This window comes from Bombina bombina, chromosome 2 (genome assembly GCF_027579735.1).
Source record: "Bombina bombina isolate aBomBom1 chromosome 2, aBomBom1.pri, whole genome shotgun sequence".
Classification (NCBI taxonomy): Eukaryota; Metazoa; Chordata; class Amphibia; order Anura; family Bombinatoridae; genus Bombina; species Bombina bombina.
In genome coordinates this window covers 368,466,753-368,755,110 of record NC_069500.1, presented here as the reverse complement: position 1 = coordinate 368,755,110, position 288,358 = coordinate 368,466,753, and the positions used below count along the sequence as shown (strand labels likewise).

General features: G+C 38.6%; 1 long non-coding RNA gene and 1 pseudogene across 1 annotated transcript; one reads left to right on the top strand and one right to left on the bottom strand.

The window, feature by feature from the left end:
• Positions 1–27,518: 27,518 nt before the first annotated feature.
• On the bottom strand, positions 27,519–29,327 carry LOC128646966 (zinc finger BED domain-containing protein 5-like; annotated as a pseudogene).
• A 28,562-nt stretch (positions 29,328–57,889) lies between these two features.
• LOC128647783 (uncharacterized) lies at positions 57,890–235,977 on the top strand. Its single transcript, XR_008400414.1, has 3 exons — positions 57,890–57,902; positions 235,616–235,696; positions 235,922–235,977. It is a non-coding gene; the product is annotated as an uncharacterized LOC128647783 (long non-coding RNA).
• Positions 235,978–288,358: the final 52,381 nt, after the last annotated feature.

Below are 288,358 nucleotides of genomic sequence, written 5' to 3'. Positions count from 1 at the left end.
ATTAGAATGAAGGAATCTAAGATGCACCTATGGATAGGCTAAGGATATGTATTCAAAATATTGACATTTATTCTCAACAATAAAACTAACAGACAAATATCGTTATAGATAATTCAAATACAATAAAACCATGGATCCATGTAGTTACTAACAATATAAAACATATAAACATATAATTAAAATTGGAATTAAAACGTATAATTAGTATTACAATAATCATGTTAGTCCATATGGCAAGGTAGTACTCCTAGTGGCATCAGATTGTTCCTTATTCCAATGTATAGGGATAGATGATAATGACTCACAGTGAATCCTTAAGAAATAATAGTGAACCCTTCTCAAAATTAGTGAAAGAGATAATGATTGAAAAAATAAAATGATGAGTTAAAAAAGATATGATGAGTGAATGTTTATAAAAAATAGAAAAAATAGAAAAATTAATAAAAAATGTTTATAAAAAAAAAAAACGAAATACAAAAAAAACAACAACAAAATACCAAAGTACGTAAAGTTAATATATATGTGCTTGGTGAAAAATGTGTTTGCAAACTTGTGGGAAAAAAAATAAAATATATATATTATATATATATATATATATATATATATATATATATATATATATATATATATATATATATAAGAGGAAATCATTGCTGTTAAGTGTTGTATTCCCTCTTGGTGATGAGTCTCCAAGTTATAATTGAATGTTTAGAAAAGTGTAATTGATGAAAAGATCCGGTTTGTATATATCCAAAGTTTAAGGTGCTTTAAGTACAAATCCTGTGAAATAAAAAATATACAACATAGTGCAATACTGCTAAAATGATATCCAAATAATCAGAATGAAGCTGACCATAAAGTGCCAACGTGTTTTGGGCCTTCCTTAGGCCTTTATCAAGACTATACTATGGTATATTGTGGTAGCTTACTATAGAGTTTTAGGTATCCAATCAATAACGCCGTTATTTTGGCGCCAAAAATGAGTTACTTTTGAACCGGAAGTGGTACCTTCTTGGTAGGTCCTTCCTGTTTAGTATCTGTTTACTTTTAACATTTTTACCTTCTTTCTCTTTATAGTCATATGGCTTGTTCCCTACTACAGTTAAGACAGATATTGTATATCACCCTTTCAAGGATCTTTACCTCCGTGCAAGAGATAAAGAAAAAACGGCAATCCAGTTACGTCACTTCCGGTATCGCCGATGGTGTTCCGTATCACTTCCAGCTTCGTTTTGTTACAGGAACCTGTCAAATCTGACAACTCTTATTTGGGCAAGTGATAATCTCAGTACTGTTCCTGACAGCTTATCAATAAAAAATAAAAAATAATGAGGGGGCGGAGCGAGCAGCCGAGCACAATAGCCGCACTTCACTGAGGCTCTGAATGCGGGCCGGGTACTAATGCCTTTAAACACGACTTAACGCTCAAGTAATAAGCCCATAATAACTACAAGATATTCCTAACACATACCAGATTGGGGACTCGATGGTTCTGCTCCTCACCGTGTACGCTGTCGCAGTGACCTCTCAGGCTTGCGGCCTTCACCGCAACAAGTGATACTCCTGAAACCCGGACCTAACAGTACATAGACCGGAACAAGCAGGATCAGGGTCAGTACTTGCTGCTCGCATTGGAAACTTCTCTCGCAGCTCATAACACTCTGCACTTCTAACGTCGCAGCTTGTGATCTCTCCCTGAGACCGGATCACGCTTTACAACACCCGGTAAGACCTACATGTTTTATCTTGCCCTAACCACAAATCATCTCCGGGGGGACACGCTTCCAACTCAACAACTCAGAAGCCACTTTAATACACTGACTGTGATGCATATGTGGGGCACGCAACTGCTATAATCCTCTAGCTGCTGCACTACTTTGAACACTAACGTACAGGAACATCACCTATATATAAAAACTCTTTTCCAGAAGGCTCCCTCCCCAACCTTAAAGCCACGTGGGGCAACATTAAATATCCCAAATTAGGGGACACATTAGAAGCTACTCGTATCTTTCATATACCTAAGCCATCCTAACTATTAACGTTGTGCTCACTGCTACATGCGCAGCTCCTTGTGCGTCAGATGGGAGAAGGTTACCCTGCACACCGCCATACCTCCATATGCGCTGTCTCACTAACGCACACAGTCACAGCCTAATAAAAGTTTCTGTACATTTCTCAATAAGTGGACATTCTTTTCAGGAGTATGGTTGGGGCCTAACCTACCCTTTTGAACATTAAACATCTGAGCCCCAGACCATTGACAGAAGCCACCCCTTCCTCAGTACTAATGATGTACACAGACTGTATGAATCTCATGGCTGCAGACAAATAACTTAAACACATGTGCTCCTAGCTCTGGGTCTTTGATCATTGTGCTCCTCACACACGTACCCCCGCTCCCTTTCCCGCCACACCACGGTGTGACGGGTCATACCCCATTTGCCCTTCACCGTGATCGCCCTGTGAGGGTAGAACCCCTAGGGGGTGCAGTGTGTGGCGACACTTTCAGTTAAATCAAGTGCCCCAACACCACTTCCAGGCACTATGTCACAAAGAAAGAACACTCATCAAGATAAACCGCAAAAGCTGCAACAATCTACCCAGCCTGCAGTTCATGCTTTCTTTAAGCAGACAGACCAGCCGTCCATGACCAAAACAACAGAGTCCATTTCGGACGCTATAGAAGAAGAGCAAGTCAATAGTTCGCCTACAATCATTGAAGCGGCACCTACAATTATGGCCCAAGAGGAGGACACACCAATAACATATAAAGCTATTGTAACCCTAATTGAACAGGTTAAGACATGCATCAAAGATGAATGCGCTGATCTGAAGAAAGAGATCAGCGATCTGAGCCACAGGGTTGACACTTTGGAAGAGCATGAGTTTGTGGTAGCACAAAAGCTAGCACACCTCTCTACGAGTCAAACTCAACAAGACCGTCATATTTCAGAACTCGAAGACAAAATTGACGATTTGGAAAATCGCACCAGAAGGGGAAACCTTCGCTTCAGGGGGATACCAGAGTCAGTATTAAACAATGATATACAAGACTTTCTCCAGGCTCTATTTGCAGACATACTTAGAGAAAACTCCCCTGAAAACCTAGACATTCCACTAGATAGAGCCCATAGAGCACTACGTCCGAAGCCCCCAGATGACTCCCCCCCAAGAGACATTGTGGTACATTTCCAAAATTACTGTCAAAAAGAGGAAATATATAATACTGCCAGGAAAAAACAAATTATACATTTCCAAGGTCATCGAATCCAAATCTACCAGGACCTATCACTCAGAACACTGCAGAAGAGGCGGGACTTTCAACCCCTAACATCACATCTCCGTTCACTTCACATCCCATACAGATGGGGATTTCCTACCTCAGTAATAGTGATGAAAAACGGGAAGAAGACGGAATGCTCTTCTCCCTCTGACATTCACAGATTCTGCAACATTTTAAAAATATCATCACCTGACACAACAAACCATCAATCGTCTCAAAGACCTCAAGATGGCTCAACAGGCTTCAAATCCCAACGGAGACCAGACCCAGACACCGACTCTAATCAGACCAAGAGAAGACAAATATCTTCCACCAACTCAGGCACTGTGGACTCAGGCTCCATCAGATGAGTAAATGCAATGTATTGTTTGCCTGTATATGCCTCTTTTTTTTTCTTTTCTTACTAGGCCCTGATCACCAGGCATGGGATGCCCATCACATATAGACTATGGTACTTTAACCACTTAAGGGCAATATATTCTGCTGGTATTGAGCTATGTTCCATATTAAGATAAGCTTCATTCTGTTATGTTATGTTATTCACAGAGTTTGATATGTTATAAATGTTCTGATATTTTACGTTTCCCTACAAGTGTTGACATACTGCTACTGAACTCTAAACTTGTCACTAGACATTATCTCTCCTCTATCACACATTTGACCATACCAACAGACCCAACCACCCCCCTCCCTAGGCCCTCAGCACTGATCATATACATATGGCTCTCATAGAGAGATTCCGCTATAGCTTTATCCACTCTCCATTACACAACCTGGGTCCTTGCTGAGGTTAAGTGGCGACACAATACATTGATTACCTAAGCGCCCGTGACTTGCAGACTTTAGACTCAACTCCAATAACTCAGACAGTATGTGTACATCTCACCATCTCTGAAAAATGAACACATCTCAACAGTATAAGAAATCCACACAACTCCCTTAACTAACCCCCATAACCCACTAGACAGAACACAGTGAAACTGAACAGGCCTTCTGAACCAAAGAGACACCATGGACCCAAGGGTACTATATTCTGTTTGTACTGAGCTATGCCTCATATTAAGATAAATTTTGTTGTGTTATGTTATGTTATTCACTGAGTTTGATATGTTATATCTGCACTGATGTTTTACATTTCCCTGCAAGCGTTGTCACATTGCTTCTGAACTCTTAACGTGTCACAAGACAATATCTCACCTCAACTACGCACTTAACCATACTAATAGCCCTACCCATCTCCCTCCTTAGGACCTCAAAACTGAACATATACATCAGGCCCTCACAGAGAGATCCCTCCTTAGATTTTATATAGTCTCCTGTACATAACCTGGGACTTTACTGAGGTCAAACGGCACCACGATACACTGACTACTTAAATGTACGTGACTTCACATCTTTTGACTCAATCCTAGTAACTTGGACAGCATGTATACACTCCAACATTTCTGAACAATGACTACACTTCAACTAACAGTATAGGGATCCCACATAACATCCTCTACCAATCCCCACACTCCACTAGACAGGACACAATAAAACTGACCGGGCTTCTTTGAACCAAGGCTATGTAGAGGGGCTATGAGTCCCTACTTACTAGAACAACGCCACTTAGAATTAGTCGACTTCCACATTACCTTACTCTACTCGGATACCCGGCCTGTAACGACGGCCCCTGAGATCAAAGTTACAGGTTACGAGCTGAGATTCTATTGCATAATTTTCTTCCCTCTCCCCTCAGCGCAAGACTTGTATTTTACATTAATGCTGATTGAATTAATACTGTCATAAATATTGTTATTTACTCTAATACTGTTTTTAAAGTCATAACTTCTCTCTTCTCCTTTCCCACCCTCACTGACCCCTACTGACTAACCTTCCTACTGATACTCCTCTTCTCCAACACTAACAGTAGGTACCCTCTCCCTCTTCTACTCAGTGTCCCATCTGGTCCCCACATACCGAGCAGTGGGATAGTGCTAGACACTTGACATTATGACGACCCCTATAGCACGCCATAAAGAAGAAACATTACACATAGCCACCCAAAATGTTAAGGGCTTCCTCTCAGCCGAAAAACGCTCTATAGCGTTCCATGATTTTTACAAACGAAAAATTGACGTCATTATGGTTCAGGAAACACACTTTAAGAAAAACCATGAACCTACTTTATCCAAAAGATATTTCGACCAACACTACTGTAGTTCTGGTACAAATAGGAAAAATGGGGTCAGCATTTCATTTAGACGCGGCTTCCCATTCGAACTACTACAGAAATATACAGACACTGAGGGTAGGATCCTAATTCTTGTTGGCCTATGTTACGGCACCCCGGTCACATTGGTAAACACCTATGCACCGAACAGACCCACCCCCAACTTCTTCAAACCCCTAGTTAACAAGATACTAGACCTAGCTAAGGGACCCATCATTGCAGGCGGAGATTTTAATTTTCCCATGAACCCAATACTAGACACCTCCAGTGGAAAATCCTATCTACGCAATAATACTCTCAACTCTAACTGCGCAGCCTTACGAACTATTAACTTATTTGACACCTGGCGAGTAGTACACACTAACAGAAGAGATTACACCTTCTTCTCGCATCCACAACACGTATTCCAGGTTAGATTACATACTGTGTGATCAGGCTCTGCTTTCTGCCCTTGTACACTCTAGAATCACACACACCTCTTGGTCTGATCACAGTATGGTATCTACAGAATTCAAATGGACTAGCAAACCACATACTACATTCAACTGGAGACTCAATGACCATATACTGACTAACCAAGCAACAGTCGATGACATTAAAAAACACTCGGTCGAATTTTTCGCCCTAAACAAACCTGAGGACACAACACCCGCGAACAATTGGGAGGCATATAAATGTTTTATAAGGGGGGTAATAATAAAACACACCGCCACACAACGCAAGATTCACAATGCCCAGTTCACTTCACTATCTGACGAATTAACTACCTGTGAAACCATTCTTAGGGTAGACCCATCCTCCGCGACCAAGCTCTCCAAATTAACTGACGCTAGAGAAGCCCTAAATAAATTTCTGATCCAAAAAGCCCACATGAGGGCGTTAACCTCCAAATCTAAGTTTTTCGTAGAAAGTAACAAAGCAGGTCGCCTACTGGCCAGGTCCCTTAAAAAACAAAGGCTCTCCAATTTCATTAAGACAATCCGCCACCCATCTGGTGAGGCAACCCACAAAAATGAAGAAATTATCAACTCATTTGCTTCATACTATAAGCAACTATATAATCTAGCAGACTCCACGCCACAAGATAAGAAAGAGAAAATAGAAACATACTTGAACACCGTCCTTACAACCTCTATCACAGAAGTCGACAAACAATTCTCCCATCACCCTAAAAAACATCAATTTAGTTATTAAGTCCTTGCCGAATGGCAAATCCCCAGGCCCAGACGGCCTCACATCCAAATTTTATCAGCTCCTACAAGAACACATAAACCCCCAGCTCCTGACACTCTTTAACGACATAGATCAAGGTGCTGTCCTGCCCAGCTCCCTCCTAGAAGCAGTAATCACGGTGATTCCAATGACTTGGTCAGCAACTATAGACCAATTTCCCTTATAAATATTGATATGAAAATATATGCCAAAATCTTAGCCAACCGCATGAATGAAATATTGTCCAGCATAGTCCATCCTGATCAGGTGGGCTTCATTAGGGGGAGAGAGGCGAAGGACAATACCACCAGATTACTTCACTCACTGCAACAAGCCCACCTTACCCGTTCGCCCCTAACCTTGCTTTCGACAGATGCTGAGAAGGCATTTGACAGGGTGGACTGGCAATTTATGTGGTCCACCCTGTCAAAGTTCGGCTTTTCCGAGCTCTTCATTTCCAGAATAAAGGCCTTTTATCACAACCCGAGCGCTAAGATTAAAATCAACAATAATATATCCCAGCCTTTCCCCATTTCCAATGGCACGCGTCAAGGGTGCCCGCTCTCACCTCTATTATTCGCTATTACAGTTGAAATACTGGCACTGCAAATTAGACACTGTCACCATATACAAGGCCTAAAATTCGGAGACACTACCTAAAAATGCCTCCTGTTCGCGGACGACGTGATTTTCACTTTACAATCCCCAACCACCTCCCTTCCCGCTCTCATACAAATCTTAGACGCATACAAGCAGGTTTCCAACTTCTCCATCAATATGGAGAAGTCGGGTCTATTGCCGATAAATCTAACCTCTCAAGAAATGCTATATATTACGCGACAAACAAAGTTCACATTATCAGATAAACTTAAATATCTAGGCTTGATAATCTCCAAAGATCCACACACACTCTTTCCAGATAACTTTATCAACCTCCAAACGAGCGTTAAATCCTCGCTAGAGAACTGGCATAGACAGGGACACTTATCATGGCTAGGGCGAATCAACACGGTGAAGATGATGATAGTCCCCAGATACTTATACTTGTTTCAGGCCCTCCCTCTGCCCTTACCGAAGCCCTTCCTCTTAACACAACAAAAATGATTAACTCCTTTATATGGTCATATAAACGCCCGAGGATAGCTCAGCACACCATGTATTTGAGTAAGGAAGATGGAGGCCTTGGTGTCCCCAATCTTACTAATTACTATAAAGCTGCACATTTAGCCAGAGTTATAGCTTGGAACCATGCCAACCCCTCGAAGCTATGGATACAGATGGAGGGCCATCTAGCGCAGGTTGACCCCATGAGAGACCTACCCTGGATTCCTAAAGAGTCCAGACCTCGCATTATACAAGACAATGACTATATCAAAACCACCCTAGATGTGTGGGATGACGTATTCACTCACACAAAGGGAATTTCTACCATACTTTCCCCCCTGACCCCCCTCCTTCGAAATCATCTCTTTCTCAAACACAACCTATACACTCATAACCCAACTAATAGACTCCATAGGTCCCTACCAATTTACTTAGTGACCGACACCTCGGGAGTCAAGGACAGACTTACCCTCAATGAAGAACTAGGCCCACCTTTCCACCGTTGGTACTCCTATCTACAGATCAGACATGCGATCAACCACTGCCCGCACAAAGAAATGATACTTAGACCCCTGACCACTTTCGAACAGTTATGTATCAACCCGAATATAAATAGAGCACACCTTTCTCTAGCGTATAAAATGCTCAGGGGCTCTTTCCCGGAAAAACCACCCACATATCTAACAAAGTGGGCAGTTGAACTCCAAAGTGATCTAAATACTGAGACCTGGAGGCAATGCTTTCGACACGCACACTCCACCTCTCTATCCTTGACCATATCTGAATTGAATTACAAAATACTAGCTCGGTGGTATCTAACCCCTCAACGCCTGAGGACCATATACCCCACTGCCTCCTCCAGCTGCTGGAGACGATGCGGGGAGGAGGGTACCCTTACCCACATATGGTGGTCGTGCCCCATTCTACACACCTTCTGGAACCAAGTAGAAGGACACATAGCCAATATTCTGGGTGTAGCTATCAAAATTTCCCCATCAATTATAATTCTTAATCTCATCCCCAAAATCGCTTGCGCTTACCGCAAGAAGCTACTTCTCTTAATGCTCTCCTGTGCTAAACGCTTAATCCCTAGGAAATGGAAGACATGTGAGATACCGACCATTGCCCAATGGAAATCTGAAGTAGATCATGTCCTCACGTTAGAAAGGATGCATTACTGTTATCTAGGTAAACAAGACATGATCTGCAATATTCAATTTATATGGGATCAGGGTTCTCATGATGACCACACTTAAACAGTTCATTCGACATCTTATACTTGAAACTTTTAAAAGCTACAACTATACCCCTTCCCGTGACTATAGAGAAGATAGACCAGATGGGACACTATCTCCCCTTCTATTCCCCCTTCTAACCCCCATTTCCCTAACCCGTGCCTACTTTCACCCTCTATATTCTTTTATATCTTCCAATGATATGTTGTGACTCACTTCTTCCTTCAAAAAAATCTCAAAAATATCTATGGAAATTGGATTAATCATTAACGATGACTGTCTTTATAGTGAACTGCTACGATGTTATTGTTAAGTAACTGAAAATATACATCTTGTTCGTTTTCAATGTACCAATTTTCAATAAAAATCATTTAAACAAAAAAATAAAAAATAATAAGGGAAAATCCATTATGTGATTGAAGTGTTCTAAGATCTGCTTACTGAAGATATTTTTACGCATCGACTTATTTCATTGCGCATCCACTTGTTATACTTATTAAAACATAACTGGTAACTATACACATAGGATCTAAGTTATCTGGGTCTAAAATTATATTCACATCATAACCTCTAATGTATAAGATCTGTGGTATCTATGGCCAATACATATCGATTTTGGATATTGTACAGTATAATTCTATTAACATGTCAAATCAATATGCTAAATGTATTGTTCTTAAAGGATCTTAACATTAGGTGTAGTAGCATTAAAAATGGTTCAGTAGAGGAAGCAGTGTACATTACACAAAAACATTGATGATCAAATGTATATAATACTCAAAATATCATATGTCACATCTACAATCTGGTTAATGGGACAAAAGGATGGAATTCTACATTTACTGATTGGTAAAGGATAATCTTCATTATTCACTAAATAGTGTATTCTAGAGGACTTGTAGTCTATGCATAAAGATAATATTAAAATAGATTAAAATTAGGTTAAAACCAATTATAATTAGATTAAACCAATGAAAAATTAGATTTAGACAAATCTATAAATTAGTTCAAAAGAATATGTGATGGATTAGACAGTTTGGGGGGGGGTCATATCTTCTTTTTCTATTCTAAACTAAGACTTTGCTAAATAATTATTTAAGTTAAAATCAACTGTGTAATGTTGGCCGATATTCTGCCTCACTTTATTAAAAGCAGAGGGAGATATATCTCCACATTTTGAGTTGAAGAAATGTTTGCCCATATATCTCAACTTTTCAGGCAAATAGGGATATTTTTAAAAATAAAAAGGGATAATAAAAACTAGAAAGTCCGTATACAGCCATATAGAGCTAGTATGATAATACAGGCAAAAATAGCTGGATATTTTACTTCATGAATCAGCGTGTTTAGGGTTATCTTAGATTGATTAAATGTGATGTCTTCCCTATTGTTAAGACCCCTAGGATATAGGCAATATAATTAAAAATCCATTTGGATTCTGCAGTCAATAGTTTATTTTCATAGTCCCCTCCTCTCCAATTCGGTGTCACTAACTGAATACCTATGTAGCTGAAATCTTTCTTATTTCCTGTGTGATGATTGGTAAAGTGTCTGTATAGTGGGGTTTCTATATTTTTGTGTTTGATCTGCAGTAAATGCTCTCTGATCCTATCCTTTAGGGGTCTGGAGGTCTGTCCTATATATTGTAGACCACAGCTACACTGTATCAGATATATCACCCCCTTACTGCTACATCTTATAAGATCCCTGATTAAGTACTCAACCTTAGTGTTGTGTGAAGTGAACTTTTTCGTTTTTGTTCCTCTTTCACATGCTTTACAACTCGGGCAAGGCTAAAAGCCTTTAATGTCTCTGCCATATACATCCCTAACCTTAGTTTATGTTTTCTTAGGTATACTTGGTGACAATATGTTCTTTAAATTGTCTGATTTATGATATATAAATTTTGGTAGTGCTGGTAACTTCTCTCCTATTATTTCATTGTCCTTCAAAATTGGCCAATGCTTCTCAACAATCCTTTCTACAATGTGTCTATTTTCACTGTATTCAGTTATGAAAGGGATAGTGAGTAGTTAGGTGTAGTAGCATTAAAAATCATTCAGTAGAGGAAGCAGTGTACATTACACAAAAAACATTGATGATCAAATGTATATAATACTCAAAATATCATATGCCACATCTACAATCTGGTTAATGGGACAAAAGGAAGGAATTCTACATTTATTGATTGGTAAAGGATAATCCTCATTATTCACTAAATAGTGTATTCTAGAGGACTTGTAGTCTATGCATAAAGATAATATTAAAATAGATTAAAATTAGGTTAAAACCAATTATAATTAGATTAAAACCAATGAAAATCAGATTTAGACAAATCTATAAATTAGTTAAAAAGAATATGTGATGGATTAGACAGTTGGGGGGGCCATATCTTCTTTTTCTATTCTAAACTAAGACTTAGCTATATCATTACTTAAGTTAAAATCAACTGTGTAATGTTGGGCAATATTCTGCCTCACTTTATTAAAAGCAGAGGGAGATATATCTCCACATTTTGAGTTGAAGAAATGTTTGTCCATATATCTCAACTTTTCAGGCAAATAGGGATATTTTTTAAAATAAAAAGGGATAATAAAAACTAGAAAGTCTGTATACAGCCATATAGAGCTAGTATGATAATACATGCAAAAATAGCTGGATATTTTACTTCATGAATCAGCGTGTTTAGGGTTATCTTAGATTGATTAAATGTGATAAGTCTTACCTAATGTTAAGACCCCTAGGATATAGGCAATCTAATTAAAAATCCATTTAGATTCTGCCATCAATAGTTTCTTTTCATAGTCCCCTCCTCTCCAATTTGGTGTCACTAACTGAATACCTATGTAGCTGAAATCTTTCTTATTTCCTTGGTGATGATTGGTAAAGTGTCTGTATAGTGGGGTTTCTATATTTTTGTGTTTGATCTGCAGTAAATGCTCTCTGATCCTATCCTTTAGGGGTCTGGAGGTCTGTCCTATATATTGTAGACCACAGCTACACTGTATCAGATATATCACCACCTTACTGCTACATCTTATAAGATCCCTGATTAAGTACTCAACTTTAGTGTTGTGTGAAGTGAACTTTTTCGTTTTTGTTCCTCTTTCACATGCTTTACAACTCGCGCAAGGGTAAAAGCCTTTAATGTCTCTGCCATATACATCCCTAACCTTAGTTTGTGTTTTCTTAGGTATACTTGGTGACAATATGTTCTTTAAATTGTCTGATTTATGATATATAAATTTTGGTTGTGCTGGTAACTTCTCTCCTATTATTTCATCGTCCTTCAAAATTGGCCAATGCTTCTCAACAATCCTTTCTACAATGTGTCTATTTTCACTGTATTCAGTTATGAAAGGGATAGTGAGTAGTTCATTATCGGGGTTAATCTTGACATTTTTGCATCTATATTTTAAAAGGTCTTTGCGATCCCTACACCTGACCTCCTCTATATCTCTCTCAAGGATTCATAGCCTCTTTCCAGAAATCTTTTCTTTAATATTGTGGCTGCTCTTCCCATTTTATGGAATTCAAGCAATTCTTTCTCAATCTTAGAAGTTGCCCTTTCGGTATATTTGACTTCCAATTCTTGTAATGGCAGCTGTCTTGGTGAATATAAGTGTTACAATCTACTTCTTTAAAGAACGTAGATGTTTCCAATTGTCCATTTTTTTACCTCAATTTTCAAATCTAAGAAGGTAATTTCTCTAGTACTAAGTACGTATGTGAACTTTAAATTATGACTATTGCCGTTCATAACTTTTATAGTGTGTTCTAAATCCTCTATGGAACCTTTCCATATTATGAGGATGTCATCTATATATCTGTAGTAGAGGACCAGGTCCGCACTAGCTGGGCATGAGTCCCAGAATATGAGTTCCCATCGTCCCATGTATAAATTTGCATAGCTAGGTGCAAACCTGGTCCCCATTGCTGTACCACATGTCTGTTTATAATATACCCCATTATTGTTAAAATAATTGTGAGTCAGAATATAACGTATACCATCCAAAATAAAATCTTTCTGTAGTTCGGGCATACTTGGATCATTCTTGAAAAAAAAAATCTACAGCCTCCAAACCTCCCTCATGAGGTATACTAGTATAGAGGGATGTCACGTCACATGTGGCTAGTATATAGTTATTGGCCCACTCTATATCTCCCAATATATTCAGTACTTGGGTCAAATCCCTCAGATAGGATGGTAGCTGTGTCACATATCTTTGGAGATTTTTATCGACATACTCAGACAGATTGCTCGACAATGAGCCAATCCCTGAAATGATTGATCTACCAGGAGTTTTTTTTTTAAGATTTGTGGATCTTAGGGAGATAATAAAACACCGGGGTTATTGGGTTTTTGATACGTATGTACTTGTATTCTTTTTCATTAAGTATCCCATTGGTTCTCACTTCACCCAAGACCCTATCTAATTCTTTTTTAAACCCATCAACTGGATTTTGTCTAAGTACTTCATGTCTGGATGTCAGATAAAATCCTATTGCATTCTTGGTCATAATCAACCTTATTCAAGACTAAAAAGCCCCCTCCTTTGTCAGCTGGTTTGATAACCAAATCATGATTCTTCTTGAGGGTCTTGATAGTCTGTAATTGTTCTTTAGAAAGATTATGTTTACGTCTGTTTAGTTTGTTATGACTAATATTCCTGATCTCATTACAAATCATTGTATCAAAAGTTTCTATGGCATTTTAATATGTTCCAATTCCTTGTTTAATTTCTTATATTTTTTGTTAGTAATATCTTCCCTAATCTTAGTCACCTTTCTAATCAAATTGTCTTTTCATTCCAGGAGGTCTTTAGTTTCTAATATTAGTCCATCTGGGCCTATAAGATTATCCTCATTGTTTTTAATCTCAATATCCACATTTAATAATATGGATTCCTTATAATCAATTATAGCTTGCATTAATTTTCTAGAAGTTTCTATTAGAATATTTGACCACTTGGTTATGAATTCTGGGTCCTCTAATTGGAATTTCACCTCTTGAATTAGCAATTTTTCTAAATTTCTAAATATAGAAGCATAGTCCATAGTTTCTACGCCATTGGTGTTCATGTTCGTGATAGAGTAATCTCTATTGTGATGTCCTGTCTCATGGATTTGGTTATGTCCATCTTATAGATATGTCAAAAGAGATTTCTATATAAGGAAGTCTATATATAAAACTTACTATATTAAATTGTGTGTAAATGAGTCTCTTATTGGTGATTATAGAAATGGAGTGATTGGCTGCTGTTCGAATTACTAGGACTACAACTAAGGATATAAACAAAATATCTCACAGCACTTTAACCACTAAAATTCCTTGTAGCTCCTTAGAGTAAGGCTATCTAGCTTATCCTGTGTATGTAGATTTGAATGAAGGAATCTAAGGAGCGCCTATGGATAGGCTAAGGATATGTATTCAAAATATTGACATTTATTCTCAACAATAAACCTAACAGACAAATATCGTTATAGATAATTCAAATACAATAAAACCATGGATCCATGTAGTTACTAACAATATAAAACATATAAACATATAATTAAAATTGGAATTAAAACGTATAATTAGTATTACAATAATCATGTTAGTCCATATGGCAAGGTAGTACTCCTAGTGGCATCAGATTGTTCCTTATTCCAATGTATAGGGATAGATGACAATGACTCACAGTGAATCATTAAGAAATAATAGTGAACCCTTCTTAAAATTAGTGAAAGAGATAGTGATTGAAAAAATAAAATGATGAGTGAATGTTTATAAAAAATAGAAAAAATGGAAAATTAATAAAAAATGTTTATAAAACAAAAACCGAAGTACAAAAAAACAACAGCAAAATACCATAAAGTTCATATATATATGTGCTTGGTGAAAAATGTGTTTGCAAACTTGTGGAAAAAAAAAAATAAATAAATAAAAAAAAAAAATATATATATATATATATATATAAAGAGGAAATAATTGCTGTTAAGTGTTGTATTCCTTCTTGGTGATGAGTCTCCACGTTATAACTGAATGTTTAGAAAAGTGTAATTGATTAAAAGATCCGGTTTGTATATATCCAAAGTTTAAGGTGCTTTAAGTACAAATCCTGTGAAATAAAAAAGATACAACATAGTGCAATACTGCTAAAATGATATCCAAATAATCAGAATGAAGCTTATCATAAAGTGTCAACACGTTTCGGCCCTTCCTTAGGCCTTTATCAAGATTATACTGTGGTATATGATGGTAGCTTACTATATAGTTTTAGGTATCCAATCAATAGCGCCGTTATTTTGGCGCCAAAAATGAGTTACTTTTGAACCGGAAGTGGTACCTTCTTGGTACTTCCTTCCTGTTTAGTATCTGTTTACATTTAACATTTTTACCTTCTTTCTCTTTATAGTCATATGGCTTGTTCCCTACTACAGTTAAGACAGATATTGTATATCACCCTTTCGAGGATCTTTACCTCCGTGCAAGAGAAAAAGAAAAACCGGCAAACCGGAAGTGACGTCATAACGAGTTACGTCACTTCCAGTATCGCCGATTGTGTTCCGTGTCACTTCCAGTTTTGTTTTGTTACAGGAACCTGTCAAATCTGACAACTCTTATTTGGGCAAGTGATAATCTCAGTACTGTTCCTGACAGCTTATCAATAAAAAATAAAAAATAATAAGGGAAAATCCATTATGTGATTGAAGTGTTCTAAGATCTGCTTACTGAAGATATTTTTACGCATCAATTTATTTCATTGCGCATCCACTTGTTATACTTATTAAAACATAACTGGTAACTATACACATAGGATCTGGGTCTAAAATGATATTCACATCATAACCTCTAATGTAAAAGATCTGTGGTATCTATGGCCCACACATATCGATTTCGGATATTGTACAGTATAATTCTATTAACATGTCAAATCAATATGCTAAATGTGTTATTCTTAAAGGATCTTAACATTAGGTGTAGTAGCATTAAAAATGTAATCAATCTAAGATAACCCTAAACATGCTGATTCATGAAGTAAAATATCCAGCTATTTTTGCATGTATTATCATACTAGCTCTCTATGGCCTAGATTTGGAGTTCGGCGGTAAATGGGCTGCTAACGCTCCGCGGGCTTTTTTCTGGCCGCACCATAAATTTAACTCTGGTATCGAGAGTTCAAACAAATGCTGCGTTAGGCTCCAAAAAAGGAGCGTAGAGCATTTTTACCGCAAATGCAACTCTCGATACCAGAGTTGCTTACGGACGCGGCCGGCCTCAAAAACGTGCTCGTGCACGATTCCCCCATAGGAAACAATGGGGCTGTTTGAGCTTAAAAAAAACCTAACACCTGCAAAAAAGCAGCGTTCAGCTCCTAACGCAGCCCCATTGTTTCCTATGGGGAAACACTTCCTACGTCTGCACCTAACACTCTAACATGTACCCCGAGTCTAAACACCCCTAGCCTTACACTTATTAACCCCTAATCTGCCGCCCCCGCTATCGCTGACCCCTGCATATTTTTTTAAACCCCTAATCTGCCGCTCCGTAAACCGCCGCAACCTACGTTATCCCTATGTACCCCTAATCTGCTACCCCTAACACCGCCGACCCCTATATTATATTTATTAACCCCTAATCTGCCCCCCTCAACGTCGCCGACACCTGCCTACACTTATTAACCCCTAATCTGCCGAGCGGACCTGAGCGCTACTATAATAAAGTTATTAACCCCTAATCCGCCTCACTAACCCTATCATAAATAGTATTAACCCCTAATCTGCCCTCCCTAACATCGCCGACACCTAACTTCAATTATTAACCCCTAATCTGCCGACCGGAGCTCACCGCTATTCTAATAAATGTATTAACCCCTAAAGCTAAGTCTAACCCTAACACTAACACCCCCCTAAGTTAAATATAATTTTTATCTAACGAAATAAATTAACTCTTATTAAATAAATGATTCCTATTTAAAGCTAAATACTTACCTGTAAAATACATCCTAATATAGCTACAATATAAATTATAATTATATTATAGCTATTTTAGGATTAATATTTATTTTACAGGCAACTTTGTAATTATTTTAACCAGGTACAATAGCTATTAAATAGTTAAGAACTATTTAATAGTTACCTATTTAAAATAATAACAAAATTACCTGTAAAATAAGTCCTAACCTAAGTTATAATTAAACCTAACACTACCCTATCAATAAAATAATTAAATAAACTACCTACAATTACCTACAATTAACCTAACACTACACTATCAATAAATTAATTAAACACAATTCCTACAAATAAATACAATTAAATAAACTAGCTAAAGTACAAAAAATAAAAAAGATCTAAGTTACAGAAAATAAAAAAATATTTACAAACATAATAAAAATATTACAACAATTTTAAACTAATTACACCTACTCTAAGCCCCCTAATAAAATAACAAAGCCCCCCAAAATAAAAAATTCCCTACCCTATTCTAAATTAAAAAAGTTACAAGCTCTTTTACCTTACCAGCCCTGAACAGGGCCCTTTGCGGGGCATGCCCCAAGAATTTCAGCTCTTTTGCCTGTAAAAAAAACACATACAATACCCCCCCCCAACATTACAACCCACCACCCACATACCCCTAATCTAACCCAAACCCCCCTTAAATAAACCTAACACTAAGCCTCTGAAGATCTTCCTACCTTGTCTTCACCATACCAGGTTCACCGATCCGTCCTGAAGAGCTCCTCCGATGTCCTGATCCAAGCCCAAGCGGGGGCTGAAGAGGTCCATGATCCGGTCAAAGTCTTCATCCAAGCGGGGCAGAAGAGGATCTTCCATCCGATTGAAGTCATCATCCAGGCGGCATCTTCGATCTTCTTCCATCCGGAGCGAAGCGGCAGGATCCTGAAGACATCCAGCGCGGAACATCCATCCGGACCGACGACTGAACGACGAATGACTGTTCCTTTAAGGGACGTCATCCAAGATGGCGTCCCTCGAATTCCGATTGGCTGATAGGATTCTATCAGCCAATCGGAATTAAGGTAGGAATATTCTGATTGGCTGATGGAATCAGCCAATCAGAATCTAGTTCAATCCGATTGGCCGATCCAATCAGCCAATCAGATTGAGCTCGCATTCTATTGGCTGATCGGAACAGCCAATAGAATGCGAGCTCAATCTGATTGGCTGATTGGATCAGCCAATCGGATTGAACTTGATTCTGATTGGCTGATTCCATCAGCCAATCAGAAAATTCCTACCTTAATTCCGATTGGCTGATAGAATCCTATCAGCCAATCGGAATTCGAGGGACGCCATCTTGGATGACGTCCCTTAAAGGAACAGTCATTCGTCGTTCAGTCGTCGGTCCGGATGGATGTTCCGCGCTGGATGTCTTCAGGATCCTGCCGCTTCGCTCCGGATGGAAGAAGATCGAAGATGCCGCCTGGATGATGACTTCAATCGGATGGAAGATCCTCTTCTGCCCCGCTTGGATGAAGACTTTGACCGGATCATGGACCTCTTCAGCCCCCGCTTGGGCTTGGATCAGGACATCGGAGGAGCTCTTCAGGACGGATCGGTGAACCTGGTATGGTGAAGACAAGGTAGGAAGATCTTCAGGGGCTTAGTGTTAGGTTTATTTAAGGGGGGTTTGGGTTAGATTAGGGGTATGTGGGTGGTGGGTTGTAATGTTGGGGGGGGGTGTTGTATGTGTTTTTTTTACAGGCAAAAGAGCTGAAATTCTTGGGGCATGCCCCGCAAAGGGCCCTGTTCAGGGCTGGTAAGGTAAAAGAGCTTGTAACTTTTTTAATTTAGAATAGGGTAGGGAATTTTTTATTTTGGGGTGCTTTGTTATTTTATTAGGGGGCTTAGAGTAGGTGTAATTAGTTTAAAATTGTTGTAATATTTTTATTATGTTTGTAAATATTTTTTTATTTTCTGTAACTTAGATCTTTTTTATTTTTTGTACTTTAGCTAGTTTATTTAATTGTATTTATTTGTAGGAATTGTGTTTAATTAATTTATTGATAGTGTAGTGTTAGGTTAATTGTAGGTAATTGTAGGTAGTTTATTTAATTATTTTATTGATAGGGTAGTGTTAGGTTTAATTATATCTTAGGTTAGGATTTATTTTACAGGTAAATTTGTTATTATTTTAACTAGGTAACTATTAAATAGTTCTTAACTATTTAATAGCTATTGTACCTGGTTAAAATAATAACAAAGTTGCCTGTAAAATAAATATTAATCCTAAAATAGCTATAATATAATTATAATTTATATTGTAGCTATATTAGGATTTATTTTACAGGTAAGTATTTAGCTTTAAATAGGAATCATTTATTTAATAAGAGTTAATTTATTTCGTTAGATTTAAATTATATTTAACTTAGGGGGGTGTTAGTGTTAGGGTTAGACTTAGCTTTAGGGGTTAATACATTTATTAGAATAGCGGTGAGCTCCGGTCGGCAGATTAGGGGTTAATAATTGAAGGTAGGTGTCGGCGATGTTAGGGAGGGCAGATTAGGGGTTAATACTATTTATGATAGGGTTAGTGAGGCGGGTTAGGGGTTAATAACTTTATTATAGTAGCGCTCAGGTCCGCTCGGCAGATTAGGGGTTAATAAGTGTAGGCAGGTGTCGGCGACGTTGAGGGGGGCAGATTAGGGGTTAATAAATATAATATAGGGGTCGGCGATGTTAGGGGCAGCAGATTAGGGGTACATAGGGATAACGTAGGTGGCGGCGATTTGCGGTCGGAAGATTAGGGGTTAATTATTTTAAGTAGCTGGCGGCGACGTTGTGGGGGGCAAGTTAGGGGTTAATAAATGTAATACAGGGGTCGGCGGGTTTGGGGGAAGCAGATTAGGGGTACATAAATATAACGTAGGTAGCGGTCGGCAGATTAGGGGTTAAAAATTTTAATCGAGTGGCGGCGGTGTGGGGGGAGCTCGGTTTAGGGGTACATAGGTAGTTTATGGGTGTTAGTGTACTTTAGGGTACAGTAGTTAAGAGCTTTATAAACCGGCGTTAGCCAGAAAGCTCTTAACTCCTGCTATTTTCAGGCGGCTGGAATTTTGTCGTTAGAGCTCTAACGCTCACTTCAGAAACGACTCTAAATACCAGCGTTAGAAAGATCCCATTGAAAAGATAGGCTACGCAAATGGCGTAGGGGGATCTGCGGTATGGAAAAGTCGCGGCTGAAAAGTGAGCGTTAGACCCTTTAATCACTGACTCCAAATACCAGCGGGCGGCCAAAACCAGCGTTAGGAGCCTCTAACGCTGGTTTTGACGGCTACCGCCGAACTCCAAATCTAGGCCTATGGCTGTATACGGACTTTCTAGTTTTTATTATCCCTATTTTATTTTTAAAATCCCTATTTGCCTGAAAAGTTGAGATATATGGACAAACATTTCTTCAACTCAAAAGGTGGAGATATATCTCCCTCTGCTTTTAATAAAGTGAGGCAGAATATTGCCCAGCATTACACAGTTGATTTTAACTTAAATAATGATTTAGCAAAGTCTTAGTTTAGAATAGAAAAAGAAGATATGACCCCCCCCAAAACTGTCTAATCCATCACATATTCTTTTTAACTAATTTATAGATTTGTCTAAATCTGATTTTCATTGGTTTTAATCTAATTATAATTGGTTTTAACCTAATTTTAATCTATTTTAATATTATCTTTATGCGTAGACTACAAGTCCTCTAGAATACACTATTTAGTGAATAATGAAGATTATCCTTTACCAATCAATAAATGTAGAATTCCGTCCTTTTGTCGCATTAACCAGATTGTAGATGTGACATATGATATTTTGAGTATTATATACATTTGATCATCAATGATTTTTGTGTAATGTACACTGCTTCCTCTACTGAACCATTTTTATTGCTACTACACCTAATGTTAAGATCCTTTAAGAATAATATATTTAGCATATTGATTTGACATGTTAATAGAATTATACTGTACAATATCCGAAATCGATATGTGTGGGCCATAGATTCCACAGATCTTATACATTAGAGGTTATGATGTGAATATAATTTTAGACCCAGATAACTTAGATCCTATGTATATAGTTACCAGTTATGTTTTAATAAGTATAACAAGTGGATGCGCAATGAAATAAGTCGATGTCTAAAAATATCTTCAGTAAGCAGATCTTAGAACACTTCAATCACATAATGGATTTTCCCTTAATATTTTCTATTTTTTATTGATAAGCTGTCAGGAACAGTACTGAGATTATCACTTGCCCAAATAAGAGTTGTCAGATTTGACAGGTTCCTGTAACAAAACCACACTGGAAGTGACACGGAACACAATCAGCGATACCGGAAGTGATGTAACTGGTTATGACGTCACTTCCAGTTTGCCGGTTTTTCTTTTTCTCTTGCACGGAGGTAAAGATCCTCGAAAGGGTGATATACAATATCTGTCTTAACTGTAGTAGGGAACAAGCCATATGACTATAAAGAGAAAGAAGGTAAAAATGTTAAATGTAAACAGATACTAAACAGGAAGGAAGTAGCAAGAAGGTACCACTTCCGGTTCAAAAGTAATTCATTTTTGGCACCAAAATAACGGCGCTATTGATTGGATACCTAAAACTATATGGTAAGTTACAACAATATACCATAGTATAGTCTTGATAAAGGCCTAAGGAAGGGCCTAAACGCATTGACACTTTATGGTCAGCTTCATTCTGATTATTTGGATATCATTTTAGCAGTATTGCACTATGTTGTATATTTTTTATTTCACAGGATTTGTACTTAAAGCACCTTAAACTTTGGATATATACAAAATGGATCTTTTAATCAATTACACTTTTCTAAACATTCAATTATAACTTGGAGACTCATCACCAAGAAGGAATACAACACTTAACAGCAATTATTTCGGTTTTTGTTTTATAAACATTTTTATTAATTTTTCTATTTTTTATAAACATTCACTCATCAAATATTTTTTCACTCATCATTTTATTTTTTCAATCATTATCTCTTTCACTAATTTTGAGAAGGTTTCACTATTATTTCTTAAGGATTCACTGTCAGTCATTGTCATCTATCCCTATACATTGTAATAAGGAACAATCTGATGCCACTAGGAGTACTACCTTGCCATATGGACTAACAGGATTATTGCAATACTAATTATACGTTTTAATTCCAATTTTAATTATATGTTTATATGTTTTATATTGTTAGTAACTACATGGATCCATGGTTTTATTGTATTTGAAATATCTATAACGATATTTGTCTGTTAGTTTTATTGTTGAGAATAAATGTCAATATTTTGAATACATATTCTTAGCCTATCTATAGGGTTGGATAGTCCGCCATTTATTATTATCGAGGCCCTGGGAGCAGTATATAAAGTCTGGATAAGGTTACAAAATGCGCCAGTTACACTGAAGCGTGTCATGGTGATATAGAGATGGTCCCATTCAATCCTATCAAAAGCTTTCTCGGTGTCTAACGCCAAAAGACAAGCATCTTGTAGAGCAGGTTGCTTTCTTGAGTGGGTGTTATACCAATAGTAAGAGGATATGGCCAGGGTTTTCCTTATATTCACCATGGAGGAATGTCCCGTGATGAATCCAGTTTGGTCAGGATGAACCAGGAAGGGGAGGACCAGTGCCAGTCTATCCACCATTATTTTTGTCAGTGATTTATAATCACTGTTGATCAGTGAAATTGGTCTATAGGAGGATGTGAGTGTAGGATTTCTGTCAGGTTTTGGTAAAACTGTGAATCGCATATTGGGCTGGGCGTTGCTCATTAGGTATTCTGAGTATAGGGATGCCAGTATGGGGCTAACCTCTTCACTTAGAAGTTTATAGTATTCAACAGGAAGCCCATCAGGGCCTGCCACCTTGCCCAGTTTAAGCTGTTTAATCTAGATAATTCTCGTGTACCTATTGGTGCATTTAAGACATCCCTCTGTTCATCAGTTATAGCAGGAGTTATAATTTCTTCCCGGAATTTGTTTTTATTTTCTACATCTATGTGTTGTTGAGAGTATAGCGATTGGTAATATTTAACAAATACCACCATAATTTCCTTTGTGTGTGTCACCGTATTGGATTGTGTTTGAATTGATGCTACATATGATCTAGGGTTGTGTGCCTTTACCAATCTAGCCATCTGCTTGCCTGCTTTGTTTCCATGTCTATAGAATCGGCCCTGTGTATGGATATTATATCTGTTGTCTTGTTGGATCAGATAGGTGTCCCTGATTTTCTTAAGGTCATAGTAGGTTTGTCTCGTGACATGAGAGGGGTTTAAAAGGTAATTATTATATGCCTCTGTTAGTCGCGACAAAAATTGCCAGTCTATTTTCTTGGATGTGGAGACAGAAAAAAGAGAGTGCCTCATGGTGTGATATCGTACATACAAGGTGTAAGAGCCAAAGGGGAACAGCAGGTGTTGAACAGGTACTCACAAGGAAGTTGGCACTAAAAATAAGTGCATACGAGCAGGCTGACCTTTTACAGCAGTCAGTACGCTGTGGGGTTTTGTCTTGTCAATGGTCCACCAAAACCGTGAGCAGGCTAGTCCTGGTAGCCGCACTAGTGGGAGCTTTCCCTGCAATCAGCGTATGCAGATCAGATCAGCGTGTGCAAATCAGATGGTCTATTCACTTTGGCTCCTGACTCGGCTCGTCTGACTACCAGCTCTGGTTTTGATTCCTGGCTTGTTATTTGACTTGTGGACTTTTTATTATTTTTTGCTATTAATAAAGGTGTGATTATTTTTGCACTTCTCATCTCAGTCTGATTCCTGGCACCCTGACAGGAAGGGCTAGACCCCCCGTGCTATTATGTAGACTTAATTTCCTTGGAGATATGCATACTTTTATTTGCTGCCATATCAATTTGGCCGTAATCTTATTAAAGAAGACAATGTGTGGCAGGTTCTGAATATGGTATAATAATTGTGGGAAGAGGATAGTTTTTACCAGTGCAATTCATGAACTAAACAGATCTGCCAGTCTCAAAAAATGCTTTATAAAGTTTTTGTATTACTTAAAGTAATAAGTAGGTCTTCTGCGAACAATGTCAATATCATCATATTTTGTCCAATCATAATGCCCGTTAGCTCCTGACGCAGGAGAATTGTGAAAAGCTCCAGTGAAATATTAAAAAGTAGGGGTGATAGATGGCATTCTTGCCTAGTGCTGTTTTTTATTGTGACACTATCGGTTAAATTGTTATTGATTCTCAAATTGGAGGTCGGATTGGAATAAAATAGCTGAATTAAATTTAAAAAATTCCTCCCATATCCAACCTGTGTGAGCACTGTAGATAGGTGATCCCAGTTTATTAAGTCGAATGCTTTTTTGACATCCACCGATTGTCTGGCTTCTTGTCCCATGTGTTGGCAGCAAATTTATCCATGGTATTGGCTTTTTTAAGTGAACTGTGTAAACACATTTGGTCTATTTCATGTAAGAAATAATTACCACTAGAATGATCCTTCATTGTCTAGACAAGGCTTTTGGTCTAGTCTAAGGAAATCCCATGTAGGCTTTGATTGATTAGGCCACAAACATATGAATTTGGCATAAAACGGGACAATTCAATAACCAGATTCTAACTCTTGTTCCTCCCTCCTAAAGATGACTGAACTTGGACAGAAACACAGAGTGGGAAGCAGACACTTTGGCTAAGTATTCTACCTTCTTTTCTTGGAGCTAACTGAAGAGCTCTGGAAAGCCAATGACATGAGGCATATTTGTGCAGTTACCAATCACCAGCTAGCTCGCATTACACTGCTGCTCCTGATCCTACCTAGGTTTATTTTCCAACAAAGGATACAAAGAGAACAAAACACATTTGATAACAAAAGTAGATTAGAAACTTTAATATTGGATGCTCTGTCTGAATAATGAAATGTTTATTTTGACTTTACTGTACTTTTAAGGTTCTTTCTTCTCACAGTCTAAATGTTGTTATGCATCTTATGCTAAATTGCAACTGGAGAGGTTTGCTGTATACACAACTCTGTTTATTAAACCTTTTTTGGTTTATCAATTTTAATGTATGTTTCAATTTTGTTATTATGGTAAAACCAAAAAAAAATATTTGCAATGCTTGTGGTTCTCTCATTTCTGATGTAATTGTGCTAATCCCTCAGCTTTTACACGTGTAAAAAATTGCATCTGTCTTATTGGCTGTGCATAGCATTTAAAAGCCTTAACGGGATGGAAAGGCCAAAACTGAAATATGCATGATCATATTTTAAAAATGCTTGAAGTAAAATGTATTAATGTTTTTCAGAGGCATATGCATGTACTGTATGCTGTGAGAGTCGAGCACCAGTATACAAATACCACGCCTTCTCAGAGAGTCAGTTGCTTGTAAGGCACAAATGACATAGTCACAGAAACGATACACTCCAATGCCAGCTCTTCGAGCAGGTGTTTTAATACTGGTGCTCGACCGTCAAGGATATCTGCGTATGCCACTGAAAAAACAGTAATATCTTTTACTAGAAACATTTTTGCAAATGGAAGTAAATTAATAAAAAATGCTTCTATTTCAAATTGAAATGCACCCATGCACATTTTAATTTTATAATACATATAGAGCTAGATTACGAGTGGAGTGCAAATGTTTGCGCGCAAGCTGTATCGGGTTTTCATGTTCGATTGTGTGCAGGTTAAATTACACTGGTATTAAAATGTTAAAAGTAAACGTGATTGCTTGAGAGCAATTCAAGTTAATGCTCGTCGGGTTAGCGTGTCCACTGAGCTGTGGTTAACAAAAAAGTCTCACAAAACACATAAAAAATACATTACAAAGTACAGTTACACTCATAATAACACCATCTAATGAAAAATATTTCTATATGTATTTATGAATAAATAGAACATATTCTGCTATGTGCAGAACATTGGAATGTGAAATATTCATATTTCCATGTCGGTTTAACGCACATGAGAAAATGCAATTGGGTTTGCGCGCGAGTTGGATGTTAGGTTTTTTGCACTTTTTTTTCTCCATTGACTTCTAAGGGGGAATAGGTTATCGCACGATCGATATTGTAAGTTCGGCTTTTAGCGCACGTTGGGTTAGCACAAAAGCGATAACTTTTTACTTTCAACTCATAATACCAGAGCAACCTGCCACACACAAAAAGTTTACTTTAAGCGCAATTAGCACTCTAGCGAAAGCACTTAATAGCGCTCCACTCATAATCTAGCCCATAATTAAATATATATTTATATTATTCTGCACTTCAAAATGATGTTTTTATAACATTTAGATGTGATCTATGTGACAGATAAGTGTTAAAAGTGTTTGAACAAAGGTGCTGAGTGGTAGTCTATCCTGCGTGTACTGTGATTTTATTTCATAGAACTGTTTTATCCCTAACAAGAGTGTTTTTCTTTGATCAATGAAGCAGCTAAATCTTTCTTTTTCCAATAAATATCATGTCTAACATAAGCATACACAGTAGAAACGAAGAAACTGAGAGATGTTTATTACATAACATTCTCATGACAAGAGCACTTAACATTGTCACAATTCAGTCAGATTCAGAACTAACGATAATGGCTTTAATGGCATATTCATACAAAATAAATATTACAGATAAAATTTATTAAGCACCGAAAAAATGCTCCTAAAAAGTCGCAATTATTTCCGCAATAGTTCACGTGTGAAGTAAAAAATGTCGCCAGTATTTGTCAAAATTTTAGAGACATTTATTGAGATTAATACAAGAATTAGGCATTTCCAGACAACTTTTTTCACATTAATTAAAGACTTGCGAATGATCATGAGTCAATTTGTTCGCACATATGAAAAGTTGTGACTTTATTGGTGATTTTATCATTTGTGAGCTTTTTTATGTCAACACACGTGAGAATTTATCTTATCACTTTGATACATTTTGCCCTTAGTTTAATTGCCAGTTAAAGTTTGTTAACTCTTAAACTGTCAAACAGTAAGATATTAATAATTTATGAAAGGACAGGTACAATACAGCAATCCAAACAGGTGCAACTTGTGTGCAATCCACCTCCTGGGGGCCGAATTATCTAGCTCCTTGTTTCTGAGCCGTTGTTATCACCAGAGGGGGAAACTCTGTGACGGCTCAGAGCCATCGTTAGCACTCAAGGGGTTAAACTTAAGTAAATAGGCTAAGAAAATGTTCCACTCTAAACCCTATTTGAAAGGAAAAGAAAACATTGAAAGTTTCCCTTAAAGCAGCGGTTCTCAATCTTTCTAGTGCCCTTTGATAAAATTTCCAAAGTTGTGGCGACCCCTAACAATATCGAATCAAATACAATATATGAATTCCGTTTATAAACTTTATTTATTTTTTATTCATTGTGTACTGAACTGTATTCACATTGTATAATCATGTGAAAATATTAAAACAAAGTGTAACAACGGTAACATAACAGTCTAAATTAGACACCACTAATTAAAAAAACCCCATACTTAAGCGTCATTGCGAAGGCTGGCATTGCTTCTTTTTCACCAGATCAGAAATTCTCGGGGCAGTCTTTGCAAGAGACAAGGAAGATCATCACCTGCATTAAGTCTACTTCTGTATTTAGACTTGATAATCAACAAGCTTGAAAAGCCTGTTTCACAAAGATATGTTGTTGGAATCGGAAGAAGAAGACGCAACACATTCTCAGACAGAACAGGATATGACTGCAAACACTTGATCCAGAACTCATTAACTGTCATTGAAGAGAAATAATTATTTGCTTCATCGCTGGTAATGAGACCAATGAACTCATCTTGTGCATTGTCAGGAACATTTTCAACTTTGACTGTGAATGGACTTCTAGAAAGTGCAAACGGGGTGTCAGGTAAATTTGGAAAGTATGATGAAATTTCGTCCACAAGCATTTGCAAGTGTTCCTTGATAGACATTTTCATTGTGATCCTTTTGTCAAGTTCAATGGCATTTTCTTCAAATAAATCAGATAAGTTGGGCAACATGTAAATCCTATTTTCATTCAATTTTTTTTGCCAAAGTTGAAGTTTCATTTGGAATGATCTGATCTTTTCAGACAAATTGAAGCATGTTGCATTTGGTCCTTGAAGTGATACATTTAACTTGTTCAAGATTGCAAAGATGTCAACCAAGCAAGTTATTTTCTGCAGTTCATTTTCATTGCTGAAAAGTGCTTCGAACTGCGATTTTGCTTTCTAAATTAAAAAACGTTTTGTAATTCATCACGTAGATCAAAAACACGTTTTATAACTTTTCCTCTTGATAACCATCTCACATCAGTGTGAAAAAACAGAACGTTATTGGATGCATCCAATTCATTACAAATTTTAGAAAATAGTCGATTGTTTAAAGCACTTGCTTTTACACAATTGACAGCACTTACAACACTTTTTATTACTTCTTGTAACTCTTGTGGCAGCGTCTTCGTTGCTAACATTTGTTGATGAATCATACAGTGAGTTCCGATGGCTTTTGGTGACTAATTCAATACCAAACATTGAAATTCAGACCAACATTCTTGCATAGCTGGAGCTCACCATCTCTGCAAACACCACAAACCTTTTTTCCAAGAGATCTCATGCTTTTCCAGAAATGAACCAAGTGTGTCAAATACATCACGCACAGTAGTTGTCATTTCAAGAGGTTTGCAAAAAAGAAACTCATCTTTAAGGTAGCCATCATTAATATAACTCACATAAACCTGTAATTTAGAACAGTTTGCAACATCTGTAGATTCATCCAGCTGGATGCTAAATACTCCAAGTGGAACAGATTTAATTTCCTGGATTACCTGATGAATAATATCAGCAGACATGTCATCTATTTTTCTGTTGACAGTGTCGTTAGATGAGGAAATTGCACTTAATTTTTTAACAAATTTGGCTCCAATCATAACTCGAACAATGTCTTTGACTGCTGGCAACAACAATTCCTCTGCAATGGTATGAGATTTCTTAGTTTTGGCGATTCTGAGAGCCACCAAATATGAAGCTTCAACAGCTGCTAGGTTTTGCTGGTTGTACTTGCCACCAGTATCAAGTCTACTTTTCTTGACACCATCAGCCTTGTTTTTAAAATACTGGGTATCATTGCCAGCAAAGCTTGGATGCTTGCTATCAAAATTATGTTTCAGTTTGTTGGGCTTCATAGATTCGGCCGATAGAATTTCATTACAAATGACAAATTGCGGTTTCTCAATTCCTGCTGCAACTATTGAAGTAAAACCATACTTTAAAAAAAATATTCACTATATTTTCTCTTCTTAGCTGTTTTCTCTCCATGATCCATTATCATTGGCTCACTAATAAAATGTATCTCTATGGCAGCCATAAAGCATAACGTTTATGCTTTAATATTTAGGATCTTGATCTTTATGGTTTAAAAAAGTACTTTGTAAGTCCCTGCAAGGGCATATGTTATGTAAGGTGTGTGGTTCGATATACTGTAATCATCAAACCGCGCCGTAATCATAACTTTCCTATTTTTATTTTTTTTATACATTTTTTATTGAGATATTTATCAGTAACAAATATTAATTGACGTCCAATAACAATCGAAATAGACCAGAAAAATAAAACTTTGATGTACATAATGCATACGATGAACTTACAAACATATGCAGTAAATAATACAAGGCACAGTAACAGGAATAGTATGTATAGACGCAGCATTATGAGATCACACTGCTACCCTAACCTTGTGCTTAGTTTCGTTAAAGTGAAGGTGTAATTCTATAAGGTCGCTCAATATATCAGACAGAATTACAACCTCTTCAGTTAAATGAGGGTGTGACTCTATACTGCTGTGCAATATGCCAGACATAATTACAACCTCTTCAGTTAAATGAGGGTGTGACTCTATACTGCTGTGCAATATGCCAGACATAATTACAACCTCTTCAGTTAAATGAGGGTGTGACTCTATACTGCTGTGCAATATGCCAGACACAATTATAACCTCTTCAGTTAAATGAGGGTATGACTCTATACTGCTGTGCAATATGCCAGACACAATTACAACCTGATCTAATTAGGAACTGAATATATAATGCATCAATAAGAGAGTATATGGACATGATATCTCTATTTTCTTTATATCATGTAGTTATGTGGTAACTATTAAACCAGCCACACTTGGACCGAATGTGCCGCTAAAATTATATTTACTGATAGTTACATAGGGGCCACATGAAATAGTTGGTAACTTAATCGTATGATGATGCTTAAGCTGTGGTTGCTTATAGCAGAGAAAGTAAAGAGGATGTGTCAGCGACACTGAGCATAGCTAAGCAACCATTGCAATATATATAGAAAATAAAGGATTTGAGCTGTGGAGGAGGTGCTAATTTGCAGCGTTTTGGATAGTTGAAGCATATAACCCCTTCTTAGTCACTCCCACCCCATGGCAGTCAACATCTCTTTTAGATTTCAGTTTGAGAGCCTTGCTCAGAAAACTAAGGACACTATAATTAAATACAATACTCCAGAACTCCCTTAAGCTGAAATATGGCTTTTCCCCAAATTAATGAGAATGTTTTTAGAGAGAGGGTGTACTCCCTTGTGTAGCTGGGGGTTAATTACCATACTTGCATGGGCTATTATATCCTCTGTATGAGATTCCTAAACAGGGAAGCCTGCTGCATGAGAAACAATAAGAGTGCACATTGTTTATATAACATTTACATGTACCCCCTAATAAATTGTTTATACAGTGTACCCAAAGTGAGCTATGCGATTGATGCTGGGAGACAAGACCTTTAACTAAACATCTGCATAGGCAGTCATCAATAATAAGTGAGGAGCTGAAAGGTAGAATGAAACAGTCCGCATATTTAAGGTATAAGTAAAAAATAAATATAAAAAATAATGTCCAGGATATTGTGGTTGTCTTTGGAAAGACCTTCATTAAAGCAGGGTATGTCAAGCTAGCAGTCCAGACTCATATTTATATTTCCAACCAAAAAGTTATCATGCACATATGGCTGTTAAGTACAACGCAACTGAATATAACAAAGTACAGTTACCCAATACCCTTTCGAGTTTTGCTTAAATTACTGCTGGGAAAATAAAAGTTACTATATTAAATAAAGATATGTGGTGGTGTACAAATTATTTCTCAAATTCCAACACACTCTAAACTGTGCTAGCTGTCCCAAATAATTTACAATACCAATTTAAAAGGAAGGATTGAACAGTAATATTAGTCAATCAAAGAGGGACACAGGCTGCACTTAGTTAATCAGAGGTTTTATTACTATATAACTCCAAACAACCAAAATCAGAACATCTACCCTCCCCCCTATTCCTCAAATGCGGTTGTACACCCAGTGAAATACACAGATATTCGAACAGGCTGGCCAGCTCACTACATCATATACTATCCTGTATCATTCTCACGTTCACCATATACAATGTATCAACTATTGAGTTTACAAAACACTTGAAACTGAGGGACGAAAAAATATATATGTATATCTCACAGTCCGTAAGTCTATTACCGGGCCCCAAAGTTGCAGCTGTTACAAACAAAGTGGATGTTCAATTTCCAGGTTCTTAAAGGGACTCTGTACCCAAAAATGTTCTTTTGTGATTCAGATAGAGAATGCAATTTTAAGCAACTTACTAATTTACTCCTATTATCAATTTGTCTTTGTTCTCTTGCTATCTTTATATGAAAAAGAAGACATTTAAGCTTTTTTCTTGGTTCAGCACTCTGGACAGCAGTTTTTGATTGGTGGATGAATTTATCCACCAATCAGCAAGGACAACCTAGGTTGTTCACCAAAAATGGGCCGGCATCTAAACTTACTTTCTTGCATTTCAAATAAAGATACCAAGAGAATAAAGAAGATTTGATAATAGGAGTAAATTAGAAAGTTGCTTAAAATTGCATGCTCTATCTGAATCATGAAAGAAAATTTTTGGGTACAGTGTCCCTTTAAGTGTATAAACACGCTCTGGTTCTGAACTCGATTTCCTTACACCAATACGATGTGACAGCTTTGTTACAAAGTTCATACTTGTTACTCCATACTGTGATTAAAACTCGTGAGTGATTCAGATTCGGTCTCTTGAGAGAAAAAACGCACAATGTACCCTGGCAGGACAGACCAAGCTGTCAACCGCAAGACTTAAAAGCCAAAACAAAAGACAATTTCCTCAGTACCTGTTTCACAATTGAATCGATGTGAGAGTCTTTATTGCTGCAGCTGGCTACTTCACTTGCTTACCGCCATGTAAAAGTTAACTGCGGAGCAGAAGGTACAAGGATGTCCTCGGGAGTAACCCCCTAGGTGTATCTTAGCCGCCTGGAGTCAGGATATTAGGTAAGTGCTTGAGGACGAGGTCGCATCAGTCCCTGTCAGAGAAAAACCTTACAAAAAACTTTAAGCTACCGGTCGTCAACAGAACTTTGGGAAGCTCTAAACATTGTGTCGGGTGGTCAGCCGCATCCACCCACGCTAGTGTTTGCATCCTCTCAGGGGTTCTCCTGGTCCCAGTAGCAAAAAGGGATATGTGTGTCATCCAAATCTCCAATTCTTTGACATCACATGGGAGCTTCCTGCTGCTTTATATATAATGGCTCCCATGGATCTGATGTGTGCCTAGGGATCTCCGCTAAACTGAGAAGAGACTGCGAGCAGCATTGCTGCGTGTCTTTCTCAAACATGGTCGTCATTTGCTTCTCCGGGTACATTTGCTCTTGAGGCTGGGCTTTCGTGAGGGATATAAGATGAGCAAAGTTATTGTCCATTTTCCAAGCCAGGACAACCAAGAGGGCTTGAATTTCATCATGCATAATACCATCCATAATGACACATAGTTACACCCCTGGTAGTGGCTTAGTAAGGTATCTGCTTTACCCGGCAGCCGGGGGGGGATAAGCTGATGTAAGAAAGGCCTCCGCCTTGCCTGCCCAAATGTCTTGAATAGTCGATCTGTAGATATAATCTCCATATGGTAGATATCGGTCTGTTCCACTGTACTTCATAAAGTCAGTTATCCAGTAAAAAGGAATCTGGATTTTATAGTGGAAAAGAGATAATCAGTATATTACTATTATAAGGCCTGGGGCTTTTGAGTTATGTGCCTGGACATGGCGGCTGCTAGGACACGCCCCCCCCATAACTTTCCTATTTTTAACTGTTTACAATACATTACATTATTACTGCGTAATGTATTGTTAATGTAAACAGTTAAAAATAGGAAAGTTACGAGAATTGAAACATTTGAGGAATGATTAAATTGTCTGCCAACATATGACAATTATAGTAAGAACCTACTAAATGACAAAAAAACTAATTTGTGATGGTTTTAGGTGACCCCTGGCAAATCGTCATTCAACCCCAGATTGGGTTGCGACCCACAGGTTGAGAACTGCTGCCTTAAAGGGACAGGCTAGTCAAAATAAAACTTTCATGATTCAGATAGGGCATGTGATTTTAAACAACTTTCCAATTTCCTTTTATCATCAAATCTGCTTTGTTATCTTGGTATTCTTTGTTGAAAGCTAAACCTAGGTAGGCTCATAAACTGATTTCTAAACTGCTGAACCGCCTCTTACTTCAGTGCATTTTTACAATTTTCCACAGTTAGACACTGATAGTTCATGTGTGTCATTTAGATACAATTGTGCTCACATCCGTGGAGTTATTTAAGGGTCAGCACTGATTGGCTAAAATGAAAGTCTGGCAAAAGTACTGAGATAAGGAGCAGTCTGCAGAGTCTTAGATACAAGTTAGGGATTATTTATCTTATTAAAACAATAACTATTTTCAAGTAGACTGTCCCTTTAAGAGAGTGTATCCCTTGGTTAAAAGAGTTTATGTTATAATGTTTTTGTTTTTTTAAATTACATGATGGGGATTGTTTTTACTTTAATGTTGTTAACCCCCTCTCCACCATTCAAATTTTCTTAACACCAATTTCTCCCAATTACAAGAAACTAAGGCCTAGACTTAGAGTTTTGCGTTAGCCGTCAAAACCAGCGTTAGAGGCTCCTAACGCTGGTTTTTACCGTCCGCTGGTATTTGGAGTCAGTCAGGAAAGGGTCTAACGCTCACTTTGCAGCCGCGACTTTTCCATACCGCAGATCCCCCTACGCCATTTGCGTATCCTATCTTTTCAATGGGATCTTTCTAACGCCAGTATTTAGAGTCTTGGCTGAAGTGAGCGTTAGAAATCTAACGACAAAACTCCAGCCGCAGAAAAAAGTCAGTAGTTAAGAGCTTTCTGGGCTAACGCCAGTTTATAAAGCTCTTAACTACTGTGCTCTAAAGTACACTAACACCCATAAACTACCTATGTACCCCTAAACCGAGGCCCCCCCACATCGCCGCCACTCTATTAAAAATTTTTAACCCCGAATCTGCCTCTCCGTACACCGCCGCCACCTACGTTATCCCTATGTACCCCTAATCTGCTGCCCCTGATATCGCCGACACCTACATAATATTTATTAACCCCTAATCTGCCGCCCCCAACGTCGCCGCCACCTACCTACACTTATTAACCCCTAATCTGCCGACCGGACCGCACCGCTAACTATAATAAATGTATTAACCCCTAATCCGCCTCACTCCCGCCTCAATAACCCTATAATAAATAGTATTAACCCCTAATCTGCCCTCTCTAACATCGCCGACACCTAACTTCAAGCATTAACCCCTAATCTGCTGACCGGAGCTCACCGCTACTCTAATAAATTTTTTAACCCCTAAAGCTAATTCTAACCCTAACACCCCCCTAAGTTAAATATAATTTTTATCTAACAAAATAAATTAACTCTTATTAAATAAATTATTCCTATTTAAAGCTGAATACTTACCTGTAAAATAAACCCTAATATAGCTACAATATAAATAATAATTATATTGTAGCTATTTTAGGATTAATATTTATTTTACAGGCAACTTTGTATTTATTTTAACCAGGTACAATAGCTATTAAATAGTTAATAACTATTTAATAGTTACCTAGTTAAAATAATTACAAAATTATCTGTAAAATAAATCCTAACCTAAGTTACAATTAAACCTAACACTACACTATCAATAAATTAAATAAAATACCTACAATTATCTACAATTAAACCTAACACTACACTATCAATAAATTAATTAAATACAATACCTACAAATAAATACAATTAAATAAACTAACTAAAGTACAAAAATAAAAAAGAACTAAGTTACAAAAAAATAAAAAAATATTTACAAACAGAAAAATATTACAACAATTTTAAACTAATTACACCTACTCTAAGCCCCCTAATAAAATAACAAAGACCCCCAAAATAAAAAAATGCCCTACCCTATTCTAAATTACAAACGTTCAAAGCTCTTTTACCTTACCAGCCCTGAAAAGGGCCCTTTGCGGGGCATGCCCCAAAGAATTCAGCTCTTTTGCCTGTAAAAAAAAACATACTATACCCCCCCCAACATTACAAACCACCACCCACATACCCCTAATCTAACCCAAACCCCCCTTAAATAAACCTAACACTAAGCCCCTGAAGATCTTCCTACCTTATCTTCACCACGCCGGGTTCACCGATCGATCCAGAAGAGCCTCCGATGTCTTGATCCAAGCCCAAGCGGGGACTGAAGATGTCCATGATTCGGCTGAAGTCAACATCCAAGCGGGAGCTGAAGAGGTCCATGATCTGGCTGAAGTCTTCTATCAAGCGGCATCTTCAATCTTCTTTCTTCCGGATCCATGTTCATCCCGCCGACGACTTCCCGATGAATGACGGTTCCTTTGAGGGACGTCATCCAAGATGGCGTCCCTCGAATTCCTATTGGCTGATAGGATTCTATCAGCCAATCGGAATTAAGGTAGGAAAATTCTGATTGGCTGATGGAATCAGCCAATCAGAATCAAGTTCAATCCGATTGGCTCATCCGATCAGCCAATCAGATTGAGCTTGCATTCTATTGGCTGATCGGAACAGCCAATAGAATGCGAGCTCAATCTGATTGGCTGATCGGATCAGCCAATCGGATTGAACTTGATTCTGATTGGCTGATTCCATCAGCCAATCAGAATTTTCCTACCTTAATTCCGATTGGCTGATAGAATCCTATCAGCCAATCGGAATTCGAGGGACGCCATCTTGGATGACGTCCCTTAAAGGAACCGTCATTCATCGGGAAGTCGTCGGTGAAGATGGATGTTCCGCATCGGCGGGATGAACATGGATCCAGAAGAAAGAAGATTGAAGATGCCGCTTGATAGAAGACTTCAGCCGGATCATGGACCTCTTCAGCTCCCGCTTGGATGAAGACTTCAGCCGAATCATGGACATCATCAGCCCCCGCTTGGGCTTGGATCAAGACATCGGAGGCTCTTCTGGATCGATCGGTGAACCCGGCGTGGTGAAGATAAGGTAGGAAGATCTTCAGGGGCTTAGTGTTAGGTTTATTTAAGGGGGGTTTGGGTTAGATTAGGGGTATGTGGGTGGTGGGTTGTAATGTTGGGGGGGGTATTGTATGGTTTTTTTTTACAGGCAAAAGAGCTGAATTCTTTGGGGCATGCCCCAGAAAGGGCCCTTTTCAGGGCTGGTAAGATAAAAGAGCTTTTCTATTTTAATTTTAGAAGAGGGTAGGGCATTTTTTTATTTTGGGGGTCTTTCTTATTTTATTAGGGGGCTTAGAGTAGGTGTAATTAGTTTAACATTGTTGTAATATTTTTCTAATGTTTGTACTTTAGTTAGTTTATTTCATTGTATTTATTTGTAGGTATTGTATTTAATTAATTTATTGATAGTGTAGTGTTAGGTTTAATTGTAGATAATTGTAGGTATTTTATTTAATTTATTTATTGATAGTGTAGTGTTAGGTTTAATTGTAACTTTTGGTAATTTTGTAATTATTTTAACTAGGTAACTATTAAATAATTATTAACTATTTAATAGCTATTGTACCTGGTTAAAATAATTACAAAGTTGCCTGTAAAATAAATATTAATCCTAAAATAGCTACAATATAATTATAATTCATATTGTAGCTATATTAGGGTTTATTTTACAGGTAAGTATTTAGCTTTAAATAGGAATAATTTATTTAATAAGAGTTAATTTATTTCGTTAGATTTAAATTATATTTAACTTAGGGGGGGTGTTAGTGTTAGGGTTAGACTTAGCTTTAGGGGTTAATAAATTTATTAGAGTAGCGGTGAGATCCGGTCGTCAGATTAGGGGTTAATTATTGTAGGTAGGTGGAGGCGACATTGGGGGCGGCAGATTAGGGGTTAATAAATATAATATAGGGATTGGCGGTGTTAGGGGCAGCAGATTAGGGGTACATAGGGATAACGTAGGTTGCGGCGGTGTACGGAGATTAGGGGTTAATAATAATATGCAGGGGCCAGCGATAGCGGGGGTGGCAGATTAGGGGTTAATAAGTGTAAGATTAGGGGTGTTTAGACTCGGGGTACATGTTAGGGTGTTAGGTGCAGACTTAGGAAGTGTTTCCCCATAGGAAACAATGGGGCTGCGTTAGGAGCTTAACGCTGCTTTTTTGCAGGTGTTAGGTTTTTTTTCAGCTCAAACAGCCCCACTGTTTTCTATGGGGGAATCGTGCACGAGCACGTTTTTTAAGCTGGCCGCGTCCGTAAGCACCGCTGGTATCGAGAGTTGCAGTAGCGGTAAATATGCTCTACGCTCCCTTTTTTGGAGCCTAACGCAGCCATTCTGTGAACTCTAAATACCAGCGGTATTTAAAAGGTGCGGGGGAAAAAAAGCACGCGTAGCTAACGCACCCCTTTGGCCGCAGAACTCTAAATCTAGCCGTAAGACATTATAGAATCTAAACCAAAAGAATACTTTGGCACATTAGATATGCATAACAATGATTGCTCTTGAAGTCTGTTGCAGCAGAAAAAAATGTATAAGAAAAGTTCATACAGTAAACTTTATATCTATGTCTGTTTTGCAGAGTGTCAGAGTGATAAGTAGATACTGGAAATTGTGTGAGTCACAATTACATAATGACGTAGAGGGTCTAGACACAATTCCATTGTAATCTTTTTTTTTTAGCTTATGGAATTAATTAGGCAGTGTTCCACTGTTTTACTCTAAATAAGAAATCATTATGCAGAATATCATATCACTTTTCTTTAAAATAGCAGCACATTTTTAAGTTCTCTGATTTATCTTGAGCAAACATATTTTCTCAGAAATTTTCTTATCACTAGAAACAAATTTCAACATTCCAAATGCAACAAGCAATACTACATTTACTAACAATCTTTTACATCCTGTTTATTGGCTGCTTATTGGCTTCTGTGTTTTTCAAGTTCAGAGCAATCACAATGCAAACGATAACACCATTTCCATAACGAGAAAATGTCTGTTCAGATCCGATAGAATGTAGTAAAAGTCCCCTATATAATGCATGAACAGAATTACATTTGGTGATTACAGTCCACCTGACCACAAGATATTGAATAAATATTGACAACAAAATGGAGGCAACCAATTCAACAGGCGAAGGGTTTTGATAAAGTCCCAAACTGGCCTCTTCAACAAGCTAGCGAGTATTCCAAGATGATTTGGAATACGCACTGAAATAGCCACATAAGCCATTTTAGATGTATAGCGCTGCAGGATCTGTTGGGGCTTTACAAATAAATTATATTAAAAATAATATTAATAATAATAATAATAATATATATATATATATATATATATATAAATATATGGTCTGGATTCATTAAACTTATATTTATTGTACAGTCCCTCTGTAGTGGACTGGACTTAAATTTTTATATGTATAAGCATTTAATACACATATTGAATATCACAAACCGCAAACGAGATCTGCAGGAAATGCAACAGAAATCAAGACCACAGCACCTACAAATGCTGTTTAGCAATAGCACTCTTTAAATGTTTGTTTTTATTTTATATTCATTTTCCTTATTCTAAGTTACAGTAATGTAATCTTCTTAAATTAGATTTCGATCTATTGGAAAAATAATGTTCCTCAGTTTTCTTCTTAATGTAGGATGGATATGTTGCAACATAGGAAAACAAGTTTTTCAATTATTGAAAATAATAAAGAAAAAAATGTTTTAAAATATTGTTTAAAATTTTAAAACATAATTGAGCAAACATGCACAGTAAACACATCATGCCCATGTACAAATAGCAATCAGAGTGTTTAACACTTATCAGAGACACCACTTCAACTGCAAAACATATACATTGATTCCATTAACCCCCTATGACAAACCAGACTCTTTTTTTAAGTGGCAGAGAAATCGAAATGGTGTCCACTTTAGTAAACAGTAAGGGCTTCTACCTCTGGCCAAATGCCCAGAGTGAATATAAAGTAATCCACCTAGTCATAGAGAGGGGCAACATTTTGGGCTAGATTACAAGTGAGGCGCAAACGGTTTTGCGCAAGCGATATTGTGTTTTCGTGAGCCTTTTTCATTCTGCTGATATTACAAGTAGAGTGAAATTATTTATGCTTCAATCCTTATCGTGATCTCAGAGCTGTAGTTAACTGGTTTCCTAAACAAAAAAGTTGCACAAAACACTTTGAAAATACATTACAAAGTACAATTACACTCATATTAACACTGTCTACTAAAAAAATATTTTAAAAAAAATATTGCACAAAAAGTTATAAGGGCTCAAAGATATGAGATCTTGGGTGTTAGAAAAAAAAAAGCAGGCAAATGGCTTTAACATAGAGATACATACAGACATACGTACATATATATTAATGTATTTATATGTGTATATATGTATTTACAATGTTCAAGACAAAGTCAGTATACAGACCAATATAGGGATAGGCACGGACCGAGGCTGTGCCGGACATTTTATAAAGTACAGGCATTAGTGAAGGACACCAAGGTACATTTCCAATTCAAAACTTCAAAAAACACTGGGGGATATTTATCAAAGCCTCAACTATTCTGCATTCGCCGGTACCAATACGCTCGCCTTACATCGCCTAACATCACGGGCGCTGACCTGAATACGCTCTCCATATTTATAAAAAAAGCCGGCAAAAAGCCACACACCAAGTACGGGGCGATGAGCATCGGACTGTTGTTAACTAACATTTATCGATCTCGCTGCTATTCAGCTTTTTACCAACTTTATTTATAACCTGTCACTAAATGCCGCACTATACTAAAATGTTTAAACCCTATCCCGCCGCTTCCTGGACCCCGCCGCCACTAAATAAAATTATTAACCCCTATCCCGCCGCTCCCGGACCCCACCACAACTAAATAAAGTTATTAACCCCTATCCCGCCACTCCTGGACCCCGCCGCAACCTAAATAAAGTTATTAACCCCTAAACCTCTGGCCTCCCATATCATTACCATTAACTAAACCTATTAACCCCTAAATCGCCAGCCTCCCACAAAGCCATGAACTAAATTAAGCTATTAACCCCTAAACCTAACAACCTGCTAACTTTACATTAAAATTACTACATCCCTATCTTAAAATAAATTTAAACTTACCTGTAGAATTAAAATAAACTATTTTTAAACTATTAATTAACCTACCCTAACTATTATACTACAATTACATTAAACTAGCAATTATTATTATTAAAAAAACCTAACCCTAAATTACGGAAAAAAAAACCCACAGTATCAAAAATTTTAAAAAAATTACACCTAATCTAATAGCCCTATCAAAATAAAAAAGCCCCCCAAAATAAAAATAAAAACTAGCCTATAATAAACTACTAATGGCCCTTAAAAGGGCCTTTTGCGGGGCATTGCCCCAAAGAAATCAGCTCTTTTACGTGTAAAAAAAAAATACAAACACCCCCCAACAGTAAAACCCACCACCCAACCAACCCTCCCAAATAAAAAATCTAAGCTCCCCATTGCCCTGAAAAGGGCATTTGTCTAGGCTATTAGATTAGGTGTAATTCGTTTTTATTTTTGATACTGTGTTTGTTTTTTTTGTAATTTAGTGTTTGTTTGTTTTTGTAACTTAGCGTTTATTTTTTTGGTAATTTAGTCATTTTTAATAGTAGATTTAATAAATTTTAGTAGGGTTAGGTTTTTTTAATATGTAATTTAGTTAATTTAATTGCTAGTTTAATGTAATTGTAGTATAATAGTTAGGGTAAGTTAATTAATAGTTTTAAAATAGTTTATTTTAATTCTACAGGTAAGTTTAAATTTACTTTAAGATAGGGATGTGGTAATTTTAATGTAAAGTTAGCAGGTTGTTAGGTTTAGGGGTTAATAGCTTAATTTAGTTTATGGCGATGTGGGGGGCTGGCGGTTTAGGGGTTAATAGGTTTAGTTAATGGTAATGATGTGGGATGCCAGGGGTTTAGGGGTTAATAACTTTATTTAGGATGCGGCGGGGTCAGGGAGCGGCGGGATAGGTGTTAATAATTTTATTTAGTTGCAGCAATGTCGGGGCGGCAGATTAGGGGTGTTTAGACTCGGGGCTTATGTTAGGGTGTTAGGTGTAAACGTTACTGGTTTTCTAACATAGAAATCAATGGGATATCTGGCAGCATCGAACATAAGCTTTCGCTGCTTTCAGACTCCCATTGTTTCCTATGGCATCCGCAGCCTCCAGGGTGGCGGGTTGAAAACCAGGTACGCTGGGCCAGAATAGCTGCGAGCAAACCGGTTAACTATTTGATAACTTTGAAAAAGTGTCAAATAGTGCAGAATGTGTATTCGGAACATCGATCTGTGTAGGATTGAGACCGGCGGATCGTATGTTACGTCACAGATTTCAACTTTTGCCGGTCTGTATGGTTTGATAACTAGATCGAATCAAGCATGCCACAATTACGCTGCGGAATTCCAGCGTATGTGCGGTTGACGGCTTAATAAATATCCCCCACTATCTTTACAGAGAGGGTAGTGGATACATGGTGGAATAGCCATCCAGCAGAAGTGGTAGAGACAGTGAAGTAGTTTAAACATGCATGGGATAGGCATTAAGTTATGCTAGATATAAGATAAGGCAAGGAACAATTAAAAGTATTCAGAAAATTGGGCATACTAGATAGGCCGAATGGTTCCTATCTGCCAACATATTCTATGTTTCTATAAGTCAGGAGAGCGACACTTGGACAGGCCTGGTCTAGTTCCACAAGTACAAATTAGTCATCTAATCAAACAAGTTTAAAATAACATTTATATAAAGACCGCTTGTGGTATTACCTTTTATTTATTTTTGGTTATATTGAGAGTCTGCAACATCTGACCAAACCCACCCACCTTGATGTTAACTGCATGATCATCATGGTTGGTTACTTAATTGGTTACGTAAGGTTTGTCAGAGTAGGCAGTGGTCTTCTACACACAGGCTGCAGCACAGATCAAGGAATTGGGATGGGTCACGACTCACGGTTAGTCGACTGCAGGCAGCTTGCTTCTTCCCTCACTTTCCCGCCACTAAGCATGGCGCTGTTTGGGTCAAGGAGGAGTGAGGACCAGCATTCATCTTTCTTACTCCTCCCTCCCCTCCACAAAATGGGTGGCGGACACTGCAAGGGCCAGTCACGGACACCAGTGTCCGTGTATGGACACCTTGCCTACCCCTGGACCAATATCGTCTTTTGCAAATCCTTGCAAATATCATCTGTTTGTCAGCAAAACTCCCTCCCTTTAAGAATATGAAAATGTACCTGCTGCCCGGTGCTGAGCACAAGCTGTCTGTATTCTAGGTACAAACGCTAAGGTGCAGAGGGGCTCCGTTGTCCTAACGGTGTGTATCCAAGCAGTCATGCTTGCCCCCTTCTCACCTACCCAGCGTGCAGCTTCCCAAAATTGCTCATGGGCGCTTACTATGACCTCATCATGGGTGGAGGAGTCGACATCAGGGAAAAATGACCCACAGTACAGAGGCGTGGAATCCAGCTGGATGATAGGTAGATTCAAAGAAAGGTGGTCCACTCCATAAAATATCCATAAACAATAACTTTTATTGTAACAGATAAAAAACAGCATACAGGAAGCTTCCAAGTTAGATCACAAAGTGGGCGCAGCACATAGGCTTACCCATTTCGACTGGTTGACATAATCATAAGCTATGATTACGGCAAGCAGACGAAATGTGTAAGCCTATGTGCTGCGCCAACTTTGTAAACTAACTTGGAAGCTTCCTGTATGCTGTTTTTTTATCTGCTACAATAAAAGTTATTTTTTATGGATATTTTATGGAGTGGACCACATTTCTTTGAATCTATATGTATTTACAGTCGTATATACATATATAAAAACATTAATATATATGTACACACATATAGACATATATAAGTGCATTAGAGCCCTTTGACATTAAGTAGATGAAAACATGATAAAACATATTTACGCAATATTCATATCTAAAGGGATAGAAAACCCTTTTTTTTTTCTTCTTCTATCATACTGCATGTTTAATTTAATACTACAATGCCATAGACATCAATTAATTGTAATATACGGTTCCAATATAATTTAACTTTTAAGATAAATACCTGGCCCAAGCCACCCCAGAATTGAGCAATAACCATCCAATAAGTGCGATCTTATGCACATATAAGCATTTCTAAAGATGGCCGCCTGCTCATGCGCAGTTTTAGCCGTTCACAGTAACGCTCAAGTAGTTCCAGGCTTGGCATTACTGTGTATGATCATGTCTATAGGACTAATGCTAAGGGGCAGTTACTTGCACAGCTCATCACTCCATTTTGGTTACGTTGCTGTGCTATTGATGCCGGAACAGCATTGTTAGTCAAAGCAGTGTTCCAGTACTGATCCGTTTGTGACAATTATTTAGGAGAATCCACTTAGATTTTTCACCATTTTTATTTTTTAATGTATGTATTTTCCTATTTAAAGAGTTTCATTCATTATTTTTCTAATATACAGTTGTGCTCATAAGTTTACATATCCTGGCAGAATTTATGATTTCTTTGCCATTTTTCAGAGAATATGAATGATAACGCAAAAACTTTTCTTTCACTCATGGTTAGTGTTTGGCTAAAGCCATTTATTATCAATCAACTGTGTTTACGCTTTTAAATTATAATGACAACAGAAACTACCCAAATGACCCTAATCAAAAGTTTACATACCCTGGTGATTTTAGCCTGATAACATGCACACAAGTTGACACAAAGGGGTTTGAATGGCTATTAAAGGTAACCATCCTCACCTGTGATCTGTTTGCTTGTAATTAGTGTGTGTGTGTGTGTATAAAAGGTCAATGAGTTTCTGGACTCCTGACAGACCCTTGCATCTTTCATCCAGTGCTGCACTGATGTTTCTGAATTCTGAGTCATGGGGAAAGAAAAAGAATTGTCAAAGGATCTGTGGGAAAAAGGTAGTTAAACTGTATAAAACAGGAAATGGATATAAAAAGATACCCTGCATTTCCCCTTGTTAGTGCATAGCATTATAACCTCACATCTCTCTTTTATACAAAGAAAAATTGGGCCGCAGAAAGGATCTTTTCAGGAACTGTACACAGGTCCAACTCATCATGTCTCCAAAAAGACTCACTAAGGCTGATAAGCTCATGAAATCTTTACCAAGTTCGACCCCCATAAGAGATTCCCTCTTCAAACTTACGGAATCTAAAGATAACAACACAAGCAGGAATCCACAATTAGCCTCCAGATCCTCATCCCCTACATCAGAACCAGAAGAAGATGATAATGAGGAACCTGTCCAGATAAGGAAAACACTTCTGGAATCTCTGCCGTCAAGTGCGTTCATGCATAAAAGAGGAAATTGCTAGTTTTTGCAAAGAAATTACAGAACTGGGTAATAAAGTGAACTTTATTGAAGAGTGGAGGCTAACCAAAATGAGATATCAGCCATGCAACAGATGCTAAAAGGCCAAGAATTTGCAATCATGCAACTACATGATAAACTCAAGGATTTTGAAAATAGGGAATGCAGATGCAATTTAAGATTAAGAGACATCCCAGAAACGGTTACCACAGTCTCTCTACCCACATATTTAACAGAATTGTTCTCATTCCTTAAAGGAGCAGAGTTTGAACCACCAATATCCCTGGATAGAGCTCATAGAGCTTTACGATCCAAGCCATCTGAAAATGAAAATCCGAGAGATGTCATCATTCGTTTTAAGGATTATAAACAAAAAGAAGAAGTATTGCAACACTCAAGAAAGCACAACATAATTAGATTCCAAGAGAAATCTATACAAATCTTCTCAGATTTAGCACTGTGTACACTTATGAGACGAAAAGAATTCCAGTTTCTGACCGCACATCTCAGATCCAAATCTGTAGCCCACAGATGGGGATTTCCATGCTCTATTATAGTAGTGCGAGATGGGCAAAGAGTAACGTGCAAAGATCCCGAAGATGCAGAAGATTTTTGTAACAGCCTCCAACTGGATCCCCCATTATCGAGTCAAACCACTTCAGGTTTGGACATTCACAAGCCACAAAGAGAAAAATGGCAGTATGTTCCACCCAAGAGGCACAAACCTCAGAGATCTCTCCCTGCTTCACACTCTCCAAGACTGTGAAGTAAAGACCCCAGCATACTGGGTTCACCTTCTGCTGTGATGATATGGAGAGTAATCTCATGATTATGGACTCTCATGGACATAACCCACACCAAGAAAGATATGTCATGGAACAGGTTCTATGTATTTATTCATTTTGTTGTTATGTTATTATAATGTTACCAAATTGAAAAAATTTACACTAATTATAACATATTTCTTTGCTACAATGCCCCCCTTTTGGGATATATCAGAGACCCTATGAGGTTATGCATCATCACATGAGCAGCTAGAGATCTGCCCTACCACTTCCAAGTGTAAATTTTAGTAACAAACCTCTGCCAAAAGGAACTTAGTCACCCAAGTTACCCCCCTTCCTGTGGGATCGGGGGGGGGGTGGAGCTAACTGCCAAGGCGACTTGAAGCACATTACAGGAGCTCCCGGATTTTATACTGATTATTGGGGTTTTCAAGTTCAAATTTGCAGTACATTTTTGATTTGTCATCCAGATCCCTAACTGAGGACACATATTGCAGTCTTGGAAGAACCAAGAGTACACTTTATATTTTTTATCCGGTTTGCTGTATGTATTGATCATAAGGCAACAGTAGCTGACACAGAGGACGCTGACCTTACTGAAGGGACCCTTCCCTAACGACAATGATGGTGGGAATACTCGAAGACAGACTATGTGACTTGCTGAGAGATCACTTTTTGGATCTACCCAAATTACTTATACAGTGGTCTGAGACAATTAATCTGTGACAGACATCCCAAGATGGCGCCGGGTCATGGCTGAATACTATTTCCCTAATGGAGCCATGTGATGAAAGGGCTGACAATCAGGGCTTGCTGACATATAACGAGAGTGCAAACAGCGCTATTGTACTGGAAATGTACCTACCAAGGCAACACAAGCAGTCCAGTCAGCACCACTGTCTAAAGTTCACACAGCCAGTCTACATGGAATTTGCAGAGCCATACCCCAAAACGGCAGTATGAAGTCAGCCCTGTCGGACGGAGATATGGGGACTGTAGCTAAGGGAATCACTATCTCCATATACCTACCCGCTATACTTGAAGTTAGTAAGAAGGACAGTCCTGACTCCGGGATATTGGTGATGGGAAAACTAAACATGACAACGGACTGGAGGGATCATTCCCAAGCTCCTAGGTTGGCCTTACCTTCAAAGCTGTCGCAAGAGAGTAATTTCTGGAACTGGGTGTCTATAAACTCAGGACTGCATGCCTTAACTAGCGCTCTTCAGATTGAGAGACAAGGTGTGGGTTGAGGTAGATATGAGAACTGGGACTAGTGTTCATAACTTTTGGGCAGTAATCCTGAACCCAAAAGAAACACTGTGAGCTATGTTTATTGTTTCCATCCCTACCAGCTTAAAACTTGGAGTAAGGCAATAAGCTACCATTCTCATGAGGACTTACTGTCTGAGTTTTTTAAGGATAGCTGCTGACTGCTCACAACTACCCGACATGTCATTTTACTCATAGGCGCTACCTTTACCTCCTAGTGCTTATAATGCCGTATATTCTATGTTACCCATATGTTCTTTAACTATGTTGTTATTTAAAGTTAAACCTGTTCTCTTTAATAGACTCTATATTGGGACTTACATTGACACATCTGTAATCTATAACATCTTAAGCTTACTGGATAACTTAAATTTCCAAACCTATGTCGCTGAGAGTTAAGTGTATTAATATTTAACAGAATACCAGTAGTGTCCTATACTTCTGCAAAATATATCTCATCCACATATGTGGAACTTTATTTCTGGCCCCAAGTCCTAGGGTTGGCTTACAGTATATGGTAATATATACACAAAATCACATAGTAATGCAGATGCCTACCCCGGTGTTGCTAATATATGCCCTCTACACTATAAGACTGAGCTATTACTATACCAATTGCTTAAGAACCAGCATCTACAAAAAATAGTAACTACACGCAAGTATATACCTTTAAAAGCTAAACTCATATTTACCTGTTGCAATTGCAATTAGCTCTTAGGAGGCAGCTGACTATAGTTTTTAACTCAGAAGAATTACTTTTAGCTTTGTAATTTATTCTCTAGGTTGATGACAGTTAGATGTATATCGAACTTTTGCAATTCTCATTGGCAGGACTTATTAAGTTGTATCTTGTCCTTCTGTTCTATTACTAACCAGCCCCTCTTTGATTCATGCTACTGTGCTGCCAGCGGCCAAGGCGGTAAAGCTTTTATACAGCTAGGGAGAGGTTTATTGAACAGGCTAGTCAACTTAAATATTGACTAAGCTGCCAGATTGTTGCATCTATAGTACATGCTATATGTATATATACTAAGCAGGAGTCAACGTAAGCAACTACACTGGCCTGTTTGGTAAGGCTGGTAGTTGCTATAGAGGAATAATATATATAAGATTATACCATTTGATTTCCGCCAAATTCTGAAATATAATAAGTGTTGCTAATCAATCTAATATTTAATTCTTCTCACTCGTTGACGAGTCTTAGCAGCCACTATTTGTTTTGTCTTTACCTGAGAGCAATTTTATTTTCTGTACTTCATCTGGGTACCCCGATATATAAAATTCTACAGGTTTCTCTATGCCCCTCACAAGCCTACCCTCCATACCAGATATAGGCTAATTTAAGTGGTAATACCCATCTAACAAGCCAAAATTGTCCAGCTCATGTCTAGTTATATATGTATTTGCAAGTAACTCCAATATACAAGATGTACCTTTATTATAACTTCAGCATAGTTCACTTACCTAGTAGACATTGCAGTGTTTTGTCATACCCCTATATTTCAATTCTTTGGGCTATACAGTTTGATGGTTTCCCATTTCAGTCGTTATTCCTGATTGATATTGTTTTTATTTTTTATTTTCTATGAGTGCATCTTAGAGCAACTAAAGTTATTTGCCGCTCTCCCTTTTACCTGTCATCAGATGTTCCTATATTCTCTCACCCCATGGCCTTATCCCATAATAGGAAATTTGCTATCACTTAGCTAAGATAACGATAGGGTCTTCAATGATTACCCCCTAACACTTATTTTTTGGGTCTTTGTTGGCTCCCCCCTTTCCCTTTTCTTCTTATACCATTGAGCTTACTCTGTAAGCAAAGGAAATTCTCCTGATCTAAGGGGTACATTTTCTCTAAGAACATTTAAACTGAGCAATTTCACCAAATATTACCCGTACCTCCCCACCCCACTTCTCTACACCTTTGAGCTTACTTTGTAAGCCACGGAAAATGAATCCTATAGAAATTCACCTTGGTTTTCATGTATATCTGTATGTTGTATTATCCACTATTATAACAATTTAATGATGTTCTTTTATATATGCTAATGTAATATGCAACTATACTCAACACTAATAAGGTCCATAATAGGCATACTCCTACTGGATATATTACCGAATCCCATTGATAATGTGACATACTATTTGTGTTTGTTAAACATTTTGGTACAGCAAGAAATATTTATGCAAATATTTTCAATAACTTGTTGACAACTATATTGGATGAATATTTGTGCACTGGTTGATATCTTGTATACACTCAGGTTTGATGATTATTTGTCTGTTTATGCAGAAAATTCTTTCAATAAAACAAGTTTGAAAAAAAACAACCTGTGGGATTGGGTTCTCACACTCAGAAAGGTTTTTTCCCAATGTTTATCTGTTATTTTATTTGTTCTTTTATTTGTTATTTCAATCATAATGTTATTTTTATGCCTTCCAAAAAAGATATATTTTGTTCAAATTATATTAATACTGTTGTTGTTATTTTATTGCTCACTTTTTGCTACTGACATACATGAAAGGGTGCACGGAGTCGCAGACACAATATTGACTCACGGGTCAGGGAACCTCTGGTCTAGATACCATAACCACCACTTTGACACATACAATGGATGACACCAACCCACAACTAGTCTCCTTCCTAACACAGAATGTTAAGGGGTTTAATTCCCCATCGAAGCGCCCTAGGGCAATGCAAGACTATAAACACAGTAAATGTAATAATGGCATGATCTGAATTCAGATATGGTCTGGAAGGGGTATATATATGGGATATCACTGTAAGAACTCAGCTGTATGGCCAAGAAGGGGTTTGCTCCTCATTCAGATACTGAAATATAGAGAGATCACATTACCAGGCCCTGTCTGCTAATTATGACCAGCTGGTGTGAGTGGAAATATATATAGAGACCCTTTAACCAGATGCTCTTCCCTCCCCCGACCGCATGGCAAGGCTGAAACCAAATACCTAGACGTGACAAAGAGGCTGGCATATGAGTGACCACATCATTGGGGGATGGATGAAAAATTTACAATAAAAGGAGCCAACATACTGTGGCTCACTCTCTCTCTTTTTCTTTGGGATCTTGCTCTGAGAACATCACGTGAGTAAACTGAAAACCTCTATTACAGCACACCACGCACACTCACATTAGGATGGGCAAATGTATTAGTGTAATGTTGATGTTTAGTTCAGTGCTGTGTATTTATAAGTGATCTGCATATGTGTAATTATATTTAATCTGCATATTGTAATTAATGTTTATTTAGCCTCATTGTAATAAAGTTTTGTATTGCTGGAATATGACTTGTGAGTTAATGTCCTTACAAGTAGTTTAATTAAGCTAGTGATTGTGTGTTAATATTTTATAGTGGGTATAATAATTCATAAGGTATTATTAAGAGGAATATTGGCATATCACTAAAGGGTATAGCAAACAGACACTAAGAAATATACACCTAGATTACGAGTTTTGTCGGTAAAGCCGTACGGTGCTAACACTTAGTTCCAGCTCACTGCTCACCTGCAAACAACGCTGGTATTACAGGTTTTTTCAACCCGGCGTTAGCCTATAAAAAGTGAGCGTAGAGCAAAATTTAGCTCCACATCTCACCTCAATACCAGCGCTGCTTATGGTAGCGGTGAGCTGGCTAAACGTGCTCATGCACGATTTCCCCATAGGAAACAATGGGGCTGAGCCGGCTGAAAAAAAACCTAACACCTGCAAAAAAGCAGCGTTCAGCTCCTAACACAGCCCCATTGTTTCCTATGGGGAAAGAACATTTACGTCTACACCTAACACCCTAACATGAACCCGGAGTCTAAACACCCCTAATCTTACACTTATTAACCCCTAATCTGCCGACCCCGACCAAATGAATAGAGCAATCTCAGATCATTCTTTAATAGCCATGTTAACAGAGATCAATTGTAACACTTTGGATGAGAACTGTCCCATGTGTGGTGTAAATGCAGAATATATTAATACTTTAGAAGAAAATGATGCAAGAGGCCAACTTATAGCTTCATTGAGACAGGGGCTTGCAAATTTAACCCCTGTTTCAGTATTAAATAAGGAGAATCCTTCTGTGTCTGAGGAAGATGGGGCACATGTTAATGGGGGAAGGGTGCTAAGTCCACATGTTGATGGCGGGAGGGTGCCTATTCCACACAGTGAGGAAAGATTTGATCACACACAAAATACAGAGAGAACACACATTCCCATACTAACCCCACAGATAACTAAGCCAAGAACATTAAATCCAGAACACCAAACAGATGCTTTATCACTAACACCCAGTTTAAGATCCAGGGGAAGAAATTTAACTCAATCACAAAATTTACTGTTCTCTACCACCTCTCCTGAAACATCATCCCTGGTATCAACTACTATTAAAAACCAAGACAGAGATAAAGTAATGAGACAACTGGTAAAGTTAAAACCTCTCTTTCCAGTGTATGATGTTAAAGCAGATGTATTTACTAACATGTCAAATTTTGAGTCTGCAATAAAACAATACATGCTTTCTCCTAAAGAAGCACGTATAATGTTAAAGATTTGGCTTTTTGAGGCAGAATTGCAGCTAGATTACAAACACCAGTTGCAAGCCCAGTTCATTTAAACACAGATTGGTTTAAGGAGGATAAATGGGGTTCAGATGGGGACAGATTAAAAGCAGTTTGTAAACTAGTCACAGGGAGAAGAGATTTAGACAGTCACTATCTTGCAGAAATGCAAGTAGCATTAAATGATGACCCATGGGTATTTGCAGCTAAATTTGATCAATTATATAGATTGACACACAGAATTTCACCAGAACAGACACCTCATGATATGTTGCAATATTTAATTAAAAAATTCACATATTTGGACTCTAGCATACAAATGATGGCTGAGGAAAAGAATACACTAGAGGGTGTGTTATCTATTATAGATAAGGCTAGGCAAAACATTCTAAAGGAAAGGAACACAGGGCAACACAGGATTGCTGTGGTAACCACGAATGAAGGGAAACAAAAATATTCAGAGGGTCCCTTTAAAGGTACTTGCCATTACTGCAATAAATATGGGCACAGACGAGTAGATTGCAGATTTTTAAAGAGAATTCAGAAGGAAACTGAGGGAAGGCAGGAAAGAGTACATCCCTCTGCACCTCCAAAAGAAAGCTATGACCAGAATTGGGTAGGGAAAAGTAACAAGATTAAGCCCCCAGATAAAACAGGACAGGAATACACCCCAAAGCTTAGGCCTGGTACTAATCTGTATGGCCCAGCGCTTGAGCCTTTGAGAGTGATGTGTGTGTGGAGAGGGGAAGTGGGATATCATGAAAATAATTATGAAAATAATTCTCTTCTGATATCCTGCTCTGACTGACTACCTCAGGCCCTGAATGACGTTGTCCCTATATGTAACACCTTTAGGGATCATTCAGGAAGTCCCTGTGTCTAAAGTGTGATTTGTAATACTGGTTTTGCTATTTGGGTCCAATCTCAACAATTAGCTCTTAAATTTATGCTACCATGATCATTCCCAGTACAGAGAGCAGAATTAGAAGCCATTTCTATGGCTTGCCACAGGTTTGACACACAAGACATTTGTATATACAGTGACAGTGCCTATGTGACCAGATCACTGACAGAGTACTTACCAATTTGGAATCTAAGGGGAATGATAGACTCAGCAGGCAAACCATTGTCACATGTTCCAGCCCTTAAGAAATTGGTAGATTGGGGAACACAGCACCCATTGCAGTCAGCTATTGTTAAAGTTAAGGCACACACACATTTCACAGATGAACATTCACAAGGGAATGCACATGTGGACATGTTAGCCAAACAGGCATCTTTAGATGGGGAACCATGGCAATCAGATGAGAATGACAGTGATACACAGGAAGCATGGAGAGAGCATGTTGCATCTAAAGATACAATGGCGCATATAGCAAATATTACAATGGTAGATCCAGAGGTACCTGATTTAAAAACAGAACAAGCTAAAGATCTTAACCTTTTCCCTCTGCCAGGAACAGCAAACACTGACAAATGGTTATTCAATTTGTAATGGGTTAATATGTTACTCCAATGCCACTGATCCACAGGCTAAATTGGTTTTTGTGGCCCCAAGTCATTTGCAGGGACCTATAACACAGCAAACACATTCTCTTCTTGGGCATATTGGCCAAAGTGCATTAGAGTACCATTTAAGGCAAAAATGTCATTGGCCAGATTTAGCAGAAACCTGTTTAAAATGTGTACAAGAGTGTTTCATTTGTGCTCAAATCAATCCACGTCCTAAAGGTCAGAGACCCATTCTCCAGAGAATACCAGTAGCGGATGGCCCCTGGAAAGCTATCCAAATTGTTTTTATAGGCCCACTTCCACTATCAAAGGGGGGTCTCAGGTATGCCCTAGTAATTGTAGATATTTTTTTTTTCAAAATGGGTTGAGGATATTCCACTTTGTTGTGATACTGCACAGGCTACTGCCAGAGCACTGTGGGAACATGTTTTCTCAAGACGGGGTTTTCCAACACTCATTGAATTAGACAGGGGTACACATTTTACAGGTCAGGTAATGCAAAATCTCTGTGCCCTACTGGGGTTACAGACAAGATTTCATGTACCATATCACCCAGAATCCTCTGGTATAGTTGAGCGCATGAATCGCACATTAAAAACAAAATTGTCCAAAATGCTTTCCCAGTATAGTAAATTATGGGTCAAACATCTTCCAGCAGTTCTAAAGGCTATTAGAGCTACACCATCAAATGCTACCAAGTGTTCTCCCTATGAGCTCATGACAGGGAGAAAGATGGCATTAGGCCACCCAGGTGAACCACAATTGTCTACCCCCTTGAGAGAATCTGTGTCTAGAGATCAATATCTCTCCCAAATTCAGGAGCAGTTGAGCTCACTGCTACTTTTTGCTGCCTCTAATATGACCCCAACAGATTGTAAATTTCCATCTACACCTCAAACACCTCTGTTTGAGAAGGGGGGATTGATCATGATTAAAAAAATTTCGCAAAAATTCTCCCTGGGATGCAAATTGGGAAGGCCCTTATAGAATTTTGGACAAATTGGGTAATACTGTGATTAAAATAGAAAGATCAACCCCTGGGAAAACCAGAAGGCAACCTGGTTACAAATGGGTCCATGTTGACCAATGTAAATCGTATAGAGGGACAGTTGTCCCAGATGTAGATATTTCTGCTAAGAACTGATATTCTCTTAATCTTTTTGACAGATTTCATTATGTGTAACCTGAGAGGAATAATCGCCACCAACCTATTTGTATTTGTGTGGGTGTTATTGCAAAAACTCAAAAAAATGAACTTTTAATCACCAACCTTGCAAGGAGTCATAGATGGAGTTCAAGCAACATCATCAGAGGATGGACAAGCTTCTGGAGTTCTCAAGACCTTAACAAAGATAGTTTGGGAAAAATGACTTTTAATGCGGGTGGGAGGATTGAAATATTTGCTGAAAAACATCAAGACAAACGATTCAAAAATGGAGATTTATCAAAGCGCCAAAACAGAGTAGGCTGGGTCGAGGATCAGTTCAACAATTACCAATGTTAGCAGTGAGACGAGATGAAATAAAAATAAAAATAAAGTTTAATATAACAATACAATAATAGTGTTAACAAATTGTTACAATTCAATTAAAATGGTTACACTCCAATAAAAACAACAATAATACATGGATCCATGTGTACACAAGATTAAAATGTTGAAGTTTTTAAAAAAAAATTTCAAATGGTTACAGATTGCGCTATACAAAGATTAGATGTATGCGAAAGATTGACCTTAGAGGTAGTGTCCGGTCGGCAAGTGGTACAATGAACAAGTATATGTTACGGGGGAAATCCCAGCTCACACCATAGGATTTACTTATGTGTTTATGTTTTGGGAATGAGTATATTAATAAAGGTGAATTAGATTCCTTGAAAAAATATGGTGAATTAAAACTGACTTCCTTGAAAAAATGTTGGTAGAAAACTGTGAATTCCTTGAAAGAATGTTGGTGGATTGAAACGTGAATACGTGTTAGGTCAAATAAAGCTTGAACCAAAGGTGAATAAAATAGTAATAAACAATAATAACAACGTGTGTGTAGTGAATGCAAATGGAGACTGTGATTGGTAAAAGGTATGTGCAGAGGTGAAACATAAATCAACGCAAATATAGCAAAAAGAAAAAGAAGAAACAACAACAGTGTAATAGGTGGTTACACTAATGAAAGCATATATATCCGTTGAAATTATGACACATACACAAAAATCCAAAAAAAGACTGCAGAAAGTTACTCCGCTAAACTGACAGCTGGGAACTGCTGAATAGTGTCTGTGTAAAAGTTTAAATGATGGTGATGCAATGAGATTGAGTTCAAACTCCGGAAAGAATAAACAAAAATTTCATTAGACGTTTATCCTAAACATGGGACCCATATCCAAAACAAAGATTTTTCGCAAAATGCTTTCTTTCTTTAGAAGAAGTTTGCCAAGTTAATAGGTCTCAATAATAGTCTGTAGTGGATGACCCTGACCTTTCAGGGAGAAAGAAAAAAATATATAGTGCAGAGGGTTTCTGTACCGTGAATATAATTAAAATACTTCTTACCAGTCAATGCGTTTCGGTCCTCACTGACCTTTATCAAGACTCGGGTGGGAGGATTGAAATATTTGCCGAAAAACATCAACACAATATAACTGGTTTTTGGAGGGTCAATCAGGGTAATTAAGTTGAATGGGAATGTAAGTGGGTGGCTTGGGGAAAATGGACTGTAGGTCTGGTGGAAGAAGGTATTTCTTTGTCTACAACATTTGCAAATCCTATTCACACTATAAATGGCAATAACTATAATATAACCAAGGTTATATTTGAACAACAAATTGGAGAAGGGATTAATTGGAGAGTTACAGCTTCCAACTTTGGTGGAGGGATTGAAGTATAGTTAAAAATAGATAAAAAAAAAAAAAGGAAACTACTTTTGCACCTTTGATCTATTCTATTTAATCACTACACCAAAGATGAAACATTATGACAATACTCCAATGTGTGAGGGGAAAAGGGTTGTTTCTAGCTGTCCATTTCAAATAAGTACAATCAAGCCAACTCCAGTATTGAGGGATGCCACATTCCAATTTATCACGTGGAAGATTAAAATAATAGATTGGCTAGTTTCAACACATTACCAAAATTGTTCCAGAATTATTGCCACTATGGAAAAAGCATTAGTTAGGTGGGCAGAAGGTATTAGGAGAAGGACTAGGAGGGATATTGTGGATACAGTTTTGGGAGGTGTGGAAACAGGGTTAAGGGTGGTAAATTCCATTGACATATCCAGCTTAAAAACAACCTTACAGTCTCAGGGATGTTAAATGCAAAAGGGATTCATACACAAGAAATTATAAACACCCTGGTAGAGACACTGACACAGACAGTAATTTAGGTTCAGGGTCCTGCCATTCAACATACAGAGGAAATACTGATAGGAGTAATTAGTAGGTTAAGGGAAGTATCCTGGGATTTTGTGTGTATTTCCATGCAAACAGAATTATCAACTGACTTTAAATGAATAGCACAGGCTATGGAAAATAACCATACACCTTTGGGAGGGTGGGAGCAGTCTGTTGTTAACAGTTTTGCATCAGAACACAAAGAATTATGGTTAAACAGATGGATAGGTTGCAGGGAAAAAAATGCAGTGCTACTTCACTTGTGCCCACTAGTGGTACCTATCAGAATGTTTATCATTTGTTTTCACTAGGAATACCTGTCACAGAAGAGTTCCCAAATTTTATATGGAATGGTTCCCATATGGAACAGGTAGATATTTCTGGCTGCATAAGGTTTCTTTATAAAGTTTTATGTCTACCCAACAAGGCAAGAATAATTTTTGATTCCTGTTGGCATAATCACTCATATTGCAATGGGTTTGTGGAGAAAGTTAATCCCCAATATATGATTTTTCCATTAGGACAAGGAAAGGTGTGTTTTGTTTCTTTGAAGCCTAAAGATGAGATGCATGAATGGTTTGAAAAGTGTAATTCAAAGGAACAAATCACACCAGGGATTTATTGTATTACTGGGTACCCTGTGAGGATAAGTTCACTACAGTTTAACTTCACTGTCCCACAGTTACTCACATATAATGCTACCTTGGTGGCTCCACTCATAACACCAATATTAGTAAATGATGCACCTTGGCAAAAATGGGTAACCTTATTGCAAAAAGATTCTGTGTTACTGGAACATCTTAAAAATTTTGGGGAACGTGTTCATGTAAATTTCTACCATCGGGAACAAGAATTACAAAGGATTGGATATACTTGTACAGATGTCAAGTTCTACCTGGTGGCAGAAATTAGCAAATTCCTTTTCGAAACAGTCATCATGGGGTTCTGCATTGGGAAATCTGTTCATACATCGATTTATAATCATATTATTTATTTCTATATTATGTATAATTATTCAAATTTGTATGTGTTGTTATTTAAAATCATTAATTGCACGTGTATATCACTTATATTATGGTATGCGAATGGAAGCATCCTTAGTACACTAATATAGCCATCACACATAGGTGGGGTTAGGAATCTTCCATCAGATTCACTCATATAAAACAACCATTGGAATGGAAGGGTATGGTAACCTCCATTGCCAAAAGGGGGGAATGTAATAATGGCATGATCTGAATTCAGATATGGTCTGGAAGGGGTATATATATGGGATATCACTGTAAGAACTCAGCTGTATGGCCAAGAAGGAGTTATAACTCCTCATTCAGATACTGGAATATAGAGAGATCACATTACCAGGCCCTCTCTGCTAATTATGACCAGCTGGTGTAAGTGGAAATATATATAGAGACCCTTTGACCAGATGCTCTTCCCTCCCCCGACGGCATGGCAAAGATGAAACCAAATACCTGGACATGACAAAAGAGGCTGGCATATGAGTGACCATAGCATTGGGGGGATGGATGAAAAATTTACAATAAAAGGAGCCAACATACTGTGGCTCATTCTCTCTCTTTTTCTTTGGGATCATGCTCTGAGAACATCACGTGAGTAAATTGAAAACCTCTATTACAGCACACCACGCACACTCACATTAGGATGGGCAAATGTATTAGTGTAATATTGATGTTTAGTTCAGTGCTGTGTATTTATAAGTGATCTGCATATGTGTAATTATATTTAATATGCATATTGTAATTAATGTTTATTTAGCCTCATTGTAATAAAGTTTTGTATTGCTGGAGTATGACTTGTGAGTTAATGTCCTTACAAGTAGTTTAATTAAGCTAGTGATTGTTTGTTAATATTTTATAGTGGGTATAATAATTCATAAGGGATTATTAAGAGAAATATTGGCATATCACTAAAGGGTATAGCAAATAGACACTAAGAAATATACGGCTAGATTACGAGTCTTGCATTATGAGCTGTGTGGTGCTAACGTGCAGCTTTTTCTCACCGCTCACTTACCTGCAGCGCTGGTATTACAGGTTTTTACAAACCCGGTGTTAAAAGGCAAGAAGTGAGCGCAGAGCAAAATTGAGCTCCATACCGCACTCCAATACCAACGCTGCTTAAGTCAGCGGTGAGCTGGTTGTACGTGCTTGTGCACGATTTCCCCATAGACATCAATGGGGAGAGCCGGCTGAAAAAAAGCCTAACACCTGCAAAAAAGCAGCGTAAATCTCAGTAACGCAGCCCCATTGATTCCTATGGGGAAACTAAAGTTACCTAACACCCTAACATGAACCTTGAGTCTAAACACCCCTAATCTTACACTTATTAACCCCTAATCTGCCGCCCCAACATCGCTGACACCTGCATTATATTATTAACCCCTAATCTGCCACTCCAGACATCGCCTCCACCTACATTATATTTATTAACCCCTAATCTGCTGCCCCCAACATTGCTGACACCTACATTATATTTATTAACCTTAATCTGCCGTCCCCAATGTCGCCGCAACCTACCTACACTTATTAACCTCTAATCTGATGCCCCAACGTCGCTGCCACTATTCTAAATTTATTAACCCCTAAACCTAAGTCTAAGTCTAACACCCCCTAACTTAAATAGAATTTAAATAAATCTAAATAAAATTCCTATCATTAACTAAATTATTCCTATTTAAAACTAAATACTTACTTATAAAATAAACCCTAAGCTAGCTACAATATAACTAACAGTTACATTGTAGCTAGCTTAGGGTTTATTTTTATTTTACAGGCAAGTTTGTATTTATGTTAACTAGGTAGAATAGTTACTAAATAGTTATTAACTATTTAATAACTACCTAGATAAACTAAATACAAATTTACCTGTAAAACAAAACCTAACCTAAGTTACACTAACACCTAACACTACACTACAATTACATAAATTCCCTAAATTAAATACAATTAGCTAAATTACAAAAAAAACAAAACATTAAATTACAGAAAATAAAAAGCAAATTACAAGATATTTAAACTAATTACACCTAATCTAAGAGCCCTATAAAAATAGAAAAGCCCCCCAAAATAAAAAAAAAAACCTAGCCTCAACTAAACTATCAATAGCCCTTAAAAGGGCCTTTTGCGTGGCATTGCCCCAAAGAAATTATCTCTTTTACCTGTAAAAAAAAATACCCCCACCCACACAACCAACCCCCCAAATAAAACCCTAACTAAAAATACCTAAGCTCCCCATTGCCCTGAAAAGGGCATTTGGATGGGCATTGTCCTTAAAAGGGCATTTAGCTCTATTGCTGCCCAAAGGCCTAACCTAAAAATAAAACCCACCTAATACACCCTTAAAAAAATCCTAACGCTAACCCCCAAAGATTCACTTACCAAGATAAGTCTTCATCCAAGCGGCAAGATGTCCTCAATGAAGCCGGCAGAAGTGGTCCTCCAGACGGGCAGAAGTGGCCCTCCAGATGGGCAGAAGTCTTCATCCAGACGGCATCTTCCATCTTCATCCTTCCGGCGCTGTCGGGTCCATCTTCAAGACATCCGGCGCGGAGCATCCTCTTCCAACGACGTCTTCTTCAGAATGAATGTACCTTTAAGTGACGTCATCCAAGATGGCGTCCTTTAGATTCCGATTGGCTGATAGAATTCTATCAGCCAATCGGAATTAAGGTAGAAAAAATCCTATTGGCTGATGCAATCAGACAATAGGATTGAACTTCAATCCTATTGGCTGATCCAATCAGCCAATAGGATTAAGCTTGCATTCCATTGGCTGATTGGAACAGCCAATAGAATGCGAGCTCAATCCTATTGGCTGATTGAACCAATCAGCCAATAGGATTTTTTAAACCTTAATTCCGATTGGCTGATAAAATTCTATCAGCCAATCGGAATCTAAGGGACGCCATCTTGGATGACGTCATTTAAATGAACCTTAATTCGTCGTTAGTCCGTCAGAAGAAGAGGATGCTCCGCGTCAGATGTCTTGAAGATGGACCTGCTCCGTGCTGGATGGATGAAGATAGAAGATGCTGTCTGGATGAAAACTTCTGCTATTAGTTATATTCTAGCTAGTTTAGGGTTTATTTTATAGGTAAGTATTTAGTTTTAAATAGGAATTATTTAGGTAATAATTGTAGGTTTTATTTATATTTATTTTAATTGTATTTAAGTTAGGGGGTGTTAGTGTTAGGGTTAGACTAAGGTTTAGGGGTTAATAAATTTAGTATAGTGGCGGCGACGTTGGGGACGGCAGATTAGGGGTTAATAAATGTAGGTAGGCGGCGGCGATGTTAGGGGCGGCAGATTAGGGGTTAATATTTTTATTTTAGTGTTTGTGATGCGGGAGTGCCTCGGTTTAGGGGTTAATAGGTAGTTTATGGGTGTTAGTGTACTTTTTAGCAGTTTAGTTATGAGTTTTATGCTACAGCTTTGTAGCGTAAAACTCAGACCTTTTTTTCTCCTCCCATTTACTTCCTGTGCAGCTGCAGCTCGACACGGCCAGAGCACTGAGAGATATCAGACACGGCCAGAGCACTGAGAGATATCAGGTATTAATGTAACTGGAGTGAATAAGGGAACCTTCTCCCTGAGCACAGACATTGGAGCCTGTTATCAGCATGAACTCATATGTGTTAGGGTGAGTCATTTTATCCGTGCAGCAAATTGCTGCGGAGTTCGAACCCTTTAAGGGATTTCATTGTGGATTGCAGTGAATTTTGGAGAGCGGTGTGGTCACGGTCAGACTAGGTGATTGGTTCCTAAGCCTCCACAGCATTGCATCGAAAACCCGCTGGAACACAGCAGACCCGGTATCTCGAGAGAGAAAGTTGTCTGGATGACTTTGTGACACTTCTCAAGTGTCTTGGATCCTGTGAGTATAACAATACTTAGATCAAAAAAGAGAGTTCAAATCCGTAGGGTGAAAATAGATAAAAAATACTTTATTGTAAACATCCATAGTTAAAACACGTTAGAAAAAAGCTAACAGGTTTTACGCTTTTCGGCAGGAGCCGTATTCATAAACCTGTTAGTACTATCGCTGCTACAGTTTAAAAAGCATGTTCTAAGAGGCCATTAGCTGGTGCAGACACACCTACCAATTTGATTAACTCATACCACACCAAAAATACACAATGTAAATGTGCTCATATGGGGATTGGTAATGTGTACACACAAACTCGCTATACATACAAGTTAAATAAACATGCATTAAGTAGAATGATAAGGAAAATAATAAAGGCATAATGGACAAATGATGGAGTGTAATAATTAATAATAGGAGATGTATATTGTTATTTGAAGCTTAAAGACAGAACAACATAATTGAATACAATATTTTCATAATACACTCTTGAAGCTAATCCTAGAATTATTTGATTTTCAAGGTTTGATCATCCTTAAAACTATTACCAATGTTTAGAATTTTATCAGAGGGGATTCAAATCTCTTATGGGGTATGGACCCAGAAAAAAGATGAGTAAAGTACTATTCGTTATATAAATATATAAATGGAAAATTTGATCAGTATCAACTGTAGTTTTAAAAGATGATCATTCATTTATAAAGAAATATACCATAGTAAAAAAATACATATACTCGAAAAATTAGGACAGTCACTTTAAATTCTCTGATATAACTAAAGAAGGAAAGGAAGTAAAATTCATTAACTGATATACTATAACCATAAATACTAGAAATAACTACAAACAAAGAGTGGTATAACAATCCTAATATAATATCACCATCAGTAACCTAAGTCGCCTTCAGTCAAGAAATGTTAAATGAATTATGTCCTTAAATATGCGATACGTGTGATGTATGTATTACTGTTTATTTTTAATGATTTATGATATTGTATTCTGAATTGAAACCATGGGGGATTTGCGTTATTATTTTCATAATCCAATAGACCTCTTGACGGGCTAAGAGCTGATCTCTGTCACCTCCCCTTGTGGGTAATGTTACTACCTCTATTGCTCGCCATTTAAAGCATGTAACATCCTTTTGATGGACTTCAAGGAAATGTCTTGATAACGCTGAGCAAGGTTTTTCGTATTTGATATAACCTAAATGCTCACGTATGCGGGTTCTGACATCCCGACTAGTCATGCCAACATACTGTCTTGAGTGATCTGTACACTCAATAAGGTATATGACATAGCTAGTTGAGCATTTAACACAACCTTTGGTGAGAAATGATTCACGTGATTGACAAGAGTAAAACAAAACTTGCGCTATAGGGGTTTATATGTCATTGATTATGCACTATGGTGGCTCCTTCTTTCTTATTTCCCTAACATCTGCAGATTTATCACCTTGAAACACCAGCAAGCGTTTTTGAAGGAGTTGCCTGCCACCTGATCTTGGATATCAAGATTTTGTTTTCACTTGTCACTTGGACATTATTATACAGTTGGAAATACCATTCCTGTATCAGCCTATTGGATTGTTTGTATATGCCCAATACCACTAGCACATATCCTGTTATTTGCTTATCACATTCAATATTGTAGTATTACTTATATGGTTGAAACACCTTTCCTGTTCCAGTCAATTGTATTGTTTGTATGTGCATAATACTTTTAGCACATTTATCTAATTATTTGTTTATCACATTTAATATTGAATATTTATTTATTATCACTTAATATTTACACAGTTTTGGTGCCCTGACTTTTGTATATACGTTTGTTATATATGATTTGTTTGTTAAAACTCATAACTACTGAATTTAAAATGCATTAGGAATCTTGGAGGTAGAGGGTGTACCGCTCAGTTTTTGGCCTCCCAGGACAAACTTGTAATATCAGCGCTATGCAAGTCCCATTGAAAAAAGACTTTACAAAATTCACGTGTTAATTTGCATTAAGGCCAAAGAAGTGTGCGGTACACCTATACCTGCAAGACTCGTAATACCAGGGGGGATAAAAAGCAGCGTTAGGACCTGTTAATGCTGCTTTTTATACTTACCGCAAAATTCGTAATCTAGCCGATAGAGTCTTAGATATCATTCATTTATTTCAGTAAATATGATATATTGTTGTTCCAAGAGACACATTTTTAAGAAATCCTCCATACCAAAATACTTTTCACCCCAGTACCCAACCCATTACCACAGCTGTCACCCTACTAAAAAGATAAATGGGGTCAGTATTTTAATTCACCATTCTATCCCCTTTCAATTAATAAAGATAGATATGGATAGAGAAGGCCGTTATCTAGGAGTAATGGGCCTCTTATATGGTAAACCTATTTCTATTATCAATATTTATGCACCAAATTCCTCCCAGAACACCTTTTTCCGTTCTATTACCAACTCGATCATCCAATTTCAAGCAGGCGCATTATTAGTAGCTGGAGATTTTAATATCCCATTAGACCCCCTTTTGGATAGTTCCAACCAAACTATAAAATTAAGACGTAAACTCCATAAAAGAATATGGCAAGACTTTGACCTACTAACCTTACATGATACATGGCGGCAACTTAAACTGACTAAGAGAGACTATACCTTCTTTTCCAACCCCAACAAATCATATTCACATTTGGACTATATTTTAGTAGACCATTTATTATTATAATTTTTACATTCTTCCTGTTTAATGCCCACTACTTGGTCCGACTACTCAGCAGTACACAACACATTTAAATCGCCTTCCAAACCATTCAAACCATTCCAATGGAAACTTGACGATACCCTGCTAGTAGATCCCCAAGTCCAACAACAAATAACTAAATGTATAACCAATCATTTCCAGGAAAATGATTCTCCAGATATCTCTTTAAGTACAAAATGGGAGGCTCACAAGTGTGTAATAAGGGGATAAATCATCAAAATCAAAGCACATAAGTCCAGAATAGCTAGACAACAACAACATGACCTAATACAGCTAATTAGCCAATTGGACCAGCTTCACAAACTTAACCCTCTAGATGACTCCATATTACAAAATCTGACTCAACATAGACATGAATTGAACACCCTATTAGACATTAAAGCACAAAAAAAACCTCCTTCTTCCTAAAACAAAAATTCCACACAGACGGCAACAAGCCAGGCAAACCCCTCGCTAGGGCTTTTAAGAAAAAGCAAAATGCAAACTATGTACACCACTTAACCCAACCAAATGGATCTCGGGTAGAAGACAACTTATCAATGGGAAAAATGTTTAGACAATACTTTGCCAACTTATACAACCTGTTCCCGATAGAGACATGGAAAACCATAAAACAAATGGTCAGAAGTATCTTGACATGTTACATGTCCATCAGATTACTCCAGACATGGAGGAAAATCTTATTAGACCAATAGAACCAGATGAGCTCAAAGAGGCCATCAAATCACTATCTCCTGGGAAAAGTCCAGGACCAGATGGCTTTTCTGGAACATACTATAAAACCTTCAAAGATTTACTTAGTCCATACCTACTAGCACTATTCCAGAATATAGACTATGACAATTCCGGCCAGCATACTAGAAGCACATATAAGTGTCATCCCAAAGCCATGTAAAATCCCAGACCAACCAGCTCATTTCAGGCCCATCTAATTGTTGAACGTAGACTTAAAATTATACTCAAAAATACTTGCCAATAAACTTAATGCTATATTGCCCAACATCATACATCAAGACCAGTCAAAATTTGTATGGGGAAGAGAGGCTAGGGACAACACTGTCAAAAGCTTACATGTAATCCATCACATTAACAAGAATCAGATACCCTCAGTTCTCCTGTCGACAGATGCCGGAAAGGCCTTTGACAGGTTGGACTGGACTTTTCTATCTCACGTTACAGAAATTTGGACTCCCGGATAAATTCCTTGCAAAAATCTTTGCCCTATATAACCTACCATCAGCCAAAATTTAAATAAATGGCACCCTCTCTAACCCCTTTCGTATTCTAAATGGAACAAGACAAGGCTGCCCCCTTTCCCCTTTACTCTTTGTTCTCTCCAAAGAAGTACTAGCTATATATATTAGACAACATCCCCATATTTATGGAATCACCTTAGCATCACAATCTTATAAACTAGCCTTGTTCGCCAACGATCTACTCTTATTCTTATCAAGCCCAATGACCTCTCTACCACCCACCATGGAAACTTTAGATTTATATGGGGAGCTTTCCAATTACTCTATCAACTTCAATAAATCAAAATTATTACCTTTACAATTAACCCAAAAAGACAAAATGCAACTCTCTCAAACTACTCCCTTTATAATCACCCCACTCAAATTAAAATACTTAGGCATTCAATTATCATCTGACCCTTCCCAATTATTTAAACTAAATTATGAAAAATGTATTCATCAATTTTACCAACTTACCAACAAATGGCTCCTTAAGCCAATTTCATGGCTGAGTAGAATTAGTGCAGTCAAAATGACCCTCCTCCCTAAAAAATTATATGTGTTCCAAACAGTACCTATACCATTACCAAAAACATTTATTCCACTTCTACAGAATACACTGATTTCCTACATATGGAACGTGAAACCCCCGAGAATCTCCAGAACAACATTATACTTACCCAAAAATCAGGGAGGCTTAGGTATCCCTGACTTTCAAGCATATAGATTTGCTTCCATTCTAACAAGAATTATTGACTGGTGCCACTATGGGAATCCCTACACCAAAGTGTGGATCAGGATTGAACAAGACTTAATTAAATTTCCCCAGAGTGGTAGTATTTGTTGGCTATCCTCACAGTCCCGACCACCTTTGACATGCCACTCTCTGATTATTAAAGAAACCTTAGACACCTGGGACTCTGTATTACATAAATATAGAGAAAATATATCAAATATCCCTTCCCCATTAACTGCCACTAGGGACGAGATATATCAATAAAGATGTCACAGATATAAACAAACTTATTCCTATATATCTGACCATTGAAGACTCTACTATCCTACCTATAGAACAAATACAAGATCTAGGTAAAAATATGTTCAAAACTTGGTACCCTTACCATCAACTAACACACTTCTTAGGACATCACAAATTGAAATCACATTTTGTTCGGTCACAAACTCCATTCGAAACACTATGCAGCACTCCAAACCAGCCCCAACACTCAATCTCTTTGGTTTATAAAATTTTACTATCACCACAACATCAAAAAAGCTCAGTGTACACCCAAAAATGGCAAGATTGCCTACCCTATCAATTAACACAATCTGACTGGAGTTCAATCTTCAACTCTATTTCCCACTCGTCACACTCACCAAAAATACTAGAAACCAATTACAAAATTCTCATGCAATGTTATCTTACTCGATTAAAACATATATTTCCTCAGGCATCAGATAAATGCTGGAGGGAGTGTGGCCACATAGGTTCACTTTACCCCATTTGGTGGGATTGCTCAAAGATTAGAGATTATTGGGAGAAAATTATACTGCTTATAAACTATATGTTTGAGTGCAATTGGCCTCTAGACCCACTGAAATTTCTGTTCAATATATTCCCTAAGCCTCCCTCGAAACAACATGCTGAATTATTCAATATTATTGTAAATAGTGCAAAACAACTTATTCCAAGACTTTGGAAACAAGAGAAAATCCCTTCCATACAAAATTGGCTCCAGCAAACATCAGCTAACCTATCCTTAGAACGATACTTTTATATGAATTTCAAGAGACTGTACATCTTTCACGACATAACTTTCTTGTGGGAATCGAAATCACAACCACCTCTGACTATAGTGTGACCAGGTAGGAGACTCTTCGTTCTTTCACTTGATTACACACCCATATACACTACCTCAAAAGTGTAATGCAATATGTATTACTCTGTGTTCTAGGTGAAATGTTGAATGATGACCTGTATCCTTTATGCAAAACAGAAAACATAGCAAAATGTGTCTTTGTCCTCTGTGTACCTGTAACAGTTTTGTCTATTTTTGAGATGAGCAATGTACAGCCTTTTATATTTCATGTATTGTAATTTGTCAATTCCCCTTTTATTTGAATAAAGAAGTTTTAAAACAAAATAATAAAAACATATATATATATATATTTTACAGGGAGCTTGCAACTTTAAAAAACAAACAAAAAAAACCCAACAACAATCTATGTGTCCTGCTTCCCTGGGAGATACGGTATTTGTAATTAGCATACTAAGCCACACATTGACATGTCTAAAAAGTTTAAAAATAAATAAGGACCATGTAAAGTCTGGTCAAAAAGAAAACTAGTATTTTTGGATGGTTGCTCACTAACAGGTAGATTATGCGCGTTAGAGGGTATTTAACAAACTCAACAAAAGTTGCGTTATTTTACCCTCCATAGCGTTGCCATTACAAGTTTTCAAACAGCCGGCTTGTGCATGGGATATGGTTGCGTTGAGCTCCATACCCCATAAAATACAAGCTCTGTTTTGATGTGCTCATGTACGCTTTCCCCATAGACATCAATGGGGAGAGCGGGTTAGAAAAAAACCTAACACCTGCGATCGTGGAATAAAAAGCTTCGTAACACAAACCCATTGATGTCTATGGGGAAAAAAAAATTACGTTTAAACCCAACACCCTAACATAAACCCCACACCTAAACACCCCTAATCTGCTGCCCCCGACATCGCCGACACCTACATAAATGTATTAACCCCTAATCTGCCGCTCCCGATATCGCTGCCACCGAAATAAATCTATTAACCCCTATTCCGCCGCTCCCTGACATCACCGCCACTAAATAAAGTTATTAACCCTTAAACCTCTGGCCTTCCTCATCACTACCACTAAATAAAACTATTAACCCCTAAACCGCCAGCCCCCCACATCGCAACAACCTAAATTAAACTATTAACCCCTAAACCTAACCCTAAATCTAACCGTAACACTAACCCTTACTGTAACCCTAACACCCCCTAACTTTAACATAATTAGAATAGAGCTAAATTAAAGTTACAATTATTAACTAAATAATACCTATTTAAAACTAAATGCAAACTTACCTGTGAAATAAAACCTAAGCTAGCTACAATATAACTAATAGTTATATTGTAGCTAGCTTAGGTTTGATTTTTATTTCACAGGTAACTTTGCATTTATTTTAATTAGGTAGACTAATTAGTGTATAGTTATTAACTATTTACTAACTACCTAGTTAAAATAAATACAAACTTACCTGTGAAATAAAACCTAAACTGACTTACACCAAAACCTACCATTACAAAAAAAATAATACCATTACAAAAAATAACAAACAAAATTAACCAAAACAATCAAAATTATTCCTATTCTAATACCCTTTTAAAAAAACACCTCAAAATAAAAAACCCTTATCTATAATAAACTACCAAGGGCCCTTAAAAGGTCCTTTTGTGGGCCCTTAAAATGGCCTTTTGTAGGGCATTGCCGTAAAGTTAACAGCTCTTTTGCTAAAAAAGAAAATCAAACACCCCCTCACAGTATACAAACCCCCACCCCCCCAAACCCACAAGATAAAAATAAAGTAAAACCTAATCTACCCATTGCCCTGACACAAAATAACAAACAAATTATCCAAAATAAGAACAATTATTCCTATTCTAATATCCATTTTTTTAAAAAAACACCCCAAAATAAAAGAAACCTATAATAAACTACCAATAGCCCTTAAAAATGTGGGCTGCTAAAATCCTATTGGCTGTTCAAATCAGCCAATAGGATGAGAGCTACTGAAATTCTATTGGCTATTCAAATCAGCCAATAGAATTTCAGTAGCTCTCATCCTATTGGCTGATTTGAACAGCCAATATGATTTTAGCAGCCCTAATTCCTATTGGCTGATTCAAATTTTCAGCCAATAGGAATGCAATGGTACCCCCAGTATAGAAGGGGTACCTTGCATTTCAATCCTCAGTGTGCGGCGGACGATCGAATTAAGAGGACCTCCACGTCAGATCGATGGACCTCCGCATGGACCTCCGCCTTGGACCTTCGTCTGGATCCGGCTTGGACCTTCGCCTCTGCGCATAGACTGCTCCGCTTTCCACAGGAATGAAGATGTCCCACGATGGATGAAGATGGAGCCGCCTGGATGAAGATGGAGCCGCCGGGATGAACATCCTTCAAGCGGGACTTCAGCAACTGTGAGTACCTAAAGAGGGGTTAGTGTTAGGTTCTTTTAAGGTTTTTTGGGTGGTTTTTTTTTTAGATTAGGGGTTGGGCATTTCTTAAAAGAGCTAAATGCCCTTTTAAGGGCAAGAAAAAGAGCTAAATGCTCTTTTAAGGGCAATGGCCATACAAATGCCATTTTCAGGGCAATGGGTAGATTATTTTTTTTAGGTAGGTTTTGTTTTATTTTTTGGGTTTGGCGGGGGTGGGGTGGGGGTTTGTAGTGTTAGTGGGTCTTTGTATTTTTGTTTACAAAAAGAGCTGATTTATTTAGGGCAATGCCCTACAAAAGGCCATTTTAAGTGCTATTGGTAGTTTATTATAGATTAGGTTTCTTTTATTTTGGGGTGTTTTTTTTTAAATGGGTATTAGAATAGGAATAATTGTTATTATTTTGGATAATTCGTTTGTTATTTTGTGTAAAAAAATGTTTCATTTTGAGGTGGGTTTTTCTTTTTAGAATAGACATTTTTTATTTTATTTTTTTTCCTTTATTTTTTTATTGAGACAAACAAGAGGTAAAATAATACAATACAAGCCCACGTGGGTATGCAAATATAAGTAACAAACTTAAAAGTGAACGAAAGTTCTTAGACAGTAATGTGATAAGTATTATCATTTAGTTAACGCATACATAATTTTATATTTGCCGGTGAGTATAGAAGTGGGATTTCTCATGTATGGGTATAGGGTCTCCTTTTTATGTTATAGGGAATATTATAAATATAAGTAAAGATACTAAGGACATTTTTTTATTTTTAATGGGCAGCAAAAGAGCTGAATGCCCTTTTAAGGGCAATGCCCATACAAATGCCCTTTCCAGGGCAATGGGTAGATTAGGTTTTACTTTATTTTTATTTTGGAAGTTTGGGGGATGGGGGTTTGTATACTGTTAGGTGGTGTTTGTTTTACTTTTATAGACAAAGAGCTGTTTTCTTTAGGGCAATGCCCTACAAAAGACCCTTTTAAGGGCCCTTGGTAGTTTATTATAGATTAGGGTTTTTATTTTTTTATTTTTTTTCTTAAAGGGTATTAGAATAGAATTAATTTTTATTGTTTTGGATAATTTCATTAGTTATTTTTTGCAATGGTAGGTTTTATTATTTTTTGTAATTTTAGTGTTTTTTATTTTTTGTAATGGTAGGTTTTAGTGTAAGGCAGCTTAGGTTTCATTTCACAGGTAAGTTTGTATTTATTTTAACTAGGTAGTTAGTAAATAGTTAATAACTATTTACTAACTAGTCTACCTAGTTAAAATAAATACAAACTTAACTGTGAAATAAAAATTAAACCTAAGCTAGCTACAATATAACTATTAGTTAGCTCTATTTTAATTGTTAAAGTTAGAGGGTGTTAGGGTTACGGTTGGGGTTGCGGTTAGGTTTAGGAGTTAATATAGTTTAATTTAGGTTGTTGCGATGTGGGGGGCTGGCGGTTAAGGGGTTGATAGTTTAATTTAGTGGAAGTGATGTGGGAGGCCAGAGGTTTAAGGGTTAATAACTTTATTTAGTGGCGGCGATGTGGGGGAGTGGCAGAATAGGGGTTAATAGATTTATTACAGTGTGGGCGATGTTGGGGTGCGGGGGAATAGGGGTTAATAACTTTAGTATATTAGCGGCGATGCCGTACATTGGCGGAATAGGGGTTAATAAATTGTATTAGTGGCGGCGATGTCGGGAGCGGTAGATTAGGGGTTAATAAATTTTAAATAGTGTTTGCGATGCAGGAGGGCCTCGGTTTAGGGGTTAATAGGTAGTTTATGGGTGTTAGTGTACTTTGTAACACTTTAGTTATGAGTTTTATGTAACAGTTTTGTTGCGTAAAACTCATAACTACTGCTCTCAGATGGGGGTACGGATTTTGTCGTCATAGAGTGTAACGCAAGCTTTTTAGCTTCACCGCAAAACTCGTAATGGCAGCGCTATGGAAATCCCATGCAAAAACGTCATTTTTTTGAGTGCGGGACTGACGTTGCGTTACAGGCTAAAAGGCTTGCGGTACAGCTATACCGACAAGACTTGTAATGGCTGCGTTGCTGTTTTAACGCTGAAATGGCCATTTTTTCAGCGTTAAAAGACGAACGCACAACTTATAATCTACCTGTAAGGAAATAATAAGTATTTGCAGATTCCCCTTCTCCCCTCGCCTCCCTAGCCTAGAAATGCACAAGTTTCATGGATCGTATAGGTAATAAATTAGCTGCTCACACAGACTTAATGGCAGATGAAAGTTTCACTCTCTGCTCTGTGAATTTAACCCTATACACTCTGCACAATTATTCACAGAGCAGAGAGTGAAACTTTCATCTGCCATTAAGTCTGCGTGAGCAGCTAATTTATTACCTATACAATCCATGGAGCTTGTGCATTTCTAGGCTAGGGAGACAAGGAAAGAAGGGGGATCTGCAAATACTTAATATTGCCTTAGTGAACAGACCTATGTGATAAATAACAGGGAACTGCTGGAGACTAAAAAACGTTTATCTTCTGAAATAATTTATCTTTATTTTAGCAAAAAACCAAAAAAAACCAACGATCTATGCAGCACAGTTTCAATATAAAAAAACAATCTTGTTTTGTTATACATTTTAGTATCCACATCATAATATGATTTCTTTATTTATAATACTTTGGATATTATGCCAGAAATACTTTTAACATTTGTGAAGATTGTTAATTATATGTTATACATGGCTGCATGAATTGTCAGTATTCTCAGTGGCACTGTGTAACAGCACTATCAGATGCTATTAGACCGCAAAGCAAAGCGCTGTCACTCAATTAGGAAATCTAGGGCGCGATCCGATATACGGCGCAGGTTTCGGCGCAACCGTCCGTAGTTTCAGCTCACAACTCGAGCTATCTCATATACGGCGTCGTCAGATGCTAAAGTGCCGTAAGTCTGACAAACCAGCGATGTCCAGAAATCTGCGTAAGTACAAATTTCTGGAGTCGCCAGTGACTTACGGCACTTTAGAAACTGCCGCCGCCGCATAAAAAAAACTGACTAAGTTATAAAATAACCCGTAACTAACACGCCTCCCAAACATAGCCTGACACGTATACCCCTCTATCCGCAATCCCCCCTCTCACTCCTAACAATAAATATATTAACCCCTAAACCGACGCTCCCGGACCCCGCCGCCAGCTACATTATCTATATTACCCCATAATCTGACCCCCCTACACCACCGCTAGCTACATTAACTATGTTACCCCCTAATATGATCCCCCTACACCGCCGCCACCTATTTAAACTATATTAACCCCTAATGTGAGCCCCCTACACCGCCGCCACCTATATTATATACACTACCCCCTAATCTGACCCCCTTACACCGCCGCCACCTATATTAAAATTATTAACCCCTAATCTAATCCCCCTATACCGCTGCCACCTATATTAAATTTATTAACCCCTAATCTAATCCCCCTATACCGCCGCCACCTATATTAAATTTATTAACCCCTAAAATACTAAAATTTCCCTACCACAAACCTAAGTCTAACCCTACAAATAGCCCTGAAAAGGGCTTTTTGCGTGGCATCGCCCCAAGGTAACCAGCTCTATTACCAGCCCTTAAAAGGGCCTTTTGCAGGGCATTGCTCCAAAGTAACCAGCTCTTTTACCAGCCCTTAAAAGGGCTTCTTGCGGGGCATTGTCACAAAGTAATCAGATCTTTTGCCTGTAATGTAATCTAATCCCCCTACACCGCCGCCACCTATAATAAATGTATTACCCCCTAATCTAATCCCCCTACACCGCCGCCACCTATAATAAATATATTAACCCCTAATCTAATCCCCCTACACCGCCGCCACCTATATTAACTATATTAACCCTAATTATATTAGGGTTAATATAGTTAATATAGTTATTATATTATATATATTAACTATATTAACCCTATCTAACTCTAACACCCCTAACTTAATTATTATTAAAATAAATCTAAATAATATTAATAATATTAACTAAATTATTCCTATTTAAAACTAAATACTTACCTATAAAATAAACCCTAAGATAGCTACAATATAATTCATAATTACATTGTAGCTATTTTAGGGTTTATATTTATTTTACAGTTAACTTGGTATTTATTTTAACTAGGTACAATAGCTATTAAATAGTTAATAACTATTTAATAGCTACCTAGTTAAAATAATTACCAATTGACGGGGACGGAGCTAGCCACAGCACTGAACAGACATGCAGACACTGAGCTCCTGGGCTAAAAAGTTTTCAAAAAGATTATAACCTGAGTTTAGCTGACCTAAGCTGTTCAAATTGTCGGCAAATATAAGCTACCATTTTATACTTATAGATTGGGTCTCATCTGAACTTTCAAGCAGCCAGGTTAAAGATATAAAACTATTTGCTTAGCTTGCCGCGAACGGACTTCCCGCCTACGCTTATAATATTGCAGCTGGCTCAAACCTGGAGGGTTGGGGATCAACTCCAAGACCATCGGACATCCTCTCATCGTTATTGAGCAATACTGGGTAAGGGACATCTGATACTGGGACTGGGTGCTCTTGCCTCTGTCTAGCTGCAGTGGTTCCTCATCTCCGGAGGGTCGGGGCCCTGCTCCGGAGATCCAGCTAGTGACTTTACTGTCCCTACCAGTTACCTACTTTCTAACCTCTGCATTGCTCCGGAGGGTCGGGGATCCGCTCCGGAGCATACATCCAATTACCTACTTACTCACCGGGAGGACGACGAGGGCTCTGGCAATCTGCCTGGTAAACTCGGACCGATCCTACCCGCCCGCATCCTGTCAGTGCGGGAGTCTTCAGAGAGCTGTTGACCCTGGTTACCATCTGGAAGTTCTGTCCCCGGCTGGATTCGACAGACCTTCGAATTATCAAGACATTTGGATTTCCCTGCCACGCAGCCCATCAGTGAAGGCGCGAACATCCGCCATCTTGGGCCTAAGGGCTCCACCGCAAGCAGCCTTGATCCAGATGAAGCACCCGGCTGCAAGGTGGTGCTTCCAGGCTTTACATCTGATCGGCTGGTGGCCTCCTGCATACCTCTCTAGTCCCACATAGCAAAACGGACAGAGAGGGAGCTTTTGGAGGTATCTGTAGCCTCTGTCACCCTTCAAGATCCTCTGAGCGATTTCACCCACGTGGAAGACTAAAGTATTGGCCTCCTACTGTATTGTGCCCATAAATATTTTTCTTTTGCCCACTCACACAACTAAACAGCCTTATAGTCTCCCTGAGACGCACTCCTCTCATCACTGGGGTAAGCCGTACCCCCCCCCACGGGACATAAAAGGTTTTATTACTTCATGCCCTACTGACATTACTGACATTACACTGTTTCCTTTATTGGGGGGCCCTGGGCTGAGTTTTCTGAACCTTGTGAGGGTATTATCACCTCTCAGTAAGAGGGGTGGTATTGCGGGGACATAATTGTTGACTTCCACTTGCCCAAAACAGCAGATTTGATGTAACCCCCCCCCCCTCAGGGATCAGCTTCACACCTAGTCTGTTAGTGACACAACCACCTAAGTCACAGGGTGGCTCTGCTGAGGCCTCGGACTGCTGTGCAAACTTCCTCAAATTTTACTCTGGCCCTCTGAAGTCACACTGACTGATCTTTGCTATAAGCCTTTAACACGGGTCCTAACAATAACGGCATAGCTGCTGAGGCAGCCGAGGCATATTTGAAAACAGGGGAATAGAAATCTCTGGGAAATAAGCTATGCGAGTGTTTTAGCAGAAAGCCATTCCAGAGAACTTGCACTGGTCACTACCTGAGGGACTTTGGTTTGTGGCCCCTTAGGGCTTTTGCAGTGTACCAGTTCACCTTTACATGCAGGAGTGTGAACATTGATAATTACAGACCATCAATGTGTTAACCTTGCCAAGTGGAAATAAGCCTATATAGTGCACTCTGACTTGCACTATAGTTGGGGAGACATGGTATCTCTCTTGGATCTCATAATATGCAAAATTAATAATAGTCCTTTGACATATGTATGGAGTGCATATTGTGGCTTCACGCACTGATTTGTCATCTTAAATGTGTACTCAAGGCTGCTGCGTCAGCAAAGTTGTCTTTGGGCCCTGAGCCCAAGGTGGAGTGTTATTTTATTTTATTATAGTGCCTTCCTGATAACATTGATTTTTTTCTTGCAGGTTTTTCTCTGTATAATATTACTCATAGGGCCATTAATACTAAAACTGGTTTAAGGGCTTCTCTATGTAAATGCAATCCTGTATTGTTTAACCTGCCATACCTTTAATTTCAGGCTCTGTGTCTACTCCATATTATTGGAGGAATATTTGACCTAAGCTGAGGTACACTTGAAATCATACCATACAATTCCTCCTTAGGTGCTAGGCGTGTCCTCTCCTCCCTTTCCCGCCAGGCTTTCGCTGGCGGGTCATACCCCTATTCCCTTCCCCGCATCGTTCTATGGTGACAACTTCCCTAGGAGAGGGCCGCATAAATACTAAATAATAAAGCTGGTTCTATCCAAGATCAGGAAATAAGTATAACTATTGTGCTTGTCTGAACAAACTAACCTAAGCTTCTCCTCAGAGGTCTGTATACTCTAAGGTCATAACTACTGAGGTTCACTTAGGCTATTATTGAATTGGTCTTTACTGTATACTCAGACCATTTAATTGATCTATTGTAATTGTGGGCCTTTAAGTGTAGCAACCAGTAGAATATTTCACCTACCAAGGAGGTTTTGCCCTGTCACTGCAGGTGGTGTACCATCCTACCCTGCCTAGGCAGGGACTCTGATTGAATATTTCAAGTGGGTGACCCCCAGTTGGCCCCCCCTTTCCGGTCCAGTTTGTCTGGGCTGGTCACTTCCCCCTCCCCTTTTCCCTTCCGCAAGGTCGTATCCTCTGTTCCCGGGCCAGAAAGGGACTTACCTCAAACTTAATCTTGGCTCTTACTCTGCGGCTTGGAGTGAGTTTGCCTTTGACCTGTGTCTGGGGGGGTCTCACTGACCCCCGCCCCCTGGTGGCGGCTTTCCCTTTAACAAACTGGGCTTGAGGACACTTAATCTCTGGCAGGGTGGCCGCCATGGAGGGGTAGGGGTCGGGGAGGCTCTCTGGGCCCCTCTTTATGTGCTGTTTAATGTGATTTTTTGCTCATGTTCTCATTTTTGTAACCACCTGTGAGTCCAATCACTGGTGCCTCCATCTCCTGACCTGTCCTGTGTCAGCACTTGCTCCATTGACTTTTTCTTTGCCACTAGTTCAAAATGCCTCCTACGGCCAGGTGAAACACAAAAACACCCGGATCGTTGAAGAAAACGGTGCTAGATCACTTCTCCTTACCACGTAAGAAGCTGGAAGATGACTCCAATGATGGTCTGAGTGGGTCAGAATCTCTGGGTGATGGCTCTCAGCATGAAGCTATGTTAAACCCCAGGTCCCAGCACTTCATTACTGAGGACACTCTTAAAAAGATGCTAGCTAGCCAGACCCGCTTCATCACGAAAGAAATTAAAAAAAAACATGCTGAGCTCAAAAAAGATATCTCGGAAATTGGAGAACGGGTGGACTCCTTGGAAAGGCGGCAAGATGATATCACCACAGACCAATCAAACCTTTTGGATTACTCTGAATCTCTGTCAGATCAGCTGAGTCAGCTAGAGTTTAAGCTGGCGACGTCGAAGATCGGGCACAAAGAAACAACATCAGATTTCGGGGTTTACCGGAAGATATTGCATCAGCAGACCTGCAAGGTTTTCTTCAGGAGCTCTTTGACAGTCTGTTGGGTCCCACGGAAGGTCTAACCACTACTATGGAAAGAGCGCACAGAGCACTACGCCCAAGGTCTGTCTCACAAGAAAAACCAAGAGACGTTATAGTCTGTTTTCACAGCTTCCTCTTCAAGGATAAGCTGATGCAGGCCGCCTTTCGCAAGCCTCAGATGCCAGAAAAATTTCAAGCCATTCAACTTCTTCCTGATTTGTCGGCCCACACCTTGCAATTCAGAAGGCAATACCAGCCAGTCACACTGGCCCTCAGAAAAGCTGGCATACGGTATAGATGGGGTTACCCGTCCAAGCTGCTGATCTCAAGGGACAATCAAACCCATATAATCTCCTCACTGGCCCAGGGCACCGCATTGCTGGCACAGTGGGGTCTCACCAAAGATGATACAATGGAACCCGCTCCCAGTAGGGTGAAATTGAGAGCCACGGCCCCTGAATGGACCGCTAAGGACCAGCGCTCCAAGAGACAAAAAACGCAGCAGACACAGGACTCTCAGGGTCTTCAAGACCCCTCTTCCTGAAAGCGAGGCATCATTGGTCAGTAACAACACTTATCAGTCATCATGCCTTAACGTAGGGTCTGCCCCTAAAGGGTGGCCTCACAGCTAATGAGGTACTTATCCTTTGTTGGACCCTTTGTGTCCCCGCTTGGACTATTATTAATGTTAATGTTATTATCTTTTTTTTATGGTAACTTAAGTTCATATTTGCACTGTCAGAGTTTATACATGCTTTCTAATATTTTATGAGGCTAACCCAGCACAGGTAATTTGCCTCTAATTGGGTATGCATGATACTACCTTCACTCTCTAGATAGTACATGCACTGTTTTATCACACTAAGCTATGATTGTTTGTACGCTTGTCTAGAATGGATGTTTTGTATTTTACTTAGGTTTGTTGTTGCTGTCCACACATACTCACCAATGTTCTCACAGGATTAATATATGTCTATACATTTACATGTTTTCCTTCCTCTGTGCATAGAGGGGGGCCGATGGCTTTGGCTCTCTCTCTGTATACTTCTTTCCTAGCTCCCCCCCCCACATAGGTAGCCCATGCCAGGGTTCCACTTAGGTGAACTATTTTCACCTCATTTTCTAATACAACACCTTAGAGCTGATTGCCTGTCCTAATCCCTAACTTCTTTTCTCCGTTTTCCATTCTGTTCCCCATCCCTAGGCCTGACTCGTGAGATGGCGCACTGTTTAAAAGTGCTCACACACAACGTAAGGGATATTAATTCCCCTTTTAAAAGGAGTCTTTTGTCCCGTGAACTCAAATTCCACAATCCAGATGTAGTTTTCCTGCAGGAGACTCACTGGCAGTCAGGTGCCCCTCAATATTTTAACTCTCGTTCCTACAAAGTCCTAGAACACTCACCCTTCTCCAAGAAGGCTAGAGGCATGGCCATTTTACTCCATAACAGGATCGCTTATGAGCAAATTCACGTACTTACTGACCCCCAAGCCAGATATACAATTCTGGTTTGCAGACTGGACCATGTTCTTCATACATTGGTCTCTATTTTAATTCCCGGCAACCTGCATGTCTCCGCACTATTCTACAGACACTTGATAAGATTAAGCAAGGGAGGGTCTTGATTGCGGGTGACTTTAACATGACATGGGAACCAAAACTTGACCGCAAGCAGCTAAACACTAGCAGTAAACATTCACAAGAGACAAATACTTCTGCCCAATGCAGGACAGTAATGACACAATACGGGTACTTTGACATCTGGAGAAGTCTACATCCTAATGACAGGGACTTTACCCATTACTCTCACCCCCACAAAACTTATTCCCGAATGGACTATATTTTCTGCCAGGCAGGATCCTTGGATTCAGTCTCTCATTCCAGCATCTCACTCAGCACCTGGTCAGACCATGATCTAGTAATGGCAGACTTATTCCCCTCAGACAAACTACCATCTAAATCCAATTGGTGCCTTCCTAGACACATATTGGCTGATATCCCATTCAGGGAAGAACTGAGACGGGACCTGGTTGAATTGCTGGTTTGTAACAACAACGGCCAGACCTCAGATTATATTCTCTGGGGCGCGATAAAGGCAACAGTCAGGGGACTTATTATCCGCAAACAGGGCCATTTGAGAAAGTTAGCAGGTCTTACTCTTGCACAGGCACACACGAAACTCAGATCCCTAGAATCCCTTAATCGCTCTTCCATCAGCTTAGACGTGGCAGCGCAAATCACTACAGTTAAGGAGCACATTAACCACTTAGAGTTACGCCGTACACAAAATAACCTCAGCAAATTAAAACATTTATACTACTACAAAGGTAATAGACCTGATACTATGCTTGCAAACAGACTCAGGCATAAATATAGCAATTCCCGCATCTCCCAGATTAACTATAACGGCAAACCGCATAAGAAACCCTCTCAAATTGGTGAATGTTTTGCTGATTTCTATTCCAAATGATATACTATTAAATACTCCGAGACTCCTACCCCCACTACTAGTCAAGATATCAGAAACTTTTTATTTTCAACTAACCTTCCCACGCTCACAAACGAGCAACAAGACTCACTTACAGCCCCTCTATCTTTGGTAGAGATTAAACAAACGATAAAAAAACTAAAACCCTTTAAGGCCCCGGGACCTGATGGTTTCTCTGCCCAGTTTTATAAGGTGTTTGCTAACGAACTATCCCCCTATTTGCAGAAGTTTTTTGCCTTAGCAAGTAAAGAGGGCTCCATGAGAGAGGAATTCTTAAAAGCTGCCATAATTACCCTGCCTAAACCCGAAAAAGACCCTTACTTCTGCGCAAGCTATAGGCCAATTTCTCTGATCAACGTGGACGTAAAAATATACTCTTATAGGCCCTGACCAAGTAGGGTTTATTCATAAGCGCGAGGGGCCTGACAATACAAGGTGGCTTGTTAATATTGTTTGTGAGTCTACCAGAATGCAGAGGCCTTTCTCGGTTATCTCTTTGGATGCAGAGAAGGCTTTTGATCGAGTCCGCTGTTCTTACTTGTTAGGGGCCTTGGTTTTCAGTCTGACCCCTTCAGTATCTCTAATGGCCCCAGGCAGGGGTGTCCCCTGTCTCCGCTGCTGTTTGCCCTGGCGGTTGAGCCCTTGGCTGCCCATATTCACGACGACGCATCCATTCCAGGGGTAGTGCTTTCAGGCACTTTGCAAAAAATAGCATTATTCGCGGATGACATCACAATTTTCACTGCAGATCCGGGTAGAGCCATTCCTCGACTATTGGATGTCTTAAAGACCTTTGGTGACTTTTCATTTTATAAATTGAACGCTCAAAAGATGGAGATATACTGGTGGGGCTATTCTCACAATTGTATTCACAGTTTAAAGGAACGCTACAAGTTTAAATGGTCACAGGAGCAGGTCACTCATCTGGGTGTGAAGATATCTAACAGTGCTTCACAAATGATTAAGGATAATTATGTCCCCCTGCTGTCAGAATTGAGGTCTTTAAAAAACACTTGGGATCAGAAGTCCATTTCATGGATGGGGCGTATTGCCTCTATTAAAATGTCTTTTCTTCCTAAGCTCACCTACTTGTTCAGGTGCCTCCCCATTAGAGTCCCCATGCAACTCTTACTGCAGTTCCAGAGTGAGATATCAAAGTTTATTTGGCGGGGGAAGACTCCCCGAATAGCCCAAAAAACCCTGAAATTCCCTATCCATCTAGGAGGTCTAGCATCTCCCTCTGTGGTAAAATATTACGAGGGTGCCATGCTTACCCACATCTCCCAATGGGGGGTACTTCAGTCTTGTGACAAATGACGTGAGATTGAACAGGCCTCCCTGCCCCACAATATCCTGCTTAGGGATGTAATTTGGACTCCTTCGCATAGCCGTTGAAGTCTAGGTATCAATAACCTGGTTATTACAGAATGCCTTCAGGTATGGGATAGGATCCAGCACCGCCAGCTAATCGCCCCCCCATCCCTCCCCTATCACTTCGGTGGCTGGTCTCCTTACTGGGCTGGCAGATACCCACCCGAATATATGGTCCAGACTGGGGATTAGGCAGGTCTCGGACTTCTGGTCCACTTCGCAGCCTGATGGATTCATAGACCTGACTCTCTTGGGTACCCCCACAGATATCCCTTCAGTCCTTCTTTTTGAGATTTTCAGGATTAAAAGTTTCTTGAGAAGCTGGGGTTTCCTCCCCACCACTTCTCGACAGCCCACCCCGTGGGAGTCAATTTGGAAGACGGGTCGCAGACTTGTCAGGCCACTATCGATCCACTATGGATTACTCAACGGTTCTTTTCCACCCGAAATCGCCCCGCATTTGCTGATTTGGGATGCTTTGTTGCACTCTCAAATCTCGGTAGACTCTTGGCAAAGGGCTATTCTTTTGACAAAGAAAACCCTTCATTGTATCACAATGTTTGAGACCTATTACAAGGTGGTTTCCCATTGGTACCTGGTCCCCTCTCGGCTGTCAAAGATGTACCCAGGAGTTTCACCCCTCTGCTGGAGGAATTGTGGTTTACAGGGCTCTATGCTCCACATTTCGTGGGAATGCCCTAAAATTCATCTCCTATGGTCTCAAGGATTTCGCTCCCTCACAGATTTCGGAATTAGAGTTCCGCCTGGCCTGGCTACTGTTACACCTAGGCCTACATGACTTACCCAAGCACCAAAGCATTTTCAGTATTTACTTACTAGCCTCTATTAAAACTAATTTGTCTAGGTTCTGGAAAAAAGACTCTCCCCCTTCGTGGAACGAGATAGTGAAAACCATGGCCTTCCTTTACATAATGGAAAAGACTATATACTATGACTTAAACAAACTGGACTTATTTGAACTTGCTTGGGCCGACTGGAAAGATAAGTTTGACACTTCCTGGTGCCCACCTGTCACGACCTAAAGCCTATTGCCTGTTACTCTCTGATCTGCTTGCATCTCACCCCCTCTATCCCTCTCCTCTTTCATGTTTCCCTTCCCCCCCCTCCCCCCTCCTCTCCCTCTGGATCATGTTCTGGTTTCAGGACACGTGATGTGTTGTATTGGTTACTTCATGGTCTCCCACTAGTATTCATTTTGATGTGAACTGTCATCTCTACACTAAGGGAGACCATCCTGTCTTATGATTTGCTTTTTCTTGTTGTTTTTCTTATTACTATATTATTTATCTACCTTGGGACCTCTGGTCCGATTCATAACTGTATATTTATGTTTGCTTTCGATGTATGCGATTGGGACCTGCGTGTCCCTCATTGTTACTTTCAAAAGTTTGAAAATTAATAAAAATCTTTAATAAAAAAAAAAAAATAATTACCAATTTACCTGTAAAATAAATCCTAACCTAAGTTACAAATACACCTACACTATCAATAAATTAATTAAATAAACTACAAATATCTAAACTAAAATACAATTAAATACACTACACTAAATTACAAAAAATAAAAAAAGATTACAAGATTTTTAAGCTAATTACACCTATTCTAAGCCCCCTAATAAAATAACACATCCCCAAAATAAAAAAATGTCCCTACCCTAATCTAAATTACAAAAGTAATCAGCTCTTTTACCTGTAAAAAAAAACAACAACCCCCCCATTACAACCCACCACCCACATACCCCTACTCTAACCCACCCAATCCCCCCTTAAAAAAACCTAAGTCTAACCCCCAAGTGCTCCTTACCTGTCTTGAAGACCGGTGGAGAAGGTCATGTTCCAGGTGGAGAAGTCTTCTTCCAGGCGGCGACCTCTTCTTCTTCCAGGATCCAGCCGGCGCGGAGCGGAGGAGTTGAAGACCGATGACCGCGGAGCTGAAGACCGTCCATCTGGAACTGAAGACCGGCGATGCTGGAACTGAAGATCGGCGACGCTGGAACTGAAGACCGCTGGAACTGAAGACCGGAACCGGAGCATGGAGGATCCTCTTCATACGATCGCTGCCGTACACTGAATAGGAATTCAAGGTACGCAATTAAAAATGCCGTCCCTTGAATTCCTATTGGCTGATTTGAGCCTTCAAATTCAAATCAGCCAATCGGATGTGAGCTACTTTAATTCTATTGGCTGATTTGAATAGCCAATAGAATAAGAGCTACTGAAATTCTATTGGCTATTCTAATCAGTTAGAGTAGGGGTATGTGGGTGGTGGGTTGTAATTGGGGGGGGTTGTTGTTTTTTACATGTAAAAGAGCTGATTACTTTGGGGCAATGCCCCACAAAAGGCCCTTTTAAGGGCTGGTAATAGAGCTGATTATTTTTGTAATTTAGATTAGGGTAGGGACATTTTTTTATTTTGGGGGGGGGGATCCTCTTCATACGATCGCTGCCGTACACTGAATAGGAATTCAAGGTACGCGATTAAAAATGCATAGGGACATTTTTTTATTTTGGGGGGCTTTGTTATTTTATTGGGGGGCTTAGAATAGGTGTAATTAGCTTAAAAATCTTGTAATCTTTTTTATTTTTTGTAATTTAGTTTAGTGTATTTAATTGTATTTTAGTTTAGATATTTGTAGTTTATTTAATTAATTTATTGATAGTGTAGGTGTATTTGTAACTTAGGTTAGGATTTATTTTACAGGTAAATTGGTAATTATTTTAACTAGGTAGGTATTAAATAGTTATTAACTATTTAATAGCTATTGTACCTAGTTAAAATAAATACCAAGTTACCTGTAAAATAAATATAAACCCTAAAATAGCTACAATGTAATTATGAATTATATTGTAGCTATCTTAGGGTTTATTTTATAGGTAAGTATTTAGTTTTAAATAGGAATAATTTAGTTAATATTATTAATATTATTTAGATTTATTTTAATAATAATTAAGTTAGGAGTGTTAGAGTTAGATAGGGTTAATATAGTTAATATATATAATATAATAACTATATTAACTATATTAACCCTAATATAATTAGGGTTAATATAGTTAATATAGGTGGCGGCGGTGTAGGGGGATTAGATTAGGGGGTTAATATATTTAATATAGGTGGCGGCGGTGTAGGGGGGGTCAGATTAGGGGTTAATATATTTAATATAGGTGGTGGCGGCGGTGTAGGGGGATCAGATTACATTACAGGCAAAAGAGCTGATTACTTTGTGACAATGCCCCACAATAAGCCCTTTTAAGGGCTGGTAAAAGAGCTGGTTACTTTGGGGCAATGCCACGCAAAAGGCCCTTTTCAGGGCTATTTGTAGGGTTAGACTTAGGTTTAGTGGTATGGAAATTTTAGTATTTTAGGGGTTAATTTAATATAGGTGGCGGCGGTATAGGGGGATTAGATTAGGGGTTAATAAATTTAATATAGGTGGCGGCGGTATAGGGGGATTAGATTAGGGGGTAATACATTTATTATAGGTGGCGGCGGTGTAGGGGGATTTAGATTACAGGCAAAAGAGCTGATTACTTTGTGACAATGCCCCGCAAAAAGCCTTTTTAAGGGCTGGTAAAAGAGCTGGTTACTTTGGGGCAATGCCCCGCAAAAGGCCCTTTTAAGGGCTGGTAGTAGAGCTGGTTACTTTGGGGCAATGCCACGCAAAAAGCCCTTTTCAGGGCTATTTTTAATTTAGTTTACGGTAGGGACATTTTAGTATTTTAGGGGGTAATACATTTATTATAAGTGGTGGCGGTGTAGGGGGATTAGATTAGGGGTTAATACATTTAATATAGGTGGTGGCAGTGTAGGGGGATTAGATTAGGGGGTAATATAGTTAAAATAGGTGGCGGCGGGGTAGGGGGCTCACATTAGGGGGTAATAATTTTAATATAGATGGCAGCGGTGTAGGGGGATTACATTAGGGGTTAATAATTTTAATGCAGGTGGCTACGGTGTAGGGGGCTCACATTAGGGGGTTAGACATTTAATGTAGGTGGCGGCAGGGTCTGGGAGCGGCGGTTTAGGTGTTAAACACTTTATTAGGGATTGCGGCGGGGGATCGCGGTTGACAGGTAGATAGACATTGTGCATGCGTTAGGTGTTAGGTTTTATTTTGCAGTTCGCGGTTGACAGGTAGATAGACATTGCGCATGCGTTAGGTGTTATTTTTTATTTTGAAGCTAGTTTAGGGAGTTACGGGGCTCCAATACACAGCGTAAGGCTTACTACGCCTGCGATTTGTGGCGAGGTGAAAATGGAGTAAGATTTCTCCATTTTCGCCACGTATGTCCTTACGCTGTATATTGGATACCAAACTGCGCTGGTTTGGTATACCTGTCTATGGGCCAAAACACTAAAGTCCGGAGGCAGAAATATACGAGCGTAACTTCTATGTTACGCCATATATGTGATACCAAACCAGCGCAAAATTTGGCGTCGCCGGCTTTTGCGGGCGACGATTTATATCGGATCGGGCCCCTAATGCCCATTGTGACACATTCTTGTCAATCAATTGACAAGACTACCTCCCATATTAGCAACGTAATAAAAATAGCCTACGCCCAGTATTTTGAGGGAATTCTACAGTGTGATACGGTTAATGAGGAAGTAAAATTTTATTGGTTGAAATGCAGAGACTGACAGACACCTGCCTTCTGGAATGGTGGATCGGACTCTGCAGCAGGGCACTATTTAAGCATAATAATGTGATGATTTTACTGTACTTATGAATATGCAAATTTTGTTTTTGACAACGCTGGGATGTTACTAATTTAGAAAGGTTTATTTAGGTATGGAATTTCAGTAGTTATTTTCTATACCTTTAATAAATATTTTAACTTTGTATTTACTTTAAATCTTTGACATTTGCTAATGCGAATATGCTATGTTGTTTGCTCAATCTTGGGTATTAGGTTTTTTTCCTTCATTGATTTCTATGGGAGAATACATGAACGCACAAGCAAAAACTTATGTTTTTCATGATATTCGGGTTACTGCTTGTGCAAAATAATTATTTTTGGAACTTGTAATATGAATGCAACGCGACTAGCGCAAAAAGCTTAACTGTAGCTGCGTTTTCACAATCGCGCCACTTGTAATCTAGCCCTTTCTATGTTATCTATGGTGGAAGGGTAGACACACAACAGTATTGCTCCAGTCCTCAGGAATGTTCTGTTGCAGAGAAGGTATTGTCTTTAAGGAGAGGGCCTAGCAACAAAAAAGCCTGAAATAGGGTCAGTAATGGCTCGCTAGGGTGTTTGACTAAGCACAGTAGCATGATGCTTTGCTATTGGGTCTAAAAATAACAAGGAAGCAAGTCCCTTTAAAGGACCAGTCAACACTGTAAATTTGCATAATCAGAAAATGTAAGATAACAAGACAATGCAATAGCATTTAGTCTGAACTTCAAATGAGTAGTAGATTTTTTTCTGACTATTTTAAAACTTATGTCTTTTTCCACTCCCCCTGTACCATGTGACAGCCATCAGCCAATCACAAATGCATACATGTACCATGTGACAGCAATCAGCCATTCACAAATGCATACACACTTATTCTTGCACATGCTCAGCAGGAGCTGGTGACTCAAAAAGTTAAAATATAAAAAGACTGTGCCCATTTAGTTAATGGAAGCAAATTTGAATTTTTTTTAAAATCGCATGCTCTATCTGAATAATGAAAGTTTAATTTTATTGAGTGTCCCTTTAAGTAGCTGTACTGGGAAGGTTTGGGTGTCTTTTGAATGGAGTCAGAGCAGGGGAAGTTGGACTTTGTATTAGCTCTGCCTGTGGGGTCAATTTATTAAAGTGCGAGCGGACATTATACAATGTAGCATATCATGTCCGCTGCACAACGATAAATGCCGACAGCGTATGCTGTCGGCATTTATCATTGCATCAGCAGTTTTTGTGAACTGCTGGTGCAATACCACCTCCTGCAGATTCGCGGCCAATCGGCCGCTAGCAGGGGGGTGTCAATCAACCCGATCGTATTCGATCGGGTTGATTTCTGTCCGCCGCCTCAAAGCAGGTGGACAGATTAAGGAGCAGCGATCTTTAGACCGCTGCTTCATGACTTCTGTTTCCGGCGAGCCTTCAGCCTGAGCTTGGTAAATTGACCCCTGTAAGTTTAGTTTATCAGAATCATTCCTTTTTTTTTATATAATATCATAAACTACTTTAAAAAAACAAAACTTAGAACATTACACATTATGGAGATGCTGCTCCTATTATCACTATAAGCACTCCAGGATTATTAGAAACATTTTTTTGGAATGACAATAGAAAGAAACAAATAAACAACAACAATTACATAAGCTACTTGATCAGCCTAAGGAAAGTAATATCAAGGCACAAATTGTATAGAGAATATTCCATTAACATACCGTGTTTCCAAATGATCTTGTAAGTCACCATGGAGTACCCCAAGTAATAAAAGAAGAAAAAATCTAATCTAATATGTTTAAGTTATTCAATCTGTTTGCAATATTTGTTAATAAGTATTACGATACTAGTCCCATGTGGTCATCATAACCTCAAAGTGTCTGTTTTATTGTTTTTCATGAAATGGTCTAATAGTTCTGATACCTTTGGCATCAATATAATGGGCTAAGTTGCAAGTGGCTTTTTTATACGCATCAGGTTGCACTCGTATTAGAAGTTGAAAGTAAAAAGTCAATGGAAATCAATGACCGATTTCAATGTTTTTCACACACAAAACCATGTAATTTTTATTGTAAATACATATTTCTCTCTATATAGATATGTAGGCATATATATGTATTTTACATGAACAGTATAATTTAATAATAAAAAATAAATTATATTTATATATCTAGATTGGGACACATTGACTGGGATATAAAAATTGGGACATAATGAATGCAAAGTAAAAAGAAACAGTAAGTGAAAAATATTTATTTAGGGTCACATCAGAGGAGATGAAGAAAATATTTATAGAGAGGTTACACTAGAAAATTGCTACCAGATAAATTAGAGGAAGTTAAAGCAATTGATAGAAAACAGTTGTTCAAGGCACATTATACACTAGATTTTTATTTGCATAAATGTTTTGTAGATGATTTATTTATATAGTCTATACAGCTTTTTATTAAAAAAAATGTATAGTTTTGCTTATTTTAAAATAACATTGCACTGATTTTCAGACGCCTAACCAAGCCCCAAAGTTTTAGGAGAATACTGATATATACCTACTCCAGCTTGCTCCTGTTTGTGTAAAGAGTCTTTTCATATGCAGAGGAAGGGGGGGGGGGCAGTGTCTGCTATTTCCCACCTTATGTGTCTGTTTCAGATAATTTTTTTAACAGAGCTAAACTGGCAGTGAGTTTTTTTAAAAGGTTTTATACTGGATTTTTAGATCAGTATCTGTGCATATTATTCTTTATAGTAGTGTCTATTACAGTTAAATGAAAATTGGTGTATACTGTCCCTTTAACTATTTAAAAAAAAAAAGAGTAAAGATAATCAAAAACATTCCATTTATTAGTAAATATAATATTATTAGTGGTAAAATTTCAGGTATATTTAAAAAACATTGCCATGTTTAAAAAAAAATAGCTATCCAGAAGCCCTGGGTGCTCTCCAGTTACTTTCTCTCTCCCGTGTGATATTTTTTTTTATCCTAGAGAGCTTTAATTCTTTCTTTGGAATGTATCTCTTATATTTCTGGGACTTCCAGGTTCCTCCCGTTTTCTTAGAAAATTCAGTGAGTTCCGCATCTGTGAAGTCTGCTCTATAATCTCTCTCCAAACTAGAGAATGTTTGATTATCTGGCCCATAGAAAGTTATAAAGCTCTCTAGGAAACTGACATTTTTCAGTTTTAATTAAATAGAAGAAATGCAAAGTGCAATGTAATTTTTAAAAGATACACATAAATATACAAAGTACGAGACTAATTTAACTGTGAAAGCATAATCTGAATTTGTAAAATCACAATTCTAAATATATTGCTGTGTACAAAATACAATACAAATAGAAAGTGAAAAGTTTAAATGCAATAAAAGTTAAAGGAACAGTCTACCATAGAATTGTTATTGTTTTAAAAGATAGATAATCCCTTTATTACCCATTACCCAGTTTTGCATAACCAACACAGTTATATTAATATACTTTTTACCTCTGTGATTACCTTGTATCTAGGAACCTTCTTCCAGCCCCCTGATCACATGACTGTGACTGTTTATTTTCTATTGTCTTAAATTTAGCATTGTTTTGTGCTAAATCTTAAATAACCCCCTGTGCCTGAACACAGTGTTATCTATATGGCCCACGTGTACTTTCTGTCTCTTTGTGTTGAAAAGAGATTTATAAAGCCTGTGATAAGAGGCAGCCCTCAAAGGCTTAGAAATTAGGATATGAGCCTACCTATGTTTAGTTTAAACTAAGAATACCAAGAGAAAAAAGCAAATTTGATGATAAAAGTAAAATGGAAAGTTGATTAAAATTAGAAGTCCTATCTGAATAATGAAAGTTTAATTTATACTAGACTGTCCCTTTAAAGGGGCATGATACCCAAATGTTGAAACACTTGAAAGTAATGCAGCAGAGCTGTAAAAAGCTGACTAGAAAATATCATCTGAATATCTCTATGTAAAAAAGAATGATATTTTACCTCAAAATTATTCACACCCCATTGTAAAGGACTTTAAACAGCCAATCAGTATGCCTTTCCTATGACCTGCAAGGGAGCGTGCGTCATGCAGACTCATGTTGTTTCCCTATTCAGGTTAAGGAAGTTTACTATGAAATCTCATGAGCTCACAGTAAAACAGTTCATGACTTCAGCACTGCTGATGCTAATTGACTGTTCATTTCTTCCTTCTTTTTTTTAAAAAAAAAGAAAATTTCAATAGGGATCTCACAGTGCTGGAGGATAGTTTAAGAATATCTCACCTGAACAGAGAGGTTTTAAATATATTAGAGAGAACAATGTAAAATGAACATTTTAGTAACTCTCTGTCACAGACACCAACTGGGAGCATTTTCGGATCTAAGTCTAGTTTACATCTATTTTTAAACAATTTAATACACTTCAGTAGGTAAAATTGATAATTGGGAACATAATAATGGGGAGAACACCATCCCTTTAATTTGGACCAGTGTGGGTTCTGGTGTATTGCTATTGCCAACATTTCTATAATACGTGCAAATAAATATGGAGACAGGGGTAGCCTTTGCTTGTGCCATTTGAAATAGGAAAAGACTTTGACAGAACACCGTTTATCTGAGTTGTAACATTGGGGTTTGAATACAGTGCAAAGATTCTTCCTAATGTTATATTGCTGAGACCCAGATGTAATAAAGTATTATGTAGAAATATCCAGCTAACATAGTCAAATGACTTTTCCGTGTCAGTAGTGAGGAGAACTAAAGGAATCCTCCTCTGTTGTGCATGTATAAAATGTAAGGCCCTTTGCTTTTGGTCTAGGTATGAAATCAACATGATCAAAATAGATTAGTTGAGGTAGTAGACAATTTAATTTGTTCGCAAAGAGCTTAGAATATATCTTTGTTTAAAAGAGAGGTCTATAATTGGTCTATAATTGTCAACATGGTCTTTAGGTTTATTTAGTTTATGTAATAAAGTTATATATGTTTCTAAGAAAGATTTAGAAAATTGGTGGGTATCACCAACACTATTAAAATAAGATAATTATTGGGGATCAATTAATTTTGTAACATGAAAAAATATTTTTAACTAAACCCATTAGTGCCAGGGGTTTTTCTTGTGGTTAGATCCTTATTCTTTCATAAATGGATTAGCTAAAGAGTCCTCTGATCTGAAGTGAGCTTCCGGATTTAAAGCTGTGAGTGGAATGTATATTATCTCTGCTATAGTTTCAGAAGGTGAAAATGATCTCCCTCCATCATCATTGATATGCAGTATATATGACTGGTTAACTCTTTTTTTACAAAAATATCTCCCTTGTTTATTAATGCCTTCATAATGGACCTTTTTAAGGTGGAATTTTTTACGTTTATATTCCTATCCTAATAATTCTGCAAATTATCTAAATTTTTTCCAACGATTATTAAAAGTTGTATTTCATTTGCCGATTGTTTATGGACTTTTTTTCCAATTTTAGAATTATTTTGTAACAAAAATATTTGTGGCCAATAATGTATTTCTCCCTAAATCTGCTCTTATGGCTATGGGATTACCTTGTACCATGTGTTCAGCATGACATCAGTTAATGTTTAACCTTTTGACATATGACATGTCTAAAAAATGTAAGTGTTGATTCTTTGTCAAGATGTCTTCTGGCTAAATTATTTTTTAGATGTCCTGATATGTTGGACACATGACTCCATTTCAGACAGTCTTTATCAAGAGAGAGGATAAGGCAAATAATCATAAAGGTAAAAATAACTAGATACATATTATACTGATTTTTATTTTTAAATGATTTATAAAAATGTAGTCTTCTTGAGATGAATTGATTACATGTGAAAATAAAATGTGGAAATATTTTGTACACATTTTCAGTAATATAAAGGAGTTTCTCATTAGTTATACTTCTTTTTCAAGTATAACATACATTTTAGAGTCAGGCACAGACCATAGGTCAGGTAAGATTGTCAGTCGAATGCAAGGTTCCAGATCTAACAAACAAGTCATAAAACTGTAATATAAACATGCCAAAATAAGATAAATTATAATTGCATACTAAAGAAATTAAAAAGTAAAGGCTGCTATTGATTTGCCTACATATGGAAGTTTTGACACTTTGCAGATATTCACTTCAAAACTAAAAAGTTCAATGAAATTTTAGGAATATAAAAATACCACTTGTATGTGTTATCTGCCCTTTCGGTCACTTGATAACCAATTTAAATAGTATACTTTAATATTGTCACAAGCTAAAATGTTTTACAATTGCCAGTTCAATACTTTTTCATGCAGATTCTACAACCACAGGAACCAAAATATAGATTTGGGCATTTTTAAACATATATTAAATGATCTTTGTTTAAAAATAAAATAAACTTGTTTGAAGAAAATCCATGACTGTTTTTGTTCCATATTCCCACATATGTTTTTATGTACTCTAATGTTTACAGACACCCGTTCTCAAGTTTCATTCGTCACAACCTCAGGATTGAGGCAACATAACGTTCTACTTGTACAATGCTGAAGAGCATGATGGAGAAAGGGACTTTTCCATAATATAAATGAAGAACCAGCTTTCTTGATAAAAGGCTGTTCAGTAGAACACTGTATTGTGCATTGCTAGCAAAAAAAGCACTATATATATATATATATATATATATATATATATATATATATATATATATATACAGGGAGTGCAGAATTATTAGGCAAATTAGTATTTTGACCACATCATCCTCTTTATGCATGTTGTCTTACTCCAAGCTGTATAGGCTCAAAAGCCTACTACCAATTAAGCATATTAGGTGATGTGCATCTCTGTAATGAGAAGGGGTGTGGTCTAATGACATCAACACCCTATATCAGGTGTGCATAATTATTAGGCAAATTCCTTTCGTTTGGCAAAATGGGTCAAAAGAAGGACTTGACAGGCTCAGAAAAGTAAAAAATAGTGAGATATCTTGCAGAGGGATGCAGCACTCTTAAAATTGCAAAGCTTCTGGAGCGTGATCATCGAACAATCAAGCGTTTCATTCAAAATAGTCAACAGGGTCGCAAGAAGAGTGTGGAAAAACCAAGGCGCAAAATAACTGCCCATGAACTGAGAAAAGTCAAGCGTGCAGCTGCCAAGATGCCACTTGCCACCAGTTTGGCCATATTTCAGAGCTGCAACATCACTGGAGTGCCCAAAAGCACAAGGTGTGCAATACTCAGAGACATGGCAAAGGTAAGAAAGGCTGAAAGACGACCACCACTGAACAAGACACACAAGCTGAAACGTCAAGACTGGGCCAAGAAATATCTCAAGACTGATTTTTCTAAGGTTTTATGGACTGATGAAATGAGAGTGAGTCTTGATGGGCCAGATGGATGGGCCCATGGCTGGATTGGTAAAGGGCAGAGAGCTCCAGTCCGACTCAGACGCCAGCAAGGTGGAGGTGGAGTACTGGTTTGGGCTGGTATCATCAAAGATGAGCTTGTGGGGCCTTTTCGGGTTGAGGATGGAGTCAAGCTCAACTCCCAGTCCTACTGCCAGTTTCTGGAAGACACCTTCTTCAAGCAGTGGTACAGGAAGAAGTCTGCATCCTTCAAGAAAAACATGATTTTCATGCAGGACAATGCTCCATCACACGCGTCCAAGTACTCCATAGCGTGGCTGCCAAGAAAGGGTATAAAAGAAGAAAATCTAATGACATGGCCTCCTTGTTCACCTGATCTGAACCCCATTGAGAACCTGTGGTCCATCATCAAATGTGAGATTTACAAGGAGGGAAAACAGTACACCTCTCTGAACAGTGTCTGGGAGGCTGTGGTTGCTGCTGCACGCAATGTTGATGGTAAACAGATTAAAACACTGACAGAATCCATGGATGGCAGGCTTTTGAGTGTCCTTGCAAAGAAAGGTGGCTATATTGGTCACTGATTTGTTTTTGTTTTGTTTTTGAATGTCAGAAATGTATATTTGTGAATGTTGAGATGTTATATTGGTTTCACTGGTAAAAATAAATAATTGAAATGGGTATATATTTGTTTTTTGTTAAGTTGCCTAATAATTATGCACAGTAATAGTCACCTGCACACACAGATATCCCCCTAAAATAGCTATAACTAAAAACAAACTAAAAACTACTTCCAAAACTATTCAGCTTTGATATTAATGAGTTTTTTGGGTTCATTGAGAACATGGTTGTTGTTCAATAATAAAATTAATCCTCAAAAATACAACTTGCCTAATAATTCTGCACTCCCTGTATATATATATAAATATAATTTGAGGAAATGGTAGTAGCACTCCTGGTAAAGCTGAGAGGCCCAAAATAGCCCACGGTGCCCTGGGTGCACTCAGAGAGGCCTACTTATCAAGCCGTCAACTTACTTGCATTCAACGGCACCAATACGCTCGCTTGACATCGCCTAACATCGCGGCCGCGGACCTGAATACGCTCTCCATATTTATATAAAAAGCTGTCAAAAAGCCATACACCAAGTACAGGGAGATGAGCAGCAGACTGTTGTTAACTGACAGTCATCGATCTCGCTGTTCTACGGCTTTTTCTTAGCTTTATTTGTATACTGTCACTAAACACAGTCACTATACTAAACTGTTTAACCCCTATCCCGCTACTCCAGGACCCCGCCGCAACTAAATAAACTTATTAACCCCTATTCTGCCGCTCCCTGACACAGCCGCAACTATCTAAATGTATTAACCCCTATCCCTCCACTCTTGGAGCCCACCGCAACTCTAATAAAGTTATTAACCCCTAAACCTCTGGCCTCCCACATCACTACCACTTACTAAAGCTATTAACCCCTAAACCGCCAGCCCCCCACATCGCCATAAACTAAATTAAACTATTAACCACAAAACCTAACAACCCGCTAACTTTATATTAAATATTAACTCATCCCTATCTTATAATAAATTTAAACTTACCTTTAGAATTACATTAAACTATATAAAACTATTAATTGACCTACCCTTACTATTATACTAAAATTACATTAAACTATATTAAACTATTAATTAATCTACCCTAACTATTATACTAAAATTACATTAAACTATATTAAACTAATAATTAACCTACCCTATTATCCTAAAATTACATTAAACTATATTAAACTATTAATTAATCTACCCTAACTGTTATACTAAAATTACATTAAACTACAAATTAAATTAACTATATTATATATTTAAACACCTAACCCTACTCAAATAATTTAAATCTACAATTACAAATTACAAAGTTACGAAAAACTAACAATAAACACAAAACATAATAAACACTAAGTTACAAAATAAAAAATAAATTATCAAATATTTAAACTAATTACACCTAATCTAAGAGCCCTATGAAAATAAAAAAAAACCTTACCTACAATAAACTACCAATGGCCCTTAAAAGGGCTTTTTGTGGGGCATTGCCCCAAAGAAATCAACTCTTTTACCTGTAAATAAAAAATACAAATACCCCCTCAAAAGTAAAACCTACCACCCACACAACCAACCCCCAAATAAAAACCTAACTAAAAAAACCTTAGCTCCCCATTGCCCTGAAAAGGGCATTTGGATGGGCAGTGCCCTTAAAAGGGCATTTAGCTCTATTGCTGCCCAAACCCTAATCTAAAACTAAAACCCACCCAATAAACCCTTAAAAAAACCTAACACTAACCCCCAAAGATCCACTTACAGTTTTGAAGAGCCGACATCCATCATCAACGAAGCCGGGAGAAGTTCTCATCGAAGCCGGCAGAAGTCTTCATCCAAGCGGCCAAAGTCTTCATCCAAGCCCACAGAAGTCTTTACCCAGATGGCATCTTCTATCTTCACCCATCCAGCGCGGAGCAGTTCCATCTTCAAGATATCCGACGCAGAGCATCCTCTTCTTACGATGTCTTCTTTGGAATGAAGGTTCCTTTAAATTACGTCATCCAAGATGGGGTCCCTTAGATTATTTGAGTAGGGTTAGGTGTTTAAATATATAATATAGTTAATTTAATTTGTAGTTTAATGTAATTTTAGTATAACAGTTGGTAGTTTATTGTAGGTTAGGGTTTTTTTATTTGGGGGGGCTTTTTTATTTTCATAGGGCTCTTAGATTAGGTGTAATTAGTTTAAACATTTGATCATTTATTTTTTATTTTGTGTAACTTAGTGTTTATTTTTTTTTGCAACTTAGTGTTTGTTATTTTTTGTAACTTAGTTGTTAGTTTTTGTAACTTTGTAATTTATAATTGTAGATTTAAATTATTTGAGTAGGGTTAGGTGTTTAAATATATAATATATAGTTAATTTAATTTGTAGTTTAATGTAAATTTAGTATAATAGTTTGGATAGATTAATTAATAGTTTAATATAGTTTAATGTAATTTTAGTATAATAGTTAGGGTAGATTAATTAATAGTTTAATATAGTTTAATTTAAATCTAAAGGTAAGTTTAAATTTATTATAAGATAGGGATAAGTTAATATTTAATATAAAGTTAGCGGGTTGTTAGGTTTAGGGGTTAATAGTTTAATTTAGTTTATGGCGATGTGTGAGGCTGGCGGTTTAGGGGTTAATAGGTTTAGTAAGTGCTAGCGATGTGGGAGGCCAGGGGTTTAGGGGTTAATAAAGTTATTTAGTTGCGGTGGACTCCGGAAGCAGCGGGATAGGGGTTAATAACTTTATGTAGGTGGCGGCGGTGTCAGGGAGTGGCGGAATATGGGTTAATAACTTTATGTAGGTGGTGTCGGTGTTGGGGTGGCAGATTAGGGGTTAATAACTTAATGTAGGTGGTGTCGGTGTTGGGGTGGCAGATTAGGGATTAATAACTTTATGTAGGTGGTGGCGGTGTAGGGGGTGGCAGATTAGGGGTGTTTAGACTCGAAGTACATATTAGGGTTTTAGGTGTAAAGATAACTTTTATTCTCCCATAGGAATCAATGGGATATCGGGCAGCAGTGAACATTAGCTTTTACTGCTTTCAGACTCCCATTGATTCCTATGGCATCCATGAAAAGCAGGTATGCTGGGCCGGAATAGTGGCGAGCGTACCTGGTAGGTATTTGCTAACTAGCAAAAGTTGTCATTGTCAAATTTCCATTCGGAACATCTGTAGTGATGTAAGCATCGATCTGTGTCGGACTGAGACCGGCGGATCATATGTTACGTCACAGATTTCAACTTTTGCTGGTCTGTAGGCTTTGATAACTAAGGGGAATGAAGCTCTCCACAATTACGCTGCGGAATTCCAGCGTATTTGCGGTTGACGGCTTGATAAGTAGGCCTCCAAGTGTAGATATAAAGCAGTTGAAGAAGGGGTCACTCACAGGGTCTTGTATCCAAAATACCAATGTATTTATTCAATACATTGGTATTTTGGATACAAGACCCTGTGAGTGACTCCTTCTTCAACTGTTTATATATATATATATATATATATATTATTTATATATATACATATATATTTATATATATAGTGGCAAGAAAAAGTATGTAAACCCTTATATTCTTATATACTTATATATTATATACTTCTTATATACTTATATATAAAGTGTGTGTATAAATAAAATATTTTTAGATCACATTGCAGCCCCCAAAATTTACTTTCTGCGCTGGCTCCTTGATATTTTAAATCATATTTGTCAAGCCCTGCCTGATATCTAATCACCCACTTAAAGGAACAGTCTACATGAAAATGTGTATTGTTTAAAAGGATAGATAATCCTTTTATTACCCATTCCCCAGTTTTGCATAACCAACACTGTGATATTCATGCACTTATTATCTTGTATCTAAGCCTTTGCAGACTGCCCCCTTATCTAAGTGCTTTTGACAGACATCCATTTTAGCCAGTCAGTGCTGACTCCTAAATAACTCCACGAGAGTGAGCACAATGTTATCTATTATTATAAACTTTATTTTCAATTGAAGGACACTGTAGAAAAACACATCAACATCAGATATGGTAACAGTTCCCAAAGGAAACAATACATTGAGTCTATATCTGTTACACATTGTCTCTTCCCATCAATGAGTGTCCGTAAGTTGCCATAAGGATTTGCTTCCTGACACCGTCAGGGAACAGCATCAGTTCATCCCTGAGTTGTCCTAACAGTACCTTCTTTTTTTTTTTTTTTTTATAATTCCCTTACCCTCCCAGTGGGCCATCCCACCCCCACTCTCCTAACCTCTACCCCACAACTATAAAAGTCAACGCAAATTGTGACTAATCACTTGCCAGACCTATGACATCCTCGAGGAACACCATCTGGCATGGTAATTACACATTTCACTTGTCCTGTAGCAAAAGGTGATAAACAATGAACAATTTGTTGTATCCTTACAAACGGTTTTAACAGTAACTAGACAATCCTGTAGCCACTCCCTCTCCCCCATCCGCAGTACCAGGACAGACCGCTGAGAGTGAAATTTAAATGTTATCTGTGTGTCTCCCATTTACCCCGTAGGTGCTCTTCCATCAAAAATACAGTGTTTTTCAAAGGGGACAATATTTGTGTTTGCATGGTGGTTTTCATGGTGCATATGTATGATTCCCATTTCCTCATAAAAGGCTTAGTTCTATTTTGCACGTCCCTCAAAGTGTCAGCTACCTCATATATTACCTGTTGTTGCATACTAGCCTTGAGTTGTGGAATCGTGGGTGGAGCAGGACCCAACCATCCCTGAAAGATCAGTTTCCTAGCCCGTAGAATGATATTTACTATCAATTTGCCCGCAGTGTTGGGTGCAAGTGTGGAGGTGTCAAGAAGTAGTATCAGTGCAGGGGAAGCCCTTACCTCAACCTGAAATGTGATTTTCATCCAATGTGTTACCCTCTCCTAGAATTGACGGATTTTAGGGCAATCCCATAGCATGTGTGGTAAGTTTGCATCCGGAGCCCTACATTTCTGGCAGAGACCCTTCGCGCCTGGCCTCCATTTTTAAAGATTACTGGTGGTATGTACGCATTTTGTAAAAGTCTGGTGTGTGATTCTCTGCTAACCGCCGATAGTGTCGCTCTTCTCGACTGTAGTATACTTCTCTTAATCTGATCTGTCATGATGTCAGTGTTTAGGGTGCCTGACCAACTGTCACTTATATGTTTGATTGTTGTTTCATTTGTGTGTTTCATGCAGATCCTATATATCGGGGTTATAGATGTTTCCCCTTGAGCGACCCCATGTAAGAGCCTGTTCATATCTAAGTTCTGGTCTGTGATCTCCTTGTGCTTAAGCAGGTCATTAACATAGTGTCTTGCCTGTAGGTATGCAAAATGGTGTTTGTGGGGTAGATCAAATTGCAACTGTATTTCCTGGAAAGATTTAACTTTCATATCTAAGGTGTTTATAAACTGTTGGATAGTGACCAGCCCCCTGGTTTTCCAGAAGGCAAACACCCCAGAGTCAAGACCCGCTGGGAATTCTGGGTTACCTTTCAAAGGCAGATATCTCGTGTAGTTATGATTGTAGCGGAGTTTCTTACATACTCTCCACCACGCTCGCAGGGAATGATATAATAGTGGGTAGTCTTTAATTAGTTTAAGTATGAGTGGAGGTGACATGTGAGGGATTGTCTGCAGTGACCACGGGACTATCACCTGTTCTTCCAGAACCGGCAAAGTAAAGTGTTGCTTTCCTGTCAGCCAGTCCAAGACATATTTCATCTGGGCTGTCTCACAGTACGTTTCCAAGTTCGGGACCGCCATTCCCCCTGAGCTAATGTCCGCTGTCATTCTACTGAATTTTATTTTATGTTTTTTTCCTGCCCACAAGAAGGTCAGCATGAATCTATTTATTACCTAGAGATCTGTTTTGTGGATAATTTCCGGGATCATTTGGAACAGGTACAAGAGTTTTGGGAACATGACCATTTTTATTAAAGCAATCCTACCCGACAGTGTGATCGGCAGTTTGTCCCACCTAAGCAACATGTCCTGAAGGTCTTTGATCATTGGTCTGCAGTTGAGATTGTACCATTCCCTAGGGTTTTTGGAGAGTTTTATTCCCAGATATTTGAATGAGTGTGTGATGAGTTTAAAGTTATATGGTAGATCGGTATGTGTGTGTTGGGGATGTAGCCAGATCAGTTCCGATTTGTCTGTGTTTATCCTGTAGCCTGAAACCCAACCGAAGTGTTGCATAATTTGCATGATAAGAGGGATATTTTTTTTTCTGGGTTTTGTATGTATTATATCATGTTGTCCGCAAAAAGGGATAGGTGACACTGGGTTCCCCCCACCCACAACCCCTCTGTTTCCGAATATATCTTGATGGCAAGGGGTTCGATGGCTATATCAAAGAGGAGGGGCGACAGCGGACATCCCTGCCTAGTGCCTCTACCCAGCTGGAAGGGGGGGAGGGGGTCCTGTTAATCAGGACTGATGCCCGGGTTTGGAGTATAGTGTTCTTACTGTGTGTGTGAATATTCCCTGGATCCCAAATTTGTCTAGAGTACGGAAAAGATGATCCCATAGGACCATGTCAAAGGCCTTTTCCACATCTATCATCAGGGCACATGCATCTGGGTTCTCCCCCCCATCCCCCCTATTCCAGAAATGGGTCAGTATAAATTGAAGTTTTTGCATGTTGAGTACTGAGGATCTCCCCTTTACAAAACCAGTTTGGTCTTGATGTATCAGAGTGGGTAGAATCAGTGCCAACCTATCCGCCAAGATTTTAGTGAGTATTTTGTAATCCTGGTTCATTAAAGATATCGGGCGGTACGATTGGGTAAGAAGCGGGTCTCTACCCTCCTTTGGGATTACCGTAATGTTAGCCTCCTTGAACCGATCTGACAATTCTCCCTCCCCATTCATAATTTTGTTGTATAGTGTTGTGAGTACCACAGCCCCCTCTCCCTTCAGCAATTTGTAATATTCCCCGGGGAGTCCATCAGGACCCGGGGTCTTGTCAAGAGGTAGTGCCTTAATAACCCTGATAGTCTTAGTCTCTGTGATAGGTGCGTTAAGCATGTTCAGATGTTCCGTTGTTATTTGGGGGCACTGTATGGATTCCCAAAAGGACATCCGGTGTGAGGTTATCTCAAACTTAATTGACTTTAGATTCTGGAACTCAATTGCAGAGAAAAAATGTTTAAATGTATCACTGTTTCAAATATGAGTTCACTATTGAGGAGTGAAATCCCAGCAAGAAAAGTGCAAATCAATATGATGGACAAATATCCCTATGAGGATTGATTCATATGTTCCTTAATTAAGAACACTGAAAACACATATGGTATGTGTAAAATAATAGCATAAACAGTTTATCGAATACTTCAATCAATATGTTGCAGACTGAAAACAGATACAAAGATACAGGGTGCTGAGAATGTCAATTCAGGAAATTAGTAATCCTTATAACTCCAATAGGATTTTATAACACAAAGTCTTACAGCACCTCTTAGTATGGTAACATTTAACTGAGGAGTTTCACTTTAAGCGGATTAGACTTGCTTGCAGTTATTCAACTAAGTATGGAATGATACTTTGTAAGAAAAGCAACAAAAGATACTTGCGGTTCAGTTTGGTTAATCCGCCCTCCGGTCAGCTGACAATGATAGCCGTTACTCCTGAACTGTACTTGCAAACAAAGCAGGGGGTGAGTATTGAGAAGTGAGCTGATCTGTGCGGCAAACTCTGGTCTGATGCTTTGAGGCTCTCTAAGCCTAATTAGCTGCAGCAGAGGGAGAAGTGGCAGTTTGCAGCTGCTGCTGCAGATACAGTGTTGATTCAGCACAAGTAATAGTGCAGGTGAGAAAGGTTTAGTGGAAATTAGGAAACTGTAGCGAAAAATTCACACTGACATCCTTTTCTGAAAACTGGCAAATAAATTCAGTAGTAGGTGAAAAAAGGTAAAGTCCACTTCCACTGAGAATAGATATAAACTTTAATTTGTAATCCAAATAGAGGCTTGCAATAGGAACACAAGCTGGGCTCAGGTAAAGGTAGATTTACACTACAAAATACTAAGCAAGGAGCCACAGGAAATGGTGGAACTTATAACCTAGGCAACCAATGAGAAAGTTCCTATGAAAATCCCTGCTTAAAGGCACAGTAACCCTGACATGACCCCTCAATTAAGGCAACTGTGCCACAGTTGTCGGTCCGGGTGCCTTCTGTGGAATAGAGTAACCAATCTAGGGGCATTCAGATTCGAAGCCGGTTCCCAAGAGTCTTCTTCAGAGGGATAACCCTTCCAGTGTACCAAATATTGTAATTCTCCCTTTTTATGTCTTGAATCCAGTAGGGAATGAACTTCAAACACATCCTGATCCAAGGTGAGAGGCAGTGGTGGTAATAGTGTTAGGGAACTTCTAGATGGTGTATATGGTTTTAGGAGTGAGACATGGAATGTAGGATGGATCTTCATAATGTCAGGCAATTTGAGTGTAACAGCATTGTCATTAATGACACGGACGATAGGATAAGGTCCAATGTATAAGCCGGCTAATTTCTTGCAAGGGATTTGTAATTTCAGGTTTTTGGTAGATAGCCATACAAGATCACCCACGGTGTAATGAGGAGGAGGCCTTCTTCGAAGGTCATAGTAATGTTTTTGAACCTGTTGAGCTTTCTCAATGTTCTCATGTATAATCTGGAAATTCTGCTGTAGAGAGTCATGGAGATCTTCCATCATGGGTGAATTCAAACCATCTGGAGAGGCAATTACGAAATCTGGATGGAAAGCATAGTTTGCGAAGAAGGGAGAATATTTCGTAGACGTATTCACAGCATTATTGTAGGCAAATTCGGCCATTGATAGGTATTTCACCCAATCAGTTTGGTTGTAAGAGCAATAGCAACGTAGAAATTGTTCAAGCCATTGGTTCAATCTTTCTGATTGACCGTTTGTTTGCGGGTGGAAAGAGGTGGTGAAACGGTGTTGCATATGAGTGAGTTCACATAGTTTGGTCCAGAAACGTGAGGTGAACTGAGTGCCTCTATCGGTGGTTATGATGGAAGGGAAACCATGGAGTCTAACTATGTTATCCAGAAAGAGCAGAGCTGTCTCAGAGGAAGTGGGGAATTTGTGAAAAGGTATGAAGTGTCCCATCTTGGTAAGTAAGTCGACTACAACTAAGATAGTGGTTTGATTGTTGGAATTGGGTAGTTCAACAATATAATCCATGGAGATGTGCTGCCATGGTCTAGTTGGAGCTGGTATAGGAATCAGTAGACCATAAGGAGGTCTTCTTTCTGGCTTGGATACAGAGCAAATCTGACAGGAACGAATGTAACTCTGAACAGAGTCCTTTTGCTTGGGCCACCAGAAGGACCTTGAAATTATTTCCAAGGTACGTCGTATGCCAGGATGTCCAGATAGCGGGGTATCATGATGGATCTGAATAATTGATATTCTCATAGGTTCAGGAACATAGATTTTTTGGTCATGATAGAATAAAGAATTCTTTTTTATCAAATTGTATGATGATATCATATCAGTGGTAAGTCCAATGAAATGATCATGAGGTATAATGGTAGTCTGTGTATCTAGTGGAGTAAGTCTTTCGGGTAGACGGGACAGGGCGTCTGCCTTGCCATTCCTTGAAGCTGGTCGGTATACTATGTTGAAATTAAAACGGGAGAAGAACAGACTCCATCGTACCTGTCTTGCAGATAAGGTTTTACTGGTTTGTAGGTATACTAGGTTCCTGTGGTCTGTTAAAATTAAGATTGGATATTTAGTGCCTTCAAGGAGATGCCTCCAGTTTTTCTAAGGCACGTTTTATCGCAAGGAGTTCCTTGTCTCCGATGGAATAGTTCCTTTCAGAGGAAGTCATCATTGAAGAGTAATATGAAACGGGATGAATAGGATCTTTGAGGGACTTTTGTTGGGATAAAACTGCCCCCAGAGCGAAATCCGAAGAATCAACCTCTAAGATATACTGCAAGGATGGATCGGGAAAGTTCAAGATAGGTGCAGAGGTGAAATTCGTCTTTAGTAAGTTGAAAGCAAGATATGCTTTTTCATTCCAAATATAAGGTACATTAGTGCTGGTCAAAGTTGTCAATGGTTTGCCTACTTTAGAAAAATCTTTAATAAATTTTCTGTAGTAGTTCGCAAACCCTAAGAATTTTTGTAGGTCTTTCCTGGATTTAGGAACTGTCCAGTTCTTTACTGCTTCAACCTTTTGTGTTTGCATAGTAACCCCAGTGGGAGAGAAGTCGTATCCAAGGAAAGAGACTTGATCTGTATGGAATAGACACTTTTCCAGTTTGGCATAAAGTTTATGTTCTCTAAGCCGGGATAATACCTTCCGGACATGTTTGATGTGTTCATTCAGATCTTTAGAATAAATTAGGATATCGTCTAGGTAGATTACTAAACAGACGTCGAGTAAATCCCTGAACACATCATTGATAAAGTGCTGAAAAGTAGCTGGTGCATTGCACAGTCCGAAAAGGCATTACAAGATACTCATATAGGCCGTACCTGGTTCTAAAAGCAGTTAACCATTCCTGGCCCTCCTTTATCCTCACCAAGTTATACGCTCCCCTGAGGTCAAGTTTAGTATAGATCTTTGCTTCAGATAGACGTTCAATCAACTCTGGGATCAGAGGGAGAGGATAACGGTTCTTGATTGTACGTTTATTCAGCTCCCGGTAGTCGATTATAGGTCTAAGTGTAGAGTCCTTGTTTCGGACAAAGAACATACCAGCGCCAGCAGGAGAGGTCGAAGTCCTGATGAAACCTTTTCTGAGGTTCTCTTCCAGATACTCTTTTAGATGAACTAATTCGGGTTGGCTCATAGGGTAGAGATGTCCGTATGGGATGGTAGAACCTGGTAGTAATTCGATCGGACAATCATACGGACGATGAGGTGGAAGATTTTCAGCCTCGGTTTTACTAAAAACATCAGCAAAGTCAGAGTAGTGTGATGGAATCTCAGGCACGTAAATTTCAGACTGTTGTTCAGTCTGAAGTATGCTATGGGTAGGCAAACAAGTCTGTGAACAGTAATCGGAATTGAACTGAATAGAGAAAGGGGACCATACAATCTGCGGGTTGTGTTGTTGTAACCACTTAATACAGAGAACCACAGGGAAAAGAGGAGAACTTAAAACCTTGAAAGAGATTAATTCAGTGTGACCATTAATGTTAACAGTGATAGGAACAGTTTGGTGTGTTATAGGACCTGTTTTGGGTGCGGAACCATCAATCATACGAATGGAGACAGGGTTATGCTTTAGAATAGTAGGTATTTTATTTGCTTTTACAACATGTTGGTCTATAAAACAACCATAAGCTCCAAGGTCGATTATAGCGTCAGTCGTCACTTGATCTTGCTCCCACTGTAAGGAGAGGGACAACATAGCGTAAGTATTCAAACGGCAAGATTGCACAGAGGAATTAATTTGTAAAAACTTACTTTTTTTAGTTTTCTGAAGTATGGGACAATCTTGTACTGAGTGGGATGGACTAGCACAATACATACAGAGATTTTTTATTTTCCTGCGATAGTGTTCTTCTGAAGTCAGAGGCCCTCTGACTGCACCTATTTCCATAGGAGTAGGAGTGGTTCTTGGTTGAGTAGTTGAAGGTATGGCTGGAATGTTATAACCCTTTGGACGCACATCTGTAGAAAATTTCTCTGATTTTCTTTCACGTAGTCTTCGGTCTAATTGTTGAGCAGTTTTCATGATGGCCTCCAGTGATTTTGGGAGCTCTATTCTAGCTAGCTCATCTTTTAATGCCTCCAAAAGACCTAAGCGAAACTGGTTACATAAGGCAATTTGACTCCATTGAGAGTCTACAGCATACAGCTTGAAATCGGTTATGTAGTCCTCAACAGGTCTTTTACCTTGTTTCAGGCTTCTCATAGATGTTTCGGCAGACATCTGGACATCGGTGTCATGAAAGAGTTCATCCATTGCATTGAAGAGATCTGTTAGAGTGGCTAATGCCGGATCATTATGCTCGCACAGATTATCTGCCCATGTGCGTGGCTCACCTCTCAGAAAAGAAATGGTACTGAGTACCTTGATTCTCTCAGTAGGGTAGCTACGAGGTCTTAAATTAAACAGAAGGTGGCAGGAATTTTTAGACTGTCTATAGTTTTTCCTGTTGCCGGAGAAAGGTTCTGGTAATGAAACCGATGGTTCAGAGGTTTGTAGTACCTGTGAGGGTTGTGGAGATATGGACTCCCTGTTAATTGTATACTATTTGTGGAAGCTCTGCTGGTTCCATGATGGGCTTAGTGTTATGTGAGGTTATCTCAAACTTAATTGACTTTAGATTCTGGAACTCAATTGCAGAGAAAAATGTTTAAATGTATCACTGTTTCAAATATGAGTTCACTATTGAGGAGTGAAATCCCAGCAAGAAAAGTGCAAATCAATATGATGGACAAATATCCCTATGAGGATTGATTCATATGTTCCTTAATTAAGAACACTGAAAACACATATGGTATGTGTAAAATAATAGCATAAACAGTTTATCGAATACTTCAATCAATATGTTGCAGACTGAAAACAGATACAAAGATACAGGGTGCTGAGAATGTCAATTCAGGAAATTAGTAATCCTTATAACTCCAATAGGATTTTATAACACAAAGTCTTACAGCACCTCTTAGTATGGTAACATTTAACTGAGGAGTTTCACTTTAAGCGGATTAGACTTGCTTGCAGTTATTCAACTAAGTATGGAAATGATACTTTGTAAGAAAAGCAACAAAAGATACTTGCGGTTCAGTTTGGTTAATCCGCCCTCCGGTCAGCTGACAATGATAGCCGTTACTCCTGAACTGTACTTGCAAACAAAGCAGGGGGTGAGTATTGAGAAGTGAGCTGATCTGTGCGGCAAACTCTGGTCTGATGCTTTGAGGCTCTGTAAGCTGAATTAGCTGCAGCAGAGGGAGAAGTGGCAGTTTGCAGCTGCTGCAGCAGAGGGAGAAGTGGCAGTTTGCAGCTGCTGCTGCAGATTCAGTGTTGATTCAGCACAAGTAATAGTGCAGGTGAGAAAGGTTTAGTGGAAATTAGGAAACTGTAGCGAAAAATTCACACTGACATCCTTTTCTGAAAACTGGCAAATAAATTCAGTAGTAGGTGGAAAAAAGGTAAAGTCCACTTCCACTGAGAATAGATATAAACTTTAATTTGTAATCCAAATAGAGACTTGCAATAGGAACACAAGCTGGGCTCAGGAAAAGGTAGATTTACACTACAAAATACTAAGCAAGGAGCCACAGGAAATGGTGGAACTTATAACCTAGGCAACCAATGAGAAAGTTCTACGCAAATCCCTGCTTAAAGGCACAGTAACCCTGACATCCGGTGAGTTTCGTCTATCTTCTGATCACTGTACAGAGATTGGTAGTAGTCTCTGAAGGCGGCTTGTATCCTAGGTGTGGTTGTGTGTATGGTGTCCCCCACCTTAATCGCGCTTATACACTTATTTGGTCTGGTGAGTTTGGTGAGCCTGGCCAAGAATTTTCCGGTCTTACCCCCAAATCTATCAAATTTAGCCTGTACTGATGTCATTTCTCTCACTGCATTTTGATGTAGCACAGTGTCCCTAACGGTCTTTGCCTCTACACAACTTTGTTTTTGTTAACTGGCTAGGATTCCGCAAATATTTGTTTCTCGCACTAATCACTCTCCTCAATTTCTTTGTCGTAGCTTACCTGCTGTGTATGCCGTTATAATACCCCTCATTACTGCCTTACTGGCCTCCCAGTATAAGAGAGTGTCTTGTCTGTGTGCAATGTTTAGGGTCTCATATGTCTTCCATTCCCCTATCAGTAAATGTTGGAAATTGACGTCACCATATAGGTAAGTCGGGAAAACCATCTACGTGGACCCTCGCTTGGGGGTGTGAAATTAAGTTTAAGGCTGATGGGTGCATGGTCTGATATTGTTGCTGTATCTATGTTTGTGTCCGTGATACTTGGTCCCAAGGTGTTAGTGATTAGAAAAAGGTCTATCCTAGAAAGTGTGTCTTTAGCCGTAGTGTTGCAGGTGTAATCACGGTCTTCTGGATGTCTATCCCTCCAGATGTCAGTCAAAGCTTGAATTTAGATAGAGTCAGAGAATCTCTCTTAGCATTATGGAAAGTTGATGCATGTCTTGTTGGTGCATTAGGGTCTCTAAACCTATCCGCTGGTGTTTGAGGTGCTATGTTGTAATAGTCCCCAAAAATCGTTGGGGAGTCGGCAAACCTCAGGACAGTGTTGCCAAAATCCTTCCAAAACTCTTGCTTGTTTGCATGCGGGCCATACACCTCTCCCAAAGTGATAGTTCTATTCTTATGTCTCAGCTTTATAAGTACATAGCGGCCTTCTGGATCTACCAATTGCTTGTCTATGGTGTAAGCTAGATTTCTTTCAAAAAGAATAGCCACTCCCCGAGCTCGCTTCCCCTCATATGTCATGTGGACTACCTCTCCCACCCATCCCTGTTTCAATTTCTGGTGTTCAACGCACAATAGATGTGTTTCTTCTAATATTGCTATATCAGCATGCTGGGTTTTTAGATATTGGAGGATAGCTTTTCTCTTTATGGGGGACGTTATGCCCCCCATGTTCCAGGACACTATTTTCATGTTGAGGTCCCCTACGTGTATGTCTAGTGTATTTGTTAGCTTGTAGTGAGCGGGGAGTGTATGCAATCTGTCCACAGCACCTACCGTTGGCTGGCTGGGGGAGAGAGAGCCGCCCCGTCAGAGCCCTTCAGATTACACCTCCACTCCGGCTTATGCTCTGAAAAAGTAAAATACAAGTGAGCGCAATTTACCTTTATGCCTTAGTCCCTGTTTCTGTGGCTGCTTGTGAAAGTTTAGCTAAAGATACTGTAAACTTATCCCTCTCAACACTCAGAAATGCAAACAATTTAACTATTCAACTTTACAAACTTCCCACAAGCCCCCCCCCCCAATTTAATGAAAAAGGATATATGGTCGGTGATTTATCAAGCACCCTGAGTTCTTAATGACCCTCCATTTGGTCAAGGTAGCCTCATTAAACTAGAATTCAAGTCACTAAGAACTTCTGAAAACCACCGATTCAAGTGTCTTCATCCTCTTTCTGCTGGGATCGGTGTGATTGTGCCATGTTTCGTTTATTCTGGTCCATAAACAGTGGTAGGTGCTTTGGTGTTTCGAATATCTTTGGGCCTTCTGCTGTTTGTAGTCGTAGTCTGGCTGGGTATAGAAGTGTCACAGATTCTCCTTTTGCTATCAAGTCCCTACAATAGGGTGAGAACTCCCTTCTATTTTTGGAGACTTCTGCGGAGCAATCTTGAAATATGTATATCTTCTTCCCCTCAAATTTTATGGGTGACATTTGCCTGTATGCACGAAGTATTAGCGTCTTGTCCTTGAAGTTTAGATAACGCACCATTATCTGTCTCGGAGCCTGGCCTGGCTCACCTTCATGTTGGGAGGTACCTATTCTGTGGGCCCTCTCCGCAATGCAAGGTATAGAAGAACTGGGAAGCTTGAGCAGCCCCGGGAGAACAGTCTCCGCAAAGTGTAGTAGCTCCTTAGGTGGGACTGATTCTGGAACACCCACTATCCTGAGATTGTTCCTCCTCGACCTGTTCTCCAGGTCGTCCAGTTTGGCTTGTAGTATCTTATTGTGTTTCTGAAGGCTAGAGATTGAAGTAGATGTTTCCCTAAGTCTTTCCTCCCCTTCCGCTGTTTTTTGCTTGATGCTGGTTAGTCTAGACGAAAAAGCTCTGAGATTGGTGGATAGGGTATCCATGCCTGTCTGGAGCTGCTCAATCTTGGGTAGAAATAGTGCAGAGAGCTGCGCCACAATAGGGTGTGTGTCCTGGGTTGTGCCTGTTGGGGTCTCTACAGATTGAGATCCCATCTCATGGGATTCTACTTGAGTCTTTTGATGCCTTTCTGAACTTTTTGCTTTCCTGCCATGGTATCAGTATTTTTGTTATATTGGGTATAATATTTTTGCATGCAAGCTGATCTGTAATTAGAAGCTTCCCTGGTAATCTGATGTGCAAAAAGGGTCTTAAATGGTGGTATGATTTGTGGGGGTTATTTGTGTTAGTACTTCTGGAGGGTCTGATTGGGGGGGGGGGGAGGTATCTGGCCTGTGTTTAGTGCTTCATAGCAGACGGCTAATCTCCAGGAAATCTATGCTGGAAGTGGCCTGTGATTCCACTTTATGCAAGGTTGAATGGTTCTACAGCACCTCTCTGGATTGGGAGTGCAGGGATCTATCAATCTGCTTTAAAGCTGTTTCAAGCAGCAAGGTCTGTCTCAAAGTCTCTATTATAGAATCTTGGTTCCTGATTTCCAATCCCCCTGGGGCCTGATAACGTTTGTGTAATTATCTATACAGCCCAATTCCAGCTATAGGTCTGAGGGTGAATCTGCTGGCTTGCCTTTATTTAACAGTTGTATCGTCTATTGGGGTTTTACTAGCCCTATCCAGGTGGCTCTAGGGTTGAATGCCGCAGTAAGTTTTTCCCCCGGGCTGCAAGATGGCGCTTTATCAAGGGCCTTTTGATAAAGCCGGAAACCCGGCGAAAACATGTCAAGGAGGAAGGGGGAGCTTATGGGAGCTTGTTGTAGTTTTTAATAGTCTATACATGCTGGCAATATTTCTTTAACTTGAACCCTTTATAATTTAACTGGTTTAACTGGTGATACAAATACTATGATGATATATAGTTTACTCGAGACTGCATCAAAGCAATAAATATAGCATTTGATATCTCGAGGAATTCATACTATTTAGTAAAGCATGTCACAAATGGCAGCGATCCGCATTACATTAACGCTACAGATTCGCTAGTACTCATTGTCAACTCATACAAAAGTTCTTGGCTAACATAGTTATTTAACTATTTATCAATCGAATAGAGGCTGCAATGAAGCAGCAGAGCAGAGGATTTTGTGGTCTTTCGCTATTGACACCGTATGTCAATGAGTGTTATAACTGGCAGCGTTTCACATTATCCAGACGCTGATAGACTCACAGGGAATTCAAATACTAAGGAGCTCTCTGTCGACTAAGTCTTCTCACTAAGTAATTTGAGGCTGCAAATCAGCAGCGAACATAGTATTAGGTATCCTCTGGTTTTGATACTTAATGTGAATAAGCGTTAGAATTGGCAGAGGTCCAAATTATACGAACGCTGCAAGGATGCAAATGTAATGTTCAATTTAAACTAGCCACGGGCTGCGCAATTTGTTTTACCAGCACTTCAGGGGCATGATATAACTATAGTTAATATATAATTCTTACATGGGCTCAATGTTAGCCCTCTAAGGTTAATTTAATTAATCTGCTTTACCTATTGCGCTTTATTAAAATCAATGATTAATTAGGGTCCACGAGTGGGTACAGTCAAGCAGTTCAATGCCCTGTATAAGTTAACACCAAGCACTTAAAACGCCTTTTTTTCACCTATATGTATTCTTTAATTAAGGATACCTACCAGCTATAATTAATTTAGTGGATATCCCAATCGTAGTAACAACATTATAACTAACGTACTATTATTACACAATCAAGGTGATTTATACCAACAGTAACCCTATGTAACATACATGAACTTACAAGTATGACATGTATTGTTTAACACATTATTTTACTTAATCACTGATTGCAGTACAATTACCGAAATGGTCTTGATACAGGCAGTATACTGTCAATATTTAGTATCAATTACTTTTCCCAAGTACAGTTAGTTGATTTATGAGTTCACCTGTAGTTGTTGGTTACTCTAATATTTAACCCCATGTACAGGGACATTTGATAAGACTCACAAAATCAAGTAATTTACTAGGGTGAATTGCGGAAACTCACTATTCTATCCACCTATTAGAGGGGAATTTTTCCCACTATTAACATAGGGTCCAAGTGTGCTTGACAACCATTATGGTGTTAACTCTAACAATTTGAACCACAATACATTATATGTAGTAAATCAGGTGTTACAATTTTTTTATATAATACTGCTTCTCCATTGCACCACTTTACCTATGCGTTTAACATACGAGATCATTATCACGAACTTCCTCTATGATGAATTATATCATATTAATTATGACGCATAAGAAGTGAATGAGAGCTGCTTTTGCAGAGAGTATACACTTCAATAAACTATACTCTCCTGACCCTATTTAATATTGAATAGTGACATACAACCCAAGCCGTTGGCTTCCTAATCTGCCATTAGACAGTATTACAATAATAGGTTCTTGTGTATATTATCCAGTCTTTGTACTGGGAATCCCAGACCAGCATTTTAGTTTTAACCACCCAGATTTTAATATTTCTAATAAAGATTTATGTTTTAATTTGTGTGATTCTTTTTCCTACTCCATATAATTGGGGGTCTTTTGAGTGCTTACTAAGTATCTTTTTGTAGTTAGTTTCTCTAGCTAACCAACCTGTAATGCATCATGTGAAATGTAGTTTTCTTTCCCTTTAAGTCACTCGTTTGACACCAATGAGCTACCATGTTTAAAATTATGTGCAGTAAACGAACAACTCTGTCTGCTTTACATATCACCACTGATATTTTATTTTTTACTGTGTTTTAATACTTAGGGCTCCATTTATCAAGCTGCATATGCAGCTTTGGAGGCCCTTCACGGCACACTCTTAGCTGGAAGGATTAAAATCACCCGTACACGTTCACCCATTGGGCTCGCGTGAGCAGGGGGTGGACGCTTGTACAATGTGGAAGCGAACCTTGTCCATTTGGGATTTTGATAAATGGGCCCTTAATGTGAACCTTACAAATGAGCTTCATGCAGGGAAGCATGCAACTAATATTCACGTAGCTAAACTAACAGGAATGGAGAAAACCTTAACAGCATTTCTCCAGGATTATTGTACAATTCATAATTTTGTGCTTTATTTACTCAAAAAAGGATTTATTAACCATTTATCTTTATTAATCTCCCATTTTCTTTATTTTGGAAAACCTCTGATTGAGGGTTTCCAAGAGAATTGCAGCTTATTGAATTAGCAATGCCTAAAATTGTAAACCTTCCTCATTTACATACAAGATTTAGACAGCTGGAACTCAGTTTTTAAATATAAATGTTTTTGCCAGGTTTGGAAATGAAAAACTGTATTTAGGAAAAACTTTGTTTTAAGGATGAAATGAGGTAAAATTATCATAGAAACTTTAACAAAATATTATGTCCTCAATATCAACATGTTTATTGATTACAGCAGATTCCTAAGACTTTCGGATTTTTGGTGGAAGACTCCAGGGCTAGATTACAAGTGGTGCACTATTGTTAGCACGGTGTGCGATATTACAATATTACGCCCGCGTTACTTTGAGCTCATATAACAACTTGAAAATAAACGCGGCCGCACGAGTGCAAACTAAGACCTCACGTTAAAGGGTTAGGGCTAATTTAAAAGTTGCATCAAACACCACATACATACATTAAAATATAAAGTGTTACACTTATAATGATTCATATACATATTAATAAAAAAAGTTGTAACTGTTCAAAAGTATTTGGTATATAACAAGATGTTTGAATTGAAAGGGCTATAATAATATATAATATATATATATATATATATATACATATATACATACATACATACATATACATATACATCCCCTCCAAATCCTTTCTATTCATTCCAGACAAATCAGTCCCTCCCTGCAACTACACTCTCAGTTTTTCCTTTCATAATGCAGTTTGCAAATTACACGCTCATCCCTCAACACTGGCATACTCAGCTGACACGCTACCTGTGATGGTCTGCAGCCTTTAATACTGTTGAACACCCTCTCTTGCTCAAAATTCTCCAATCCTTCTGCATTTCCGACATAGCCCTCTTGTGGTTCTCCTCGTATCTTTCTAACCATACCTATATTACATCCTCTATGGCACATCCTCTGTCTCTTTACCACTATTTACCAGGTTGCCACAAGGGTCTGTTCATAGTCTCATTTTCTTTTTAATCTGCACATCATCCTTAGGTTCCTTAATAAAGTTCCACTGGTTTCAGTATAATTTTTATGCTAGGGACACCTAAATCTACATCTCTGCACCAGACCTATCACCCTCCTTCCTAATTAACTTCCCTAACTGTCTTTCAGATATTTCATCCTGGATGTCTTCTTACTGCCTAACAATAAATATCTCTAAAATTGCTCTACTTACCCCCCAAATCTATAAAATTCGACACTTTCTGACACAAGACACAACAAAGGTTATTTTTTTTTTCAAATCCAAATTTATTAAAAATTGAAATAAAAGGAAAAAAGGTAAATAGAAAGAAATTCAAACAGCCATTGGAGATGCAGCTCCTGTTTTGTAGTAACCTCGTATCAACTGGATCGTAGGGTTTTTCCATTACAGTAGGAAAGAAATACAACACATCCAAGTTCCAAGAAAATCAAGGTACATTGTCTGAAAAAGTTACCATTTATTTTGAAGAAAATAATGTACAAATGTGTTAATCTCCATATTTTAAACTCTCCTTACAGCAAGAATATGATATTATTGCATAGGTTTTCAATTTTAATATTTTTCATGTAGTAATATTCTTCCATTCTTCCACACTCCAGCTATCCACATATCAGTATAAGGTATGTTACTACATTTCCATCTTTTGGTAATAAGAAATGTATACCTATTTGTCATAATCTAATAAAGTTTGGCTTGTATTGAATATTTGGTGGTTTATTAAAAATAAATAAATGGGTCTAATGGGCACTGTATATTAAGCACCTGTCCAATTTCTGCTACTGCAGACCTTCAAAACTTTGAATCTGGGGGCACCACCGCCACTCATCTACATGTCAGCATCAACATTTATTAGATTTTTAAGGGAATAATCTATGCAGTATTTTTCTACACAACTAAGATTTAAAGTCATTCTCATCATATACAACTTGCCTATTGCAACTCCATCCTCACTGGTCTCTATACTGCCCCCTTATACAATCATTAATGAAGGCCTCTGTCAGGCTGACCTTTCTTACAAATCACTCTTAAACTGCTGCATCTCTCTGCAAATCCCTCCATTGGCTTTCTCTAGCTGCCAGAATAAAAATAAAAAATCCTAATCTACAAGGCCCTCATTTACACCCTCATATATCTCTGCTGTTGTCTACAAGTTCTCTACCACACATCCCATTGCTGCCATCTACAGGACTTCTATATCAGTAGTTTCAAGTGTTCCTCAAAAAAAATCTGTTTTTCAGGGATGGATAAAATCTACACTAACCATTTTTAACCTCAGTTTCTCTTCTTCCACTATCAATTCCACTTTCACTCCTTTAAAACAAACCAGCTGTTCTGTCAAATCCCCTTCATGCAATATGATCTACAACAGTTATGAATTCACTGACAGGGCCCTCTTCCCATTCCTTCGGTCTGTTATTGCCTATTGTTATCATTGTATATTGCATCTTTGTTTAGAGCTCTGCAGAATCTGTTAAAGCTCTACAAATAAATGATAATAATATCAAAAAACTACTCTGAAACAGTGTTCAAGGTAGGAGAGTTCGTTTGAACTGCTGGGGGGTTGATATTTGGTCTCATGGGTGCTATGGGTCTTTGGGATGCTTTGTTTCTTGGGTGGGTTCTCAATTCTATGTATGGTGAAAGAGAACTGGGTGAATATTACAAGTATCTGTAAGAAAATAAAGCGCAACCGGATTCAAGTGTAGATGGTTAAAAATGAGCACCCTACCCTGCACATACAATGTTAAAAATCTTTATTGCACATCAATGAATCCCAACGGGTCTGCTATCAAGATGAAGGATAACACAAGGTAAAAATAATAATGATGATAAAGGTTAAAACGCACTATAGTGGCGGCGATGTCCGGAGCGGCAGATTAGGAGTTAATAATTTTATTTTAGTGTTTGCGATGCGGGAGGGCCTCGGTTTAGGAGTTAATAGGTAGTTTATGGTGTTAATATACTTTTTAGCACTTTAGTTATGAGTTTTATGGTAGAGCTTTGTAGTACAAAACTCATAACTAGTGATGTCGCAAACTGTTCGCCGGAGAACAGTTTCCCGGCGATCTTAGCTTGTTCGCGTTCGCCGCGGCAGGCGAACATATGCGATTTTCGATCCGCCCCCTATTCGTCATCATTGAGGAAACTTTGACCATGTATCACAGTTTGCAGACACATTTTGAGCCAATCAGCAGCAGACACTCCCTTCCAGACCCTCCCAGCTCCTGGGCAGCAGCCATTTAGATTCATTACGATCCTGCATTCTTAGTGAGAGGAGGTTTAGTGCTGCTGCTGATATTATAGGAAATAGATAGCTAGGCTAGTGTATTTAGTGTCCACTACAGTCCTGAAGGACTCATCTAATCTCTGCTGTAAGGACAGCACCCCAAAAAGCCATTTTTAGGGCTAGAACTTCAGCCCAAAAAGCCCTTTTTAGGGCGTAGAACTTCAGTCGTTTTTTTTTTTTTACTTTTATTGGCATTTGCCTGCCTGTCAGCCTGTGTTTGAGGCTCACAGCATATACTGTGATTAGTGCCACCACTGATATCTGCTTAACATTAGTGTAAATTTAAAAAAAAAAAAAAAACTTTTACATCATTTTGCTAGAGTAATCTAATTTCATTTTCTATCAGGCCTGTGTGTCAGGCCCACATCATATACTGTGATTAATTCTTCTGTGCCACCACTGATATCTGCTTAACATTAGTGTAAATGTAAAAAAAAAAAACTTTTACATCATTTTGCTAGTGTAATCTAATTTCATTTCTATCAGGCCTGTGTGTCAGGCCCACATCATATACTGTGATTAATTCTTCTGTGCCACCACTGATATCTGGTTAACATTAGTGTAAATTTAAAAAAAAAAAAACGTTTACATCATTTTGCTAGTGTAATCTAATTTCATTTTCCATCAGGCCTGTGTGTCAGGCCCACATCATATACTGTGATTAATTCTTCTGTGCCACCACTGATATCTGGTTAACATTAGTGTAAATTTAAAAAAAAAAAACTTTTACATCATTTTGCTAGTGTAAACTAATTTCATTTTCCATCAGGCCTGTGTGTCAGGCCCACATCATATACTGTGATTAATTCTTCTGTGCCACCACTGATATCTGGTTAACATTAGTGTAAATTTAAAAAAAAAAAAACTTTTACATCATTTTGCTAGTATAATCTAATTTCATTTTCCATCAGGCCTGTGTGTCAGGCTCACATCATATACTGTCATTAATAGCTCTGTTTTCCACCAACTTATATCTGGTGTAACATCAGTGTATTTTTTTTTTAAAAAAACTTTTACATCAGTCTTCTAGTGTTTTTTAATTTTAGTTGCCAGGCCAGTCTGCCACTAGTGCCAGCCTGGTGTGTCAGGCTGGCCAGCATATACTGTGCCTACTTCCATCCTCAGTGCCACCACTCCTATCTGTTGTAACATTAGTGTAACTTTAAATAAAAAAATTTTTTACATCAGTCTGCTAGTGTGTGCCAGGCCCACTTTCCAACTAGTGCCACGAATCATATTTTTTATAACAGTAGTGTAAATATTTAAAATGAAACTTTTTTGACTGTGAATCATCAGGTCTGCTAGTGTAATCTAATTGCAGTGGCCTGCCTGCCAGCGGTGTGTGCCAGGCCCACTTGCCAACTAGTGCCACCAATCATATTTGTTATAACAGTATTGTAAATATTTAAAATAAAAACTTTGACTGTGAATCATTAGTCTGCTAATGCAATTGAATTGCAGTTGCCTGCCTGCCAGCGTGTGTGCAGGCCCACTTGCCAACTAGTGCCACCTATCATATTTGTTATAACAGTATTGTAAATATTTAAAATAAAAACTTTGACTGTGAAATCATTAGTCTGCTAGTGCAATTGAATTGCAGTTTCCTGCCTGCCAGCGTGTGTGCCAGGCCCACTTGCCAACTAGTGCCACCAATCATATTTGTTATAACAATATTGTAAATATTTTAAAAAAACTTTTTTGACTGTGAAACATCAGTCAGCTAGTGTAATCTAATTGCAGTTGCCTGCCTCCCAGTGTGTGTGCCAGGCCCACTTGCCAACTAGTGCCACCAATCATATTTGTTATAACAGTAGTGTAAATATTTTATTTAAAAACTTTGACTGTGAATCATCAGTCTGCTAGTGTAATCTAATTGAAGTTGCCTGCCTGCCAGCGTGTGTTGCCAGGCCCACTTGCCAACTAGTGCCACCAATCATATTTTGTTATAACAGTAGTGTAAATATTTAAAATAAAAACTTTTTTAACTGTGAATCATCAGTCTGCTAGTGCAATTGAATTGCAGTTGCCTGCCAGCGTGTGTGCCAGTCCCACTTGCCAACTAGTGCCACCAATCATATTTGTTATAACAGTATTGTAAATATTTTTTAAAAAAAACTTTTTTGACTGTGAAACATCAGTCAGCTAGTGTAATCTATTTGCAGTTGCCTGACTCCCAGCGTGTGTGCCAGGCCCACTTGCCAACTAGTGCCACCAATCATATTTGTTATAACAGTAGTGTAAATATTTAAAAAAAGAAAAATTTGGACAGTGAAACATTAGTCTGCTAGTGTAATCTAATTGAAGTTGCCTGACTGCCTGCCAGCGTGTGTGCCAGGCCCACTTGCCAACTTGTGCCACCAATCATATTTGTTAGAACAGTAGTGTAAATATTTAAAATAAAAACTTTTTGACTGTGAATCATCAGTCTGCTAGTGCAATTGAATTGCAGTTGCCTGTCTGCCAGCGTGTGTGCCAGGGCCCACTTGCCAACTAGTGCCACCAATCATATTTGTTATAACAGTTGTGTAAATATTTAAAATAAAACTTTTTTGACTGTGAATCATCAGTCTGCTAGTGCAATTGAATTGCAGTTGCCTCGCTGCCAGCATGTGTGCCAGGCCCACTTGCCAACTAGTGCCACCAATCATATTTGTTATAACAGTATTGTAAATATTTTTTTAAAAAAAACCTTTTGACTGTGAAACATCAGTCTGCTTTTTTGTGTCAGGCTCACAGCGAACACTGTGCACACTTGCCCAGTGCCACCACTCATAATTTGTTTAATAGTATTGTAAGTGTACATTTAAAAAAAAAAATGACAGGCAGAGGCAGGCCACCCCGCAGGTGCCGTCATGGGTCGTGGTGCTGTGATTCCCTTAGACCCTACAACTATGCACAGTGTTCAGGGGCCAGGTGCCATGGACGTGAAAAGTTCTGAGGAGGACCTAGTTGAATGGCTAACACAGGACACCCAATCTTCTACAGCTTCCGCTCCTAGTCCTAACCTTGACGCACCATCCACCGCCAGCTTAGCTTCGGGCACCTCTCAAGTGGACCAGTGCCACTCGCGCGCCTGCCACCACCACCAACACTAGCACCACAGCCGCTTCCCTTGATCTGTCAGAGGAGTTATTGACACATCAGTTGGAAGAAATGAGTGATGCGCAACCATCATTGACAGAGGATGTAGATAACAGTGATATGTCTTAGTCAGGCAGCATTACAGACATGGACGTACGGTGTGATGATGATGATGATGATGATGATGTTGTACCCGCTGCTGCTTCCTTTGTTGATTTGTCAGATACAAGTGAAGCGGTTGATGATGATGTGTCCATGGAGACAGAGGAGGAGGAGGAGGAGATGAGTTGGAAGCAGGGGGAGGTCATCGCAAGGAGATAGTGGCACAGTCAGACAGCATGCATCGGCACCTGGGGTCAGCCAGACAGCACGCCAATCAACGCATGCTGTTGCCACCACCAGAATGCCGTCATCACAGAGCTCAGCAGTGTGGTATTTTTTGTGTGTGTCTGCCTCTGACAACAGCGATGCCATTTGCAACCTGTGCCAAAAGAAACTGAGTCGTGGGAAGTCCAACACCCACCTAGGTACAACTGAATTGCGAAGGCACATGGTCTCACATCACAAACGCTGATGGGAAGAACACATGAGTAGAAGCAGCACACAAACTCAAAGCGCCCATCCTCCTCCTTGTCCAGCATCTTCAGCCACATCAACCACTGCTGTCCTCCTTGCCCCCCTCTCAACCATCCTCCACTCAGTCTCTCTTACGTAGCAGTTCCTGGTCATCTGCCCACAGTCAGGTGTCTGTCAAGGACATGTTTTGAGTGTAAGAAGCCAATTTCCCAAAGTCACCCCCTTGCCCGGCGGTCTGACAGCTGGCTTGTCTGAACTCTTAGCCTGCCAGCTTTTACCATACAAGCTGGTGGAGTCTGAGGAGTTCAAAAATTTTTTTTGCTATTGGGACACCAATAGCATATTTTGATCTATGTAATTGGTATCTATCAAATGTATATTACATCTATTGATCTATGTAATCTATGTATCTATCTATCAAATCTATCCGATCTCGTGGTTGTGCAAATGGACTGTTTGCGTTAAACGGGGAGTTTGGTCTGTCACTGTGAAGCGGGGGCGTAACCCTTACACTACCTGATCGATACAACATCATACCTGATGTTTTAAAGCACGTTATTCAAAACAATTTAGGAATGTTAGGTGATTTAGGCCCTTTATGGTTAAAACCAGACTCCTGCATCAGCTATGTAATTTTCCGTGGGAGTTTTGCCATGGATCCCCCTCCGCATACCACAGTCCCAGGTGTTAGTTCCCTTGAACAACTTTTCCATCACTATTGTGGCAGAAAGAGTCCTTGTAGGTTTTAAAGTTCGCCTGCCTATTGAAGTCAATGGCGGTTTGCGTGGTTTGCCCGTTCGCGAACAGTAGCGGAAGTTCGAGTCCGCCGTTCGTGAACCGAAATTTTAAGGATCGCGACATCACTACTCATAACTACTGACTTTCAGTTTACGGTATCAATCTTGGCGTTATAGGCTGTATCGCTAACTTTTTGGCCTCCTAGGCAGACTCGTAATACCGGCCTATAGAAGTCCAATTGAAAAAGGAGTTTTTGAAAGCTGCGATAATTATGTTGCGTTACGGCTAAAAAAGTGTGCGGTGCCCCTAAACTTGCAAGACTCGTAATAGCAGCGGTAGTGAAAAAGCAGCGTTATGAGCTTTAACGCTGCTTTTTCACCCATACCGCAAAACTCGTAATCTAGATAACTATTTGTATCAGCAGTGTCTAGCACTATTTGCATCAGGGAGTTCCCTGCACTATTTGTATCAGCAGTGCCTAACACTATTTGTACCAGTAGTATCTAGCACTATTTGCATCAGTAGTGTCTAGCACTATTTGTACCAGCAGTGTCTAATAATATTTGTGACAGCAGAGTCTAGCACTATTTGTACCAGTAGTGTCTAGCACTATTTGTGCCAGTAGAGTCTAACACAATTGGTACCAGTAGTCTCTAATGCTATTTGTGGCCAGCAGTGTCTGCACTATTTGTAACAGCAGTGCCAAACACTATTTGTAGTGCCTAGAATTATTTGTGCCAGTGGTGTCTAGCACTATTGGTACCAGTAGTGTCTAGCACTATTTTCTGCCAGCAGTGCCTAGCACTATTTGTGCCAGTAGTGTCTAACATAGTTTATATCAATAGTGTCTAGCACTATTTGTAACAGCAGCAGTGTCTAGCACTATTTCTACCAGTAGTGTCTAACACTATTTGTATCAGTAGTGTCTAGCACTATTTGTACTAGTAGTGTCTAGCACTATTTGTACCAGTAGTGTTTAGCACTATTTGTACCAGTAGTGTTGAGCACTCTTTATACCAGTAGTGTCGAGCACTCTTTGTATAAGTAGTGTCTAGCACTATTTATACCAGTAGTGTCTAGCACTATTTGTACCAGTAGTGTTGAGCACTCTTTGTACCAGTAGTGTCTAGCACTCTTTGTACCAGTAGTGTCTAGCACTATTTGTATCAGTAGTGTCTAGCACTATTTGTACTAGTAGTGTCTAGCACTATTTGTACCAGTAGTGTCTAGCACTATATTGTACCAGTAGTGTTGAGCACTCTTTATACCAGTAGTGTCTAGCACTATTTGTACCAGTAGTGTCTAGCACTATTTGTACCAGTAGTGTCTAGCACTATTTGTACCAGTAGTGTCTAGCACTATTTGTACCAGTAGTGTCTATCACTCTTTATACCAGTAGTGTCTAGCACTATTGTACCAGTAGTGTCTTGAACTATTTATTCCAGCAGTGTCGAGCACTATTTGTACCAGTAGTGTCGAGCACTATTTGTACCAGTAGTGTCGAGCACTATTTTGTACCAGTAGTGTCGAGCACTATTTGTACCAGTAGTGTCTAGCACTATTTGTACCAGTAGTGTCTATCACTCTTTGTACCAGTAGTGTCTAGCACTATTTGTACCAGTAGTGTCTAGAACTATTTATTCCAGCAGTGTCTGATCACTATTTGTACCAGTAGTGTCAAGCACTATTTGTACCAGTAGTGTCGAGCACTATTTGTACCAGTAGTGTCTAGAACTATTTATTCCAGCAGTGTCGAGCACTATTTGTTACCAGTAGTGTCGAGCACTATTTGTACCAGTAGTGTCGAGCACTATTTGTACCAGTAGTGTCTAGCACTATTTCTACCAGCAGTGTCCTAGCACTATTTCTACCAGCAGTGTCTAGCACTATTTCTACCAGCAGTGTCTAGCACTCTTTGTACCAGCAGTGTCTAGCACTCTTTGTACCAGTAGTGTCCAGCACTCTTTGTACCAGTAGTGTCCAGCACTCTTTGTACCATTAGTGTCTAGAACTTTTCATACCAGTAGTGTCTAGCACTTTTTATACCTGTAGTGTCTAGCACTATTTGTACCTGTAGTGTCTAGCACTTTTGTACCTGTAGTGTCTAGCACTTTTTGTACCTGTAGTGTCGAGCACTATTTGTACCAGTAGTGTCGAGCACTCTTTGTACCAGTAGTGTCGAGCACTCTTTGTACCAGTAGTGTCTAGCACTCTTTGTACCAGCCGTGTCTAGCACTATTTGTACCAGCAGTTGTCTAGCACTATTTGTACCAGCAGTGTCTAGCACTATTTCTACCAGCAGTGTCTAGCACTCTTGTACCAGCAGTGTCTAGCACTCTTTGTACCAGTAGTGTCCTAGTACTCTTTGTACCAGTAGTGTCCAGCACTTTTTATACAGTAGTGTCCAGCACTTTTTTATACCAGTAGTGTCTAGCACTTTTCATACCAGTAGTGTCTAGCACTTTTATACCTGTAGTGTCTAGCACTATTTGTACCTGTAGTGCCTAGCACTTTTTGTACCTGTAGTGTCCTAGCACTTTTGTACCAGTAGTGTCTAGCACTATTTGTACCAGTAGTGTCTAGCACCATTTGTACCAGTAGTGTCTAGCACTATTTATACCAGTAGTGTCTAGCACCATTTGTACCAGTGAACTATTAAAGCATCCACAAGGAACAGGATTATATGTGGCAATATTACTATTGATTTTATTAATCTAAATTCATATTGCGTTCAGTGCAAAGGTAAATTGTTTACAACTGACAATTCCCATTTAGTTGACATTGTCAGAGCCACTTGTATTATACTGAAGTATTTTTCAAGCCATTTTTCTTCTCTGGTGTTGTTCTACCAAATGCAGAATCAGGAGATTACATTAACGGTGATCTGAAAAACCTAACTCTGAAATTGATATTGAAGTAAGATCCTCAGGGACCATTCAGCTGCATCAGTAGTAGCAATAGAGATGTTGTCTTAATAAAATCTGGTATTAGCTGGCCAGAACAATACTAAAAAAAAAAGATCACATTAAAAACTGCTACTGCCAAAAGCTCTTATTGGAACATTCAACGTTCCAAGCCAGAAGAAGCCGATAACAAATAAATGATATATCTTACAGCGGAACACAGTGTTGTAGCAATTGAAACTTTACTCAACAGTTTTGTCTAATGACAGCCCTCTCTTTTTCTAAAAAAGTTAAGTACTTGCACATGTTGAGTTTTGTGCCAGGCCTCCTCTTGGAATGCAAAGTCCTTTTTTCCCACCTGAAAGTTTTTATATATATATACTAGTGCAGTCTGTCAAAGTCAACACAAATCATCATAAAAAAATTAAATTCTATAATTACTAACATTTTAATTTTAAATCAATAATACAATTGTATTTTTTAGTTTACTTTGTATTAAGTTTAAAGAATATATAAAACATTACATTATAACAAAACATATTGGACGATACTTACTAAGTAGAGCCGCCATCGATATATAGCTCCTGGCATTGTCTCGTCTAATGGGTTTAGCTAGCTCCCTGTAGTGGATTTTGGCTCCTTCAACAAAGAGAGAATGAAGCAAATTTGATAACAGAATGATATTGAAAAGTTGTTTAAAATTGCATGCTCTGAATAATGAAAGAAAAATTGGGGATTTCATGTCCATTTATTGATGTCTTCGAGCACAATCCAAAGACGCTAAGACCTAAGGGAGCATTATTGTTAATGGCATAGCACAGAACTACGTGAAGAATTCCTTAAAATGATGGTAGATCCTAGCATTTGTGAAACGCTAGGATTTTACCAGTTGCGCAAATAAAGGAGACTTTCAGTCATGGGGGCCTATCTATCAAGCTCTGTATGAAGCTTGAAGCCCCGTGTTTTCTGGCTAACCTTCAGGCTCGCTAGAAACACCAGTTATGAAGCAGCTGTCTAAAGACCGCTGCTCCATTACCTGTCCACCTGCTCTGAGGAGGCGGACAGACATCGTCGCAATTCAACCCGATCGAATATGATCGGGTTGATTGACACCCCCCTGCTAGCGGCCGTGAATCTGCAGGGGGCGGCATTGCACCAGCAGTTCACAAGAACTGCTGGTGCAATGCTGAATGCGGAGAGCGTATTGCTCTCTGCATTCAGCAAGGTCTGTCGGACATGATCCGCAATGTCGGATCATGTCCGACAGGCCTTTCATAAATAGGCCCCATGAAGTCTAAAATGCTTCATGCTGAAAGTTCCTTTATTTGTCTGAAGTGTTCGCCACACTGAACTCCTCAGGTAGCCCATGGCAGAACTTTATTTTGCTGAGGTGACATTTCTACCTCTTAGCCAATAACCTTGCGGCCCAGCTGGCGCCAAGCGGGCAAAAGCTGTCAAAACTCCCCAATTGGAAAAGACCGGGGAGATTGAAATTCTTCACCTGAGGAGGTGGAGAACAGGGCTGGGAAGCAGCGGTCTGATGAGAACGGCTTGTTAAATTGTGACTGCCGATTCTCTTTTGCAAACCTGCAGTCTAGCCCTGGCAACTGGTAATGCAGAACAGAAAGGCTGCTTGGCTTTTTCTACACCTTTTTGCTTATAGCCATCCATTGTTTGTTTCAATCATTAGGCCCTTTATTTGTTTGTTTTTTTACTATCTGTGTTCAGGAATTTGTGTAAGTTTAGCCTGATTATATTGTGTATTGCATATAGCTTCCAATCTTGTGCTAAAGGTTTCTATTAAGGGGACAGTAAAGTCAAAACTAACATTTTATGAGTCAGACAGCGCATACGATTTTAAACAACTTTCCAATTTACTATTATCTAATTTGTTTTGTTCTCTTGGTATCCTTTGTCAAAAAGCATACCTACATAGCCTCAAGCTCAGAAATGCTCCACTGGGAACTAACTGCAGATTGGTGGCTGCACATTTATGCCTCTTGTCATTAGCTCACCAGATGTGTTCAGCTAACTTCCAGTAGTTCATTACTGTTCCTTCAACAAAAGGACACCAAGAGAATGAAGCTAATTTGATAATAGAAGTAAATTGGAAAGTTGTTTAGAACTAAATGTTCTATCTGAATTCTGAAAGTAAAATATGTGGGTTTCCTTCTTGGCAAAAATACATAATTGAATCTGTCCTTTGCATAATGTACAGGTGTTGATAATGTTATTTGTTATTGATAAGCATCACAAATCATATCCCAAACTGTATGTAAAGTGTCATTTACAGATCACTACCCAGCATTCAACATCTTAGTGAGCTAGGTTCAAGAGCCCTTGAAGACCTTTGAATATTTGTCATCATCATCAAAGCACATGCTAAATTGTCATAAACTTTCTCAACATGCAAGACTTCTATTGGTAAAAAGAAAAGGCACAGGGCAAGAAGGTGTATTATTTTTTCATGTGTCCCTGCAAAAGTTATTATATAGTTTAATTTTAAAAATGTGTATTAAAAGAGATAGTCTAGTCAAAATAAACACTCATGATTCAGATAGGGCATGCAATTTTAAACATCTTTCCAATTAACTTTTATCATCAACTTTGCTTTGTTCTCTTGGCATTCTTTGTTGAAAAACTAAACATAGATAGGCTCATATACAAATGTCTAAGTCTTATGTCAGTGCATTTTGACAGTTTTTTCACAGCTAGACAGCATCTAGTTTCATGTGTGCCATATAAATAACATTGTGCTCACTCACATCAAGGTATTTATGAGTCAGCCCTGATTAGCTAAAACAGGCCGGACTGGGTCCAAAAAAAGGACTGGGCATTTTAGGACAAAGAGGCCCACTCCCCCCCTCCACTCACCATTTCTTATTTAACTGTATAACAAACATGGCAAGTATAATACTTGTTTAAGTGACAAAAACATTTTAACTTTCCAAGTCACTGTATTTTGTCAACTGATTGTTATGAAAAAAATAAAGTAAAATATAAAAAAAAAACACAAAACCAAAATAAAGTGCTAGTTTTTAATGAAAAACACATTAAAGTACTCATTGGTAACACAAGGAACATTCAGTAAACTCTAAGTTCACTCTGAAACATGGCAGACTCAGAATCTATAAAACTGGTTGTAGCTAGCTAGCCTAATTCAACAAAATACACATTACTTAGAGAAGAGATCCACAATAATCATCCAAAGCAGCAAGAAGCAATTTAATCATTATACTATACATACTGATTACTGATGGCAGATTGAGACAGACTCAGAATCTATAAAACTGGTTGTAGCTAGCCTAATTCAACAAAATAAAGTTTATTTTGTTGAATTAGGCAAGCTACAACCAGTTTTATAGATTATGAGTTTGCCATCAGATCAGTAATCACTGACTAATAGTATGTATACTGACAGTGACTGAATTGCTTATTGCTGCCTTGGATGATCAATTCATTGATCTCTTCAAGAGATTAATGATGATCATCCAAGGCAGCAATAAACAATTGAATTATTATGAGTCATACTGATATTCTGATAATCACTCAGATAAGATTAGGGATTACTGTGCGAGCAATATGTTTATTTAGCCAAACATGATGACCTCATGTGCTGCTCAGTCTGTGTAGATTGAATCTCTGTAGACAGTCACTCACTGTCTTCACTAGACTCACTCACTTACTGGTAGTGCTGCTGTGTCACGGTCACTGTCCGTGTCTCTCTGCTGCTGCAGCCTGAGGAGCCTGCTTGTGGTTGCTTCTTTTCCCGACCGCCACCCCACCCAGAGGAGGTTGTGCAGTGCCGGTGTGTGACATGGCATTTTGTCGTCCCAGCCGCGGAGAAATAACACTGTCACCTGGGCCGGCCTGCTACCAAAAAGTCATCTGGGATTGGGCTCATTCTCTCCTCCCCCTACTACATCTGACTGATAGTCTGTGTCACGTGGACACAGCACGCGGCAGCATTAATGTGCCACTCTGAGTCCTGTGTGTAACCTCCGACCAGGTAGTATTATATGGCAAATTGGCATTGGTAATGTAGCACTAGCATATTATTATTATTAAACACATCCACGATAATACATAAACACTATTTTAGTAAACATAAATCATAGTATTATTTAGTAATTCATCATTACAATAATAATTAACACATAATTTCACAACAAAATTTATAAATAATTTAATAAAATAATGTGGTCACGGTGGGCGGGGATAAATACTGCACGGCCTACCGGGCATTTGCCCGGTATGCCCACTGTCGTGGGCTAAAATGCAAGTCTGTGAAAAGAACTGAGATAAGAGGACAGTCTGCAGAGACTTAGATACAAGGTAATCACAGAGGTTATGCAAAACTGGTGGATGGGTAATAAAGGGATTATATATATTTTTAAACAATAAACATTTTCAAGTAGACTTTCCCTTTAACTAAGAGCCTAAACCCAGGGTTAGTAAGTGCATATATCCAGGAACCTTCTTTTGTATTTAAACAAATTAAATACAATAACACTTTTTTTGTGGCAGATTTTAAAGTTTAATTTATTTCCCTGTTGCCTTTATCACATAATTGTCAGCCAACCACAGACTCATAAGTATGTGAGCTGTGAACTCTAGCACAAGCTTAGTACAAACTGGTGCCCCAGAAATTGTGCACGTAAAGACAGTGCACACTTATCCAGGAATGAGCAGCTGTCCTTTTTCATGCAAAGGCTTCTGTCACCAACTAAACAGTAGCTACTACCAAGTGTATGAGGTGTGATGAATCTGAAAAGTGATGAATACTTAATGATTTCTCCCTGCCACTTTCACAGTAGTTCTTTCGTAGGCCCAGAAGGCATCAGTGTTTGCAGCAATGTAATATTGTTAAAAGCATTGTTGCAAACACTGCTGCCATATAATTCTCAAGATACAGGCAAGCTCCTCAGCCTACCTACCTATGTATGTTTTGTAACTTTTTTTTTAATTGCCTGCTCTATCTGAGTAATGGAAGTTTAAGTTAGCATTTACGTCAGTATGTAACTAAATATTCCTCTAGCAAATTTCTTTACTGTTCTGTGGATTTTTTTATATGTAGGTGGACTTCTATAGGTGGATGAGCTGTCGATAAAGGTTCTCGCTTGTATCTAACACTTAATCATTCAAAAACCGATGAACAATTTTTACAGTTATATAACTGAGCAGTATAATAAACAAATACTTATAAAGTTATCCAGCTAAGACTCACAGTCCGGTAAAGTGGAACTAAGCAGCCATCCTTCCTCGCTATATAATGACTATTTTTAAGGGTTTGAAATAAGATTAAGGTCTATCTGTGCAAACAGTCTCATTGAACACAGGTGGATTCCACAAATATTTTTGTATTCATTTTTGCATTTATACCAAAATTTTAAATATAATTTTTAAGAGAGTTTGACAGAATGTTCTAAATATCTTTGAAGATATATGTATTTTTTTAAACATTAAAAAATCTGTGCGTAGGCAGTACTTTTTGACTGCACCACCATGCTTAAAAAAATTGTAAAATCGCCTCTGCCATTGGCATGCCTAACTAATTAAAAAATGTATTTGATTTACTTCTAGAAGAAATCTATGATAAAGATGCAGAGCAGTAGATTGTTAAAGGGACATGGAACCCAAATGTTATTTCAGGATTCAGAGCGTACAGTTTTATACAACTTTCCAGTTTTACTTCTATTATCAAATTTATATCATATTATTCTCCTGCTTTGTTGAAAATCAGGTATGTAGGGTTCAGGAGCATGCACGTGTCTTGAGCACTATATAGCAGCAGTTTGCAAGACTGCTTTTAAAAATGTTATACACTGTGCAAACACTGCTGCCATCTAGTGCTCAAAACTTTCTTGCAAAACTGCTTCTTTATAGTTCTCTAGACACATACACGCTACCATACCTAGGTGTCCTCCTCAATAAACAATACTACAAGAAAATAAAGTAAAAATAGAGGAAAATTGGTATATTTAACTTTTTTTATTATGTATTCTCTACCTGAATTATAAAGGAAAATTTAGGGCATAATTTTCTTTTGATCTTGGAAGGATGCATGTACTATACCACAAGTTAATTAATTAATTAATTAATTAATTAAGTGTCAATAACTTCAGAAGTTTAGTTCTGACTGTTTTTTTTCAGAATAAAACTAAACTAAAATAAAGGACAGTCACATATCCTTATGATTTATAGGTCTGACTAGTGAGCACCTCACTTATGACAATGCGGTACACATCTTTGTTCAGTATTAAACACAGTTAATTTAACCATAGTTTTAACATTCCTGTCAAAATACAGCATTCCCAAGCCTGAGAATTTCCCACCACCCCACCCCTGAAAAAAATATATTGTCCCATCTCAATTGGAGTATTATACCCAACCCAATTCCCAACTAATAAAGCAGTCTCTGTGCTAATTGATTCAGCTCAGTTTCTCCAGATGCATTGCCAGAGACTTCTCAGTTGTGCACCCACAATAGTCCCACAGTATTTGATTCTTATTGATATTTCTTGAATTAGAAGGAATGTGTTCCTGGCAGAGAGAAACACAATCTCTACATCTACACAATGCCAAAAGCTCATTTCTTCTTCTTCAAGGCAAATAAAGCTCTACTGTTTTTAAGTGTTATAGGTTTGGCATGAGTAATGTGGCTAGTGATGAAGCACAAATTACTTTTGCCATGCATAAGTGTTGGTTCAGTACAAGAGACGGCTCAGGAACATTAGCCCTAGTAATTAAAGAGAGGTCAGAACCTAGCAAACCTCACTAGGTAGCTCATTTTACAATAGATTGCCCCAGGACTTTTCTGCCCCATAATATTGCAGTATTAAACAAAGCATATTTTTGTAGGAATTGTTTTGCTCTTCTTAAATCATTGTTTATAAAGATATTGACCATAAAATCACCATATCTAACTTTTTTTTATCTCAGCTATAAACAAAATGGGGTCTTTAAAGATCAATTACTGTTGAAATGTCTTCACCAAAAATATTACCAATCAAAGAATAAAGGGGAACCAGGGCTACAACTGTAGTTTCAATTATGAAATATTAGTATTATTATATTTTAATTGTACATTCTTCTGAAAAGTTTTATTAATCCCACCCCAAACATTAACTCGAACCTTATTGTTAAAGGGACACTGCACTCAAAATTTTCGTTCGTGATTCAGATTGAGCATGAAATTTTAAACAACTTTCTAATTTACTCCTATTATCAAATTTTCTTCATTCTCTTGGTATCTTTATTTGAAATGCAAGAATGTAAGTTTAGATGCCGGCCCATTTTTGGTGAACAACCTGGGTTGTCCTTGCTGATTGGTGGATAAATTCATCCACCAATAAAAAGTGCTGTCCAGAGTACTGAAACCAAAAAAAGCTTAGATGCCTTCTTTTTCAAATAATGATAGCAAGAGAACGAAGAAAAATTGATAATAGGAGTAAATTAGAAAGTTGCTTAAAATTGCATGCTCTTTCTGACAAAAGAAAAAATTTGGGTTCAGTGTCCCTTTAACTCTAACCTTATGTCATACTTTAGTCTGTGCCAGCTTGGTGCTAACAATATAAATCTTGCAATATTTTAACCATGACTTTATGATTGGCACTTGAACAGCATTCTGATATTCAGCAATTTAAAGGAAGCTGTATTGACCATTCTCAATGATCCCAGTTAAATAATAGTGTGTATATAATGCTTTCAGTGTCTTAAAGGACATACTAGTTTTTAATGTTTTAATAGGACCGAAAATGGGCTAATCATTTTAAAAAAAATGAAATAAATTGCAATATTTGAAACTGGACCTAAGCAGTACTAATAAGTAAATAAATATATAAATTCCTCCAACTGTGGATTTATTTAATATTCTTTTGAATGTGATTCTGGTGTGAGGTTAGCTGGTTAAAGAGATTTAGGGCAGCCAACAGGAGCAAAGCAAGGTAAAGACTGAGGAGGAAGCATGGAGGTGCAGACAAATATAAGTTTACTTACTGGAACAGCAGAGCTACTATGGGAAACTAAAATCTGCGACAGAGAAAACAAAAACTATAAAAATAAACCTTACATTAATGTGTGAAGTATCAGCATGACACTATACATCAGCCACAGCAGCACGTGTCACTTATTTGCTAGGGACAAGTTCCCTCTCACCCTGCACTAGACAATGCTGCATGGAGAGGGGCGTGTGTGCACTCACTTTATTCTTCCCACTGACACCTTTCTACAAAGCACTGTTCCCCTAACAAATTTCAGTTAGTTGATCTTAGGGCCACAGCAGAAAGAGCAGGGCTAAGGGGACCAGCAGACTGGATGCTGTCTACCCAAGGCTGCATGGATACAGTGTGAGATGAGTCACACAGCCTCAAGACTGAAGAGAGCAGTGTATGCAGCTGCACAGATGCTCAAATCCTCATGTGCCTGCCGCTCCAGCTTTCTGCTGCATGCGTCTACAGTCAGCCCTACCCCAGAAACAATCCCCACAACCAGAGCAGTTACCTGGTAACAGTGGTAACCCCAGTAGGACCTTTTCTGATGCAGTGGGAATGGCTGGATGCCGAGTTAGGGCTTTGCATTCAGTGCTGCACAGTGCACACCTAAAACAGCACATGGCACTAGCTTGGCATGTCACATGACACCGGCACGATCTGGCACAGTTTTTAAAAAAATATAATATATAAGCAGAGTACTTTTGACTGTGACAGTATTAGGACTGAATGTGTGTGTTCCCCATGTCACATCAGCAGTCGGGTATGACCATTTAAAAAACATTTTTTTTTTTAGGACTCTTGGGCCCCTCAACAGAGACTGGGCCCTGGGCAGCTGCCCCTTTTGCCCTGTGTTAAAGACGGTCCTGAGTATAGGTAATGCAATAAGAGCTACATTAAGTTATTATTATTGTGAGCATAATAAGAAGTAAACACATTACCATTTTAATCTAAACATTTCCTTACACTGTGAAGGCATATTATATTTTTCATTTCATTTAAGCAAAACATCACCACTACACACATGGGAACCCTGTAGAATGAAGTCAAAGGCACTGCACAAGGATTGGAGCTGTATAAAGATCCAATGCATGTGAGTACACATTAGGCATAATACAGAGGTGTAATTAGAACTCACTGAGCCCCAGGGCACCCCTTACAAAGCATAGCTAATGAGAAGGCGTGGTGTCACTTCAAACCCCATCCCCAATGTGTTCCTGCCCACAAATCACTTGTGTGTCTCAGATGTAATTTCTGGAAACACCACTGCTCTACTGCTCTGAAAATGTTCCCTATAGGAATTAGTCAGTGAATGTTTTTTCATTAAAGGGACAGTCTACACCAAAATTATTAGTGTTTTTTTTTAAAAAAAAAGATAATGCCTTTACTACCCATTCCCCAGCTTTGCACAACCAACATTGTTATATTAACCCCTTAATGACCGGACCATTTTTCAATTTTCTTACCCTTAATGACAATGGCTATTTTTACATTTCTGCAGGTGTTTGTGTTTAGCTGTAATTTCCCTCTTACTCATTTACTGTACCCACACATATTATATACCGTTTTCTCACCATTAAATGGACTTTCTAAAGATACCATTATTTTCATCATGTCTTATAATTTACTAAAAAAAAAATAATAAAATATGAGGAAAAAATGGAAAAAAACACACTTTTTCTAACTTTGACCCCCAAAATCTGTTACACATCTACAATCACCAAAAAACACCCATGCTAAATAGTTTCTAATTTTGTCCTGAGTTTAGAAATACCCAATGTTTACACGTTCTTTGCTTTTTTGCAAGTTATGGGGCAATAAATACAAGTAGCACTTCGCTATTTCCAAACACTTTTTTTCAAAATTAGCGCTAGTTACATTGGAACCCTGATATCTGTCAGGAATACCTGAATATCCCTTGACATGTATATATTTTTTTTTAGAAGACAACCCAAAGTATTGATCTAGGCCCATTTTGGTATATTTCATGCCACCATTTCACCGCCAAATGCGATCAAAAAAAAAAAAAGTTCACTTTTTCACAAAATTTGTCACAAACTTTAGGTTTCCCACTGAAATTATTTACAAACAGCTTCTGCAATTATGGCACAAATGGTTGTAAATGCTTCTCTTGGGATCCCCTTTTTTCAGAAATAGCAGACTTATATGGCTTTGGGGTTGCTTTTTGGTAATTAGAAGGCCGCTAAATGCCACTGCGCACCGCAAGTGTTTTATGCCCAGGAGTGAAGGGGTTAATTAGGGAGCTTGTAGGGTTAATTTTAGCTTTAGTGTAGTGTAGTAGACAACCCCAAGTAATGATCTAGGCCCATTTTGGTATATTTTATGCCACCATTTCACCGCCAAATGCGAGCAAATAAAAAAAAAAACGTAACATTTTTCACAATTTTAGGTTTCTCACTGAAAGTTATTTACAAACAGCTTGTGCAATTATGGCAGAAATTGTTGTAAAAGCTTCTCTGGGATCCCCTTTGTTCAGGAAATAGCAGACTTATATGGCTTTGGCGTTGCTTTTTGGTAATTAGAAGGCCGCTAAATGCTGCTGCGCACCACACGTTAATTATGCCCAGCAGTGAAGGGGTTAAATTAGGTAGCTTGTAGGGAGCTTGCAGGGTTAATTTTAGAGATCAGCCTCAGACCTGACACATCCCACCCCCTGATCCCTCCCAAACAGCTCTCTTCCCTCCCCCCACCCCACAATTGTTCCCGCCATCTTAAGTACTGGCAGAAAGTCTGCCAGTACTAAATAAAAGAGGTTTTGTTTTTTTTTTAAATAAAAATAATAAAGTATTTTAGCTGTGATGGACCCCTGCCTTAGCCCCAACCTCCCTGATCCCCCCTCCAGCTCTCTAACCCTCTCCCCTACCTAATTACCGCTATCTTGGGTACTGGCAGCTGTCTGCCAAGTACCCAGTTTGGCCCCAAAAACCCCCCAAAAAGTATTTTTATTTTATTTTTACTTAAAAATCTATTTCTGTAGTGTAGCAGCCCCCCACAATAACCCCCCCCCCCCCCCCCCTCCCAGATCCTTTATATTTTTTTTTAAAAAAAATCCCTTTTTTTTCCCCTTTCTGCCCTCATTCATTGGTGTCAGTGTGGCTAATGGGTGCACGTGGCACGTGCGCCCCGTGCACACGCACATGCACGCTCACATGCACACGCGTACATCGTGCACAGCGCACGTGCATCGTGCACGCGCATCGTGCACACCGGCGGACACTGGCACTATCGCTACCGGTGCAGAGAGGGCCACAGAGTGGCTCTCTCTGCATCGGAGGCTTGTAAAGTGGTATTGCAGGATGCCTCCATATCGAGGCATCACTGCAATACCCTCAGAGCTGCTGGAAGCATTTGTGATTGCTTCCAGCACTCTGTTTGACAACTGACGTACCAGGTACGTCCATTGTCATTAACTGCTTGTTAATGCATGACGTACCTGGTACGTCAGTTGTCATTAAGGGGTTAATATACTTTATAACATTTAAACCTCTAAATGTCTGCATGTTTATAAGTCACTATAGACAGCCTCTTATCACCTGCTTTTATTAGCTTTTCACAACAAGATACTGCTAATTCATGTGGGCCATATAGATAACATTGTTCTCTCTCCCATGGAGTTGTGCAGGACACAGCACTAATAGGTTAAAATGCAAGTCAATAGATAATAAATAGCCATGTAATAAGGGGACTGTCAGAAGAGGCTTAGATACAAGGTAATCACAGAGGTAAAAAGTATATTAATATAACTGTGTTGGCTGTGCAAAACTGGGGAATGGGTAATAAAGGGATTATATATCTTTTTAAACAATAACAATTTTGGAGTAGACTGTCCCTTTAACAACAAAAATTACAAAAGACCCCGTGAGCAAATATTGGGACAAAATTAAAGATTTTTTTCGTGTGATGAACGATTCACTCAAAACATTTTTTTTGTCTGTGCACATGTCTAATAAGTGAGCATGTGTCCACAAACATCAATAGACATATTACTTGCAACTTGATGTTTAGAAATCTGGAACATTTTAGAATGGGCCAGGCACTCTGAGCTGAGGGCACTGCTGAGATCAAACTGATAAGAAACATTTTCAGTGAAGTTAAGTTAAAAGCCTTGCAGACATGTGTGCATAAACTTTGAGGCATGTTGAGAGACACACACTTCTAGGAAGTTATCTTTTGAGTTGTGTTTTGTTCTTAAGGTTTCGACTTTAATTCTTAGAACAAAGTCAGTCTGTCATTGTGCATTTATATGAAAAAGATGTAGGATAAAATTTATAACCACAAAAACATCTGTATAGATCTTCGCGGCATATTATTTTTGTGTTCCAGAATTTTACATCATGACAGTCTGACAATGCAGGAATTGTGTGTTATTCAATAAGTCTGACACCTACCAATGTGTAGTAGGATTCTGATTGTTGCGCTTTAGAATTAATTGTAAATTGGCACAAAGGTTTAGGGAATTATTTTATATTAGATACAGAACACATCTTGTCAGCAGAACACTCGGTATAAAAAGACAGGATTACTAACAGCCTTGTGCATTGGTTTTTGGCTGCTGATCACTGTCTAATTCTTTTGATTAAAAACAGCATAAACTAGGAGTAGCAAACAGATCTATTTGTCTATAGTACATGAGAAAAAGTATTGCCAAACTCAAGCAACTGACTACTATCCCCCTGACCTGAATTTGCTTAACTCTTAATTACATTTTTATAATGGCCGACATCTGACTCAATTTTGTTAATATCTGTGGTGGAAGGATCAGGTCTGATCAGTGACTGGCTAAATGACTGCTCTCTATGTTAAAAATAAAATCTTTGAAATATATAATATTTTGAATACTGGAAATGCCATAGCTATAAGACTATGGATTCAGCAAAGCAGAAACATAAAATTTGGATATATTATTTTATACTATTTTACCATTGTGTTAAAGGGACATAAAACCCTATTTTTTCTTTCATGATTCAGATACAGCATGCAATTATAAATTAACTTTCCAATGTATTTCTATTATCTACTTTGTTTCATTCTCTTTATGGCGAGATTACATATGCGGTGCAGGCTTCAGTGGTAACTGCTGAAACCCGCGTTGCCTGTAATTTCCCCTTGCACATTGGGGAATCACATAAACCCCGCCGGCAGTTCATAAAGTGCCGTAAGTCGGATAAGCTGTCGATGTCCAGAATTGTGCGTAAATACAAATTTCTGGAGTCACCAGTGACTTACGGCACCTTAAAAACTGCCAGCGCCTAAGAAAATAAAAAAAAGAAGTTAAATCTCCCGTAAAAGTCTAACCAGGCCTCCCAAAAATAAACCCGACACTACGTAAAAACCCCTATATCTGCAATCCCCCCACATCGCAACTAATAATAAATATATTAACCACTAAACCGACAACCCCCACAATGCAATATGCCTAATTAAAATATTAACCCCTTATCCACCATTCAGCCACATTGCAATCTCCCTAATATACGTATTAACCCCTAACCCACCATTCACCCACATCACAATTAACCTAATTAAACTATTAACCCCTAATCCGCCATCAACCCACATCACAATTAACCTAATAAATCTATAACCCCTAAACCTCCATTAATCTACATCGCAATTAACCTAATTAAATCTATTAATCCCTAAACCACCAAACCCCCACAGCGCAATCAACCTATTTAAATTACTAAAACCCCTAACCTAACACCCCCCTAAATTAACCACAATTACCTTAATTAAAAAATATGAAATTACAATTAAATAAAAAACTACTTTTAAAATAAAAAAACTAAGTTGAAATGAATCTAAAATAAAAAAAAAATTAAAAATAACATTACATAAAATAATAAACCAAATTATCAAAAATAAAAAAATTAAACCTAATCCCTATGAAAATTAAAAAGCCCCCCCAAATAAAAACACCCCCGTAATCTAAACTAAACTACCAATAGCCCTTAAAAGGGCCTTTTGTAAGGCAATTGCCCTAAGTTAAACAGCTCTTTTACCTTAAAAAATACTAAGTCCCCCCTCTAACAGTAAAAACCACCCCACGCACCAAACCTGAAGCCTCCTAATACTTGGTTTACACATCTGTATTCAAACTGCTACATTTTATTTGGGAAAATATAAACCATTTATTATATATTTGAAATGCTAACTTAGGCCCAATTTCGATCTAACTCCTCCCATCTGGCACTTCCATGTTATTCACAGGGTGATGTATAGAGCAGTCCCACCCGCTCTATACGTATGTCTGAAGCGCGCACTCCGTGGAGCCCTTACTATGCGCATGCGTTAAAATCCTATATACTTACTCGGTGCATGAGTTCGAAAACCGATATACTTACTATGCGCAAGCGTTAAAATTGGATATACTTACCCTGCGCATACATTAAAATGCGATATCCTCAAAACGCAACATAGTATTCAATGAATGAATCGATTAATTGAGTAATATTCTTTCAGCGCAAGCAGCAGAATCATATTGATCTCCGCATCTTGCAAATAGAAATTTTGCAGTGTAAGTATAAAAGCTTTATTTGAAATCGGATTTTAGACTTCATTTCTATGATTATAAATTTCTAACATTAAGATTGATGAATAAAATGTGGCAATATAATATAAATAACAAATAAATAATAACACCTCTGTGCTCTACGTATAAATATATGCCCATTTTTGGTATTCGCAAATGACAGATTCCGTATCAGTTGAAGACCGATACTTGCAAGCAATCGCTCGGTTACTCAATTTGTAATTGTGTGCCATAGAGCATGCGCGGCATGGCCGAGCATCGCTCAGAACCAGGAGATTATCTTCTAACGCATGCACAGAAGAAGCACATGACGTTTTAAAAAAGGGTTTGAATGACCTGGGGGGGTGGGGGGGAAAACAGGATTGGCAATCGTTGTTGTCAATCATTCTCAAGAAGAGGGAGAAAATGGCGGGCAGAGGAAGCAAGGCACTACAATGAAGATAAAAAGGTATTTTTTAGGTTTTAAAAGTACTAACAGTAAAAACAATGAATTAAAGTCCCCCTAGAATTGTATTCATTGAGCTTATGGCATTAACGGCTATAGTTGAGTTTACATTCACTTTAAAATGGATTTAAGCTCTTTTTCAGTGCTCAAAATCCCTAATCTAAAAAATTTAAATCCTAACTCTAAGCCCCAAATATGTACTATTTGAAGTCTGGCGGAGAAGGTCCTCTTCCAGGCGTCGTGAAGTCTTCTTGGAACTGGCGACATCTACCATCTTCATCCAGGACCAAGCCGCCACGGAGCGCAGCACCTGCGACTGCGGAACTGAAAGACCGGCGACCGCTGAGCCATGAGCGTGGATGATCCTCTTCACAGATTAGGGAGTTTGGGCACTGAAAAAGAGATGAATGCCCTTTTAAGGGCAGTAAAAGAGCTGAATGCCCTTTTAAGGGCAATGCCCATTTAAATGCCTCGTTAGGGGCAATGGGTAGTTTAGGGATTTTTAGTGTTAGGTTTTTTTATTTTGGGGGGTTTTGTGGGTGGGGGGGGTTTTACTGTTAGAGGGGGGGGACTGTTTAATTTAGAGCAGTGCCCTACAAAAAGCCATTTTAAGGGCTATTGGTAGTTTAGAATTAGATTAGAGGGTGTTTTTATTTTGGGGGGGCTTTTTTATTTTCATAGGGATTAGTTTTTTTTATTTTTGATAATTTGGTTTATTATTTTCTGTAATGTTAGACTTTGTGTGGCGCGGTGAACATAGAGTAAAATTTTTCAATTTCGAAGCGTAAGTCCTTGCACTGAAATATGTGATACCGATTTGCAACGCGGTTCTATGTTAGCTTATGGAAGTAAAAATTGCGGGCGACGGGTGTAATATACGCACCGTTTTTAATTGCGGCGCCGTATATGTGATAGCAAAACCACATGAAAACCGGCATTGCCGACTTTTGCAAGGTGACACCGCATATGTAATCTTGACCTATATCTTTTGTTGAAAAATATACCTATTTTGCCTCTTGTCATTGGCTGTTAGCAAGCTCCCAGTAGTGCATTGCTGCTCCTTCATCAAAGGATACCAAAAGAATGAAGCAAAATTGATAATAAAAGTAAATTGGAAAGTTGTTTAAAATTGTAGGATATATTTGAATTGTGAAAGAAAAATTTTGGGTTTCACGTCCCTTTAATAAATTGCCTTTATAATGGAGACGCATATAGCTGTCTTAAGGTTTTTCTGATGTCCAGTATTAACTTCTACCACACAGTACACTACTATTGTTGTTGCTGTTTGTTTATTTATTTTTCTAAGGCATTGCTATATCCATAGGTGGATAAACAAGGAAACCACACATAATATAACAGAGTTTCGTCCTTGAGATACCAGAAAAATTCAAGCAAGGACCTGGCTCAGCATCTGGCAGCTTCATCGGTGATGCCAAGTTGACCCTTCTACAGTCCAAAGAAGCTTGATCAGGAATGGTCTTTGTGGAAGGGAAGCAGCCAAGAAACCACTTTTTTGGAAAGAGAACAGGGTGAAAAGGCTAAGATATGTTAAAGTTCATAAAGATTGGAATGACGATTAGTGGAAGAATATTATGGAGTGATGAATCCAAGTTTTAATTTCCTTGTTCCAATTGTCGCCAATATGTGAGAAGAAGAGTTGGACAGAGATAGAAGAATGAGTGCTTGTGGCCTTCAGCAGGGTGTAGGGTCTGTCCTGGTTTAGGGCTGCATTTCTGCTTGTGGTGTTGGCGATATGGAGGCCGAATTATCAAGCCTTCAACTATGCTGCATTTGACGGCACCAATACGCTCGCCTAACATCGCGGCCGTGGACCTGAATATGCTTTCCTTTTTTATAAAAAAAGCTGTCAAAAAGCTGCGCACCAAGTACGGGGCGATAAGCAGCAGTCTGTTGTTAACTAGCAGTCATCGATCTCACTGCTATTCGGCTTTTTCCCAACTTTATTTATACCCCTGTCACTAAACACCGCCACTATACTAAAATGTTTAAACCCCTATCCTGCCGCTTCCCGGACCCGCTGCAACTAAATACAGTTATTAACCCCCATCCCGCTGCTCCAGGAGCTCACCGCAACTCTAATAAAGTTATTAACCCCTATCCCTCCACTCCCGGAGCCCACCGCAACTCTAATAAAGTTATTAACCCCTATCCTTGCGCTCCCAGAGCCCTCCGCAACTCTAATAAAGTTATTAACTCTTATCCCGCTGCTCCCGGACCCCTCCGCAACTAAATAAATATATTAACCCCTAAACCTCTGGCCTCCCACATCACTACCACTTACTAAACCTATTAACCCCTAAACCACCAGCCCCCCACATCGCCATAAAATAAATTAAGCTATTAACCCCTAAACCTAACAACCCGCTAACTTTACATTAAATATTAACTCATCCCTATCCTTATAATAAATTTAAAACTTACCTTTAGAATTAAAATAAACTATATTAAACTACTAATTAGCCTACCCTTATTATCCTACAATTACATTAAACTAGATTAAACTAATAATTACCTACCCTAACTATTATACTAAAATTACATTAAACTAAAAATTAAATTAACTATATTACATCTCTAAAAACCTAACCCTACTCAAGATATTTTAATCTACTATTAAAAATTACTAAGTTACAAAAAATAACAACTAAGTTACACCAAATAAAAAACACTATGTTACAGAAAATAATAAACACTAAGTTACACAAAATAAAAAATAAATGATCAAATATTTAAACTAATTACACCTAATCTAATAGCCCTATAAAAATAAAAAAGCCCCCCCCAAAATTAAAAAAAACCCTAGCCTACACTAAACTACCAATGGCCCTTAAAATGGCCTTTTGCGGGCATTGCCCAAAGAAATCAGCTCTTTTACCTGTTAAAAAAAATACAAATACCCTGTTAAAAAAAATACAAATACCCCCCCAACCAACACCCCCCAAATAAAAACCTATCTAAAAAACCTAAGCTCCCCATTACCCTGAAAAGGGCATTTGTATGGGCATTGCTCTTAAAAGGGCATTCAGCTCTTTTACTGCCCAAAGTCCCTAACCTAAAATTAAAACCCACCCAATAACCTTTAAAAAAACCTAACATTAACCCCCGAAGATCCACTTACAGTTTCGAATACCGGACATCCATCTTCATCCAAGCGGCAGAAGTCCTCAGCGAAGCCGGCAGAAGTCTTCATCCAAGTGGGGCAGAAGTCTTCATCCAGACGGCATCTTCTATCTTCATCCATCCGCGCAGAGCAGCTCCATCTTCAAGACATCCGGCGCGAAGCATCCTCTTCTTACAACGTCTCTTGAAGAATAAAGTTTCCTTTAAAATGATGTCATCCAAGATGGCGTCTCTTACATTCCGATTGGCTGATAGAATTCTATCAGCCAATTGGAATTAAAGGGGAAAAATCCTATTGGCTGTTGCAATCAGCCAATAGGATTGAGCTTTCATCCTATGGCTGATAGAATCATGCCAATAGGATTGAGCTCGCATTCTATTGGCTGATTGGACTAGCCAATAGAATGCAAGCTCAATCCTATTGGCTGATTGGATCAGCCAATAGGATAAAGCTCATTCCTATTTGCGTGATTGCAACAAGCCAATATGATTTTTTCCCCCTTTAATTCCGATTGGCTGATAGAATTCTATCAGCCATCGGAATGTAAGAGTTGCCATCTTGGATGACGTCATTTAAAGGAAACTTTCATTCTTCATGACACGTCGTAAGAAGAGGATGCTCCGCACCGGATGTCTTGAAGATGGAGCCGCTCCGCACCGGTTGGATGAAGATAGAAGATGCCGTCTGGATGAAGACTTCTGCCCGCTTGGATGAAGACTTCTGCCGGCTTCGCTGAGGACTTCTGGCCGCTTGGATGAGTATGGATGTCCGGTCTTCGAAAACTGTAAGTGGATCTTCGGGGTTAGTGTTAGGTTGTTTTAAGGGTTTATTGGGTGGTTTTTAATTTTAGGTTAGGGACTTTCGGCAGTAAAAGAGCTGAATGCCCTTTAAGGGCAATGCCCATACAAATGCCCTCTTCAGGGCAATGGGGAGCTTAGGTTTTTTAGATAGGTTTTTATTTGGGGGTGGTTGGTTGGGGGGGGTATTTGTATTTTTTTTAACAGGTAAAAGAGCTGATTTCTTTGGGGCACTGCCCCGCAAAAGGCCCTTTTAAGGGCCATTGGTAGTTTAGTGTAGGTTTAGGGTTTTTTTTTTTTTATTTTATTTTGATAGGTCTATTAGATTAGATATAATTAGTTTAAATATTTGATAATTTATTTTTTATTTTGTGTAACTTAGTTGTTATTTTTTTGTAACTTAGTAATTTTTAATAGTACATTTAAATAACTTGAGTAGGGTTAGGTTTTAGAAATGTAATATAGTTAATTTAATTTTTAGTTTATTGTAATTTAGTATAATAGGGGTAGCTTAATTAATAGTTTTAATATAGTTTAATGTAATTGTAGGATAATAGGGTTATTAGTATTTTAATATAGTTTATTTTAATTTATTTTTGAGTTAATATTTAATGTAAAGTTAGCGGGTTGTTAGGTTTAGGGGTTAATAGCTTAATTTAGTTTATGGCGATGTAGGGTGCTGGCGATTTAGGGGTTAATAGGTTTAGTAAGTGGTAGTGATGTAGGCGGCCAGGGGTTTAGGGGTTAATACATTTATTTAGTTGCGGAGGGGTCCGGGAGCGGCGGGATAGGGGTTAATAACTTTATTAGAGTTGCGGTGGGCTCCAGGAGCAGAGGGATAGGGGTTAATATATTTATTTAGTTGCAGTGGGCTCCGGATGCGGCGGGATAGGGGTCAATATATTTATTTCGCTGTGGTGGTGTCGGGGAGTGGCGGGATAGGGGTTAATAACATTATGTAGGTGGCGGCGATGTCGGGGCAGCAGATTAGGGGTGTTTGGACTCGGGGTACATGTTAGGGTGTTAGGTGTAAACCTAATTTGTTTTCTACTATAGAAATCAATGGCATATCTGGCAGCATAGAACATTATCTTTCGCTGCTTTCAGACTCCCATTGATTCCTATGGCATCCGCGGCCTCCGGGGTGGCGGATTGAAAAACCAGGTATGCTGGGCCAAAATAGTAGCGAGCGTACCTGTTAGACGTTTGATAAATGGCAAAAGTTGTCAGATAGTGCCGAATTTGTATTCGGATCATCTGTAATGACGTAAGCATCGATCTGTGTCGGATTGAGACCGGCGGATCGTATTTTACGTAACAAATTTCAACTTTTGCCGGTCTGTAGGCTTTGATAAATGGGTCAAATCAGGCTCGCCACAATTACGCTGCGGAATTCCAGCTTATTGTGGTTGAAGGCTTGATAAATATCCCTCATTGTCTGGATTAATGGGATTATGAATGCTAAAAAGTATAGACAGGTTTTAATTCATCATGCATTCCTTCTGGAAAGAGTCTGATTGGGAATGGATTTTATTTTTCTGCATGATAACAATCTCAAGCACACTGCTAATGCAGTCGAATCATATTTGGAGAGAAAAACATCTTATAAAACACTGACAGTCATGGACTGACTTTCAAAGAGTCGAGACCTGAATATTATAGAGGCAGTATGGGATCAACCCAACACACGCAAGAAAGCCTCCATCTAGCAATGTTAGCACGCGAGTGTAAGCACTCCACTCATAATCTAGCCCAGAATAAGTAATTGTTTGAATAACAGCATGGAGGACATACCATTGCATATATCTGCTTTGCAACATATTGGTTCACTAATACATGTAGATGGTTTAAATAATATTAAAATGATCTAACAGATATAAACAGTGATACGCTTAAAGCAATATTTGTCTTGAAAAAGGGCCCCTTAGGGGTCCAAACATAGTAGATTTTATTACTTTTACTTTCAAATGTGTTATTTTTTCAGCCTGTAGGGCTCCCCACCTGCAGAGAAAACTGGAGCAGCCACTATTTTTGGCAGTTAAAATATTATTAATATTATACTCTATTTATGAAGCGCCAACATATTCCGCGGCGCTGTTCATGGATACAATTCATTTATATAAAGCAATATAAGACTTGTAAGAGACAGGACAAAATTTACAAACACATACAGGAGAGATTGAGGGGCCCTATTCCTGTGGGAATTTACAATCTAGAAGAAAAATAGCCCCTATTTTTGCTTAGCTACTACATAACATATGTTTTAGAATTGGTTCTGTCTCATATTTATACCTCTTTACTTTACTGGTTGCTCTTCTCTGTTGTATAGTTTGTTGTAGAATTCTAAAGCATTGCAATAAATTATATTATTATAAATTATATTTTAAAGGGCTTTTGTGCACCAAAATTCATCATTCCTTTTGCTTTAATTAGTACATTATCTGGGGGTGGTAACAGAGCTTCAGACTAGGACCCTCCTCCCCTCTGCACTAGTTTTGTTTAGTCTGTTATGTATTTGTATCATACTACAAATCTTTGTCATTGTATACCCCTACCCTTGTACCCAGCGCTATGGAATTTTGTGGTCCCTTTACAAATAAATGATAACAATAATAATCCATGAACTAGTTACATATATACCACAGTTGTCAGCCCTTACATTTATTTAAAATTAAAATTAGATTACTGGAATAAAATTCAAAACTTTGCCAACTTTTTTTGCCTGTGAATAGGTTTAAGAATTGTATCTATTTCTTTTATTACATAACAATAGCATATTTTATAGAATAGTCCCTTATATGTCCTGTAGCAGACTTGTGTCCTTTAGTTATCATGAATCAGCAATCTAGTCCAGTCATGATTTAATGGTGATTAAGGACAGAAAATCAGAGAATCTTGTATATGTGCCTGTCTTGTTTTGTATCATAACACAAACTGATGTAAAAAGTCAGAAGACATATTGGCACTTGTCAAACAATAGTATATTTCTAGCTGAAACATTGCTCATTTGACCTTTGCCTTTATATGATTGTGTATAGTTTTCATTCACTGAAATAAAGTTTTGTGTCCCTTAATGTAAAAAGGTTGGTCACCCCTTGCATGCAGAGATTTAATTATCCTATTCATTAACTGATTTTGTATAAACTGAATACAGTTATTGTCTAGGCAGTTAGCAGATGTGTCTGCATCTATGTCACTCACTAGCGGACAAACCCAGTAATATAGTGAGATATACTGAGGTTTTAAGCTTGTTATAAAATGATGTGCCAATGATAATATGAAATCCTGAACCCTTAACTAGCTTTGTTAATTCAGTATATAGAGCTATTGGATTCACTACAAGCCAACTTGTCTCTGGACCTTACAGCACTGAAGAGCTTATTAGAGTTGGCTGAGAAAGTGGACACCTGCTTAGTACACTGTATATGTCCAAGAAAATGCACAGCTCTAAGCATTACTAAGCTGACTGACTCCCCCCTGCAATGTTGGATGCAACTCAGACAGTAGCAAGACACAGTGGACAATGAGAAGATCCTATCAATCATGTCTGTAGATGATCCAGGCTAATTTACACAATGCTTTTTTTTTAACTTGATGCTTATGAAAATACAGACACTTTCCTTTAAGGAAAAATAAATAATGTTTTTATAACCCTATCTTAGTGTGCTACTGGGGGTTAATGGCATCCTTAGACTAAGGCAGGTTTTTATTTTATTACAGCTGATCAGATGTCATACTGTCCACCTCACTGACTAAGAGGAGAGGGTGCACGTGAATTCCTGCTACAGCAGCTTCACAAAGTCAAATGCATCTCATACCCTCTAAAGATGCCTCTAAGGTTGTTAGATTCTATTGCTAAATTACAGATTTTCTTGTTTTTGGTCTTATTGTAGCACAAGGGTTTCTAGGCTTGAGTGATGTTTGGCCACAATTTATTAATGAGCAGAATCACTACTTTTTTCTTTTGCAATAAACTAACATGCTGGCTACATTTAGAACATTTCTAAAATGCCTTATAATGTTGTTTGCTACAATTGTTTTTCAATAGACAAACTCCTCTCAACATTTGCTAATTTAGAGAAGCCAATCCAATCACAGTCATTATGTTAGCAAACTCTTCACTGTTCTGGCCGTTCATATCTTTTCATTTCTGTTGAAGCTCATATGGGACAGATAGGTGGGCCTCCCAAAGTTACATCAGTAGTAAGCCATAATAATAATAATATACATGATAATGTATAATGATTTTGAAGAAAGATAGATAGATATATAGATAGATAGATGTACCTGCAGTAATAAAAGGCTCACCTGCATTAGGATTGTTCACATTCTGCACAGGCCTATGTATAGACAGGCTGCTTTGGGCCCCCTAGCAACTTGGGTCCTGGTGCCACTGCACCTGCTGCACCAATGGTAGTTCTGCACATGCTGTCATGTACCCTTACAGTTCCCAGAGTTGGAAAACTTAATTAATTTCCTCTTTGAGAACTACTGTTATTATTATCTACCGTGTGAACATTTGTGTTTTTAGCTAAAACCCTGTTTAAATGTTTTGGGGGTTTTTCAAATATCAAAGTGTGTTGCAGTGACATAATTGCTCTCTGTCTTTGCATGTGAGGAAGATTCAGCTCAGTTTACACCCAGGGGTAGATTTAACAAGGGCCAGCCTTCAGCCTCGCTGGAAACAGCAGTTATGAAGCAGCGGTCTAATGTTAGGTTAATTTATAGTTTTAAGCTTAGTTGTTTTTTTTTCCCCCACATGCAAGTGTGAATAATACATCTGAGAATCATGTATCTAGATGTGAAACATTATACTTGGGTTGTATAATATCAAGCAGTCAGATACAAACATTTATATCTTTTGTAGCTGGCTATTAATTAATTCAGAAATAATGCTGTAACAAGAGGACCTGTTAATATGTGGGATGTCAGATTATGAATGATTAAAGCTATCTAGCTAATACTCTATCTGTATTTATAAATTCCTTGCTTGCACAGTCAACTTTAGCACAGCTGTTCAGTGTAATAGGATTATGTCTGCTTAAAATCTCATGATATTAATATTTAGTATAGGTGTGTGAATAACACCTCTGAGAATCATGTATCTAATATGAAACATTGTACTTGGTTTGTATAATATCAAGCAGTTAGATACAAACAATATTTTTTGCAGCTGGCTATTAATACATTCAGAAATAATTCTGAGGACCTGTTAATATGTTTGGATGTCAGATTGCGAGATTAAAGCTAATAAGCCAATACTCTATTCTGTAATTATAAAGTCCTTTCTTGCACAGTTAACTTTAGCACAGCTATTTAGTGCAATAAATTTTGTCTGCTTAAGGCCCCTTCTATAGCAGGGGCTAGATTAACATTTAACTGACTTGTTTCACTAACATAGCACAACATCTAATCTCAGAATATAACACATATTTACAAGCTATTGGCAATCAACAGTTATCATAGAGTAAGTGGTTAAAAAAAATGAGAGTATGAACTCTCTGAGGCCTGACACATGTCTCACTCACGCTTCCTCAGAGGGATTACACGCCAGCTGTTTGGTAAATCTCTTTACTGGTTCATAAGTCATAAAAAGTGGTTGTGTGCACATATAGTTGAAGAGGTAGGTCACATAAATAAAAATAAAGTGAAGTGGATGTGAAGTATATAAAAAACTTCGGCAGATTACGAGTTTTGCGTTAGAAGCTATGCGGTGCTAACGAGCAGTTTTTTATTACCGCTCACTTACCTACAGCAGCTGGTATTATGGGTTTTTTACAAACCCTGCGTAAAAAGGCAAGAAGTGGGTGTTGAGCAAAATTGTGCTCCTTACCGCACTCCAATACCAGCACTGCTTATGTCAGCGGTGAGCTGGTTGTACGTGCTTGTGCACGATTTCCCCCATAGGAATCAACGGGGAGAGCCGGTTGAGAAAAAGTCTAACAAACTAAAACTCAGTAACGCAGCCCCATTGATTCCTATGGGAAATAAAAATGTATGTTTACACCTAACACCCTAACATGAACCCCGAGTCTAACACCCCTAATCTTACACTTATTAACCCCTAATCTGCCACTCTGACATCGCCGTCACGACCTTCATTATACTTATTAACCCCCTAATCTGCCCGCTCCAGACACCGCCGCCACTTACATTATATGTATTAACCCCTAATCTGCTGCTCCCAACATCGCCGACACCTACATTATATTTATTATGAGTGCTGCCTCTTTGTTCACATTGGTTATCCAGGGGGAGGCTTGGTCCCCACTTTGTGCCTGCACCTTTCTGTGACTCCAATAGCTCCGTGTTACACCTTTGAACTCATTTGCGTGTGCATCTTACAGCACCGGAAGTCTGCATCTGGCGTCTGTATCACTCACTCACCCGGCAGGTTCGCCTGAAGCTACGCCGCCACCCCTACATTATATTTATTAACCCCTAATCTGCCGCCCCCAATGTCGCCGCCACTATAATAAACATATTAACCCCTAAACTGCCGCACTCTCCGCCTCGCAAACATTAGTTAAATATTATTAACCCCTAATCTGCCGTCCTAACATTGCCGCCACCTATCTACATTTATTAACCCCTAATCTGCCGCCCCCAACGTCGCCGCCACTATACTAAATGTATTAACACCTAAACCTAAGTCTAACCCTAACCCTAACCCCCCCCTAACTTAAATATAATTACAATAAATCTAAATAAAAAATAATATTATTACCTAAATAAATGCAATCAGCCAATAGGATTGAAGTTCAATCCTATTGGCTGATCCAATCAGCCAATAGGATTGAGCTCGCATTCTATTGGCTGTTCCAATCAGCCAATAGAATGCAAGCTCAATCCTATTGGCTGATTGCATCAGCCAATAGGATTTTATCTACCTTAATTCCGATTGGCTGATAGAATTCTATCTTCCATCTTGGATCACATCACTTAAAAGAACCTTCATTCGTCGGGTAGTCGTCGGAAGAAGAGGATGCTCTGCGTCGGATGTCTTGAAGATGGAGCCGCTCCGTGTCGATGGATGAAGATAGAAGATGCCGTCTGGATGAAGACTTCTGCCCGTCTGGAGGACCACTTCGCCCGGCTTGGATGAAGACTTCTCCCGGCTTCGTTGAGGGACTTCGGCCCGGTTGGATGAAGGGTTCTGCCGCTTCCTTGAGGATGGGATGTCCGTCTTCAGAACTCGATCTTCAGGGGGTTAGTGTTAGGTTTTTTTAAGGGTGTATTGGGTGGGGTTTATTTTTAGATTAGGGGTTTAGGGCCGAAAAAAAGCTAACTGCCCTTTTAAGGGCAATGCCCATCCAAATGCCCTTTTTTCATGGCAATGGGGAGCTTAGGTTTTTTTAGTTAGTATTTTATTTGGGGGGTTGGTTTGTGTGGGTGGTGAGTTTTACTGTTGGGGGGATGTTTGTATTTTTTTTACAGGTAAAAGAGCTGATTACTTTGGGGGCAATGCCAGCAAAAGGCCCTTTTAAGGGTTATTGATAGTTTAGTTTAGGGCTAGGGTTTTTTTTATTTTGGGGGGGGCTTTTTTATTTTGATAGGGCTATTAGATTAGGTGTAATTAGTTTAAAGATCTGTAATGTGTTTTTTTATTTTCTGTAATTTAGTGTTTTTGTTTTTTTGTAATTTAGCTAATTTAATATAATGTATTTAATTGTTTTTAATTTATTTAATTATATTTATTAATTTAATTGTAGTGTAGTGTTAGGTGTTATTGTAACTTAGGTTAGGTTTTATTTTACAGGTACTTTTGTATTTATTTTAGCTAGGTAGTTATTAAATAGTTAATAACTGTTTAGTAACTATTCTACCTAGTTAAAATAAATACAAATTTGCCTGTAAAATAAAAATAAACCCTCAGCTAGCTACAATGTAACTATTAGTTATATTGTAGCTAGCTTAGGGTTTATTTTACAGTTAAGTAATTAATTTTAAATAGGAATTAGTTAGGTAATGATAGTAATTTTATTTAGATTTATTTAAATTATATTTAAGTTAGGGGGTGTTAGGGTTAGACTTAGGTTTAAGGGTTAATAACTTAAGTATAGTGGCAGCGACGATGGGGCGGCAGATTAGGGGTTAATAAGTGTAGGTAGGTTGTGACGACATTGGGGGCGGCATATTAGGGGTTAATAAAAATAATGTAGGTCTCGGCGATGTTGGGGGTAGCAGATTAGGGGTTAATAATATTTAACTAGTGTTTGCGAGGCGGGAGTGCGGCGGTTTAGGGGTTAATATGTTTATTATAGTGGCGGCGATATCCGGATGGGCAGATTAGGGGTTAAAAATTTAATTTTAGTGTTTTCGATGCGGGAGGGCCTCGGTTTAGGGGTTAATAGGTAGTTTATGGGTGTTAGTGTACTTTTTAGCACTTTAGTTATGAGTTTTATGTTACGGTGTTGTACCATAAAACTCTTAACTACTGACTTTAAAATGCGTTAGGGATCTTGGAGGTAGAGGGTGTATCGCTCACTTTTTGGCCTCCCAAGACAGACTTGTAATACCAGCGCTATGGAAGTCCCATAGAAAAAAGACTTTACAAAGTTTACGTAAGTCGTTTTGCGGTAAGGCCAAAGAAGTGTGCGGTGCCCCTAAACCTGCAAGACTCGTAATCGGTAGCGAAAAAGCAGCGTTAGGACCTGTTAATGCTGCTTTTTCAGCCTAACACACAACTCGAAATCTAGCCATTAGTGATGGAGTTTCACAAATGAGTTGCCTTATTAAATATTGTGTATTATTGCTTACTAACGGCTAGATTTAGAGTTCTGCGGCCAAAGGGGTGCGTTAGCTACGCATGCTTTTTTTCCCCCCGCACCTTTTAAATACCGCTGGTATTTAGAGTTCACAGAAGGGCTGCGTTAGGCTCCAAAAAGGGAGCATATAGCATAATTTACCCGCCACTGCAACTCTCAATACCAGCGGTTGCTTACGGACGCGGCCAGCTTAAAAAACGTGCTCGTGCACGATTCCCCCATAGGAAACAATGGGGCCGTTTGAGCTGAAAAAAAGTCTAACACCTGCAAAAAAGCAGCGTTCAGCTCCTAACGCAGCCCCATTGTTTCCTATGGGGAAACACTTCCTAAGTCTGCACCTAACACCCTAACATGTACCCCGAGTCTAAACAACCCTAACCTTACACTTATTAACCCCTAATCTGCTGCCCCCCGCTATCGCTGACCCCTGCATATTATTATTAACCCCTAATCTGCCGCTCCGTACACCGCCGCAACCTACGTTATCCTATGTACCCCTAATCTGCTGCCCCTAACACACCGCCGACCCCTATATTATATTGATTAACCCCTAATCTGCCGTCCCCAACGTCGCCGCCACCTACCTACAATTATTAACCCCTAATCTGCCGACCGGACCTCACCGCTACTATAATAAAGTTATTAACCCCTAATCCGCCTCACTCCCGCCTCAATAACCCTATAATAAATAGTATTAACCCCTAATCTGCCCTCCCTAACATCACCGACACCTAACTTAAAGTATTAACCCCTAATCTGCCGACCGGACCTCGCCGCTACTCTAATAAATGTATTAACCCCTAAAGCTAAGTCTAACCCTAACACTAACACCCCCCTAAGTTAAATATAATTTTTATCTAACAAAATAAATTAACTCTTATTAAATAAATTATTCCTATTTAAAGCTAAATACTTACCTGTAAAATAAACCCTAATATAGCTACAATATAAATAATAATTATATTGTAGATATTTTAGGATTAATATTTATTTTATAGGCAACTTTATATTTATTTTAACCAGGTACAATAGCTATTAAATAGTTAATAACTATTTCATAGCTACCTAGTTAAAATAATTAAAAAATTACCTGTAAAATAAAATCCTAACCTAAGTTACAATTAATCCTAACACTACACTATCAATAAATTAATTAAATAAAATACCTACAATTATCTACAATTAAACCCAACACTACACTATCAATAAATTAATTACATACAAATACCTACAATTAAATACAAATAAAATACACTAACTAAAGTACAAAAAATAAAAAAAGAACTGTTTACAAAAAATAAAAAAATAATTTACAAACATTAGAAAAATATTACAAGAATTTTAAGCTAATTACACTTACTCTAAGCCCCCTAATAAAATAACAAAGCCCCCAAAATAAAAAAAATGCCCTACCCTATTCTAAAATAAAAATAGAAAAGCTCTTTTACCTTACCAGCCCTTAAAAGGGCCTTTGCGGGGCATGCCCCAAAGAATTCTGCTCTTTTGCCTGTAAAAAAAAACATACAATACCCCCCCCCAAGATTACAACTCACCAGCCACATACCCCTAATCTAACCCAAACCCCCCTTAAATAAACCTAACACTAAGCCCCTGAAGATCTTCCTACCTTGTCTTCACCACGCCTGGGTATCACCGATTCGTCCAGAGGAGGCTCCGAAGTCTTCATCCAAGCCCAAGCAGGGGCTGAAGAGATCCATCATCGGGGCTTAAGGAGTCCATCATCCAGCTGAAGAGTCCATCATCGGGCTGAAAAGGTCCATCATCGGGCTGAAGAGATCCATCATCCGGCTGAAGAGGTCCATCATCAGGCTGAAGAGATCCATCATCGGGCTGAAGAGGTCCATCATCGGGCTGAAGTCTTGATCCAAGCGGGGGCTGAAGAGGTCCATCATCCGGCTGAAGTCTTCTATCAAGCGGCATCTTCAATCTTCTTTCTTCCGGATCCATCTTCATCCCGCCGACGCGGAACATCCATCCTGGCCGACGACTTCCCGACGAATGACGGTTCCTTTAAATGACATCATCCAAGATGGCGTCCCTCGAATTCCGATTGGCTGATGGGATTCTATCAGCCAATCGGAATTAAGGTAGGGAAAATTCTGATTGGCTGATGGAATCAGCCAATCAGATTGAGCTCGCATTCTATTGGCTGTTCTGATCAGCCAATAGAATGCGAGCTCAATCTGATTGGCTGATTGGATCAGCCAATCGGATTGACGTTGAATCTGATTTGTTGATTCCATCAGCCAATCAGAATTTTCCTACCTTAATTCCGATTGGCTGATAGAATCCTATCAGCCAATCGGAATTCGAGGGACGCCATCTTGGATGACGTCATTTAAAGGAACCGTCATTCATCGGGAAGTCGTCGGCCAGGATGGATGTTCCCCGTCGGCGGGATGAAGATGGATCCGGAAGAAAGAAGATTGAAGATGCCGCTTGATAGAAGACTTTTGCCGGATGATGGATCTCTTCAGCCCGATGATGGACCTCTTCAGCCGGATGATGGATCTCTTCAGCCCGATGATGGACATCTTCAGCCGGATGATGGATCTCTTCAGCCCTATGATGGACCTCATCAGCCCCCGCTTGGGCTTGGATGAAGACTTCGGAGCCTCCTCTGGATGGATCGGTGATACCCGGCATGGTGAAGACAAGGTAGGAAGATCTTCAGGGGCTTAGTGTTAGGTTTATTTAAGGGGGGTTTGGGTTAGATTAGGGGTATGTGGGTGGTGGGTTGTTATGTTGGGGGGGTATTGTATGGTTTTTATTACAGGCAAAAGAGCAGAATTCTTTGGGGCATGCCCCGCAAAAGGCCCTTTTAAGGGCTGGTAAGGTAAAAGAGCTTTTCTATTTGTATTTTAGAATAGGGTAGGGCATTTTTTTTATTTTGGGGGGCTTTGTTATTTTATTAGGGGGCTTAGAGTAGGTGTAATTAGCTTAAAATTCTTGTAATATTTTTCTAATGTTTGTAAATTATTTTTTTATTTTTTGTAACTTAGTTCTTTTTTTATTTTTTGTACTTTAGTTAGTGTATTTATTTGTATTTAATTGTAGATAGTTGTATGTAATTAATTTATTGATAGTGTAGTGTTAGGTTTAATTGTAGATAATTGTAGGTATTTTATTTAATTAATTTATTGATAGTGTAGTGTTAGGTTTAATTGTAACTTAGGTTAGGATTTATTTTACAGGTAATTTTTTAATTATTTTAGCTAGGTAGCTATGAAATAGTTATTAACTATTTAATAGCTATTGTACCTGGTTAAAATAAATATAAAGTTGCCTGTAAAATAAATATTAATCCTAAAATAGCTACAATATAATTATTATTTATATTGTAGCTATATTAGGGTTTATTTTACAGGTAAGTATTTAGCTTTAAATAGGAATAATTTATTTAATAAGAGTTAATTTATTTCGTTAGATAAAAATTATATTTAACTTAGGGGGGTGTTAGTGTTAGGGTTAGACTTAGCTTTAGGGGTTAATACATTTATTAGAGTAGCGGCGAGGTCCGGTCGGCAGATTAGGGGTTAATACTTGAAGTTAGGTGTCCATGATGTTAAGGAGGGCAGATTAGGAGTTAATTAACATAAATAATTATTTAAAGACTAAAGGGACAGTCAAGTCCAAAAAAACTTCCATGTTTCAAATAGGGCATGTAATTTTAAACAACTTTCCAATTTACTTTTATCACCAATTTTGCTTTGTTATCTTGGTATTCTTAGTTGAAAGCTAAACCTAGGAGGTTCATATGCTAATTTCTTAGACCTTGAAGGCCGTCTCTAATCTAAATGCCTTTTGATAGTTTTTCACCACTAGAGTGCATTAGTTCACATGTTTCCTATAGATAATATTGAGCTCATGCATGTGAATTTACTATGGAGACAGCTCTGATTGGCTAAAATCCAAGTCTGTCAAAAGAACTGAAATAAGGGGGCAGTCTGCTGAGGCTTAGATACAAGGTAATTACAGAGGTAAAACATGTATAATTATAACTGTGTTGGTTATGCAAGACTGGGGAATTGGTATTTAAGGGATTATCTTTTAAAACAACAAAAATTCTGGTGTTGACTGTCCCTTAAGTGAAAAGTGCCTAGGAAAGGGATGAAGGACTTAATCACACATTATTAAAGGACCAGTAAACACAATAGATTTTCATAATCAACAAATGCAAGATAACAAGAAAATACAATAGCATTTGCTCTGAATTTCAAATGAGTAGTAGATTCTTTTCTAACACATTTCAAAGTTATGCATATTTCCACTCCCCCTGTACCATGTGATAGCAATCAGCCAATCACAAATGCATATACGTATAGTCTGAGTTCTTGCACATGCTCAGTAGGAGCTGGTGACTCAAAAAAGTGTAAATATAAAAGACTGTGCACATTTTTTTTAATGGAAGTAAATTGGAAATTTGTTTAAAATTACATGCTGTATCTGAATCATCAAAACTTAATAAAACCTGAGTGTCCCTTTAAGTAAGTAGTAATGAGCTGCGGTCAATGTGCAGAATTGAATATATTTGGTTGTGATGTAATATAATTATAGGTATACAAAGTAATTGTTACATTCATTGAGTCCTTTTGGTTGTATGGAGTCTAATAGATATATCCATCTGCATTCTGGCTTTAAAAGTGCTTCTTCCAGATTTCCTTCTCTTATGCCCAGAGAGATTTTCTGTATCACAGCATATTTCAAGTCAGTAATTCCACTTTTGTGAATTTTTAGAAAATGTTGTGCCACTGATGTGATAGTTTTACCTTTGTATACATCCTTTGTGGCATTTTTTATATTATTGGCATGCTCCAAAATTCTTACCCTGGCTTTGCGGGTTGTCATGCCTACTTAAACTTTCTTGCATGAACAAAAAAGAACATTGATCACTCCTGTCGACCGATATGTATAGTGTTGTTCTAATTTATACATTTTGCCTGTTTTGCCAGTGATTTGTTTGATTTTAGTTACATTTGTACATGCTGAACATGAACCACATGGATACATTCCTGGGTCTTTTGGTGTTTTCTTTGGGATATGAATGTAGTGCTTTGAGCCAACTGATCTTTTAGATTTCTGGGTCTTTTGTACCCTGTGGTTATTTTATGCCCTACCATAGGTGCATGTGTGGTATCATTTTGTAGTATGTGCCAATTTGTATTCATAATCCCAATTGCCTGTTTCATTTGGGGATTGTATGTGGTAATTAATCTCGGACATATTTCTTCTTGATTTTTGGCTTTAGGTTTTAATAAGTTGTTTCTATCTTGTTTAAAAAGCTGCCATTCTGGCTGATTTCACTGATTGTTTACTATATCCTCTTTGCATTTGTCTTTCCATCATTTCAGTGCTTTCTTGCAAATATGTTTGTACATTGGAGCAATTTCTTCGCAGTCTTCTGAATTCCCCTTGGGGTATTGCTTTGAGTTTACTTGGAGGGTGGGCACTGGTATGGTGCAATAGGGTATTTGTAGATGTTTCTTTTCAATACATTTGTGTACCTATGCTGCCATCTTCATTTTTTCTGATGGTAAGATTATCATTAATATTAAGTATTTGTATGAATTTTTCCAATTCTGTTTTTGTGTCTTCCCATAGGAAGAGCACATCATCAATATATCTGACCCACAGGGTATTTACTGTGTATATTGATCAATTTCCCCAGTAAATACATTAAAGGATTCCCAAAATCCAAAGAACAGATTCACATATGTGGGCGCACATGCTGTCCCCATGGCTGTTCCTTGGACTTGGAGATAATATCGATCCTTAAATGTAATTACGTTGTGTGTTAATACAAATTTTAGCATTTGCAGAATAAAGGCATTATGTTGTTGGTTGTTATTGGTATTGGTGGATAAAAAATAACTGATTGCTTTTAAACCATCATTATGGCGAAAGCTGGTATACAGTGATTCATCATCCATAGTTACTAGCCAGGTTGTGTCTGTTACTTTGAGATCTCGTAGTATTTGTAACACTTCCATTGTGTCACTAATATAAGAAGGTAACATAGTTAGGTATTCTCTTAGAGGCCCATTTATCAAGCTCTGTTTGGAGCTTGAAGGGCCCTGTTTCTGGCGAGTCTTCAGACTCGCCAAAAACAGCAGTTATGAAGCAGCGGTCTAAAGAACGCTGCTCCATAACCCTGTCCGCCTGCTCTGAGCAGGCGGACAGGAATTGCCGCAATTCAACCCGATCAAATACAATCGGGTTGATTGATACCTCCCTGCTGGCGGCCTATTGGCCACGAGTCAGCAGGGGGCGGCGTTGCACCAGCAGCTCTTGTGAGCTGCTGGTGCAATGCTGAATACGGAGAGTGTATTGCTCTCCGCATTAAGCGAGGACTTGCCGACCTGATCCGCACTGTCGGATCAGGTCCGCAAGACCTTTCATAATTCGGCCTCTTAGTCTCAAATCTATGTATTTACTGGCTAGTTCGGTTTTCACAGTCTCTAAATAATTATTTATGTTAATTACTTAACACTTTACTATGCAAGTATGCACACTTAGTGAGCAATAATAAACAATATTTAATAAGGCAACACATTTGTGACACTCCATCACTAACGGCTAAATCACGAGTCTTGTCGGTAAGGCTGTGCGGTGCTAGCGCTCCTTTTTTTCTTACCGCTCCCTTTAAACAATGCTGGTATTACGAGTTTTATTTAAGCCGGCGTCACCCTCAGAAAAGTGAACGTTGAGCGAAAATTTAGCTCCACATCTCACCTCGATACCAGCGTTGCTTACGGTAGCGGTAAACTGGCAAAACGTGCTCGTGCACGATTTCCCCATAGGAAACAATGGGGCTGAGCTGGCTGAAAAAAAACTAACGCCTGCAAAAAAGCAGCGTTCAGCTCCTAACGCAGCCCCATTGTTTCCTATGGGAAAATAAAAGTTATGTCTGCACCTAACACCCTAACATGAACCCCGAGTCTAAACACCTCTAATCTTACACTTATTAACCCCTAATCTGCCGCCCCCGACATCGTCGCCACCTGCATTATACTATTAACCCCTAATCTGCCGCTCCGGACACCGCCGACACCTACATTATACTTATAAACCCCTAATCTGCTGCCCCCAACATCGCCGACACCTACATTATATTTATTAACCACTAATCTGCCCCCCCCACGTCGCCGCAACTATATTAAATTTATTAACCCCTAATCTGCCGCCGCCAACGTCGCCGCCACTATAATAAATTTATTAACCCCTAAACCTAAGTCTAACCCTAACACCCCCCTAATTTAAATATAATTTAAATAAATCTAAATAAAATAACTACAATTAAATAAATTATTCCTATTTAAAACTAAATACTTACCTATAAAATAAATCATAAGATAGCTACAATATAACAAATAGTTACATTGTAGCTAGCTTATGATTTATTTTTATTTTACAGGCAACTTTGTATTTATTTTAACTAGGTACAATAGTTATTAAATAGTTATTAACTATTTAATAGCTACCTAGTTAAAATAAGTACAAAATTACCTGTAAAATAAATCCTTACCTAAGTTACAATTACACCTAACATTACACTATCATTAAATAAATTACCTAAACTACCTACAATTAATTACAATTAAATTCAATAAACTAAATTAAAAAAACAAACAAACACTAAATTACTGAAAATAAAAAATGAATTACAAGAATTTTAAACTAATTACACCTAATCTAATCCCCCTATAATAAAATAAAAAAGCCCCCCAAAATAATAAAATTTCCCTACCTTCTACTAAATTACAAATAGCCCTTAAAAGGGCCTTTTGCGAGGCATTTCCCCAAAGTAATCAGCTCTTTTACGTGTAGAAGAAAAATACAATACCCCCCAACATTAAAACCCACCACCCACACACCCCTACTCTAAAACCCACCCAATCCCCCCTTAATAAAACCTAACACTACCCCCTTGAAGATCACCCTACCTTGAGCCGTCTTCACCCAGCCGGGCACAAGTGGTCATCCGATCCGGCCAGAAGTCTTCATCTGATGGGGCAGAAGAGGACATCCAGACCGGCAGAAGTCTTCATCCTATCCGGGCAGAAGAGGACATCCGGACCGGCAGAATGCTTCATCCAAGCGGCATCTTCTATCTTCTTCCATCCGGCGAGGAGCGACTCCATCTTGAAGACATCCAGGGCGGAGCATCCTTCCAGCACGACGGACTAACGACGAATAAATATTCCTTTAAATTACGTCATCCAAGATGGCGTCCCTCGAATTCCGATTGGCTGATAGGATTCTATCAGCCAATCGGAATTAAAATAGGAAAAATCCGATTGGTTGATTTAATCAGCCAATCGGATTGAAGTTTAATCCGATTGGCTGATTGGATCAGCCAATAGAATGCAAGGTCAATTAATTTAGTTTATTGAATTTAATTGTAATTAATTGTAGGTAGTTTAGGTAATTTATTTAATGATAGTGTAGTGTTAGGTGTAATTGTAACTTAGGTTAGGATTTATTTTACAGGTAATTTTGTACTTATTTTAGCTAAGTAGTTATTAAATAGTTAATAACTATTTAATAACTATTGTACCTAGTTAAAATAAATACAAAGTTGCATGTGAAATAAATATAAATCCTAAGCTAGCTACAATGTAACTCTTAGTTATATTGTAGCTATCTTAGGGTTTATTTTATCGGTAAGTATCTAGTTTTAAATAGGATTAATTTATTTAATTATGTTAAATTTATTTTGTTAAATTTAAATTATATTTAAGTTAGGGGGGGTTAGGGTTAGGTTTAGACTTAGGTTTAGGGGTTAATACCTTTAATATAGTAGCGGCAACGTTGGGGGTGGCAGATTAGGGGTTAATAAATGTAAGTAGGTGTCAGCGATGTTAGGGCAGGCAGATTAGGGGTTAATAAAATGTAACTAGTGTTTGCGAGGCGGGAGTGAGGCGGTTTAGGGGTTAATACATTTATTAAAGTGGTGGCGATGTCTGGTCGGCAGATTAAGGTTAAATCATTTTATTATAAGTGTTTGCGATGTGGGGGGGCCTTGGTTTAGGGGTTAATAGGAAGTTTATGGGTGTTAGTGTACTTTGTAGCACTTTAGTTAAGAGTTTTATGTTCCGGCCTTAGCCCATAAAACTCTTAACTACTGACTTTTAAATGCGGTAGAAGTCTTGCCAGGAGAGGGTCTACCAATCACTTCTTCTAAGACTCGTAATACCAGCATTAGGCAAATCCCATTAAAAAGATAGGATACGCAATTGACGTAAGGGGATTTGCGGTAGCCTCGAGTCGCGGAAGAAAAGTGAGCGGTAGACCCTTTCCTGCCTGACTCCTAATACCAGCGGGCCTTGAAAAGCAGCCTTGGGACCTCTCAACGCTGCTTTTTAAGGCTAACGCCAAACTCGTAATCTAGGCGTATGTTTTTTATATACTTCACATCCACTTCACTTTATTTTTATTTATGTGACCTACCTCTTCAACTATATGTGCACACAACCACTCTTTTAATATAACACACTTTTAAGTAACAAATTCATAGAAACTGACTTTCACATAATATTTGGAAACATTTATTTCTGCACCCTTAAAATCTACACATACTAATGTGAACTAAATTAAACTACTTTCCTCTTCAAAACAGCACTGGTATCTATTGCCCTAGAAATTTATAAACCACCCACTTAACCCTAGAGAAATACTAACTTTATTAGACACCATGCCCCTATGATACTCTATTAAAATATGTCAGAAATGGTATACACAGTGTTCTGCGTAATCTTGCTTCTATCTTTAAAACATCTGTCATTATTGTCATGCTACTGATGTATTCAATACCTTTATTACAAATACAAACCTGTAATAAACAGATTGAAAACCCTGCATATGGTCCTATTACCAAACAATATCTCTGTGGTATAATACAAAATACACACAACAAGTGAAAGTATGTACAATAAGAAAATTTAGAACTTATTCTTCAGCAGTAACATAAAGTACTTCCTGATAAAGTAACATATATCATCTTAACCCACATACATAAGTTCGCAAAGTAACATATATTATTGCAACCAACATGCATAAGTTCGCAACATGTAACAGTGTATAGCATATGGCTTCAAATGAAAAATGTATCCCCATTGGATGCCTAGACATGATTGACATGCAATCCTACCAATCAAGATCAAGATAATTCCTCATAATCATCCAATCCCACACAAGGTGGGACTTATGAACCAGTAAATAGATTTACCAAACAGCCGGCGTGTAACCCCTCTGATAGGGTTGCCACCTCAGCCATGGTTTCGTGGACACTTATGAGTTACACATGCCACAGGGTGTGCAAGGAGGAACATGCATTGTGTTTCTGGACAGCACTATTTATATTCCTCCCTGCACACCCTGCAGCATGTGTAATTTATAAGTGTTCTGTATTTTAAGGGACGGGTGGCAACCCTACCCTCTGAAGAAGCGTGAGTGAAACACGTGTTAGGGGTCTGGCTTCAGAGAGTTCATACTCTCATTTTTTAACCGCTTACTCTCTATGATAACTGTTAATTGCCAATAGCTTGTAAATGTGTGTTATATTCTGAGATCAGACTTTGTACTATGTTAGTGAAACAAGTCAGTTAAACGTTAATCTAGCCCCCGCTATAGAAGGGGCTTAAGCAGACAGAATCTATTGCACTAAATAGCTGTGCTAAAGTTAACTGTGCAAGCAAGGACTTTATAATTACAGATAGAGTATTAGTTTATTAGCTTTAATCTCGCAATCTGACATCCAACGTATCAACAGGTCCTCTTGTTACAGAATTATTTCTGAATTTATTAATAGCCGGCTGCAAAAAATATTGTTTGTATCTAACTGCTTGATATTATACATACCAAGTACAATGTTTCATATTTAGATACATGACACTCAGAGGTATTATTCACATACCAATGCTATATATTGATATTAAGGGGGCTAGTTATCAAGCCGTCTACTTTTCTGGCTTCGCCGGCCCAATACGTCCGCCTAAGCTCGCCGCAGACCTGAAAAAAATACGCTTAAGTTATCAAATAAAGCTGTCAAAAAGCCGCGGGGCGATGAGCAGCGGACTGTGACAGTTATCACTCATCCGATCTCGCTGCCCTTCGGCTTTTTCCCAGCTTTATTGCTAGCCTGTCACTTAAGCACTCACACTAAACTACACTGTTCTATCCCTATACCGGCGCCCCCGGAGCCCCCCGCAACTAAATAAAGTTACTAACCCCTAAACCGCCGCTCCTAGACCCTGCCGCAACTCTTATAAATGTATTAACCCCTAAACCGCCGCTCCTAGACCCTGCCGCAACTCTTATAAATGTATTAACCCCTAAACCGCCGCTCCTAGACCCTGCCGCAACTCTTATAAATGTATTAACCCCTAAACCGCCGCTCCTAGACCCCGCCGCAACTCTTATAAATGTATTAACCCCTAAACCGCCGCTCCCGGACACCGCTGCCACCTACATTATACCTAGTAACCCCTAATCTGCCCCCCCTACACCGTCGCCACCTATAATAAATTTATTAACCCCTATCCTGCCCCCCACTACGCCGCCGCCACTGTAATAAAATGATTAACCCCTAAACCTAAGTCTAACACTAACCCTAACACCCCCCTAACTTAAATATTAATTAAATAAATCTAAATAAATTAACTCTTATTAACTAAATGAATCCTATTTAAAACTAAATACTTACCTTTAAAATAAACCCTAATATAGCTACAATATAAATAATAATTATATTCTAGCTATCATAGGATTTATATTTATTTTACAGGTAACTTTCAATTTATTTTAACCAGGTACAATAGCTATTAAATAGTTATTAACTATTTAATAGCTTACCTAGCTAAAATAAAGAGAAATGTACCTGTGAAATAAATCCTAACCTAAGTTACAATTACACCTAACACTACACTATACTTAAATAATAATAATAAATTATTCCTATTTAAAAATAAATACTTACCTGTAAAATAAACCCTAATATAGCTACAATGTAATTAATAATTATATTATAATCCTATCAGCCAATCGGAATTGAGGGGACGCCATCTTGGATGACGTCCCTTAAAGGAGCCGTCATTCGTCGTAGTCCGTCGGTGAAGAAGGTGGTTCCGCGTCGGCGGAAGGAAGATTCAAGACCCGGCTTGGAAGATGACTTCGCCCGGATAGAAGACCTCTTCAGCGCCTCTTTGAAGATGACATCGGCCGGATCGAAGACTTCTTCAGCGCCGCATGGATGATGACTTCATCGGATGGAAGATTTCTTCAGCGCCGCTTGGAGGATTAACTTCTTCCGCTCCGGATGTCCTCTTCAGTTCCATCGGTGGCTCGGCTGAGTGAAGACGACTCAAGGTAGGATGATCTTCAGGGGATTAGTGTTAGGTTTTTGTAAGGGGGGTTTGGGTTAGATTAGGGGTATGTGGGTGGTGGGTTTTAATGTTGGGGGGGGTTGTATTTTTCTTTTACAGGCAAAAGAGCTGAACTTTTTGGGGCATGCCCCCACAAATGGCCCTTTTAAGGGCTGGTAAGGTAAAAGAGCTTTGAAATTTATTTAATTTAGAATAGGGTAGGGATTTTTTTTATTTTGGGGGGGTTTGTTATTTTATTAGGGGGCTTAGATTAGGTGTAAGTAGCTTAAAATTGTTGTAATATTTTTAACATGTTTGTAACTTAATTTTTTATTTTTTGTAACTTAGCTTTTTTTATTTTTTGTACTTTAGTTAGTTTATGTAATTGTATTTAATTGTAGTTATTTGTAGGTAGTTTATTTAGTTAATTTAATGATAGTGTAGTATTAGGTTTAATTGTAACTTAGGTTAGGATTTATTTTACAGGTAATTTTGTAATTATTTTAGCTAGGTAGTTATTAAATAGTTAATAACTATTTAATAACTATTCTAACTAGCTAAAATAAATACAAAGTTACCTGTAAAATAAAAATAAATCCTAAGATAGCTAGAATATAATTATTATTTATATTGTAGCTATATTAGGGTTTATTTTAAAGGTAAGTATTTAGTTTTAAATAGGATTCATTTAGTTAATAAGAGTTAATTTATTTAGATTTATTTAATTAATATTTAAGTTAGGGGGGCGTTAGGGTTAGTGTTAGACTTAGGTTTAGGGGTTAATCATTTTATTACAGTGGCGGCGGCGTAGTGGGGGGCAGGATAGGGGTTAATACATTTATTATAGGTGGCGACGGTGTAGGGGGGCAGGATAGGGGTTAATACATTTATTATAGTTGTGGTGGGCTCCGGGAGCGGCGGTTTAGGGGGTAATAACTTTATGTAGTTGCGGCGGTGTAGGGGGGGTCAGATTAGCGGTGTTTAGACTCGGGGTACATGTTAGGGTGTTAGGTGTAGACAGCTCCCATAGGAATGAATGGGATGTCTGGCAGCAGCGAACTTGTACTTTCGCTATGGTCAGACTCCCATTGATTCCTATGGGATCCGCCGCCTCCAGGCTGGCGCTTTGAAAACCAGGTACGCTGGGCCGTAAAAGTGCCGAGCGTACCTGCTAGTTTTTTGATAACTAGCAAAAGTAGTGAGATTGTGCCGCACTTGTGTGCGGAACATCTGGAGTGACGTAAGAATCGATCTGTGTCGGACTGAGTCCGGCGGATCGAAGTTTACGTCACAAAATTCTACTTTTGCTGGTCTCGAGCCTTTGATAACTAAGGCGAATCAGCCTCGCCACAAATACGCTGCGGAATACGCAGCGTATTTGAGGTTGACGGCTTGATAACTAGGCCCCTGAGAGAGTTCAAACAGACAGAATCTATTACATTGAACAGCTATGCTAAAGGTAACTGTGCAAGCAAGGACTTTATAATTACAGATAGAGTATTAGCTAGATAGCGTTAATCTCATAACCTGACATTCCACATATTAACAGGTCCTCTTGTTACAGAATTATTTTTTTATTTATTAATAGCCGGCTACAAAATATATTGTTTATATCTGACTGCTTGATATTATACAAACCAAGTACAATTTTTCATATCTAGATACATGATTCTCAGAGGTGTTATTCACACACCTATACTAAATATTAATATCTAGAGATTTTAAGCAGACATAATCTATTACACTGAACAGCAGTGCTAAAGTTGACTGTGCAAGCAAGGACTTTATAATTACAGAGAGAGTATTAGCTAGATAGCTTTAATCTCATAATCTGACATCCCACATATTAACAGGTCCTCTTGTTACAGCATTATTTCTGAATTTATTAATAGCCAGCTACAAAAGATATAAATGTTTGTATCCGACTGCTTGATATTATACAAACCAAGTATAATGTTTCACATCTAGATACATGATTCTCAGAGGTATTATTCACACATCTATGCTATATATTGATATCTTAAAAGTTTAAGTTTTTTTAAACGTGTATGATTGAATAGTTAAAACAATAAAGATAAAGAGGCCCATTTATCAAGCTCCAAATGGAGCTTTAGGGCCCGTGTGGCTCGCCAGAAACAGCAATTATGAAGCAGCGGTCTAAAGACTGCTGCTCCATAATCCTGTACGCCTGCTCAGAGCAGGCGGACAGAGATCGCCACAATTCAACCCGATCAAGTACAATCAGGTTGATTGACACCTCCCTGCTGGCGGCCGCGAATCTGCAGGGGGCGGCGTTGCACCAGCAGCTCACAAGAGCTGCTGGTGCAATGCTGAATACGGAGAGCGTATTGCTCTACACATTCAGCGAGGTCTGTCGGAACTGATCTGCATTGTCTGATCAGGTCCGACAGACCTTTGTTAAATATGGTTACAAATCGTTCCTGTATTATTCAGTGAGAATTTTTCCTAAATAATTGCAGGGGTAAAGCACTCTTTTTTGTTATAGACTTTGTAACTCATTTATCTATGTTTATGTTAGGGTGTTGGGTTTTTACATAACTTTCTTTTCCCCAAAGACATCAATGGGGTTGCGTTATAGCGAGCGCCATTCCGCAATCATAGGTGTTAGTTTTTTTCTAACACTTTCTCTCCATTAAAGGGACACTGAACCCAAATTTTTTCTTTTGTGATTCAGATAGAGCATGACATTTTAAGCAACTATCTAATTTACTACCATTATCAATTTTTCTTCGTTCTCTTCCTATCTTTATATAAAAAAGAAGGCATCTGAGCTTTTTTCTTGGTTCAGAACTCTGGACAGCAGTTTTTGATTGGTGGATGAATTTATCCACCAATCAGCAAGGACAACCTAGGTTGTTCACCAAAAATGGGCCGGCATTCTTGCATTTCAAATAAAGATTCTAAGAGAATGAAGAAAATTTAATAATAGGAGTAAATTAGAAAGTTGCTTAAAATGTCATGCTCTATCTGAATCACGAAAGAAAAAATTTGGGTTCAGTGTCCCTTTAATGTCTATTGGGGAAAACGTGCACGAGCACTACAAGTCAGGCCTTTTGTGCGGTATGGAGCTTATCGCACCACAAAATACGTTTTTTTTTTAAACTTGTAATGGCAGCGATATGGAGAGTGTGATACCGCTAACTTTTTTTGCGTTATTTACGCAACGGGTTTAGCGCACAACATCTTGGTGATTATGAGATATGTTCACAGTTAGCAGATCTGCTTTTCTCATATTTGTGGTGCTACAAATATGGATGCACCGTGTAGCAAATTAAATACTGTATTTAGAGTTTAGAGTTGTTCATTATTGCACATAGCACGCAAATTGTTTAGGAACAGTGACATATAAGAAAAGAAGAAAATAAATTGATTAATATGCATTTGAACATTTTAATTTGCAAGTTTAACTTTTGAAAGGTTTACATTTTTAAATCGCCTTTAATGCTCCTTTAAGGGTTTTTATTAGTTTACCTATCATATTTTATTCTCACTACAGCCAAAATGGGTGTATTATGGGCACATATATTCATTGTATGATTTATTTTACATTTTCATATATATATTCTACTAATACTAATATGTGTACAGTGTCGTAAAAATAAATAGTTTTAGTACCAGGAGCATGGGCGCATTATGGCATAGGCCAAAAAGGCACGGGCTAAGAGCGACAGATTAGAGGGGGCGACACTTTCTGCAGGCTCTGTGGAGAGCGGCAGAGTAGGGGGCTTGAATTAAACAACCATAGGGTAAAACAATGAGCCGGGATTGCTGGGAGGCACAGCGACACTCACTTTACTTGTTTGTCTACACTGTCTGTCCCTTTATTAGTGCCAGGTGGATCGCTGCAGCTGGGGGAATAGATCAGCTTGCCACAACTCAATGGCTCAGTATGTGCAGTCTTGCTGGTGCTGCTTGCCTGGCAAAGCCCAGTGATTGTCCACTAGCTCAGGCTTCTACTCATACAGTAAAAAAAAAAATCCGCTTAGAGAACGCCCCTTAGAACTTATACAGGGCGCTCTCTAAGGGATTTTTTTTTTTACTGTCTGTGTCTTTATTAGTGGAAAAATCAAAACGCTACAGCTATGCACAGGCAGTCAAAGCATTCTGTGCTGCCGCACTGTGGAAGAAAACGTCCAGCCCCTACGAGTCAGAAGAACCAACTGCTCAGAGCAGACCTGCTTCTCCTGTACATTGCACCAGCCCACGGCCCAGTACTTGGGGGGGAGAGTGGGATGCGCGGTCACTCTGGAGCTAAGAAGGCTTGGCTGGGAGACTCACAAATGCTGAGGATGAAAGGAAGACCTTGAGGAGGTTATGAGGCATATAACTGAGGAGAGACCTATCCTGCAGATCTACAGCCAAATAAGCAGCAAGTATTTTTCTTTCCTGGGGGCTTACATTTCATTGCTCATAAGGTCTGTGCTTTACCAAATATACTTGCTGCCAATGAGATGCAAAAGATAATTGTGACTCATCATTTCATGAAGATAGTATCCTTCCCCAAAATAGTATATTTACCATGTGTGTGTGTAAGGAGGGGTGGTGTTACCATATCTCAGTGAGCTGCACCCTGGACTAATAGCTTAAAAAGTTGATTTTCCCCCCAAAAAAATTACTTTAGAAATGCCACAGAAAAAAAGAAAAAGATCCCCAAAAAATCATGTTATACCCTGACAAAAAATAATAAAAAAAAAAGCTAAAAAAGGCCTAAAACCTGGGGTGGGAGGGGTGGAGGGGGCAGCACAAAACCTAAATACGCCACTGACCAGGAGTCTTTTTAAACACTCTAACATAGACTAAGTCCTTCTGAAATAGTATCTACATCCAGGTTATTTATAAAAATCCTGTTTTGCGGGGGGCGGAGCCAGCCATCGGCAAGAATGGCTGTGCAAAGCTAATGCTCCGCTTTTTCAAACTCTTCCCGAGCACATAAAAGCACCTATACCAGCAGTAATTCAACGAAAATAGACCCTACCTGCCCAGGATGTAGCGGAGATCCAGCAGATGCCTCCTTATTAACGCTACCTGCAGATTACGAGACCCAGCGCGGCACCCCAAGCGAGTTGCGGAGCAGATCCTGAGGCCTCAGATCCCGCGCCCAACAGATACAGCATCGCCGCCGGAATGAGCCGCATACCGGAGTAAGTCAGCTCAGAGAACGCACACGAAACTGCTCAGCAGACCCTCCTAATACCTACACCAGCTCAGATTGCCATGACAGTTTGGCGGGTCTGTACCTCCTCCGGTTGCGGTAATCACATAGCCTAGGGGTAACATCCTCAAGATAGGTAGTGGACTAGAGCGCTCTGCACCCTATACGAAACCGGAAGATTTGCTAAGAGCTCTGATGGCCTGCAAATAACAGGCCCAAGGCAAATTGAAAAGTCCCTTAGTTTCAAGCTAATCACCTTGTAACGCTGTGCTGCTAAGAAACGCCACAGGCCTGCAACTGAGTGACTAAAAATGGCGACGCCTGCACAGCTTGTAAGAGACGCTGCAATCTAGAAATAACCAGCCTATATCTTACTGGTTATACACTTCAGTGTAAGCTTCTTACAGAGAAAAGCTTTATTGATCACACAATCGCTCCTGTCCACAACTAACCCCACAGTGTATTTTGGCCGCATTGGGATCCCCATATCTGCATATGACACTACAGCATTAAATAGCAGACAGGGAATAAAAACCGCCGTACTAGTCAGATCTGAGCTTCAACCTCCAAGTCTCTGACAGGGAGTGCTTAATCAGCACTAAATTGCATATAACTACAGAAATAATCACGGACACTGTCCAAAACAAATTTATGTGAATACACAACTAATAAAGTTAGTAATATTTTTGGCACATCTCCCACCGCTATACTAAGTCATACATCCAATATAAGCAAGCCAAAATGGCCTCAAGAAAACCGCCTATGCATGATAAAGCTGTCAGGAAACAGACAAAGTCAGCAACTAAATTAAACAATTTTTTCAAAGTACGGGATGTCTCAGAAAATACCCCGTCTCCCTCACAGGAGCCAGATAACGCACATTCCGATACTGAGTCCTCAGATACAGGGTACTCGACTAAGGAACCTCTCACAAGAGCCGATATAGAAAATCTCCCAACTAAAGCTGACTTCGCCTCTCTCATCACACAAGTCGGTAAAATGATTACTGACGGCCTCAAAGAGGTGAAGAAAGATATTTCTGAGCTTGGAGAGAGAATGCTCCACCTAGAAGAAGATCTAGAGCACGTCCAACAAGACTCAGACCTCCACAGCAGAGCATTGGAAACTCAAGATGTATTAATTCAACAAATGCAGGTCCATCTAGAAGACCTCGACAATAGAGGACGGCGAAACAACATCAGAATTAGGGGTGTAACAGAGAAAATCACAACAACACAACTCCCGCAGTACCTGCAGAACTTATTCCAATTCCTCCTCCAAACACATGAACCCCCCAACATTCCTGTCGAGAGAGCACACAGAGCCCTCAGGCCGAAACCCCCTGAGGATAAACCTCCTAGAGACATTATACTGAAACTCCAAGTTTTTAACGATAAAGAAAGATTAATGGAGGCCTCGAGAAAGAAAAGGCAAATATCCTATGACGGAGACAACATACAAATATACGCTGACTTAAGTAATATCACTCTAAATAGAAGGCGAGAAGCCAGATATCTGACGCTACACTTGCAAGACCTGAAGATCCCATATAGATGGGGGTTCCCATTCTGTTTAAAAGTAATTAAAGGCACAACCACAGCCATCTACAGAACCCCAGATGACATATCCGAATTCTGCAAGTTACTAAATATCCCTGAACCTACACTACCCAGGCTGGAAATCCAACCATCACAGCACCAAAATAACCTCACTAGAGGTCCAAAACCGCAGAGAGACTCTTGGATCAAAGTCAACAGAAAGCGGTCTCAACCATCCCCTTGTGTCTCTGTTGCGGACTTTAACCAGACCTGAAGTTGCTTCATAGCCGTAATATTGACGAAGGCCCATACACCTCACTGGACCTTAATTGGTGGCCTACTTCTTCCTTGTTAGATTATTGTTCCCTCTTTTAACCACCTTTATTTTTAGGCTGTATCCACACCCAGGGACTTCGCCATTGTGAGTATGCCGTCTGTTGATACATGTTTAGCCAGGAAGCTGGCTCCGTTTATTTTCATCTATCTTAGCTCTTTAAAAACTGTGTAAATTTTTTTTTTCTTTTTTTTTCTTGTTATAATTGCACTAATGAGCAACACTGCTGTTTTTACATGTTGGAAGAGGCTGATACTCCCATGTTCGCAGTATTAGGTGAACGGGGTAGTATCCCCCTAGTTAAGATATATTGTAAATGTCAATATACAATTGTTGTTGTTGTTATGACTATTTTTTATGTTGAAGTTTCCATCATCAATCTGTTTGAATTTGCAGAATTACAGGCCCACCTGACTATCCAGTTTATCAATGTACACCTAACCTTATCCCTTCTATCACTAGAGTACCCAATTTACACTAAGACCTTATTCAGACACCATGTCAGACACTAGACATATACACATTATTTCTCAGAACGCTAGGGGTTTAAATTCACCAACAAAGAGATCTATAGCCCTTAATTGGTTTTCTAGACATAAGGGAGGAGTAATATTCGTCCAAGAAACCCACTTCAAACGCATGGCTGAACCCAAATTCTCATCCAAACAATACCCCACAGGATACTTTTGCTCACATGCTCATAAAAAGAAATGTGGAGTAGGAATTCTCATTAACAAACACTTACAATTGCAAAATGTCACCTCACACCTAGATACGGAAGGGAGATACATAATAATCGTTGGCGACCTCTACAATAAGCCAATTACATTGGCCAATGTGTATGCCCCAAATAGAGGCCAAGCCAAATTCTTTAAAACATTTACAAGCAAACTCCTGGAGGTTTCAAGAGGTACCACAATTCTGGCAGGAGACTTCAATACATCACTAAATCCCAAAATAGATTGTTCCCTAGCCAAAAGCTACTTGCCAAACTCCACAATTAAATCAATAACTCAGTGCCTAAGACTCGCCTCTATGCTTGATGTCTGGAGAATACAACACCCAACCCAAAAAACGTACTCCTTCTACTCCAACCCAAATAAATCACACTCTCGTCTAGATTACATTTGCTTAGATCAGTATAGTCTAGCACTTGCGAAAGATTCCAATATCACACCGACCCCCTGGTCAGACCATTCTGCGACCTCCTTAGCACTAGAATGGCCAAATAAACCATTGCGTGATCACTGCTGGAGACTGGACAACACTCTCCTTTTACAACCCGAAATACCTGACAAAATCACACGTACTCTTACAGAGTACTTTAGATTTAATCAAACCCCACATTCCACCCCCTCCGTGATATGGGAAGCTCATAAAGCTGTTATAAGAGGGGAACTTATCAAACAGAAGGCCCACCTAAAAAAGCTATATAACCAGGAATACCTTCAGTTGTCACATAAACTTAAGGAAGCGGAAGCAAAACACATGGAAGACCCAGAAACGCTAGATAACTTTGAAAATCTCACAACAGCTAGAAGGGAACTAAATAACTTATTAAACAAAGAAACGCTCAAGAAGGCGTACTATCTGAAGAAGTTATATTTCACTGAAGGCAATAGATCAGGCCCATTATTAGCTAGAGCCCTAAAAAAACGTACCCTTACATACCATGTCCACAAAATACTAGATGAGGCAAATAAAGAAATTTACGATTGCAAGGGAATTGCTGATTCTTTTAGTAATTACTACAAAGCACTATATAACCTCCCATCTAGTGTAGACCCAAATGTTGGAGTTAAGATAAGGAAATATATTAAGGAAGCACATCTCACGACACTTCCCGAAGCAATTGCCACTGCCATGAGCAACCCCATAACGGACCACGAAGTAGCCCTAGCCATTAAACACCTACCAACCCAGAAAAGCCCAGGCCCCGATGGACTCACAAATATGTACTATAAAAGGTTCCAACAATCCCTAATCCCCCACTTAACAAACCTTTATAACTCACTTGACGATACAAATCATTTCTCTCCCCTGCTCTTGGAAGCCCATGTCACAGTTATCCATAAAGAGGGAAAACCAGAAACAGACCCAGGTAGCTACAGACCTATCTCCCTCCTTAATGGGGACATAAAACTCTATGCAAAAATTCTGGCGTCACGAATCAACTCAGTATTGCCCTCACTACTACACCTAGACCAGGCTGGCTTTGTTCCGCGCAGGGAGGCCAGGGATAATACAATAAGAACAACACGCTTAATTGAATATGCGACCACCCACAACATCCCAATGTCCCTGGTCTCCACTGACGCGGAAAAGGCATTTGATAGGGTGGCTTGGCCCTTTCTTAGAGAAACTTTAAGGGGTTTTGGGTTTGGAGACACCATGATTGGTAGAATTTTCCAACTTTACATACATCCCTCAGCTAGAGTAAGAGTAAACGGAGTACTCTCACAGGGGTTTCCAATTAGCAATGGAACGAGACAGGGTTGTCCACTCTCCCCAATCCTGTTTGTGCTGGTGATGGAAGTCCTGGCCTCCCACATACGTAATAACCCCCACATCACAGGGATACAAATAGGACCTAATCAATATAAATTATCTATGTTTGCAGATGATATCTTGTTAACTCTAACCTCCCCTGCACGCTCATTACCAGCCCTTCTTGCCGAATTTGACCGATTCGGCTCCCTGTCAAACTTTTTAATCAACCAGCAAAAGTCTATGATAATGAATATATCCATGCCACAAAAAGACGCCCAGATCCTCAAAGCTTTATGCCCATATAATATACAGCAAATAAAATTGAAATACCTAGGGATTTATTTAACACCCAAAGTTACACACCTGTTCGAGGCCAACTATAAAACATTGCAATCTACTATCTCGCACATCCTGAAGAATTGGAAAGATAAGCCCCTATCATGGTGGGGTAGGATTCAAGCACTAAAAATGTCTATCCTTCCAAAGATCCTATACGTTCTCCAAACAATCCCCATTTCCCTCCCTAAACTATTCCTTACACACCTCCAGAGAAATATACACACCTTTATTTGGGGTAAATCCAGACCACGAATTAATGCGACTACCATGCACAGGCCAGTGGGAGAGGGAGGCCTGGGAGTACCGAAAATAGAATCCTACTACTACGCAACAGTACTGCAACATATACTAGACTGGCACCTGAAAAATGACGATAAGGCGTGGGTGTCGTTGGACTCCCAAATTATTAAAGCCCCTAAGCCAGGCTCCATATGCTGGATTAATAAAAGTCTCAGACCTACAATATGTCACACATCCTTTTTCTACAAACATATATTTGAAACATGGGATTCTCTAGTTCAGAAACACCCGCGGCTCTCTTCACCATACTCCCCCCTCACACCAATCTCACGAAACATGGAACTTATAGGAGGTTATGAACCCCTGCAAAATACAAGAGTCACATGGGAACTACCAGATTCGGTGCCAATTATTAGTTTATTAGATAACCAAACACTTAAGCCCAAACAGAGTATGACAACCATAATGAATGGTGTCTTTACCTCATGGTTAAAATACAGTCAACTTTCACATTTCCTACACAGTGTACATTACCGTAAAGATCTGATAAGATCCCCTACCAAATTCGAACACCTATGCCTTACGACAACACCTGTTAATGGAACGCTCTCCATTGCCAAGAAAGTGCTGGAGAGTGCCACACAATCCCATCTACCGACATACACATCACACTGGCAACGGGACCTAGATATTCAACTAGACGAGGAAGCTTGGAAAAAAATATTTCTTAACACCTCTAAGTCCTCAACATCCACAAAACTAATAGAAATGAATTTCAAAATTTTAACGAGATGGTATCTTACACCTCATAGACTCCATAAAATTTATCCGGTCTCCACACCACTATGCTGGAGGGGGTGCAACGGAAAGGGTACCATGGCACATATATGGTGGCATTGCCCCAAGATAGTTCCATTCTGGAATATAGTTGAACACCTGCTGAGTGAAATAGTCGGTTCAGAATACACATTAACACCTATCATAGCACTATTAAACTACCCCTCGAATTGTAGGTGCAAAATTAGACACAATCTTATACAAATTTGCCTGAATAGTGCTCGGGCGCTAATAGCTTTAAATTGGAAATCAGCACATATCCCAACGAAACAACAGTGGCTCGCGAGAATTGCTGAGACCCTACCTCTAGAACAGTATGGCTATTTTAAGAGACACCAGTTGTCTATGTTCCTGGGTATGAAATTCTATTGGGACTCCATAAAAAAATAGGTACAATCGTGCGGTGTAACGAGCAATCCCACATACTTTTCTTCCCTGTCCTATCACTAAATGAAACTAGAGTGATTATAGCCCCTACTCTGCTTCAATACTGTATACACTACATGAATACTCATATGTCAGGTGGCCCTGGTATTGTAACCCATACTATTTACTGGAAACAAATGTTTTTTATAAGGTTTATTAAGTTTAATATTGTTCTTTGTTTTGTTGTGGTTCTATCTCTAAATGCGACAATGGTGCAAATAAAGATACCGACCTACGACTGCAATATATAGGTACTTACTAATTTGAACGTAAAGATGAGTAGAACTATTAAGAGACTCTAATACAAAAACACTGGTGGCTTTATAGTTATAATTGTATAAGAGACTTTCCTTTCCCACCAAATAGTGTACCCTGTGCAAAGTACGTACATAATTTTGCACCATTATGTCAAAATTTTTCTATCACTGTCAAAATCTTTCTATCACTGTTATCATTGTATTGAAAACCAATAAAAAATTATTTGGAAAAAAAAAAAAAAAAATCCTGTTTTGCTCAGATGCTCAGTTCCACTTTTCAACAAGCTGTGCCCAAACTCCCTATCAAGATCCGCCTACTTGCAGCCTAACTTAATCCTTAGTATGATGTTATTCTGCCCCTCAGGGGCGCGATCCGATAAAGTTTGTGGCGCAAGCGAGGGAACCCCCACCGCCCGTAGTTTCAAATCGCAACTCGAGCTATCCCATATACGGTGCCGTCAGAGGCTAAAGTGCCGTAAGTCTGACAAACCAGCGATGCCCAGAAATCTGCGTAAGTACAAATTTCTGGAGTCGCCAGTGACTTACGGCACTTTAGAAACTGCCAGCGCCTACAAAACCTGACTAAGTTATAAAATCACCCGTACTGTCTAACACGCCTCCCAAACATAGCCCGACACGTCTAACCCTCTATCCGCTATCCCCCCTCACTATCCTAACAATAAAAAATGTATTAACCCCTAAACCACCGCTCCCGGACCCCGCCGCCACCTAATAAAGTTATTAACCCCTAAACCGCCGCTCACGGACCCCGCCGCCAGCTATATTAAATCTATAACCCCCTAAATGTGAGCCCCTACCCCGCCACCATCTACCTTACCTACCCCCTAAAGTGAGCCCCTACCCCGCCGCCATCTACCTTACCTACCCCCTAAAGTGAGCCCCTTACACCGCCGCCATCTACCTTACCTACCCCCTAAAGTGAGCCCCTTACACCGCCGCCATCTACCTTACCTACCCCCTAAAGTGAGCTCCTACCCCGCCGCCATCTATTTTAAAAATATTAACCCCTAATTTAATCCCCCTACACCGCCACCACCTATATTAAACACATTAACCCCTAATCTAATCCCCCTACACCGCCGCCACCTATATTAAACACATTACAATAACTAGGTAAATGACATCATCCAAGATGGCGTCCGTCAAATTCCGATTGGCTGATAGGATTCTATCAGCCAATCGGAATTAAGGTAGAAAAATCTGATTGGCTGATTGAATCAGCCAATCAGATTCAAGTTCAATCCGATTGGCTGATTGGTTCAGCCAATCAGATTGAACTTGAATCTGATTGTCTGATTCAATCAGCCAATCAGATTTTTCTACCTTAATTCCGATTGGCTGATAGAATCCTATCAGCCAATCGGAATTCGACGGACGCCATCTTGGATGACGTCATTTAAAGGTACCTTATTCCTCGTTCAGTCGTCGTGCCGGATGGATGCTCCGTGTCAGAGGAGCGAAGAAAGAAGATTGAAGATGCCGCTTTGCTTGAAGACATCGCCGGATGGAAGATGACTTCTCTGCCGCTTGCTTGAAGACATCGCCCGGATCGGATGAAGAGCTCTGCCCGGCTGGGTGAATACAAGGTAGGGAGATCTTCAGGGGGGTAGTGTTAGGTTTTTTTAAGGGGGGTTTGGGTGGGTGTTATTGTGTTTTTTTTACAGGCAAAAGAGCTGTTTTCTTTGGGGCATGCCCTTTTAAGGGCTGGTAAGGTAAAAGAGCTGTTAACTTTTTTTAATTTAGAATAGGGTAGAGACATTTTTTTATTTTGGGGGGCTTTATTATTTTATTAGGGGGCTTAGAATAGGTGTAATTAGCTTAAAAATCTTGTAATCTTTTTTTATTTTTTGTAATTTAGTGTTTGTTTTTTTGTAATTTAGTTTAGTTTATTTAATTGTATTTTAGTTTAGATATTTGTAGTTTATTTAATATATTGATAGTGTAGTGGTAGGTGTATTTGTAACTTAGGTTATGATTTATTTTACAGGTAAATTGGTAATTATTTTAACTAGGTAGCTATTAAATAGTTATTAACTATTTAATAGCTATTGTACCTAGTTAAAATAAATACCAAGTTACCTGTAAAATAAATATAAACCCTAAAATAGCTACAATGTAATTATTAATTACATTGTAGCTATCTTAGGGTTTATTTTATAGGTAAGTCTTTAGATTTAAATAGGAATATTTTAATTAATAATGTTAATATTAATTAGATTTATTTTAATAAGAATTTAGTTAGGGATGTTAGAGTTAGATAGGGTTAGTATACTTAATATATATATAATAACAATATTAACTATATTAACCCTAATATAATTAGAGTTAATATAGTTAATATATATAATATAATAACTATATTAACTATATTAACCCTAATATAATTAGGGTTAATATAGTTAATATAGCTGGCGGCGGTGTAGGGGGATTAGATTAGGGGTTAATCTATTTAATATAGCTGGCAGCGGTGTAGGGGGATTAAATTAGGGGTTAGTAATTTTAATATAGATGGCGGTGGGGTAGGAGCTCACATTAGGGGGTAGTTAATGTAGGTGGTGGCGGTGTAAGGGGCTCACATTAGGGGGTAGGTAATATAGATGGCGGCAGTGTAAGGGGCTCACAGGGGGTAGGTAATGTAGATGGCGGCGGTGTAAGGGGCTCACATTAGGGGGTAGGTAATGTAGATGGCGGCGGTGTAAGGGGCTCACATTAGGGGGTAGGTAATGTAGATGGCGGCGGTGTAAGGGGCTCACATTAGGGGGTATGTAATGTAGCTGGCGACGGTGTAGGGGGATCACATTAGGGGGTTATACTTTTAATGTAGGTGGCGGCGGGGTCCGGGAGCGGCGGTTTAGGGGTTAAATACTTTATTAGGGATTGCGGCAGGGGATCGCGGTTGACAGGTAGATAGACATTGCGCATGCGCTAGGTGTTAGGTTTTATTTAACAGTTCGCGGTTGACAGGTAGATAGACATTGCGCATGCGTTAGGTGTTAGGTTTTATTTAGCAGGTAGTTTAGGGAGTTACGGGGCTCCAATAGACAGCCTAAGGCTTACTACGGCTGCATTTTGTGGCTAGGTGAAAATGGAGTAAGATTTCTCCATTTTCGCCACTTAAGACCTTACGCTGTATATTGGATACCAAACTGCACGGGTTTGGTATACCTGCCTATGGCCCAAAAAACTACGGGCGAAGGCAGAAATATACGAGCGTAACTTCTAGGTTACGCCGTATATAGGATACCAAACCCGCGCAAAATTCAGCGTCGCCGGCTTTTGCGGGCGATGCTGCATATCGGATCGGGCCCCAGATCCCTCTGTCTAAGCCACCAGCTTACCCATCCTAAACATTTTGCAAGGTATTGGACTGACCTTTTGGATGAGGCTGATATATTAGTAAAAAAAATGTTCCTTTGTGATAGTCACAAGGAAGATAATAAGGCATAGGAATCTACAGACATTTTTCAGAGGTAGGGGCAAAAAAAATTAATTAAAATACTGTCTTTTAATCAAGAGAGTCCCCCTGACAAGTTGACATTGTCAAAAGTCAAACATGCACATTGTAGCCAATATAGCTTGTAATGTGATTTTTTTTTATCAGATTTATCAGATCTACATCTAATGAGACAATTGGCAAAACTTTAGATCCTCAGTTTCCTATTTAACCTTATATGGAAAAAATTGTGTGGCATCTTGCTTGCATTAAATAATTGATTTTTACCTCTTATATGCAAGTTTGCCAATATTTTGACTACATTGCACTCATCACTCCCCAATAATATTTTGGCTCCATTTTCCCCACACAAAAAGTGCTTTTTTATTTTTACACCCAAAGTAACCTGTCTCGTTCTGAAATATCCAGGAAATACGCGCAGGTTTGCTGAAAATGAAACCTCTTCATAAGTAGTCAAGCAACATTGAGCCTTTAAAGAAAAATAAAAAGCAATGATTTTGTGGTTTAAAATAAGTCAAAAAGAATCTTTGTCTTCTCTAATTTCCTGGAATTTGAGAACTTCCCCTCAGGCACTCAGCAGAAAAACAACAAAATATCTCTTAAGATATAAAACGAAGTATTTGCAAACTATGTATAAAAAATCATCAGACTGAATTTAAAAACATTTTTCTCCAGCCTGACCTGTTCACGGTCTTCAGTAAATAGTATGAGCATAAACAATAACTCAGCATTTATTTAACTTCTGAATACTGAACACAATTTCACTATGTAACATTTTACTTTTAGGCATTAAGCAAAACAGTTGCATATTTATGTTTAGACCACATTTAGCAGTCATGGAACTTATGTTGCATAAAAGAGGCTTATTGTGTTCAGAAATGTACCCACAAGTTTAAAAGCTGTTTTGTAGGCCATGCTGTGTATATATTTACATCTCCCTCCCTAGGCCATATGCTGGTTGGCCTTGGATCTAGAAAAAAAACTGTGCTTATGTTTATTGGGTAGTCAGTCAAGGAGGGAGGACACAGACAGTCTAGTATAAAGTAAACTTTCATTATTCATAGGACTTTTAATTTTAATCAACATTCCAATTTACTTTTATCATCAAATTTGCTTTTTTCTCTTGGTATTCTTAGTTTAAACTAAACATAGGTAGGCTCATATGCTAATCTCTAAGCCTTTGAGGGCTGCCTCTTATCACATACTTTTTAAATCTCTTTTCAACACAAAGAGACAGAAAGTACACGTGGGCCATATAGATAACACTGTGTTCAGGCACAGGGGATTATTTAAGATTTAGCACAAAACAATGCTAAATTTAAGACAATAGATAATAAACAGTCACAGTCATGTGATCAGGGGGCTGGAAGAAGGTTCCTAGATACAAGGTAATCACAGAGGTAAAAAATATATTAATATAACTGTGTTGGTTATGCAAAACTGGGGAATGGGTAATAAAGGGATTATCTATCTTTTAAAACAATAACAATTCTATGGTAGACTGTCCCTTTAAATGTGAAGTCCAAATAGAAGCCTAGAGTAGTCTTGTATAATTCATATATAGGGGTAGTGTCGGGCGCTGTAGTCAATCATATCCACCGCACATCGTTGTCGCCATTTATCATTGCACAAGCATTTCTGGTGAAATGCTTCTGCAATGTCCCTTCTGCACATTCGCGGCCAATCAGCCGCTAGCAGGGGGTGTCAATCATCCCAATCGTATTCCACCTCAGAGGTGGCGGATAAATTAACGCTGATTCTTAACTTTTGTTTCTGGTGAGCCTGAAGGCTCGTGCGGAAACAGCTGCATCCGCAGCATAATAAATCTACCCCTTAGCGTGTAAAGAGTTTATCCTGATCATCCATGGCACGCTTCACCCTAATGAAACTAAAGAGCAATGTCTTTATTTTTTTATTTACTGCCACCTATCCCTTACCTAGTTTACATCAAGGTTTAAATATGAGAAATTATTGATAATAAATGCTATCCTGTGAAGGTACCATGTCTACTCTGTCACTAATAGCAGTGTCCTTCAAATGCCTTCCCTCTTCCAATATGCATATTATTGTTTATTTGTATTATTATTATTAGTAGTAGTAGTTGTGATATAGTTGCCAAGTGACCATTAAAGGGACATTCAAGTAAAAATAAACTTTTATAATTCAGATAGCAGTTGTAAGACACTTTCCAATTTAGTTCCATTATCTTTTTATATTCACACTTTCTAGGGAACAAGATCCTACTGAGCATTTGCACAAGCTCACAAGGTCTACAAATACTAGCCTGTGATTGGCTGATGTCTTTCACATGATACAGGGGGGTCGGAAAATGGAAGAAAAAATGCATTTGTCAGAAAAAAATCTACTGCTTATTTGAAAAAAAAATGGGCCTCCAAAGCAGCATTTGCTGCTTCATAAATGGAGCCCATTGTCTTTTTATAATGCACCTGTTTATTATGCAATTCTACTGTATTGAGTTGTCCTTTAAAGGAACTGGACAGCCTGGTATATCAAAACACTGTCCAGTAAAAACATGTCAAATAAAATTGAACACTCAAATGTGCATTTTTAAAATCTCTTGTTATATCAGCTTTTTGAGGGTCACATGGAGACCAAAGTCTTTTGTCATTTGCCATGCTGTGTGCAATGGACCGCTGCTTGCTACAGTTGTTCTTAAATGCCATGCAGTTCCATATCTCCCAACATTTCAAAATCCAAAAGAGGGTCGTAGTCCCCACCCCACTGAGCAAAAGTGTTATATGTGGTGGGTAGGAGCAGGGATGGGGTCTTGGGGTGGGCTTAAAAAGTGGCAGAACATAACACACATGAAGTTTTTAAAAAAAAAAAAAAAGTATAAGCACTCTGATAACTGACTTTCGTTACTTGGGGGACACTTTCTGGTTGCCAAGGTAATCACCAAGCCTCCTTCCCCAGTCTGCAACCGGTAATGTGTGCAGACTTTGCTTGAAGCAAACATTTTAACTGACAGCAGAATGAATATTCCTAACAAATTAAAGCTGCTACTTTTTTCTTATGTTTGTACATGATACTCCCGAGGTTTAGCAGGTATTAATTGCTTTGTGTAAAAAAAAAAAAAAAGGCATTTAGAGCAGTATATAAATCCCACAAAAACTTTAACCCTGTATACAACTTTCAGATAATTTACTTATGCCGTCAAATGGTTCAGAGACCACTACAGATCACTCTGCCAAAAAATAGCTGAGCAGATAGCTGACACATTGCCCTGGCTGCTGCTGCTGCTGCTGTGCTAGCCCCCTCCCAAATGCCCCACCTCCGCCCCCAAATCCACACCGACACGTCCCCCTCACCGCTACACACAGTGATCTGAGTTTTTTCTACTTTTAGTTATGGCAACGGTTTGATATCAGCCTGCTCCTTGCCCCCTCACCTTCCTGCCTGGGTATTAAGACCGCCTCTCTAACATGCAGGATTAGAAGCAATGCCTGCTTTATGTGACATAATAATGGAGACTGGGTGCGGTCATTCCACACACTGCAGGGATAGTGCTAGGAGTATGTGGCAAAAACCCATCGTACAACTGTAAAGCAGTAAATTGTATATAAACAGCCTGGGATTAAGGGGAGATAAATCTCTAGCGATGTTAAAGATCCGACTCTGAGGGGCCGATTTAACAAAGTGCGAGTGGACATGTTCGCCGCACATCGATAAATGCAGACAGCATACGCTGTCGCCATTTATCATTGCAGAGCAGGGGGTGTTAATGAACCCAATCATATACAATTGGGCGGATTGATATCCGCCACCTCAGAGGAGTCGTACGAGTTAAGGGGCAGCGGTCTTGAGACAACTGCTTCTTAACTCCTGTTTCCGGCGAGCCTAAAGGCTTGTGCGGAAACAGTTACATTCAGGGCCATTCAGCCCTTGTTAAATCGGCCCCTGAGTCTGAACTTCTCTCAAATCTTACGCGTGGCCAGAGTAGTCCTGACCACCGTCCTCAGAAAGAAAAAAAAATGCCATATGAGTAAAAATTCCATACTTTTAGGGGGATTTTTATCAAAGGTCTGGCAGACCTGATCCAACAGTGCGGATTAGGTCCGCCAGACCTCGCTGAATGTGGAGAGCAATACCCTCTCCGTATTCAGCATTGCACCAGCAGTTCTTGTGAGCTTGATCTGGTTGATTTACACCGATGTCTGTCCGCCTGCTCAGAGTAGGAAGACAGGGTTATGGAGCAGCGGTCTTTATAACGCTGCTTCATAACTGCTGTTTCTGACGAGCCTGCAGGCTCGCCAGAAACACGGGCCCTCAAGCTCCATCCGGAGCTTGATAAATGGGCCCCTTAGGGTCAAAGACAACAGATAAAGCCTATATTTGAGTTGCAAATAATTTTGATTGATCTGATAAAAATGTTTTAATTTTGTGATATCTATAGTGACTGTCCAATAATTGTAAACAAATGTTAAACTCAAATATTTTCTGTCATGCATGTAAAAGAGCATTAGCTCAAAATGTTAAAATATTTTTGTGTTAGAATATAACATCTATAAAACATATATACATATAGAGACGGACACACCCACCGCCATTAAGATATATTTCAAAATACTCAATTTTAGATAAAACAAAAAAAATGCATTTAATTACTTATACCAGAGCTGCCATTTCCCCATCTAATAGGGCAATATATTTTTCGGAATTCTTTCACCAGGCCAAACTACAGATATGAATTCTATTAATTTACCAACATTATTGTGATCTGCCAAAGGAGCTTGTGTATATTTTAAATTCTTTAGCTGTATACAATTTAGTGGGGCTTTACAAATAAACATTACTAATACTACTACTGCTACTACTACTAATAATAATACACGCACACAAAGACAGAGTTATTATGAATGGACTAAGGATATATTGGTTATTTATGGTGGGAAGTAAATAGGTTAGTCATTATATTATATTGTTGTTCGGGGGGGGGGGGGGATCTGAATTAATTGCTTTGGATTTGGACAGCCAGGTTAGGTTATTGATGGGGATTTGGAACAGTACAATTAGGACATTTTTCAGTGGTTAGGTTTGTTTGTGTAGGGGAGTCAGATAAGAAGTAGCTCAATCATGCCAAAGGCTCCAACACTGAGCATCATTTAATTTTGAGCTTCTGCAATGAATTTGATGCACCTTTCAGAAGTTTAAAAACAGCTAAACCAGCCTACATATAGGAGAGAGGTCATAATAGGCAAACATAATATTAAGCAACATCCATCTCCAGTTGAGCACTTCTCTTATGGATTTTAGTCTCCCTAAGAGTAATAGGCAACCAGATCTGAAGCACTTTCTCACTGTGCTAAGAGGGAAATAGCTGCACCTCAACTGACAAGGCCTATATAGGCCGAAATGTATGTCTGGGGTTAGCTGTCCATTCCTTTATTTAGATCCTGGTTTCTCAACAGCCGGGCCGTGGCCCAGTACCGGGCCGTGATAGCCCTGCTGGTGGGCCCTGACCTGTCATGCCCCCACTGCACACAAGGGGCAGACTGAGACCAATCAAGGCCCCAGAAAAACTGTCTCACACTGACCCAAATGTATTCAAATTTATGCAAATTAACATGGTAGCCTCCCTGCCCTAACCCCAACAGGCCCATCAACCTCCAGAGCCAGGACCCCCAACATTAAGGGCCAAAGAAAGGGCCCCCAACCTCCAGGGCCAGACCTCACACTCCATGGCCCTCACAGCGACAGAACCTCGGCAGGACCCCTACACTCCAGGGCCCCCACTAAACCCACACTGAACTGCTTAGTTACTGATAGGACAAATCCCTGTATATATATATATAAAATAAAACTACCGGGCCCTGGACATGTCCAGCTAAAATTTACCGGGCCTTGAGGTCACTTTGGTTGAGAACCACTGATTTAGATGACAATTGTCTGGTATTTCAGGGCTGCACTGTGCTTTTGGATGGGGTCAGACTAATATACTTCAGGAAAGTTCTCTACTGTGGAAAGCACAGATTTGTCAGAAAGAAGCTGTACCCTGGGACGATACCATCCCAAATGGTGGGCTATTAAGCACTATCCATCCCCAATTGAGCACATTGTCAGGGTGCCAGGAATCAGACTGACACGAGAAGTGCAAAAATAATAACACCTTTATTACTAACAAAAAAATAACAAAAAGTCCACAAGTCAAATAACAAGCCAGGAGTCAAAACCAGAGCTGGTAGTCAGACGAGACGAGTCAGGAGCCAAAGCGAATAGACGAGCCGGAATCAGGAACAAGGAAAACAGCAGAGTCAGGAACAAGCCAGGGATCAGGAACCAGGAAGGACGTCAGACAGCCAGGTAATACACAGGAACTCTCACAAACAGGTCTGAGACAACGCAAAGGCAAAGCATACTGAATAGAGGCCCTTTAAATAATAAGTGATGACATCACAATTCTGAGACAGCATCCTGTCTCACACAGATGATGCACACCAGTCTGGCCATAAAAGGAAGTGCAGGAAATGAGCAGCATCCCCCACAATGCACCATAGTCAGCAAGAGAGGTGAGTAAAATGGCTGCCAACAGCACATGGCAAACAAAACAGGGAAAAAAACCTGACAGTACCCTCCCCTCAATGACCCCTCCCCCACGGGAGGACAAAAGGTTTATTGGGGAAACCGGCATGGAAGGCATGGAGGAGGGCGGGAGCATGAACATCAGAGGAGGGAACCAAAGAACGCTCCTCTGGACCATAGCCCCTCCAGTGAACCAAATACTGTACACGGCCCCTGGAATTACGAGAGTCAATAATGCTGCTGACCTCATATTCCTCATGGTTGTCAACAAAGATAGGATGGGGATGAGGCAACACAGTGGTAAACCGATTACAAACCAATGGTTTCAAGAGGGAGACATGAAAAACATTGGAGATGCGCATTGCAGGAGGAAGGTCAAGAGCGTAGGCCACAGGATTGACCCGTCGGAGTATTCGAAAAGGACCAACATAATGGGGAGCCAGTTTATTGGAAGGCACACGAAGGTTCAAGTTGCGGGAGGACAGCCAAACTCTCTCACCAACCTGGTAGGAAGGCACGAGCAGACGCCTACGATCAGCCTGGAACTTTTGGCGCTGCATAGAATGATGAAGGCAATCCTGAATCTGCACCCACGTGGAATGGAGTTGCCGGAGATGCTCCTCCAAAGCTGGAATACCCTGAGACATGAATGAATCAGGCAACAAGGATGGTTGAAACCCATAATTCATGTAAAGCAAGCAATATCAGCCAGCACCTGGGTCACTTGCATGCCACGTAGGGGTACCACCAAACCCTACTAATCAAATAAAATAAAATCCAAAGGATGTGGCAGCAATAGGTGAAGTCAAATGGTTTTATTTAAGCACACAGTGACGTTTCGGGAACATCTTCCCTTAATCATGAATACTTAAGGGAAGATGTTCCCGAAACGTTGCTGTGTTTGCTGTGCTTAAATAAAACCATTTGACTTCACCTATTGCTGCCACATCCTTTGGATTTTATTTGAAACCCATAATTTGCCATGAACGGGGATAACTTGGAAGAAGCATTAATAGCACTATTACGAGCAAACTCTGCCCGAGGTAACAGTTCAGACCAATTATTGTGGTGATCTGAGACATAGCAACGGAGGAACTGTTCCAGAGCTTAGACCGTTCCACAGCCCCATTGGATTGAGGGTGATATGCCGAGGAGAAGGAAAGCTGGATCCCCATTTGAGCACAAAAGGAACGCCAAGATCTGGAGACAAACTGGCTACCCCGGTCCGACACTATCTCCTTGGGTAACCCATGTAAACGGAAGACCTCCCGGGCAAAAATTGAAGCAAGCTCCTGAGCGGTAGGCAACTTCATCAAGGGAATGCAATGTGACATTTTAGAAAAACGGTCAACTTCCATAAGGATAACAGTATTGCCATTGGAAACAGGGAGCTCGACAATGAAGTCCATGGAAAGATGTGTCCAAGGATGCTCACCATTAGCAATAGGTTGAAGAAGACCCACAGGAAGACGTTGAGGAGTCTTATTCTGTGCACAAACTGAGCAGGAGGCAACATACGCAGCAACGTCAGAACGAAGACCTGGCCACCAGAATTGTCGAGTGACAGACCAAATCATTTGGTTCTTGCCTGAGTGACTTGCGGCTTCATGATAGTGGTAAGTGTGCAAAGGTTTAGTTTGAAGATTCTCAGGAACAAAACACTTACCACTAGGTTTCTCAGGAGGTGCATTGGTTTGTGCAGCCAGGATCTCCTCCCCCAAGGGAGAAGTCAAATTAGTACGTATGGTAGCTAAAATATGGTCAGGAGGTATAACAGGAGTAGGTATAGACTCCTCCTTGGACAGAGGCGAAAATTGTTGAGAGAGGGCATCAGCCCTAACATTCTTACTACCAGGCAGGTAGGAGACCACATAATTAAACAGAGACAAAAATAGCGCCCATCTGGCCTGTCGGGGCGAGAAACGTTTTGCTTCAGATAGATAAGTTAAATTCTTGTGGTCAGTAAGAATGAGCAGTGGCACGCTAGTACCCTCGAGAAGATGCCTCCATTCCTTGAGTGCCAAAATTATAGCCAGTAATTCCCTGTCGCCAATTTCATAATTGCAATCCACTGGAGACAATTTCTTAGAGAAGAAACCACACGGATGCAAGGAACCGTCAGGCGTAGGACATTGAGACAAGAGGGCACCTACTCCAGTCTCAGACGCATCGACCTCAAGAATGAAAGGCAGGACAGGGTTAGGATGAGCCAGAACTGGAGTGGCAGCAAAGGCAGTCTTAAGACTATCAAAGGCCTTAATGGCAGTAGGTGACCAAAGGAGTGGATCATTCTCTTTACGGGTCATGTCTGTGATAGGTTTGACCAAGGAAGAAAAGTTTTTAATAAACTTTCTATAGTAATTGGCGAACCCCAAAAAACGTTGAATAGACCGAAGAACAACTGGGCGAGGCCACTGCAGAACTGCAGATAAATTGTCAGGATCCATGGGGAACCCTGCAACGGAGATAACATAATCTAAAAAGGTTACTTGAGTCTGATGGAACTCACATTTCTCGAGTTTACAAAACAGGCCGTTCTCACGTAGTCTCTGAAGAACCCGTGTAACATCAGAATGATGAGCCTCAAGTGTGGGTGAGTGTATGAGGATGTCGTCTAAGTACACCACAACACACTGTTGAAACATATCTCATAGGACATCATTAATAAATTCCTGGAAAACAGCAGGAGCATTACATAGGCCAAAGGGCATTACCAGATACTCATAATGCCCGCTCCTGGTGTTAAATGCTGTTTTCCGTTCGTGGCCCTCCTTGATCCTAATGAGATTGTACGCTCCTCTCAAATCAAGTTTAGTAAAGACCGTAGCTCCCTTGAGGCGATCAAAGAGTTCCGTAATGAGCGGAATAGGGTAAGCATTCTTAATGGTAAGACGATTAATACCCCTATAATCAATGCATGGTTCTAACTAGCCACCCTTTTTCTTCACAAAGAAGAAGCCAGCCCCTGCAGGAGAGCAGGATTTGCAGATGATCCCCCTCGACAGAGCATCGGCAACATACCCCTCTGTAGCACAATTTTCTGCAACAGACAGAGGGTAAACCCGGCCCAGAGGAGGAATGGCTCCGGGTTGCAGGTCTATGGCACAATCGTAAGACCAGTAAGTAGGCAACGTACCGGCATGCACCTTGTCAAAAACGTCTAGGAACTCTTGGTACTCCTCTGGCAATTGAGATACCGAAGAAGTGCAGAAGACTTTAACTAGTTCCCAAAGACAAGTGGAAATACATTGCAGGGACCACGACAAAATTTTGGACCTGTGCCAGTCGAGACTGGGATTGTGCTTTTGGAGCCAGGGATAACCCAGAACAACTGGAAAATGTGGAGAGTTTATCACCTGGAACTGAAGGGTTTCAAAATGGAGAGCCCCAATAGCCATGGACAACGAAGCAGTTTCGTAACGAGTGCGGGCTGAAGGGGCCTGCCATCAATGGCCTCAATAGCAAGTGGAACAGACAGAGGCAAAACAGGAATGGAGTGCTTTGATACAAAAGCACTGTCAATGAAATAGCCCGCAGCACCGGAGTCAACAAGAGCCTGGGCGACTATGGAGTCCACCCAGGAAAGGATAATCGTGACCAAAGGTTTCTCCTTAACCCCTTAATGACCATAATGTACCCTGTATGTCACTGGTCGTTAAGGGTTTTTTCAGGACATAATAGCACAAGTCTAGCAAGAACACGCTATTAATGCCCTCCCTCCAGCAGGCTTTGTGGAATAGAGCAGTCTCAACGCTGGTGGCAAGACCGCACTATAAAAAAATCAAGTCCCACAAAAAGACCAGTGACATACAGGGTACGTCGCTGGTCCTTAAGAGGCTTTAAGCGGTTCCGGGGACGAGGATAAACCACCCAATGTCTGCCCCTGACAGGACCTTAGGTGTGAGCGTTTCCCGGCCATGTAGGACAAGACTTCAAAAGGTGGCCCTGTAACCCACAATAGAGGCAGAGTCCCTCCCTCCTCCTAAAGGCCCTCTCCACTGCGGAGAGACACGTGAATCCCAACTGCATTGGCTCAGCAGTACCTGGTGACTCGGGACCAGGATGCATGGGAGGAGAGGGAGGCATGGGTGGGAATGAACACATAGGAGACAACAGATCAGGAGGCTTCCGCAAGCGCACCTTGAAAGAGGGCCTCTCTCTGAGTCTGATGTCAATTAGGATCAAAAAAGACACCAATGCCTCGAGATCCTCTGGTAAATCTCTGGCAGCAACTTTGTCTTTAATCGCATCAGAGAGCCTATGAAAGAAGGCGGCAACAAGGGCTTCATTGTTCCAAACAACCTCTGTGGCAAGCGTACGGAACTCAATAGCATACTGAGGAACAGATCGTGTACCTTGCTGAATGGACGTGAGTCGTTTAGCAGCAGAGGAGGAGTGAGCCAGAACATCAAATACCCTTCGAAAGGAGGCCACAAATTCAGGGTAATTTGATATCACAGGTTTATTAGTCTCCCACAAGGGATTAGGCCAGGCAAGAGCTGTGTCAGAGAGTAACGAGAGGAGAAATCCCACCTTAGCTCTGTCAGAGGGAAACACCTAAGGTAACATCTCAAAGTAAATGTCCACCTGGTTCAAAAACCCTCTGCACTGAATAGGATCACCTCCATATCGCTGAGGTAGAGGTACAGAACCGGACATGCTCCTGGTAGGACTAGGTGCAGCAGCGGAAACAGGAGCAGCCATAACTTGTGGGACACTTTGGTCCAATTGTGCAGTGCGAGTCAGCAGGGTTTGCAGGGCTAGTGCAAATTGATCCAAGTGGTGATCCTGTTCATCCATCCTGGAAATGATGGCAGGTAAAGGTGGATTATTAGCACCATCAGGATTCATGGCCTTTGTGTAATGTCAGGGTGCCAGGAATCAGACTGAGACGAGAAGTGCAAAAATAATCACACCTTTATTAATAACAAAAAAATAATAAAAAGTCCACAAGTCAAATAACAAGCCAGGAGTCAAAACCAGAGCTGGTAGTCAGACAAGCCGAGTTAGGAGCCAAAGCTAATAGTCAGACGAGCCGGAATCAGGAACAAGGAAAACAGCAGAGTCAGAAACAAGCCAGGGATCAGGAACCAGGAAGGACGTCAGACAGCCAGGTAATACACAGGAACTCTCACAAACAGGTCTGAGACAATGCAAAGGCAAAGCATACTGAACAGAGGCCCTTTAAATAATAAGTTATGACATCACAATTCTGAGACTGCATCCTGTCTCACACAGATGATGCACACCAGTCTGGCCATAAATGGAAGTGCAGGAAATGAGCAGCATCCCCCACAATGCGCCATAGTCAGCAAGAGAGGTGAGTAAAATGGCTGCCAGCAGCACATGGCAAACAAAACAGGGAAAAAACCCTGACACACATTTCGTATGTATCATAGCATTACTGCTATTATGTTATATTCAGGACTCATTATTAGTTAGTTAAAAGGATCCCATAAATGGCTCAGCTCTGCAGAATTCTTCTCTTTCCGTAGCTGGATTTATTAGATAAAAATGGCAACACACTAATATATGTTTACATCAAAATATTTGTGTGTTCTATTTTCCTAATAAATCGGGCACTGCAAAGGGACAAATAACACATATATTTAGGCTTTGTTTAACCAGTAACTAGTAACAAATCACTATTGCTCTCCTATGTCTAGAAACGCAGACTTCACATTGGAAAAACTCACTGAATTCTCTAAGAAGAAGGGTAGATCCTGGAAGTCCCAGAAAATGATGAAGCTCTCTGGGACAGAGACGTTCACAGGGGAGAGTGAGGTTAACATGAGAGCATCTGGCACTGATATCAACTATCAGTTTACAGCAAATGCAAATTAAACAAAAATGTTTTAACACAGTTTGACTTGCATTTGCTTCCAGTTTAGTATGCAGTGCTTTTCAGCCAGTCAAATAAGAGTTGTCATGATTTTTCCGTTCATCGCCGTGTCACCGCGACTCCCGGATCTTCTCAGTGTGGATGACGTCACGTTGCTTAGCAACGTGACGCATCCTCTGACACACCTCTCTGATTTCGTCACCGCTCCTGCCTTTAAACCCCGGCGGGAGATCTTACTCGGGGCCCGTTTGTTTGATTCCCCTGGCGTCTGTGAGTACTTGTATCTGTTGCTATTTTTGTGTACCGACTACTGCCTGCCTGACCTAGCTTTTGCCTTACCCCTGCTACTGTTGTTTGGATACCGACTACTGCCTGCCTGACCAAGCTTTTGCCTTAACCCTGCTACTGTTGTTTGGATACCGACTACTGCCTGCCTGACCTAGCTTTTGCCTTAACCCTGCTTCTGATGTTTGGATACCGTCTTCTACCTGCCTGACCTTGCTTATGCCTTATCCCTCAAATCTTCTCTTGGATATATTTTCCTTTTACAAGTTGCAAAAGAGAACTTTGTCTTTTTGTTTGTTACAAGTCTGCCTAAAGGGACATTTACTTTTACAAGCTGCAAAAGAGAACTTTGTCTTTTTGTGTGTTACAAGCCTGCTTAAAGGGACATTTACTTTTATAAGCTGCAAAAGAGAACTTTGTCTTTTTGTTTGTTACAAGCCTGTTTAAAGGGACATTTACTTTTACAAGCTGCAAAAGAGAACTTTGTTACAAGCCTGCTTAAAGGGACATTTACTTTTACAAGCTGCAAATAAGAGCATTATCTTTATATATTATTAACCTGCTTAAAGGGACGTTTTCACTTTTGTGGCTTCCCAGCGTACTGGAACAATTATTATTTTTTGAAACCAATCTTGTCTGTTTCCTGAGTGGGTCACGTCCTGGTTATTTCTCAGTGTGCTAGCGTGTGTTTTACTATTCACGCTAGCAGTTGGGTTGCACCCCGGACTGATTCCCAAACGGCTGACATTACAAACGGGCCATAAATGGACCCCACTGAATTATCCATGGCCGTGGCCCACCAGGGACAGTTACTGGGATCTCATGCCACTCACTTGCAATCCCTGGACACTAAACTTGATCAAATAACTGCTTTATTACAAAATGTGGTTGCTACTACACCTCCCAATCCCAATCCCAATCCTAATCCTAATGAGGCATTACCTCCTTCGATTTCTAACAACCAGTCTCAGGTACAACTGAGTCCCAGGATACCTCTTCCAGATAAATATGATGGGAATCCTGAAGAATGTAGGGGCTTTCTGAATCAGTGCCGTCTCCATTTCCGAAATAGCCCTACTCTTTTTGCTACTCCCTCTTCTAGAATCACATTTCTTATATCCTTAATGAAAGGAAAAGCTCTGGCTTGGGTATCACCTTTGCTAGAAAAGAATGACCCTATACTTCTGGATGTTGATACATTTCTCTCTGTGTTTTCAAATGTATTTGATAAACCTGGAAGGTCATCCGCTGCTGAAGCTACTCTCTTGGATTTGCGTCAAGGTAGTCAACCAGTTTCTCAATACGCTATTGAGTTCCGCACCCTTGCCTCTGAAACTACTTGGAATCAGGGAGCTCTTAGAGCCGCTTTTCGTAAAGGACTTTCTGAGCGTCTCAAGGATGAATTGGTGTATCGGGAGCTTCCAGAATCCTTGGAAGCCTTAATAATCTTTGTATTAGTCTCGACGCCAGATTTCGTGAACGCCAACAAGAAAAGGATAGAACACAGAGGTCATCAACTCGAACTTCTTTTCGTTTGGCTCCTCGTTTTTCTAATCCAGTCACTCCTGCCTCTCCTACTCCTGATCAGGCTGAACCCATGGAAGTGGGAAGTATAAAATTAACAGAGACTGAACGCTTGAGAAGACGTTCTCTTGGCTTGTGTTTGTACTGTGGCCTTAAAGGGCATTTATTAAGGGATTGTCCTACCAGGCCAGTAAAAGCCAGGGCTTAACTCTAGTCCAGGGAACTGAGTTAAGCCAAAAAAGTAGTCATTCCCTATGCAAGAAACTCTTTGTTCCAGTAACCCTTCAAACTGGACATAGTAAGATTCATACCCAAGCTCTTATCAACTCTGGTGCTGGAGGAGTGTTCATTGACTCCACATTCGTCTCTACTCACTCTATACCCTTACTAAAGAAAGAGTATTCAATTTCAGTCTCTACGGTCAGTGGAGATCCTTTGGGTTCCGGATACATTCAGTTTGCTACTCAACCTTTACTTCTCACTGTAGGAATACTTCATTCCGAGACAATTTGTTTCGATGTCATTCCCACTCCTCAATTTCCCATTATCTTGGGACTACCCTGGCTCCAAGTACATAATCCTACTTTTTCTTGGACTTTTGGCGAACTCACCTCCTGGGGATCTACATGCCTGACTAAATGTCTTCAAAAGATCACCAAGTTACCACTCACTATTGCTCTCACAATCGAAACTCCCGACTCTCTACCTATGCCTTATCATGACTTTGTGGATGTTTTCTCCAAAAAGGAAGCTGAACGTCTTCCTCCTCACCGCCCTTTCGATTGCCCCATTGATCTCCTTCCTGGGGCTACCTATCCTCGAGGCAAGACATATCCACTTTCTAAACCTGAAAACGTGGCTTTGGAAGAATATATTAAACACAATCTGGCTAGAGGATTTATCCGACCCTCCTCTTCCCCTGTAGGGGCTGGTTTCTTTTTTGTAGGAAAGAAGGATGGTGGATTACGACCCTGTATTGATTACAGAGGATTAAATCAGATTACCATCAAGAACAGTTATCCTCTACCCCTTATTCCTGAACTTTTTACTTATCTTCAGGGAGCCACCATATTTACTAAACTTGATCTACGTGGTGCATACAATCTTATCCGTATACACCAAGGAGATGAATGGAAGACTGCTTTTAACACTCGATTTGGGCATTACGAATATCTGGTCATGCCTTTTGGGCTATGCAATGCTCCGGCGGTTTTTCAACATTTTGTGAACGAGATCTTTCGTGATTTTTTGAATATCTTTGTCATCATATACCTTGACGATATCTTGATTTTTTCTCAAAATCACCAAGATCATGTGCACCACGTCAGGAAAGTACTTCAACGTTTAAGAGATTACCATCTGTTTGCTAAACTGGAGAAATGTTCTTTCCATCAAAAATCCATACCCTTTCTGGGTTATGTAATATCGGCATCTGGATTTGAAATGGATCCTACTAAACTTTCTGCCATCTTGGATTGGCCTAGACCTGATTCTCTGAAGGCTTTGCAACGTTTTCTGGGCTTCGCCAACTATTACAGGAAGTTCATCAAGAATTTTGCTACTATTACTTCTCCCCTTACTTCTCTCACCAGAAAGGGGCAAAATTGCAAAAAATGGCCTCCTGAGGCTATAGAGGCTTTTGAGTCTCTCAAAGAAGCTTTTTCTTCTGCACCTATTCTCCGTCACCCAAATCCAGATTTTCAGTTTATCCTGGAAGTTGATGCTTCCTCTGTTGCTGCTGGAGTTGTTCTTTCTCAACGAATACCGGAGACTGGAATGATTCATCCTGTTGGATTTTTCTCTAAAAAATTCACTCCTTCTGAATTTAACTATGACGTAGGCAATAAAGAGTTGCTTGCCATTAAAATGGCCTTGGACGAATGGAGGCATTGGCTGGAGGGTACTTCTTTGCCGTTTACCATACTCACTGATCATAAAAACCTTCTTTATCTCCAAACGGCCAAACAATTGAATTCCAGGCAAGCACGCTGGTCGTTATTCTTCTCCCGGTTTCACTATAATTTATCTTACATACCTGGTTCAAAAAATATTAAGGCAGACGCCCTTTCCAGACAATTTCAAGATACCCCAATTCCTGAGTCTGGTACCATTCTCCAACCTCATGAAGTCATAGCCCAGCTAACAACTTCTTGGTTACAAGAATTACAGTCTGCTCAACGGAATCTTCCTTTGTCCTGTAAACCTCCTGATGGTTTACTCTTTGTTCCTGAACGCCTTCGTTCCAAGATTCTATTTTGGGCTCATGATAGTCCCCTTTCTGGACATCCTGGCATCAGTATCACCACTCGAAATCTCAAACAGCATGTCTGGTGGCCTACTCTCTCTCAAGATGTTAAAGATTACGTCTCAGTATGCACACAATGTGCCATAAATAAGACTCCTCGCCAACTTCCTTCAGGGTTGCTCCAACCGTTGCCCATACCTCATCAGCCTTGGACGCATATATCCATGGACTTTATTACCGACCTTCCTTTGTCAGCTGGAAACAACACTATTTGGGTGGTGGTCGACAGGTTCACTAAGACTGCTCATTTTGTTCCCTTACCAGGATTACCGTCTGCCAAAAGACTTTCTGAACTTTTTATTTTGCATATTGTAAGAATCCATGGATTTCCTCTGGATATTGTTTCAGATAGAGGGGTACAGTTCGTTTCCCGATTTTGGAGATCACTTTGTAAACACTTTGGAACTTCAATATCCCTGTCTACTTCTCATCATCCACAATCTAACGGCCAGACTGAATGGGTAAACCAGTGTCTTGAAACATATCTTAGACATTATGTGGATCATTTTCACTCTAACTGGACTTCTTACCTTCCTTTAGCTGAATTGGCTCATAACGCCCGGTATAATTCCTCCCTTCAGACATCTCCTTTTCATGCGGCTTACGGATTTCAGCCCAGAACATTTCCTTTGCATACGTCTTCCACAGTGAATCCTGCTTCTGATCTTTCTGCCCGAAGATTAACCCGACATTGGCGGAGAATACATCGTATCCTTTCTGTAGCTTCTAAACGTTACAAGTTCTTTTCAGATCTTCGACGGAAGAAGGCTCCCAAGTATCGTCCTGGCGATAAAGTTTGGATTTCCTCTCGTTTTCTTCGCCTGAAACAACCTTCTACCAAACTGGGACCACGATACGTGGGTCCTTTCCGAATACTGGGTCAAGTGTGTTCCACTGCTTACCGGGTGGCTTTACCCAAGACTCTCAAAGTCCATCCGGTATTCTAAACCTCTTTCTAAACCTCCACCTCTTTTTGTCCATGGACACCCTGAGTTTGAGATCAGCCATATTCTGGATTCCAAGCTCCGTGGCAAGAAATTGTATTATCTCATTCATTGGAAAGGTTATCCAGTCACGGAACGATCCTGGGAGCCAGCTCATCAAGTAAATGCTCCTACTTTAATAAAGGCCTTCCACAAGTCTCATCCCGCTAGGCCTGGTCCTGTCCCCTGGAGGGGTCCTTGAGGAGGGGGGTGCTGTCATGATTTTTCCGTTCATCGTCGTGTCACCGCGGCTCCCGGATCTTCTCAGTGTGGATGACGTCACGTTGCTTAGCAACGTGACGCATCCTCTGACACACCTCTCTGATTTCGTCACCGCTCCTGCCTTTAAACCCCGGCGGGAGATCTTACTCGGGGCCCGTTTATTTGATTCCCCTGGCGTCTGTGAGTACTTGTATCTGTTGCTATTTTTGTGTACCGACTACTGCCTGCCTGACCTAGCTTTTGCCTTACCCCTGCTACTGTTGTTTGGATACCGACTACTGCCTGCCTGACCAAACTTTTGCCTTAACCCTGCTACTGTTGTTTGGATACCGACTACTGCCTGCCTGACCTAGCTTTTGCCTTAACCCTGCTTCTGATGTTTGGATACCGTCTTCTACCTGCCTGACCTTGCTTATGCCTTATCCCTCAAATCTTCTCTTGGATATATTTTCCTTTTACAAGTTGCAAAAGAGAACTTTGTCTTTTTGTTTGTTACAAGTCTGCCTAAAGGGACATTTACTTTTACAAGCTGCAAAAGAGAACTTTATCTTTTTGTTTGTTACAAGCCTGCTTAAAGGGACATTTACTTTTATAAGCTGCAAAAGAGAACTTTGTCTTTTTGTTTGTTACAAGCCTGTTTAAAGGGACATTTACTTTTACAAGCTGCAAAAGAGAACTTTGTTACAAGCCTGCTTAAAGGGACATTTACTTTTACAAGCTGCAAATAAGAGCATTATCTTTATATATTATTAACCTGCTTAAAGGGACGTTTTCACTTTTGTGGCTTCCCAGCGTACTGGAACAATTATTATTTTTTGAAACCAATCTTGTCTGTTTCCTGAGTGGGTCCTGGTTATTTCTCAGTGTGCTAGCGTGTGTTTTACTATTCACGCTAGCAGTTGGGTTGCACCCCGGACTGATTCCCAAACGGCTGACAAGAGTATTGTAAATTTTAAGCAAACTTCAACTTCATACAGCTTGTGAGTTAACTCCACAAGACCTAAAGATGTAAAATGCTTAGTCCCCTTTTCCGCCCATTTTCTGAAACTGTCAGGTTATTTCAAATAGGAAAAATACAAAGTGTAATGCAATTTGTATAAAATATACAGAAATATAGAGAGTATAATCCAAATTCAAAGCACAATCACATACATCTCAACATCTGCTGGATGATTTCCAGAATGCGGGAGGTTAAAAGCTTGTTGCCAAATTTCCACCATTAATGTGTGAGCAGGGTCGCACATGGGAGGGGTAGGGTTACTGTCTGAGGGGAACGGTTAAAGGTGGTTGGTTAAAGGGCTTGGGCAGAGCTTGATTAGTCCCTTAAAACCGTACACCTTGGGGCTGCGGACAGGTAGCGGGTCAAACCCATGGCAATAGTGCAGGATTGCAGGAAGGTTAGGAGGTGACCGTGTTCAGTCAGATTTCATACAAATTAGGTTCTGAGCGTTGTGCTTCTCACCTGTTCTTACGACTCATAGGCACAATACATTTGCAGCGTATTATCACAGTGTCTCTGGTCGGTGGTTACCGTCCGCTTCCAAAGTATCCTAGAAAGTAATATCCTTGCAGCACCACTCCCTACATGAGTGGTACTGCGAGGATATTACTTTCTGTGATAATACGCTGCAAATGTATTGCACCTATGACTTGTGAGAACAGGTGAGAGGCACATCACTCAGAGCCTGATAGAGGCAAGTCTAGAGTTAGTGAGGCCCGCAAGTCGAGGGTGGTTAGTGATCCGTGCTCTATTTAATTTACAGTCTAGTAAACTTGATCTCTAGGCGGACCACTGTTCATTAAGCCCACTCAGTGTCCAACTTTAAGGGAGGTGGGGGATATTCTGCAGAGTCCCTGTTTTATTTTGACAAACTGTCATGTTACATTTACACTGGATTAAAGAGACTGTATACATTTATCATTCCGTGTAACTGGGGTTGTTACTTTTGGATACTAAGAGGCCTACTTATCAAGCCGTCAACTTTGCTGCATTTGACGGCACCAATACGCTCGCCTGACATCGCCTAACATCGCTGCTGTGGACCTGAATACGCTCTCTATATTTAACAAAAAAACTGTCAAAAAGCCACGCAGTAAGTACGGGGCGATGAGCAGCGGACTGTTGTTAACTAACAGTCATCGATCTCGCTGCTATTCAGCTTTTTCACAGCTTTATTTGTATACTGTCACTAAACACCGCCACTATACTAAACTGTTTAACCCCTATCCCACCGCTCCCCTACCCTGCCGCAACTAAATAAAGTTATTAACCCCTATCCTGCCGCTCCCGGAGCCCACCGCCATTCTAATAAAGTTATTAACTCCTATACCGGAGCCCCCCGCCACCTACATTATGTTTTTAACCCCTAATATGCCGTCCCCTACACTGCCGCCACCTACATTATGTTCTTAACCCCTAATCTGCCGCCCCCTACACCGCCACCACCTACATTATGTTATTAACCCTCACGGAGCCCACCACAACTAAATAAAGTTATTAACCCCTAAACCGCCAGCCCCCCACTTCGCCATAAACTAAATTAACCTATTAACCCCTAAAACTAACAACCCGCTAACTGTACATTAAATATTAACTCATCCCTATCTTATAATGCATTTAAACTTACCGTTAGATTTAAATTAAACTATATTAAACTACTAATTAACCTAACCTAACTATTAGACTAAATTACATTAAACTATATTAAACTAATAATTAACCTAAAATAAAGGAAAAGGACCTAGGAGCGCCAAATAAAGTCAGAGGAAATTAAATAAATTCTATAAATTATGCCACCGTCTGTTAGTATAGAGTTCTATGTATCATAAAGGATAACAAGTAAATGGGTGGATAAATAACGCTATTATATATACAAAAGGCTGATACCAATATCCCTATTGATATCTATACAAATATAAATTATGTATAAAAATACAAATGTGAAACTATTTGTATATAAATATAAATGTAAAACAATTTTATTATATTACAATATTACAATAACAACTTAATAGTTAAAATCATGGATCCATGTTACAGTACATATAGATTATATAAAACACAATAATAAAAAGATATAAAACAGATATGTATAAAATGCAGATTGAAATAAATGTAGCTGGAATTGGGTACAATAATGTGCAAATTTGCATAAGAAATACTCCAAATATAAGGTGTCTAACTGTGATGACAAAAAAATGAAAAAGAAGGGGGGCCCCTCAAAAAACAAACGAGTGGAAGTGATCCAAAAAATGTGTAAAATTGTCCATACAAAAGTGTGAGAAAAAATGAAAATGAAAAAATGAAAAAATGGAAAAAATGAATGTGAATACGTGTCCGTGAAAAAAAGGGTCAATATGAAACAAAGTCAGTGATATAAAGTTCCAAAATGAAAATGTGTGTGTGTGGATGAATCTTCCTTGAGTCTCCTCAGATGAAGGTTCCAAATAATATGGATATGGTGGGTAGAGGGATGTCCGGTAAAACCTGGAGTGTGATCCCTATATCCAACCTATAAAAGAAATACACAATAGTGCAATATTGCTGACAAATAACATATATTAAAGGATAAAAGCTCACCAATTCTGCCAACGCGTTTCGGCCCAAAACTGGGCCTTTTTCAAGACTATAGGTGGTGTGTGATGGTGGCTCTATTTAAGAATATTACTGACCAATCACTAATGTCAGTGTTTTGGCGCTTGTTTTTGGCGCCAAATATCAACCCGGAAGGAGATGTGGATGTAAAATATTGAATAAGCCTACTAACGTTGCTAAATATGGTATTGTACAATGGATACCTAAAGGAATTATGTTTCGATCTCCATTGTTTGCGGTTAGTGATAATGAGATTGCTTTTAGCGTTTCTACTATTCGATGTCACCGGAAGTGCCTAGAATGTACCTAGCTTAGGTTCTCTATCCGGTTCCGCTCTGTGTTTTAGTTCCGGTAGGTCTATGATCACTTCCGGTGTAGGTATTTGGCGGTATGGGTCACATGGCCTTATTTGGCGGGTATTTTTTGTGAAATGGCCAATTACAAGAATTGTGCCATTATTTCGCAAGAAGTATATGATGAAATATCGGAAAGGATCTGAAAGTTTTAGTATATAATACTACTCAATGGCACATGGGAATACAAAATCAAATAAAAAAATCAAATAGTTGTCCATAAAATAAAAAATGACTATGGTAAAAAGACGCTGGTACATGTTTATGAGAAAATAAACTTAAAGATTCTCATGATTTGAAACACAAGGTAAAAAACAATAAAAAATGATTCAAAAATACAAAAAATACAACTAATAATAAAAAATGATAATAAAAAATGTGTGAAACATCGGCATAAATATTATTTTGGATACTCATAACGCTCAAGTTAACGTTTAAAAGGGGTTGTAAAATATATAAGATGTATAAAATTCATAAAATTCCTTAAAATATATAATAGAGCAATGCAATATGTTAAGAGACTGTTCCATAAATGTGGAAAATAAGAAGTGTATTCCTAAAAGTCCCTCACATGGTGTAAATAAATTAAAATACAATTATTTTGGGGACTGGCTAAAAGGATTAGATTGCATAGAGACATTGTGGGAAAGAGTCGAGATTCTGGATTTATGTAAGTGGAGATAGAGTCAGAACTATTGCACCTACGGGATGTCTATCCGTATTTAATAAATTCCTTGGGAGAATCAGAGATAACTGTACATCTAGCTAGTATGAAAATACATGCTATGTGGTTATGTGTTCCCCCAAATAAACTATTTCTCAGAATTCTTCATTTTAGGCTTAATAGGTGTGACAGATCTTCCCTGTTGTTTAAACCCCTAGGGTATAGGCAGTCCATATTAAAAATCCATCTGGACTCTGATATTAATAGTCCTTTTTCTGAATCTCCACCCCTGCAGTTGGGTGTGACTAATTGGATGCCGATATAGCTAAAATCTTTTTGTTTGGCCTGATGTTTAGTTAAAAAATGTCTATATAGTGCTGTTTCGGTGTTTTTGTGTTTGATCTTTAATAAGTGCTCCCTGATCCGGTCTTTCAGGGTTCTGGATGTTTGTCCTATATATTGGAAACCGCAACTGCACCATATCATATAGATTACTCCTTTACTGCTACATTTTATAAAGTCCTTGATTTTGTATTTGACCTTCGTATTAAACGAGGTGAATTCTTTTGTTTTCACTCCCCTCTGACAGGCCTTACAGCTAACACATGGGTAAAAGCCTTTAACTTCTCTACCATACACATCTCTTGTGTTGGTCATCGTGTTTCTGGGTATGCTTGGAGAGAGTCTGTTTTTCAGGTTGTTTGTCTTTCTGTATATAAATATTGGGCGGGGTGTTAATTTATCCCCAATAATATCATCATTTCTTAGTAGCGGCCAGTGTTTCTCTACAATCTTCTCCACAATATGCCTGTTTTCGCTGTATTCCATAATAAAAGGGATGTTTAATTGGTCTCCATCTAGACTATTGTAGACTTTTTTTGGTTTGTATGATAGGAGATCCTTCCTATTTCTCTGTCTCACTTCTTCTATGTCGTCTTCGAGGGCTCCTTCTTCGTATCCCCGTTCCAGGAATTTATTTTTCAAGATGAGAACTTGCTCTTCCCATTTCTTGGGGTCTGAGCAATTTTTCTTTAGTCTCAACATTTGTCCTTTCGGTATGTTGGACTTCCATCTCTTAAGGTGACAGCTGTCTTTGTGAATGTAGTTGTTACAGTCTACTTCTTTGAAGAATGTAGACGTTTCCAATTTGCCGTTCTTAATCTCAATCTTTAGGTCTAAGTATGTGATCTCATGTTTACTGTATTCATGGGTAAACCTAAGATTATGCATATTGGTATTCATTATTTGGATGGTGTACTCTAGATCATCTATTGAGCCTTTCCAAATCATAATGATGTCATCAATGTATCTGTTATAGAGGACCAGGTCCGCGCTCGCTGGGCATGAGTCCCAGAAGATGCGTTCCCAGTGACCCATGTACAAATTCGCGTAACTGGGCGCGAACCTGGTCCCCATAGCTGTCCCACATACTTGTCTATAATAGATTCCTCTATTGTTGAAATAGTTGTGGGTTAAGATGTATTGTATCCCATCAATGATGAAATCTTTCTGTAATTCTGGTAGCTTCGGATCTTTATCGAGAAAAAAGTTGACTGCCTCTATACCACCTTTGTGCGGTATACAGGTGTGCAGGGAGGTAACATCACATGTTACTAGTGTGTAGTTTTCTTCCCACTCTATGCCTTCCAGAATGTTAATTATTTGGGTGGAGTCTCTCACATATGAAGGTAGCTGTACCACATATTTCTGTAATTGTCTATCCACGTACTCGGATAAATTACTGGACAGACCGCCAATGCCCGATATAATCGGTCGGCCTGGCGGTTTCGTAAGTGATTTGTGGACTTTAGGGAGATAGTAAAACACCGGTGTAATAGGGTGTTTGATGTTCATATATCTGAATTCTTTGTCGTTCAATATTCCAATCTCCCTTGCCCCGTTCAAAATTTCGTCCAATTCTTTCTTGAAATCATCTATGGGATTCCCTTTAAGTATTTCGTATGTTTGTCTGTCTGACAAAATTCTGTCGCACTCTTGGTCATAATCCACCTTGTTGAGGATAACAATTCCCCCACCTTTATCCGCAGGTTTAATGACGAGGTCATGGTTATTTTCGAGGGTTTTGATGGTGTTGAATTGTTCCTTCGAGAGGTTGTGCTTGTGTTTGTTCAATCTGCTTTGTTTCAGGTCTCTGATCTCATTACATACTACCGTGTCAAAGGTTTCGATAGCGTTACCTTTGCTGGTAACCGGAAAAAAGGAAGATTTTGGTTTTAGGTCTGTATGCCGGTAGATCCCTTCGTTCATCGTTGTATTGTTTTGATACGATCTGTTTTGCACGGACATGTGCATTTCCAGTGGAGACTTCATAAAATGTCTCTTTAATGTCAGTTTTCTGACAAATTCCTTGGCATTTACAAATGTATCGAATTTGTTCAGGCCCTTGGAAGGGGCAAAGGATAGCCCATAACTCAGTACTGATGATTCTTTTTCTGTCAGTTCTTTCAAACTCAGATTGAATATTCCTTTATTCGGGGGATTGGCGATATTAGTCGGAGGGGTTATTCTTTTATTTATTTTTCTTCCCCCTCTCTTGCCTCTGTGAGTAATCTTTTTTCTGTGGGAGTTTGAAATTCTTCTGGACAGGAATTTTTTCTTTTGGTTGAGGTTCTCTCCAGTTCTTTGGTTGTTTGTAGTGGTTTCCCTAAAAAAGAATGCCCTGATGTGGAAGCTCTGTGTTGTTCATTCCTATCATGGATAGGGGTGTTCTGGTTTGTATATCGTTCCCTTTGTTCATTGGGGGGCTTTACTTTAGGTGCATCTAGGTTCCTTTTGGACTCTGATTGGTTGTTATAGTTATGTGCATTACGATGTTGGGGGTAATTGGGTGGGTGATCCCAATACCCTCTTCTATCATTATGATCGTAATGTCTCTGTTGTCTATCTGGTCTCCAATTGCTATATTGCTCTCTTTCATAGTTATCATTATACCATCTATTTTCTCTTGTTTGACGGTTGTGATAAGTGGGTTCTTGTCTTCTATCATTATAGTGAGATGTACCCATAGTGTTGAACCCCCTATTGACAAATTGTCCATCTCTGGCCATCTTGTTATGATATTGTCCCCTATTGGATTGTGATCTGTTGGGTGTGTATCCCCAGTTGGGTCTATTGTTATTCTCCCAAGGTCTGCCCTGTCTATACGGCCGGTAATTCTGATTTGGGGTCCCATAATCATCTCTGAGATGGGGATTTTGGTTCCATCTATTAGATCTCGGTGTATGATTATAGTTCCAATATGTATTATATTGTGGGCGTTCTTCTCTAAAATGGGTTCTTTGTTCTCTATTGTCTATTCTTGGTGTTTGTCCCAATTGGGGTCTCCTATTTCTATGGTGGACTATTGTCCATTCCCCCTCATTCTCAGGATTTTGATTTTCAATATTTGGAGTGTTAACGATCTCTACTGGTTGTTGGTTCGTCTGATTTTCTATATTCTTAATGAGTTCAAGTTCTCTATTGAGTTTTTTAGATTTCTTACTGGTAATGTCCTCCCTTATTTTCATTACCTTCCTTGTAAGACTCTCTTTCCTGTCTAAAAGATCTTTGGATTCTATTATTAATCCATCCGGGCCAATTAAATTATCCTCAGTGTTCTTGATTTCTATGTCGACTTTCAACAATATGGCTTCTCTATGATCTATAATGGTCTGCATTAATTTCTTAGAACATTCTATTAATGCCTCAGACCATTTATTTAGGAATTCTGGGTCCTCTGACTGAAAAGCACAATCTTTCCTGATTACTAGTCCCTTAGGTATGATGTTAAACTCTAAGCATTTCTTTAAAAAAAGGATCTCCGCTTTGTACTTAACTTCTTGTATTAATAATTTCTCTAAATTCTTAAAGATGGTAGCATAGTCTAAATGTTCGTGCGTGTTATCCTCTGAGTGTGTAATAGAGTAATTGATATCTAATGTTATTTCTTGTCTAATGGATTTAGTGACATCCATTACTTGGTGAATATATATAACAGTAGTGCAATAGTTAAGACTTAAGTAAAGCTGCTGGTCGATTGCTAGGAATAAAAACAATGTCAAGATACTATATCTCACAGCGCTTATAAGTGTTCCTACTAGCTCCTGGGTGCAAAAGGGTACCTAGCCAACCCTTAAACGTGGATCTAAAATAAAGGAAAAGGACCTAGGAGCGCCAAATAAAGGCAGAGGAAATTAAATAAATTCTATAAATTATGCCACCGTCTGTTAGTATAGAGTTCTATGTATCATAAAGGATAACAAGTAAATGGGTGGATAAATAACGCTATTATATATACAAAAGGCTGATACCAATATCCCTATTGATATCTATACAAATATAAATTATGTATAAAAATACAAATGTGAAACTATTTGTATATAAATATAAATGTAAAACAATTTATTACAATAACAACTTAATAGTTAAAATCATGGATCCATGTTACAGTACATATAGATTATATAAAACACAATAATAAAAAGATATAAAACAGATATGTATAAAATGCAGATTGAAATAAATGTAGCTGGAATTGGGTACAATAATGTGCAAATTTGCATAAGAAATACTCCAAATATAAGGTGTCTAACTGTGATGACAAAAAAATGAAAAAGAAGGGGGGCCCCTCAAAAAACAAACGAGTGGAAGTGATCCAAAAAATGTGTAAAATTGTCCATACAAAAGTGTGAGAAAAAATGAAAATGAAAAAATGAAAAAATGGAAAAAATGAATGTGAATACGTGTCCGTGAAAAAAAGGGTCAATATGAAACAAAGTCAGTGATATAAAGTTCCAAAATGAAAATGTGTGTGTGTGGATGAATCTTCCTTGAGTCTCCTCAGATGAAGGTTCCAAATAATATGGATATGGTGGGTAGAGGGATGTCCGGTAAAACCTGGAGTGTGATCCCTATATCCAACCTATAAAAGAAAAAGAAAGGGTAGGTCTTGTAAGGGCGCTAATAGCTGAAGATACTTATGTGAAATAATTTATATTATCTGTGATAAATAAGAAAATAGGAACAGTATCTAAAAAAACAAGGGATTTATTTGGTTACAATATGGTTGGAAAAAATAGAGACGTCTCTAGTACAATTCAATAAAAGACAATAATGGAATATAGCATAAAAAATGATAAAAAGTTGTACTGCTTAGTACTTCATGAGAAATTTAGATTAATGTTTAATAGTGTAGTCACGAAGAAAATTCTGTTGGAGTGTGACTAAACAGTTAGCCAAGATTTCTCGTGAGTTATTAAGTTTGTATACAGTTACATATAAAATTATATTTAAAATACCAATGTCGGCTTGATAAGACTTCTGCAAAGGCTGTATATTGCCCAAAAAATTAAAATGGAGCCTAAAGAGGAGCTGTGCATAGGAGGAAAATTATATCGGGTTATGCTCTAGCTCGGATTGAGTCAATCCTTATATCTGTGTTCTCAGCGAACTAATTGACATGTCCATACGTATGAACCAAGAGAAATGTCCAGTAATATTATACTGCTAGTAGTGTAGGATTACAGTTCGCAATCTTTAATGCAGATGGTACCTTATAGTAAGCTTTAAACAGCAGCAGGGAATCCTGTGCGTCCTGCGGCTCAGTTCCTCCGACAGTGTCCTCGTGTTGTTGGCGTCTGACGTCACACCCGATGTGCGGGGGCTTGTCTTGCGTCTGCCAATCACTGCTTAGACAGTTGTGAGTATCCAAAATGCCTTTTTACGTCCGATATTGTGTATTCACAATTCTTCTTCTATCAGATACCTGTACTTATTTAGGCACCGATCAGCAAAGAAGTATCCGTTGTGAGTAAGTTCACCTGCACTTAGTGCTGTTAGCACGCAGGTTCCGATGAAATCTCTCCTCAGTGTCCTCTGTTGATAGTCAACCCGGGTTGGTTCAAACAGCTGATAAAATAATGGAGTCAAGAAAACAGTCCTCAGCTTCTACGCGTTTCACTCCCTCCAGGAGCTTTATCAAGAATGATTTGGACTGCTAGACTCCTCTCTTTAATAGGTGTATCCTGATTCCCATTGGTTCATAGTAATCCCATAGTTAAGGTGGTATAATTTCTTTGTAGTTAAGGTGGTATAATTTCTTTGCACTTGCTCCTAATACATTGCTCCATTCTATTGTTGATCATGAATCAGTTAATCATATATACCAAACATATTAAAATCCTGAAAGAGCCATAAACCATTTTTCATTAAGACCAATAAAGGAAATGTAGTTAAAATAGACCAAATGTCTTTAGGTTGAATCCGAATACCTAAAGGGGACAGGTTATGGGGAAATTAGAATAATTATGTTTGTCATGCATCAAATTATATATATATATATATTCCCTAATCGAGAAGAAATGGTGAAATGTCCAGTTCTGAATTTAGACCTTTGGGGAATAGCGTGTCAAATTTAAAGATATACTCTGCCTCTTTTAGAAGTAGTTTTTTCTGTATGTCCCCACCTCTCCAGTGTTTTTCTACTTTGTATATACCCCAATAAGATAGATCTTTTGTATTGCCCTTATGCATGGTTTTGAAATGTTTATACAAATGTGTGTCCTCTATTCCATTCTCTATATTATTGAGATGTTCCCTGATTCTATCTCTCAGAGTTCTCTTAGTTTCTCCGAAATAAAAAAGGTTGCAAGTGCATTTTAAGACATAAATAATTCCTTTATGTGAGCATCTTATGAGTTCTTTAATTAGTATGGTGCTATTTGGACCTAACTGAATCATATTGGATTTACTGCTGTGCTTACATGACTTACATGTGTGACATGGAAAGAAACCTGTTAACTTCTGTCCATGAAGATTTTTTTGTACTAATTTATTATTTTTGGTTTTTTTTAGTTCACTGGGTGCAAGGGCTGATTTTAAATTACTAGCTTTTTTGAAAACAAAACTGGGGTTGTCTGTTACTTTCTCTCCCAAAATGTTATCTTCCTTAATGAGATGCCAGTGTTTTTTTATAATTTTTTTCACCACATTATGATCAACGTGGTAATCAGTTATGAAAGGAATTTTTATTATATTTTCGTCTGTATTTGTTTTTTCTTTGTATATTAGCAATGATTCTCTATTGGTATTTTTTGCCCTTTCTAATGCTTTTTTGGTATGCATTGTGTTATAGCCTCTTGAGTTGAATCTTTCAATTAGTGTTCCTGCCTGGTCTTCAAAATCTGCCAACCTAGAGCAATTTTTTCGGACTCTTAGACACTGTCCTAATGGTATGTTGTCTTTCCAGGCATCCAGGTGACAACTTTTGGCATGCAGATAATTGTTACAATCAACTTGTTTGAAATATGTTTTTGTCTCTAACTTGTTGCCCAGTGCCATAATTTCCAAATCCAGGAAAGTGATTGTCTCTTTGCTTTGGTTATGTGTAAAATGCAAACCTAGATTATTTTGATTCATTTTTTCAAACTTTTGGATTAGATCGGTTTCTTGCCCTTTCCAAATTAATATAAGGTCATCAATGTACCTTTTGTAGAGTACAAGGTTTGCACCATAGCCGCCGGGTCCAAAGAAATTTTCTTCCCATAGACCCATAAAAAGATTGGCGTAGCTAGGTGCAAACCTTGTACCCATGGCAGTTCCTTCTATTTGGAGATAAAACTTGTTATTAAAAGAGAAATAGTTGTTTTCTAGAATGAATTTAATGCTACTCAAAATGAATTCCTTATGTATTTCTGGCATGTCTGTGTCTTTTGTTAGATAGTGGTTGATTGCCTCCATACCTTGTTTGTGATCTATCACTGTGTACAGTGACGTTACATCACAGGTGGCTAAATACATATCATCTTCCCATTGGAAAGTATTTAAGATGTTAAGTACTTGGGTAGAATCCCTCAAATAGGAATCTAAATTTGTTACATATTTTTGCAGATAGCCATCTACATATCTTGAAAGATTGGAGGAGATAGAGTCAATCCCTGATATGATGGGCCTACCAGGGGGATCAATTAGGCTCTTATGAATTTTTGGTAGAAAGTAAAAGATCGGTATTCGTGGATTTTGAGGGGTTAAAAATTGGAATTCTTTTTCATTTAGTATACCTGATCTTTTACCCTCTACCAATAATTTATTCAGTGTTTGTACATATTTATTTGTGGGATTGAGGTCCAATTTTTTATATGTTGTGGTGTTATCTAAGATTCTATGTGCTTCAATGAGATATTTTGTGGTGTCCATCACGACTATACCACCGCCCTTATCTGCAGATTTTATAGTTATATCTTTATTGTTCTGTAGGTTATTTATGATGGCTTTTTCTTTCAGGCTTAGATTAAACTTTTTTGGTTGTTGGGGATTACATCTTTTGATGTCTTTAAGAACTAATTTTTCAAAGGTATCTAGATAATTCCCTTTTGATTGTATGGGGTTAAATTTAGATTTGGGTTTCAGATTAGAGTGATTGATTTTAACGGGTGTTTGTGTATTTAACTGTCTTTCTATAGAGTTTTTTAAGAAATGTCTTTTTAAGGTGAGATTTCTCACAAATTTCTTTACATGTATAAAAGTATTAAATTTGTTGATTCTAGCTGTAGGTGCATATGTTAGACCTAGGTTCAGAACTTTTTCTTCCTCTTTATTTAAGGGAGTACTACTTAAGTTGTATATTCCTTGCTGGTGATTAGTTATCTCCCTCTTTTTGCTACTTTTTCTGGATAATCCCCTTCCTCTCTTTCCTCTAAACCCCTTTTTCTTCTGGGATTTATTGCTGTTTCTAGCTGAAAAAGGTCTCTTGAGGTGCCCTCTTTCAGAGGGCTTTTCTCTAAAAAAAAGTGGGGAATCATTGTGTATTTGATTTTCTCTTCTTTGATCTAAGTCTCTTAGAGGTTCAAACCTATTATATGTCGGAGTTCTCCAAGAGTCCCATTGTCTGTTTTCCCTCCTATATGTTCTTGGATACTCCCACTCATGGGGTTTTTCATTATGTGACCTAAAATGGGTGTTATTGGTCCTATTGTGTGGATAATATTGTTCTCTAGTTCTATCCCATGATTGTTGATTATAATAATGATCTCTATTATAGTTTGATGGTCTTTCATTTTGATATGCATTCCTATTATATGTATTTTGATACCTATTATTCTCATAATGTTGATACGTGTTATGTTGTCTTTTGTTTCTGTAAGTATTTGAGTGTGAATGATAATTGGTATGGGTCTTAGATGTATCAGGATTATCTTCAATAGTTTCTTCAATTTGTTGAATTTGACTATTGTTTATGTCCCTTTCCATTTTTCCCCATTTTGTTCTTAGCAAATCTTTATTCAAGTTATTTAGTTTATCCATTATTACTTTTTGTCTTTCTTTATATTCATTTTCGTTTTTCCTGTCCTTTAGTTTCTCTTTAATTTCTAAAATATTTTTCTCAATCAGTGAAAGTGTTTCTTTTCTAGATCTTTTCAGAATCTCTATTAGTGTGTTGGAGGCTTTAGTTAGTGTGTCTTTCCATTCTGTTTGTAAGGTGTCGCTTAAAGTGAAAGTGCAATTTTTCTTTAGGAGTAATCCTTTAGGTATAATGCCTTTTTTTGTGTATCTATTTAGGAAAACTAACTCCATTTGTTGTTTTAATTCTTTTGTGAGTTCATGTTCTAGATTTTGCATTAGGTCAGATATTTTATCTGTACTAATTGGATTTAGGGGGATATTTTCCTCTCTCATGTCTAGAAAGATTTTATCCCTAAAGTCAAAAATATCCTCCATATTTAGTTAAGTGGTGTAAAACGAAAAACCTGCTGCGACTATTTATGTGAAGGAAAATAGTGATGTGAAAGATTGTGGAAAAATAGTGCGCTGGTATATAGAGTATCAGACCGCTTACAGTGTTTTAGATCCTTCAATCTAAAAATAGTGTATAGTGAAAGAAAGGGTAGGTCTTGTAAGGGCGCTAATAGCTGAAGATACTTATGTGAAATAATTTATATTATCTGTGATAAATAAGAAAATAGGAACAGTATCTAAAAAAACAAGGGATTTATTTGGTTACAATATGGTTGGAAAAAATAGAGACGTCTCTAGTACAATTCAATAAAAGACAATAATGGAATATAGCATAAAAAATGATAAAAAGTTGTACTGCTTAGTACTTCATGAGAAATTTAGATTAATGTTTAATAGTGTAGTCACGAAGAAAATTCTGTTGGAGTGTGACTAAACAGTTAGCCAAGATTTCTCGTGAGTTATTAAGTTTGTATACAGTTACATATAAAATTATATTTAAAATACCAATGTCGGCTTGATAAGACTTCTGCAAAGGCTGTATATTGCCCAAAAAATTAAAATGGAGCCTAAAGAGGAGCTGTGCATAGGAGGAAAATTATATCGGGTTATGCTCTAGCTCGGATTGAGTCAATCCTTATATCTGTGTTCTCAGCGAACTAATTGACATGTCCATACGTATGAACCAAGAGAAATGTCCAGTAATATTATACTGCTAGTAGTGTAGGATTACAGTTCGCAATCTTTAATGCAGATGGTACCTTATAGTAAGCTTTAAACAGCAGCAGGGAATCCTGTGCGTCCTGCGGCTCAGTTCCTCCGACAGTGTCCTCGTGTTGTTGGCGTCTGACGTCACACCCGATGTGCGGGGGCTTGTCTTGCGTCTGCCAATCACTGCTTAGACAGTTGTGAGTATCCAAAATGCCTTTTTACGTCCGATATTGTGTATTCACAATACTTCTTCTATCAGATACCTGTACTTATTTAGGCACCGATCAGCAAAGAAGTATCCGTTGTGAGTAAGTTCACCTGCACTTAGTGCTGTTAGCACGCAGGTTCCGATGAAATCTCTCCTCAGTGTCCTCTGTTGATAGTCAACCCGGGTTGGTTCAAACAGCTGATAAAATAATGGAGTCAAGAAAACAGTCCTCAGCTTCTACGCGTTTCACTCCCTCCAGGAGCTTTATCAAGAATGATTTGGACTGCTAGACTCCTCTCTTTAATAGGTGTATCCTGATTCCCAGCTGATTTTTCAGCTAGAAACAGCAATAAATCCCAGAAGAAAAAGGGGTTTAGAGGAAAGAGAGGAAGGGGATTATCCAGAAAAAGTAGCAAAAAGAGGGAGATAACTAATCACCAGCAAGGAATATACAACTTAAGTAGTACTCCCTTAAATAAAGAGGAAGAAAAAGTTCTGAACCTAGGTCTAACATATGCACCTACAGCTAGAATCAACAAATTTAATACTTTTATACATGTAAAGAAATTTGTGAGAAATCTCACCTTAAAAAGACATTTCTTAAAAAACCCTATAGAAAGACAGTTAAATACACAAACACCCGTTAAAATCAATCACTCTAATCTGAAACCCAAATCTAAATTTAACCCCATACAATCAAAAGGGAATTATCTAGATACCTTTGAAAAATTAGTTCTTAAAGACATCAAAAGATGTAATCCCCAACAACCAAAAAAGTTTAATCTAAGCCTGAAAGAAAAAGCCATCATAAATAACCTACAGAACAATAAAGATATAACTATAAAATCTGCAGATAAGGGCGGTGGTATAGTCGTGATGGACACCACAAAATATCTCATTGAAGCACATAGAATCTTAGATAACACCACAACATATAAAAAATTGGACCTCAATCCCACAAATAAATATGTACAAACACTGAATAAATTATTGGTAGAGGGTAAAAGATCAGGTATACTAAATGAAAAAGAATTCCAATTTTTAACCCCTCAAAATCCACGAATACCGATCTTTTACTTTCTACCAAAAATTCATAAGAGCCTAATTGATCCCCCTGGTAGGCCCATCATATCAGGGATTGACTCTATCTCCTCCAATCTTTCAAGATATGTAGATGGCTATCTGCAAAAATTTAGATTCCTATTTGAGGGATTTTACCCAAGTACTTAACATCTTAAATACTTTCCAATGGGAAGATGATATGTATTTAGCCACCTGTGATGTAACGTCACTGTACACAGTGATAGATCACAAATTTAGATTCCTATTTGAGGGATTCTACCCAAGTACTTAACATCTTAAATACTTTCCAATGGGAAGATGATATGTATTTAGCCACCTGTGATGTAACGTCACTGTACACAGTGATAGATCACAAACAAGGTATGGAGGCAATCAACCACTATCTAACAAAAGACACAGACATGCCAGAAATACATAAGGAATTCATTTTGAGTAGCATTAAATTCATTCTAGAAAACAACTATTTCTCTTTTAATAACAAGTTTTATCTCCAAATAGAAGGAACTGCCATGGGTACAAGGTTTGCACCTAGCTACGCCAATCTTTTTATGGGTCTATGGGAAGAAAATTTCTTTGGACCCGGCGGCTATGGTGCAAACCTTGTACTCTACAAAAGGTACATTGATGACCTTATATTAATTTGGAAAGGGCAAGAAACCGATCTAATCCAAATGTTTGAAAAAATGAATCAAAATAATCTAGGTTTGCATTTTACACATAACCAAAGCAAAGAGACAATCACTTTCCTGGATTTGGAAATTATGGCACTGGGCAACAAGTTAGAGACAAAAACATATTTCAAACAAGTTGATTGTAACAATTATCTGCATGCCAAAAGTTGTCACCTGGATGCCTGGAAAGACAACATACCATTAGGACAGTGTCTAAGAGTCCGAAAAAATTGCTCTAGGTTGGCAGATTTTGAAGACCAGGCAGGAACACTAATTGAAAGATTCAACTCAAGAGGCTATAACACAATGCATACCAAAAAAGCATTAGAAAGGGCAAAAAATACCAATAGAGAATCATTGCTAATATACAAAGAAAAAACAAATACAGACGAAAATATAATAAAAATTCCTTTCATAACTGATTACCACGTTGATCATAATGTGGTGAAAAAAATTATAAAAAAACACTGGCATCTCATTAAGGAAGATAACATTTTGGGAGAGAAAGTAACAGACAACCCCAGTTTTGTTTTCAAAAAAGCTAGTAATTTAAAATCAGCCCTTGCACCCAGTGAACTAAAAAAAACCAAAAATAATAAATTAGTACAAAAAAATCTTCATGGACAGAAGTTAACAGGTTTCTTTCCATGTCACACATGTAAGTCATGTAAGCACAGCAGTAAATCCAATATGATTCAGTTAGGTCCAAATAGCACCATACTAATTAAAGAACTCATAAGATGCTCACATAAAGGAATTATTTATGTCTTAAAATGCACTTGCAACCTTTTTTATTTCGGAGAAACTAAGAGAACTCTGAGAGATAGAATCAGGGAACATCTCAATAATATAGAGAATGGAATAGAGGACACACATTTGTATAAACATTTCAAAACCATGCATAAGGGCAATACAAAAGATCTATCTTATTGGGGTATATACAAAGTAGAAAAACACTGGAGAGGTGGGGACATACAGAAAAAACTACTTCTAAAAGAGGCAGAGTATATCTTTAAATTTGACACGCTATTCCCCAAAGGTCTAAATTCAGAACTGGACATTTCACCATTTCTTCTCGATTAGGGAATATATATATATATATATATATAATTTGATGCATGACAAACATAATTATTCTAATTTCCCCATAACCTGTCCCCTTTAGGTATTCGGATTCAACCTGAAGACATTTGGTCTATTTTAACTACATTTCCTTTATTGGTCTTAATGAAAAATGGTTTATGGCTCTTTCAGGATTTTAATATGTTTGGTATATATGATTAACTGATCCATGATCAACAATAGAATGGAGCAATGTATTAGGAGCAAGTGCAAAGAAATTATACCACCTTAACTACAAAGAAATTATACCACCTTAACTATGGGATTACTATGAACCAATGGGAATCAGGATACACCTATTAAAGAGAGGAGTCTAGCAGTCCAAATCATTCTTGATAAAGCTCCTGGAGGGAGTGAAACGCGTAGAAGCTGAGGACTGTTTTCTTGACTCCATTATTTTATCAGCTGTTTGAACCAACCCGGGTTGACTATCAACAGAGGACACTGAGGAGAGATTTCATCGGAACCTGCGTGCTAACAGCACTAAGTGCAGGTGAACTTACTCACAACGGATACTTCTTTGCTGATCGGTGCCTAAATAAGTACAGGTATCTGATAGAAGAAGAATTGTGAATACACAATATCGGACGTAAAAAGGCATTTTGGATACTCACAACTGTCTAAGCAGTGATTGGCAGATGCAAGACAAGCCCCCGCACATCGGGTGTGACGTCAGACGCCAACAACACGAGGACACTGTCGGAGGAACTGAGCCGCAGGACGCACAGGATTCCCTGCTGCTGTTTAAAGCTTACTATAAGGTACCATCTGCATTAAAGATTGCGAACTGTAATCCTACACTACTAGCAGTATAATATTACTGGACATTTCTCTTGGTTCATACGTATGGACATGTCAATTAGTTAGCTGAGAACACAGATATAAGGATTGACTCAATCCGAGCTAGAGCATAACCCGATATAATTTTCCTCCTATGCACAGCTCCTCTTTAGGCTCCATTTTAATTTTTTGGGCAATATACAGCCTTTGCAGAAGTCTTATCAAGCCGACATTGGTATTTTAAATATAATTTTATATGTAACTGTATACAAACTTAATAACTCACGAGAAATCTTGGCTAACTGTTTAGTCACACTCCAACAGAATTTTCTTCGTGACTACACTATTAAACATTAATCTAAATTTCTCATGAAGTACTAAGCAGTACAACTTTTTATCATTTTTTATGCTATATTCCATTATTGTCTTTTATTGAATTGTACTAGAGACGTCTCTATTTTTTCCAACCATATTGTAACCAAATAAATCCCTTGTTTTTTTAGATACTGTTCCTATTTTCTTATTTATCACAGATAATATAAATTATTTCACATAAGTATCTTCAGCTATTAGCGCCCTTACAAGACCTACCCTTTCTTTCACTATACACTATTTTTAGATTGAAGGATCTAAAACACTGTAAGCGGTCTGATACTCTATATACCAGCGCACTATTTTTCCACAATCTTTCACATCACTATAAAAGAAATACACAATAGTGCAATATTGCTGACAAATAACATATATTAAAGGATAAAAGCTCACCAATTCTGCCAACGCGTTTCGGCCCAAAACTGGGCCTTTTTCAAGACTATAGGTGGTGTGTGATGGTGGCTCTATTTAAGAATATTACTGACCAATCACTAATGTCAGTGTTTTGGCGCTTGTTTTTGGCGCCAAATATCAACCCGGAAGGAGATGTGGATGTAAAATATTGAATAAGCCTACTAACGTTGCTAAATATGGTATTGTACAATGGATACCTAAAGGAATTATGTTTCAATCTCCATTGTTTGCGGTTAGTGATAATGAGATTGCTTTTAGCGTTTCTACTATTCGATGTCACCGGAAGTGCCTAGAATGTACCTAGCTTAGGTTCTCTATCCGGTTCCGCTCTGTGTTTTAGTTCCGGTAGGTCTATGATCACTTCCGGTGTAGGTATTTGGCGGTATGGGTCACATGGCCTTATTTGGCGGGTATTTTTTGTGAAATGGCCAATTACAAGAATTGTGCCATTATTTCGCAAGAAGTATATGATGAAATATCGGAAAGGATCTGAAAGTTTTAGTATATAATACTACTCAATGGCACATGGGAATACAAAATCAAATAAAAAAATCAAATAGTTGTCCATAAAATAAAAAATGACTATGGTAAAAAGACGCTGGTACATGTTTATGAGAAAATAAACTTAAAGATTCTCATGATTTGAAACACAAGGTAAAAAACAATAAAAAATGATTCAAAAATACAAAAAATACAACTAATAATAAAAAATGATAATAAAAAATGTGTGAAACATCGGCATAAATATTATTTTGGATACTCATAACGCTCAAGTTAACGTTTAAAAGGGGTTGTAAAATATATAAGATGTATAAAATTCATAAAATTCCTTAAAATATATAATAGAGCAATGCAATATGTTAAGAGACTGTTCCATAAATGTGGAAAATAAGAAGTGTATTCCTAAAAGTCCCTCACATGGTGTAAATAAATTAAAATACAATTATTTTGGGGACTGGCTAAAAGGATTAGATTGCATAGAGACATTGTGGGAAAGAGTCGAGATTCTGGATTTATGTAAGTGGAGATAGAGTCAGAACTATTGCACCTACGGGATGTCTATCCGTATTTAATAAATTCCTTGGGAGAATCAGAGATAACTGTACATCTAGCTAGTATGAAAATACATGCTATGTGGTTATGTGTTCCCCCAAATAAACTATTTCTCAGAATTCTTCATTTTAGGCTTAATAGGTGTGACAGATCTTCCCTGTTGCTTAAACCCCTAGGGTATAGGCAGTCCATATTAAAAATCCATCTGGACTCTGATATTAATAGTCCTTTTTCTGAATCTCCACCCCTCCAGTTGGGTGTGACTAATTGGATGCCGATATAGCTAAAATCTTTTTGTTTGGCCTGATGTTTAGTTAAAAAATGTCTATATAGTGCTGTTTCGGTGTTTTTGTGTTTGATCTTTAATAAGTGCTCCCTGATCCGGTCTTTCAGGGTTCTGGATGTTTGTCCTATATATTGGAAACCGCAACTGCACCATATCATATAGATTACTCCTTTACTGCTACATTTTATAAAGTCCTTGATTTTGTATTTGACCTTCGTATTAAACGAGGTGAATTCTTTTGTTTTCACTCCCCTCTGACAGGCCTTACAGCTAACACATGGGTAAAAGCCTTTAACTTCTCTACCATACACATCTCTTGTGTTGGTCATCGTGTTTCTGGGTATGCTTGGAGAGAGTCTGTTTTTCAGGTTGTTTGTCTTTCTGTATATAAATATTGGGCGGGGTGTTAATTTATCCCCAATAATATCATCATTTCTTAGTAGCGGCCAGTGTTTCTCTACAATCTTCTCCACAATATGCCTGTTTTCGCTGTATTCCATAATAAAAGGGATGTTTAATTGGTCTCCATCTAGACTATTGTAGACTTTTTTTGGTTTGTATGATAGGAGATCCTTCCTATTTCTCTGTCTCACTTCTTCTATGTCGTCTTCGAGGGCTCCTTCCAAGGGCCTGAACAAATTCGATACATTTGTAAATGCCAAGGAATTTGTCAGAAAACTGACATTAAAGAGACATTTTATGAAGTCTCCACTGGAAATGCACATGTCCGTGCAAAACAGATCGTATCAATATTTATATACAGAAAGACAAACAACCTGAAAAACAGACTCTCTCCAAGCATACCCAGAAACACGATGACCAACACAAGAGATGTGTATGGTAGAGAAGTTAAAGGCTTTTACCCATGTGTTAGCTGTAAGGCCTGTCAGAGGGGAGTGAAAACAAAAGAATTCACCTCGTTTAATACGAAGGTCAAATACAAAATCAAGGACTTTATAAAATGTAGCAGTAAAGGAGTAATCTATATGATATGGTGCAGTTGCGGTTTCCAATATATAGGACAAACATCCAGAACCCTGAAAGACCGGATCAGGGAGCACTTATTAAAGATCAAACACAAAAACACCGAAACAGCACTATATAGACATTTTTTAACTAAACATCAGGCCAAACAAAAAGATTTCAGCTATATCGGCATCCAATTAGTCACACCCAACTGGAGGGGTGGAGATTCAGAAAAAGGACTATGAATATCCGTGCAAAACAGATCGTATCAAAACAATACAACGATGAACGAAGGGATCTACCGGCATACAGACCTAAAACCAAAATCTTCCTTTTTTCCGGTTACCAGCAAAGGTAACGCTATCGAGACCTTTGACACGGTAGTATGTAATGAGATCAGAGACCTGAAACAAAGCAGATTGAACAAACACAAGCACAACCTCTCGAAGGAACAATTCAACACCATCAAAACCCTCGAAAATAACCATGACCTCGTCATTAAACCTGCGGATAAAGGTGGGGGAATTGTTATCCTCAACAAGGTGGATTATGACCAAGAGTGCGACAGAATTTTGTCAGACAGACAAACATACGAAATACTTAAAGGGAATCCCATAGATGATTTCAAGAAAGAATTGGACGAAATTTTGAACGGGGCAAGGGAGATTGGAATATTGAACGACAAAGAATTCAGATATATGAACATCAAACACCCTATTACACCGGTGTTTTACTATCTCCCTAAAGTCCACAAATCACTTACGAAACCGCCAGGCCGACCAATTATATCGGGCATTGGCGGTCTGTCCAGTAATTTATCCGAGTACGTGGATAGACAATTACAGAAATATGTGGTACAGCTACCTTCATATGTGAGAGACTCCACCCAAATAATTAACATTCTGGAAGGCATAGAGTGGGAAGAAAACTACACACTAGTAACATGTGATGTTACCTCCCTGTACACCTGTATACCGCACAAAGGTGGTATAGAGGCAGTCAACTTTTTTCTCGATAAAGATCCGAAGCTACCAGAATTACAGAAAGATTTCATCATTGATGGGATACAATACATCTTAACCCACAATTATTTCAACAATAGAGGAATCTATTATAGACAAGTATGTGGGACAGCTATGGGGACCAGGTTCGTGCCCAGTTACGCGAATTTGTACATGGGTCACTGGGAACGCATCTTCTGGGACTCATGCCCAGCGAGCGCGGACCTGGTCCTCTATAACAGATACATTGATGACATCATTATGATTTGGAAAGGCTCAATAGATGATCTAGAGTACACCATCCAAATAATGAATACCAATATGCATAATCTTAGGTTTACCCATGAATACAGTAAACATGAGATCACATACTTAGACCTAAAGATTGAGATTAAGAACAGCAAATTGGAAACGTCTACATTCTTCAAAGAAGTAGACTGTAACAACTACATTCACAAAGACAGCTGTCACCTTAAGAGATGGAAGTCCAACATACCGAAAGGACAAATGTTGAGACTAAAGAAAAATTGCTCAGACCCCAAGAAATGGGAAGAGCAAGTTCTCATCTTGAAAAATAAATTCCTGGAACGGGGATACGAAGAAGGAGCCCTCGAAGACGACATAGAAGAAGTGAGACAGAGAAATATTACTGTGACCCATAAAAATGAGTTTACATAATGATCAATTAGCAAGACAACAAAAAAGGCTACAAGATTTGAACTCTATTTTTAACACACCTACAGAGTCATCCTTAAATGTAGCAGAGGATCAGATTAATGACCTATTATGCCAATCACATAAAACCTTATTTAAGCATACAAAGAGATGGTGGAACTTACACTTTTTTCAAAAATACCAACAAGACAAAATGATCCCTAGAGGGTTGCGAATTAAAATGTTCCCAGGGTATGAGCTTAAAAAACCTGATCATATAGAAAGATGGGAAAAGGCCCTAACTACATGCTCACTAACTTTAATGCAGATATTAATAGAAGCAGATCAAGACGAAGTAGCCTCTCTGGAATTGGAAATACAAACTCACAATGATAACTTAAAAGGCTTTGAAAATTTGGAGAAATTTACCAACCTCTATAAACAATATCAATCAGAGCTAGATAAACTAGAAACAGAGTTGATACAAACAAAAAAACAGAAATATCAGAGAGACCAACATGACTACTTAAACAAGAAAGTCTATAAGTGGCAAAAGAGGCACAACACTCGTTCTCGCAATACCAGACAATATCAACAAACATTACAACAAAATGAAAGTGATATTGAAATTTCGGAGTCAGACACCTCTATAGAAAGCATTAGTGGTGACATAAATATACAGCCAAGAACCTATACAACATCACAAACACAAGCCTTAATACATAATGAGCAAATAACTCCTTCAACATCTGCGGGCACCCCCTCTTTTTTAGGGATAACTACAGGCAGGCTAAACATAACACCTGGCAACAAGGTACCACAAGAATCGAGGCCGAACAAACGCAAACCCCAGACCACTCCCCAAAGGGAAACAAGAAGGAGACAGCCAAGTCCCTTCTCAAAGATCAGAATGGGAACTTAAAAGTTGTAAATCTGACCAGTCATGCTCTAGACACAAACCACATCTCAGTACTATCTAAGGGTCTCAGTTTTTGTCCCACTAACAAATTAAATAAATTTGAAATAGTAAAAGATGTTAATTTGTACACCAGGAAATTGCTGTTAAAAAAATTATATGCCAAAAAAGAACTGGGTGAGGATTGGACAACCTCTGACCAATTAGCTTTACAGGATCTACAAGACCTATTGGAAGAGAATACAGGTAATACACCTCCTGATACTGACTGGAGGCAACAAATCAGAAACAAATCTAAATATATTCCTCCTAATAATTTATCACCTCAAATTCAAGTATTTCATGAAATAGTATGTGCAGAAATTGAAAAACTACCAGTACAAAAAACCTACTCCAACTTGACAAAAAAAGAACAACTAGCACTGAAAGAGATCAATACATGGCATGATACCATCATTAAGCCATCTGACAAGGGTGGCAACATAGTCTTATGGGAGAAAGACATGTATCTTGAAGAAGCCACCAAACAACTAAATAATGAGCAATGTTATAAGAAGTTGTTAGGTAATCCAACGTACATGTACAGTGAGAAATATAATAAAATCATAGAAAAAGCTTATAAGGATAAAACCATTAATGTCACAGAAAAACAATTTCTATCTCAATTACATCCAACCACTGCAACATTTTACCTAATTCCCAAAATACACAAAGACATTCACAAACCTCCAGGTCGCCCTATTGTGTCAGGCAATGGAAGCCTCACTGAAAAGCCTAGCCAATACATTGATCAGAGACTCAGAGAATATCTATACACCTTACCCTCATATGTAAAGGATACAATGGAAGTGCTTCAAAAACTAAACAACATGATACTAACACCTAATTCTTTTATCGTGACAGCGGACGTGGAGTCACTGTATACGAATATAAAACATCACTTAGGAGAACAAGCCATCTCCCATTTCCTTGGCACAAATGCCACAGATAATCATGACCACAACCAGTTTATCAGAGATCTCTTACACTTTGTACTTAATCATAATTATTTCACATTCAAAGACCGGTTTTATTTGCAAACTCAAGGTACCGCCATGGGTACAGCATGTGCGCCCACATATGCTAATCTGTTTTTAGGGTGGTGGGAGAATTTGACAGTTTTCACCAGTGACAATGACAAATATATGCAGCACATTCCCTGCTGGATGCGCTACATCGATGACATCCTGTTCATCTGGGAAGGGCCAGAACTGGAATTGATTGAGTTCATGAATCTTCTGAATAACAACAAATTGAACATAAAACTCACATATGAATATAGCCAGCAGAAGGTAAACTTCTTAGACTTACAAATATCAGTAGATCCTGTAGGGAAAGTAAGCACAACCATATATAGAAAGGAAACAGCCACCAACACCCTACTACATCATACAAGCGCCCATGCTCCATGTACCCTTAAAGCTATTCCGAAAGGTGAATTTACCAGGTTACGTAGAAACTGTTCAGACCTTGGCACATTTAAGCATGAAGCCAAAACACTATCAAACAGACTCCAAGATCGAGGCTATAGCAAACGGTCTATTAAACGAGCAAAAACACAAGCCATGCAAATAAATCGCCAAGCACTATTACAACCAAAGCAAAAAAAGCAGGACAACAAACCCAGATTAATAACAGCATATAATCCACAAATTAAACAAATAACTAACATCTTGAACAACAATTGGCATATATTACAAAATGATCCTTTACTGTCAAGCCAGATTGGGGACAGAGTATCCATAGGTTACAAAAGACCTAAAAACCTAAAAGATACTCTTGTTTCAAGCCACTATATTCATACGCCAAAGAGAACATGTCAATCAAAAGGTATGTTCCCTTGTGGAACATGTAGTACATGTCCTAAAGTGTGGAAAATCACGGAAATAACTGACAAATATACAAACAGACATGTACTATCTGCTCATTTTTCTTGCACTACAGTAGGAGTCGTGTATGTCCTCCAGTGTCCATGCAAATTATTCTATGTAGGAATGACGACACGCCAGGCCAGAACTAGAATAATGGAACACAGCAGAAACATCAAAAATGCTCGCAAAGACCTGGAAAAAAACAGACAAATAACTAGTGTGGCAAAACACTTTTTCCATAAACACAACAGCAACGACTCCTTACTCAAATTTGCAGTGTTACAAAAAGCCACCCTTGGTATTAGAGGGGGCAATTTAGAACAAACACTATTGAAAATGGAGTGCAAATGGATACACCTATTAAATAGTGTTAAACCAAATGGACTCAACGATCACAACAATTATTATGTGTATCTATAAATGAATTTCAGCACTTCACATCTCATAACTATACTTCCTAAGTAGACGGAAACAAAATGTGTCTCAAAAGAATCATTACAAAAAAAGTTTTTTCACTTTAGAGTTATTAAAATATATTCTTTATATACAGCATATTTTGGGTAACCCAGAATCATCTATTCAGTTAGCAACTTCAAGCAATTTTCACTTTCAGGGTGTCACTAGTAATTTATGTTCACATTACCATACACTAAAAGGTAACTAAATAATATTTAACATTGGGTGTTTAAAATAATAGCACTAGATAGTTTCCAACCGAATATTCTCACTTGGGGAACCAATATTTCCAATATTATTCACATCACTTATTCCTTCTTTTTTGAATCTAAACCCAATTAATCACAGTAACACAGCAGTTTGAAGAAGAAGATCACACTAGCACATAAAAAAATTATAATAAGCGTTTGTGCACCAAAAAAGTTTTATATTTATTTACACAGTTTTTTCACTTATCACTCTCACAATTCATGGTATTCATAACTTTGTACAATATGATATAAACTTTACACTTATTGTACTCAATCAACATACAATAGATTAATGGCACTATTTTTCAATTGTCAGCAGCGTCCAAGTTTAAATGACTGTGCAGTCCATCATCACAGCAATATGTTATGTACTGGTATATATGGTACAAGAAGGAAACATAAAAGTAATGCATTTTATAGCTCATTTTTTATTTAGTGATCTTTTAATGATTATTATAATTTCTTTTTTCATTCAATTTTGATTTTTGTAGGTTCATTCAGATGTACTAACATATAATCTATAGTATAATATGATTCATCATTTATAAAGCATGTCCATCAAGTGCATTTCTGCATTAGGATAAACCTGCTGTATTCTCATTCGATTAGATATAAGTAAATTCGGTAACTTTTTCTAACAGTATAATAACTCACATAATTCACACATGGTTAAAATATTGACGTAGTATCCGTTACTTTTATTAGTGACAATCTTGATACAAGTACTTTAATCTTGTTTCCATTTGGGCTTGCACACGATCAATTTCCCATTTCATTTGGGATGATTGACATGATCCTTAGCCTATGCGTAACGTAAGTTGTGACCCAATCAGGACTCTGTATTCGGCAAAACACCGGCTATAAAATACCGGATGTTAGTCGGCCCGCGTAACCCCTCTGAGGAAGCGTTAGTGAAACGCCGCGTCAGGGGTCTCCTCTATTTTTAACTGGCCTCACTAGTTGTTAAATATTTAAAAATAACATCATGTTAAAAAACTTATAATTAGAAAACGTAGTACTAGTTGTTGAACGTAAGGTGCTAACGCTTATTACGGCTAATTATAGGGTGGTGTTGTTACTTAGCAGGCACGTTTTTTCCTTGTAAAACATAGCATATACAAGAAACATAAGTTAATACAATTCAGACTAGGTACTTGATATTTAGCGAACAGTTGGTACGAGGGTTCATGCAGTGGAAATTGTTTATAGCCTCAGGTGTCAGCCTTTCTCTGGCTGAATTAAATGGCTAACTACAAACGCTTCTAAGAACCAGCTGTTTAATTAAAAGCATAACATACTAAGCTACACAGTGCTTCAGACAATAAGAATAAAATCTGTATAGGATCGCAATATAAGGAATCTCACTTTTTTATTATACAGAAGCAACTTAATCGGTAGCATTGTACAGCAAGAGGTGTTCACATACACTGGTTCTTTGTAGAAAATATATAGTATACCCTGTAAGGCTAAGATCACTCCCCAGGCAGTATCCCATAAATATAATGTTATAAGACTGAAAGAAGCTATATCATAACTTATGACACTTTACAAAGGAGACAGCCTTTAAATAAAACGTCTCATCTTCAGATAACTGTTCGAGTACCTACTTGTTACTGTTAGGCGACACAATAAATAACTTTAAGGAACAAGATCTAGTGCCGGCTGCCACCCTAGTCAGTACTTACACTTAAAGCACCTACATATATTAGCAGTTTTAGATTGCTAAGTCCAAAGTGCAACAATACAAGTAAATATATTTTTTACAATATATAGAGTCTAAATCATATATATGAGAAAAACAATACAAATACTATTGTAAGAAATCAGGATTAAGAGACTATAGGTCTCCACACCAGCTCTTGAGAATAATCTCAGTTACAATCTACTGCTCTAAGTATTACTAGTTCTACTTTTGCAGCACAATCACAATATGCTGTTTTTTCACGTAGCACAGTGAGAGTGTTTTTAAATTTCTAGGGCAGTATTATCATCCACTTAAGCTGTCTTTTTAAATAAATGATCAATAAAAGTTAAATTTTAACGTACAATACTTCTCAAGTTGTTCAAGGCACAGTAATTCAATTACAATATTGAAATAAAAGTTATAACAGTGCATAGAAGCATTCTTTTTTCTAATGACTAATCTGCCTCAACAGCAGTTGTAGTCATAAACAGTATTAAATTGTAACCCTATGCTTACGCACTGCTCCTATAGTGTTTAACATGATTTACTGATACATATAACAGATAATATTACAAAACACTATAAGAATAACCAGAAATCCTTATCAATACAAAAAGGTTCTAATACTCTTTTTTCTGTTAGAGAAATAGGAAGGATCTCCTATCATACAAACCAAAAAAAGTCTACAATAGTCTAGATGGAGACCAATTAAACATCCCTTTTATTATGGAATACAGCGAAAACAGGCATATTGTGGAGAAGATTGTAGAGAAACACTGGCCGCTACTAAGAAATGATGATATTATTGGGGATAAATTAACACCCCGCCCAATATTTATATACAGAAAGACAAACAACCTGAAAAACAGACTCTCTCCAAGCATACCCAGAAACACGATGACCAACACAAGAGATGTGTATGGTAGAGAAGTTAAAGGCTTTTACCCATGTGTTAGCTGTAAGGCCTGTCAGAGGGGAGTGAAAACAAAAGAATTCACCTCGTTTAATACGAAGGTCAAATACAAAATCAAGGACTTTATAAAATGTAGCAGTAAAGGAGTAATCTATATGATATGGTGCAGTTGCGGTTTCCAATATATAGGACAAACATCCAGAACCCTGAAAGACCGGATCAGGGAGCACTTATTAAAGATCAAACACAAAAACACCGAAACAGCACTATATAGACATTTTTTAACTAAACATCAGGCCAAACAAAAAGATTTTAGCTATATCGGCATCCAATTAGTCACACCCAACTGGAGGGGTGGAGATTCAGAAAAAGGACTATTAATATCAGAGTCCAGATGGATTTTTAATATGGACTGCCTATACCCTAGGGGTTTAAACAACAGGGAAGATCTGTCACACCTATTAAGCCTAAAATGAAGAATTCTGAGAAATAGTTTATTTGGGGGAACACATAACCACATAGCATATATTTTCATACTAGCTAGATGTACAGTTATCTCTGATTCTCCCAAGGAATTTATTAAATACGGATAGACATCCCGTAGGTGCAATAGTTCTGACTCTATCTCCACTTACATAAATCCAGAATCTCGACTCTTTCCCACAATGTCTCTATGCAATCTAATCCTTTTAGCCAGTCCCCAAAATAATTGTATTTTAATTTATTTACACCATGTGAGGGACTTTTAGGAATACACTTCTTATTTTCCACATTTATGGAACAGTCTCTTAACATATTGCATTGCTCTATTATATATTTTAAGGAATTTTATGAATTTTATACATCTTATATATTTTACAACCCCTTTTAAACGTTAACTTGAGCGTTATGAGTATCCAAAATAATATTTATGCCGATGTTTCACACATTTTTTATTATCATTTTTTATTATTAGTTGTATTTTTTGTATTTTTGAATCATTTTTTATTGTTTTTTACCTTGTGTTTCAAATCATGAGAATCTTTAAGTTTATTTTCTCATAAACATGTACCAGCGTCTTTTTACCATAGTCATTTTTGATTTTATGGACAACTATTTGATTTTTTTATTTGATTTTGTATTCCCATGTGCCATTGAGTAGTATTATATACTAAAACTTTCAGATCCTTTCCGATATTTCATCATATACTTCTTGCGAAATAATGGCACAATTCTTGTAATTGGCCATTTCACAAAAAATACCCGCCAAATAAGGCCATGTGACCCATACCGCCAAATACCTACACCGGAAGTGATCATAGACCTACCGGAACTAAAACACAGAGCGGAACCGGATAGAGAACCTAAGCTAGGTACATTCTAGGCACTTCCGGTGACATCGAATAGTAGAAACGCTAAAAGCAATCTCATTATCACTAACCGCAAACAATGGAGATCGAAACATAATTCCTTTAGGTATCCATTGTACAATACCATATTTAGCAACGTTAGTAGGCTTATTCAATATTTTACATCCACATCTCCTTCCGGGTTGATATTTGGCGCCAAAAACAAGCGCCAAAACACTGACATTAGTGATTGGTCAGTAATATTCTTAAATAGAGCCACCATCACACACCACCTATAGTCTTGAAAAAGGCCCAGTTTTGGGCCGAAACGCGTTGGCAGAATTGGTGAGCTTTTATCCTTTAATATATGTTATTTGTCAGCAATATTGCACTATTGTGTATTTCTTTTATAGGTTGGATATAGGGATCACACTCCAGGTTTTACCGGACATCCCTCTACCCACCATATCCATATTATTTGGAACCTTCATCTGAGGAGACTCAAGGAAGATTCATCCACACACACACATTTTCATTTTGGAACTTTATATCACTGACTTTGTTTCATATTGACCCTTTTTTTCACGGACACGTATTCACATTCATTTTTTCCATTTTTTCATTTTTTCATTTTCATTTTTTCTCACACTTTTGTATGGACAATTTTACACATTTTTTGGATCACTTCCACTCGTTTGTTTTTTGAGGGGCCCCCCTTCTTTTTCATTTTTTTGTCATCACAGTTAGACACCTTATATTTGGAGTATTTCTTATGCAAATTTGCACATTATTGTACCCAATTCCAGCTACATTTATTTCAATCTGCATTTTATACATATCTGTTTTATATCTTTTTATTATTGTGTTTTATATAATCTATATGTACTGTAACATGGATCCATGATTTTAACTATTAAGTTGTTATTGTAATAAATTGTTTTACATTTATATTTATATACAAATAGTTTCACATTTGTATTTTTATACATAATTTATATTTGTATAGATATCAATAGGGATATTGGTATCAGCCTTTTGTATATATAATAGCGTTATTTATCCACCCATTTACTTGTTATCCTTTATGATACATAGAACTCTATACTAACAGACGGTGGCATAATTTATAGAATTTATTTAATTTCCTCTGCCTTTATTTGGCGCTCCTAGGTCCTTTTCCTTTATTTTAGATCCACGTTTAAGGGTTGGCTAGGTACCCTTTTGCACCCAGGAGCCAGTAGGAACACTTATAAGCGCTGTGAGATATAGTATCTTAATAATTAACCTAACCTAACTATTAGACTAAATTACATTAAACTATATTAAACTAATAATTAATCTACCCTAACTGTTATACTAAAATTACATTAAAGTATATTAAACTAATAATTAATCTACACTAGCTGTTATACTAAAATTACATTAAACTATATTAAACTAATAATTAACCTACCCTGTTATACTAAAATTACATTAAACTATATTAAACTGATAATTAACCTACCCAAACTGTTATACTAAGATTACATTAAACTATATTAAACTAATAATTAATCTACTGTAACTATTAGACTAAATTACATTAAACTATATTAAATTAATAATTAATCTACCCTAACTTTTATACTAAAATTACATTAAACTACAAATTAAATTAACTATATTATATATTTAAACACCTAACCCTACTCAAACAATTTCTAAAATAACTGTAAATCTAAACTAAAAAATTACTAAATTACAAAAAACTAACAACTAAGTTACAAAAAATAACAAACACTAAGTTACACAAAAAATAAACACTAAGTTACCAAAAAATAAAAAAGAAATTATCAAAGATTTAAACTAATTACACCTAATCTAGGGCCCTATGAAAATAAAAAAGCCCCCCCAAAATAAAAAAACCCTAAACTACAATAGACTACAAATAGCCCTTAAAAGGGCCTTTTGCTGGGCATTGCCCCAAAGAAATCAGCTCTTTTACCTGTAAATAAAAAAAACACTCCCCCAACAGTAAAACCCACCACTCACACAACCAACCCCCCAAATAAAAACCTAATCTAAAAAAACCTAAGCTCCCCATTGCCCTGAAAAGGGCATTTGTATGGGCATTGCCCTTAAAAGGGCATTTAGATCTATTGCAGCCCAAACCCTACTCTAAAACTAAAACCCATCCAATAAACCCTTAAAAAATCCTAACACTAACCCCTGAAGATTCACTTACAGTTTTGAAGATCCGACATCCATCCTCCAAGAAGTCGGCAGAAGTCTTCATCCAAGCGGCCGAAGTCTTCCTCCAAGCCCGCAGAAGTCTTCACCCAGATGGCATCTTCTATCTTCATCCATCCGTTGCGGAGTGGCTCCATCTTCAAGACATCCGATGCGGAACATCCTCTTTGTTCGATGTCTTCTTCCCGAATGAAGGTTCCTTTAATTGACATCATCCAAGATGGATTCCCTTAGATTCCGATTGGCTGATAGAATTCTATCAGCCAATTGGAATTAAGGTTGAATAAATCCTATTGGCTGTTGCAATCAGCCAATAGGATTGAGCTTTCATCCTATTGGCTGATCTAATCAGCCAATAGAATGCGAGCTCTAACCTATTGGCTGATTGGATCAGCCAATAGGATGAAAGTTCAATCCTATTGGCTGATTGCAACAGCCAATAGGATTTATTCAACCTTAAATCCGATTGGCCAATCAAAGTCTAAGGGAAGCCATCTTGGATGATGTCATTTAAAGGAACCTTCATTCGGGAAGAAGACGTCGAATGAAGAGGATGCTCCGCATTGGATGTCTTGAAGATGGAGCCACTCCGTGCCGGATGGATGAAGATAGAAGATGCTGTCTGGATGAAGACTTCTGCAGGCTTGGAGGAAGACTTTGGCCGCTTGGATAAAGACTTCTGCCGGCTTCTTGGAGGATGGATGTTGGATCTTCAAAACTGTAAGTGAATCTTCAGGGGTTAGTGTTAGGATTTTTTAAGGGTTTATTGGGTGGGTTTTAGTTTTAGATTGGGGTTTGGGCTGCAATAGAGCTAAATGACCTTTTAAGGGCAATGCCCATACAAATGCCCTTTTCAGAGCAATGATCCACAATAAATATATATCCTCAGCACCTTAAATGTATAAAATGTCCTTTATTGAAAACACATGGACAGAAAGTTATGCAACATTTCGGGAACGCAGTCCCTTAATCATGCATACTGGATAGTACACCTGGACCTTTACTTAAAGGTATGGTTAACCAATCACAATACAACATTCTGGACACATCCTACTTTTCAGCATTTTATATGCAGACAGTCTTTATACGGCCATCTAGAGGATATGACAAACATGAATGTAATAATCTTTAGCAAAAGCTATCCCTTAATAGATAATAGGTGTATATAATAAAGTGTGAATATACACTCAATGACATAGAAATGATTAAAAAACATATAAAAATACAATATCATGCATATAAAATTAAAACAATTTGTATACATAGAAATTTGGTGGCAACTGTGAAGAGTAGTATAACAGTTAGGGTAGGTTAATTATTTGTTTAATATAGTTTAATGTAATTTTAGTATAACAGTTTATGGTAGGTTAATTAATAGTTTAATATAGTTGAATGTAGTTTTAGTATAATAGTTAGGGTAGATTAATTATTAGTTTAATATAGTTTAATTTAAATCTAAAGGTAAGTTTAAATTTATTATAAGAAAGGGATGAGTTAATATTTCATATAAAGTTAGAGGGTTGTTAGGTTTAGGGGTTAATAGTTTAATTTAGTTTATGGCGATGTGGGGGGCTGGCGGTTTAGGGGTTAATAGGTTTAGTAAGTGCTAGTGATGTGGGAGGCCAGGGGTTTAGAGGTTAATACATTTATTTAGTTGTGGTGGGGTCCGGGAGTGGCGGGATAGGGGTTAATAACTTTTATTTAGGTGGCAGCTGTGTCGGGACGGCAGAATAGGGGTTAATAAGTATAATGTAGGTGGCGGCGGGGTCGGGGCGGCAAATTAGGGGTTCATAAGTAGAATGTAGGTGGCGGCAGTATCGGTGCGGCAGATTAGGGGTTAATAATTATAATTTAGGTGGCGGCGGTGTAGGGGGCGGCAGATTAGGGGTGTTTAGACTCAGGGCTTATGTTAGGTTGTTAGGTGTAAACATAACTTATTCTCCCATAGGAATCAATGGGATATCAGGCAGCAGCGAACATGAGCTTTTGCTGCTTTCAGACTCCCATTGATTCCTATGGCATCTGCTGCCTCCAGGGTGGCGGATTGAAAAGCAGGTACGCTGGGCCGGAATAGTGGCGAGCGTACTTGGTAGATTTTTGTTAACTAGCAAAAGTAGTCAGATAGTGCAGAATTTGCATTTGGAACATCTGTAGTGACGTAAGCATCGATCTGCGTCGGACTGAGACCGGTGGATCGTATGTTATGTCACAAATTTCTACTTTTGCCGGTCTGTAGGCTTTGATAACTAAGGCAAATCAAGCTCTCCACAATTACGCTGCAGAATTCCAGTGTATTTGCAGTTGACGGCTTGATAAATAGGCCTCTAATTATCTTTGAACACCCTATACGATTGTAAAGTGTGTGTTTTATTTTCAGCTTGTCAACCGGTTGTGGTAATATGTAACAGGGTTTGCTGATTCAAACTTATTTTGTGTATATTGGTATCTTTATGTTATTTTTCATCTATTGGATGATTTATTTGCTTTTTTTGATGCTCATTAATAAATTCTTTCAATGCAATAACTTGTTTTAGTATGTGTTTTGAGGGAGATTATAAGACTCTTACTATTTTTCAATTGAGCTTAATATGGGGTTGCTGGGTAAGGTGTATACTTGCCATGGCCTTTTATCTAAGACCATACGTACTAACCTCAGAACAGACCTCGGACGAGCTAACCTCAACATCCCTTGGTATAGTCAAATCTCACCAAGCTCAAATTCAGACCCCAGGTGCACTAAATTCGGCACTTTGAGGAGCACTATCTCTGATTCAGGGTTCAGGCGCACTATTTTCTTCACTGGCATAGGATGCACCATCTAGATGATGTTGAGACCACACTACCCTAAGCAGGTGCGCACAAATCCACACAAAATTGTATAATCTCCTATGGCAGGTTAGCTCAGGCACAACTGAACCACCAATCATTGGTTACGCTATTACATCACAGTGATGTACAGCCAACTCCTATAAATACCCTCAAACCCCTTCAGAGAGTGATTGGTTATTCCAGTGTCAAGTCACTAATCTCCCTAGTTCCAACAGTTCTCCAATGACCTTCTTCACCTATCTTACTTATTCCTGTCTTGTTTTATATTCTTTCCTCTGGTAATTATCTGCTATCAGATTATACCACCTGCAGCCTTGCTTAGGCACTAATTTACACCATTTTAGAATCACATGAGGAATCTCGCATTGGTGGAGGATGACTTTAGATAATCTCATCTTTAGATAATCTCAGTGTCAAGTCACTAATCTCCCTAGTTCCAACAGTTCTCCAATGACCTTCTTCACCTATATTACTTATTCCTGTCTTGTTTTATATTCTTTCCTCTGGTACTTCAACTCCTGGCTGTCTACTTCAATTGTGTTTCATTGTTTGACCCCTCTGAATTTGACACCTGATCTGTTGTCTCTCTGGTATTGACCCCTGGCCTCTATATTTTACTGTCTGACTGTCTCTCTGTTTTCTTCATCTGATCTGGCATTGTATTTGGACTGCTCTCCTGGTTTTGACCTCATCTACTGAAAGATGTTGACTTTAGATACTCCTTGGGCACTGTGCCTATTTCCTCTCTGATAGATGTGTTCCAATCCAGATGTCTCAGCAGAGGTTTTTGTAGGCGAGTGCTCAATTACCTGCTATCAGATTATACCACCTGCAGCCTTGCTTAGGCACTAACTTACACCATTTTAGAATCACATGAGGGATCTCGCATTGGTGGAGGATGACTTTAGATAATCTCATCTGAGCAGAGAGCTTTATCTGGCCTTAAAGGGACATTCCGGACAATATTTAAATGCACATAGATGAATTACATCTTTGAATAGAAATATATTTGTAATATACATGCTATCACTGTTTTAGTGTTAATATTTTTCTCTGCACGTGTATGTGAAGTGTAGCTAGATATTCTCAATGCACTAGAATTTTAAATACTGCAGCTGCTCAGATCACCAGTGGGGCTTGTATCATGTCAGTAAATAAGAAATTGAGTCAATACCAAATGGTACAAGCACCTTGAGCTCTTTGAGCAAGTGATGTATTTAAAAATGCTGGTGCATGGTGCATACTTAAATGCACTTTTTAAACAGCTACCGGTATATCTTTTTTTAAAAGCATTTTTACTAATACATGTATATTACAAAAATGCTTCTATACAAAACTATAATGCATCCATGTGGATTCCTATTTTGGCTGGTATATCCCTTTTAAGGACCATAATAATCAAAACTTTACCAGATGAAAAACCACATCTTCAGAGAATTCAAATTTTAAGATCACTCTCATGGAGAGTAATGGACCTTGCTGGAAAAAGAAACTGCTGTAGGAAGAGAGAAGTTAGTAGGGAGCAGAATTATATATTTTAAACTGCAGCCAAAACAAATTACTACGCTTTCAGTGTATAGTATTTTACATTTGCCTCTGTTTTCTTATGCATGTGTTTTTCTATTAGGGTAATAAGTGTTTTGAATATTTTGACACAAACTTGCCATCTTTTAGTTTGGGGGAAAGAACAAGATCGGCAGGGGGAAAATGCATAGAGAATATGCCAGACCTGGTGGAGAACTTACAGCTAGTCCCAGGGAGTGCCTCTCCTTTTACAATACCGAAAACAATATGAATTATGAATTACAATTAGAAATATCACAGCAGTTTGTGCATGTGCAGTGTAGTGTAGTTATAGTACTTTGTGTCTGAATTTGTTTTTTCCCCTATGCAATTTCACTACAAATTTACATTTTTCCATAAAATACAATTTTTACAGAAGGATTTTTTACTATTTTTAATGTGATTTAAACAATACAATTTTTTACTACATGTTTTTATTTAAAAACTTTTTTTTTCACACGGCTAGATTACGAGTTTTCCGGTACGACTTTTAACGCTGAAAAATTAGCCATTACGCTGGAATGGCCAGGAACGCATATTACGAGTTGCGGCGATATAGCTATACTGCAAGCATTTTAGCCTGTAACGTGACGTCCATTCCGCACTCAAAAAAATTATTTTCATAGTGCCTGTATTACAGGTTGTGCGTTCAGGCTAAAAAGCTTGTGTTACAGCCTATACCTACACGATCCATACTGCCATCTGAGACCAATAGTTAGGGATTTTGCAAAACAAAAATGTTTCAGAAAACTCATAAATAAAATGTTATAAAGTACACTAACACTCATAAACTACCTATTAACCCCTAAACTACCACCCTCCCGCATCGCAAACACTATATGAAACCTATTAACCCCTAATCTGCTGTCCACCCACATCACGAATATTAAAAAGTTATTAACCCCTAATCTGCCGCCCATCCACATCGCCAACACTATTTAAATATAGGCAGCGACATTTTCATCCATTGCGGGGGTGTATTTTAAGGACTACTGGTAGTTTATTGTAGGTTAGGGGGTGTTTTTATTTTGGGGGGGCTTTTTTATTTTTATAGGGCTATAAGATTAGGTGTAATTGTTTTTATTTTTGATAATTTCGTGTTTATTCATGTTTATTAGTTTTTTTACATTTTTTCGTAGTGTTAGTTTTTTTTAAATTTGTAATTTAGATTTTTTAATTGGTAGTTTTTTAAATTGTATTAGAATAGTCCAGCAAAGGACCGCAAACAACAAGCACAAGAGTGAGCAATTTCTTTAAAGTCTTATAATTATCTGCAACAGATCCTGAAAGCTCACAAACTTCAGAAACTACTACTGAAGACACAACGCCTTTAACCCCTCTGACTAGAGTAGACATTTGTAATATACCAACTAAAGCAGACTTTGCTTCTTTCTTCATGCAAGTTGATAAATATGCCCTTGAGACTCACTTTGGTGAAGTATACTTGTATATTTAAGATCTTATCCTGCTGAACTTTTAGTCTACTCTTTAAAGTTCTCACCCAAATGAGAATGTTTGTTAAGTCCTAAACATGTAGCTCCATACCCTTATATCTCCCCTTTTATGCCACCCCCAATACCCCCAATCGTGCCCAGCATGATCACTTTTTGGCCTGTCACCACCTTACCCGGTGCGAAACTTAACAACCTCAACCAAATGCAAACTACCAATTTTAGTGACACTTCAAGGTCACTATGTTACCCCCTTTAAGATTCAAATACTGTTTTAAGTATTGTACCCAGTTATGTTTGTTGTTAGATTACAATATTGTTGTATTTTGGTTTGATAGTTCTATTTACTTGTTTTTCCCCTGTTTGCTCGCAGATAAAAGCAATCCTATTCTACCACCGCTCAGCTACCTCTCTCTGTAACTACCTCTTTTTGCCTATGGGATGGAACATGCTGGTAAGCCTGCAACCCTAAATGCACTACACAATGGACCTAGCTCTCTGCGCAAACCCCCTCCATATATCCCTTCAGATCTACAAGATCACAACTCCGTTACACAACATGATCGCTCCAGATATAACAATCATATCCCAAAATGTCAAAGGACTGAACTCCCCACCAAAGAGATCTATAGATTTAAACAGGTTTAATAAGCATAAAGGGGATATTATCTTTTTGCAGGAGATCTATTTTCTCAAAACCTTGGAACCTAAGTTCACTCCTTGAGAAAGGGCGGAGTCCCGAAACAAACAGAGGAGTTGTTTGTTGATGCCGTTCGCTCTCCATAAGTATTCATCTGCTGAGCTCTCACTGGGACACATTCACGATTCACATGCCTGAACCCTATTGAGGATTTCCTGGATAAGCCTGCGGTGTGAGAATCACAGAGTTATTCTATCGCTGAAGCTGACTTAGCTGGTTGTGATGTATGCACATGATTGAAAGTGCCTCATAACGGAACCACAAGTACTGGGCTTAACATCTACTTTGGACGTTGTCATAGTTATCTGTTATCTAAGCTAATACGCTGACAAGAGGCGTTGACATTCATATGCAGTGTGAACAGACTGATACCATCAACCTGGGATCAATCTATACATATTTCAACATAAGGGTTCAGAGGAGATCCTATAGAGTGCATTATTTATTTTGACATATTAACATTAACAACAGCAGATGATACTTGCAGACATTGACTTTGCTTATTAGCCCTGCTTATTAATTTTCCTTGAGACGGTTTATGTTACTCATCATCCTCATTTTTGGGATTACAAATACTAAACCGGACACTGGAACACTTATGTCTAATGAGACTTTCCATACTGAGATGGCGGCATGTCTTTGATTCCCCTAGGAACGCCTGGGGTGTAATCGACTTTCACTTGTGTGCATGATTGATGGATGTTTGGAATGTGAAGGGTTTTTAGATAATGACTTTTTCACTGTTTTGTATATGAATAAAGTATGATTTTTTTCATTATTCTGGCATGCTGAGTTATACTGTGTATATTTATGGTAGTATTTATGGCGATACTAAACTCGTGCACCCTCTCTATGAGAATGAGAACTACTCAAAGTTAGAAAGGAACTAAATGATCTACTAAATAAAGAAGCGCATAGGAAAGCTTTGCGCCTTACGAAATTATACTTTACAGAAGGTAACAAAGTGGGTTCTCTCCTTGCTAGGGCCCTTAAGACTCAAACAAACAATAATTATATTTGTAAATTAACCTCTCCATCTGACCCCACAAGCCATATATATGACAGTAGGGCCATTGGCAACACGTTTAGAAGCTTTTATAATAACTTATACAACATACCCCTCACTGAAGCATCAACAAACTTTGCAGACATAGACCAATATATTTTTGAATCAGGAATCCAAACACTATCAGGCAAAATAGCCAAACAACTAGATGAACCTTTTACTACACAAAAAGTTGTTGCGGCAATAAAAAATACTGCCTTAAATAAAAGCCCGGGACCTGATGGACTGACACCACTATATTACAAACATGTTCAACACATTCTAGTCCCACACCTCACAAAACTATTTAATTCCCTCAATGACAATGACCGTTTTTCACCAAACCTATTTGAAGCACATATAGCGATTATCCCCAAACCCGTGAAATCCCTCACAGATCCAGATAGCTATCGCCCAATCTCTCTGTTGAATGGGGATATTAAAATCTATGCCAAGATCCTTGCACAACGTATTAATAAAGTATTACCCACCCTTATCCATGTAGACCAAGCTGGCTTTGTCCCACTAAGAGAGGCCAGAGACAACACAGTCCGTGTGCTGCATCTCATGGAATATGCGAAAATGCAACAAATCCCTGCTATTCTAGGTTCCACTGACGTGGAAAAGGCCTTCGATAGGTTAAATTGGAAATTTCTCCATAGCACCCTTAGAGGTTTTGGTTTTGGTGACACCATAATACAACAAATATACCAATTATATTCTAGCCCTGCAGCCAAAGTACGCACCAACAGTGTTCTTCTCCCTATTAACAACGGTACCCGGCAAGGCTGCCCTCTTTCCCCTCTCCTTTTCATACTCACTATGGAAGTCTTAGCAAACCCCGTACGAAACAATCCTAACATCCATGGGCTTAAAGAAGGCACACAATCACATAAACTTGGTATGTTTGCAGATGATGTCCTGCTCACCCTATCCTCTCCTACCCTTTCCCTCCCAGCATTAATCTTGGAATTTGATAGATTTAGTAACTTTTCCCACTTCCTAATTAACTACAGTAAATCATAAATACTGAATTTATCCATGAATCCAGTGGGTTTTGCAAATTTACAGCACATATGTCTGCTCAAACTTCAAACCTCACACCTAAAATACCTGGGGGTGGTGTTGTCTCCAGATAATCAGCGACTTTTTCCTTTAAATTATACCCCCCTGCTCAAATCAATACAACGCTACTAATTGTGTGGAGAGATAAACCCCTATCCTAGTGGGGAAGGATACAATCTGTCAAAATGACAATACTCCCTAAAATCCTATACACCCTGCAACCTTTTTTCTCCAACTGCTGCAAAAATCGATAAACACCATTATATGGGGTAGGACCCGACCCTCATCAACAAAAACACAATGTATAGAACACAGCAAAATGGAGGCCTAGGTGTGCCGAACATTCCCTTATACTACCATGCAACAATAATACAGAAAATACTAGATTGGCACTGCAGAGAAAGCTCCAAAGCATGGATAGCACTCGATTCCCACCTGCTCAGATCCCCCTCACCAGGATCTCTCTGCTGGCTTCCCAAACACAGGCACACACCTCCATGTTCTTCTTCCCCACTGTAGAGGCACATTTTGAACACATGGGACTATCTGCTTAAATCAAACCCAGCCCTCTCTACTTTGGTCTCTCTACTCACACTGGTTTTCCCTAACATAGAATTTATGGGAGGGTATGAGACACATAAAAAAGAACACACAATCCACAAACTCTTAGACTCAGTACCCATTTCTAAGCTACTAGACCAAGGCAAACTGAAAAATCGTACTGACATGCAGCACATCTTATTTGGCTCCTTTTCATACTGGCTTAAATACTCACAACTCCATCATTTCATCCATACATCCCCACATAAGAAAGAATTACTCAGACCTCCAACCCCCCTTGAACAAATATGCCTTTCAGGCATGATAACTAGGGGCTCTCTCTCAATAGCGAAATCTCTGTTACACAACGCCCAATCCTTATCCCTCCCTTCCTACATAACCAATGGCACAGAGAGCTAGGTACCGATTTTGACACTAAACAATGGGGGAGGGGAATTCAAAATATGCGCAAATCCTCCACATCCCCCAAAATCCTTGAACTCAATTTTAAGGTTCTTCTTCGTTGGTACCTGACTCCGATCAGGCTCAGGAAAATATACCCAACCTCCTCAGCATTTTGTTGGAGAGGATGCAATACACAAGGAAATATGACCAATATGTGGTACTGGCAATGCAGCAAACTAACCACTTTCTGCAAAATGTTGAAAGCACTCTTCAAACACTTGCTGAGCAAAACTTCGAATTAACCACCTCTATTGTGCTACTAAACAAAACCCTGCCACTAAACTGCAAAATTAGAGCAACATTGTTGAGAATATGTATTAACAGTGCAAAATTATTAATAGCCCTACATTGGAAATTACAGCAAATACCAATGCTAAATAGGTGGCTCAATAAAACAGATGAACTTATATCTCTTGAACAATAAGGTTACTAAAAAATAAATACATCTACATTATTTTATGATATTAAATTCTATTGGGAATCTTTTTATTTCTCATCCAGAACCTCAAACGCAAATCATTGTCCACAGGCTTCCTCACTTACTACCTCAACCACCTAGAGCATGGTTGCTTGCAGTAGACCTTTTGACCGAACCCAACATACTCAACTTGCCAGCTCATTTTAATCTCTGCCTTAAGTATCCTTATCTGTGATAAACTGTCCTTCTTCTACCTTTCTTCTCCAAGTTACTTTACTACCCTCCCTATACCTTCCCTCTTCCTCCATCAACTTCAAAGAGCATTTCAAATTATTTATTAATAATGTTACAATTGTATAGACCATCTAAGAAGGTAATGGACTTGGGCAAACTGATGGAGACCAATACAATGCCAAACCTCTGACTATTATCCGCATATAAAGACCTTAAGAACTGATTGCAGTCACCATGAATGCATGGACATACTGATACTATTGCATCATATGTAGCAAGCCCCTTCCATGTCCACTCTAAACTTTCCTTGCCTCACCCAAATACACCTTTATGCTTATTGCCCACACGTAATACCAATTGTATAATTTTCTATGCTTTCTGTAAACTATGCTCCGGAAATAATTAAAAAAAAATATTATTTAATAAAAAGATGCTCAAAACACACCAAAAATACATTTAAAAGTACAGTTACACTCATAATAACACTATCTAATAAAAAAATATTTAAAGTTGTATAAAAAAGTTATAAGGGCTCAAAGATATGAGGTCTCAGGACTGCAAAGGGCATATGCATATAGATACATAAATACACATGTATACATATGTATGTATATATATATATATATATATATATATATATATATATATATATATATATGTGTGTATATATGTGTGTGTGTGTGTATATGTGTCTGCATATATGTTTTATATGTGTATATGTGTATTTACAGGCATATATACACATATAAACACTTAAATACATATATATAGACATATATATAAGTGCATTGGAGTGTTTAAACTTTAACTTTTTATTTACTGTAAATATTTTACTTTCCAGTGTTCTTCACATAGGGGAATATTTTACAAGTATTTTAAATAGATATTATATTTATATATATATATATGTATATACAGTTGCAAGAAAAGTATGTCAACCCTTTGGAATGATATGGATTTCTGCACAAATTGGTCATAAAATGTGATCTGATCATCATCTAAGTCACAACAATAGACAATCACAGTCTGCTTAAACTAATAACACACAAAAAATGAAATGTTGCCATGTTTTTATTGAACACACCATGTAAACATTCACAGTGCAGGTGGAAAAAGTATGTGAACCCCTAGACTAATGACATCTCCAAGAGCTAATTGGAGTGAGATGTCAGCCAACTGGAGTCCAATCAATTTGATGAGATTGGAGGTGTTGGTTACAGCTGCCCTGCCCTATAAAAAACACACACCAGTTCTGGGTTTGCTTTTCACAAGAAGCATTGCCTGATGTGAATGATGCCTCGCACAAAAGAGCTCTCAGAAGACCTACGATTAAGAATTGTTGACTTGCATAAAGCTGGAAAGGGTTATAAAAGTATCTCCAAAAGCCTTGCTGTTCATCAGTCCACGGTAAGACAAATTGTCTATAAATGGAGAAAGTTCAGCACTGCTGCTACTCTCCCTAGAAGTGGCCATCCTGTAAAGATGACTGCAAGAGCACAGTGCAGACTGCTCAATGAGGTGAAGAAGAATCCTAGAGTGTCAGCTAAAGACTTACAAAAGTCACTGGCAAATGCTAACATCCCTGTTAGCGAATCTACAATACGTAAAACACTAAACAAGAATGGATTTCATGGGAGGATACCACAGAGGAAGCCACTGCTTTCCAAACAAAACATTGCTGCACGTTTACAGTTTGCACAAGAGCACCTGGATGTTCCACAGCAGTACTGGCAAAATATTCTGTGGACAGATGAAACCAAAGTTGAGTTGTTTGGAAGAAACACACAACACTATGTGTGGCGAAAAAGAGGCACAGCACACCAACATCAAAACCTCATCCCAACTGTGAAGTATGGTGGTGGGGGCATCATGGTTTGGGGCTGCTTTGCTGCGTAAGGGCCTGGACGGATTGCTATCATCGAAGGAAAAATGAATTCCCAAGTTTATCAAGACATTTTGCAGGAGAACTTAAGGCCATCTGTCTACCAGCTGAAGCTCAACAGAAGATGGGTGTTGCAACAGGACAATGACCCAAAGCATAGAAGTAAATCAACCTCAGAATGGCTTAAACAGAAGAAAATACGCCTTCTGAATTGGCCCAGTCAGAGTCCTGACCTCAACCCGATTGAGATGCTGTGGCATGACCTCAAGAAAGCGATTCACACCAGACATCCCAAGAATATTGCTGAACTGAAACAGTTCTGTAAAGAGGAATGGTCAAGAATTACTCCTGACCGTTGTGCACGTCTGATCTGCAACTACAGGAAACGTTTGGTTGAAATTATTGCTGCCAAAGGAGGTTCAACCAGTTATTAAATCCAAGGGTTCACATACTTTTTCCACCTGCACTGTGAATGTTTACATGGTGTGTTCAATAAAAACATGGCCACATTTCATTCTTTGTGTGTTATTAGTTTAAGCAGACTGTGATTGGCTATTGTTGTGACTTAGATGATGATCAGATCACATTTTATGACCAATTTGTGCAGAAATCCATATCATTCCAAAGTGTTCACATACTTTTTCTTGCAACTGTATATATATATATATATGTATATATATTTATATATGTATATATCTACACCTATATATAATTATTTATACATATATATATATAATAGTTATATATGGTACCAAAATACCATCAGATATATATAGAAATATGTATGTAGGAATAAATATAACATATTCTTATAGGTGAAGAACTTTGGAATGTGAAATATTCATATTTTATGTCAGGTTAGCGCATTTGAGAAAATGCGATAGGGTTTAAGTGCGTAAGGGTGTTAGTTTTATCCCCCACTTTTTGTGCTCCATTGAAGTCTTTGGGGATACGGTACTGCAGTCGGGATATTTGAACTGCAACTTTTTGCGTGCGTTGTATTTCCAAATCTAGTGGAGTTAACGCACGAAGGGAGCAATAAATAGCGCCCCACTTGTAAGCTAGTCCTAAATGCAAAATACAGTATGTTCTTCGCTGTTTATTTTCTACTACTTATTATTGCTCAAAAATCAATACTGCAGTGTACATATATTGCCCGATTATAGTCAAAGTGGACAAACACATTAGGATTTATTTTGTTTCTAATTACTTTTTAAGTGCTTATATGAAATGATTAACTAATATTTGATTAATATTTTTCTCACATTTCTATTTCACTTACTGCCATCTTTTAATTTACTGTATTGCATGTAAACTATAAATTTCATTGGTTTTATTATGTTAAATATAGTTGTTCATATCCTATAACTATAATAGTTGGGCACTGATAAAACCATACACAGACATCCCAAGTCTCCCTGAAGTTCAGGGAGTCTCCCTGATTGTAATAACGGCTCCCTGATGCCAGCAAATGGAATGCAATCTCCCTGAAACTCCAAGTACCATGATCCAATGTGGCCCAAATCCAGAAAAGTGTTTCTTTAAGGAATGCCTTTAGTTGCTGGGACTTTATAGAACCCTCAAAGCATACATTAGTAAACAAAAAGCCCCCACTGATTTTAATAAAATAAAACACAAATGCTACCTTATTTACTGCACGTAATTAAACTTCGTATTTTAAAACATTTAAGCATTCAACAAGGGTACGGTCACTGGAAAATAGGTTTGTTGTATGTGGTTGCGTAATAAAGCTACTTTTTTTTAATGTGACTTTAGTGGGAAGCTACTTCAATGATAAGTCTCTACCTTATTTAGGGTAAAGTGTCCAATATATAACTGGGAGGGGGGGCGGCACAGTAGCGGGAGAAGCCACCTCCCTGAAATGTTTTTTTTCAGGTTGGGATGTCTGCTATACATACCATAAAGAGGATTATGAATGACATTAACAAGGACATTAATGATTGTGTGAAATGTGGCGTTGACAAATACAACAGCAAAGATTCATTTCTACAGAGTATGAAACATTCAAATAATTTGTTTTAGCACAGTGCACGTGTGACCCTTGTGCTTTAAGAGGAGCTGATAGTTACCAGTGCTTTTATAAGGTAATTACTATTTGTATGACATCATAATTTGGATTATCTTAGTTTTATGCTATTTGATTTTGTACTTATTGCCCATAGACTACATGCGACCATCTGCACTATTTTTTGCAGCAGAACTTATTATGTGAGCCTTTATTGTTGTAGAGCCAGAAAAAAAAGTGAAACTAAAAATGTGCGCTTTGGGGGCTTCTGGTGAGTGGGCAAACAAAGGCCTAGATTTAGAATTTTGTCAGTAAAGACCCGCGGTGCTAACGCTGCTTTTTTTTCCAGCGCACCCTTAAGACAACGCTGGTATTTAGAGTTGTCTGAATGGCTGCGTTAGGCTCAGAAAAGGGAGCGTTGAGCATAATTTAGCGCCACTTCAACCCTCAATACCAGCGTTGCTTACGGTAGCGGTAAGCTGGAAAAACGTGCTCATGCACGATATCCCCATAGGAAACAATGGGGCTGAGCTGGCTGAAAAAAATCTAACACCTGCAAAAAAGCAGCGTTCAGCTCCTAACGCAGCCCCATTGTTTCCTATGGGGAAACACTCTCTAAGTCTACACCTAACACCCTAACATGAACCCCGAGTCTAAACACCCCTAACCTTACACTTATTAACCCCTAATCTGCCGCCCCTGCTATCGCTGACACCTACATTATATTATTAACCCCTAATCTGCCGCTCCGGACACCGCCGCCACCTACATTATGGCTATGAAACCCTAATCTACTGCCCCTAACATCGCTGACACCTATATTATATTTATTACCCCCTAATCTGCCCCCCCCCAACATCGCCGCCACCTACCTACACTTATTAACCCCTAATCTGCCGACCGGACCTCAACGCCACTATAATAAATGTATTAACCCCTAAACCGCCGCACTCCCGCCTCACAAACACTATAATAAATTGTATTAACCCCTAATCTGCCGTCCCTAACATCGCCGCCACCTACCTACAATTATTAACCCCTAATCTGCCGCCCCCAACGTCGCCGCTACTATAATAAAGTTATTAACCCCTAAACCTAAGTCTAACCCTAACCCTAACACCCCAAGTTAAATATAATTTTAATTAAACTAAATAAATGTACTATCATTAATTAAATTATTTCTATTTAAAACTAAATACTTACCTATAAAATAAACCCTAATATAGCTACAATATAACTAATTGTTACATTGTAGCTATTTTAGGATTTATATTTATTTTGCAGGCAACTTTGTATTTATTTTAACTAGGTACAATAGCTATTAAATAGTTAATAACTATTTAATAGCTACCTAGATAAAAATTACCTGTAAAATAAATCCTAACCTAAGTTACAAATACACCTAACACTACACTATCAATAAATTAATTAAATAAATTAACTACAATTAGCTAAACTAAAATACAATTAAATAAACTAATCTATAATACAAAAAACCCCCACTAAATTACAGAAAATAAAAAAATAATTACAAGAAATTTAAACTAATCTAAGCCCCCTAATAAAATAAAAAATCCCCCCAAAATAATAAAATGCCCTACCCTATTCTAAATTACAAAAGTAATCAGCTCTTTTACCAGCCCTTAAAAGGGCTTTTTGCGGGGCATTGCCCCAAAGTAATCAGCTCTTTTACCTGTTAAAAAAAATACAACCCCCCAAACATTAAAACCCACCACCCAGATACCCCTACTCTAACCCACCCAAACCCCCTTAAATAAACCTAACACTTACCCCCTGAAGATCTCCCTACCTTGAGTCATCTTCACCCAACCGGGCCAAAATCTTCTTCCAAGGTGAGCAGAAGAGGTTCTTCATCCGGTAGAAGTCTTCATCCAGGCGGCGTCTTCAATCTTCATCCATCCGGAGCGGAGCCATCTTCCAAGGAGCCAACGCGGAGCCATCCTCTTCATCCGGAGTCTTCTTAAACAATGACGGTACCTTTAAGTGACATCATACAAGATGGCATCCCTTCAATTCCGATTGGCTGATAGGATTCTATCAGCCAATCGGAATTAAGGTAGGAACAATCTGATTGGCTGATTCAATTGGAACAGCCAATATCGTATGGTTTATTTTCTAGGTAAGTATTTAGTTTTAAATAGGATTAATTTATTTAATTATAGGAATATTATTTCGTTTTATTTAAATTATATTTATGTTAGGGGGGTGTTAGGGTTAGGGTTAAACTTAGGTTTAGGGGTTAATAACTTTATTATAGTAGCGGCGACGTTGGGGGCGGCAGATTAGGGGTTAATAATTGTAGGTAGGTGGTCGCGATGTTAGGGACTGCAGATTAGGGGTTATTACAATTTATTATAGTGTTTGCGAGGCGGGAGTGCGACGGTTTAGTGGTTAATACAATTATTTTAGTGGCGGCGATGTCCGGTCGGCAGATTAGGGGTTAATAATTGTAGTTAGGTAGCGGAGACATTGGGGGGGCAGATTAGGGGTTAATAACTATATTGTAGGTGTCGGCGATGTTAGGGGCAGCAGATTAGGGGTTCATAGCTATAATGTAGGTGGCGGCGGTGTCCAGTTTGCAATGTGGGGGGCCTCGGTTTAGGGGTACATAGGTAGTTTATGGGTGTTAGTGTACTTTATAGCACAGTAGTTAAGAGCTTTATGTTCTGGCGTTAGCCCATAAAGCTCTTAACTACTGACTTTTTTTGGCGGTAGGAGTCTTGTCGGTAGAGGGTCTACAGCTCACTTCTTCCAAGACTCGAAATAACAGCGTTAGGCAAATCCCATTGAAAAGATAGGACACGCAATTGACGTAAGGGGATATGCAGTAGCCTCGAGTCGTGGAATGAAAGTGAGTGGTAGACCCTTTCCTGGCTGACTCTAAATGCCAGCGGGCAGTAAAAAGCAGCGTTAGAACCCCTTAACGCTGCTTTTGACGGCTAACGCCAAACTCTAAATCTAGGCGAGAGTGTGTGCAACTCATTCTGAAGGAGATTACATCAAACAGAAGGTACCCTGAAGCTTTAACTCATTCTATTCCTGTGTCACTGGACATCTGTAGGAAATATGTGATTAGTTTTGTGTTTATATGCATCCCTTAAAATGACATAAAAAGGACATAAAACACTTTTGTTTAATAGATGATTGATACAGAGCATACTGTTTTAAAGAGCTTTTCAGTTTGCATCGTATAACTAATTTGTTTAATTTTTCTGGTATCCTTTATTAAAGGAGCAGCTACGCACTACTGGGAGCTACTGAACACATCAGGTGAGCCAATGGCAAGAGTTATTTATGTGCAGGCACCATTCAGCAGCTAGCTCCCAGTACAATGCTGCTGCTCTAGAGCCTACCTATCTATGCATTTCAACAACAAGAGAACAAAGAGAATTAGATAACAGAAGTACATTGGAAGGTTGTTTAAATGCTCTATCTAAATTAAATCATTTGGGTTTATGTCCCTTTAAAGCTTCTAAAATATTGATCTGCAGCTCGAATATGTTTAGCTGAAGTTGCACATCACTGTTTTAAATAATTATGGCAGTTATGTGAAACAGTAGAGACCTAGGGGTCGATTTATCAAGCTGCGGGGACAGGGGTGTACATACGTGCCTCTGTCTGCCGCAGCTCACCTCTGGCGGGCTGAATTCCACTGCCGAAATTCAGCATTGCTCAAGAATGCAATTTTGCGCTCTTGTACAACTCCACCACCTGCCTGTGCACAGCCAATCATGCGCGGGCAGGAGCTGTCAATCTCCCCGGTTGGACAAGACTGGCGAGATTGAAATTTTCCACCTAAGAGGTGGTGATTAGGTTAGGGAAGCAGCAGTCTGATGACTGCTGCTTGATAAATGTGGACTGCAGGTTCTGTTGTAAGAACCTGCAGTCATAGGGAGTCGAAGGCTTGCGAAAGCCTTTGATAAAATCGACCCTCTAGTGCTGGTAAGATCAGTAGCTGACCTACTCAATGGAGGTGGAAATTTTTTTTGTCCTCCTCAAAGGTAACTCAGTGGTAAGCAATACTAATAATATACATGTTGCTCTGTATAATGGTTTTGAGGATAGATAGATAGATAGATAGATAGATAGATCTGCATTCTGCACTAATAACCCCTCCCCTGCATTAGTAATGTATACATTCTGCACAAGCCTAAGCCTATATAGACTGGCTGCTATGGACCCCAACACTTGGGCCCTGGTGCACCTGCTGCACCAATGGTAGCTCTGCTCCTGGGTAAGATATTATGCAGTTGTTGATTGATCATGTTGGTCATTGATGGTTATGGAATGTGAGTCATGGATTTTTGTCTTGTACCTTAGAGTTTCACATATTTGTATGTTTACAACTAATGGAAACATAATACTAGTTAGGTATTTGATATCAATTCCATTTTACTTACAAAATAATTCATATTTTCTTAATATGTTTCATTCTAACAAATGCTATACATATATATTTGTCAAACAGCAAATGATTCCTAATAACTAGAATTGAATTCAATTAAACATAAGATGATTGGTCCCCTAAGGGATGTTTTCTAAAAATAAGGATTTAGCCTATTATGCACTTTTGGAGTTCACATATGCTCTGGAAACAGAGCTGTAATATTAGTGCAGCTTTATTATTTCTGGACCTCTGTACATGGAAAATACTTTACAGAAGTTGATGCTGAAGAAGCACTTTTTCCTCTATTTGTAACCCTTTCAATATTTCAGAAAAAAATATAAATTTTAGAGAAATGTTTCCCCATCCTAGAAAAACTTTTGTATTATTTAACTTACTAAAAAATTTACTTATCAGCAAACATTGTTTATCAATTAACAGCAAATGACAGTAAGTCCCCATATATATCACATATGCTCTCCATAGCTGACGTTTTTGTGTACATTTGTGATTTTCCCACCCCTGGAGAGGCCAGAAAATACATGCTGTAACCTGCACATGCTGCAACTTCACATGCTGTAACCTGCACATGCTGTAACCTGCACATGCTGCAACTTCACATGCTGTAACCTGCACATGCTGTAACCTGCACATGCTGCAACCTTCACATGCTGTAACCTGCACATGCTGTAACCTGCACATGCTGCAACCTTCACATGCTGCAACCTACATATGCTGTAACCTGCATATGCTGTAACCTGCACATGCTGCAACCTGCACATGCTGTAACCTGCACATGCTGCAACCTGCACATGCTGTAACCTGCACATGCTGTAACCTGCACATGCTGTAATCTGCACATGCTGCAACCTGCACATGCTGTAACCTGCACATGCTGCAACCTGCACATGCTGTAACCTGCACATGCTGCAACCTGCACATGCTGTAACCTGCACATGCTGCAACCTGCACATGCTGTAACCTGCACATGCTGCAACCTGCACATGCTGCAACCTGCACATGCTGTAACCTGCACATGCTTTAACCTGAACATGCTGCAACCTGCACATGCTGTAACCTGCACATGCTGTAACCTGCACATGCTGCAACCTGCACATGCTGTAACCTGCACATGCTGTAACCTGCACATGCTGCAACCTGCACATGCTGTAACCTGCACATGCTGCAACCTGCACATGCTGCAACCTGCACACGCTGTAACCTGCACATGCTGTAACTCAAATACCTGGTTTAGGCAATTTGCTGCAATTTACAAACGTACATAGACTTTGCTTTTTAACCTCTTTAGGAAGCTTGGGACAAAGCACAATTTTTACACAAAAACAAAGAGCAGACAGAGAAATTGTTTAATGTAGATAAAATCATTTTTTGGAGTAGATAATTCAAAACTTTGTAGAGATTTTCACTAACCCCTCCTTTTAATATACAATGCATTACACTTTTGTTTATAACATAGATAAATATTGTACTTACAGTAGGTATTTAGAAAATGTATTTAATCTTATTTAGACCATTTATTTAATCTTATCCCTACCTTTATATTTTCTGGTCTATTTAGATAGAACAATCATCAGCCAGGTCCCTTGTTCTTATGGAAAAAATGTGGTACCGGCATTATACTAATTGTTGTGATAGAACATTGTTTTTTGTGTTATGTATAGGTGGTAAAATGTATTGCTCTGAATTAATATAGAATAACAGAAAAGCAACATCTCATCCTCCTATGTGGCTGCTGCCTCAGCTTCTGCCATAAAATGTTGCTGAAATTGGAGCCTTGCCACAGCTTTTGTACTGGGGCCCTGTTATTCTAGTTAATAGTTATCACTCCTCACTATATCTATCTCTTATCTAGGAATCGCATCAACACCTACTGATCCATTCAATTGAGGACTTTTTTTTTTTACATTTGCCTTAAGGTTGATATAGTATCTTTATAAGGATAGTTTGTTATATACAATATGTGACAACCCATTCATTAACTCTGTGATCATTAAATCAATTGAAGTAGTTTTTACAAACACCTAATTGCATAAAATAATCAAGTATATAATTAATTGAATACTAGAAATATAGCTTTTTTTTGTATGGTCTATTTTAGTGTTTAAAACAAACCAGGGTGTGAACTTGAATGTTGAAACCTAAATTGAACTGCCTGGAATTTAGTCTTTTTCACAAAGATAGAGGTTTTTGAAGAATAAATGCAGAATTTTATGCCAGAAATATTATCAATTAGGTATCTTCTGAGGGACTGGGATTGGGTTTGAGTATGTAAATTATTTAAATGCTGATCTTTCTTATTGACGATAGGATATTTTTCAGTACAGTATTCCTGACTTTATTGCATGTTAATAATGTTTCAAAATGTATATCAGTTCTGTGTTTTTGAAAAATATATGCTCCTCTGCTGGGCACACAGCTTTTTTTCTGTGGGGATTTTCCCTAACAACTATTGAGCAGTAGAATGTCAGGATTTTGGAAATCCATGATTATTTGCAACAATTAGTTTGACTTTAGTTGTATTTTATACAAACAATAGGAAGAATGGGATACCAAACCTTGTCCTGTACTGAAAAACTATAATATTGTAACAGCAGTCAGAATGGAGCATGATTTCTGTAAAAATAAAAAAAAAGCTTGTGTGCAATTCAGTGGAGACATTCTCAAGGTTAAGAATATGGGGGTCCTGAGCTGTTTGCATCTGAAATTCAGACCTCAAACAGTGAGAGATTACTAATTTTTAGAATAATTTTATTCCAAATGAAATAAAATAATATACGTATTCACCTATAATCCCAAACATAAATAATCCAGAGTTACAATCTTAGAGATGGGGTGAACATAAACCACATTTGAGTCAGGTTGTTTTTTTCACATCATACTATCAGGTACCAAATTAAAACCCCTGACAAAGAAAGAATGGCAAAAAGTCTTCTTGCATCATACAAAGGCATCAATATCAGCTGAAGTCCAAGACTATAAGTTTCTTGATAGATGGTATAATAAACTAAAATTAATATTCAAATATACTGATGGGAGGTGCTAGAGAGGAAGCAACTTTGATGCATGTCTGGTGGGCATGTGAGAGACTGAAGGACTTCAGGGTAGATGTCTTTAAATAACAATGGAGTCCAAGTTAGGGACCTTGTTTCCTAATCAACCACATGTTATTCTGTTCCATGGTTTTCCAAACTCAGCAAAAAACAACAACTCAACAGTTTTAAAATATTGGAGAACCTCCACTATTACAACAATTGAGGTATGGAAAAGGCAAGTAGGATGGCTTTTACATCTTAAACAATATCGCTATCTGCGAGTGGAAATGCATGAGTATATGCTGGAAATGTGTAAGTCTAATTCAACCTAATATAAGTTAGTCATGAGTTCCCTCCCTAATTGGGATTCTATCAAATACTATGGGGTAGATTTATCAAAGTTTCAACTGATAATATGGAATGGAATCCTGCATCAAATTCGACGCAAGGTTGATCCGCCGTAGTTAACAAAGCATCAAGATCGTCAAATGTTGAAATGTGTGACGTAATATACGATCCCGCGATCTCAATCTGACATAGATTGATGCTTGCGTCATTCTAGATGTTTCGAATTCACATTCAACTCTATTTGACCCTCTTCCCAATTTATCAAACATTCAACAGGTACTCTTGCGTAAATTCCAGCACAGCATATCTATCATTCAAACCGCCACCCTTGAGGCCGCGAATACCATAAAAATCAATGGGATAGTATTGTTCCAATCTTGGTGCGAAGTATTGCTCTCAACTTGGTCTGAAGTATTGCTCTAAACTTGGTATACTAGTAGATATAGAGATAAAAATGAAATAACTACATAACATAATATAGCTAACTTTTTTTTTGATAAATTTATTTGCACCATGTTTAAGGCATGTAATAAAAGTCCCACTCTCCACTTCACACCAAATTTGATGCAACACTTTTCGCACAAAATTTGACGCAATACTTCTAAACAGCCACTTTTGATTGGGAAATGCATAATCACATGATTTATGACATCAGCCAATCTGATTTAAATATACATTTTCTACTATCACTAATGAATCAAATTGCTCGATACGTGTGTCATTGATCACTCATCAGAACTTGTAAGTGCCATTTGTTACATTGTGTATTATACTTTGAAAGTATGTATATGTGAAATTAGTATTAAAGTTAAACATTGATGAAGACATTAGGACACACAGTGTAATATTTTAGACAATGATTTTAAAATTTGAATGATGTTTGATTCAATATAATCTTAAACTGATAGCTCAAAGGGATAACCCACCTAACATTAAACTGTCATGAATCAGATACAGCATAAATTAAAATCACCTCTTTACTGTCATGCTATTTTCAGTGTTTTCCTTCCTTCTCTTGAATTTAATTTTCATTAAGAAATGTCATCTTATATGCCAGCCCATTTTACAACACCTGTGTAGGGGTGGTGTTTAAAACTACACTGCAATCAGGAGGGGGTTACACAGGTGCAAAGAGAAAACTGTCCCAGCTCTTAAAATATCCATTTGCAAATAAATACATATGATACCCTGTTTCCATGTTATATTTGCAATTATTCATGCTCAGAATAATAATACATTTACACTATATATATAAAGTGATATAAATAAACACATAGATATGAAAGACAACATTGTTTAGAACAAAAAAAAGGAATTTAGGGACATGTAAATATGTTTGCAAAAGATTTCTGACATAACACATATAAATATACAAGTATGTGCAAAGATATATGTACAAATTCTAGCATTAATAATCATTTTAAAAAAACAAAAAACACGAAATAGGCATATCATGATTTATAGAAATACAAATACACATACATTTATGTGGAAAAATCATATATCAGTTTTTTTGTATAACAAATTCATAGAAAATAACTTTCTATGAGATTATTGTTTGTTCAGGTATAAATCTTGCTACTTCTTGGACATTAACAGATAAAAAATAAAAGATTAGCTTTAGAGAAATGTGCTTGTTCATGGACAGTAATGAAATGGTATAAATAAAGTTGGAAAAAAAGAATATCCGCGACATTGATGACTTTTATTTATCAATAGTCCGATGCTCATCGCTCCGTACTTGACGCATGTGTTTTTGACAGACTTTTTATTAAATAAGGGCGTCTTATGTAGATTTGCGGCAGCGATGTCTGGCGAGTGTATTGACTCCAGTAAATGCGTCAAGATTGACGCAATGATAAATAGGCCCCTATGCTTTTGGATATATTGGTGCAGACAGTTTTCTCTACCCGCAGACTCGTCTTTTTAACTAATATAGGGCTAGATTACAAGTGGTGTGCTATCGGAATTTTTAATTCGCGCACACAATTTTAACACATATTACCAGTTAAAAATTAAAATTTAGCGCAAGAGCAAATCCCAATGCATGCAAACTTCAGAACTTTGGATATCACAACCACTTCTTCCCCCCTAGACTTCAATGGAGTGCACTGTTAAAAAAAAAAAAAAAAAACTAACACGTTGCTTGCAAGCTATCCCGACACTGTGTTAGACCAACTGGGATAAATCCGAAGGTAGTTATTAATACTTTAAATTCTTATGTTCTTTACATATAAGAAAATTTTCTTTTTATTTAAAATAGATATTTTTTTTTATATTTCTGATAATGTTTTAAATATATAGATAGATAGATAGATAGATAGATAGATAGATAGATAGATATATTATATATCCATATATCCTTATATACATGCATAAATATATATATTTATTTATACAAATATTAAAATACAAAGGACACTTTTATGTGAGGAACTTTGGAATCTAAAGTATTTCTATTCAAAACACATTAAAACTGAATAAAAATTAAATTTCATGCTTTAAGGTATTTGCCTGGAAATGGCTGAAAAGTGTATTTACAGTATATTTTTTTTTAAAAAAGAGAATTTTCTTCTATGTTAAGAACATTGGAATGTAAAATATTTATCACTACCTTTGGGTTTAGAAATGTAGGTTTTAAGCAGTGTCGGTTTAGTGCCTAAGACTTTTGTACAGTACTGTATATGTGTATACATGTGTTTTTATTTTTTTCTATGTGTATATATATATATGCACATACATATTTGCACATCTAAAAACTAGACATGTGCAACGCTAAAAAAATTGTTTAGTTTAGTTTTGTTTTCATTAGTTAAATAAATAATTTAGTTTTGGCAAATTAGTTTAGTTAAGTTTAAAAAAAAAATTGTTTCAGCAAATTAGTTATGTTAAGTTAAATCGTTTTATTGGATCTGTTTGTTTTTTGCATCCATTCTTTATTCATATGCATTATTCTATTCTGAAGTTTAGTATAGAATAATGCATATGAATAAAGAATGGATACGAAAAAAATAAAAGGATAAAAAAAAAAAAACGATTTAACTAAACATAACTAATATGCCGGCGATTGCCGAAACAAAATTATCTAAAATCGCCACCGCCACCCACATCGCCAATACTAAATAAAGCTATTAACTCCTATACCGCCGTCCCCCCACATAGTCGACAATAACTAAACCTATTAACCCCTAATCCACAGTTCCCCGACATCGCCGACACTAACTAAATCACTAAATAAAGCTATTAACCCCTAAACCGCAGTTCCCAGACATCACCGACACTAACTAAACCTATTAACCTCTAAACCGCCATTCCAAAACATCACCAACACTAACTAAACCTATTAACCTCTAAACCGCCATTCCCAAACATCGCTGACACTAACTAAACCTATTAACCCCTAAACCGCAGTTCCCCAACATCACCGACACGAACTGAAACACTAAATAAACCTATTAAACCCTAAACCGTTGTTCCCAAATGTCGCCAACACTAACTAAACCTATTAACCCCTAAACCGCCAGCCCCTACATCGCAACAACCAAAATTAAACTATATTAATCCCTAAACCTAAAACCCCCTAACATTAACAAAATTAAAATAGACCTAAATTAAAGTTACAATTATTAACTAACTACCTATTTAAAAATAAATACAAACTTACCTGTGAAATAAAAATAAAACCTAAGATAGATACAATATAACTATTTAATAACTACTTAGTTAAAATAAATACAAACTTACCTAAACTAACACTAATAAAACCTAACATTACTAAAAATAATTAACAAAGCATCAAGATCGTCAAATGTTGAAATGTGTGACGTAATATACTATCCCGCGATCTCAATCTGACATAGATCGATGCTTGCGTCATTCTAGATGTTTCGAATTCACATTCAACTCTATTTGACCCTCTTCCCAATTTATCAAACATTCAACAGGTACTCTTGCGTAAATTCCAGCACAGCGTATCTATCATTCAAACCGCCACCCTTGAGGCCGCGAATACCATAAAAATCAATGGGATAGTATTGTTCCAATCTTGGTGCGAAGTATTGCTCTCAACTTGGTCTGAAGTATTGCTCTAAACTTGGTATACTAGTAGATATAGAGATAAAAATGAAATAACTACATAACATAATATAGCTAACTTTTTTTTTGATAAATTTATTTGCACCATGTTTAAGGCATGTAATAAAAGTCCCACTCTCCACTTCACACCAAATTTGATGCAACACTTTTCGCACAAAATTTGACGCAATACTTCTAAACAGCCACTTTTGATTGGGAAATGCATAATCACATGATTTATGACATCAGCCAATCTGATTTAAATATACATTTTCTACTATCACTAATGAATCAAATTGCTCGATACGTGTGTCATTGATCACTCATCAGAACTTGTAAGTGCCGTTTGTTACATTGTGTATTATACTTTGAAAGTATGTATATGTGAAATTAGTATTAAAGTTAAACATTGATGAAGACATTAGGACACACAGTGTAATATTTTAGACAATGATTTTAAAATTTGAATGATGTTTGATTCAATATAATCTTAAACTGATAGCTCAAAGGGATAACCCACCTAACATTAAACTGTCATGAATCAGATACAGCATAAATTAAAATCACCTCTTTACTGTCATGCTATTTTCAGTGTTTTCCTTCCTTCTCTTGAATTTAATTTTCATTAAGAAATGTCATCTTATATGCCAGCCCATTTTACAACACCTGTGTAGGGGTGGTGTTTAAAACTACACTGCAATCAGGAGGGGGTTACACAGGTGCAAAGAGAAAACTGTCCCAGCTCTTAAAATATCCATTTGCAAATAAATACATATGATACCCTGTTTCCATGTTATATTTGCAATTATTCATGCTCAGAATAATAATACATTTACACTATATATATAAAGTGATATAAATAAACACATAGATATGAAAGACAACATTGTTTAGAACAAAAAAAAGGAATTTAGGGACATGTAAATATGTTTGCAAAAGATTTCTGACATAACACATATAAATATACAAGTATGTGCAAAGATATATGTACAAATTCTAGCATTAATAATCATTTTAAAAAAACAAAAAACATGAAATAGGCATATCATGATTTATAGAAATACAAATACACATACATTTATGTGGAAAAATCATATATCAGTTTTTTTGTATAACAAATTCATAGAAAATAACTTTCTATGAGATTATTGTTTGTTCAGGTATAAATCTTGCTACTTCTTGGACATTAACAGATAAAAAATAAAAGATTAGCTTTAGAGAAATGTGCTTGTTCATGGACAGTAATGAAATGGTATAAATAAAGTTGGAAAAAAAGAATATCCGCGACATTGATGACTTTTATTTATCAATAGTCCGATGCTCATCGCTCCGTACTTGACGCATGTGTTTTTGACAGACTTTTTATTAAATAAGGGCGTCTTATGTAGATTTGCGGCAGCGATGTCTGGCGAGTGTATTGACTCCAGTAAATGCGTCAAGATTGACGCAATGATAAATAGGCCCCTATGCTTTTGGATATATTGGTGCAGACAGTTTTCTCTACCCGCAGACTCGTCTTTTTAACTAATATAGGGCTAGATTACAAGTGGTGTGCTATCGGAATTTTTAATTCGCGCACACAATTTTAACACATATTACCAGTTAAAAATTAAAATTTAGCGCAAGAGCAAATCCCAATGCATGCAAACTTCAGAACTTTGGATATCACAACCACTTCTTCCCCCCTAGACTTCAATGGAGTGCACTGTTAAAAAAAAAAAAAAAAAACTAACACGTTGCTTGCAAGCTATCCCGACACTGTGTTAGACCAACTGGGATAAATCCGAAGGTAGTTATTAATACTTTAAATTCTTATGTTCTTTACATATAAGAAAATTTTCTTTTTATTTAAAATAGATATTTTTTTTTATATTTCTGATAATGTTTTAAATATATAGATAGATAGATGATAGATAGATAGATAGATAGATAGATAGATATATTATATATCCATATATCCTTATATACATGCATAAATATATATATTTATTTATACAAATATTAAAATACAAAGGACACTTTTATGTGAGGAACTTTGGAATCTAAAGTATTTCTATTCAAAACACATTAAAACTGAATAAAAATTAAATTTCATGCTTTAAGGTATTTGCCTGGAAATGGCTGAAAAGTGTATTTACAGTATATTTTTTTTTAAAAAAGAGAATTTTCTTCTATGTTAAGAACATTGGAATGTAAAATATTTATCACTACCTTTGGGTTTAGAAATGTAGGTTTTAAACAGTGTCGGTTTAGTGCCTAAGACTTTTGTACAGTACTGTATATGTGTATACATGTGTTTTTATTTTTTTCTATGTGTATATATATATGCACATACATATTTGCACATCTAAAAACTAGACATGTGCAACGCTAAAAAAATAGTTTAGTTTAGTTTTGTTTTCATTAGTTAAATAAATAATTTAGTTTTGGCAAATTAGTTTAGTTAAGTTTAAAAAAAAAATTGTTTCAGCAAATTAGTTATGTTAAGTTAAATCGTTTTATTGGATCTGTTTGTTTTTTGCATCCATTCTTTATTCATATGCATTATTCTATTCTGAAGTTTAGTATAGAATAATGCATATGAATAAAGAATGGATACGAAAAAAATAAAAGGATAAAAAAAAAAAACGATTTAACTAAACATAACTAATATGCCGGCGATTGCCGAAACAAAATTATCTAAAATCGCCACCGCCACCCACATCGCCAATACTAAATAAAGCTATTAACTCCTATACCGCCGTCCCCCCACATAGTCGACAATAACTAAACCTATTAACCCCTAATCCACAGTTCCCCGACATCGCCGACACTAACTAAATCACTAAATAAAGCTATTAACCCCTAAACCGCAGTTCCCAGACATCACCGACACTAACTAAACCTATTAACCTCTAAACCGCCATTCCAAAACATCACCAACACTAACTAAACCTATTAACCTCTAAACCGCCATTCCCAAACATCGCTGACACTAACTAAACCTATTAACCCCTAAACCGCAGTTCCCCAACATCACCGACACGAACTGAAACACTAAATAAACCTATTAAACCCTAAACCGTTGTTCCCAAATGTCGCCAACACTAACTAAACCTATTAACCCCTAAACCGCCAGCCCCTACATCGCAACAACCAAAATTAAACTATATTAATCCCTAAACCTAAAACCCCCTAACATTAACAAAATTAAAATAGACCTAAATTAAAGTTACAATTATTAACTAACTACCTATTTAAAAATAAATACAAACTTACCTGTGAAATAAAAATAAAACCTAAGATAGATACAATATAACTATTTAATAACTACTTAGTTAAAATAAATACAAACTTACCTAAACTAACACTAATAAAACCTAACATTACTAAAAATAAAAAACTAACATTACTAAAAAATTAAATCTACAATTACAAAAAATATTAAACACTAAGATTACAAAAAAGAAAAAAAACTATTATTACAAAAAATAACAGAAGAAATTATCCAAAAAGGGCCTTTTGTAGGGCATTGCCCTAAAGTTAACAGCTCTTTTGCAAAAAATTAAAACAAACACCCCCTAACATTACAAAACCCACCCTCCAAACCCACAAAATAAAAAAAACCTAACCTACCCATTGCACTGAAAAGGGCATTGCCCTTTAAAGGGCATTAAGCTTTTTTGCTGCCCATTAAAATAAAAAAAGCCCTAATCTAAAAAAGAAAAAAAAAGAAAAAAACCTAACACTAACCCCAAAATTGGTACTCACAGTTGCTGAAGTCCGGCGAATGATCTTCATCCCAGCTGCGAAGCATCTTCATCCAGGTGACTCAATGTTAATCCATAACGGGATTGGCATCTTCTTCATCCCTGCGGAGGCGGAGAAGTCGATGTGCGGAGGCGGAGGTCCAGGCGGAGGTCCATCGGTTTGATGTGGAGGTCCTCTTTATGTGATTGTCCGCTGCACACTGAGGATTCAATGCAAGGTACTCCTTTTATATTGAAGTACCGTTGCATTCCTATTGGCTGAAAAATTAAAATCAGCCAATAGGAATTAGAGCTGCTTAAATCCTGTTGGCTGATTTGAATAGCCAATAGGATTTAAGCAGCTCTCATTCCTATTGGCTGATTCAAATGAAGCCGCCTGGATGAAGATGCTTCGCCACTGGGATGAAGATCGTTCGCCGGACTTCAGCAACTGTGAGTACCAATTTTGGGGTTAGTGTTAGGGTTTTTTTTGTTTTTTGGGGTGTCTTTCTTTTTAGATTAGGGCTTTTTTATTTTAATGGGCCAAAAAAGAGCTGAATGCCCTTTTAAGCGCAATGCCCATACAAATGCCCTTTTCAGGGCAATGGGTAGATTAGATTTTTTTAGTTAGGTTTCTTTATTTTGTGGGTTGGGGGTGGGGGTTTGTAATGAGATAACTTTGCCCTACAAAGGCCCTTTTAAGGGCTATTGGTAGTTTATTATAAAAAAAAAAATATATATATATTTTTTTTAAACTGGGTATTAGAATAAGAATAATTTTTAATTTTTTGGAAAATTTTGTTTGTTATTTTTTGTAATGGTAGTTTTTTTCTTTTTTGTAATTTTAGTGTTTATTATTTTTTGTAATTGTAGTTTTAATTTTGTAGTAATGCTAGTTTTTTTATTTTTAGTAATGTTAGGTTTTTTATTTTTAGTAATGTTAGGTTTTATTAGTGTAAGCTTAGGTTTTATTTTTATTTCGCAGGTAAGTTTGTATTAATTTTAACTAGGTAGTTAGTAAATAGTTATACTGTAGCTAGCTTAGGTTTTATTTTTATTTCACAGGTAAGTTTGTATTTATTTTTTAATAGGTAGTTAGTAAATAATTGTAACTTTAATTTAGGTCTATTTTAATTATGTTAAAGTTAGGGGGTGTTAGGTTTAGGGGTTAATATAGTTTCATTTAGGTTGTTGAGATGTGGGGGCCGGTGTTTTAGGAGTTAATAGGTTTAGTTATTGTTGCCCATGTTTGGGAACCACGGTTTAGGGGTTAATAGGTTTAATTAGTGTTGGCGATGTTTGGGAATGGCGGTTTAGGGGTTAATAGGTTTATTTAGTGTTTCAGTTAGTGTTGGGGATGTCGGGGAACTGCGGTTTAGGGTTTTATAGGTTTAGTTAGTGTTGGCGATGTTTGGGAACTGCGGTTTAGGGGTTAATAGGTCTAGTTAGTATTGCGATGTCGGAAAAGTGCGGTTTAGGGGTTAATAGGTTTAGTTAGTGTCAGCTATGTCGTGGAATTTCAGTTTAGGGGTTAATAGCTTTATTTAGTGATTTAGTTGGTGTCGGCGATGTCGGGAATGGCCGTTTTGGTGGTTAATAGCTTTATTTAGTGATTTAGTTAGTGTCAGCGATGTGGGGTAACTGCGGCTTAGATTAGAACAATAAAAATTCCGAATATGAATAATGGATCCGAAAATTTTGAAACTGATTTATTCATTTTAGGAATTTTTTGAGATTTTAGTTATGGTGCTGATTCGGAAATTCGGATGCATTTGAATCTCAGAATCAGCCAAAATTCGACCAAAAACGAAATTCAGCCGAAATAAAAAGCACATGTGTAATAAAAACATATATAGACACAGATACACATATTTAGACATATCTATACACATTGGAGCCCTTTCCAGTCAAACACTTTGCCATATACCATAATCATTTTAAGTCTTTTAACACTTTTTTATTAATATTTAAATGATATATTTTTTATCAAAAAGTGTATGTATGTGTGTAATACTTTATTTTAATATGTTTTAGTAGTGTTTTATGCAACTTATTTTTAACCCTTACAGTTTACTTCAGGTCTCAAGGTGCACTAGATATTGTAGCATAGCTTTGGCTTGCCCTCGGGCACATCCTATAACTTTCAACTTCTAATACCAGCACAAATTAGCATGGTTGTAATATCCATTGAAAGTAATAGCTGTGCTTGAGCGAAGTCGGTGCACTATTTTCTGGTTAACGTGCTTTGCCATGGACTTGTAATATCAAATAATAGCGCGGTCAAGAGAAACTATAATTTGTATAACTTGTAATCTAATCCATAATTAGGATAAAGCAAATGTATTTCTCCCTTCCCCACCTTCTCATCCTACCCGCCTTCCTTTCCTTTCCCTCCCCTTTATTCCCTTTTTCTCCCCTTCTTCCTTCTTAGTCTTTGCATGCCCCCTTAAAGGGATATTGTACACTAGATTTTTCTTTGCATAAATGTTTTGTAGATGATCCATTTATAGAGCCCATCTGGGAGTGTTTTTGCAAAAATGTATAGTTTGCCTTTTTTTTAATAAGATTGTGCTGATTTTCAGACTCCTGCTGGCTCCTGTTATGATATCTGCCTTTTCATATGCGGGGGAGGGGAGAGTGTCTGCTCTTTTTGTTTACCCAGCCTCTTTCACTGGGTGCCCCAGCCAAACCTCATCCACAGTGCTTCTAAGTAAGTTTTAAAAAGGTTTTATACTGGATTTTTAGATCAGCATCTGTGCATATTCTTTGTAGTAGTGTCTATTATATGCAGTTATATGAAAATTGGTGTATACTGTCCCTTTAATATAGGGGCAGAAAAATATTATTGTTAATTTAATTCTTTATGTTGGTATTGTTGTTTTCGTATTATTTCTACTGTTTATCTTGAATAGATGTTTTGGACTCATATTTTTTTTTAAAAAGTAATTTATTTTTTAAAAATTTACCTTTATAAATAACCTCAAAACTGATTTATAGGGGTAGATTTAATATATGTCATCATTTATCATTGCACAAGCATCTCTAGTGAAATGCTTGTGCAATGCTGCCCCCTGTTGCCGCTAGCAGGGACTGTCGATCGTATCGGGATGATTTCAATCCACCCCCTAAAATGACAGCTGCTTCTTAACTTCCGTTTCTGGCAAGCCTGAAGCAATGGGGCCCATAGTCTTTATGGCCTGAACTCAGATACAAGAACTTTGTTTTAGAACCACTGAACTGATTTTCTTTGTTATCTGAACCTGTCTATATTCTATCTGCTCTTATGCTTTCTGAAATATTCCAATAAAGCCCACCAAAAACAAAAAATAAGAAACAAAAAAAACAACCTATATTTTTAAAAATATATGTGCTATTCTTTCATATATTTAATAAAACATTTTAAGTAATATGTCCCTTTAACAGGGATTTGGTAGACGGAAAAATAATGTAGCTACATAGAAGAAATTCAAACTAAAGAGAAATTCTGCTAAAAGCTTATAGAAAGAACTGAAGCCTGGCGCTGAATTGCGAAGTTAGAGATATGCTGATATATTTGGCTGTGCTACAAGTATGGAAAATGAAAATACTGAAAATGTTAGCACATTCCCAAACTCCATCCGATTCACCTCATGATAATATCCATAATCTTTTTCCATTGGTAAAACTTACTGGTTTTTGCTTTCACAACCTTGATGTTAAGGATAAATTAGTATTGTATTATGTCTAACAGAATCCATATTATGACTCTTGGAATAGTAATTTCACCTTGCAGTAGAATGAACCACAAAAAGAAAGAAACTATATCTTTCCCTAGGATTTACGGCTCACCTACCCAGATCAGATTCCAGATATGAAGATATGTTTATTGGACATTCTTAGGAACACACAGAGGGTTAAAGGGACACTGCACTGGAATTTCCACTGGAATATTCAAAGCAAAATCAAATTAACCCCTTAACGACCAATGACTTATGGGGTACGTCCTGCAAAAAAATGCAGTTAGCGACCGAGGACGTACCAGTCGCTTTCCTGTTATTGCAGTGATGCCTCGATATTGAGGCATCTTGCAATAACAGTTTTTAGCCAGTCGTTGCAGAGAGAGTGGCCATCGGTGTGAGCAATCAGTCAGAGGGGAGCGGGATCGCGGGAGGAGTCACCGGGGAGGGCGGGCGCGTGCACGGGGGGGGGGAGTGGGTGGGAACCGCTACACTATGGAACATTTTGGAAAATAAAGTGGGAGAGAGGAGGGAGGCAATTGGTATCTAAGGGATCTGGGAGGGGGTTGGTCTTTGGGGGGGAAGCTACACTACAGAAAAATAGTGAAAAAATGGGAAAAAAAACATTTTATTGTAAACTGGGTACTGGCAGACAGCTGCCAGTACCCAAGATGGCACAAATAAGGTAGAGCAGGGGTTAGAGAGCTGTTTGGGGGGGTCAGGGAGGTTGGGGGCTAAGGGGGGATCCTACACAGCAGAATATGGCTTTTAAAAAATATATATAAAAAAACCCCTAACTTTTATTTTAAGACTGGCAGACTTTCTGCCAGTACTTTAGATGGCAGGGACAATTGTGGGGTGGGGGAGGAAAGAGAGCTGTTTGGGAGGGATCAGGAGGTTTGATGTGTCAGGTGGGAGGCTGATCTCTACACTAAAGCTAAAATTAACCCTGCAAGCTCCCTAATTAACCCCTCTACTGCTAGACATAATACACTTGTGATGTACAGCAGCATTTAGCGGCCTTCTAATTACCAAAAAGCAACGCCAAAGCCATATATGTCTGCTATTTCTGAACAAAGGGGATCCCAGAGAAGCATTTACAACCATGTGTGCCATAATTGCACAAGCTGTTTGTAAATAATTTCAGTGAAAAACCTAAAGTTTGTGAAAAAGTGAATGATTTTTTTTATTTGATCGCATTTAGCGGTGAAATGGTGGCATGGAATATACCAAAATGGGCCTAGATCAATACTTTGAGTTGTTTACTACACTAAAGCTAAAATTAACCCTACAAGCTCCCTAATTAACCTCTTCACTGCTTTTAGCGGCCTTCTAATTACCAAAAAGCAACGCCAAAGCCATATATGTCTGCTATTTTTTTTTTCTTACGAAATAATTTTTATTCGTTAAAGTCATCCATGACATAACTTACATAAATGCAGATATAAAAAGACAATTCTTGTCTTACATAAACTGTTGTACAGACATGTGGAACCCTCTTCTTCATATAGGCCCCCATATCAGATGTTACAAGTTACAACAATATCATCATAGTATCAATCATGGCTGGGGGAAATCCCCAGAAGATGTCAAACAAGGGGAAAAAAAACATTTCCTATTCTTTTTTATTTTATAGATAAAGTAAGGGAAGAGAAAAAGGAAAAGAAGAAGAAATCTCAGACAGAAAAGAGAAAAAGAAAAAGGAGAGATCGAGAGCATATGTCACTCATGGTCAGCCGCACCTTGCATCGTGCGTTCCAAATTTCCTGCGTCGTTTGTTTGTAAACTCTTTCTATTATCCATCCTTTGTTTATCTAACCAAATTATCCAGTCTTCCCAAACCTGGAGGAACTCTGTTCTAGTTTTAAGTAAGGTAGATGAAACATCCGCCATTTGGTAATAATATTTAATTTTGTTAAGTTTCAGACTATAACCAGGAACCGAGGACTTCCAGTATCTTGCAATCGTAGTCTTAACAGCTGTGCAAATGATTCCCACTAACTTTAACCTAGCTTTGGAGAGGCCCATAATTGGGAAATGTAGTAGAGCTTGTTCTTTATTTAAAATAATTTGTCTATCCAGAATTTCACCAAGAAGTTTACTGGTTTGTGTCCGGATTTTCTGGACATCTGGACAGGACCACCACATATGTGTGTAGGAGCCTATTTCCTTACAGCCTCAATAACAATTTTTGTAAGTTTTATCTCTCCATTGTACTCTGCTTGGGTGTAAGTACCATCTATATGCAACTTTAATAAAACTTTATTTTAAGTTAGCACTGATGGAACAGGCCTGTCCCAACTTTAAAATATTGGACCATTCCAAGGGTTCTTTCATAAATTGTCCTTCTTCCTCCCACTTTTCAATAAAGTGTAATTTGCTGTTTGAACTACAAGCATTTAACAAATTATATAGAATAGTGATAGCTCCCCTAGTTCTGGCTGCTGAGATGCATAGTTTTTCAAAAGGTGTGTGATCTGAGTATTTAGGTGGTATTCCCACCTCTCTCACTCAGGATGTTAGTTGTAGAAAGTGGAACCAGGAATCTGGTGAGGCCGGCTGGATAGAGTTATACTGCTCAAAGGAAATGACGTTTAAATTTACCCAAACATCGGCAATTCAATATAATCCCTTATTAGCCCAAATATTGCTTATTGAGTTAGTTCTATTTTTTTTTTGCTGGAGAATATCTCTTTTCTTTTTGTTTATACTAGCCTTTTCTTGAATAAGTATACCTCTGAGGTATGATTTGAATGCCCCCCAAGCAAATAACGGATTATCCGTAAGATCCTTTGTTTACTTGCCAGAAGTCTTTAATAGACTTGGTTAGTTTTTGGCAGATAACTTCATCTTTTAACAGATGGAGGTCGTGTCCAATTCCTCATTCGTGAAGGGTAAAAAAAAAAACGCAGGGAAATCTCTACAATGGAGTGATCAGACCAGGAGGTTTGAGATATATTTGTGTCTGATAGTAAAGGACATAGGATTTGGCTAGTAAAGATGTAGTTAATCCAAGATAGGACTGATGTACAGCTGAATAATAGGTAAAAAATTTCGCTTTGCGATTGCATATACGCCAGACATCTACTAAATTGTGGTCAAGTATTAAATCACTTAAAATCTTAGAGGAATGTTTTTGTGGCGCTGGGGACCTGTCTAACTGATCATTAATTGCCAGATTAAAGTCTCCTCCCAGGATTATCTTATATTTCTTCCAAGAAGTTAAAATTTTACTAATTTTGGAAAGGAATCTACTCTGATTCTCATTAGGGGCATATATATTTCCCAGAACTATCGGGCTTCCCTGAATTTTTCCCTTTAGAATAATAAATCTCCCCTCAAGGTCTCTAATCACTTCTTCCTCTTGAAAATTTAGAGAGGATTGCAACAAAATGGTAACCCCTCTTTTTTTTTGGCTCCTACTGCATGATATTGAATTGGGAAAGCTGCATCCCAATATTTTGGTGTGATAGTGGTAGTAAAATGGGTTTCTTGTAGCATGATAACATGTGCATTTAGCGATTTATATTCTGCTATAGCTTTTTTTCTTTTTACATGTGAATGTAGGCCCCTCATGTTATGAGAGATTATTTTAAAAGACATTGGTACAGTTATGTGCATGCTTATTTGACAGTATGACCCTTAGGTGTCGTAGAGTGCAAATGCTTACTATGTTCCTAAGAGATTCACGATGGACGACAACCCTTGAAGTTGCATCTAGGATTACAAGCCGGAGCGACCCACGAGCGACCATGGGAGAGGAAAACCAGAAAGAGAAAAGAGAAGAATTAGAAATAAAAACCCAGTAGAGGAATAATTGTATCTGTAAGCGATACATAAACAACAATTAGTTAAACCAGTTCCTTTTTAACAGAGGCGCAAACCTGCATTGGATACATTCATATAAACAAACAGATAAGTAATACATAGATAATAATAGGGCCAATGTATCAAGTGCTTCTCAGCCTAGATCAATAATGTCCTATAAGGGGTCTAACTCAAATGTTTTATCTAAACCTAACACTAGACTATTTTAAGTAGTAAATACTCATACCTAAACGAGAACATAACAACATAATAAACAAACCATACACTATTCCCTTAAAGGGACACGAAACCCACATTTTTTTCTTTTATGATTTAGAAAGAGAATGCATTTTTAAACATCTTTCTAATGTACTTCTATTATCTAATTTGTTTTATTCTCTTGATATTCTTAGCTGAAAAGCATATCTAGATATGCTCAGAAGTTGCTGATTGGTTGCTGCACATAGAAGCCTCATGTGATTGGCTCACCCATGTGCATTTCTTTTTCTTCAAATAAGGATATCTAAAAAATGAAGCAAAATAAATAATAGAAGTAAATTGTAATGTTGTTTAAATTTGTATGTTCTATCTGAATCATGAAAGAAAGATTTTGGGTTTAGTGGCCCTTTAAGCAGCTCTGTAGAGTCTCATCTAAACTTGGGTTGTTTAACTATTGCAACTTGTTTAACAAACCTTTAGACCTTTCATTAATCAATTTAAACATATTTCTTAGCGACTTGAGCTATCTAACTCTACAAGTCGGCCAGTTTTATATTTCCTATCTATCTAATCTAAAGAGTATTGACATTCAGAGATGTCATTAAGTTTGCTTATTCTGTAATATAATGGCTATGCCATCCTATCCTATCTTATTACTCTGTTGATTGGTAGCAACATATTCGGTTGCATTCGTGGAGAGGTCATGTGTGAACAGTATATCCCAGATAAACACAAAAAAGAACATAGTCACACTAAACATGATATCAAGTTTCACCTTCCCAGACTCATATAAATCCCAAGATATTTAGCTACAAAATCCCTCAACCCAGCCCTCCTCCCAATACTTTATTCAAACTTAAAGTAAGGATATTAAGTCAATGAAGGGTATATACAATATCTTATCTGACCCAATAAGGGTTAGAGTTCAGGTGTAATGACAGTGTTCCTCCTGCTGCCAGGCGGGCTGAGCCAAAAGGGATCAGCTTTACTGTTGCCAGATTAAGTTCTCTCAGTTCATTTATTTAACCTGGGTCTTCAATACCAGAAAGCTGAGGTCGCTTCCGTGGGACTTGTGTTCTGGTATCTTTGTCCCAGATCCACTGTATTTTCTTCCTAGGGGTTCTTTGGGGTAGTGGCATGGATGATTCCTCAACTTGCAGGTGCAAATGTTTCAGCATCTCCATACCCTCCTCCAGATTGGTACAAGAGTAGGTAGTATTGTGATGTATACAGATTAGTCTGAAAGGAAAAGACCATCTTTATTTCAGATTAGCTTTCAGCAAGGCAGTAATGACTAGCTTAAGTTCCCTACGTTTTATCAATGTAGTAGGAGAAAGATCAGAGTAGAACTGCAATTTATGTCCCTCAAATTCAAATTGTGAAAGCTTCCTGGAGGTCTGGACTATTTTCTCCTTAGTAGAGTAATAATGAAATTTGATGATTATGTCCCTGGAATAATTAGGGTTTTGGGGTCTGTTTAGTGCCCTGTGCGCCCTATCCATCAATAGGAACTTTTCATCCATATCAGGTACGAGCTTTTGAAAAATTAGAGGTAGGACCTCTTGAAGATTATCAATTGATTCTGGCAGATTTCTAATCCTAACATTAGATCTCCGAGACCTGTTCTCAAGGTCTTCTATTTGAGTTTCCAGCAGTGAGATCTGTTTTTCATGCTCGGACATAGTAGAGTGGACCACTGTAAGATCCTCAATAACTTCGTCCACTTTATCCTCAATTACTGAAGTTCTTTGTCCAATACTCATAATATCAGTCTTCAACTCTGCTATGGCTGACCTCAGTTCAGTTTTGAGATACCCCTCTTATTTGCCCCACAAGAGTAGCAGATGGGGTAGTTAGCTGGTCTCCCTGTGAATCCTCAGATATGTTATCTTGATCATCAGCTGATGCCATGGTTGCAGAGTTTGCTGCCTTACAATTCTTTTTAGCTTGAGCCCTAGATAAGCAGTCCTTAACTGTTTGATGTTTTCCTTGCATATTAAGGCAAGGACTGGCATAACTTTTATTTTCAAGAGCTCTGCAATTTATTGATGCTGTATGTTTTCCTAGAGATGTCATCGCTCAGGCACGAGCATATTTTAGTGACCTGGCCCCTCTCCTATTTTTTTTTTTTTTTTTGTTTTGATTCTTTTTATAGGTATTCAGCCTGCACCCCTCCAATCAGGAACTGTTATTCAAAAAAAGATTTTCCTTGAGTTGTTGAATGAAATAAGCAACAGGATATATATATATTTTTTTAAATATAATACGATTACTCCAATTGGTAGAATATGGAAAGGCATTAAAATTCTTTGGATATAAACTAATTAAAAAGAGGTAAAACACCTTATTTAAATATAGTTATCAAGCTGTCAACCTCAAATACGCTGGAATTCCACAGCGTATTTGTGGCGAGGCTGATTCGCCTTAGTTATCAAAGGCTAGAGACCGGCAAAAGTAGAATTTTGTGACGTAAACTTCGATCCGCCGGACTCAGTCTGACACAGATCGATTCTTACGTCACTACAGATGTTCCGCACACAAGTGCGGCACAATCTGACTACTTTTGCAAGTTATCAAAAAACTAGCAGGTACGCTCTGCACTTTTCCGGCCCAGCGTACCTGGTTTTCAAACCGCCACCCTGGAGGCGGCGGATCCCATAGGAATCAATGGGAGTCTGACCATAGCGAAAGTACAAGTTCGCTGCTGTCAGACATCCCATTGATTCCTATGGGAGATGTCTGCACCTAACACCCTAACATGTACCCCAAGTCTAAACACCACTAATCTGTCCCCCCTACACCGTCGCAACTAAATAAAGTTATTACCCCCTAAACCGCCGCTCCCGGAGCCCACCGCAAGCTACTCTATACATATCAACCCCTAAACCGCAGCTCCCGGAGCCCACCGCAACTATAATATATGTATTAACCCCTAAACCGCCGCTCCCGGAGCCCACCGCAAGCTACTCTATACATATTAACCCCTAAACCGCCGCTCCCGGAGCCCACTGCAACTATAATAAATGTATTAACCCCTAAACCGCCACTCCCGGAGCCCACCGCCACCTACATTATACCTAGTAACCCCTATCCTGCCCCCCCTATACCGCCGCCCTCTATAATAACGTTATTAACCCCTATCCTGCCGATCCCGCACCTCGCCGCAACTAAATAAATAGTTAACCACTAAACCGCCGCTCCCGGACCCTGCCACAACCTATATTAAATTTATTAACCCCTAATCTGCCCCCCCCTACACCGTCGCCACCTATAATACATTTATTAACCCCTATCCTGCCCCCCACTACACTGCCGCCACTGTAATAAATTTATTAACCCCTAAACCTAAGTCTAACACTAACCCTAACACCCCCCTAACTTAAATATTAATTAAATAAATCTAATATTTATATTATGAACTAAATTAATCCTATTTAAAACTAAATATTTACCTTTAAAATAAACCCTAATATAGCTACAATATAAATAATAATTATATTGTAGCTATCTTAGGATTTATTTTTATTTTACAGGTAACTTTCAATTTATTTTAACTAGGTACAATAGCTATTAAATAGTTATTAACTATTTAATAGCTTACCTAGCTAAAATAAAGAGAAATTTACCTGTAAAATAAAAACTAACCTAAGTTACAATTACACCTAACACTACACTATCATTAACTAAATTATTCCTATTTAAAACTAAATACTTACCTGTAAAATAAACCTTAAGATAGCTACAATTTAATTAATAATTACATTGTAGCTATTTTAGGAATTATATTTATTTTACAGGTAACTTTGTATTTATTTTAGCTAGTTAGAATAGTTATTAAATAGTTATTAACTATTTAATAACTACCTAGCTAAAAGAAATACAAAATTACCTGTAAAATAAATCCTAACCTAAGTTACAATTAAACCTAACACTACACTATCATTAAATTAATTAAATAAATTAACTACAAATAACTACAATTAAATACAATTACATAAACTAACTAAAGTACAAAAAAAAAGCTAAGTTACAAAAAATAAAAAAAATAGGTTACAAACATTTAAAAAATATTACAACAATTTTAAGCTACTTACACCTTATCTAAGCCCCCTAATAAAATAACAAACTCCCCAAAATAAAAAAATGCCCTACACTATTCTAAATTAAAAAAGTTCAAAGCTCTTTTACCTTACCAGCCCTTAAAAGGGCCTTTTGTGGGGCATGCCCCAAAGAATTCAATTCTTTTGCCTGTAAAAGAAAAATACAACCCCCCCAACATTAAAACCCACCACCCACATACCCCTAATCTAACCCAAACCCCCCTTAAAATAACCTAACACTAATCCCCTGAAGATCATCCTACCTTGAGTCGTCTTCACTCAGCCGAGCAGCGATGGAACCGAGGAGGAGACCCGGAGCGGCAGAAGTTATCCTCCAAGGGGCGCTGAAGAAATCTTCCATCCAATGAAGTGATCCTCCAGTCGAATGATAGAATCCTATCAGCCAATCGGAATTGAAGGGATGCCATCTTGGATGACGTCCCTTAAAGGAGCCTTCATTCGTCGGTTGTCCGTAGGTAAAGAAGGATGTTCCGCGTCGGCGGGATGAAGATTGAAGATTGAAGACCCCGCTTGGAAGATGACATCGCCCGGATAGAAGACTTCTTCAGCGCCTCTTGAAAGATGAAATCGCCCGGATGGAAGACTTCTTCAGCGCCGACTGGAGGATCACTTCATCGGATGGAAGATTTCTTCAGCGCCCCTTGGAAGATAACTTCTGCCGCTCCGGGTCTCCTCTTCGGTTCCATCGCTGCTCGGCTGAGTGAAGACGACTCAAGGTAGGATGATCTTCAGGGGATTAGTGTAAGGTTATTTTAAGGGGGGTTTGGGTTAGATTAGGGGTATGTGAGTGGTGGGTTTTAATGTTGGGGTGGGGTTGTATTTTTCTTTTACAGGCAAAAGAGCTGAATTCTTTGGGGCATGCCCCACAAAAGGCCCTTTTATGGGCTGGTAAGGTAAAAGAGCTTTGAACTTTTTTAATTTAGAATAGGGCATTGTTTTATTTTGGGGGGGTTTGTTATTTTATTAGGGGGCTTAGATTAGGTGTAAGTAGCTTAAAATTGTTGTAATATTTTTAAAATGTTGGTAACTTATTTTTTTTATTTTTTGTACTTTAGTTAGTTTATGTAATTGTATTTAATTGTAGTTATTTGTAGTTAATTTATTTAATTAATTTAATGATAGTGTAGTGTTAGGTTTAATTGTAACTTAGGTTAGGATTTATTTTACAGGTAATTTTGTATTTCTTTTAGCTAGGTAGTTATTAAATAGTTAATAACTATTTAATAACTATTCTAACTAGCTAAAATAAATACAAAGTTACCTGTAAAATAAACATAAATCCTAAGATAGCTACAATGTAATTATTAATTATATTGTAGCTATCTTAGGGTTTATTTTACAGGTAAGTATTTAGTTTTAAATAGGAATAATTTATTTAAGTATAGTGTAGTGTTAGGTGTAATTGTAACTTAGGTTAGTTTTTATTTTACAGGTTCATTTCTCTTTATTTTAGCTAAGTAAGCTATTAAATAGTTAATAACTATTTAATAGCTATTATACCTAGTTAAAATAAATTGAAATTTGCCTGTAAAATAAAAATAAATCCTAAGATAGCTACAATATAATTATTATTTATATTGTAGCTATATTAGGGTTTATTTTATAGGTAAGTATTTAGTTTTAAATAGGATTAATTTAGTTCATAATAGAAATATTATTTAGATTTATTTAATTCATATTTAAGTTAGGGGGGTGTTAGGGTTAGTGTTAGACTTAGGTTTAGGGGTTAATAATTTTAATACAGTGGCGGCGGTGTAGTGGGGGGCAGGATAGGGGTTAAAAAATTTATTATAGGTGGCGACGGTGTAGGGTTGGCAGGATAGGGGTTAATAAATTTAATATAAGTTGCGGCGGGGTCAGGGAGCGGCGGTTTAGGGGTTAAACTATTTATTTAGTTGCGGCGAGGTGCGGGATCAGCAGGGTAGGGGTTAATAACTTTATTATAGAGGGCGATGGTATAGGGGGGGCAGGATAGGGGTTACTAGGTATAATGTAGGTGGCAGCGGTGTCCGGGAGTGGCGGTTTAGGGGTTAATACATTTATAAGAGTTGCGGCAGGGTCTAGGAGCGGCGGTTTAGGGGTTAAACAATTTATTTAGTTGCGGCGAGGTGCGGGATCAGCAGGGTAGGGTTTAATAACTTTATTAAAGAGGGCGACGGTATAAGGGGGGCAGGATAGGGGTTACTAGGTATAATGTAGGTGGCAGCGGTATCTGGGAGAGGCAGTTTAGGGGTTAATACATTTATAAGAGTTGCGGCGGGGTCTAGGAGCGGCGGTTTAGGGGTTAATACATTTATAAGAGTTGCAGCAGGGTCTAGGAGCGGCGGTTTAGGGGTTACTAACTTTATTTAGTTGTGGGGGGCTCCGGGGGTGCCGGTATAGTGGGTAGAACCACTCATATCACCACTCATATCTGTTGTAACAGTAGTGTAAATTTAAAAAAAAAAACTTTTTTGACTTTGAAACATCAGTCTGCTAGTGTAATCGAATTGCAGTTGCCTGCCTGCCAGCGTGTGTGCCAGTCCCACTTGCCAACTAGTGCCACCACTCATATCTGTTGTAACAGTAGTGTAAATTTAAAAAAAAAAACTTTTTTGACTGTGAAACATCAGTCTGCTAGTGTAATCTAATTGCAGTTGCCTGTCTGCCAGCGTGTGTGCCAGGCCCACTTGCCAACTAGTGCCACCACTCATATCTGTTGTAACAGTAGTGTAAATTAAAAAAAAAAAAACTTTTTTGACTGTGAAACATCAGTCTGCTAGTGTAATCTAATAGCAGTTGCCAGCGTGTGTGCCAGGCCCACTTGCCAACTAGTGCCACCACTCATATCTGTTGTAACAGTAGTGTAAATTTTGTAAAAAAAACTTTTTTGACTGTGAAACATCAGTCTGCCAGTGTAATCTAATTGCAGTTGCCTGCCTGCCAGCGTGTGTGCCAGGCCCACTTGCCAACTAGTGCCACCACTCATATCTGTTGTAACAGTAGTGTAAATTTAAAAAAAAACTTTTTTGACTGTGAAACATCAGTCTGCTAGTGTAATCTAATAGCAGTTGCCTGCCTGCCTGCCAGCGTGTGTGCCAGGCCCACTTGCCAACTAGTGCCACCACTTATATCTGTTGTAACAGTAGTGTAAATTAAAAAAAAAAAAACTTTTTTGACTGTGAAACATCAGCCTGCTATTGTAATCTAATAGCAGTTGCCTGCCTGCCTGCCAGCGTGTGTGCCAGGCCCACTTGCCAACTAGTGCCACCACTCATATCTGTTGTAACAGTAGTGTAAATTTTGTAAAAAAAAACTTTTTTGACTGTGAAACATCAGTCTGCTAGTGTAATCTAATTGCAGTTGCCTGCCTGTCAGCGTGTGTGCCAGGCTCACAGCGTATACTGTGCCCACTTGCCCTGTGGCACCACTCATATCTTGTTTAATAGTAGTGTAAGTGTACATTTAATAAAATAAAAACTTTTTGGACTGTGAAACATCAGTCTGCTTTTTTGTGTCAGGCTCACAGCGTATACTGTGCCCACTTGCCCAGTGCCACCACTCATATCTTGTTTAATAGTAGTGTAAGTGTACATTTAAAAAAAAAATGACAGGCAGAGGCAGGCCACCCTGCAGGTGCCGTCGTGGTCGTGGTGCTGTGATTCCCTTTGGCCGTAGAATAATGCCCAGTGTTCAGAGGCCATGTCCCATGAACTCGAAAAGTTCTGAGGAGGACATAGTTGACTTTTTAACACAGGACACCCAATCTTCTATAGCTTCCACTCCGAACCTTGACGCACCATCCTCCTCAAGCTTATTTTCGGGCACCTCTCAAGTTACCACCACTCGCCTGCCTGCCGCCACCACCAACACTAGCACCACAGCCGCTTCACTTGATCTGTCAGAGGAGTTATTTACACATCAGTTGGAAGAAATGAGTGATGCGCAACCATCATTGACAGAGGATGTAGATAACAGTGATATGTCTCAGTCAGGCATCATTACAGACATGGACGTACGGTGTGATGATGATGATGTTGTACCCACTGCTGCTTCCTTTGTTGATTTGTCAGATACAAGTGAAGTGGTTGATGAAGACGATGCGTCCGTGGCTGTCACGTGGGTGCCCGCAAGAAGAGAAGAAGAACAGGGGAAAAGTTCAGATGGGGAGACAGAGAGGAGGAGGAGGAGACGAGTTGGAAGCAGGGGGAGGTCGTCGCAAGGAGCTAGTGGCACAGTCAGACAGCATGCATTGGCACCCGGGGTCAGCCAGACAGCACGCCAATCAACGCATGCTGTTGCCACCACCAGAATGCCGTCATTGCAGAGCTCAGCAGTGTGTCATTTTTTTTGTGTGTCTGCCTCTGACAACAGCGATGCCATTTGCAACCTGTGCCAAAAGAAACTGAGTCGTGGGAAGTGCAACATCCACCTAGGTACAACTGCTTTGCGAAGTCACATGATCGCACATCACAAACGCCTATGGGATCAACACTTGAGTAGAAGCAGCACACAAACTCAAAGCCGCCATCCTCCTCCTGGTCCAGCATCTTCAGCCACGTCAACCACTGCTGTACTCCTTGCCCCCTCTCAACCATCCACCACTCCGTCTCTCTTCTGGAGCAGTTCCTGCTCATTTGCTCACAATCAGGTGTCTGTCAAGGACATGTTTGAGCGTAAGAAGCCAATGTCACAAAGTCACCCCCTTGCCCGGCGTCTGACAGCTGGCTTGTCTGAACTCTTAGCCCGCCAGCTTTTACCATACAAGCTGCTGGAGTCTGAAGCATTTAAAAAATTTGTAGCTATTGGGACACCGCAGTGGAAGGTACCCAGCCAAAATTTGTTTTCACAAAAGGCAATCACCAACCTGTGCGAAAGGAAGTAATGGCATGTCTGGCACACAGTGTTGGGGCAAGGGTCCATATGACCACTGATAGCTGGTCTGCAAAGCATGGTCAGGGCAGGTATATCACCTACACTGCGCATTGGGTAAACCTGCTGATGGCTGCCAAGCATGGAATGCGTGGCTCTGCAGAGGAGGAGTTGGTGACACCGCCACGACTTGCAGGCAGGCCTGCTGCTACCTCCTCTACTCCTCCTACTCCATCCTCTTCCATAACCTCCTTGGCTGAGTCCTCTTCTGCTGCTGCATCTTGCTCCACATCAACGGCACCCCCCCAGCTCCACAGGTACTATTCCACATCCCGGATACGGCAGTGTCACGCCGTCTTGGGGTTGACTTGCCTGAAAGCAGACAGTCACACCGGACCAGTACTCCTGTCCGTCCTGAACGCACAGGTGGATCAGTGGCTGACTCCGCACCAACTGGAGATCAGCAAAGTGGTTTCTGACAACGGAAGTAATTTGGTGGCTGCACTGAAATTAGGCAAGTTGACACATGTGCCGTGCATGGCACATGTGTGTAATCTGATCGTACAACGCTTTGTGCATAAGTACCCAGGCTTACAGGACGTCCTGAAGCAGGCCAGGAAGGTGTGTGGCCATTTGAGGCGTTCCTACGCGGCCATGGCGCACTTTTCCGATATCCAGCGGCAAAACAACATGCCAGTGAGGCGCTTGATTTGCGACAGCCCGACACGTTGGAATTCAACACTCCTAATGTTTGACCGCCTGCTCCAACAAGAAAAAGCCATTAACGAGTATTTGTATGACCGGGGTGCTTTGACAGCCTCTGCGCAGCTGGGAATTTTTTTGCCACATTACTGGGCACTCATGCGCAATGCCTGTAGGCTCATGCGTCCTTTTGAGGAGGTGACAAAACTAGTCAGTCGCACCGAAGGCACCATCAGCGACATCATACCATTTGTTTTCTTCTTGGAGCGTGCCCTGCGAAGAGTGCTGGATCAAGCCGTAGATGAGCGTGAAGAGGAAGAGTTGTGGTCACCATCACCACCAGAAACAGCCTTATCAACATCGCTTGCTGGACCTGCAGCAACGCTGGAAGAGAATTGTGAGGAAGAGGAGTCAGAGGAGGAATGTGACTTTGAGGAGGAGGAGGAAGACCAACCACAACAGGCATCCCAGGGTGCTCGTTGTCACCTATCTGGTACCCGTGGTGTTGTTCGTGGCTGGGGGAAGAAGATACCTTCAGTGACATCATTGAGGATGAGGAACGGGACATGACTAGCTCGGCATCCAACCTTGTGCAAATGGGGTCTTTCATGCTGTCGTGCCTGTTGAGGGACCCTCGTATAAAAAAGCTGAAGGAGAATGACCTGTACTGGGTGTCCACGCTACTAGACCCCCGGTATATGCATAAAGTGCCAGAAATGTTACCGAATTACAAGTCGGAAAGGATGCAGCATTTCCAAAATAAATTAAAAACTATGTTTTACACAGCGTATAAGGGTGATGTCACAGCATAACGTGAATCTAACAGGGGAAGAGCTGAAAGTAATCCTCTGACTCCCACAACCACGCCGGCAAGGACAGGACGCTTTACAGACGTGTTGTTGATGGAGGACATGCAGAGCTTTTTAACTCCTATGCATCGCCACAGCCCTTCGGGGTCCACCCTCAGAGAACGACTCGACCAACAGGTAGCAGACTACCTCGCCTTAACTGCAGATCTCGACACTCTGAGGAGCGATGAACCTCTTGACTACTGGGTGTGCAGGCTTGACCTGTGGCCTGAGCTATCCCAATTTGCAATAGAACTTCTGGCCTGCCCCGCTTCAAGTGTCCTGTCAGAAAGGACCTTCAGTGCAGCAGGAGGTATTGTCACTGAGATGAGAAGTCGCCTAGGTCAAAAAAGTCTTGATTACCTCACCTTTATTAAGATGAATGAGGGATGGATCCTGAAGGGACTGACATTGGGCGATACATTCGAGTAAAAAAGGCCTGATGAGATGAGCTGCCTTGGGCTAAAAATGGTCCACACGCTGCTGTATTTTATCTTCAAATCCTGGATGACTTGCGTGACTTATCTGCCACCAACTAGGGTTCAAGCCGCAATGTTTTAGGGAACTTTCTGCCTGGGAAACAAACATCAATTTTTCTGGCCGCTGCTACAGCAGCGGCTGCAACAATACCTAATTTTTCAGGCATGTGTACATGCCAAATTTTTCTGGCCTCTGGTGCTGCACTGTGGCTTCAAAAACAAAACCAAAAAAAAAGACACTTAACAGGATTAAACTGATAGGAATAGTACTACTTAACAGACCACTCCTATCTGGTGGCACATTAGATTGCACGCGCAGTGCCCCAAATTTGAAGTAGGAGGACCGACCAAGCATCTTTTTCCATCTCCCGGTTCCTAAAATCCATGCCATATACACATCCCCTGATAGGGGACACCGCAGTGGAAGGTACCCGGACGAAATTTCTTGCACAAAAGGCAATCCCCAACCTGTATTCGATTGTGCAAAAGGAAGTAACCTTACCATGGGTCCCAGTCCGCACGTCTTGTAATTCTCTGTCTCGGTAATTATATATCTATCAAATCTATCTATTTATCTATCAAATCTATCTAACTATCAATCGTATCTATCAAATGTATATTGCATCTATTGATCTATGTAATCTATGTATCTATCTATCTATCTATCTATCTATCTATCTATCAAATCTATCTATCTCGTGGCCGGACTGTTTTGTAACAGCCACTTGTGTTTCGGCCAAATGTCCGTTAGACAAATGTCCGTCATCCAAATGGCCGTCGGCTAAAAGTCCGGCCAAGATTGCATGTGCAGTGCCCCAAATTTGAAGTAGGAGGACCGACCAAGCATCTTTTTCCATCTCCCGGTTCCTAAAATCCATGCCATATACACGTCCCCTGATGCCGCAACTGCCTCTGGAAACCTTACCATGGGTCACAGACCGCACGTCTTGTAATTCTCTGTCTGTGAAATTATATATCTATCAAATCTATCTATTTATCTATCAAATCTATCTAACTATCAATCGTATCTATCAAATGTATATTGCATCTATTGATCTATATAATCTATGTATCTATCTATCTATCAAATCTATCTATCTCGTGGCCGGACTGTTGTGTGACAGCCACTTGTGTTTCGGCCAAATGTCCGTCGGACAAATGGCCATCGGCTAAAAGTCCGGCCACGATTGCACGCGCAGTGCCCCAAATTTGAAGTAGGAGGACTGACCAAGCATCTTTTTCCATCTCCCGGTTTCTAAAATCCATGCCATATACACGTCCCCTGGTGCCGCAACAGCCTCTGGGAACCTTACCATGGGTCACAGACCACACGTCTTGTAATTCTCTGTCTGTGAAATTATATATCTATCAAATCTATCTATTTATCTATCAAATCTAGCTAACTATCAATCGTATCTATCAAATGTATATTGCATCTATTGATCTATGTAATCTATGTATCTATCTATCAAATCTATCTATGTCGTGGTCGGACTGTTTTGTGACAGCCACTTGTGTTTCGGCCAAATGTCCGTCGGACAAATGGCCATCGGACAAATGTCCATCGGCTAAAAGTCCGGCCACGAATGCACACGACGTGCCCCAAATTTGAAGTAGGAGGATCGACCAAGCATCTTTTTCCATCTCCCGGTTCCTAAAATCCATGCCATATACACATCCCCCGATAGGGGGAGTAACAGGTATTAAACTGATCAGAATAGTACTACTTAACACACCACTCATATCTGGTGCCACAGTAGATTGCACACGCAGTGCCCAAATTTGAAGTAGGAGGACCGACCAAGCACCTTTTTCGAACTCCCGGTTCCAAAAAATCCATGCCATTTACACATCTCCTGGCCTGGCAACTGCCTCTGGGAACCTTACCATGGGTCACAGACTGCACATCTTGTAATTCTCTGTCTGGGAAATTATATATCTATCAAATATATCTATTTATCTATCAAATCTATCTAACTATCAATCGTATCTATCAAATGTATATTGCATCTATTGATCTATGTAATCTATGTATCTCGTGCCCGGACTGTTTTGTGACAGCCACTTGTGTTTTGGCCAAATGTCCGTCGGCCAAATGTCCGTCGGCTAAAAGTCTGGCCACGATTGCACGCGCAGTGCCCCAAATTTGAAGTAGGAGGACCGACCAAGCATCTTTTTCCATCTCCCGGTTCCTAAAATCCATGCCATATACACCTCCCCTGGTGCCGCAACTGCCTCTGGGAACCTTACCATGGGTCCCAGAACGCACGTCTTGTAATTCTCTGTCTGGGAAATTATATATCTATCAAATCTATCTATTTATCTATCAAATCTATCTAACTATCAATCGTATCTATCAAATGTATATTGCATCTATTCATGTATGTAATCTATGTATCTATCAAATCTATCTATCTTGTGGCCGGACTGTTTTGTGACAGCCACTTGTGTTTTGGCCAAATGTCCGTCGGACAAATGGCCGTCGGCTAAAAGTCCGGCAACGATTGCACGCACAGTGCCCCAAATTTTAAGTAGGAGGACCGACCAAGCATCTTTTTCCATCTTCCCGTTCCTAAAATCCATGCCATATACACCTCCCCCGATAGGGGGAGTAACAGGTATTAAACTGATCAGAATAGTACTACTTAACACACCACTCATATCTGGTGCTACAGTAGATTGCACGTGCAGTGCCCCAAATTTGAAGTAGGAGGACCGACCAAGCACCTTTTTCGAACTCCCGGTTCCTAAAATCCATGCCATTTACACGTCTCCTGGCCTGGCAACTGCCTCTGGGAACCTTACCATGGGTCACAGACTGCACATCTTGTAATTCTCTGTCTGGGAAATTATATATCTATCAAATATATCTATTTATCTATCAAATCTATCTAACTATCAATCGTATCTATCAAATGTATATTGCATCTATTGATCTATGTAATCTATGTATCTCGTGCCCGGACTGTTTTGTGACAGCCACTTGTGTTTTGGCCAAATGTCCGTCGGCCAAATGTCCGTCGGCTAAAAGTCTGGCCACGATTGCACGTGCAGTGCCCCAAATTTGAAGTAGGAGGACCGACCAAGCATCTTTTTCCATCTCCCGGTTCCTAAAATCCATGCCATATACACCTCCCCTGGTGCCGCAACTGCCTCTGGGAACCTTACCATGGGTCCCAGAACGCACGTCTTGTAATTCTCTGTCTGGGAAATTATATATCTATCAAATCTATCTATTTATCTATCAAATCTATCTAACTATCAATCGTATCTATCAAATGTATATTGCATCTATTCATGTATGTAATCTATGTATCTATCAAATCTATCTATCTTGTGGCCGGACTGTTTTGTGACAGCCACTTGTGTTTTGGCCAAATGTCCGTCGGACAAATGGCCGTCGGCTAAAAGTCCGGCAACGATTGCACGCACAGTGCCCCAAATTTTAAGTAGGAGGACCGACCAAGCATCTTTTTCCATCTTCCCGTTCCTAAAATCCATGCCATATACACCTCCCCCGATAGGGGGAGTAACAGGTATTAAACTGATCAGAATAGTACTACTTAACACACCACTCATATCTGGTGCTACAGTAGATTGCACGTGCAGTGCCCCAAATTTGAAGTAGGAGGACCGACCAAGCATCTTTTTCCATCTCCCAGTTCCTAAAATCCATGCCATATACACCTCCCCTGGCACTGCAACTGCCTCTGGGAACCTTACCATGGGTCCCAGACCACACGTCTTGTAATTCTCTGTCTGGGAAATTATATATCTATCAAATCTATCTATTTATCTATCAAATCTATCTATCATATCTATCAAATGTATATTGCATCTATTGATCTATCTATCTAATCTATGTATCTATGTATCTATCACATCTATCTATCTTGTGGTTTTGCATGTACATCCCGGGCAGGAACCCAAGAACGATCTGCCACAGAGTAACCCTTCCAATGCACAAGGTACTGTAGTTGCCTGCGCCTGTATCTGGAGTCCAGGATCTTAGCATCTCTTTTATATAATCCTCCATGGTCTTGGTTTCAGCTTTGGAGAGAGGATAAGTCTTCCCTTTAGGAATTGGGGCTCCAGGAAAGAGGTAAATTTTGCAGTTGTAAGGATGGTGGGGTGTAAAATCTGTGTATACTGAGAGAAGACTTAATGGGGTCATTAGACTGGCTATGGGGATGTGGTGCAGAGGAGTAACCTTAGCCAGGCAGGAGCGGAAGCAGGATGTACCCCAGGAGGCCAACTGTCCCTCAGTCCAGTCAAATTGAGGGTAGTGTATACAAAGCCAATGAAGACCAAGGACGACAGGCTGTGCTGGGAAATGAATGACATCAAACTGCAACTGTTCAGTATGAAGGACTCCCACAGTCAGGTTTAGGGGTGCTGATTCTAAAATGGATTAACCCTGATCCAAGGGGAGTGCCATCCAGAGTAGTTATTTTGAGACATTGTTTTTTTCTGCAGAAGAGGCAACCCTGCCTGAATTATAAAACGGTGATCAAGAAAATTTCCATCTGCCCTTGAATCAATGAAGGCTTGTGTGTGGACAGAATTTGGAAGGAAGGTAAGGGTAACAGGTACCAGGATCCAAGAGGAGTTAGGGGATTTAGTAGAGACCACGCTTAGAGGTACCCCAGTTTTATCCTCTAAGCATTGGCTTTTCCCAGCAGAATATCATAGTTCTTTAGTTGGTGTGAGTTAGAACCACAGTAAAAACACAGTCTCAATCTCTTTCTTCTCTGTATTTCAGATTCTGTGTGCTTGAGGGAGGAGAGATCCATGGGTTCCTCTACAGAGGAAACTGGAGGTGTTGAAGGGGAAAGATAGTCTAGAGACCGGATGAGTAGAAGGACAAGAGGGAAGGGTTCTACGAGTTCTGTCTCTCTCAGCTTGTCTCTCCTGAAATGTGAGAATCTAGACTGATAGAAAGTATTATGAATTCATCCAGGGAAGAAGGAACATCACGATAAATAAGCTTGTCATTGATGAGCTCATGCAAACCTCTCCTAAAGGCCGCCTTGAGAGCACTGTCATCCCAACTGGTCTCAAGTGCCAAGGTGCAAAACTCGATGGCGTATTGTGCCACAGATCTATTGCTCTCAATGAGATCCAAGAGATAGTACTCTGCAGCAGAAGCGTGGCCGCAGATCCCAAACATAGAAGATAAAGCACAAATGAAGGCATCAGCATCATTCAGAAGTTGAGGGTTCTGTTCCAAAAGGGGAGAGACTCAGGCTAGGGCCTTGTCTTTCAATAAAGAAGCACATAGTTATAAGGAAAGTTGTAGACAGATATTACTTAGCTTTGGAATTCAGTACGCTGTCGTCCTCACATCGTGTAACAGATGGTGCATCCGGAGATCCGTGGGGGTTGTCCCCTTAGGCAGTTCACTGTTAATTGTATCAGAGAGAGAGAGGAAAGAACTCCCAAAAGCTAAATATCGGTAACAGTATTAGCAATATAGTAGGCTAAGATACAGCACTATGCACAGCACTTTTAAAACATTGATAGAATCATTCATTAGTATACATTAAAAGTCCACACATCAATCGTGAGTTTGTCTTATACACGATTGATGTGTGGACTTTTAATGTATACTAATAAATGATTCTATCAATGTTTTAAAAGTGCTGTGCATAGTGCTGTATCTTAGCCTACTTTATTGCTAATACTGTTACCAATATTTAGCTTTTGGGAGTTCTTTCCTCTCTCTCTCTTTCAATAAAGAAATGATAAAAGTAACCTTTGACGGATGGGACTGGAAGGTGTGAGGAGCATTGCGAAAGTGCAGCCTGCACTGGTTGAGAAAACCCCTACAGTCGGCAGTTCCATCATACTTGTCAGGTAATGGTATCTGAAGTATACTTCCAGTTGCAGGGGAAAGGGCTGTAGCACTGGCAGCAGGGACCAACTGTGTAACAACAAGAGCAGTGTTCTTCTCTGCAACCAGTAAAGAGAGAGCATAGTGGTTATAGCCTCTAGTTTAGAATCCAAATTCTGCAAGTGCATGGTATGGGTTCCCAGAATCTGTCCCTGAAGAGAGACTGCTCTTGCTACCTCATTTGGGTCCATGGCCCAAGTATAATTTAATGCTCATGGAATATCTCTCTATCAGACCAAACTTGACCAGTAGTCTTCTTATTCCGTTGTCAAGTGGAATGATAGGAAATATCCCAGAGCAGAGTAAGTTAGTGAAATGAGGTAAACAGTACTCACAGTAGACAGGGTAGTCCTTCAGGGCAAGACAGAGAATGATCAAGACAGGCTGAGTCCGGTAACAGGAAGGCAATCCAGCAGTTCAGGCAATAAAGCAGTTCAGGGGTGAATCAATAGAAAGAGCAGGAAGAGGCGGGTATCAGCATCAAAGGAAATCCAGCAGAGTAACAGTTCAGGGATAATACAATAGACTGGTTAGACAGGCGGAGTTCAGCAACAATATAGCAATCCAGTAGTTCAGGGGATAAGCAAGCAGAGTGGTCAGACACGCGAGTTCAATATCAGTGTGGCAATGCAGCACTTCAGGGGTTAAGCAAGCAGAGTGATCAGAAAGGCAGCATTCAATATCAGTATGGCAAACCAGCAGTTCAGGGGTTAAGCAAGCAGAGTGCTCAGACAGGCAGAGTTCAGTAACAGTATAGCTATCCAGCAATTCAGGGGTTAAGCAAGCAGAGTGGTCAGACAGGCAGCGTTCAGTAACAGTATAGCAAACCAGCAATTTAGTAACACAGCACCCAGGAGCACAAAAAGCATCACCTATACTTGGGCAGTGAAGATAGTAAGTGAGAAACTTACATAGGCGTAGGATTCGCATCACAGGAGATCCAGACCGGCTTCAGATGGAAAGAGACGTGCGGCGATGACATCATCGCTGCACACTCACAGGAACCACTGCATCCCTGGTAGCAGCCAGAGCAGCAACTGCCACATTCCTGGCAACAGCCAGAGTGGCGCAAGGGAGTGGCGTGACAAGTATTCTATACTAGGGAATGCCAATCCCCCATTAATATATGGTAAATATAGTTTTTTTTAAATCAATTCTTTCTTTCTCATTATTCCATACAAATATTCTAATGGCTTTTTCAATTTGAAATAAATCCAATTTAGTCATCTTTAATGGAAGCATCTGCAAAATATACAATATACCAGGAAGTACCTTAATTTTTATTAAATGGATCTTGCCATGTAATGATAATGGTACATTCACCCATGCTTTCATTTCTTTTAATTTTACTATAGCTGGTTTCACATTTAATTTATAGAAATTTGATGTTTTGGATTCAATCTTAATACCTAAATATTCCATTGGTGCAGATAGTTCTTGAAACGGTAGAGGAAGATCTTTTGAGGGTTTTTGTAACCAGAGTACTTGAGATTTTATAAAATGAATCTTATATCCTGATAGCTGGCTATATTGGTCTATAATTTTTAAGATATTATTTAAATGTTCTTTAAGATCTGTGATAAATAATAATTAGTGATGTTGCGAATAGTTCGCCGGCAAATAGTTCCTGGCGAACATAGCTTGTTCGCTTTCGCCGCGGCGGGCGATTAAATGCGATGTTCGATCTGCCCCCTATTCATCATCATTGAGTAAAACTTTGACCCTGTACCTCACAGTCAGCAGACACATTCCAGCCAATCAGCAGCAGACCCTCCCTCCCAGACCCTCCTACCTCCTGGACAGCATCCATTTTAGATTCATTTGGAAGCTGCATTCTTAGTGAGAGGAGGGACAGTGTAGCTGCTGCTGATTTAATAGGGATATCGATAGCTAGACTAGTGTATTCAGTGTCCACTATAGTCCTGAAGGACTCATCTGATCTCTGCTGTAAGGACAGCACCCCAAAAAGCCCTTTTTAGGGCTAGAACATCAGTCTCCTTTTTTTTTTTTCCTGTGTAATCTAATTGCAGTTGCCTGCCTGCCAGCGTGTGTGTCAGGCTCACAGCGTATACTGTGCCCACTTGCCCAGTGCCACCACTCATATCTGGTGTAACAGTAGTGTACATTTAAAAAAAAAAAAAAACTTTTTTGACTGTTAAATAATAGCAGTCAGTTTCCTCCAGTGTCACACCAGTGCAACTCATATCTGGTGTAACAGTAGTGTACATTAACCCCTTAATGACCACAGCACTTTTCCATTTTCTGTCCGTTTGGGACCAGGGCTATTTTTACATTTCTGCAGTGTTTGTGTTTAGCTGTAATTTTCCTCTTACTCGTTTACTGTACCCACACATATTATATACCGTTTTTCTCGCCATTAAATGGACTTTCTAAAGATACCATTATTTTCATCATATCCTATAATTTACTATAAAAAAAACACCCATGCTAAATAGTTTCTAAATTTTGTCCTGAATTTAGAAATACCCAATCTTTACATGTTCTTTGCTTTTTTTGCAAGTTATAGGGCCATAAATACAAGTAGAACTATGCTATTTCCAAACCATTTTTTTTTTTCAAAATTAGCGCTAGTTACATTGGAACACTGATATCTGTCAGGAATCCCTGAATAGCCATTGACATGTACATATTTTTTTTTAGAAGACATCCCAAAGTATTGATCTAGACCAATTTTGGTATATTTCATGCCACTTTTTCACCACCAAATGCGATCAAATAAAAAAAATTGTTCACTTTTTTCACAAATTTTTTCCCAAACTTTAGGTTTCTCACTGAAATTATTTACAAATAGCTTGTGCAATTATGGCATAAATGGTTGTACATTTTTCTCTGGGATCCCCTTTGTTCAGAAATAGCAGACATATATGGCTTTGACTTTGCTTTTTGATAATTAGAAGGCCGCTAAATGCCACTGCGCACCACACGTGTATTATGTCCAGCAGTGAATGGGTTAATTAGGGAGCATGTAGGGAGCTTTTTGGGGTAATTTTAGCTTTAGTGTAGTGTAGTAGACAACCCAAAGTATTGATCTAGGCCCATCTTGGTATATTTCATGCCACCATTTCACCGCCAAATGCGATCAAATAAATAAAAACGTTACATTTTTCCAAATTTTAGGTTTCTCACTGAAATCATTTACAAACATTTTGTGCAATTATGGCACAAATGGTTGTAAATGCTTCTATGGGATCCCCTTTTTTCAGAAATAGCAGACATATATGGCTTTGGCATTGCTTTTTGGTAATTAGAAGGCCGCTAAATGCCGCAGCGCACCACACGTGTATTATGCTCAGCAGTGCAGGAGTTAATTAGGGAGCTTGTAGGGAGCTTGTAGGGTTAATTTTAGCTTTAGTGTAGTGTAGTAGACAACCCCAAGTATTGATCTAGGCCCATTTTGGTATATTTCATGCCACCATTTCACCGCCAAATGCGATCAAATTAAAAAAAATTGTCAACTTTTTCACAAACTTTAGGTTTCTCACTGAAATTATTTACAAACAGCTTGTGCAATTATGGCACAAATGGTTGTAAATGCTTCTCTGGGATCCCCTTTGTTCAGAAATAGCAGACATATATGGCTTTGGCGTTGCTTTTTGGTAGTTAGAAGGTCACTAAATGCAACTGTGCACAACACATGAATTATGCCCAACAGTGAAGGGGTTAATTAGGTAGCTTGTAGGGAGCTTGCAGGGTTAATATTAGCTTTAGTGTAGAGATCAGCTTCCCACCTGACACATCAGACCCCCTGATCCCTCCCAAAGAGCTCTCTTCCCTCCACCACCCCACAATTGTCCCCGCCATCTTAAGTACTGGCAGAAAGTCTGCCAGCACTAAACTAAAAGGTATCTTTTTTATATATATATATATATATATATTTTTATTTTTTTTAGCATATTTACATATGCTGTTGTGTAGGATCCCCCCTTAGCCCCCAACCTCCCTGATCCCCCCCAAAACAGCCTCCTAACCCTCCCCCTCTGCCTTATTGGGGGCCATATTGGGTACTGGCAGCTGTCTGCCAGTACCCAGTTTGCAAATAAAATGTTTTTTTTTTATTTTTATTTCATTTTTCTGTAGTGTAGCTTCCCCCTCCCAAGACCAATCCCTCACCCGCTCCCAGATCACTTAGATTTCCAAGTTCTAAATATTTTGCACCCTTTTCTCCCAATTATAAAAACATTTTTTTCTGTAGTGTAGTGGTTCCCACCCGCTCCCTCCCCATGCAGGCGCCCGCCTCCTCCCGTGCACACGCGCCCGCCCCCGGCAATCCCCCCCCCGATCCCACCCCCCTCTCTGACAAGGACCACATCGGTGGCCGCCCACCCGCCTCCCACTTCAGCTCCCACCCACCAACGAATGCGGCCATCGATGCCTGGTGCAGAGAGGGCCACAGAGTGGCTCTCTCTGTACCGGAGGGGTAAAATTTGTTATTGCAGGATGCCTCGATATCGAGGCATCCTGTAATAACCGGAAAGC